The 288,358-nt window shown below is 40.1% G+C and overlaps 1 protein-coding gene, 1 long non-coding RNA gene and 1 pseudogene across 3 annotated transcripts; 1 reads left to right on the plus strand and 2 right to left on the minus strand.

Annotated features, from left to right (window-relative positions):
- Window positions 1–66,401: 66,401 nt before the first annotated feature.
- On the minus strand, window positions 66,402–134,230 carry HMG20A (high mobility group 20A). 2 transcript variants are annotated; one of them, XM_060154697.1, is made up of 11 exons: window positions 134,093–134,221; window positions 93,253–93,379; window positions 91,421–91,513; window positions 85,488–85,635; window positions 83,204–83,416; window positions 80,013–80,145; window positions 79,010–79,041; window positions 73,226–73,301; window positions 72,318–72,533; window positions 70,939–71,081; window positions 66,402–67,445 (listed from the first exon to the last, which is right to left on the minus strand). In XM_060154697.1, the coding sequence occupies exons 3-10, from the start codon at window positions 91,507–91,509 to the stop codon at window positions 70,945–70,947; spliced, it is 1,044 nt and encodes a 347-aa protein (XP_060010680.1). In that variant the 5' UTR covers window positions 91,510–91,513; window positions 93,253–93,379; window positions 134,093–134,221; the 3' UTR covers window positions 66,402–67,445; window positions 70,939–70,944. The 2 variants fall into 2 exon arrangements, with proteins under 2 accessions (XP_060010680.1, XP_060010670.1); XM_060154687.1 differs by lacking the exon at window positions 93,253–93,379 and having other exon boundaries at window positions 134,093–134,230.
- On the minus strand, window positions 122,265–134,140 carry LOC132523469 (histone H1.0-like; annotated as a pseudogene).
- A 651-nt stretch (window positions 134,231–134,881) lies between the features above and the next one.
- LOC132523486 (uncharacterized) lies at window positions 134,882–191,122 on the plus strand. The gene is made up of 3 exons (XR_009541537.1): window positions 134,882–135,085; window positions 184,900–184,963; window positions 189,511–191,122. It is a non-coding gene; the product is annotated as an uncharacterized LOC132523486 (long non-coding RNA).
- The last annotated feature ends 97,236 nt before the right edge of the window (window positions 191,123–288,358 follow it).

Below are 288,358 nucleotides of genomic sequence, written 5' to 3' on the forward strand. Positions count from 1 at the left end.
CCTCCTCCCCCTTTCCACTGCCCCAGGGCCGCTTGCCCCTTCCAGCATCTCTCCTTCCCGCCCTGTTCATCTGGCTCTCTCCTCGGAGCCTTCTCCATCTCCCTTCTCTCTGCATCTGCCCAGCTCTGCCCCTGTCTCAGCCCGGGGCCAGGAACCTCCACCTCTGCCCAGCCCTTGATCTGAATGGGGGTTACCAGCATGCTCTGGCCTTGTGGTCCCCAAGGGCTCCCCAAGGGCTGAATCTGTCCCTGACCAAGACCCTCACTGGCTCCCTCACCCCATCATCTCACTGTTTCGTGCTCATGCGTGTGGTACGTGTGTGTACGTGTGTGTGCAGTATCTCCTGGCCTGCCACCAGGGAGACCCTCAAAGTCAGGGCCTGGATCCCCCTACCCCTCAGCCAGGCACCCACAGTGTAAGGCTTCGTGTTTTCTTGCTGTGCAAAGCAGTCCAGGGCCAGGTGCCAGTGAATGAATAACTGGTGACGAACCTTACAAAGCCTTAGAACCTGAAGGAGCAGGTGGAGGAAAGGGGATGGAACCCCTGAAAGCTCAGGATGGGACTCCAGGGATGCGGCAGAATAACAAGAGGGCCGCGGCCACCCTGCTCAAGGACACACAAACATACCACATACATAGATATAGACACACATACAAGCTCACACAGATACACAGAAATACACGAGGCATACACACATGCACATATTTGCACATCACACATTTAACAGCAGCATGCGCTCTGCACACACACACACACACACACACACACACACACACACGCAGAGCCCAGGCTGCCCTCCAGGCACAAGCTACAGAGTTTGCATCTCCTTGCCTTGCCTACAAACTCCTCTCCATTCATGATCCTTGAGGCAGAGAGAGCCCCCCCGCTTCACTCTAACTCCTCCAGTTTGCTCCCCAGCTGGTCCTGCCGCAGCAGCCTCTCCCCTCCTAATTCCACCCTCTGCTCCAGGCTGCCCCGTCCTCCAATGCTGACTCCTTTTTTCTAAGCCTGAGACCCAGTGGACAGGGGCAGAGTCTGGGGGACGGTGGGGCAGGGAGATGAGCAGGGCTGTTCTCTCCATTTTACAGATCAGGTCAATGAGGATCCAACAGGGCAAACGGATCTTTTGTCTATACTCATCCCAGATCAGCCTTCTTTCAACTGAAGGGAAAGCCTAGGATCCCCAAATCTAGCAGCATGAAGGCCAGACCCTCTCCAGGGTTCAGATGCAGCCCCATCTGACCTGGGCCTTGGTGACTGGAGAGGATCAGAAAAGGTGGAGAGGGAGAGGGAGGCTCCTCCAGGAGGAGGTAACAGCTTGAGCAAAGGCTAGCAGGTGGGAAAGTACAGGGTACCAATGACACCCGCAATCCTCCAACTCGTGCACATGAGAAGCAGAGGGAGGAGATTTGGAAAGGCTGGCTGGAGCTTAAGCCTGGGGTCCTGGGGCCAAGCTGAGGAGAGGGAGCCCCTCCTGGCCTTCCTGACATCCATGACCTTCAGGGGAGAATCCAGGTGAGAACCTGCCCCCTCAAGGCCTCAGAGAGTCAAGACCACAGGAGCCCGTTTAGAGCAGGGAGGGTGGGGGTCGGGCTGCTCCTGACGGCTGTGTCCCAGGTGCTGTCTGGGGCCCAGAGGTTGCCCTGCAGGTACGGCCCAAGCAGACCCACCTGAGATGGGCGGCAGGTCCCAGTCACCACACGCTTTTGCTCAAGGACATCTTTGAGCTGGGTGTGATTTTATTATTTGGGACTTGGTCATTGGCCATCCACAGTTCACCTTTTCCATGTCACTAATGTGACTTAGGAGGGTCCCAGGAATGAGTACCAGGGAAGAGGGTGGATCCTGCTCTCTGGCTTGTCCACAGGCTTGTTGTGGACCCAGGGTGGGGTCCAGGAGGGGAGTGTCAGCCCTATTGGACCCTCATTGGCTGAGATGTTTTGTGCCCCTGGGGGTCTAAGGCCAGATGACTCTAGGGAAGAGGTCGGTCAGAGGACGCTTTTGGGGACTCCAGTTCTTACATGTTTTATGTATTGTTTCTGTACTGTTATCATTGATGCTTTATTTGACATTCCCAGTAAACATCTGACAATGTCCAGGTCAGGGGATTTGGCAGGTGAAATGCTCCGAGCACAGTGTCTTACCCTACAATGACCTGAAATGTTGGCACATTTATGTTGCTACTCAATACGTGTGTGCGTGTGTGTGTGTGTGTGTGTGTGTGTGTGAGAATGAGGCGAGGCGTGGCCAGCCCCCTGCCTCCTACTCTGTCACCACAGACTAGACTCCAGGAGAGAAGGAAGGCCTGGAGGGGAGCGGCCTGGGAAAAGGTCAGGGAACATGGCAGGTGATAGGAGCAAGGCGAGGGGCTAGGCCCCAGCCAGCAGGGTCTCAGAGACAGCAAGCAGGTTGAGCAGAATCCTGGAGGGAGTGTGGATGTGTCGTCTGGGAGCCAGAGACTGGGCCAGGCCTCACGTGACCTCATGCCCTCTCACGGCCTTTGGGCCCCTTTTCCGAGGGGCAGGGGCAGGCAGTGGTACGGCCCCAGAAACCTAACCCTAGAGGCCCCCAATTGCTGGCGGCCCAGGCATGACAGTACCAGCTGGCTCCCCCATGTGGCAGGAGCTCCTGGGCTCTGAGAATGGGCCTCTGTCAGGCAGGCACATAGTGGGGGGTCCCAGGCTGATCGGGCAGTAAATGACGCAGGGAGGCCATAAATCCCCTTTCAGGAAACCAGCCCCTGCCTGGCTCCGCGACAGCCACTTGATTTAACCACTGCTGTCACGACAGCTTTGCGGGCCTGCTTTCCTGGGCCCGTGGAACTTACGGCCCCAGAGAGACCTTATGCTTCAGGCACTGGCTGGATGCCCGGCCCCACCAGCCCTGGCGCAGCCCGGGGTCAGAGCAAGAAACCCTGCCCGTGAGCGTGTTCCAGGTGACAGCAGCCCCTCCATCCTCTCCCTGGGCACCCCCAGCCTCCCACTCCACTCTTAGACATGTCCCTTCTGCTAGCAGGCAAGACTGAGGGTCCCCAAGACAGGGGCACAGATGGATGGTTCTACCAGGTTCCCATCCCTGAATACAGGGAGGTCTTCCCTCACCTGCTCTGAGGATACTGAGTGGGCTCCTATGTGCCCCCCACACGCTTCTTCACTTTAATAGGGACCTCCTCTAGGAGGCAGCTCCTGTGCACACCAGGTCAGTGGGCAGGGCGTTCGTTGACTACACCGTAGGCCTGGGTCCCAAAGCTGCCTCCTTTGGCATCCAAATGACGTTCTGCCAGTTCTGGTAATCGGGCTGGATCCCTTGTGTTATCTCTGTGCTCTGCGGCTCTGGGCCTGCTTTGGAATGAGGAATGATGATGCCTCCTGACCTTGGGGGCCACCACAGGGAAAACAGGAATACTGATACCTTGCTCATCTCCCCCCAGAGTCCACATAGACTCCCTACGGGGTTCCCCGCCCACCCCACGGAGACACATGATGTCCTGTGGTGTCCCTAGTGCTGGTTTGAATCCCAAATTAATGAGATCCCTCACAGCCAGTACCAGCCACAGGGCTGGGCCATACAGACCTTCTACTTTGGAGCCAGGCAAGCCCGAGTTTAAATCCCAGCTCTGTCAGTTCCTTGCTGTGTGACCTTGGGCAAGGTGCTCGACCTCTCTGAGCCTGTTTTCTCACTTGTGAAGTGGTGATACATAGGACTGCTGGGAGGATTCTGTGAGGTAAGACACCTAAAAGTTTCCAGCCCAGGGTTGCCTTATGCTAGCTGCTCAGTGGACATCACTCCCTTTCTGAAGTCTGACGGAGCTGCCAGGTGGGCTGCCTCTCAGCGGAAGGAGACCCAGGCCAGGGGAAGTAGCCATGCCTCATCTCTACTTTCCACATGGAGCCAGTCTGGCAGGATGTGCTCTGCCACTTGCTTTCTAAGGGCAGCCCTCACAGAGGGCTTGGTGAAAGGAATAAGGTAGGGCTTGGGTGTGGCTGCCACCTGGTTCTCCTCTTAGACCTGGTCGGCTCGGCTCAGGACCTTCCTCGAGGAAGCCGAGCCCCTCCTGGACTCTTGCTGCCCATCCGCCCACCAAGTCCAGTAGCTGGGCCAGGCCAGGCCAGGCTGGCACAGACCACTGGGCTGGCCTGAAGCGGCTTTCCGATACTGCCAAGTCCACTCCATCCGGCTTCCTCCAGCCGGGTCCCCAGCCCCAGCAATCCCCAGTTGACCCAAGACCAAGAACTTGAGTTAGCAGGGCCATCGGAGACCTTCCAGCTCCGTGCCTGGTGCACGGATGGGAGGTGGAGGCCCGCAGCAATCCTCCTCAGGTCTGACACCGGTGCTGGCTGGTCACCCCTGCTGCCCAGGCCTCCTGTCTGCCCCGCCAGAGGGTGAGCCCCACGTAGGTAGGGAGCTGGACTCTCTTTCAGCCAACTTCTCCATCTGTCAGGTAGACCCTTTTCCCCATGTGCCCAGCCCTGTGAGGCCTGCTGAAGGAGCCAAAGGAAGGAGTGGGCAGAGTCCTGCCTTGGACTCCAGTGAGACAGGCTGCCTCACCCCTTGGGCAGCCTGAGGAGCACGACCAGGCAGGGGCCACAGTCGGGCTGGAGGAGCCAGAGGATGAGCCCCCAGAGACCGCTTCCTGGAAGAGGAAGAAAAACAAATAGGATCAGAGAAGCAGAGTCCACAGCTGGAGAGAGGCCAGGTGCTCTTCATGTGGCGCCTCCCACCTTTAGGAAGCAAAATGTCCTGGCTCCATTTCACAGATGGAGCCACTGAGATTCGGAGGGGTGAGTGGCTTACTTAAGGTCACACAGCTGGGGGCAACAGGCTCTGGTAAGAGCAACACCAGGGCCGGGGGGAGGAGCAGAAATGAGGCAGTGGGGTTTAGACTTGCCCTCCCCCTTTCACAGAGCAGGGGCCTAGAAGTCTTGGGAAAGACTTTGGGGTGATAATAGGGCCCCTTGCACGCGCCTGGCCTCCACACCCCCCCAGCTCTAGGAGGCCGAGAAGGAGGGGCCACCCCAGCCCCTCTAATAGATTCCACTTTGATCATGTTTTTGTGACCTTTGTAAAAGGCAATTTAAATTCTAATTGTCCTGTGAGTACCAGAGGAATCAATTAGAGACAAGAGCAGCTAACTGCGCGCCCGGTGTGGGGTGGGGGGGGGTGTGAGTCCCGGCTAGGAGGGACAAGGAGGTACAGGCGCCCCACACCCCCAGTGTCTGCCTGGTGGCCTCCAGCCTCTCCTCCCAGTCTGAGGTGGAAGTTGGCAGGGTCCACAGTGCGGGAGGAGGCTTCTCGGGGCCACGGTGGAGAGCTGAGTGGGAGGCCCCCAACCCCACAGGCCGCTGCCCTGCTAGGCCTCTAGGCCTACCCACAGCCCAGCCTGCAGGTCTCCTTACCCAGGAAGCTGTCACCACCATTGTAGCAGCACCTCCCTTCCACCCCCTCTGCTCACCCCTAAGGAGCTGGGGTTGCACTTCCAGCCAGGCCAGCCATGTGCTCTGTCCTGAGCCCTACCCTGCCTGGGTCTATGGGGTTGGGATCTGGGAATGTGACCCCTGACCCCAAACCAGCACACCTGTGCGTGTACACACCTGGGCATACACCCACCACAGAGCTCTCTGGAAAGTATGGTGTTCAGAGCTGGGTGTTGGGTTTGGGGGTGGTCCTCCTGCTGCTCTCCTATGCTGGAGCTCTGCTCAGTTCAAATCCAGAATGTTCATTGAACAGAGTTCCTCAGCCTGGCCTTTACGGCCCTCGCTTATGCCCACGCCTCTCTCGGGCTGCTCATCCAGGCAGCACCCTTGGTCTCTGGGTCCCTGGAACTCAGTCACGCCTCTGCTCACACCTTTCCCTAGCACAGAAAACCCTCAGGCTTCTCCAGTCCCACCCTTTCAGAGCCTCAGAGTTATCTATAGATGGCGAGGATAATTGTTATATTGTTACATAACATCCTCCTGTGAGGCTGAAATGAGACAGTGTCTATAAAGTCCCAAAGCAGGTCCTGGTACACAGTAGGTGCTCAATAAACGGTATTTGTTATGAACATCCACCAACCCCCCCAATGAGCTCATCTGGTCCTCTTTCCCCCAACATAGCCCACATACATGTGTTAGGATGGTCTCTGCACAGACAGTGGAGCCCCCTGAGAGCAGGATTGCGTTATTTTACTCCCTGAGTCACCAGTGCCCAGCAGAGAGTAAACATCAATTAATTGCCATTGAACTGTACTGGTCCCTCAGGGCCTGGATACAGACCTCCCTCGAGTGTTGTGATCTCGTCAGTGTCAGCCAAGTGTGCACCAACAGGCAAAATGAGCACAACACCCAACCAAATACAGCACTTACCATAGGCCAGGCACCAACCACTCAACAGAAATTAATTCATGTTAATCCTTAGAAGCCTTACCCTATGGGGTAAGTGCTATTATCACCTCCATTTTACAGATGAGGCAACTGAGGCCCAGAGAGGTGAGGTAACTTGCCCGTAACCACACGGCTGGGATGGGCAGCCCCTGGATTTGCATTCCAGGCAGTCCGGCTGTAGAGCCGAGAACTCAGCCACCACATTGGACCAAGGGAACATAATGTTCCATCTATGAGAAGTGGACCAAGTTGAGCTGAGTGGGTCACAGGACACAGTGAGACAGGAAATGGCAGCACAGTGAGGACAACAGAAAGCTCCTTTCAAAGGCCGCTTCTGCCCACAGGACCCAGCAACTGGAGAGTTTCACAGGCCTCTGAGGCTCCTGATAGCACAGTGTTACTGCAAGAATGCTGCCACTGGCTCCTTGAAGGTGACTTTGGGTCTTTCAGCTTCTTCAGCTGTGCCACCAAAACTTCCAGTATTCACACATAAGCCATGGACACAGCAAAGCTGAGATCTCCTGGGCCTGCACAATGGACCTAGTTTATCTTGCCTTCGTGACCAGAGGACTGACATCTTTGGTGTACTGAGCTCCCTCTCCTTCACCCGCAGCCCAGGGGACAGAAAGCGGAGCTGGAACAAGAAGAGGCCAGTCAAACCTGTTCCCGCAGACCAACCAGGGGCAGGGCTCAGTGTGTGACTGGGGTGGAGGCTTTGCGTGAGGAGCGTCAGGGCTCCGTTTGTGAGGAGGATCGAGGCTCAGTGTCTAACCAGGGTCAGGGCTCCATGTGTAGGAGGGTCGGGGCACCATGTTTGAGGAGGGTGGGGCTCTATTTGTTACCAGGGATGGGGCTCCAGGTTGGGAGCTCAGTACGTGTTCAGGGTTGGGATCAGTGTGACCCGATTTGGGGCTTAGTGGGTGACTAGGACTGGCTCCGTGTGTAAGGAGGGTCGAGGCTTGGTTTGTGACCAGGGCCCAGGTTCCAGGGTTGGGGCTGAATAGGTGAGGAGGATGGGGCTCAGGGTGTGACAAAGGTGGTGGCTGTACATGTGATCAGGGTCGGGGCACAGTCTGTCTCCAGGCTCGGGGCTCCGTGTGTGAGCCGGGTTAGGACTCAGTATGTGACTGGGGTCAGATTCAGCCAGGAGTCTCTCATTCTCAAATCCACCTTCCTTTCCTTGTTTGATGAGGCTGGGCGTGTGACAGGGCTCCTGGATTTCTCTGGGCAGATCAGGTATGAATGCTGGGCTCCTAGCGTCCCCATGGCTTGAATGCAGTGCTGCCTTTATCCCACAAGCCCCCGGGCTGTCTTGCCTGCAGTAACACAGCGTAACCCACCAGGTTAAGGCTCCTGATCTCCTGCCCCGGCTCCTCCTACTGTTTCCCACCTTCAGTCAGTCTGGAAGCCTTTGCTGCACATGGCCCTAGGAGAGGAAAGGCAGGAGGGAGCTGCAAGTGGGGGTAGAGGACCACGTGGCTCCTTAGGGATCTGGAGAAGAAATATTTATTTAGCCAGGGAGCCGTCAAGGTCTAGAGCTAGGAATCCATGACAGTTTCTGGTCCCAGACGTGCCCCCACCTCACCAAGCAATGCTGGGCTCTTCCCTGTCATGTCTGAACCCCCAAATCCCCACTGTGACCAGAAGAGGCTAAACTAGCTGCCCCCAGTGAGCTTCCTGCCACATCTTCCTGAGAGGTGAGAGGCAAGGGATGATTAGTGCTGCTCTGGGTGGGCAGGGAGCTGGGAGCCAGAGCAGGGCAGGAGTTGGTGGACATCAAGCATCACCGTGCCGTGTTCTAGCCCTTCTGTCTGTGAGGACATGGCTGTGAAATGTAAGTAAAACCCAAGGCTAATTTCCTCAGTCAGAAGGAGGAGGCACTGCAGCATTTTCAAACCCTAATTAAACCCGCTTGGGCGGTGTAACACAAAAATCAGTTCCAAGATCAATATTGCTATTCATTTAGAAGTGTAACGAGGTTAGAGAGGTGAGCAAAGGAAATAATTAACTCATTTGCAGCCTTTTTAAACAGAAACAGTCATTTTACTCTCCAGGGTAATAAGCTATGCTCTGTCCATCAATCATGACTGAGGTCATTATTTTAAGTATTTGATTAATCAAGAGGGAGGGAGTTAAAGCACCCCACCCAGCCCCTCTTACAGTTCCCCCCGCCCCAGTCAGGGATGACCCCTGGGTAGGGATGAGGAACCCTTCTCAGAGGGGCCGGCAGGGCAGGGCCCACCACACATGGGGTCGCCAGGTGAGGCAGGTTGGGCAGGTGAGGTAGCAGTTCCTTCTTGTCAGCCTGACACAAGAGGACAAGCCCCACCCTGGGCATGGAAGTGCTGGGAGCCAGGAGGCCCAGGTTCTGGTCTAGACACTGCCCCTGACTTGCTGCGTGACCCCCAACAAGTCCCTTCCACCTTCTGGGCCTTAGCATTTGTCTCCCTCTGTCTCAGGTTGAATTGGACACCAATTGTATTAGCCAGAAACTCACTGGTTCTAAGTGCCCAGGGGCCTCTGGCCACTGGAGGGCAGCAGAGCCCCAGGGACCCCTGAGCCCAAGGACTGGACCGTCCAGAAGGGGGAGGCGGCCGAGCTGGAGCTGTTCCCTTTGGCAACCTGGGTTCTGGCTGATGCTGACGGAGAAGTCTGGTGTGGTAGCTGCATCCCAGGCCTCGCGGCAGCCTGAAGAGACAGGTCTCAGCGATGTTTCTCCCCATTTAGCAGATGAGGAACTGAGGTCCCAGAAAAGGTCAGGACTGACCCAGGGCCACACAGCGAATGCTTGGGCCTCACACCCAGGGCCTGACACTCAGAGTGGGTGCAGTGGAGGGAGAGGAGGGCAAAGATGACCCAGATTTCCCCTTTCTTGTTCTAACAGCCCAGACTTACTTACTCACCCTCACCAGCCAAAAGGATCCTCAAAGACCACTGGCCTGTCCCTCTCACATTACAGCTGAAGGAAACTGAGGCCCAGAGAGAGGTAGGAGCACTCAGGAGAAAGACGTGTAAGAAGATGGTGACCACTCAGTGGGGTAAAGAGCTGTAAGATGGGCAAGCACGGGGCTGGGGAGCCTAGCAGAGTACAGTCTGGGCTATCAGGGCAGGCTTCCTGGAGGAGGTGACCTCTGAGCAGAAGTGGAGTGAAAAGGCAGAGAAGAGCATCTCCAGGCAGGGAGAGAAGAGTAAGAACAGGCCGAGTAGGTGGCAAATTTGTCGTGGCTGGGGCACAGTTTAAATGGGCCGCAGCAGGGCACTGGGGAGGTGATGAGGGGACCAGGCCTAGGGTTGGCCATGAGTGTGAGCTGAGGAGTCTGGGAGGGAGGCTGGGCATTTAGGGGCTGTGAGGGTGGGGTGGCTGGGTGCACACTGCCCAGCTCCCTTGGGCCCCTGTGTGTGTTCACTCTGAAACACCTGTGCTGAGTACTAGGTGGATGAGAACCCTACATTAGTACTGTCCTCCCTCCCTAGGGCCTAGATGAGAAAGATGGAGCCTCTGGGAGGGCAGTGCGGGGGACTGGGCATGTTGCTAAAGGGTTCTGGGAATTCAGGGGTTGGGGGAAAGGAGATGAGGATAAAAAGGACAGTGAGAGGAGACATGGGCCGAGTCCTCACTGACTTCCTTCTCAAGCCTGCCCAAGTCAGGGCTGCAGGACCCTCACTGCTCTGCACCATACCAGCACCAGAAACATCATCTTGGGATAGGTCTCTTCTTGCATGCCTCCAACTCTGGGAAGCTCACCACCTCAAACAGCTCTGAGGGGGAGAAATTCCCTTTGGCTCCTAAGTCTACTCTCTTCTCTATAATTGTTAGCCCTGTGCCTGGGGTACCCTGAGAGCCCTGCTTGAGAGTCTTCCCAGGACATTCCCTGGGTCCTAGAGTTGCAGTACCGAGTCCCTCAGGTCGGCAGAGAGTACCGACTGTGATCTTCAGTCAGTTAGCAACCCAGAAAGACTAGGGAGCTTGGCTTCGTCACCCAGCTGGCCAGGGGGGTTGAGGGGAGTCTCCCAGCCCTTGGCACTGTCTCCACAGGTTGGGGGAGGGAGGAAGCATGGGAATGAGGAAGCAGAAGGGGGAGGAGGAAAAGAGGGGAGGGAGGAGGAAGGAGGACCAGGTTGGGGCCAGGAGCTCTGTTGCTAGGGGCAACAGCAAGGCATTCTGAGAAGGAACCAGATGCCTAGGAGGGTGGCAGGAGGAGAGGAGCTGGGGTCCAGGCGGCACATCCAGGACTCTCAGGGCTTGGGGGTAAGGGTTGCCCAGGCAGCAAGGACCCCAGGAGGCCTGGGTGTGTGTGGAGGCCCTGGTAGAAGTTCCTTAGAGGCTGCTTTGACCCCAATGCACCTAGAGGCAGGCTTTCGGAGTGGAAGCAGGGGTGGGGAGAGCTGGGCCTGACACATTTGTAAGCTCCCCACAGTTGCTTTCACTCTTGGGGCTACAATTTGTCTGAGACTCCAGAGTTCAAGCAGTTGCCGAGGCTGGGGCTGGAGCAGGGCTGGGGAGGAATATTTAATTCAGCGCTGGCAGCCTTGCCCAGGCCCTCTGGGACCTGCCGGGGCACCAGCCTGCCCTCTCCTCCTCCCTCCTTCTATCCAGGGGAGGAACAGTTGCAGAAAAAGTACAAGCTGAAGGCCACAGGCCTCTGAGGCTTTGGGATATTCTCAGACACTCTGGGCCTCATTTTGTGTTTATAAAATAGGGCAAATAACCTTGCCCTTAAATGTGTTTATCAACAGTTTAGTCTATACACATGTGAGCATCCCTTGTTAAGATAATAAGAAACAAATGGGTAAAAATTGATAAAAGGAAGGGAAGTCACATTTACGTTGCATTTGCTCTATGTCAGGGAGGAATTTATACTCCCATTTTCCAGATCAGTAAACTGAGGCTTCAGAGAGAGCTGGTTAGTGAGAGCACTGGGAGCTAAACACAAAACTGTAGAACTCCAAAGCCCTCCCGACCTCTTGCTGTTGCTCCCACCAGGACCTCTCTGATGCCACCCTTGGGGTAACCTCCCAGGCCAGAACTGTCTCTGACATTCCTGTCTGGTCTCCAGACTCCAGCTTCCATAGCATCAGCCTCTGCTCAGCCTACCCAGCCTCCTCTCCTTAACCTGCCTGCAGGGTAAAGCTCACCCCTCCCCCAGCATTTGAGGCCCCAGCCCTCCATCCAGTCCAATCATCTCCCTGTGTCCCTGCCGCACACCCACCGCCTGGCCTGTTTGCTTCTTGTCTGTTCCTGTTACTACTATTATTGCATAACAAACCACCCCAAGAGGCAGTGGTATAAAACACTGACCATTTTATTATGCTCATGGATTCAGACATTCAGACAGGGTACAGAAGGGACAGCTTGTGTCTGGCTCCATGATGTCTGGGGCCTTAGTGTCTGGGGGTGACAAAGTCTGGGGTCTAGAATCATCCCGAGGTCCATCCACTCACACGTCTGGCAATAGATGCTGACTGGGCTGGGAGCTAGGCTGGGGCTGTTGACCAGGACACCCACATAGGGCCCATTCACGTGGCCTGGGCTTCCTCATAGCATGGTGGCCTCAGTCCTAGTGAGCCTTCTGACACGATAGCTCAGAGCTCTAAGAGTGAATATCCCAGCAGACACGGTGGAAGCTGCCTTGCATTTTATAACCCAACCTCAGAAGTCCCAGAGTGTCACTTCTGCTGTACTCTATTGGTCAAAGCAGTCACAAGCTTGCCCAGGTTTAAGAGGAGGGACACAGACCCATGACTCCAGGAGCAGGTGGCAAGGTCACACTTTAGAAGAGCCTGTGGGGTGGGGGAGATTGTTGTGGCCATCTGCAGAAAATACGAGCTGCCCCACTGCCTTTCTGTCACTGCTGTCATGAGTTGCCTTCCTCTCTAAGCCCAGTCTCCTTGGCACCCAGCTACTGCCCTGTCTCCTCCAGAAACCCTGCCTAGACGGGCAGCTGCAGCTCCCACACACCAGGGGATGGAGCCACAACCACACGTGCACCTCCAAAGGGACAGCTGGTCTCCCTCACTCTTCTCTGGCACTCCGGCGTCTTCTCCTCTCTTGGCCACTAACTCACCTGTGTTTCCCAAGGCTCCAACATTGTCTTCTGGGACCTCCTGGGACCTCAGCCCCTTGCAGGACCTGCATCCATGTCTATTTGCTGACGACCACCCCCTCAGTATTTCCAGCTCTAACTTTCTCCAGCGGACCAGGTGCCCTCACCTACCTGCCAGGTGTGAGGTCTCCACTTGCCCTTACACTTAGCACAGCCCAAACTGAACTCCTCTCCCAGATTCTCCCTCTTCCCGACAAAGGGCAGCCCAGCTCCCCTGCCATTCAAGCCAGAGCCCGTCTCCCTGGGGCCCACAGCCAATCCAACTCCAGGTCCTCTCAACTTAGCTCCCAGGCCAGCGCCTCCTCTCTACCTGGGCTCTCACCTGGATGCTGGCATCTGCTCTTTCCCCACGGGTTTCTGGCCTCCAGGCTTGCTCCCCTCCAGTCCATTCCCCAAGCAAGCTCTTCTAACATGAAAAGCTGACCTTGCTACTCCCCACTGAAAATGCATCCAAGGCTTCCCAAACATTCAGGACAAAATCCCAGCTCCTTACCAGCACATGCAGGCTTCAGCTGCCGTTTAGGTCCTTCCCTCCCCTCCAGCTTCAACCATCACCATTCTCCCTCCTCCTCACACCCCTGGACCTGCTGCATTTTGCTTCCAGGCCTTTATACAAGCTGCTCCCTGGAACTGGAATACCTCTCCATGGCCCTAGCCTGGGGAAGATCTGTTCCTCCTCACAGTGCTGTCCAATAGAACTTTCTGTGATGATGGAAATATCCTATCTCTGCCCTGTCCAATATGGTAGCCACTTGAAATGTGGTCAGTGCTACAGAGGAACCATTTTTAAATTTTATTTACCTTAAACTAATTAAATAGCCACATGTGGCCAGTGGCTACCATATTAAACAGTGCAGCTTAAAGATGTCATCTCTTTCAGGAAGCCCTCCCTGACCTCCCAAGCCTGTACTAGAGGCCCATCCGCTATGCTCCCATAGTGCTCTGTTCTCTAAGGTGTTTGTCTCTTTATCTATCTCTCTGCCTGGCTTGTGAGTTCCTTGAGGGGCTGCATCTTATTCGTCATGGTATCCCTAACTCCTGGCTCTTACTGCGTACTCAATAACTGCAGAGTAAATGAATTTTCTTGATCCAGAGCTGGGCACAGACTAGAACTTACAAATCCAAAATGACTCTGCTGTAGATCTGAGTAAATGAGAGAGTGTATGTGTGTGTATAAGCGTGTGCAGTATGAGTTTACATGTAGGCACGTGTGTAGACCTACCTGACCTTGGCAGGACCTGGGCAGTCTCCCATCCAGCTGGGGACAGTTATCTCACACACAGATGCTGGTGCCCTGGGCTGGACAGGAAGTACGCCTCTGAATTGGCCTTTGTGAAAATCAAACCCTGTTTTCATTCTTGTTTCTAAGATGCTTCATCTGCATTGCAGATGAATCTTCGGGGAGTTTAAAAAGAAAAGCTTCCAGTTTTCTGTGTGGGACCACCTGCACTCTCATCTCCTTATTCTATAAACAAGCCCTTGCAGGCACAAGGGGAATTTGCCATTTAAATGATCCTTCACCTCCTGAGTCCAAGATTCATTTCTTGGTTTATGGGGCTCTTGTTAAAATTTTGATATTGGATTTTCTTCAGATGGAGCCTCAGGCTTCCGTTTTTTCCACACACCACTCCCTTCCCATCCACTCCACCCTCCCCTAGAACGTGGCCATGCTTCCCCCTCTGGCCAGGATGGGTTCTTCCATCCCACCATGGCAGAGTCAGGTTTTGGGCTAAAGAGAGGAAATAGGCATGATTCCTGCTCTCCAGGAGTTTGCTGGCAAGAGAGGAAGCTAGTTGTCTTTCTCTTCTGTCCTCAATTCCCTACAATCTCCTTAGAAAAGCAGAACTTTAGAATTCTAGTCCTGGACAAGTTCTCAGAGGCCTGATCTAATGCCCCATTGCACCGACAGAGAGACTGAGGTCTGGGGAATGGACTGCACTTGGCCACAGCAGAACAGAGGAAGGGGGACCTCGAGTCCTCAGGCATCCTCAGTCTGGGATTCTGGATTCCACATTCCCCCTACCCCTCTCCTCCATCTGGGCTGCCACAGTGGGGCTCCATGCCTTTCTCTCCTTGGTCCAGGCTGGTGATTAACTGCCCCAGCTATGGTCATGCTCTCCAAGGAGGACACATTTAAAACGTAGAGGGAGACTTCACCCTTTGCAAAGCAGTAAACAATTCTCCAAAAGAGAGTGCGGTAATCACCAAGCCAGGGAGCAGGTGCCTCCATTACTGTTACTGTGTTATGAGTCTCTTAAAATGGCATTGAAAGGGCATGTCAAGATCTTGCAGCCTGCAATGGGACCCTCACAGAGGAGTGAGAGACAGCCACTGCACCAAAGTACATGACTCAGCCAGAGCTTTCTGGAAAACTGAAGGGCTAGGGGCAGGTTGGGGAGGGGGCACCAGTCACTCTTTCCGTGACCAGGATGAGTCCCTCCCACTCTCTATGCCCTCTATATCCCCCTTTGCCTTGGGGTGGGGAGAGGGACAGGCTGCTAGTGCCCTACGTATGATATGAAGGGTGCCCAGGGTCCTCTTTCCCCCGTAACGGCCCACACACCTGTGAAGCAAGCCCTAGTCCAAGAAGGCTCCAGATGCCACAAGGAGACCCTCTTGATCCAGACAGTCCTTCCAGCTTTGTCCCTAAATTAGCCCTCTTTGCTTGGCCCTACATTCCTTAAACACTGAGGAGGCAAAATCAGAATGCTAGCTGAAGCTCAAGAAAATGTCAGAAGGGGCCAGTGGCCTCCTTTGTTTTAATAATGAGAGCACTGGGCAAAGTACTTTCCAGTCCCTGTCAGACATCAGGAATATTCTCCCAGCACCCAGATACACGGTCACATGCACACACACACACACACACACACACACAGTGTGCCCCCCAAAAAAAGGGGGCTTCCCTGGTGGCGCAGTGGTTGAGAGTCTGCCTGCCGATGCAAGGGACACAGGTTCGTGCCCCGGTCCGGGAAGATCCCACATGCCGCGGAGTGGCTGATCCCGTGAGCCATGGCCGCTGAGCCTGCGTGTCTGGAGCCTGTGCTCCGCAACGGGAGAGGCCACAACAGTGAGAGGCCCGCGTACCGCAAAAAAAAAAAAAAAAGGGGGATCCATGAAAAGCCAACTGGTTAGCACTTAAAGGCTCTGGAAGTCATACCAGAAAGACTCTGTTTAACTTGGTGTTTCTCAAGCTTACTTGGCCAGACTCTTTTCCAGGGTAACAACTTTGAGTCAGAAATTACATTTGCCTGCCGGTAACAGAGGCCCGAGCATAATGGCTTAAACAAATTATCCATAGTTGTGAAACAGGAGGGAAGGGGGCAGGGCACAACCTTTGAAAGAGTGATAGAGCCAGAGGACATGGCATAAACTGATTAGAACCAAATGGGTCCAAGATGGCGGACAAGTCAACTTCCACTAGACCAGGACTTCCCTGGTGGCACAGTGGTTAAGAATCTGCCTGCCAATGCAGGGGACACTGGTTCAAGCCCTGCTCTGGGAAGATCCCACATGCCACGGAGCAACTAAGCCTGTGCACCACAACTACTGAGTCCGTGTGCCACAACTACTGAAGCCCGCACCCTAGAGCCCATGCTCCGCAACAAGAGAAGCCACCACGATGAGAAGCCCGCGCACCGCAACAAAGAGTAGCCCCCGCTCGCTACAACTAGAGAAAGCCTGCGCGCAGCAACAAAGACCCAACGCAGCCAGAAATAAAATAAATAAATACATTTATAAGAAAACAAAACAAAAAACTTCCACTAGACCTTGAGCCTCAGTATACGCTCACTGTAACACATCAGCAGGCTAAATGACACACCCATAAGCACCATGACAGTTCCAAGACTGACCATAAGGATCAAAAAGTGGGTGGTGGCCCAATTCCTAGACATCCCCGCCCCTTCCTGAAATAGCTGGAATACTCCTCCCACTCATTAGCCTATGAAATTACCCACCCCTATAAAAACTGACAACCCCATACCCTGGTGCCTTTCTCACCTTCTGAGATGGCTCACACTCTGTCTGTGGAGTGTGTTTCTCTCTAAATAAATCCACTTCTTACCTATCACTTTGTCCTCACTGAATTCTTTCTGCAATGAGACGTCAAGAACCTGAGCTTCATTAAGTCCTGAAACCAGGTGTGAGATCTCAGTTGGAAGACTGTGGGTTTTGGCTGGGTTTGAGTCCTGGAACGTGGGTTCAAGTCCCAATCTGAGGTGCACGGTTTCAGCTGTGTCATTTACTCTTCCACATCTGGAGGCTGGCAGCCCAGGGCTGGTGTGTTGGCTCCACCATGTCATCAGTGTCCCAGGCTCCTTCTCTTTTTCAGCTCTGTCCTCAGCACTGCTGTCTGTCTTCAGTGTCACCTCATGGTCTAATATGGCTGCTGGGCTCCATTGTGTCTGCATTCCAGGCAGGAAGCAAGGAGGAGACAAGGGAGGAATCTGCATACTTTTAATCCATCTCCCTATTACAGAACTTTCCCAGGAGTCCCACTTAACAGTTCTCATTCCTCATATCTCATTGGCCACTTCTGGCTGCAAGGGAAGCTGGGACATGTAGTCTTTTAGGTGGACACATTGTCCCCAAGAATAGAATAAGCATTCTGTTATCAGAGAAAAAAGGGGAAATGAGTACTGGGTAGACAAGTGCAGTCTTGTCACTGCTTCTTTGTGTTTCTGTATTCTAGAAACCAGCTGGAGTCAGGAAGAGCTAGGCCCAATCCTTACTTCCTGCCTGTGTTTACCAGCTGTGGGACCTCGGATAAGCTTCTTAACATCTCTCAACCTGTATTCTTATCTTCAAAATAGGGATTATTATAAGGACCAAAAGATATGAAGTATGTGCAGGCATTTTCATAGACTATGAAATGCTATAGAAATGAAAGATATTGTTTTAATTGTTTTCCTAAATAGCCTTTGGAAGAAGGTAAAGCAATTCTTATCTCTCCATTTGACTGAAAAAGAAATTAAAGCCCAGAAATATGAATTGACTTCTTTAAAGAGGAAGTCTGAGCCTTGTCTTTGTTAATAGACTGAACCTTGATCCCAGAGCCCTGAACTTGCTTATCCACCAAGCCTTGATCCTGACATGAGTTTAGGTTCTGATCTTAGCTTTAGACAACCCTTAATGCTGGTTATAAACTGAACCTGGATCCCCACCTGAGTCTAAGCCCTGATCTTGATCTCTGAACCCTAATAAACAGAGAGGCCCTCTTGAACCATCTGGCAGTTTCCAAAGATGTCCACTGGGCTCCGGAGGAGTGAATAAGGATAATGAGGATTCCCAGGCCTAGAGAACCACCATCCCGGAAAACCGGGGTTTCTCCTATGTCTCCCAGGTTGTGGTTTATCCAGACCTTCCAAACCAGGGGATAGAACAAACCAAGCCTGTGGGCCCCGGTGGGGAGAGCCGAGCTGGTGTCCAGAGAAACAGGAGAAGCACATGGCCTGCTTCCCCCTAGTAATTTTCCCAGCCCAGACAGCTGTAATGGGGAAGGTATTGAAATTTAAATCAGAGCCTGGTAACCCCTCTGCCCGCCTGCGCCAGCTGCTGCAGCTGCCGCCACCGCTGCCGGTAATCTCGGGCTGGCTATCTCCTCCTGGGGAGAACGACAAACCGACTCAGGGAAAGTGATAAATTTTCAATTTTATTTTAAAATATACCAGATGGGAGATTTTATTGGAGCCATAAATATGTCAAGAGCAATGTTGGTGTGTGATGGGCGATGCCCCCTCCTTGGGGCCTCTCTCCCTGTTTAGAAATTCCATCAGATTCTTAATAAGAGGCTCCAGTTCGACTGCAGCAAAATAGTCTCTATATTAAAGCAATTGAATTTCCATTTGCCAGACATCTTGTGCTTTAAGCTTCCAGGTTCCAGGGGTGTGGGGTGGCTAAGCCGATTCTAAATGAACCTAAACTAATAACTGCACAGCACGCTGGGCGCTGTGAAAGAGTGGGAGGGGAGGGGAGGGCAGGAGAGGGGAGGGGAAGGCAGGAGACACCACCAATCACAGACCTGGGGCAGGGAACGGAGGGACCACCTTGACTTCTCCAGATTCAGAGCCAGCCTGGCCTGAATATCCCCCAAATGACTGAAGGGCCAGCTCCCTCTCTTCACAAAGGGGAAACTGAGGTCCAGAGAGAGGAGTGATGTGGCTGAACGCTGGCCCCTCTTCTCCTATCATTGTTTTCTTTGCTGTCCTGGTTGATTTGACATTATACCAGCCTTTCTGGGGGGACAGGGGTGGTAAGGCTGCCTGGGGTTTGTTGAGGGTAGGGCTGGGACGAAGTCTGGCCCTTCTCCCCCAAAACCCTCTGAGCACAGGACCTCACCTCTGGAAGGCTGTGTTGCCACCTGGGTATTTTCCTCATTTGCTCTTGCCTATGCCATCCCCCTCCGCCCTGGCAGCCCGTCTCTCCTCTATCAAGTCATTCTTTGCTCTCGCAGAGACTTAACCTTTCACTCAGCCTCAAGCATCTGGAATGGGAGAATGGCTCAGATCACAGACTCAAGGACATTAGAGGTCAGAGGATACAAAGGTGGGGAAAATGAGGCCTGGAGAGGGCACAAGGAATATAATTCTTCTAGAACAATCCAGAAGTGATGCCTACTGCAACCTATCATCTACTCATCCTGCCCCAGCCAACTTGAGCCGGGTCTAGGTGACACCTGCCCAGGTTGACTCAGGCCCAGACAATGCCCAGGTAGTGAGAGATGGAGCCTTAGCAAGATATCACCTTTGTTGAGGGCAAGCCACCTAACCTCGCTGAGCTTCTAGTCTCAAAAATGAGTACACATTTCTGGATCCCAAAAGCAAACAAGAATAATGGATATACTGCTACTTATACCTCAAAGTACTTAAAAGCTTAAATGAGATAATCCATGAAAATTTGTTTGGCATAACGCTGGCCCCTAGTAAGTGCTCCCAAAATGTTAGCTATTGTTATGCCTTGGTTGTTGTTGTTATTATTATGGCCCTGGATGCTTCCAGTGGGTTCTATGCTCCCCATGGATCTGTGTCCTCCCAAGTTGTCTGACATAGGATTCTGTAGATAGGAGCTGCTCAAAGTCAAGTTAAATTGCTGAGGATGTTCCATCCATTGGGACAAGACATGAACTCTGGAGGCAGTCAGAGCAGATTCAAATCCTGGTTTTCATTTCCTTGATCTGTGTGCTCTGTGGCTACTTTGAGCCTCAATGTCTTTATCTGTGAAATGGGTAAGTGGTCCTTTTCCCGCCTTCCTTTCAAGGACCAGACCTAGAGAATACTCTCTCAGACTGCACTCTTTCTGCTTCTCCCTGCCTTTCTTGTCACCCCAACCACACCAACCTGGGTCTTTCTCAGTGGCCCCCATGCCTGAGCCCCAAGAGGGTCCTGAGAGAGGCAGGGCTGGGGACGGCTCTCACCATCTGCTCCATCTCCCCCATCCTAACCTGATCGTGCACATCCAGGATGCTATGTGCTGCCCTCCAAGGCCCAGCCGCTGAAAATGGACCCCTGGCCAATACCATGGCAGTGACCATCCTCATTTTAGATGGGATGCTGGTGCTAGAGATCTGACAAGGCAGCTGGATGGCATGGACAGATGGGATCAAGCCCAGCCCTACCACAGGGGCAGTGCCCCCGGATGATGCCTAACTCATTTACAGGGTCCTAGGGGTCAGTGGTTCCTAACTCTGAATGTGGATATGTGCTTCTCTTTGAGAAAAAGGTCATAGCTTTCATCAGAGTGTTTCTAGAACCCAGACTCTTCAGAACCAGGGGCTTAGTTCTCCACCCAGGGTCTGCGTCTTACCCTCCTACACACACCCTCACCTGATGGGAAGAAGATGTAGGAAGAGGATGCACGTACACCTGAAAGTTCGTGTATCCCGACCCTTGGCAGGCTTTGGACAGGACGGCGAGGGCTGCTTGGCACCCAGGGAACTGTGAGGTGAAACCTACAACAGGTGCTCAGGGAAGGGCCGAGTCTGAGTCTGCACAGCCTTGGACAAGCTCCTGTTCCTCTCTGAGGTCAGCGGCCACCCACTGACCTCCAAAGTCCCTGCCAGCTCTGCTGTCCTCTACTCTGGTGGGCCCCCTCCTTCACTAGGACTGTCTGATGGCCCGACACTGAGTGGTGAAGGCCATTCCATCCCATTGACCTGGCAACACCTGAATAGAGCAAACTTTTGCAGAGTGCTCACCAAGTCCCAGGCTCAGTGCCACCTGCTCACGGGGCCTCAATCTTCATCATCCTCCGTTTTAGAGGTGGAGAAAGTGAGCCTCAGAGAGGTCAGGTGATCTGTCCAGCATTGATGCCACACAGCCAGTATGTGGGGACTGCATGGGGGCAGAGAGCAGCCAGGCGGTCCTATGGGTGTGTCAGCTGCCACGCCCTTCCCACCCATCTCTTCGAAGGTGCAGTCCAGTGAGGGGCCAGGGCAGTTAGTAAGTTGAGGCTCCCTGAGTCGAGGCATCTGCTCAAGGTCACACAGCAGACAGGGCAGAGGTGAGGCTCCGACCTAAGTGTTCCAAGACTTCATTCCCTGGTCCCTAAACAAACAAGACATATGGTTACTCTGCTTTGGGATGTGCTGAAATCCACCCATTCACCCATTCATTTGTTCCACAGGTATTTATTAAGCACCTACACCGTGTTTAGCTACTGTTCGAAGTGCTGGGGAGGGATTGGATGTTGATCAAGACAAACAAAAGTCCCTGCCTTGGGCTTCACTGGTGGTGCAGTGGTTGAGAGTCTGCCTGCCGATGCAGGGGACGCGGGTTCGTGCCCCGGTCCGGGAAGATCCCACGTGCCGCGGAGGGGCTGGGCCCGTGAGCCATGGCCGCTGAGCCTGCGCGTCCGGAGCCTGTGCTCTGCAACGGTGAGAGGCCCACGTACTGCAAAAAAAAAAAAAAAAAGTCCCTGCCTTCCTGGAGCTTATATTTTAATGGAGGAGAAAGAGGAAACAATATAAAGTCAATTACAAAGTGTCAGAAGGGGATAAATCTGTGAAATGCAACAGAGCAAGGGTCAGGAGGATGGAGAGGGCCGGGAGGGGGCAGTTTGAAGTCAAGTGGTCAAGGCAGGCCTCGGTGAGAAGGTGAAAATCAAGAGCAGACTTGAAGCAGCTGAAGAAGTGAGCCAACCATGAGGACCGCAGGGGAGGGGCACGGCAGCGGAGGGGTCACCAGGGCAAAGGCCCCGAGGTGGCAGTGGGCCTGGTGTGCTTGAGGACAGCAGGGCGGCCAGTGTGGCTGGAGCAGAGTGAGCGGGGGAAGAGCGGGAGGTGATGAGGTGGGGAAGGTGATGGAGAGAGAGGGACAGATCATTTGGCCTTGGCCTTAATATTGTCATTGGAAGGTGGGCCTTCATGGGTTAACCTGAAGATCCCACAAATGATGGAGTTGTGGGCTCATCACAGCCACATGTGGCAGCCAGCTGGGACCAGAATGGGAGTGGGGTCATCTAGCAGAGTTGGGTGTGGGGCATGATCTCTCATCTCCCCTGTGGACCCCTCTCATCCCTTCCCTTCCCCCAGCTCTGCTTGTGACGTGTCCCCAGGGAGGCCGGGTCAGGCTGGGGTGGCACAGGAAGGTCAGTGCCTCCCGCGGAGGCTTCCTCAGCCTGGGAGGGTCTGACTGCTAGTCTTTGAGGGCTTGGCTGTTACCAGGCCCTGCAGGAGCACTAAAAACCATGAGCAGGCAGACAAAAGGCTCTGGAGGCCCATGAAGCCCACCGTGCAGCTAGGTTTGTTTGGAATTTAATGAAGGGCCCAAAGCCCAGCTCACCTCTCTGTGCACACTCCCCATACCACCCCCCAGGCCTTCTGATTATCTGATCTACCTAACCCAGCAGCTCCAGATCCCTCGCCTGAGGAAACGCAGGCCCAGGGAGGGAAGGGCTTGTCTGTGGCCACACAGCAACTCAAGGCGAAAGCCCTGGGGTTCTGAGGCCCAACTCAGGCTACCCTAGTAATCCAGACAGGGTAGTCACAGCCCAGAGGAGGTTGCTACCTGCAGCCCAGGCAATACACCACGTGCAGAGTGGGAAGGTGGACATCAAAACCCCCTGCAGGTGAGGTTGAAGCCAATGAGTTCTGGGGTTGAGTGTCTCCTCAGCTGCTTTCTAGCTGTGTGACCCTGGAGAAGTGTCTTAATGTTCCTGAGCCCCAGGTCTTTTATTTGCAATACGATCATGATTATACTTCTCTCAAGATTGCTGTGAAGCTGTCAGGGAAAAGTATAGCCTTGTCCCCTCCCTGGAGCAGCCCAGGCAGCATCAGATGCTGCAGCGAGTTCTGGAGCCAAAATTCCTGGGTTCCCATCCCAGCCTGGCCACTTTACCAGCTGTGTGGCCTTGAGTAAGTTACTTAACCTCTCTGTGCCTCATGTTCCCAGCTGCAAAATGGGATTAATAATAGCCTTACTTCACCAGGTTGCTGTAACGATAAATGAATTCATCTACTTAAAGCACGTAGGCTAATGCCTGGCATAGGGTACATGTTAATCCCGGTCACAGCACAACTCCAGAGGGCGCCTTTCACATACATATAATGTACAGTGCACCACGTCCCCACCCTGACTATTTTGTCCTCTTCCCACTGCCCTCCCTCAAGTGAGAGTGGGTGAATGGGAAGGTGCCAGGCGGCCCTGCAGCCCGGGTCCCCAGGGCAGACCTTTGCAGAGGCTCATCCCGGAACTGAGGCTGCCCTCCGACCATTGATTACAGAGCCGCGGAGGCAGCGAACCAGATGGGCGCTTTTAACGGCTTTTTAATGTGACGGAGCTCACTGAGCTTGGAGAGCAGAGGCACGTCAGGGGAGGCAGGGGAAGCTTTCAAGGTCAGCCAGCATCAGCCTGACCTTGAAGCCTCGTATCCTCCTGGGGAACAGCCCAGCCAGTTCCAGGAGCTGCAAGCCCAGGGGCTGCTGTGACTGGGACCCTGGGAGTTTCTCATTTGTCAAGGAGACCCTGGGGGGCCTGAGCTGAGGAAAAGTATTAAAAGCAAACAAACAACAAAACAGCAATAAAGAGGCATGAAACGGATTAAAGAGGTAGGTGGCTGGGGGACAAGGGGCAAAGCCGTACTAGGGATGGAGCCTCGGAGCCCTCCTCCTCCAAGGCTCTGGTGTTGGCTTCCTCTTCCTCTGTCACACGCCAGGAAAATCCCCCAAGCAGGAGAGCCTGGGAAGATAAACGACTTCCCTTTCATCTCATCTCCTTGTCACAGTCTCCTCAGCCGGACAGCTCTGCTTCCTTTGTCCTGCAGATTAATAGAAATCAGGGTCGGCTCCCTGAAAGATGGCTCAATTATCAGCTACCCCTACAGAGAGCACCTCGCTAGCCGCTGGTGCTGGCCTCTGGCCCTTGCAAAGTGGGGCCGCCCACCAGGCCACGCTGCTCCCTACCCACATTCCCTAGAGAGAGCTTAGCACCTTCACCACGCTTCCGGGGCCCCGCTGCAGGCCTGTCTAGGCAAGACAGCACCTTGGCCTTTCCCAGCTGCTGCTTTGAGCAGGTCCTTGGCTGATGGCCTCAACTCCCATGGGTGCTCCGAGCACTTTACAGCTCGGTGGTACTTCTCCTCCCGTTGTGAGCCTCTGTAAGGTGGCGATTGTCACAGGTCCGCTTTACACACAAGGAAACTGAGGCGCAGGGGGCTGGGACCATTTGCCTGGAGTTGCTCAGCCAGGGGGCAGGGGAGAGGGGAGCTGGAATTCAAATGCAAGGGTTGGTTCCCAGGCCTGAGCACAGCCCTCTCAGCAGTGGGTCAGGTTCTCAGGAACCCCAGGGAGAACAAGAGCAGGGGTGGCCCCCTCCCAACTTCCCTTCTGCCCAGAATCTGGGATGTGGCCAGGGCACAGTGGGGAAGGAGGGCCAGACCCCTTCCAGAGAGAAGTCATGGGAAACTCAAGGCTTCAGGCATCCCGCAGGCGTCCACTCCACTCCAGCGAAGCCCCAAGTGTTGAGGGGATTTCAGGCCCCATGGACAGCTCTCTGACCTGGGAACCAGGCAGCCCTGTTCCAGCCCCAGCTCTGTCATGGGCTAGGATGGGCCTTGGACAGGTTCCTGCCCATCTCTGCCCCCAGTTCCCCCATCTGCGAAATAGAAGGTGAGGAGTATGGACTAGCAGATCCCTCTGGCTCACACGTGGAGGGTCTGGCCATCCACTCACTCTAAACTGGCCCAGGCAGAGGCAGCGGGTGGAGGTGCTGAGGCCACAGCCCACGGCGTGGGAATTCAGGGACTAGGGTCTCGGCAGCGGCTGCAAGCCATCAGCAGAACCCAAACTTTCCCACACATGCAGCCCAGCCCCCAGAGCAGGGCCCACAGTTCCCACTGCAGTCCTTCCAAGTGGAAACCACAATGTATGCAGAAGCCAGGCAGAAAATAAACAGAAAGCAATGTCCCCAGGACCTTGAGGCCCTGGGCCCAGCCTGAGGCAGCCCAATGGAAGGCAGCTATGACCAGAGCAGATTCCTGCTGAGCCTGTCTGGACTAGCCTGGGGCCCTGAGGGAGGAGCCAGCTGCCTCCCTGCCCCCCTGCTCAGACCAAGAAAATGCTCTGCTTCCCACTAAGAGCCAGGGGCAGAGAGAACAGGCCGGGTACCAGGAGATGGAGTCAGCCTGTTGCTGACCCACTGGATGGGGTAAGCCCCATCCCTCCCTGGGCCTCACTGTTCCCATCTGAACACTGGGTGCAGCACTTCAGCTGCTTTCTAAAGTCCTTGCCAAGTGCTCAGAACTTGATCCTAGAACATGGCACAGGGTGGTCAGCCAAGACGGGAGAAGAGAGAGGGCTGCCTGAGGGACTCTAGATCAGGAGGGCTCTGTGCGGGCATTTAATCTAGGCCCCGTCCTCCACATACTGTTTTAGAGAAGAGGAGACCGAGGTGTTCCCAGGCCAGCCACACAGAGATGGAGTTGGGCTCCGAGTTCTGGCTTCGAGGTTCTGAGCCCAAGGCCTTGAGGAAACTCAGGCAGGCCCTGGCAAGTGCAGGTCAGGCTGGATGGTGGGGAGAGCAGTGGGGAGTGGACAGGTTTGTCCCCATCCTCTCCTCCGCCGCCCCCCAGCTTTTCTCCCAGGGCCTGGCCTGGCCTCTGGCTTGGGGCTTCTGTCAAGTGGAGAAGGAAGTGAAGGGGGGCAGGGAGCCAGCTGACATCCAGGACTTGTTCCCTGGGGATGAGGGGGTGGTGAGCAGAGGGTGTGCGGGCAGCTTTCTTCCCAAGCAGAGGCAGAGCCCCCAGTCCTGTCCCCACCTCTGCCACCCCCATGCCACCTGACACTGCCTTGGTCATCCCCGGGCCTCCAAGAGACATACCACCGCAGCCTTCAGAGTGTCACAGTCCCAACAAAATTCCCTCAGGTGGACAGTTTTCTCATTCCTGGGCCATCCTGTCATGGAGGAGACTCATTCCCACTTGACCACAGGGAACACCAGACTCCCAGAGCTGGTGAGTGAAGCCCAAGGTTCAGACTCTGGCTTTCTAACTCCGAGTTCAGGTCTGAACCTACACAAAAGGTATCTGCTTCAGCACCCAGCCCAGGCCCAGCAGACACAGAGAAGGAGTTCTTGCAGACCCCACCATCACTCCTACCTGGGCTCGGATCTTTCCGGGGCATGCCTTTCTGCCCATCTCCACACCCCACCCCCAAAGGACTCCTTCTTGAGAACTTCAGAGGACACAGATGCATGGTGCACAGACCCACCTCCCTAGGAAGGCTGTCGGCAGCAGCTCCTAGTTCCAACTGCAGCTCCTGCTGCCCTGGAGTCAGGGCCTACAGCAGCGCTCATGGCCACACGGACACAGGGAAGCATGGCCACACAGCCACAGAACTTAGAGCCGAGAGCCCTTCTCCCTGCTGAGCAGGCTAAAGCCTTAATCCCTTTACACAAAGCCCACTGAATCCTTCCTGGGGGGAAGGCGGTGGGGGCACAAATTGGTTTATTCCACTGATCCAGAAAGAGGCTTGCTCCCATGAGGACCAGCAGGTCCATCCCTGCACGCATCTGCAGGCTCCCTCTCTCCAGCACACACACCCTTCGTGTCCCTTTGCCCACCTTGCCCCCAACACCCAGGCCTCTGGGGAGCCTTGCAGATTCAGGAATACGGAGACTCCACATGGGTACCTCTCCCTCCTTCCAGGACATCTGGGGATGGACAGGTCTGGGATTCCAAGTTCATAAATGGACTTGATGACTTAGCCTAGGGATGGTTTTCTGATAGGAACTGCTAAGGAGGACACAATCCAAGAGTAAAGTATACACTGCCCGGAAAATGGTAACGTGGGGAACTTTTCTCTGCATCCCCTTCACCCACTTTCCATAGCCCTATCCGGAGGCCTTCCTGGCCAGAAGAAAAATGTTAGTAAACTCTCTTCCAATAGAATTTCAGACCAGCCAGAGCTAGAGTAGCCTCAAAAGAGGAGACAGCTAATGGTGGAAATTTAAGCATTCTCAAAAGAGATAATTTGGGTCAGGAATCTTTTCTGGTATTCTTAAAAGCCCAAGGTTGTGTTTCTACCCATGTACGTGCGTGAAGTCAAGACAGAGTTGGTATCTCCAGAGGCAGATGGGTAGTGCTGTGAAAACATAGGTCCACACAGAGACTTGTACAAGAATATCCACAGCAGTCTTATTCATAATAACCCAAAACTAGAAACAACCCCAATGTCCATCAACACTGGATACACTGTGGTACATCGATACAGTGAAATACTACTCAGCTGTCAAAAGGGATGAGCTGCTGATACATGTAACCACATGGATAGATGAATCTCAAAATCATTATGCTGAGTGAGAGCAGCCGGGCACAAATGAGGACATGCTGCATGATTCCATGTGAAAAGCCAGAAATCAGATAGAAATCCTGGTGATAGAAATCAGAAGAGTGGTTGCCTCAGGGTGGAGGGGAGGGGATGACGGGAAGGAGGCATGAGAGGACTTTCTGGAGTGATGTGACAGAAGCCTTCTGTATCTTGATTTGGGTGGTGGGTGTGTGTATGTGAACAATTGTCAAAGCCTACAGAATGGTACACTTAAGGCTGTATATAAATTTTACCTCATAAATAAATATGTAAATAATACAAGCATGCCAAATACCATTTGTTTAGTCAGTTAGTTAAATCTTTATTTTGAAATAATTGTGAACTTACAGAAAATTTGCAAAACCAGGCCAAAGAACTCCCATTATCCTTCACCCAAAGTCTTCAATAATTAACATTTACCACATTTACCCTACCATTCTTTCTCTCTGTACATATATATGCATATTATTACAATTACAATATATATACATGCAATTATATACATATATGGGGTTTTTTTCTGAGCCATTTGAAGTGTTGGATTTTTTAAAAATTTTCTTTATTAATTTTTGGCTTTGTTGGGTCTTCCGTGCTGAGCGCGGGCTTTCTCTAGTTGTGGCGAGCGGGGACTACTCTTCATTGAGGTGCTCAGGCTTCTCATTGTGGTGACTTCTCTTGTTGCGGAGCATGGGCTCTAGGCGCACAGGCTTCAGTAGCTGTGGCATGCGGACTCCAGACTGCAGGCTCAGTAGTTGTGGTGCACGGGCTTAGTTGCTCCGCGGCATGTGGGATCTCCCTGGACCAGGGCTCGAACCAGTGTCCCCTGCATTTGCAGGCAGATTCTTAACCACTGTGCCACCAGGAAAGCCCTCTGAGCCATTTGAGAGTAGTCTGCGTAATCGTTTTGTGATTCATCATGTAGCTGCATGTATCAGCAATTCATTCCTTTTTATGACTGAGTACTATTTCATTGTATCAATGTAACACAGTTTACCCATTGCTGATGGGCATTTGGGTTGTTCCTAGTTTTGTGTTATTATGAGTAAGCCTGCTATGAATATTACCCCCCAATATTTCAGTGCGTATTTCCCGAGAACAGGATATTTTCTTGGCTCTGTTATCAAAATTGGGATATTAACATTAATAAAATATTATCTAATCTATAGACCTTCTTACTCAAATTTTACTAATTGTCCCAATAATATCCTTTATTAAAAAAAAATTTTTTTTCTGGTCCAGGATTGGATCCAAGATCACAATTTGGATCCAAGACACATTTAGTTGTCGTGTCTTTTAGTCTCATTTGATTTGAAATAATTCCTCAGCCTTTCTTTGTCTTTCATGAGCTTGACATTTCTGAAAAGTACAGGCTGGTTATTTTAATGAATATTCTTCACTTTGGGTTTGTCTGGTGTTTCCTCATGATTAGATTCAGGTTAGTGATTTTTGGCAGGATTATCACAGAAGTGACATTATGTTCTTCTTGGCAAATCATATCCGGAGGTACCTGATGTCTATTTGTCCAATTTCTAGTGATACTAACTTGGGTCACTGGTTAAGGTAGGGTCTACTGCTATAAAGTTACTGCTTTTCCACTTGCATTTAACAAGTATTTTGGGGGGAGTCACCTGAAGACTATATGAATACCGTTTATCAAAATTTTCACCCACTAATTTTAGCATCCATTGATAATTCTTGCCTGAATCAATTATTACTATGATGGTGGCCAAATGGGATTTTTTCTAACCCCATAATTTCCTCTTTATTTGTTCGTTCAAATTCTAATATAAGGAAGAGCTTTTTCTTTCCCCCATGTATTTATTTATATTCATTATCTTATATTTGTATGAACTCATGGATTCTTATTTTATTCAGTGGGTCATAATTCATTCCTATCACTATTTATTTTGATGCTTAAATTGTCCCAGATTTGGCTGGTGGAAGCCCCTTCAAACTGGCCCCTGTGTCCTTTTGACATTTCCCCATTATTCTCTGAGCATTTCCTCACTTTCAGACACATCATGTACTTGCCTAGGAATCAGCCATTCGCCAAGGAGCACTTGTTTATTTTAGCAGAGAATGGTCTGTCAGGTAGAATATCCATAACCATATCTATTTTAATATCTATTTATAAACTCGTGAGCTCATATTGTTACCTCCAATTCCTGTCCAATACCTAGAGGTATATTCTTGTCTCCCCTGTTGCCATATTTGTAACTCACTTCTCCAACAGCGAGAAACCTAGATCCATGACTTTCATCATATCTACTCATTTGTTCAAGCCTAGAACACAAAGGAAGTCGTTTCAGAATTGCTAACCCATACCACTGTGAAAAACAAACCTGCTAACTTGAGTCTGATGTTTTTGCAGCCCTCTCCTTCGACTGGGTGCATATAGTCAAAATATTGTGTTCAAAACTTCCTTAGGGTACTCCTTTTTTTTCAATTTTACTTATTTTTTGGCTGCTTTGGGTCTTCATTGCTGTGCATGGACTTTCTCTAGTTGTGGTGAGCGGGGTTACTTTTCATTGCGATGTGCGGGCTTCTCATTGTGGTGGCTTCTCTTGTTGCAGAGCACGGGCTCTAGGCGCATGGGCTTCAGTAGTTGTGGCACGCGGGCTCAGTAGTTGTGGTGCACGGGCTTAGTTGCTCCGTGGCATGTGGCATCTTCCCAGACCAGGGCTCAAACCCGTGCCCCTGCATTGGCAGGCAGGTTCTTAACCACTGTGCCACTAGAGATGTCCTATTAGAGTACTCTTTTTTCTCTTTCAGTATATTATTCATTTGAAATACAGTTAGGTTTGTTTGTGTTTGTATTTCATTTTAGGGATTTCCCCCCATCTTTTATTATTGTTATTATTTTATTATTTGAGTATGTAAAGCTTTAACATGGTTCCAAAAGTCAATTCTATTCAAAGAAGTTATACTGAGAACAATACTCATATCCCTTCCACCCCATTCCCACCCAACCTCTGTGGGTAACTGATCTCATTAGTTTACCTTTCCTGTGTTTCTTTTTTCAAAATTAAGCATATAAATTTTCTTATTTCCCTCTCTTTCTTCCACAAAAAGTTACATACTATAGGTATATTTTTGCACTTTGATTTTTTTCACTTAACAACACATTCTGGAATCCCTCTATATCAGTTTATGGAGATTGTCCACATTATTTAAAAGGTTGCATGTTTATTGAAGAATAACATACACACAGAAAATGGTGTTAGAAGTTAGGGACTTCCAGGGGGCTGGTTACAGTGGGTGGGGGGTTCACGTGATTAGTTGCCTGGTTTGAATGCTGTATAAATAGGTTCATAGAATATTCACTCTTTGGTGTCTGCTTCTTTTGCTCAGCATTATGTTTGGGACGTTTATCCACCTGGTTGTGTGCAGTTGTAGTTTGTTTATTCATATTGCTATTTAGTATTCCATTGTATAAATATATTACAATAGTTTAATCCATTATATTGTTTATGGGCAGTTGGGGATTTCCATTTTTTTTTGTTTGTTTGTTTTTGCTTTATGGCTAGTGCTACTATGAACATTCTGGTACCTAGAATGTGTTTGGTCCATAGGGATAGAGTTGCTGGGTTATCAGGTATGCATACATTCAGCTTTAGCAGATGCTGTTAAACACTTTCGTGAAGTGTAACTATACAAGTTTACATTCCTACCAGTCATGTGTAACTGTTCCAATTGCTCATTTCAATTCTGCTCCCAATTCTAACCTGTGGGTTTTCTTCCCTACACCAAGAAATTCTGTGACACCAGCAGTGTGTCCCACAGTCCAACTCAGTTCTGACACTATCTACCTGGAGATAGTATCAAATCCCCACAGGGCCTCAGTCCTACAAGACTGCTCTCTGCCACCCACTTCAGGTGCCAGTCACAAGTTCAGTGCTTCTGACCTACCGGCTATAGACTGGAGAAGGTTCCAATGCCCCTTCCTTGGGTTCGATTAATTTTCTAGAGCAGCTCATAGAATTCAAAAAACATTTACTTACTAGAGTACTGGTTTATTATAAAAAGATATAATAACTCAGGAACAGCCAGATGGAAGCGATGGGAAGGGTAAGGTACGGGGGAGGGCATAGAACTTGCATGTTCTTTGAGTGTCACTCACACCATACCTCCACATGTTCACCACTCAGAAGCTCTCCAAACCCAGTCCTTTTGGATTTTTTTTATGGAGATTTCATGACGTAAGTACGATTGATTAAATCATTAGCCATTGGCGATTGAACCTAATCTGTAGCCTCTCTCTTCTCCCTGGAGGTTGGGGATGAGAGGGGCTGATGGGAGTGGGGAGTTGGAACTGAAAGTTCCAACCCTCTAATTACACGTGGCTGGTTCCTCTGGTGACCAGCCCCCATCCTTAGGTGATCTAGGGGCTTTCCAAAAGCCACTTCAATAACGTAACAAAAGACATCTTTATTCCTCTCATCTCTTAGGAAATCCCAATGATTGGAGAACTCTGTGCCAGGAACAGGACAAAGATGAAATATACATTTCTTATTATAAATCACAATATCACACTCACCAACACCAGACCAAGAGCACTTTTTCCCTTTATCACCACCAAACTGGCCCCCTGTGAGAAGCAGCCTGGTGTAATGAAGGGGCTCTGGCCCTGGAATCAGAAAACCTGTTTTGGCCAACCTTGGTTGGCTGAGTTGTGTGATCTTGACCTATCTAAGCCTCAGTTTTCTCATCTGTACAATGGGAATAATGGCCCTTGGCCTGCTTTTGCAGTAGACACATACTGACATCAGAAATGGCAGAGTCCCCAGGCCTCTTTTGTCCAAGTCTGGCTCCCGGCTTCATGGGCACCGGCTATACATAAGACAGGGATACACTCACCCACATGCCAATCTTATCTCTGCTTCTGTCCTGGATCTTTTTCTTCCTTCAATGGTATCTTATGGTTTCCTCCACCAGAAAGATTTCCCTGATCACCTCCATCTTCCTTCCCTATGAGGCAGTGCCTAGACCAGAAAGAGCAACGGATGGACCCAGGAGAGCACCCATTTGCTTTCTCTATTGCCTGTGATCTGAGGTTGGTTTCCAGACAAAGAGCTGGAAACCTGGGGACTGCCTACAGCATCTCTGGGGCACTTTGCAAACTGCTGCGCTAGTGCTCTTTTGTGCAGTGCTAGAGGAGTTCATCAGAGCATTTTAACAGATGAGAGATAGACAAACTCTCTTTGTGTACTTAGAATGGCCAAAGAGACATGCAAGCAGCTTCCATGTGCCTGTGTGTCAGTGAAGAAAGAAGAGCACCCCCAAGCAGGACTCCCAAATCCCCTGAGAGCCCACGGGAGGAGTGCATTCCTACACTTCCATCCCTTAACACACCTGTATTGTTCAGATCTGGGCAAGGCTTAGATTTGGAAGCCCAGCCCCTCATTCTCTCAAAGGAGACGTTGAGCGTGGCACTGCACAGGCCCTGGGTTGTGCTCCGAAGTGTGTCCTCTTGACGGCTCCTGATGCCCAGAACCTTGGGGGGAAGCTGAAACACAGACACAAACAACTATAACACAAACAACTATAAAGTATGTTCCAGGAGAGGCCCAGATGGCCTCTATCTAGAAGGCTGATGGGTAATGGGGATATGCTGACAGTGAGGGAAGATGTTCCAGGCCAGGTTTACAGCCTTAGCACAGACACAGAGCTGGGGACCTGGGCATGTTCATGGGATGAATGATGAGGGCAGATAGGGGTTAGATCACCAAGGACCTTGAAACCCTGGCTGATGTGGGATTTTATCCCATGGGTAATGGCCAGGGAGCCACTGGTCCTTTTGAGAGGGGTTAGTATGGGGTGATATAATCAGAGATTATCACAGATGCTCACCTATGGAAGGCCCTGGGCCCACAGAGTCTCCCCAACCTGCTTCCACCATTTGAACTCCCTTCCTTAGGGACCCTAAGACTTTTCCAGGTCCAAGAGGCCCTGCCAAAGTGAAAACTCTGGATGCCAGTTCAAACCTTGATGTGATTAGCTGCTCAGCCTATGATCCTTAGACAGCTCTGATTCCAGAGGCCAAGTCCAGACTATGTGTTTGTGAGGGTGGGTGTAGGGATGGGGGTGAAGGAAGTATTTGTTAAACATTCACCAGTGCCAGACTGTATGCTAAATGTTCTATGTTCAATATCTCACTTACCATTTGTAACAACTCTATTAGAAGGGGATTAGTCCCATTTTACAGATAAAGAAACTGAGGTCTGGGCAGGCTAAATTATCCACATAGTGAATCTGTCCACAAAGCCTGACCCTGTTATGATGCCCCAGGCAGGTGTGTGTGACGTGTCTCCAGGAGTCTGGTGAGAAGGGAAGTCTGGGCCTAGTGCCCACTTGGTCCTTGAGGTGCAGTCCTGAGGACCTCCAAATGCTCTTCCCCATAGAGCTGCCCTGGTGATCTCCCCAACTGGGTGTGCCTGCCTGAAGGTGCGGGGTCGTGGTCTTTTTAAAGTACAAAAGAAGATGTTAACAGGAAGAGGGAAATTGTGTTCAAATTAGACACAGCTTTCTTGATGCCTCTGGAGTCCTCCCACTAAGGGAGCACATTCTGCAGTATTTTGTGCTTTTAAAAAATGCTGCCATATAACTCCTCCAACTGCCAGTTTGTGAAACAATATTCTCATGACTATCTCCAAGTAGCAGGCTCTGGGTGTCATTTCATGCAAAGGGCTGGATTCACCGGCAATTTCTTCAACAAGCACTCACTAAATGTCTGCTGTGGGCCTAGCACTTTGCTGGGCACTGGGAACACCAAAGTATGTGAAACTAGGTCTGGATGTGCCGGGGTCTCAGGGAAAGACAGACACTCCACAGGGTTAGAACCTTAGCAATAGAGGCTCGGGGTGCGTAGTGATTGGCTTTGCAGTGACAGGGTTGGCAAGGTGATAGGAAGGATACAGGCCCCTTGTGGGGAATTCTGACAGCTAAGTGGCCTGGGCCAGGCCCTCAAGAAACATGAGGTTTTCTAGAACTGAGGTAAAGGATGACGGTGGGGAAGAGAATTCCGGAGCAAAGACTGGCTTGAGTGAAGGAAAGGAGAAGGGACTAAGAGAGGCCGGAAGATGAGGTGGCCCTTCTGGCGGGGCTGCGGGGAGACAGCCTTGGCCCCGCTAGTCCCACACCAGTGACGCACCCAGTGCCCCGCCTTAGTTCCCTTTACTCTGATCCTCACGCGCAACCCTTGCTAGACCCTTGTGGTTTCCCACACAACCAAACTCTTTCTCACCTCTGAGCCTTTGCTCACGCTGTCCCCTTCTCCTGGGATGCCCCCACCCCATCCCTCTTCTTCCCCTGGCAGACACTGTCTGATGTTCAGCCTGGCCCTCACCTCCTTGTAAAGCCTCAGATAGAGATCCATGCCCTCCTTGTGGCTCTGACAGCACCCATCCCTCCCCATCCCTCCTCGGTCACAGTGTTGTTTGTTTTCTTGTCTGTCTCCCTCACTGGATGGTGAGTGACTTTGGGGAAGGAGCTGGGTGTTGGACCCACGATGAGTCATGAATTGGGGGATGGTGCGTGAACGAGCTGGAAAAAGTTCACAGCATCGACGATGCCGTTGTGTCCATACTCTAGCTTCTGTTTGTTCTGCAACCACGTAAAAGTCATCTATTTTTCATCAAAAGAGAAAATGAAATCAGAGCACCATCAGTTTCTCTAATCTGTTTTCCTAAGCAGCATTCACACTCTGCCCCAGTGTCTAAGGGTTCCTAAGTGACCATGACCCTTTAGGTTTTTCCACCGCTTCTCTGAAGCCTCCCTGGATGGCCCAACCACAGATCTCCAAGCCACAGCCGGTCACCTCACTGGAATCCAAGGGCCCTGGAGCTTCCTCTCTTCCCCACACGTTTAAATGGGACCTGGCATTCCCGGGAGCTCCACCCCAGCTCTCTCTCCTCTTGCTCTCCACTTTCGGTTTCTCTGTTTCTTCCACAACCCTGACACCACAGCCTAGCTACATGTTCCTTCTGAAACCTCCACCTCATTTTCTGAAATGGTGGCCCCAGGTTCATGAAGATATGTTCTGTTTCACCTGCAGTATCTTTAAAAGTGTTTAAATTGGTTGCTTAACATTTGAAAATCAGCAGATTTCTATGAGTCAGTTCACTTTATGATAATTTTTCAAGCTGTACACTTAGAGTTCATGTACTTTCCTGTATGTATACTTCAATTAAAAATATTGTTTTAGGGCTTCTCTGGTGACACAGTGGTTGAGAGTCCGCCTGCCGATGCAGGGGACACGGGTTCGTGCCCCAGTCCGGGAAGATGCCACATGCCACGGAGCGGCTGGGCCCGTGAGCCGTGGCTGCTGAGCCTGCGCGTCCGGAGCCTGTGCTCTGCAACGGGAGAGGCCACAACAGTGAGAGGCCCGCGTACCGCAAAAAAAAAAAAAAAAAAAAAAAAAAAAAAATATATATATATATATATATATATAGTTTAAATCTGCAGATTTCAAAATCCTGATTCCCACCTTTTCTTAAACACTTGGAAGGGCTGCACTGCCGGACCTTTATTCTACATGAGCTGTGGCTAACAGCTGCTACCTTCACAAAAGATATGACCTCCCCATTTTGCTGCAGTCTCCACCACTCTCTATCCTACTCATGGCCGCTTTCCTCATCTGTGTACCTGCCCCTAGAATAGGCATTCAAGCCAGTTCTCTTTGTGTTCTCCAAACTTTTATTTCCCACTGCCTCCTGGATGTTCCATGGGTACCTCAAACTCAACACATCACGACTGAGCCCACATCCTCTTCCCCTGTGCCCCAAACCTCTTCCCCTCCAGTATTCCCAGTCCTAAACGATGAATCACAACCCACCCAGTCACCGAAGGCAAAGGCCTGGGCATCTCTGGGACTCCTGTCTCTCCCTCATCCTACTAACGATTCACCAACAACACTGACGGTTTTGCAAACCTGCCCCCTGCCTGAGCCAAGCCACTGTCATCCCTGGCTGGGACCACAGGAGCCTTGTGACCGGTCTTCCTGTCTCCACTCCTGCCCCTCAAATCTGCTGAGCCCTCTGCAGCCAAAAAGGTCTTTAAAATGCAACATGATCGTGTCACTTCCTGCTTAGACCTTTTTGATGTCTTCCTCTTTTTCTTGGGGAAAAACCCAAACTCCTTATAAGGAAAAAAATCCATACTCTACAAGGGCCTAGAACCAAGGCACGTCTCCCTTCCAGCCTCTTCCCACGCCCTCCCCTATTTTCTCTCCATACCATACATTCTCACCATATTTCAGCTCATTACCCTCCATATTTTTTCATATTTTTAAAACAGGAGACGTGATCTTTATACAGTAAACTGTACACATCTTCTGTTACAGCCTGATTGATTTTCTTCTCCAATTTTTTCATTGTGATAAAATATTTTACATAAAATGTACTATATTAACCATTTTAAGCATACAGTTCAGTGGTATTAAATACATTCATAATGCTGTATCACCATCACTACCATCCACCTCCATAACTCTTTCATCATGTATAACTGAAACTCTGTACCCGTTAAACAATAACTCCCCATTTCCCTGTCCTCCCAGCCCCTGGCAACCACCATCTACTTTCCATCTCTATGAATTTGACTCCTCTAGGTACCTCATATAAGTGGAATCATAAAGTACTTGTTCTTTTGTGACTGGCTTTTTTCACTTAGCATAATGTCCTCAAATTTCATCCATGTTGTAGCATATTGCAGAATTTCTTTCCTTTTTAAGGTTGAATAAAATTCTGCCATATGTGTAAACATGGTTTGCTTATTCATTCATCAGTCACTGGTCACTCGGGCTGCTTCTATGGTTTCAGCTTGACTGATTTTTACATATGTAAATAGCCATGTAACCACTGCTCAAACTGAGACATAGAACATTTCAGTACCCCAGAAGTCTCCTTCATGTTCCTTTCAGGCAACACCTACCACCCCCGTTATTAAACCAACTTCACTACAGGTTAGCTTTGCCTGTTCTTGACCTTCATATAGATGAAATCATATAGTATGTGTCCTTTTGTGTCTGGATTGTTTGCGCAACATTATGCCTGTGAAATTCATCCATGTTGTGGTGTGTATTAGTAGTTCATTCTCATTTCTGTGTAGCATTCCACTGTATAAAAATATACCACTATTTATGCCTTCCACTATTAATGGGCATTTGGGTAGTGTTATGGGCTGAATTTTGTCCTGCCAAAATTCATGGATTGAAGCCCTAAGCACCAATGGTATTTGGAAATTGGACTTTAAGGAGGTCATTACAGTTAAATGAGATCACAAGGGTGGGGCCCTAATCCAATAGAACTGGTGCCCTTATAAGAAGAGAGAGAGACATGGAAGTGGTAGTGTACAAAGGAAAGGCCATGTGAGGACACAGCAAGAAGGCAGCTGTCTGCAAGCTAAGGAGAGATGTCTCATCATAAACCAACCCCAGTGGTACCTTGATCTTGGACTTCCAACCTCCAGAACTGTGAGAAAATAAATTTCTGTTGTTAAAGCCACCCAGTCCATAGTATTCTGTTATGGCACCCTGATTAGACTAATACAAGTAGTTTCTAATTAGGGTCTATTACAAGAAAGCTACTTAAATATTGTTCTACATGACTATTGGTAGACATAAGCACTTACTTCTGTTGAGTATATCTCCAGGAGTGGGTCACAGAGTAGACGCATTGATAAAAAGAAAGAGAGGAAGAAAGAAAGAAAGAAAAGAGGAGGGAGGGAGGGTGGAGGGAAGGAAGGAAGATGACAGCAAGAAAGAAAAAGGAAGGAAGGAAGGAAGGAAGGAAGGAAGGAAGGAAGGGAACTTATTTGTCTCACAAAACCACATTACAACCAGTGAAGTCAGGACACTATATTACTACCATCTAATCTATAGACCCAATTCCAATTTCACCAATTATCCCAATACTGTCCTTTATATCAAAAGGGTCCAGTCCACAATCACATGTTGCTTTTTGTTGTCAAGCATCTTTCGTCTCCTTCAGTCTGAGACAGTCCCTCAATCTTTACTTTCATGACTTTGACACTTGTGAAGATTACAGTCTCGTTACTTTGTAGAATGTCTCTCAATTTGAGTTTACCTGGTATTATTCATCTTTGTCAGGAATATCACTGACGTGATGCCGTGTTCTTCCCACTGTATCCTAACAGTTTGTACCTGGTCAATTTGTCCCATTACTGGGGATATTAACTTTTAACACTTGGTTAAGATGGAGTCTGCCAGACTTCTCCACTGTTAAATTAATTAATAAGAACAACAAGTAAATATTTTGTGGGAAGAGAGTTTGAGATTATGTAAATATCCTGTTCCTCATGATAATTTCACCCAATAGTTTTAGCATCCACTGATGAGTCTTGCCCGAATCAAATATTTCTACAATGGTTGCAAGATGTGGTTTTTCTAATTCCATTATTCCTTCTACATTTATTAGTTGGCATTCTACTCTACGGAGGAGGTTTCTCTTCTCCCCATTTTTTTATTGATTTATTTCTTTATGTGAATACAGACTGATGAATGCTTTCATTATTTATTTTGATGCTCAAATTGTCCCAGATCTGGGAATTGGGAGCCTTTCAAGTTGATTTTTGTGTCCTTTAAAAAAATTTTTTTAAATTGTGGTAAAATATGCATAAAATAAAATGTATCATTTACATATTTTAGTGTACAGTTCATTTGTATTAAGGACATTTGCATTGTTGTGCCACTATTACCACTATTCATCTCCAGAACTCTTTTTTTTTTTTTCAGGGAGACCCAAGCCCACGTGAGGAGTTTTTTTTTATACTTTATTTATTTTTCATTTTATTTATTCATTTATTTATTTATTTTTGGCTGCATTGGGTCTTCGTTGCTGCGCATGGGCTTTCTCTAGTTGCAGCTAGCGGGGGCTACTCTTTATTGCGGTGCTTGGGCTTCCCTTTGTGGTGGCTTCTCTTGTTGCCAAGCACAGGCTCTAGGTGCGTGGGTGTCAGTAGTTGTGGCACGTGGGCTCAGTAGTTGTGGCTCGTAGGCTCTAGAGTGCAGGCTCAGTATTTGTGGTACATGGGCTTAGTTGCTCTGAGGCATGTGGGATCTTCCTGGACCAGGGCTCGAACCTGTGTCCCCTGCATTGACAGGCGGATTCTTTTTTTTTTTTTTAGAATCTTCCCTTTGTTCTTGGGTTTTGGAAATTTCCCAATGACACGTTTAAGTGAGGGCATTTTTTGGTTCCTCAGCTCTGGGATATTCACTTGATTATTTGCTTGATGATTTTATTGATTTAATTAATTAATTAATTAGTTAGTTAGTTAGTTTTTTGTGGATTCTTAACCACTGTGCCACCAGGGAAGTCCCTCCAGAACTCTTTTCATCTTACAAAATTGAAACTCTGCACTCATTATACTCCCAGCCCCTGGCAACCACCGTTCTCCTCTCTTTTTCTATGACTGTGACGACTCTAGGCACCTCTTATAAGTGAAATGATATAGTATTTGTCCTTTTGTGACTGGCTTATTTTACTTAGCATAATGTATTCCAGGTTCATTCATGTTGTAGCATATGTCAGAATTTCCTTCCTTTTTAAGGCCTAATAATATCCCACCATATGTGTGACCACATTTTGTTTATCCATTCATTCATCAGTGGAACATTTGAGTTGCTTTCACCTTTTGGCTATTGTGAATAATGTTGCTATGAACGTGAGTGTACAAATATTTCTTTGAGTCTCCTGCTTTCAATGCTTTTGAGTATATACCCAGAAGTGAGATTTCTGGATCATATGGTAATTCTATTTTCAATTTTTTGAGGAACCACCATACTGTGTTTCATAGCAGCTACACCAATAGTCAAAAAGTGTTTTCAGTTTCTTTACATCCTTGCCAATACTTGCTATTTTTGGTTTTTTGATAGTAGCCATCTTAATCCTGGTGAGGTGGTATCTCATTGCGGTTTCGATTTGCATTTCTCTAATGATTAGTGACATCGAGCATCTTTTCATGTACCTGTTGGCCTTTTGTATATCTTCTTTGGTGTAATGTCTATTCAGGTTCTTTGCCTATATTTTAATTGGGTTGTTTGTTTTTTTATTGTTGAGTGTAGGAATTCTTTATATATTCTGGATATTATCTTGTTTCCTTTTGACATGTCCCCATCATCCTTTGGGTACTTTCCAACTGAAACCATAAGATGTTTCAGATGTTCTGCTACTTCCCCTGCTTCACCCCTGGAAGCAGCCATTTCTCCAAGGAACCCTGGTTTCTTTTAGTGGAGAATGGCATTTAGAAGCAGATCTGGGTTCCAGGTTTGCACACTGCTCCTGTGGGAGAGGGGGTGGTTGCTGTTCCTGGGCTCTGTCAGTGGTCAGAGCTAGAGAATATGTGTGTGTACTTATATTTATTTCTATATCCATATATTGAAAACCATAAGTCATATCAATAACTCTATTTCCAATCCACCACCGCAGGATTCATTCTAGCTTCTCCCCTTTGCATATTTGTAACTTCCTTCTCCAACAGCAAGAAATCTGGCTCCCACCACCCTCAATATATTTACTTATTGCTCAGTCCCTCTGTATGTAGCCAATCTCCTGACCGCAATGGCTGCCACTTCACTTGTCCATCTCCTTGCTTCACCCCAACCCCGCCCTGCTGCCTTCAACAAGTATTAGGAAAGGGGTAGGGGTCCTAATGGCTTTTTGAGTGAATTATTCAATTATTCAGGAAGAAAGGAAGGAAGGAAAGAAGGAAGAGAGGAAGGAAGGAAGAGAGGAAGGGAGGAAGGAAGGAAGGAAGGAAGGAAGGAAGGAAGGAAGGAAGGAAGGACTGTGTTGGGCTTTGAAGAGTGGGTGGACAGCTTCTGTGCATTTCTGCCCTATGTAATTAGCTGAAAGCCCAGGGACTGGCCTTTAATGGCCACCAGGGCTGTGACTTCACCTCTGCTTCAGTGTTCCTGGGAGGATCCAGGCTGGCCTCTGGTGCAGGGATGCCTCCCAGACCATAACCACCCAGTCTGCTCTGGCTCTGCACTTGTAAGCCTGGATGAATGCCGGCAGCTGCTGGAGGTGGCGATGCTGCCCTGGGCCCACTCAGCACCTGAACCCCACCCAGAGCCCCCGGCCCTGGCAGGGTCAGGCACGTTGCGGGGGCCTTGGGCCTCCACAGCCAGCCAGAGAAACCTGGGCAGGCTGATCCCAGGAGGTCAGGCTGGAAATTGGAAGAGATTCATAACTGATACAGAAGCTCTTAGCTGAGCGCCACCTTCTCACTACCTTCCCCCCAACCCATGCATTTAAGCTACACGTTATAAGTCCAAATTGTTTAAAGGTTTCCCAGCCATTCCAGCCACCAGAATATGAAAGGTTTTGCCTGCCATTGTATTCCAGCCTTTCCACTAACACTGGGACCTGGGGTGGGGTGGGCATGTCTGTCCAAAAGAAGTCCTGCTCGAGCCCACCACTAGGTTTCAGCCATCCTTGGCAGCCAGGCCAACCCATGCCCAGCCTGCCTCTCCGCCCAGGGAGGCCATAGGCATGAGAGCTCACTGAGACCTGCCATGTGCAGGGCCTTTGGGGGCAATGGGAAGAGCTCCCATCCTAAGGGAGCTCACAGTCCATTGGATGTCACAGATCCCCACCCAAGCAGGAAGCAGAAGCCCTGCCCTGTACACCCAGAGACGCCCTGCCAGGGACTAGGGCTGAGGGAGCAAGCACCCTGAGGGTGCTGGAAGCGGTGAGGGTGATGGAAAATCTGGCAGAGAATCCCCAGAAAGGCAGGTCAGGCTTTCCAACAGATGACTGGGGTACATTTAAGTGGGCCTGAACCTTATAGAATTTGGGGGGCTCTGAAAGATAAATAATGCAAAATTATGAACAGAATTGATACAGGATCTTGGAAGATGTCCTGAACCTTGAGCTTCATTAGCTGACTTGGAAAGCTCCTCCTGGCTATCAGCCTGTCCTCACCTGGAGATTCCTGGCTGTTCACGGCTCCCCAGGCCTCATGTCCTCAGGAAGACTTTCAGAGCTGGCTAAGGACCCTCCTCTCTATTCCAGAGCACGTAGCTCTGTTCATTTTTCTCTCTCCCCTTCTAGAGTTCTTAAGGGTAGGTACTATGTCTTCCTTACACTGTCTCTAGTAGAAAGCAAGTGCTTAATAAGCATTAATAGAACAAATAGAAGAAAGGAAGGAAGTAACAAGATTTTGTTAAGGGGAGAGATACTTTAAACTTTAATTACGTGCCAGGCAACTTCCATGTGTTATTCTGTTCTAATACTCCCAACAACCCATTCTCCCATTTTACAGATAGGGAAACTGAGATTTAGGGAGGGGAACTATTTGTCTGACTTGCCCAGATAGTAAGTGAGGGGGCCTAGACTTGAACCTGTTCTGCCAGCTTCCAAAGCTCATGTCCTTTCCCCCTGTGGGTGATACAGGGGAGTGGGATATCAGGCAGGGAGGGGAAGCTGGAGAAACCATGTCTTACCAGAAAGGGGAGCATGGGAACCAGGTGGGAAGTGGGGGATGGGAGCAGGTATGGGACACACACTCAAGAAAGAAACAAGGTGGTAAGAAGCCAATTGGAATCCAGTCAGGGAGCACCCCCCTCCCCTCTCTTCGAAAAGTATGACCCCCTGAGGCTCTGTAGTGACTGAGGTCAATTCAGTTCAGAAAAGTGGAACCAACATTTCCTGAGTGGCTGCCACGTATGTGGGCCTGGGTGCTGGGCAAGCAGACTGATTCCTACCCAGAGAGCTTGAGTAACTGCTGTCACACTCAGCAGAGTGTGTCAGTAGCCACAGGAGGACCAGGCAGGGTGCCATGTGTGTTCAGAGTAGGCGTGATCCTGTCTGGTCATGGAGTGGCTTCCTGTTGGAGGGCAGAGAGGAAGGAGATCTATGGAACTTGGAAGTGAGTGTACAGTTTACAGTTTACAAAGCGAAGTGAGTGTAAACTTTACAGTTTACAAAGCACGTCAGTGTGTGTAGTTGTCCCCAGGAGTAGGTAGGGAAGTAGAAACAACTGTATCCCCTGCATGGCAGACAGAAGGTACACAGTTCATCTTTGCTAAGTTAACAAAAGGGCCGTAGAGTCCAGGAAGAATCTCCCTGAAGGACCTGTAAGGCGGGCCTGGGCAGGGTCAGATGAAGACCTCTATTTAGGGGACCTAAGCCTGGAAAAGTATAAAATGTCTCTGCTTTCAAATTACAAATTAAAATAAAGCTAGTCCTAAATCACAAAATAAGAGAAAGGAAGTCCTACAATGGTCTGAGCTTTTCCACTATGACTCTACGATGATTTTTTCAAATGGATCATTTGTGCAAGACTTCTCATTTGGGGTGTGCCCTGCTTTGCTGGTGCCAAGGCACATACGAGGCGTGGCCCATCCAGCCCTATCTTGGCGGCTCCACCTCTTACTGACTCTAGTGTGAACTCCTGGAGATAGGACCTTGGAAATGCAGACTCACGCCCAGCTGAGGGGTCCAGCAGGCCTGGATTTGACTGTGACATCATTACTCAGCGGCCCTGTACATTCGGATCAGCCTCTGAGTCTCTGTGAGCTGCAGCTTCCTTCTCTGTACAGTGGACGCTAGGAGCTACATTGCGGGATTGGGCATGAGGGAAGATGAAATGAGGAGTGTAAGGGCCTAGCTCGGGATCTTGTGCACAGTGGCTGCTCAGGGAGCACCGGGCAGGTCCTTAGCTTTCAGCAGCTCCCGCCAGAAGCAGGCCTTGGCTGTGACGGAGCAGAATCTGGAAGCCAACTGAGTTAGAGGGGGTGGGGCGGCAGCGCCTGGCCTGGGAGCCCGGGTCTCTCCCACACCTGACCTAGCCAGACGGCTCAGCCTTAATTCTTGGCCTGAGAGGGGCCTTCAGTCCTTGGACCTGCCCCTCTGTCCTCTGGGCCACACGGAGGGGATTAGTCAGGAAGTGTGCACAATGGGCTTATTGTTATTGGAGTAATAGCTTTGGAAATGGAGAATTCCAGGGGTAGGGCGGGAGTGCTGAATGTTACTCAAGATTCTAGGGAAACTTTTTTCTGAGGGAAGCAGACTCAGAGGCGTGCTTTGGGTGGCCCATCCAAAGGCAAGCTCTCCTCAACCTGCCCCTCCCCTACTCTCCTGACTTACACCCCCTACACCCGGCATGACCCCCTCGACTTCCCTCCACATTTCCCCTGCCTTTGACCACCCCTGGGTCTTCACACCCTCTCTCCGTTGGAGGACTGCCCCAGGCTGTCAGAACCACTCTGCCTGTAACCACCAGAACAGGAAGTGCCTGGAAATTTATGTCCCCCAAGGACTGGCGGTGCCGAGGTATCAATACCCCAGCTCTCTTTGCCCCGATTGGGACAGCTCTGAGGTGCCCCCAGAAGCTCCGCGTGGGATTCGGCCAAAGTCACCCTCTGTGCAGCTTCCCTTGAATCTATACTCTTGCTTGGCTTCTTTCTCTTTGTTTCCCTGTCCCACTTCCCCATTCCTCTGCTGTGCTTTTCTCCTTGAGAGCTTCCTGATAAATCACTGTTGCACACATTCTGCTGCGTTCAGTCGGCCTCGGGGGAACACAGGACCAGGCACAGCCGAGGGCGGAGTCTGGGAGAGGGAGCTGTGTGTGATGTGTGTGCCCGGTTGGCCTCTGTCCTTACAGAGGGGCAGGGGGAGGAAGGGGCCTCACTCACCTCTCTCCTCTGTAGCCCTGGAGTGGATGGGGGTGCTGACTGAGCTTTCTGATCGCATAGAGTGGGCCTGGACCCCACGCCCATGGGGGCCAAGGGTTGGGATTTTAGGTCACCTCCTTCTTCAGCAGAGCACTTCTGCGAGAGTCTGGGAGCCACCCATGTGGCACGGAGCAGGGCACACCCATTGCACAGGTGTGAGGCCAGCCATAGCGAGGCAGGTGGGGCAGGGCAAACTCCGTCTTTCAGTGGCCCGTCTCAAATCCTTGGCGCCCTTCCCAGAACTCCCACTCTGGGGGGAAGAGAAGAATAAATTGTGTTCTAGGTGCCCAGCAACAAAGGCAAAGTGACTGAATGGCAGTAATGAATAGCTCGAGCAGGGAGTCAAGAGGGCAGGCGCACGCCTGGAGCCTGAAGGAGCACGGAGACAATAAACAAGATTGCTACGGAGAACGCTTCCCCCCTCCTCCCACACAAAACACCTGCAGGCCTAAGGGAGGGGAGCCCACCAGCCAGCGAGGGTGGAAGCAGGACCGTGGAGTGGTTAGGGGCTGCCCCTTAAAGCCACCATGAACCAAAGCGAGACCCTTGCTGTACTTGAACCTTCTCCAGCACTCCCCAGAGAAGATTGGCCAGGATGGGGTCGGGGGTGGGTAGGTAGGGTTACGAGATAAAATACAAGACACCCAGTTAAATTTGAATCTCAGAGAAACAATGAATAATTTTTAGTATAAGCTTGTCCTCAACATTGCATAGGATGTACTTATACTAAAGAATTATTCGTTGTTTCTCTGAAATTTAAATTTAACTGAGTGTCCTGTATTCATTAAGCAATATTTTTTTTTCTCCTAAATCTAGCAACCCTAGCGGGGAACAAAATGGTTGAAGAAACAGGATGTTTATCCCGGCAGCCAGCTGACACCGGGGGACAGGTGCCTTGGCTTTCAATTTCAAAAGGGTTGTCCTGTGAGAGAGTTAGAATCAGAGGATGAAAACAATTATATTTTGAAATAGCAGCTATATGGTCTGTTCTAGAAGAGAGTAAGTAGCAGAAAAAAGATACAGTGTTGGTTTCAGATCTGGCCCTGCCACCAACTTCCATGCAACCCTGAGTATATTCTGCCTCTGAGCCTCGGTCTCCCCATCTGTATTCTCTGTGGACATGCCCTCTGACCTCACAGGCCCTGTGGACCATACCAGCCTGGTTTCTTTCCTTATTCCCATCACATTTCTCCAGCATGACTGCCCTGAGTTTCTGGAACATGGCCTGGTAAGGACGTAGAGACCAGTGTGTCTCCCTGGTTCTCCTGCCTGAGGACGTGGGAGCAAAGAGGGTGAAGCAGAGCACTGAGACCAGGCCCATGGGACTCATCATGCTGCCCAGACATGGCCCTGCAAGGGTCTTCCTCCATTTAGCCCAGCATCTGGCCACTGGGCAGCCCTGCTCCCCCTCCTGGAGGAGAGATGCTTCTGTGTGGCCACTGGCTTCAGGATCCAGCCCCAGTGGAGGCTGAGGCCCTTCACCTTGGCCCTTGGAAGCCTCTGCCAACTTAGCCTTGTTGAAGAGGGCAAAACCTCAGAGGAGATTCCCAATTCAGGCCTTGTTGGCCAGAACCTGTGGCCATCTGGAGCTTAGGCCCAGAGCTAGAAGGGCACTTGCAGGCCATTCACACCTACCCCTCCCCACTACGCACACGGGGGAGCCAAGGCCCTGCAAGTGGAAGGCATTTGCCCAAGCCCAGTCCAGGACTCCATGGACAATCAGGGCTCACAGCCCCTGCTCTGTGCTCAGCAGCCTGCCACACGTGACGCCAAGTCTCAGAGTCAACTCATATATTCTGTGCTAGGCACCCCGAGGAACATGTAAACCCCCAATAGCCCGGCAGAGATGTCCCAGCCCCCGTTGCTTCATTGTTCCCATGTACACATGAGGCAAAGGAGGCTCACAGGACTGCAGATACTTGCCTGAAGCTGGTGAACGGCAGGGCTAGCATTTAACCCCAGGTCCCCACCAGCAAAGGGCTGCTCCCTCTGTCCTCTCCTCTGTTTGTCTGTTCATCGAGCTCTCTGCTGCTGGTTTTCCCCAAGGCCTCCTAGGCTTCTCCTGCTGAAGCCCTCCTTTCCTCATTGCCCCCTAACGCCCCTCCAGCGCTGCACCTCACCACACCCCACCTTCCACCCCAGGACTCTTGGCATTTGCACAGCTCTCTAGAGTTTACAAAACCTGTCCCAGTATGTTATGTCATGTTGGGTCCCCAGCTGAGACTCCAGACCCAGCAGGGAGCACCTGCGCCTCTTGGGCAATTACCCTTGAGAGGCCAGAAGGAGCACCCATGTGCAAAGCGTTCCTTGTAAAATGTCAGGCTGTTCCAAGTAAACAGAAACAGGCCCCGAGCCAGCTCAGCGGTCGAGGGGAGGATCCCAGGAATTAAGGCCTCCCAGGCTGCGGCTCATCACCTCTCTTTCCTCGTAAGCATCGGCACTTCTCAGCACCTGCGTGGAGAACAGAACACCCTGCTCATCAGCTGCCCCGGGAGCTGCAGACCGGGGGTCTGGCTGCTGCTCCATCCTCCCGGCCCCAGATCCCCTCTAGGCCAGGCACGTGGTCCCTTGGCTCCTGCAGACATCTACCTGTGCCAGCTCCAAAAGGGGCCCAGCTGAGGACTCCTGACCAGTGGGGCAGGACTTAGTTTCTCTTTAGTTAAGTCTTTCCCTGTCAAGCTTTCTCTAGATCTCCAGAGACCTGTGTGCCCAGAGCAGAGGTGCTTTTTGCAAAGTCCTGGCTCAGCATAGAGTACACTGGACTTTGAGTCAAAAGACCTAAATTGAAGTCCTGGCTCTGCCGCTTTTGAGCTACATGTTTGGCAGGGCTGCCATGCGCAGCTGCGCAGGTTGTGTACTATGGCTATTCAAAGTGAGGTCCAGAGGCCAGGCAGCTGCCTTATCGCCTGGGAACTTGTTAGAAATACAGAATCTTGGGCCACACTTCAGAGTGAATGAATCAAAATCTGTTTTAAGAAGATCCCCAGGTGATCCAAACATTAAAGTCTGAGAATCACTGATGTATAACGATCCCGGGGAGCACCACACACAGAGGCCATGATGTGAGTGACACCCCTGGAGTTCTGCAACATGCTGGCCGTGCTCAGGCAAATCCTCTTTGGGTCTCATTTCCTGGTCTGCCAAATGTAGATAATAACACCTTTCCCTCAGAGCTGCTGTGAAGCTGGAATGAGGAAGGAACCTGAGAGGGCTGGTGCCCAAGGTGGGGGGCTCAGGTAGTCACTCACCCCTGTCTCTCCTGGGAAGTGAGCTTGGGAATTCTCACCACACTGAGGGCTTTTAGGGAAAATAAGATCCTTAGTCTGAGGAGCTAGAAAGGATTTTAGGGAATCCTCTGCTCAAGCAGATACCCAGTTTTCACTCAGCAATTTTACAGATGATTAAACCGAGGAAAGAGAGGTGAAATAGCAAACCTGATGGTCAGTGGCTGAGCAGAGATTGGACCCTGGGGCCTTTTTCACCTTGCTGCCGCTTAAGTCCAGGCAGTCTCCCAAAACTGTTCTTGTAACTTATCCATCTATGCCTGTCCTCAGCACCTCATGGAGATAAACTGGAGGGAACTGGATGAAATTTACATCTTTTAAAGATACAATACCTAAGCAAGGGACTTCCGTAGTGGCTCAGTGGTTAAGAATCCACCTGCCAGATGTAGAGAATGGACGTGAGGACATGGGGAGAGGGAAGAAAAAGCTGGGATGAGGTGAGAGAGTGGCACGGACATATTACACTACCAAATGTAAAATAGATAGCTAGTGGGAAGCAGCCGCATAGCACAGGGAGATCAGCTCGGTGCTTTGTGACCACCTAGAGGGGTGGGATAGGGAGGGTGGGAGGGAGACGCAAGAGGGAGGGGATATGGGGATATATGTATACGTATAGCTGATTCACTTTGTTATACAGCAGAAACTAACACAACGATGTAAAGCAATTATACTCCAATAAAGATATTTAGAAAAAAAAGAAAGAATCCACCTGCCAATGCAGGGGACACGGGTTCAATCCCTGGTCTGGGAAGATCCCACACGCCGTGGAGCAACTAAGCCCACGAGCCACAACTACTGAAGCCCACGCGCCTAGAGCATGTGCTCCGCAACAAGAGAAGCCACCACAGTGAGAAGCCCGTGCACTGCAACGAAGAGTAGCCCTCTCTTGCCGCAACTAGAGAAAGCCTGTGCACAGCAACAAAGACCCAATGCAGCCAAAAATAAATTAAAAAAAAAAAAGAATACTTAAGCAAGTAAATGGATAGTTCCTTCTCAGACTTAAATAGGGGAATGTCAGGATAGATGAGACCACTCGGACAGGAGTGTTTCTACACCTATGTTCTAAGCACTTGTAATGTTTCCAGGCATTGGCTGGGCCCTGCGATACGTGATGAACAAGATACCATCCAGTCCTCACCTTGCTCCCAATCTGGGAAGGACACACGACATAAGCACCAGGAAAGCTAACAGTCAGTACAAGGCCCTGGGTGCTAAGTATACCAAAGTTATGTGTTACTAGAGGGGTTTTGAGAAGGATGAGACATTGTTGGGTGGAGCAGACATGGAAGATTCTAGAAGATGCTGGACTGGAAAGGCCTGAAGGCACGTAGGATTTAGATGGAGAGGAACAGAGAGCAACGAGTGCAAAAGTATACATTTGCAAGGTGCATTTAAGGGACAGGGGATGGCTTGATTCATCTGGAGCTCAGGTTAGTCTGTTCAAGCTGCTGCAACAAAGTACCAGAAACTGGGTGGCTTACAAACAACAGAAGTTTATTTCTCAGAGTTCTAGAGGCTGGAAGTCCAAGATCAAGGCAAGGGGGGATTTGGTGGCTGGCGAGGGCCCACTTCCTGTTCATAGATGGTGTCTTTTTGCTCTGTCCTCACACAGTGGAAGGGGCAAGGGAGCTTTCTGGCTCTCCGGGGTCCCTTTTATAAGGGCACTAATACCATCCTTGAGGGCTCCTCCCTCATGCCTCATCACCTCCCAAAGGCCCCACCTTCAAATACTATCACATGGGGGTTAGGATTTCAACACACGAATTTGGTGTGGGAGGACACACACAGGCACTCAGACCATAGCAAGAGGTCAGGAAACTTTTTCTGCAGAAGACCATTTCTGATCTAGGGGCAGGGTAAAAGTTGGGGCTGGAACATCTGGGGGGTGGTCACATGATACTGACCATTGAATACCAGGTTAAAGAATCTGGTGTTTTTCCAAACCTGCGTCAGATGTAGGAAACCATGATATTCAGACATCCCTAAATTGGACCCCTCTTCCAAGACACATTCTTCCTAGACAAGTGACTCCCAAGATCCCAGGAAGGGGATCCATGATTTTGCCTTTCACTGAAAGGGGCAAGACCAAGTGAGGGAGGAAAGGTTTGGGGGATAAACCTGAGAGTCTGACATCTAAGTGGTTCAATTAAATCACTGAGGTTATTGAATATTGACTCTGGAGCTCAGAGCTGAAGATGGAGACAGTATTTTAAATTCTGGGAAGAGGGACTTCCCTCGTGGTCCAGTGGGTAAGGCTCTGTGCTCCCAACGCAGGGGGCCCAGGTTCGATCCCTGGTCGCGGAACTAGATCCCACATGCATGCCGCAACTAAGAGTCCACATGCTGCAACGAAGATCCCGCCTGCTGCAACTAAGACCCCCGGTGCCACCTAAATAAATAAATAAATATTTAAATTCTGGGAAGAGACAAGCTCATTCAGGAAAAGAATGTAGGGAGAGAAGAGAATGCAGCCTGGGACAGAGCCCTGAGGTGTTCCGATTCTGGGAGTCAGCTGAGGACCAGGAGAGCCTGGAGAGGCAAGAGGCAAATAGCAGACTGTGATGCCCAGAAGCCAGGAGGAAAGAGTGACTTAAGAAGGGAGTGGCAGCTGTGCCCAGCGCTGCTGAGAGCTCGAGAGGATGAGGACGAGCAAGTGTTTGGGGACCTGGTGATGTGGGGGTCTCTGGTGACTTCACAAGAGCAGATTAGTGAGGAGGTGGGCGTGGGAATCAGAGAGAACGGAGGTGACGCAAACCATTCTTTGGGGACATTCTCCCCTTTGCAAAGCAGATGAAATTAAGCGTTAGTCATAGGGAAGGATGAGGGATCGAACTAAATTCCACACTCTTCTGTGAGTGCCCACTCTGTCCCAGGCACAGTGCCAGGCACCAAGGATACAAAGGTGGGAAGAGACGGGCCCAGATACCCACACTCCAATATGACCAGCATCCAAATAAGGTGTACACAGCGAATGGTGTTGGCAAGAGGAATGTTGGAGCCACGGATTCTATGTTTGGGGATCAGAAAAAGCATCCCAGAGTAAGCGCTATCTGGCCTGATACTTGCAGATGAGGAAGATAGAGGAAGAAAACACTTGCTGAACAATGGGAAAGAGGATTTCAAAAGGACAGAGTTAAGAAAGAGCAGGGAGAGTTTGGGGGACCAGCAAGTGATCTGATGTGATCTGATAGGTGGTGGTGATGATGGGGCACAGGGAATGACAGGAAACACCTTTAGAGACATAATTGGCCACGACAGAATAGGCCTCTGCACCTTGCTAAAGAGATTGAAGTTTGTAAAAAGGTGGAATGGGAGGAAAAACACATTGGTCCACCTGCTATGTGCCAGGCACGGAGCTGCTACCCTATGTGCTTTTGAGGTATAAGACAGACAAAATTTTGAGGTATAAGACAGCCCAAATCCTGGTCTGCAAGCTGTGACAGCTATGTGGCCTTGGGTCCTTTAACCCAGCAAGTCTCAGTTTCACCTGTAACATGGAAGGGATAATGCTTATCATATAGAATTATCACAAGGCTTAAACGGGGTCATAAAAGTAAAAGCCACCACCAGAACGATAATTTTTTTTTGTTGTTTTCTTTTGTTTTGCGGTACATGGGCCTCTCACTGTTGTGGCCTCTCCCGTTGCAGAGCACAGGCTCCGGACGCGCAGGCTCAGCGGCCATGGCTCACGGGCCCAGCCTCTCCGTGGCATGTGGGATCGTCCCGGACCGGGTCACGAACCCGTATCCCCTGCATCGGCAGGCGGACTCTCAACCACTGAGCCACCAGGGAAGCCCCCAGAACGATAATTTACAATAGAGTGATATTTGCAAGATTAGACTTGTGTTTTAGAAAGGTGGCTCTTGTAGCGGTGTGCAGGACAGAAGGCGGGGGCGCCGGGGAGGGGACAAATGGGAGGCTGGAGGTACTAAGGCCAGTAAGGAGCTACTTTAGAACTAGTTAATCAAGAGGAAAAACAAGACAGTGAGCTATTGTGGGAGCTCAGAAGAGAGCCGAATGCTGAGTAACTTACAGAAGCTTGGCCTGGGGATGGTGAGAGGGACCACTGCATAGGGGGTTCCATGGCTGAATGAGGGGGGTTTCTGTGAATGAGGGGATGTAGGGGGACAGTGGGGGGAGCAGGGCAAAGAGTGAAGGGGAGGGAAGGAGAATGACAGGTTCTCTAGCTTGAGTGGGCAGTGGAGTTCTTAACTGAGCTGGCAGATGCAGGAGAAAATGTGGATTTGGGGAGACTATTTAATTTTGGACAAATTGAGTTTGAAGATTCTGCAGGATGCCAGATGGAGAAGGCCTGAGGGGGCTGGAAATAGAGATCAGGAACTCCAGCGAGGAGGGGCCTGGAGATTCAGATCTGAGCTGTTGACATGCAGGAGGGAAAGCCTGGCTCCTGGAGAGAGAGGGCCAAGGTCCAGATGGCGTCTGAGCAGCGGGGACTCTGGAAGGTCCCTAAGAATCCAGTTTTTAGATCAGGAGGGAATAATCCAAGACGTAATTCATACAGAACTTTAGTTTATTAGAAACTGCATGCACTCCATTTATTTTGATCTAGACCCAGAGATTCAGAGCTAGAAGGGAGCACCTAGTCTTTCTTTATTCACCACTTTTTAGGGCCAGGCACTGTGAATAAATAAAAGGAGAAAAGAAAAAGCTGCTTCCTGAGTGTAGAGTGCCCACTAATAGACATAGAAGGAATAATGGAATTAGAAAATCACAGCAGTACAGTGAAGATACAGTCCTATCAATGGGCTTCGCAGTGAACCCAAATCCCCCAGGTTTTAGTGGAGAGATAGTCTGGAGCCGTTGCAAGGTGATACAGAAGTGGCCTGGTTGGGAATAATAGAAAGGGGGTCTTTGCAGAGCCCCACCGAATGTTTCTCCACTATGGAATTGTTGTTTGTAAACAGCCTTTCAAGGTACATAGGGCTGATTAAAATCCCCATTTTACAGATGAGAAAACTGAGTCTCCAAGAGATAAAGAGACCAATGCTAACGGGCGGCTGCCGTGGGTGTGAACCCAGCTCTGTCCAGGCCTTGTTTGGCCACCTGAGCTGAAGGAAGGCTAGAGTCAGGGCCAGAGGTGCCTGTGGACTGAGGCTCACGGGGTGGGGATGGGGAGAGAGGCACACCACTTCAAGTTCAAGTTGCTGGTTTTGCAGAGTGTAAAATTATTGCACAAGTCCCAGAGAATAAACAGAGTTAACACCCCATTAAATACAATGGACTTTCAATGTGAGCTTGAGACGAGCCCAGATTGAAACTAGTTGAGCAGGAGCTGGCCCGTGAGTAAAATGTATCACGGGCGCTGCCTTAACGTTTCCAAAAAAGAAAAATCCAGAGCGGGGAGAAGAAAGCGCCGGCAGCAGCTCTGCAGGCTCAGGGCTGAGGATCCAGTAATGAAGTCTTTCTGGAAGGTAAGAAAGGGCTGTGTGCTGTGTGCTATTTTTAAACATGCTGGGGCAGCACATGTATTCCTGCCCCGTGTACTTTCTCCAGCAGAGGAGGGGCCCGGGGGAATGCAGCCAGGAATTTAGATGCTATTTATTGTATTTCCTTTTATCAGTCAAATGATTTTCCTATTTCCCACATAGATAAAGATCTTCCGCTTACAGCTCCAGCTGGTTGACCTTGTCATGACTGCTGTGCAGTCTGGAAATTGGTCCCAGAGAGAGAAGGGCATTGTTGTTAGGGGTTTGTTTGGCAGGTTGGGTTTTTCTTCTCCCAACAGGGAGGAGATCCGTTTACAAAAAAAAAAAAAAAAATCAGAACCCTTCCAAAAAACAATAACTGATTGTTTTGTGCCTTTTTGCAAAACTGCAAGACCATCCAAGCCGTTCTGTTCACCAGCCTCCCTCTGACCCCCACCTGAATATCTCCACCCCATCTTTCACCATCACACACACACACACACACACACACACACACACACACACACACTCACTCACTCACTCATTCACTCACTCACTCACTCACTCACTCCTGCAGCAGCAAGCCTGACCCTGGGCCCGGCCCCAGGCCGCTGCTGAGCCGCTGTCTTGGCAGGCGGTGGAGCAGAGGTGGTGGCAGCTCCGTCTCAGCTTGTAAGCTGAGCCAGCCCCTCGGAGGTGCCAGCCTTAGAGGCCCCTTGGAGATGCCGGCATGCCTGAGTGGGAGCAGTTACAACTTCCCCTCGGCTGGAAGCCTTGGAGCCAGCAAGGCCTCTAGGAGCCGCATTCCCAGGCGAGGGAGTGGCCGAAGGGCTGCTATGCCGTGGACGGTCTCCTCTTGGGCGAGCCGCCCTCTTTGTCGGGCGGTGCCTGGGCCTGCTGGCCAGCTTCACCGGCAGGAGCCAGCCCACTGTTCCTTACCTTCTCGGGAATGGGACCAGCAGATGCTGCTGGGGGCTGGGGTTTTATTATAAATCCTCTTCATCTCTGGCTCGTTCTCAACCACCAAACATAAAGAGAGCCAGCTAGACGGAGGGAATTCAGCCCCTCACAGACTCTACCTCTGAATAGCGAGGAGCTGCACGCCCCCTCCACACTGGCCTGGGTCTGTGGTGGATTTTAACAGCCGCCAGCTTTCCTGGAGCCCCAGGTCCTGCCCCACCATTGTGGTGCTTCCGGGCCGGGACAGCAGAGGGCACTGGCTCTCCTGACAGCACTTCTGTCACCGCGGCTCTCCCACACATCTGGAAATAGGCTCTACGACTGTCTTACGAAATACTGGATGAGGATCTGTCTGTGAGATGTGCTGGCACCCGAGTGAGCACGCACACACATCAAGAACTCCACTTTCTCATTAGTGCTATTTCCCCTCAAGAGCACTTGTGGAACGTGGGGCATTTGCCTTGCCGGGCAGCCAGCACATCTGAGTTTGGGGCTTGGTCAGGCCTGGGTGGAATGTTTGGAGGGACCACCTCTGGTCTGAAGGCTTTGCCCTTGCCTCCCACGTGCAGGGTGAAAAAGAAAACAGAAGAGTGGGACCTCCCAGATCTTTCCCCCAGGGGAAGAAAGCGAAAAATGTTTGGCCTTACCCTTCCATGCCTCCTGAAGAGAGAAGTGCTCACATTTCCAGGTCCTTAAGAGCTAATTCTAAGAAAGCATCTTCCTAAATTACAAGCCATTAGAAATGCTAATGCGATATGCAACATGAAGTTGGGAAGGGAGAAACTGGATGGAGGAGGGCAGGGCTGGAGCCAGGGAAGAGGCCTGGTTTCTATTCCAGAGACTGCTCCCTAGACTTCTGAAAGCTGCATGCATTTAAATGTCCACATTTTCCCGCAGAAGCCAGCAGTCTGTACTTCTCTCAGCCAAACAACACATCAGTCTAATATGGTGTGGGAGAAATATGTTACATCCTTTTATGAACAGAATGTTAACACCATCTAGAATCAATATTTATATCCAAGAATACAATGACCTGGCTTGTTTTGCGCTGCCATAGTTTTAAGAAAGGGACATTCGGAAGCAGCTGAGAATCCCCTTCCTCCTGCCCAGAAAGGCCGACCCAGACCCACCAAGGCAAACCAGTTGAGGCTCAGACATCTAAAGGGTTTCAGCTTCAGAGGCCCTGTTCATTCCCTTCCTGTCCCTGCAGCCCTCTGTCTCTTGGGATTGCAAGAGGAAGCCAGAAAGCAGCAAGTGGGGCAGGGATTTGCAGTGAGGTCCAGGACGTGAGGCAGCATCCTGTCTGCAGGACAGTCAGTGACGGCCGCACTGGAGGGAGGAGGGTCAGGCTTATGTCCTGGCACTTCCTACTGCATAGCAAAGTAGGAGCGGATACAACTTAACATAAATCCTTAGATGAGAGACTTCTGGGGGCTGGAAAACAAGGATCAGGGTGCGATGACACTTTTTCTTTCATGCTGATAGTATTTTTTGCCAGGCAATTACCGTCATCTGAGACAGCCATCGTGACAGAGTTGGAAGCAGCGTCTCCCCTCCTCAGAATGCTATATTATTCTTCCAGGGGCTTTTGGGAAACTCCATCAAACTCCTTAGGCTGGTTTGTTCCTTAATGCTGGTTTTATTTTACTGCCTTTAGAAGCTTCTGGGCCTGCAACCTGGAGTCAGTGACTTGCTCCTTGCAGATAAAATCCTTACCTAATTATAAAAACAGAACCAACCAAACAAAAACCTTTCCCCCTTTCCCAGAAGATTTAAGTTGGCCTGCACCAGAGCATCTAAAATTGTGAGAGTCCTCTTCATCTCGTGGACTGAATTGGGCCCTCATTTTGCAGAGCAAGCAGACCTATTTCATTTTCGGGTTAGATGCTGAAGGTTACCACTTTCAACAATAGTACTTGCCTCTCTCATTAAATGCCTGGAGCTCATTATGGTATAAACTGCAGAAAAGTCTTTACTGCGTTAATAGGCATGATCTTTAGAAAAGATCCTTTGGCTTATGTATAAGATCAAGACATGATTAATCTTGGCCTCATTTAGCTGTGGGTCAGGTTTTCAAGCTACAGTGAAACCCCTTCTTTGCATGATCACAATTTATAATTTTCTATAATCTGTAGCCTTTTACCCCATGTTGTTAGCATAGTTAGTTGCTGCAGTTCACTTGTTCTGTCCTGTTATTTTCATCCAGTTCTAAGAAACGAGTAAATGTCCCAATCATATTCGCTATAAAATTAGCCACGGTAAACAGATATTATTTCATGGTAAGCCTGTAGGATGTTTAGCATCTTTACAGATGCAAAGCTCTCCCTGCAGAAATCCCACACAAGAAACCTATGTAAGTTAAATGCTCTGAACACCTTTAGAGATACTGCCTGATTTAAGTCAACAGATAAGTTGCAGCTGGGTCCAGATGCTGTTTCTGGTGTCAAGGGCAGGACAAAAGAATAGTCAAAGTTGGTAATAGGGCCCAGGATCCAAACAGTGGATCCAAAACAGTGAAATTTTTAGCCAGGCTGGTAGAGGTTGGAGGGATCGGTTTGCCAGCAGAGCAGAGCCAGGATCTGAGAGAAAAAAGTTAACACAAAAAGCCTCCTTGGGGGTCTTTAGTAAATGTCACCCCAAGTCCAGACCTATCTTTTAAGCTTTAGAGTTGTCAATATAGATGCTTACTTAACACCTACCCTCCTGCATCTCAAACGAACATGCCCACAAGGATCTCTGGCTTCTAGCCTCTCTCACCTGCCCTGGTCTGCTCCTCCCCCAGCTGCCCATCTCAATAAATGGTGCCACATGTACCCCAATAAACAGTGCTCCAATGGATCTGTTTGAAGCCTGAGGTTCATCTGCAGCTGCTCTCTCTCCCTCCCTCCTTCCCACCTCTAGCCCATAGCTCTTCCTGTTCTTTGTTCCACACTCTTCTCCCCTTCATTCTTCTCTGCTACAGCCTCAGTCCGAGCTCCCATCATCTCTCACCAGAGACCACAGCCTCAGCTGACCTCCCTACTTCAGTGAGTGCTCTCCACAACCCACTATTCAGAGAGCAGCCAGGAGAATTTTTGAAAACCACAAATTGGATTATATCACTTCCCTCTTTGAAACCTTCAATGGTTTCCCCCTGCACTTCATATCCAAAAGCCTTTGGATGGTCCACAAGACCTCATATGGTCTAGCTCCTCTCTGCCTTTGGCCACTCTTCCCCTTGCTTTTTCTGCCCCACTCCCTTGATTTTCATTCAGTTCCTCTAAAGCACCAAAAAACCAAGAACAAACAAAAAAAACCCCTGCCGTCTGGATCTTTGTTGTGGCATGTAGGATCTTAGTTGCGGCATGCGGGCTCTTTTAGTTGCAGCATGTGGGATCTAGTTCCCTGACCAGGGATCGAACCCAGGCCCCTCCCTGCATTGGGAGTATGGAGTCATAACAGCTGGACCACCAGGGAAGTTTCTGTCTGTTTAGTTTTGTTTCATCATGTTTCTTCCACTAGACAGTAAGCTCCATGAAAGCAAGAACCATGTCTGTGTTGCTGTATTCCTCGAGTCTGCCACAGAGTGTAATCAGTATCAGCTGAACAAATGAATGAAAACTATACTGCAATACGGACAGCTGCTAAAAGGATTTATGCTTCCTTCCTGGGGAATCTGCCTGGTCAGACCACATGTTACCCCCAGATTCCTCCTTGAGAAGGATTCCTCATTGTGGGTTGGGAGAAACCAAGCCAAATTACCAAATGTTTGTCCAATCTGCTCCTTTACCACTCCCAATACAGGCTCTTCTTACTTCTTGACCTGAGTTTTTTGACAGTCTCCTAACCAGTCTATCTCCATACTGTCTTGAATTTAGGAATCTGGCAAGGACTAAGAACTGCAGGCATAGATGGGGAAACTGAAAATTTGCACTTCCTTTGATTATAAATGTTGGCAACCAGTCCCAGGAGTACTGACAGGACCAGTGACTTCGGCACCCACAGAATCACAGATTTTTTTTTTTTTTTTTTTTTTTGCGGTACGCGAGCCTCTCACCGCTGTGGACCCTCCCGCCACGGAGCGCAGGCCCAGCGGCCATGGCCCATGGGCCCAGCCGCCCCGCGGCACGTGGGATCCTCCCGGACCGGGGCACGAACCCGCGTCCCCTGCACCGGCAGGCGGACTTCCAACCACTGCACCACCAGGGAAGCCCCTTGAATCACAGATATTTTTACAACACATTACTGCTGTTGCAGATGTTGAAATATCATTTATGATCATTACAGCTTTAAAATTATGGTAGTTATTAGAGCTGCTGCTAGATTACATTATTTAATCCTTCAGTAAGAAACACAGATATTCCCATATAACTTTTTTCATATTAATATATTTAGTAGTAATGCTAATATTTTGATAGTTATTTTTCAGTATAGTTGATTTCCTTGGTAATGCTATGCATTTCATTTTCTGCACTTGAAACATTATTCTGAGAAGGGTTTACAGGCTTCACCAGATTGCCTAAAGTGTTCGTGGCAGAAAAAAGTTTAAGAACCTCTGGTCTAGTTTTTCTTCATCTCACATCACTGCCTTGCAAAACAGCCTTAATGCCTTCCCCCTGGCTGCAAAGTAAAAGCTAAATCCCTTCGTATGGAATTCAAGGCCCATTTGTAATCCATTTTCAAAAAACCTTACTATCTTCATTTTTTATCAGTACCCTGGATACAACCTGTGTTCCAGTCGCACCAAATTACTGGAGTACACCAAAAATGCACTCATAGCTCCAGGTCTATTTTTAGCTTCTCTTCAAGAACTACTCTTTTTTTAAGGCCTACCTCAAAATGTTACCCTGGTAAAGCCCTCTTTTGACTTCACCCGAGCACAACCACTGAATCCTTCCTTTGCATTTTTAGGAACACTTTGCTTATAGCTATTTGATAATTTATCAGATCCTGTGTTTCTTTTGTGTTATATTGGGAACTTCTTGAGGAGACAGACGTCCTCAACTTTATACCTTAGACCCATAGTAAGTACTTGCTTGAAAATATTTGAATGAATGAATATATGTAAAATACTCATTCTCCTGAGGGATGAGTAAAATCCATAACGACCACATTAGTTTGTCCTGCAAAACAAGAACTTCTTTTGATACATATAAGCCCACTTGAAAAATCCACCAGCCCCAAGAAAAATAGAAGGTTATCATCTTACAGTCACTGCCTGGACCCAGCTGCCTTTAGTTAATTTCTATCCTTGAAGATAGGAGAAGCATCCCTAGCAGGAACCCATTTGCTGATTCCATAAACCTTTTGGCTGTATCACTAATGTCTTCTCATATTTCCCTTCTTTGACTGATGCCAAATATATTTTCATCCAGTCTCCTTCAAGCAGACGCTTTCTATTACTTGCCCAGGATTTTCTAACCATCAGGTTATGGTATGATTTTTATATCCTAGAACATTCAGCTGCTTTATGCCAATCTTAAACAAATGCAGATGGAAGGTTTAAAAAATTCTTTTCCTAAGGAGCTTGAAAAATTAATAAGGAGCCCATTCCTTAATTTCATAGTTCAGTGAACAGCTTGAGTAACCGGATCTACGCGTGTGTGCGCAGGCACTGAGGATGAAAGGAATGTTAGCAGCCCTGACCTGAAGTTAGAATCTCACGGAACCACAGACTTTTAAGAGCTGAAAGGAACCTTTTAACGAATAGCTGAGAGATGGGTCTTGCCCAGGGGTTGATCTGCTGGTTGAATCTCAAATTTAGCAAGTCCACATACAGAATTCTTGCTCTTTTCCTCCACGATGTTTCATCCTTAACTCTATGCGTTCTCAGGCCATGGCACCTCTGTCCACTACCCAGTTGCTCAAGCCCAGAAGTCTAGGGGTCAGGTCATTCTTGATACTTTTACCTTCATTCTCCACATCCAATCCCTCAGCAACTTATGTTCATTATACTTCCAAAATATGTTCTGAATTCATTAGCAGTTCTTTCTTTTTTGCCCCCACTGCCTCCACTCTAGACTAAGCCACTGTCACCTGGACCAAACTCCTTTATTTATTTTTTAATTAATTGATTTTATTTTTGGCCGCGTTGGGTCTTCATTGCTGTGCGCAGGCTTTCTCTAGTTGCCGTGAGTGGGGGCTACTCTTCATTGCGGTGTGGTGGCTTCTCTTGCTGCAGAGCATGGGCTCCAGGTGCGCAGGCTTCAGTAGTTGCGGTGGGTGGGCTCAGTAGTTGTGGCTCGCAGGCTCTAGAGTGCAGCCTCTGTAGTTGTGGCGCACAGGCTTAGTTGCTCCGCAGCATGTGGGATCTTCCCGGACCAGGGTTTGAACCCGTGTTCCCTGCATTGGCAGGTGGATTCTTAACCACTGTGCCACCAGGGAAGCCCCATGGGCCAACCTTCTAATTAGCCTTTCTTTTTTTTTTTTTTTTGCGGTACGCGGGCCTCTCACTGCTGTGGTCTCTCCCGCCGCGGAGCACAGGCTCCAGACGCGCAGGCCCAGCAGCCATGGCCCACGGGCCCAGCCGCTCCGCGGCACGCGGGATCCTCCCTGACTGGGGCACGAACCCGCGTCCCCCCCATCGGTAGGCGGACTCCCAACCACTGTGCCACCAGGGAAGCCCTAATTAGCCTTTCTGATTCCTCTCTTGCCTCCTCACAATTCCCTTCACAGCAGCCAGGGTGATCCTTTAAAAATATAAATCAGATCTTGCCACTTACGTAGAACTCTCTTCACGCTATGCTTAGGATACAATTTAAACTCTTTACCATGCTTTACAAGGTGTGTTATTTGTGTTATAGAATCTCATTATTGCCTTCCTTTCATCTTCAAAGCACTCTACCTCTCATTTACTCTGTTCCAGCCTCACTAGTTTTTTTTTCCTTGAACCCAAAGAGTTCATTCCTGCCTCAGGACTTTGGCTTTTTTTCTATTGCCAGTCGTCACAGGGCTGGCTCCTTCACATCAATCTGCTTTCTCTAAACATTACTTTTTCAGAGAGGCTTTTCCTCTACCCTAGTTATTGTCATTTCATCTCCTCTAGGCAACTAGCTGACATGAGTCTGTTAGGTTACTTGTCTATAGTCTCTTTTCCCCTAGCAGGATATAAACTCCATGGGGACAGGGACCTAGGTTAGCTCCTAACACAAGAAAGGTATTCAACAAATACCACTGAATGATTAGGTCAAATTCTGGTTCTCAGAACCCCCATACTGTGCTGCTGCTTGAACTCTTGTCAGTCTCCTTAAATATCTGTAAGACAGGACCGCCACAGTGGAATTTGGAGTCAGAACGATTTGGGTATAAATCTCTTCTTTGCCTTTTCCCAGTTGTATAACCTGCAAGGTGCTTATCAGCTTTGAGTCTTAATTTACGTACAGGATAATGGGTGTAATAGTCCTACTCTACAACGTTGTAGTACAAATTAAATGATATATATAATTTATATAAAAAGCAGAGCAAAGTGCTTGGCCTATAGTATGTATCTAATTGTTCTTTCCCCTTGAGTCTTCCATTAATTACAGTAGCTAATATTTACTTAGGTGTCTATTCTGTGACAGGTACTAAATACCTTACATGGATTAACTAATCCACATAAAAATTCTACACAATAGACACTATAAATATCCCTGTGTTACAGGCTGAGCCACAGAGTGGTTTAAGCAATTTATCTAAGGTCACACAAGTAGAAAACCACAGAGCCCAAACTTGAACCCAGCAGTTCAATCCAATTTAAGAGGGAGTGAAACAGTCATTGATTATCTTTATTGTGACCCTACAGTAAGAAGTACGTTTCACATTGTAACCCATCACGTGTCTGTTCTGAAGTGGAAACAAGTTTTCACAAAATAATATTTACCCTTACTATATGGAATGCATTCTGATCGTTTCTCTTCAATTTAATTAAAAAATGTTATTGACCAACTTATTGATTTAATGTCCCCTTAATGAGTCAAAACCATACTTTGAAAAAGTATTGTCTAAATTACAATAATCCAACTACTCTTACCTTCCAGTTACCTCAACTTCTACTACAAAAACTCCGATAGTTATCAGTCTAGACTTTTAAATTTCATTTACATTTCCGATAAAGTCCTTATTAGTTAAGATGCTGATCTCCTAAGACTCAGATGTGCTCCCCATGCAAACTCTCCGGCAATTATGGAAAAACCAGCTCTTGTCAGATGAGATTCAAGCAATTCTTTCAAAATTATTTACCACTATTAAAATTCAATACAAGCTGTCCTGTCTTAGAACAATTGATGCAGATGTCTGTCTTTCCCACTAGACTGTCACGCCAAGGGCAGAAACATGTTTTATAAATACTCTTGTGGTCCCAAATAGTGAACTGACATGCAATGGGGAACACAGCAGCTGATTATAAAGAACTGCTTCTCAAGTGTCAGGTGGTGTTTGAGACTCAGACAAAAGACTACTTCTATACCCACTGTCTTATATATTATCTAAACATCTAAGGCATCTTCTTTACCAACGCAGTGTTGTAGGTGGTTTACAGAAGGCCTTCTATTTGGACAATTTGCATTGACCCTGCTCTTAATTTCCCAAAGCCATCCCTATCTCATGGCTCCTTCTCCTTCCTGCATTTTTCTAGGCTAACAGAGTTTACATTTATGCTTCTGGCAGAAGTTTCTCCCTATAGACCACATTCCCATGAAAACTAAACTGAAATGGCTTCTGGGTGAGAGGAAGTACATTAACATTTTTCAGTTGACCTTTGTAACTCTTGATCCTCATCTTTTTTGTGAGTTGGTGTATGAGCTAGTGTTTATTTCTATAGATATTATAAAATATATTTCTGAGCACAGGCTATGTATCAAAAGGCAAATAAATAAAACAAAGAAAAGGCCCTTGGAACCCTCAGTTGCAAGGCAGGAAATTTAGAGGGCAGGAAGTAGCTATGAGCTTTTCCGCCAAGCAATACTTCAATTTCCCCACCCTCAGGGAAAGATTACCCTGTTGTTTTAACCCGCAGATGCTGAGCAGTTAGAGAAAGGGAACAAACAACTGGGGGAGATATTGCCACCTGTTTATGTTGACTTTTACCAAACAAGACTGGCCACCAGTGTTGAGGGTAAGGGAGGAGCTAAGGTGGGAACAGGAAATGCTAACTCAAGTTGTCAGCTTTCTGACTGTTTAAGGGGGAAAAAGGTGCCAAGGAAGTACGTGGTCATTCTCGATAGCCAAGAGGCAAAGGCAGGATGACGCATCTTGTTTACTAATATAGCAGGGCTGGCCTTAGTGTATGCATGGAGTCACACATGTGAGTCATGAAATTAACTGAGCTGCCTACTCTGTATTTATTTTCTCCTTCCTTACTGACTAAAACCTGTATATTATTGGGGGCAGTAATGTCCAAGGAAAGATGAGATTCCTCTGCCTTCCATATAGCTAGCTGTTGTCATGTGATTGTGTTCTGGAAGTTGAGTGTCGCTTCCAGGAAGGCTCTTTAAAGGGTGCTGACTCAGCTGAGTTTGCCCGTTTTGTCCTTGCCGGTTTTTTCTTTTCTTTATGCTGCCAGGAATTTCAAATGACGGCTGATGGTCAAGTGGCTATTTTGGACCTTGAGGTGACCCTGAGAAAGGAACCATATTGTGGTGCAGACAGGAGCCTCTATATTGGTCTTGGACTGCCTACCTTTGGAATACTTTTCAGTGAGAGAGATAAGTTTCTTATTCAAGCTTTTGCTGATTTGAGTTTCTGTTAAATGTAGTCAAGCCTGATCCTAACTGAGTTACCTCAACAATTCTTCGCATTCATGTAACAGAGTCTTCATATCCTCCAAGGCATGGTCGATTCTGTTACCTGATTCTATCTTTCTAACAAGTGTAAGAGAGCTGAGGCATGTCAGATGAGAAAACTGAAGCTGGAACAAAGCAAGTCTCACCCAATGCCACACAACTAGCTACTTGGAGAGCTGCAGGGTTTGGCAGCCAGGTGAGCTCACCCCTAGGATTTTAAAAGCAGGGTGGAAGTAGGTGACAAATTTCCTTTAAAAATGATTCTGATTGGTGAAGTAGTGGTTATTTTTAAAAGCAAGCATTTAAGGACAATTTATCTCTTCAGTCAAAAGGAAGTCAAAAGTCTCCTATCAAGGGGACTGAAGTCACTGACTTTAAGAACATCAGACTTTCAAGTTGCCTCCAGAATACTACTGCTACATTAAAATGAATTATAACTCATTGTATTCTTACAACATACATTAAGAGAGCCGAATTCTCAAACAGGCTAGGACACATTTTGAATAAGCAATTAGTAAAATGAATGTGTTACTGCTTTAAAAGCATAACAGACTTGATGATTAATGTAGAGTTGACAAAGTCTTTACGATGAAAAGGCAATGCAGGTAAAAATTGAATCGGGTGGATTCAACACAGAAAAGTTTTAATGAGGCAAATGTCAAGCAAGCATATCGACTTCTTAAAAAACAAAGAAAATCTAAAAGTTTAATTACAAAAACACTTGTACAGAAAACTTGGCATTTCAACAGTTTCAAACACATGTACACACATTTTTTTCTAAAATTTTATTTTGTCAGAAATAAAACACTTTGTCTCATTTTCCTCAGCTGCTCCTTGTGTTTCAATAAAAAGAAAGAAATCTGTAACACTGAATAGGCAACAACTTATTTCTTGAGAAGAACATGTAAGTGCAATAACATCTACAAGTTTACTGGGAAATGTGAATTAGGTATCATGTTAGCCTGTGACCTCATTTAGTACCTCCTGGCTGGGCACAGAGGAGAGAGGAGGTGACGCAGACCTGCTTGTTTTGTGGCAGCTGAATCCCAGCCACCAGTGAGTCAGGTGTGTCGCTGCTAGGAGGGCCAGCCAGCATGTCAAAAGCAGGCTGTTATTTTGTGAAAATGATTTCAGACTGTAGGCTTTCTCGAGATCTCGTGCTTTCCTGAATATGCAGATGTCTCAAGTCAATGTCAGGTATCCTAGCTAGACTCAGGAGGACGACGATCTTTGGACCAGCTTACAGCCTTTCCTGGTCTACGGCACTGCTAAGAACGCTGTGCAAAACTGACACAAAGGAGAAACAGAGAGTAGGAGGAAGAAAGGAGAGAAAGTATTTGGCAGAAGGCAGACACAAACTTCCAGAACCGGCTTGGATGTCCTGCCACAGACAGTGCATTCCAGCTTGGACTTAGCAGGCAGGGAGTCTGAAAGAAGTCACAGGAATGGCAGGTGAGAGCAGGAAAACAGGAAAATAGAGAAGAGCAGGTGAGCTGGCTAGGTTTACAGAGATAGATAATGATGGGCTCTTATTCTAAAAGCCTGCCAAGTGGTGATACATGGGCTTCGGTACATGGAAATTTGATGTGTGTTCGTATCAGAATTTTCAAAAAGGTTTTTTTTGTTGTTTTTTTTCCTTTGGGTTAAGAAAGAAATCAGGGGAGGAGATGCTGAGAAGACAGGATGAGGCAGCAACATGACGGGGGTTTCTGGCTTGCACCCTGGCCTGTGAGCATATTGTGAGGGGGCCACACTTCCACCCGCCTTCGGTGGGGTGGTGCCTAGACAATGGGCTCAGCATGCCCTGCTTTGGCTCCAAAGATCTCAGCTGCAACCATCAGCCTCGTGCTCCAGAGCATCCAAACACAACACAACAAAACCAAACCCTGAGGTGAGAAACAGAAACCCTTCTTCCCTTTTGGTGTTTAAAAAAAAAAAATCACTTACTAATTAAGCAGGGAGAAGGAAGGGAAGCCTGTCCTTTTGATACAGACTCTGCAGTTATGATTACAGAAGGAAGACAAAGCCTCCATCAGCTGGAGGCTATTCTGAATGGCATTTCCACCCATCCATATCCATGAATCGGTACACCTCAAGCAGACAGGGATTCTCTCTGTTTTCACTTATGATAAACTTTAGGATTTTTTTCAATACCAAATGAGAAACGACTTTTCTCGTTCTGTCCTGTTTACCAATGACCTTTTCCTCAGCAAAAATATTCCACAAGTCACTGCCAACAGATGGGAACAGAAGAGCCTTGCTGGGGCTGGGACGCAGGGTATGTGCACGAGCAATGCTCAGAAAACAGCAGGCAGTACCAAGGAGGAAGGAAAGAGCATTCTCCTTCAGGGCAGCAACCACAAAGCCTCCACGAGGGCTGGCACCCTGAGCGCTGTGTGGGATACGAAACACAGCCTCACTCCACAGGACACTGTCAACAAGAAGCTCCTTTCTTTGGAGTCACAGCAGGACAATGATGGGAGAAGACTGGGCCTGTCCAATGAGAGAAACTCTCCTTCAGAACCCTGCTGAGCAAGCCAAGAGGTCAGAAAATGGAGATGTCTAGCTTGGTGGGGGTGAAGGAAATAAAAAAAAAAAAAAAAATAATAAAAAAATAACCCCCAAAAGCATTAAGAAAAAGTGACAGCTAGGTAGGAAAACCACTGATAAAACCACAGAGCCACTGATAAAAGAGTCCAATCTGAATGAAGCAGAACAATAAGAAGGCTTCCTTTCTGCTGCAGAAGATGCCAGTCTCAGGGGCGCCTGGTCAGCAGAATATATGCAGACCCACTTCAACAGAAATAGAAATGATAGGAAACTGAAGACTCGGGAGAGTGGCTGTACACGGTCAAAGCTTCACGAAGACGATTCCATAGGAAGTTCACATACATGTTCCTTTTGTTGCTCCCTCATATGGCTTCCTGGGGTGAAGGCATTTAACTCAACTGACAGTTCCTTCACAAGCAGAGTAATCTGTACCTCCCTCTCTGCCTCCACTCAATTCAAATTTCCATGGATGGCTTCTCATTCCAAACAAGTAAAACCACTTACAGAACATCTTGGAGCTCTAAGACCTGCAGAATTGGGAGAAAAAAAAAAAGGATACCAAAACGTAAGCACAGATCAGAAAGGGTTAGGGCTATGGGTTAAAATAATGCCTTGCTCTATTTTCAAAAGGGTTAAGGTACGTGGAACCTAGAAGAATGGTATAGATGTTCTTATTTACAAAGCAGAAATAGAGACACAGACGTAGAGAACAAACATATGGATACCAAGGGGGAGGGGGGTGTGGGAGGAACTGGGAGATTGGGATCGACATATATACACTCTTGATACTATGTATAAAATAGATGACTAATGAGAACCGACTGTAGAGCACAGGGAGCTCTACTCAGTGCTCTGTGGTGACCTAAATGGGAAGGAAATCCAAAAAAGAGGGGATATGTGTATACTATGGCTGATTCACTTTGCTGTACAGCAGAAACTAACACAACATTGTAAAGCAACTGTACTCCAGTTAAAATTAATAAAAAAATAAAATTAAATTAAATGGAAAAAAGAAAAACTTCATGGAGTTGTGGCAAGGAGTCAATGAGCCAGCACACGTAAAGTACTTAGGATGTGCCGGCATGTGTAAATGCTCACAGTGTCGTTTATTATTATTATTATGCAGAATAAACACCCAGTGCTACGTGGCCAAAAAAAAAAAAAAAAAAAAGGGTTACGGTGAGTAGCAGGGTGTATGTAAACTAAAGAGCTCACAAAGCTGCAAGCAACCAACCTCACTGAGGCATTTTAGACAACATTTCAATGAAAAATGTGGCCCTGCTCCAGCTCAGCCACAATGGGGAGGTTGGAAAATTGCCAGCCGAACACAGAAAAGCAAGTATCAGGGACAAATCTGATGATGAAAAATTAGTACTTTACTTTAGTCCTGGTCAATCAAAACCAATTTTCTTCAAGTATAAATCTAAGGCCCTCTGCATGGATAGGGATGTACTGTGTGCATAAGATGAATACATTTTTACATTGATAAAAAGGCAATCACATATATATATATTTTTCCAATCCTCAAACAGGCAAATATTTATCACTTGGTTCAACTGAAATCAAGCAACATATGGCTTTTGATAGTTTATATACAGTAGTCATCTGTCAATATGAAATCACCCCCATGACTTCCTCCCAGCTCCACTTTTTCTAAGTACAAGTCAGCCACAAAGAAAGATGACAGCTGGGGTAATTCTTCCATTGTATAACTATAAAAATAATTATAAAATGGCTGACCAAAATTTTATAACATTATAATTGCTGGATTGTAATTTTTTTCCTAATTACCTCCCATTTATCTTAATGCTCTCATTCTAAGATTTTTTTTAGTGCTTTCCCCTTACACCCATCCCTACCTCCTTGTATCAACGTTTTAGAAACCCCGCTGAGTTTAGATACATGTGTTCTAGTTCTGGATTCTGCACCCACATACTCAGGTATTTTCAGGCAAGAGATTTTGCCTCTTTGGGACTCAGTTTCTTCGTATGTAAAATAATGGGATTTCTAAACACCCCTTCCAGCTCTAATATGCTCCTCTAAAGCTGTAGACCATTAGCTTCCTTTCACTCACTGGGTCCTGACAATGGAAGAAGCCTTTGCCAAGCTCATGTCAGAGTAATTAATTGCACCATGAATGCTGGGGACATCAGGCCTAGCTGTCTGTACATATTTGTATAATGAGGGCAAGCTAGTGTTAATCACAGTCTTTATAATTGTTTCATTTGACAGTTTCAGAGGGTACGGAGAACTATCCATTCTTAGTTATGTTTATATGGCTAGATTGTAAGAATCTGCGGTAATAAAACGGTTCACATTTTCAGGTACTGTTTCTTTCAAGGGCAAAATATTTGTAGGTTAAAATCAAGAATAATCATCACATTCTAGGTTTTCAAAGACACCTTGGAAAGCAGATACTACAGTTTATATCCTTAAGATAGATAAAGCTTTAGGAAAGTCTTAGTGGCCAAATGCTCAAAATGGAAAACCATTTTTGGCTCAGAACTTGCAATAACTGCCCTATACCTATGTGAGGAGATACCACGTTATCAATTACTGTGTTCTTTCACAATCCTCCACACTGTTTCTCCCAGCTCTCTCTTTTCAAGCCTACAAGAGTGTTAATTGAAAACACTGTGTGAAAATGAGAAAGATGACGAGCTCCTAAAAATCCCAAGCCTAGATTTACAAGCTGTTCCCTTCACATACAGCAGCAGTAATGCCATTTCTTTATTCTGCAGGGAGTCCAGCCATCTCTTAGAAGTATGGTCTGTTCCATCTGGCTACTCACTAGAAGGACAGTAATCCTTTCCCCATTAGAGCACGGCTGAGGCTAAAGTATAATAAATTGCCTTGTACAGTTACTATTTGAGGGCTTGGACAAGAAGGATAAAGACTACTGCTTTCATCTATGCTGCCAGATGTGGCCTCATTGGATAAAGAATCATGGGTTTTATTTATTCTTGCACATGTTGCTCAAGGTCCAGACCATGTTAGAATGTTAGTATGTATATGAGTGTGCTCATGTACCTGCAAGACAAATAAATGAGGATCCAAGCCCATGACCAGCCATTCTAAGGAGCATATCCTGCTATCCACTCTTGTTTTAGCATTCATATATGGCCACTCATTGTATGGTCCAACTCCAAGATTTCCACACAGTTTATATGTCTGCAGGTATGAAACAATTGAACTGACAGCCCAAAGGGCTGTCAATTTTGTGGAATGACATACTAAAGGGTACCCTACCTCTACAGGAATTTGAGTGATGATACCTGATGACTGACCATTAGTACCACAAAGTTTATATAAGCAGATCCCTTTGGGAAATGTACTTTTTTCTCTTCTAAAAGGGTGCAACACATACTACTAGTCACTTGTTGAATATGTTTTTAAAAAGCTTATTTTCTCTTTTCTCTCTTTCTACTTATTGAGAGTTCATTTATTTTTTAATATATTTAATCAAGGCATTAACTGTTTCACTGTTTCACTGTTTCACATTAACATTTAACATACTACAGTTACTCTGATATTGAGTGATAAATGAAAAGCTTCTTACTTATAGAGTCTTGTACACATACAATGTCTCACTGACTATTGTAAATTATCATTAACTTTACAGGGGAAAGGAAGCTTAGCAATTAAGTGATATTTATTTTGTTCCATGTGTTGTTTGGAGGGTTGTTTTCTCTAAATTTCTCACTCACCCTTCAAAGCTCTTTGGGAAACTAATACCTGAGAATACAGCTCATAAGTGACAAAGCTAGAACTGAGGTCCAACCACAAAAATCACGCTCTTTCCATTAAGCCATGTGGAGGCATGCATGAAGAAAAACTATCTTGATTCAGTTTTCCAACACTATTTACTACATTTAGCAACCATGCAACAGGAATCTTAATCAAGTCTCCAACTCACTTATTCAATGTAATTCCAGGGTTTTACTAGTATTGATAAAGTCTAATGCCATCTTATTTTTGATGACACGCTGGCACGTACGAATCATGTCAGTGAGCACTCACCATTCCCTAACGATCAAGCCTGTTCACAACTTCTCGAACTGTAGCTATGAAGTTTTCACTGTCTTGGGGATTAGCTAAAATAATACTGTGCAGTCTGTTCATATAGGAGTCGATAGTGTCCACTGTAGGTGTCTCTCCACTTCCTGAAGTGAGATAAGAAGAGAAAGTAAGAAAATCCTCCCATTCAGTTCAACCATAACACAGATCAGTGATTCCACAGCAAAAGAAACTTGACTCTAATGTGGTCTGCTCCATAGAGAAGATTTTATTTTCAGAGGAGAGACTTTTAGACCTCAAAGAAATGAAATTAATCCACATTCTCTAAATAAACAGATAGGCTATATAATTGCTGTGCAGTATATAGGTGTAGTTGCATAGCACGAAAGGTTAAAGACTCTCCCAGCTCTGCTGTAACTATTTTCAAAATGAAAGAGTATATAAGAAATACTATGGGTTTCCCTGGTGGCACAGTGGTTGAGAGTCCGCCTGCTGATGTGGGGGACACGGGTTTGTGCCCCGGTCCGGGAGGATCCCACGTGCCGTGGAGCGGCTGGGCCCGTGGGCCATGGCCGCTGGGCCTGTGCGTCCGGAGCCTGTGCTCCGTGGCGGAAGAGGCCGCAGCGGTGAGAGGCCCGCGTACCCACCCAAAAAAAAGAAAAAAAGAAATACTAGTATTTATTTTCCTTTTCCTTCCCATTAAGACAATATTACAAAGCAAGAAAATATACATCAGAAAAATGCTCTGGGGGGGATGGGTGAGTTGGGGGAGGGGATCAAGAAATAAAAACTTCTAGTTATAAATTAAGTCATGGGGATGTAATGTACAGCATGGTGACTGTAGTCAATAATATTGTACTACATGTTTGACAGTTGCCAAGAAAGTATATCTTAAAAGTTCTCATCACCAGAAAAAATCTTTTTGGTAACTGTATGGTGATGCATGGTACTAGATTGTGGTGATCATTTCACAGTGTATACAGATAGTGAATCATTACGTTGTACACCTGAAACTAACACAATGTTATATGTCAATTACACCACAATTTAAAAAACAAAAAAAGAAAAGTGCTCCACTCAGGACTTTAATATTACTCAGTTTCCACTGTTCAGAATATCAAATTAAGCTTAATAGAAAGTAGACTGTATGAAAATACAACTGAAGAAAAATTTAACTGAGCAGAGAGCCTGAAATTCTGGATGATTTTAACCAATACTGAGATTCTATAACATGGCCCACAAAAACCACTGAGGAAAAGACCCCTGAGTTTACTGATTTTCCTCTGGAGGTGAGACTTCAGCCTCACCACACCAGTACCAACATGAACAGCACCTCCCCCCACCCTTGCCACTTTACAGGGCTCAGCTAGGGATGACATTACCAGGCAAGGGCATGCTGGCGAAGCTGCTTGTCAACACCTGCCGCAGGGTCTCCAGGTGCTGCTGTAAGACGGTGTTGCGGCTCCGCTCCTGGATCACGTCCACCTCCAGCTTCTCCACCGCTGTGCGCATGCTCTCCACGTGCTTTTGCAGGGCTGCGTTCCTTTCCTCAAACTCCATGTTGGATTTTCGAAGCTGACGGAGCTCTGCCTCCCGAGCTGAGGACAAAACCCCGACAAAACACAGGTAATACCAGCCTCTCTGAGGAGTCCCGATGACTCTTACAGGAAGTCCTGCTTAGCTGTCTCTAATTAGCTACCCCTCCTCATGTCCCTATTCTCATTATGGCCTTCCAGATAGCAATTTCAGCAGTAAAACGCCTGGCTCCCCAGAGTTATTTTAATTCTTAAAGCTGGTCATATTCTATACTTAAGATTGTAAGGAACAGCTGTAATTCCCAGTATTTGTTTGTTTGTTTGATTTTTTAAAGCTGTGCAATGATAAGCCTGAGGGGTTCCACAGGGGGATCCTGGGAGACTGGGCAAGCACAGCTGTGGGTCCACATCTTTACTGCAGTGGGGTCAGCTTTACTCATATTTATTTTATATTTTGGACATCCATGTAAGCTTTCATTTGTACAAAGGGTTCTAGGCTAAGAGCCTGAAAGCAATTGAATTAGTGATGTATATTTATCTCCTCTGATCCAGAGACTAAAGCAGCTTTGACAACACTGGCTCAGCTGTCCTCCACGGGTCTCTGAGTAGCTGCTTTTAATACAGAGTGAAATGGAAGCAGTTTTCTTCTTCCAGACCAGTCCCAGGGTCTGGAATATCACTACCGTTGCTTTTCAGCAATGAATTCCTCCCGACAACGTTTTGTGAGTAACACAAAACGATCCTTTGGTAATCACCTTTGCTGTGGTTCAGGAATTCCTCTGTAAATATAGGGATGTCAAAAACAGACCGTTCCTTTACCTCTGCTTCTTTCTGTGAATCAAGAGTAACAAAATAGTTAATTCTTAAACAGAAGCTAAATTAAACAGTAGTGCCTAAAGGCACAATGGTCATGTTTTCCTTAAAGAAATAGTAGGATGAGCAGGAATCAGTCTAGGTGGGGCTGTGAGGAAAATGTATTCACCTTTTCTTTGGAACCAAACTTTCATAGAGCTCAAGCAGGTCAAATATTCAGGTCTCTCAGGTGACAACTGCTGTGCAATGAGAAACCTTAAAACAAACCTACATAAACTTCCCTAATGGAGATTTTGGAAACCATTTCTTAGCTCTGTGCTTTGAATAGTCAACAGTATACAGTGGAGAAAGTGGTTGAGGTAGGAATATAGAAAGAGAATTTCTAGGTTTTTTTTCTGTTGCTTCTGTTGGTTATATACATAAAGTGCTTTTTATACATTAAGTGCTTTATATACATAAAGCACTTTATATACATGTATATACATTTATATACATTTATGTATATACACTTTATATACATAAAGTGTTCTCTGAGATAGGATTATGCAATCTAAATTTGCAGAGTGGACAATAAGAATTTTAAGCAGACATCTGCCAGCCATGAGTAATAATAATGGTATTCCACTGGGATTTCTACTTTTACTTCTACTTATTTACAAGGGCAGCCTATAGTTGGGGATCTTTTAGACTTTCTTCAGACACAGGAAAAACAAACAAACAAAACCAAAAATCCAGAAATAACTGGGCTCTAAGTATGAAAATCCCAAGGACTATGTGAGATAGAAAAGAATAATCAACCTAAAATGAATTCACCAATAAGCCATTAAAAATAAAAGTCTCACAAAACCACTGCAAAATATATTCCACAATGATCCTTGTGAATAAAGTCAATATTTCAAAATGCTTTGTCTGCAGTTTCTACAATGAATTTGAAGTTGAAAGCATTAAGAACATAAATTATAAGTGTCTTGGCAGTATTTAAAATCTTGCATAATATAAGATGGTAAAGAGAACAGTGGGAAATGAGTACTGAAGAAATTGATAGTGAAATCTGAAGATTCCAAAACCTTTATAACATAAAGAACAGTTAAAAAAATCTAGAAATCATTCCTATAGAAACACATTTAATGCCAGAGATAGAATGTATCTTTCCTACTTTTGCCACCACTAGTCTTTTATCTTTGAACACAAATATGATTTGGGGCCCAGTAGAAAGGTTAAACACTTAACAGCCTATGAGGGAATTCTGACAGCCAAGATCCTGTTTTCATACTGGTGTCTGCCTCCTTAGGGGTCAGGGCTGTGCTGTGTAAGCTGCCTGCCAATGGCATCTGATCAAGAGAGACGTCTAAGATGGAAGTCTGAAAAACAATGTATTTACCTGAAGATACTTTCACAGCACTTAATTTTTACCCTATCTTTTACCTCTTAAAGAAAGAAAGTGAAGTTTTTCAGAACAATTTAAAAACAAACAACAAGATTACCACTGAAAGCCCCAGTTTCAACATGCAAAGCTCTACCTCTAGCCAGCTCTTGGTGGATTTCAAAGAGAACTAATGTATGGACAAGAAAGGCTGGTTCCAGAAGGTATCTTAGGCATACTTCTCAGTGACTTTCTCTCTACTCTGCTGGCTTACCATATTCTTTAACTCTGTTACTATATAAGACATAACAGATATAAGCATAAGTCCATAAATGACTTAGGATAAGGCCTTATGATTTTATCATCCCATCTTGTTCAGTCTCTTAGTTAACTGCACAGGCTTATATGAGATCAGTTTACCTAGCCATAGGTCTGAATATCTGCCAGTCAGATGGGTAGGTGGGGATGCTTGGCTTCCATTACCATGGTACCGAGAGCCCTCTCCAAGGCCTAGATTCTGCTCAGATGGGTAATTCTGCTCTCTTCCCTGCCAAAGCAGTCCAAACCAAACCAGGCTAACTACATAAGGGCAGAGGACAGCACCACATAGGTGCATTAACACACTGCCTTTTGGTATAGATTCTTAGAGTGCAAAGAAAGAAACACCAAAGCAATTAAATGAAACTGTTCAGTCTCTGAGAGGCAACAGAGAATTCTACTTAACTGAAGAGTGGTCATAAAACCCATCAGCACTCTTCCATTACTGAGTACATTACTTGGCATTGGAGAGGATCCTCTTGGGGGCTCAGATATACTTAAGCTGCTCCAAGGGTCACTCAAGGGATTAAAATCATAAGGATTTCATTACCTCTTCATTGAAAGGGTCTAATTTGTTCAGGCTGAGTGTCATTTTGTCATTTCCCATAAATTAAAGGAGAAACAAAATTATTGTTTCTATCTTAGTCCTCACATGAGATTTAGACACTTTCTTGAGAGTAACACTGGCTGACTCCTGGGTCTAGCAGGCTGGCTCTTGATTTGAGAGGAGCAAGAATACTCTTCACTTTGGTTTTCATTCTATATATTGAGTGGAGGGTAAGAGAACAGAGGCCTTTTGAACTGAAACTATTTTGCTGTGATCTAGGCTCAGGGCCAGAAATTCATAGAGAGTGATATGCTTCTCTCAAGTGCCCTTTACCTTAAGGAATGCTCTTAATATTGTGTACCAGGCTTAAGTGCCCCACTGCTATGCAGAATGGCTTGAATGGCTTTCAGGTCAGCATTTCTTTGGCTCTAATATGCTCTCCAGTAACTGCCTTGGCAACAATGTCTTAGGAATCTAAGTTCCATTAGGGAATACAATAGGTTTCTTTACTACATACACACAAATCAAATTGTTTCTGTCTCAAGTGGCAACAAATTTTGCTGACATCACAGGCAACCTGGCCCATTTTAACTTGCAACGCTGTTTATTCCATATAACGTGGCAGGTGCTGCCAGGACTGCTAAATAAGATGGGGCTACAGAGGCCTGGCTTTCAGTCACAACTCTGCCTCTAATTAATTCAATAAGTGACTCTGGGAAGTTCTTTCCTGTCTCAGGCAAGTCATTTTCCTCACCGGCAAAATGAGGGGGTCAGTCGAGAGGATTTCTGAGGTCTTAGTAGTTCTGAAGTGAGCCCGAAGGCTATTTTATGGCATTTGCCATTTTATTCCTAATAGGATAAGTAAAGGGAAGTAAGCATGTTTTTAGAAACTGTGATGTTTTAGGCACTTTGCAAGGTACTTGCTCTTTTATTAACTTCCTCATAACACTGCTCAAGCCATTTTACATATATATATATATATATATATATATATATATATATATATGAATATAAATATATCTGAAGTGCCCCACAAAACCTGGGTCATCTTTAAGGTCTGATTCAGTTCCTCCTTTCCATGGGTGCTTCTGTGGCTCCTTTTGTTTTCCACTTCTAGTGTTTTCTTATTTTTCTTAACTCTTATTATACTCTAAGAGGTTATGTGTAAATATGTTTAACAATTGTCAAAGAGGTTTTTTTTTAATTGCAACTCTTTTGAAATTACCTAGTTTAGTAAGATATTATTCAATAAAAACTGATAAAGTGGGGGGCACTAATTGGGTCAACAACCTTACTAAGAGAGCTTTATCCTGATGTGGGCATACAACGGATTTATAGACCCTACTGTACACACATTTGAGAAATTACTGCTGGCTCTCCACCTACTCCCTCCTTTTCTGTGTTTCACATGAGTCTAATCTTGAAACAGGGGAATCACACAGAGACTTATTCCTTTTCATATATCATAGAAATTCATATCATACTAAATAATGTATTTAAAAAAACCTTCATTTCTCAAATCAGTAGCAGCAGCTTCTATGACTAAGTCTACTAAATCTTTTCTGATGGCAACTGTTAACTTTATGAGAAGCAAAAATGCCACATATGGTTTGGGCAGTAAAATCCATAGTGATGAAAGGAGTCAGTCATTGACTAGAAAATGTGAGCTCTAATATTTTAGATTACTGTTCATACTCTCTTTTGTAACCATTAAGGGCAGAGAAGCTATAAAGGATGCTTAATAGGGAAAAAAGGAAGTTTGGTAATTTAATGATATTGGTGGGTTGGGCACACAAAGGAAGGAGAAATAAGTAATTATATAAGTATTTGGCAATATGGAAAGCTTGCAACACTATTCAATTATGATTTAAAATATATAGTGTACATACAGTTTCTCAAGCAAAAAAAAAAATAAGATTTCATCCTAATTGAAACACAGAGATGTCATATATAACTACATTTATATAGGATTTATATGAATAATAAAATGCTAATATTTACTATGCTTCTCACTTTCTAATTCATGGATGGTAATAAATCTATTTGACTTGTGAATCTAAAAGTATTCTCTATGTTTTGAAGGTCACCAATATCAAATTAGGTATGAGAACTACAACTCCAAGATAAATACATTATTATTTTGAAGAAATGATTTCCTTGATTTAGTAAAAAACCCAATACATGCAAAAGAGTATATCAGAAAATTCTTTTTGTGTAAATATCCACTGTTATTTCAACAAATGGGTTTTGTATAGAAACAAATAAGTATTTATGGAAGAACTCTTCCATGCAAGGGCATCATGCTAGATGGGATGGGTACAATATGGAACTAGACCATGCATGCCTTCAAAGAGATTATAATCCAAGCGTGTTAATAACAGAAGCACTTGAGTAACTTTGGCACCTTAGCCAGATCAGCTAAGTGCGTAAGAGTAATATAGAGAGCTGTGAGGTTTAAAAGAAGTTGGAGGAAACAGGAAAAGCTTGAAGGAGGAAATAGAACTTGAAATAGGGTTTGATGGATGACTGGAATTTAGAGGCAAAATTGGATGATGGGAGAGGGTAACAGAAAAAATGAGTGAGGGAAAGAAAGTATTCTCGTGAAAGGAAGAATATGAGCACAGGCATGAGGCAGAAAAGGATGGGGCACCTGGAGGACAGTGAGTATTAAAGGTTTTTAAGTACATAAGATATATATGGGAAATATGGGAATTAAGGTATTTGCAAAGGGAAATAGGGGCTTAATTACAGAAAACTCTGATTGCTGAGTTTGAATGTGATTTGGTAAGCAATGAGGAGTCATTGAGCATTTTCATGCATGAAATTACCACAAATTTTATTTTCTTAGAACCATATATTAATCATAGGCTACATATATATTTAAAGCTCTCTATGCAGCAGAGCCAACACACACAGTCCTCAGTCCTATACAGGAACACAGGTCTAAATCCTATTGCTGAGACTGAACCAATGGAGGGGAAAAGGCCAGTAAACAAATATGCACCAGTGAGGAAAGTAGGCATAGTAATCAAGATAATGTCACTTGTGGTCTGTAGATGCTGTAAGTTGAATAGTTCACTTTAACTAAATGCTGGATTCCCTAAATAACAACTTTTTGAGAGTCAGAATATAGTATCTGATGATGATAAACTATGGTCAAGGTATAGCTTTTAGTTGGTCCTCATTTCTATACCTCACTCCAAATTCCAGCCATCTTCAGCATTTAAAGCCAATAAAATTCTTGGACCATAAGAAAGGACTAGAGTTAGGGGCTTTAATTCAAGGGCAGACTCATGACATAAGTGTCTGCCATATGCTAAGAGTCCTTGAGCTAAAGGCAACTAACCCAATCCTAATTACAGGATAGGAAATACTCTGCCATTCATTAAAAAACAGTCCAATAGCATTTCAAATAGCATCATTATTATATACATATATCACACACACACACACACACACACACACGCACGCACGCTATGTAGAGAGAAAGTTAATTACCTCATGATCATGAGTAGCCTGTCGGGCTGCATCTAAAAATATGATAGAATAAGAACATTAAGCTGAAAAACAAAACAAAATAACAAAACCTAAGGAAATGACTATGCTAAGCTACAAAAACTGCTGGTATATGTGGGCTCTCAAAACATATCATATTTTCTCTGATAGCTTTATTAATCAGTCAACAAAAGTTAAAGGGAACCCCATCTTACAGGTTACACAGTTAGACACAAGAGAAACAGCAGACACAGTTCTTACCTTTGAGGAGAACAGGGTGGGAGAGTGGACAGGAAATACATGCCAAAGGATGTTTGCAGAACATTACAGTTTAGCAGGCAAGATGCCCAAATGTGGAGAAGACGCAATAGCTCAGGAATGACAAGCTATTATGAGTGGGGCTTCTTTCTTTGGCAGTGTTTCCTGAAGAAGGGGAACTTTTAGCAATATTTTAAGAGTGTGATGAACAATTTTAACGGAAAACAAAAGATCCATGAAGACTGGGATCTTCTGTATCTTGTTTACCTTTGCATCCTTAATGCCTAGATGAGATCCTGATATGTAATAGGAGGTGTTCAATACATTTTTTGAATACACGCATACATGAATGAGTGAATTAAAAGGATGATTGATCACTGGAAGCTGGGAGAAATGATCACATGAAAGGCTTAGAGGTGTTACAGCAAGGTGGTTATGTAGTGTAGCAGACAGATTTGTTTAGAGGTAGAGAAATGACTAAATTGGAAATAGAAGAAAAAGCACAGACAACTAAAAGGGTCTTGGAGCACAAGCCAAATTGTTGATACTGGATATGGAAACCCAACTGAAATTTCTAAATGAGAGCAATGTGATTTTAATAAAATTCCAAGATGATGCTTGTAAGTGAATGTAGTATAATAGAGAAATGATAGAAATATATCTTTTATATTCTCACTCTAATACTTGGCTTTGTGACACTCCATCATGCAAAACAAACTACAAATACATTTGGTTCTGGTTCTGATACCTTGCCTATGAGATTTGCCTTTCTGACGGTCCTGGGTTTTCCTACTGAAAACCTTGTAGGCCTCAGTCTTCTGATACTGCTCCAGCTCCTTCATGTAACGCTCCTTATCTCTGTCTGCTTCATCAAGGTAGCGCTGGGGAAGAAATATGGAATTATTTTCAAGAAATAGGTCTTACTGACGTAAAATACCAATGAACTCTTTGAAGAAAGCAAAGGATAATTAGCACATGGAAAGAAAAGTACAAGTGGGATAAGCTTTGAGAATTAAAAAAAAAAAGTCATGTGAATAGAATAAAATATCTCTTAGTTATAAAAGAAATAGGTGATTCTAACTTTTTAGACTACTGCCTTTCTTAACTTATTGAAGACAACTTCTATTGAGGTCATTCTCATAAAAAATTCACAAGAAGATTATAGTTCTTCTACTAATCCTATAAATAGAACTACACATGGCCCTAGAGTCCTCAAGAAGACTGAACACCACATAGGCACACTTAATCTTCCCAGGGGAAAGGATGGAATATTACTTTGTTTCTTTATCCCCAACCCACTCTGAGGAGATGATCTCATACATCAATTGGCCTTTAAGAGCCAGAAGAGTGGAGATACAAGGAACATAAAAAAGAATGACCTCACCCTATGGACCTAAAATGGACTACTATGAGACAGCCTGTATCTACATGCTTTGTGCTATTAATTATTTAAACAAAGTTCATTGATCTACTAGGATAATTTTGTTTAATGCCTTGTACTTTTCATTCATCGTTAGGTTTAAGAAATAAAGTATAAAAATACTCTTCTAAATGAACACAAACGAGTTAGAAATTATGTTAAAAGCCTTGTCCTACACAAGAGCCAGATGTAGGGGTCAAATGGCCAAATCTGGGACAATTTAAGTATCAAAATACTCAAGTATAGTAATAATTTATAAACCATTGGGAAAAAAAGAAATTCATATGCCTAAGCCAATTGTAAATAAATAACAAACAGATACATAAATGGAGGGAGGAAGAGGGCTCTTGCTTAGATTAGAATGCTGAAGGGCAACTGGCAAATGTGGAGGGAGTGCTAGAGTTGGAAAATCATCATTTTGCAACCATCATGGTAAATATTAGATCAGGCAAAAGTTATTAATGAATGCTAAATCTAGGGGGAAATTTTGATATGGAACAGACTATTTGAATGTTCTTAAAATGTCTCTGCACAGACTACTTATTAATTACAAGGGAGAGTAAAAAACTTCAGTGAGTGAGCAAAATTAACATTACGAATAAAAGGAACGAGGAATGAGGAATAAAAGACATTGTGTGCCTGCATATGCGATACCCTGAGAAGGACCAACGTCCACCTATGCAGTATTCTGACCAAGAATGCATAACCTCAATCTAATCATGAGGAAACATCAGACAAATATAAAATGAGGAATGTTCTGTTGAAAGTAAACAAAAAGAAGGGGGAGGAAGAGGGAGAGACGGTATTCCTAAAAAATATCAATGTCATAAAAGACAAAGAAAGGCTGTGGAAATATCCCGGATTAAAGGAATCTAGAAATTTGACTACTAAACTCAGAGCCTGACCCCTGGACTGGAATCTGAACTGGAGGGGGAAAATGTTACAGAGGAATGATGTTAGAGGTCAACTGACAAAACTGGAATATAGATGGCAAGTTAGATAAAAGTATTGTGTTAATACAAAATTATGAGGTTGTTAACTAAACTGTGGTTAAGTGAGAGAACATGTCTATTCTTAGGAAATTCACACTGAAATATTTAAGGGTAAAGGGCTATGATGTATGTAACATATCAAATAATTCAGAAAAAAATTGTATGTGTGTGTGTGTGTGTGTGTGTGTGTGTGTGTTTGTGTGTGTGTGTGTGAGAGAGAGAGAGAGAGAGAGAGAGAGAGAGAGAGAGAGAAGAGAAACCACATGCCCAAACTTGCCCAGGAGAGTATGAGCGCATGTGCGAAAAGAGAAAATGTGTTAATGACAGGTCAATCTGGGTAAGGGTATTTGGGTGTTCTTTGTATTATTCTATGTTTGTAACTTTTTGTACATTTTTTACTTTTTGTACATTTGAAACATTATTTTCAAATAAAAATTTAAGAACAAAAACAAACATGAAAACCCTTGCCCTGCCTAACTAGTTAGTTATCACTGTTTGTTATCCCTGGAAATGACTTTTGTGTTTTTCCTTATATACTTCTGTATTGTCTGAAAAAATTTTAAACGATGAGCGTGTATTAATTTTGAAATAAAAAAATTAAAGAGAAAAGAGTAACTACTATGTACAGCTCATAATCCATTTATACATTAGAGCTAAAACAATGGATGATATACTCTGTTTTCTATTAGCTTGCTACCACAAACACAGAGCTTCAAGTTGCAACTCAATCTGATCTCTTTGAAATTTTTTGAATTCAGTTAATTCCCAAGAGTATTTTTCAATTTGGTTTTAGTTTGTTTGGAATTCTTTTTAAGGAGTGTAAGACATAAGAGAAATATAGACATATATCAGATACTGAAAATGCTGGGAACTTTCAACCCCTCCGACAATCCCTACAATCCCAACAATTTTGTGGCATTTCAACCAGTTCGTGGCTAACTTGTCTTTAATTCCTCTCAAATCTAACAAATGGATTTGTTTCAGTTCGGCAATAAGGTTAGTTTCTGTCTTGGAGGAAAGAGAATTCAAATAGTTCTTGCTTTATTTTTCATAGTAGGTTAAATTTGCCAGAACTCCAGTTTAAAAAGTTTATTAAAGCAGTAACATCTTTTTCTTAAACAAAATTCTTATGTGAATATCAGAATTTTATCAAAAGACCTTTTCTCATTTAACTCATGACTTTTCACTTAACTCGGCAGAATAAACCATGCTGATAGATTTCTTAATATTGAACTACTTTTTACAAAAATCTTATATGAACTCTCAGCATATAAAGCAAATAAAAGTGGAGCTGCTTTGGTTTGGGGGGGATCCTAGAGTCCCTCCTGCTCACGTCCCTGCAGCAGACCCTGAAAGAGTATAAAAACCACTGTGGAGAAAAGAGCTATGAAGGACCCTGCTATTCTGGTCTCCTAGGCCCATGACAAACTTGGAGAATCAACAGTCCATTCTCTTTGCTTTTCTGACAAAAGTTATTTTTGAGATATAATCAAAACCAAGCAAAGGATCAGGAATAGGAACAATTACCTGTTTTTCCTCTGGAGGAAGTTTACTCCATTCATTGCCTAACATCCTTGTAATTTCTGGAAATGGGACTTCTGGTCTTTTTGCTCGAAGCTGTTCTCGACGCTCGTTCATGAACCGAACATATCCTGTAAGGGGGGATTTAGGTGCATTGCTGTCTCGAAGAGGTTTCTTCCTCTTTCTTCCTTTGGACCAACCTCCTCGTTTACTTCTTTGCTACAAAACAAGAAAAAATAAAAAACCCAAAACCAAATTACAACAACAAAAATTTCCCCAAATAACACAATAATCAACATCAACAAACAAAACAGGATTAATAATTGCATTTTGCTACCATTAAGGCCCTGGATATTCAAAGCTCTCCAAACCTGTTATAGGGTACAAATGGCTGCAATGCAGTTTTCAAGAAGGGACCCCAGATGGTTCACCTGCAGACCTTTTTATGTACCATGCTACACAATGTTACACTAAGGGGCTATTTTAGTACTAATCCCAACAGATAAGAATGAGGGGTACCATGATCACATAAGCTCTGGCCTTCATATTCACTTAACAAATCCTGACTCCTGACAGGGGAATATTCTAAATGAGAAATGCAGCACATATACAGCACTGTGCCAGGGAAGCAGACATTGCTACAGTAGATCAGAACAAGATGCTGTCACAAGCACTGGGCAAAAGAAGAGGAGACAAGTTGTAGTACCAGGATTAAAATCATTCATGAAGGGTGTTTCTCATTGATATCATTCAAAGACCAGTTTAGTTCCCACAGCAGATAGCACTATAGATTTTAAAATTAATATCTAAGACTTAGAAAAATTTCAGCAACTATAATATATCCAAAATGAATACTAGTTCTTTGGCTTGCTTGTTTATTTCTTAAGATGTTTATTTTATAAAGGCAGAGGTCTTTATATGTTATTAGCTAAATCAAAAGACAATATCGCCCCCAAAAAAGTTTAAAGGACTGAAGTACCACTATTGTTTTACCACAGCCTTTTTCTTTGTCCTTTTAAACAGGATGCAAGGTACTTTTACTTCATAATTTTACAAATACACATAGCCTATCAGTTAATAAAGGTTTATGGATATAAGCATTTTTATTTCAGAGAAGAGAAAGATAAGCCAAATGGGACAAAAATATCTAAATATTAATTACCATACTGCACTCCTCCAAGTATATATAAAATGGTACAATAATTCAGCATTGGGCAAATGGTGTATTTGGTATCAGTTTTTTTGTTTTTCTTTTTGGTTTTGTTTTGTAAACCTAGTAACATTTAACATTAAAGCTACTAAGGATTTAAGATGTTTAAGAAGCCTTAAGCATTCGTCATAATCTTTAAGAATGCCAACATAAAAAGAATAAGCTCTTTCAAAATAAGAACAAAGACAAAAGTCAATGGTGGTACCCTTTTATAGCTAAAAACAAAAAAAGAGTACCTTAAAACATAGACAATGTCATCAGTCATTTGTGAGGAACACTGAAAGTCCAACAAGGGAATGATGGCCCAGGTCCATACAGAACCTTTGTGTGAATTAGAAAAAGATGCCCCCTATGGGACAATGAATGACTTGGTAAGTCGTGTGAACCCTTTGGGCACATATGACTCCATGCTGCAGGGTTTGGTGAGCAGAGTGTGGTCTTGAGTAAGGGCATGTGGACTCCTTGTTAATTACTTTAAAAAAAAAATTTATTTATTTTATTTATTTATTTTTGGCTGTGTTGGGTCTTCACTGCTGCATGTGGGCTTTCTCTAGTTGTGGCGAGTGGGGGCTACTCTTTGTTGTGGTGCGCAGGCTTCTCTTGTTGCAGAGCACGGGCTCTAGGTGCGCGGGCTCAGTGGTTGTGGCTCGCAGGCTCTAGAGCACAGACTCAGTAGTTAGATAGCCCGTGGCTCACGGGCTTAGTTGCAGCATGAGGGATCTTCTCAGAGCAGGGCTCGAACCCATGTCCCCTGCATTGGCAGGTGGATTCTTAACCACTGCACCACCAGGGAAGCCCTAATTACTTATTTAATTAAATCATGCAACTCATTCAGTAAGCATTTGTTGAGCGTCTAATCTGATGCAGGTATAAATTTTCTAGGAAGGGGAAAAAGAAGAGTCTACTTGTCTCTGTATCATTAAAACCATTAATATGGTTCTATGTGAAACAAGAAATATAAAACAGAATATTCTGCAGAATGTAAGGAGGCCAGAGGATGAACACCTCGGTCAACTCCCTTGCTGGCTGCTTCTTCAGAAGCCTCAGAGACCAGTAACAGGAGGAGCTGCTTCAGCTTACCTCATCTTCGTGCCTCTGTTCATTGCCTTCTCCTGTATTTGAAGACTCATTCTGAAGCAACTGACCTTGGGAGAGATCCTCAACAAATTCTGGATTATTTGTGGATGATGAGGCTCCACTACTATATGGAACCTCTGGGTGGGTTATCCTGAAGAATGATAGGCAGAGTGGAAAAGTTCAGTGTCAACAGCATCAAAAACTCCTACTTACCAAGGTTCAAGACAAATTTCACTGCCAGCAAAATCACATGCCAGCCCTTGAATTAATTCCCCCACCTCATTCTGTATAAATGTAAACAATGTCTCCATAGCAATTACAGAGCATTTTAAAAAAGGTTTCAGTGCTTGATTGGATCAGGTCAGTTCCATGAAGAAATCTCCTACTAAAAACAACTATAATCTTTCCCCCACAAATTACCTCTCTCCTCAACATAGACTTTACATTTTAGTTCTGAGCATGCAACTTTTATATGCTAGTTTCATGTATCTCCTTTTCATGTAATAAAAGGAAAATACTATTAATGGAAAAGAACAGGAATGGGAGTTGAAGAGGAAGTTTGCCCCCCATCACAAAAGAGAGCGTTCTTTAAGGGCATAAGAAATATCTCTTATGGTACATTCCATAGGCTACTCCTTGGATTATAGTGTTTATTGAGAATGAGATCATCTAAGAACAATATTATCAAGTTCAGTAAGTTCAGGTATAAATTTTAATAAATCAGAGATATATATTTTCTGTTCCTATCATTCTGTTCCAGATGAGTCAGCAAACCAGATCTCATCCTTCTGAAAAGTGGACACGAGAAGGTACAGATGACGATTGGATCTTAGACTAAGTTATACCCTATCGCATTTAGATAAAGGAATGGAAATAAAAGTAACACCATGCGCTAGGGAGTTTGGGGTTTGGGGCAGGTAGTGGGGAAGGTGGAGGAAGATGTACAAGAGAGTAATATTCAGTCATTATTCTGGAAGAATGTATACTCCATAGGGTTACAGAAAATACTTACAATGCAATGTAAGTACTGAAACAGAGGTCTGTAAAATGTGCCATAAAGGTACAGTAGAGGGGATGAGGAATTTTATATGTATGGAGAGAATGTTAAGAAAGATTTTACAGAGGAGGTCTTAAAAGTTGAAGAGGCATTCATCAGGTAAACAACATTATTACAGGTAGAAAGAACGGTATTAATAGGAGAAAGGGAAACCCTTCAGGAGGCTACTGCAATAGACTAAGGGGGAGACAAGGGCAAACAGGAGAATAGGGGAGAGAAAGCTAAGAGATAATTAAGAGGTAGAATGATAGATCGAATATAAATAGTGAGGGAAAAAGAAGAGTCAAAGGTAATTCTGAGGTTTCTAGATTGGGTGATAATGTACTATTAATCAATGTAACAACTGGAATGTGTGTGTGTGCGTGTGTGTGTGTGTGTGTGTGTGTGTGTGTGTGTGTGTGTGTGTGTGTGTGTGTGTGTGTGTGTGTGTGTGTGTAAGAAAGACAGATGAGAAAATGCTAAGTTTGAAACACTCATGGCATAATTAGGTGGACCTGTCCCACCGACAACTGGAAACATGCCCTGAGAGAACAGAAGTGAAGAAAAGGCAGGAGATATTTTGGGAGGCATCAGCTCATGGAAATAATGGGAAGTGCTAGATATTCTCCAGAAAGACAGTGAGAAGAAAAGTCAGGATAGAACTCTGTTGGAACAATATTTTAGAAGCAAGTGTTAGACGAGCTGGGAAAGACTAAGGAGGGCGTTAAGAAATCTAGGAGAGAATACTGTTACAGAGGCCAAGGCAGGAAGACTTTTGAGAAGGGGTTATTACACAGGCAAAAAGTTGCAGATGTCACATAAGATAGGCTAAAAAGTATCTGCTAAATCTGAAGATCTGAAGGACTTCAGCTGTACTCCCTGTACTTCAAGGGAGTACACTTTTAGTGGAGTTATGGGAATAAAAACCAGATTACAGTGGACTGAGAAAAGAATGAAAGCAGATTCAGACTGTCCTTGAAAGGACAGAAATTTTATTTTTCTGAACACTTCTATAAAAAATAGAGTATTATAACTAGGAGGTTCCTACATTTTTGAGGTCCTGTGAAAAAGGGTAGATAGGAGAAGTTATTAACTCAATGCTAATTATGTTCTCTGAAGAGTTGCCATTAGAGATCCAGTTTGATCTTGGCAGCTTTGTTTTTCAAATATTTCAATCATTTTGGATGTCTTACAATGTCTTTTCTTTCACTGTCATTCTTCATTTCAACTGTGCCATCAATTTTTAAGTTACTAACTCTTGCACATTCTTATTTCAGTAAAATATGAAAACTAGGTTTAGGAAAGAGTACCAATCCTGTGAATCCCTTGACTGAAATGGATAGGAATCAGAGGGAGTGGTCAAAAGCAGCAAATGCCTTAGAGATGACAAGTTGAATAAAGACTGAAAAAAAAAAAAAAAAGGCTCCTTTGTTCCAATGAATGAATTGTCCATGCTCTTAGCTAAAGCCAACAACCCCTCCATTTGCGCCCTGGATCCCACAGCCTCTAGCCTACTCAAAAACAAGTTTCAGCAATTCTGCCCTCTCTGGCATCACCAATTCTTTCCTCTCTACTAGATTAGCCTAATCAGCAAACAAATGTGGCATTATTACTCTTATCTGGAAACAAAACAAAAAATACACTTTCTTGATTCCACTTCATTTTTCTCCTTTCCTTTATGGACCTGACCTGAGGGTGGTATGTTCCAAGATCCCCAGTATACTGAACCCTGTTTTCTGTTCTGTCTTCCACCCACAAATTTAATGCCTTTTCTATCTTAACTAAGCACTTATCATGCACTGTGTCCATAACTTTTGCAGTTTGAGATGTGACAGCAAAACTAGCACGAATTTCTTTTTCCTTCTTCACAATTTCGCAGATAGAAGATTCATTCTCACCATAGATCTCAGCAACCTCAGCATATTACTATTTTTTTTTTCTTTCCTTATTAAGTCAAGAACTTTCACCTTTTCACTTAAAGGAAGCACATTAGGGCTTCTCTTTGGCGTATCTGAATTGCCAGCATCACTATTCTTGCGCTTTGGGGCCATTATTAAGTAAAATAAGAGTTACCTGAACACAAGCACTAAGATACTATGACAGTCCATCTGATAACAGGCAGCTACCAAGTGACTAACAGGTGGGATATGCTGGACAGAGCAATGATTCACGTCCCAGGCAGGACACGGTGGGATGGTGTGAGATTTTATCATACTATTCAGAGTGGCGGGCACTTTAAAACTTATAAACTGTTTATTTCTGAAATTTTCCATTTAATATTTTCCAACCATGGCTGACCGTGGCAGGTAACAGAAGCCACGGAAAGTGAAACCATGGATAAGGGGGTACTTACTGACTTCAATTGTTTATAGTGGAAAGAATTGTTTATAGTTATTGACTTCAATTGATCTCCCTTCATTCTTTCTTAAACCCAACCCAAAGGAGGTAAGTGTTCACAACTCTTGTCAAGGCCACCTGTGACCTCCATGCTAAATCCAATGTCATTTCTCAGACCTCATCTTACCGGATCTTCCAGAAGTATTTGACACAGTTCATCTCTTCCCCTCCCTTGAAATATATTTTTTACCTGGTTTTCAGGACCCTGCACTCCTCTGTTTTTTCTGATACCTTTTCAGGTACCCCCTTGAGTCTTCTTTGCTGACTCTTCCTCTCCTCCCTGACTTGTAAATGCTGGAGTATCCCTGAGTTCCAGTGTCAGGTCTCTTCTCTTTTCTACCTACACAGTGCTCATTCGTTTGATGATCTCAACCAGTCTCACAGCCTTAAATATCAGCTCTAATATGTTGATTGACTCCCAAGTTTCTCTTTTTAGTGTAGACAGCCCCTAACTTTAGAGCCCTGTATCAAGCTGCCTATTTGACATCTCTGCTTGGATAGCTAATAAGAATCTCTATTTTAAAATCTCTAAAACCGAGCTCCTAAAATTCCCTCCTCCACTTGCTCAGTTTTCCCCATCTAATTTAATGGCAATTCCATCCCTTCAGTTGCTTAAGCCAAAAATTTGGAGCTGTCTTTAACTGCTTTTTTCTCCCTTCTCACATCTCATCTGGTCTTTCAGGCAAATCCTGTTTGGCTTACCTTCAAGATATATCTAGAATTCTATACTTCTCAACACCCCCCATTCCTATTATCTTTGAAACCCACTCCAGTGAGGTTTTTGTCCCTACTACTCTGCCAAAAATACTCCTGTCAAAGTCACTAGTGAAGTTCTTTGAGTCATCATCTCTCACTTGAATTATTTTAGAACCGTAACTGGTCTTCTTGCTTCAGTCCCTGCTCCCTTCACTCTATTCTCTATATAACAGCCACAGGGATACTATTTTAAAATGTCAGATCATATCATTCCGCTCAAAATCTCCCCATGCTTTCCCACCTCACTCAGAGTAACAGTTAAAGTGCTTACTCTGACCCATAAGATCCTACACGATCTAGTCCCTTGCTACTCAAAGTACCGGCCTTACACCAGCAGCACAGGCATCATTTGGGAACTTATTAGAATGTAGAATCTCTGGCCCTAACTCAGACTTTCTGACTCAGCGTTTGCATTTTAATAAGATGTCTAGGCAATTCATAAGTGCATTGAATTTTGAGAAACACTGATGGAGCCTATTACCCTTCCCCCTGGTATACTCTGCTCCAGTCACACTGGCCTCCTGGCTATTTCTAAAAGGCAGAAACACTCCTACCTCAAGGCTTTCCCACTCACTGCTCCCTCTGCCTAGAATAATCTTCCCCCATAACTGTAGGCTAGATAATTTACTTCCTTCAGGTTTTTATTCAAGTCACTTGTAAAGCCTTTCTGGGCCATCTTATCTAAGATGGCACCCCAAGCCCCTCCTGTCCCTCTTCCTTACTTTATTTTTTAATCCATAGTTCTTATCAATGTAGTATGCATTTTACTTATTTATCCTGTCTGTTGTCTGACTTCTGCAGTAGAATTTAAGCTCTATAGGGGTTGGGATTTTTGTCCATCTTGGTTATTGCTTAATGCCTAGTGCCTAGAATGGTGCCTGGCACATAGCAGACACTCAGAACATTTTTATTGTACAAGTTGGACTCAGCAAGTAGGCAGCTTTTAGAAAAGTTTTAGAGAATAGTTTCATCTGAATAAAGTCAGAAGGCAGATATTAATGAGTTAAGAAAGAATGCCAGGGAAGGAAACAATTATAAAGTGTAGTCTGTTTTTAAAGAGCTCTAAGGAATATTAAAATAATTCATCTTAGGGATTAGCTAGCACTTCAATCTATTAGTGAATACATTTCTTCTTTGGCAAGTAATGTCTAATAGAAAAGATAAAAATTCAAGTGGAACAGAGATTTTCAGTGGAAGAGGGACTACTGCTATTAGCCCTTTTCTACATTTCTTTATATATCTGTCCAAAAATACCAAAGAAAGGAGTTGGAGTTGGGGGGAGGGGTAGGTTGGGAGGAACAGAAGTCAGCTAGAGCTCCTAGGCATCTTGAATAAAGAACCATAATTAAAAATCTAATCTTAAAACAACAACAAAAAACCTTGATGTTTGGGGAAAAAATTATTTTAATATCTGTGGCAATTTAGACAGAAAATGAATTTGATTTTCGAAGCTAGCCCTGTGGCAAGTATTTCCTTAATGGTGACTATGTAATTCTCTTAACTGGGAGTCACTGATGTTTCCTAGATCCCACAGTACTGCTGTTCCAGTTCACAGGAACCAGAGCATTGCAAATGACAGCTGAATACAGATATTAAAGCAGTTTACAATGGCTCTCATTCTCTTTGCAAAGCATAACCAACGCACCTTCTAGTTTTGATATAAAACTGCCTCTTTAGCACCTCATATGTTGTCAGAAGCTGTTCTGAAGCCTAGGCAGAGGCCCAGTGTCCCAAAGCAGCTGCTTACCCAGTTGTAGCCAGATCATTACTCTCCTTGGAGCCATCTTCATCAGCAAAAAGGGGAGGCAGGGTGGAACCAGTCATCAAGGTTTCCATCTCTCTAAAAGGAAGACAGAATAAAAAAAAAATTTAATGGCTTAATTATTTCCAGTTCAAGTTGCATTAATTTAAGAGTCAGCCTTCCTTAACTTTATCACACCAGCAGCAGAATAGAAACTGACCTAAATATTTATTTTCTTGACTTGGACACATCAATTTGAACTTTATGGTTAATGGGCTTTTAACCCTGGTCTTATCAACTGACCAGACTAAAAACAGATTTTAACAACCAGGACACAGTTTGGAAAATTCCTTTTTGTTCATTCAGAATATCTTCAAAAGTATGCTTCATTTCCGGTAAAAACTGTTAAGCAGAGTAACTCAGAAGCACTGCAACCCTGAGCAAGCTATTCAGCCTCTTTGAGATACAATTTCACCATCTTAGACACAGACAAAATTGCTGACTTAACCCACAGGGTTATTGTGAAGGATTAAACTGAAAGTGCTTCATAAACAGAGAAAGGCTAAGATCGTAAGTGCTCTGAGTATTATTATATAAAGAAAGGTATTGTTATTACAGCATTACGAGTTCTTAATCCCAGATGAATCATCCTTAGATTAAATGGTGACAATCTGAGTCCTCCAAAAGGAAATAATGCAAAGGAAGTAGAGGATGGAAGGCATACTGATGTGGTTCAAAATGAAAGAAACCACACTTCCAGGTCAGAAATATGCTCCACATCACCATGATGACCAACAGTGGAAATAGCATGCACCTGGGCACAGGAAATAACTAAGCCTAATTGAAGAAAGCAAATAAATCAGAAGAACCTGAGGTTATCAGAATGAAAGGCTAAAAGGACAAAGTGACAAAGAGAGTAATTTCATTTAGCATTATCGCTACAAAGAAAGATTTCTCCCTTTCAAGGCTTACTACCAGGGGCTTCACCCCATATAGCTAAAAGCAGAAGCCTTCCATTCACCATGAAAATGATATTCAAACAAAACATTCAATAGTGACCCTAAACATCAGCCACTTAAGTGGAACTGCAAACCACTCAAGAAAAAAAGTGCCTCAATCACCTGGGAGAATTGAGGAACAGATTATGAAATTTCACTCAGGAGCTCCCTCAGCAGTTATTTCAGGTGCTGCTGCTAAGAGACCTAGTGAAATAGCAATTAAAAGAAAAGCACAGCAGCCCAAGCAGAGCTAGGATTCATCCCACTAAGATGGAAATACGAAGAAAATGCAGATGACAGTGATGCCATATTCTAAAATGTTCAATATAATATTTACTTACAAAATGATAACAGTGATTATTTATTTCTTATTCTTACTTATTTTCTTGTTTTCACTTCTTTGTTACTTAGCAGACCAAATTCCATAAATAGCTTACTCTGAAAAAAATGCATCTTTGTATATTCACCACCCATTATAGTGGGAGAGCATGGAAGGCAGAGGGGAACTTCCCACTCAACCACAGAGTACGGAGTTTATTCCACATGCAGGGATACTTGCTAACTTTTCAACTCCTTCAAGAAAGGGGGGCTTACAAGGGGCTCTAACAAATACTGCAAAATTCCATACTAGATGTTTTCTAGGATAATCTTGACACAAGTGCACTTATGTTTTACTTCACATTATGCACAGACCAGATTAGAGCCCAGGCTTTAAGGGCTGCTAACATCACCTTACACCAATATTCATTTTATCATAAGAAAATTAATCAATTAGATGCCATATAATCTAGTTATAAACCACAAGCAAACATTCAAATAGTCAGGTATATATCCACAAACCTTAAAAGGACTCATTTAATTGGCTTCTTTCTAAAAGTCTCCTTAGAAGTAAAGGACTTTTCGAGAGCCTCAAGATTCAGCATTGGAAGCTCTTGGCATCATCCCACCTCAAAAGAAGATATATTACCTGGTGGGGGACAAATGAAGTATCTTTTCATTTACTATACCAACATGATCCTCTTAGAGTGTTTCCCAGATATCTTTAGTCATTTTTGAAATATGGGGAGGCAGCTGGACAACACAACCTTAACAACATATAAATAGATCATATAAACAAAGGAAGTTCAGAGAACACATTTCTTGTTGTTGTTGTTTTTTCCTCTTAAGTGTGTTTTACTCAATCCATATGGCTTCAGATATATTTTCTCTAGTGTTACTGAGTAGTCAGGTCCCTAAGAAATGAGTAATAAAGTGGGTGGAAGGTTAAGGGGCCAAAATCAACAAAAGAAGGAAATGAGGAAAAAGTCCAGTGAAACTCAAAGGCCTCTAAACTAGTTGGGAAAATAAAATGATTCGCAAGAATTCGCTGGGATCCTGCAAGAATCTGCTTTCATATGGTTCATAAGGGGGTGATTCAAACTGAATCACAGCTACCAAGCCACTGATTGCCAAAAGCCCTTCAGTGTAGCATCTGTGCCTGATAATGTCCCAGTACAGAGGTCACACTAAACTCTGAAATTCTATGCAAAGCACTTAAGAAATGTAATGAATGCTGCTCTGGAAGGGGAAAGAAGAGATATATGTACAAAGGCAAGGCAATATACAAGTTTGGTTTTCCACTGCAGTTTACAGAAACAGGTATATCATGCAGATGTTTTCTTGCAGAAGGGATTCACCCAGTGAAGGCTTCCACCTGGAGGTAAGTGGTATTACCTTGGGGCTTATACTTTGAGCCAAGGTCTGGACTGTAACTTTGGAAACTCAAAAATCCCCTCTAACACTAATCGCTCACTGAAAACATTGATGTATAAAACAGAGTGACAATTTAAGATATTTTAATAACAATTATAAAAATTGTAATAAAAATTATATTAAGCCACTAATCATAATCAGAACATTTTTTTGGGCCAGAATAAAGGCACTCAGGTGTAGCTTAAGAAATCTTCCTCAACTAAGATTGTTCTAGTAACCTTTCCCAACAAAAGGGATGATCTCACCAATGAGACTATATTATTCCAAATGTGTTGGACAGTGCTTAAAGTATAATTCATACTTCTGTTTTCTGGGGTTGGCTCTTTTCAGGTACCCTTTCCCCACTTTACATATGTTAATCCCACTTCATTAAGCCCTCTCATGGAGATGCACCATATTCCTTCCCTACCACACCATCCCCAACAGTACACACCTCAGAGTTGAGAGGTAGGATTCTGCCCTCATTTTTCCATACTACAACCTTTATGCAAAATTTCCAGTTCCTTTAAAAGTCATGTTAATTCGCTATACCAATCTCTGATCATTACCTCCTATCATTTTGGTTCTACTACAACTGACCTTTAACCACACAAACCTCTATTTGTCGACTCTTGATTTTCCCTTCTCTGTCTAGCTTAGATTCTGTGGCTGCATTTCAAATATTTTTTTGCCAACACTCTCAATTCCTTTGCCATGTTGTTCTTCTATACCCTGGATGTAGATCAACTCTGAGTTTTAGCTCAACATGGTGTTGGAGAAAAATCACAAAATAAAGGGTGCTACTATAAATTTATGGTATCAACTATAGCTGGGCCCACAATGCTCTCAGCAGTCATTTTACATGTTCTTAGGTTATCAACTGCCACATTAGCTCTGTCAAAATTTTCCAATCAAATCAAACCTAACTCACTCAAACCCTCCTGAATATTCAGGCTCATCTCTTCAAACTTCTCATTCCTGACTCACACCAAAACCATCCTAAGTAGTTTTATTTTAAAAATATATAATTTATATACCATAAAATTTATTCCTAATTTAAATACAGTTCAGTGGCTTTCATATATTTACAGGGTGACTTTCACATATTCCTGCCAACACCATAATTGATTTTACAACATTTTCATTATCCCTAAAAGAAACTCGGTACCCATTAGCAGTCACTGCCCATTCCCCCCTCCCCCTAGGCCCAGGTAATCACTAATCTGCCTTCTGTCTTTATAGATATACATATTCTTAACATTTCATATAAATTTAATCATATTCTCTGACCTTTTGTGTCTGGCTTCATTCACTTAGCATAAAGTTTTCAAGGTTCATCACATTTTAGCATGTATCAGTATTTCATATCTTTTCATGGATAAATAATACCACATTTTGTTTATTCATTCAAAGACTCATAGACTTGGGTTGTTTGTATTTTTTGTCTATAGTGAATAATGCTGCTTAAGAACATTTGTGTACAGTTTTTGTGTGGACATGTTTTCAATTTTCTTAGGCCTATACCTAGAAATGGAATTGCTGGGTCATATGATAATTCCATGTTTAACATTTTAAGGAACTGCCAAACTGTTTTCAAAGCACCTGCACCATTTTACATTCCCACTAGCAAAGTATGAGATTTCCAAATTCCCCATACCCTTACCACACTTTTTAGGAGTGCTAAAGAAATATCAATTCTATCCTCCTCCAGCTTTCCACATGGGGCTAAGGGAAATACAGAACTCCAGCCCACTTCAGCCATCCTGTCCCACTGAAAGGGGGAAAAAACTAAGAAGCACCGGTAAAGTTTATAGTCCAGGGGGCACAGGCTCACCAAAAGACTGTGACCTAATCATAGTACTACAGAATGCTTCTCCTCCCCTCACATCTTACCACTACATCACTAAAGGCCTATATACCACAGTTCCTTTCACCCAGGACATCATTTCTACCTTTCAACAAAAATTTACAAGGCATACTAAAAGCCAAAAAACGATTTGAAGAGACTGAACAAGGATTAGAACCAGAGTAAGATACATCATGGTTTTTATTTCTTAACTTAAAAAAAATTGAAATACAGTTGGCTTACAATATTATATTAGTTTCAAGTGTATAATATAGTGATTAATATTTTTCCAGATTATACTCCATAAAAAGTTATTATAAAATATTGGCTATACTCCCTGTGGTATAATAGTACATCCTTGTAATTTATTTATTTTAGACCTAGTAGTTTGTACCTCTTAATTCCCTTCACCTATTTTAGTCTTTCCCACCCATTCTTCCCTCTGGTAACCACTAGTTTGCTACCTGTATCTGTAAGTCTGTTTCTGTTTTGTTATACTCATTTGTTTGTTTCATTTAAAAAATTCTACATATAAGTGAAAACATACAGTATTTGTCTTTCTCTGTCTCACTTATTTCACTAAGTGAGGTCCATCCATGTTGTTGCAAGTGGCAAAATTCCATTTTTTTTAAAGACTGAGTAATATTCCATTATATATATATATCATATCTTCTTTATCCATTCATTTGTTGATGGACACTTAGGATGCTTGGCTATTATAAATAACGCTGCTATGAATGTTGGGGTGCATATATCTTTTCAAATTAGTGTTTTTGTTTTCTTCAAATAAATACCCAGGAGTGGAACTCCTGGATTTTATGGTAGTTCTGCTTTTAATTTTTGAGAAAACTCCATACTGTTTTCCATAGTGACTATTCCAATTTACATTCCTACCAACAAAGTGCTAGGGTTCTCTTTTCTCCACATCCTTGTCAACATTTATTATTTCTTGTCTTTTTGACGATAGCCATTCTGACAGGTGTGAGGTGATATCTCACTGTGGTTTTGATTTGCATTACCCTGATGATTAGTGATATTGAGCATCTTTTCATGTGTCTGTTGGCCATCTGTATGTCTTCTTTGGAAAAATGCTTATTTAGGTTCTCTGCTCATTTCTAAATTGGGCTGTTTTTTTTTTTTTGATATTGAGTTGTATGAGTTCTTTATATATTTTGGATATTAACCCCTTAACAAACATATCATTTGCAGATACCTTCTCCCATTCAGTAGGCTGCCTTTTCATTTTGTGGATGGTATTCTTTCCCACACAAAAGTTTTTAAGTTTGATTAGGTCCCATCTGTTTATTTTTGGTTTTGTCTCCCTTGCCTGAGGAGAAAGATCCAAAAAAAAAAATCACTAAGACCAATGTCAAAGAGCCCACTGTCTAGGTTTCCTTCTAGGAGTTTTATAGTTTCACGTCTTACATTTAGGTGTTTAATCCATTTGAGTTTATTATTGCATATGGTGTGAAAAAATGTTCTAATTTCTTTCTTTTACATATAGCTGTCCAGTTTCCCCAAACCACTTATTGAAGAGCCTGTCTTTTCCTCATTGTATATTCTTGTCTCCTTTGTCACAGATTAATTTACCATATTTGTGTGGGTTTATTTCTGGGCTCTCTATTCTGTTCCATTGATCTATGTGTCTGCGTTTGTGCCAGTACCATACTGTTTTGATTACTGTAGCTTTGTAGTATAGTCTGAAGTCAGGCAGCATGATACCTCCAGCTTTGTTCTTTTTTCTCACGACTGCTTTGGCTGTTCAGGGTCTTCTGTGGTTCCATATAAGTTTTAGGATTATTTGTTCTAGTTCTGTTACAAATGTCATGGGTATTTTGATAGGAATTGTATTAAATCTGTAGACTGCTTTGGGCAGTATGGTCATTTTAATAATTTTAATCCTTCCAATCCATGAACATGGAATATCTTTCCATTTATTTGTATCATCTTCAGTTTCCTTCATGAATGTCTTACAGTTTTTGGAATACAGGTCTTTCACCTCCTTGGTTAAATTTATTCCTAGGTATTTTATTCTTTTTGATGCAATTGTAAATGGTATTGTTTTCTTGATTTCTCTTTCTAAAGTTCATTATTAATGTAAAGAAATGCAACAGATTTCTGTATATTAATATCATACCCTGCACTTGACTGAATTAATTTATTAGTTCTAATATTTTTTTTGGTGGGGTTGTTAGGGTTTTCTATATATAGAATCATGTCATCTGCAAATAGTGACAGTTTTACTTCTTCCTTTCCAATTTGGATGCCCTTTCTTTTTCTTGTCTGATTTCTGTGGCTAGGACTTCCAATATAAATTAAATAGAAATGGTGAGAGTGTGCATCCTTGTCTTGTTCCTGATCTTAGAGGAAAAGCTTTCAACATTTCAACACTGAGTATGACACTAGCTGTGGGTTTGTCATAAGTGGCCTTTATTATGATAAGGTATGTTCCCTCTATACCCACTTGTTGAGAGTTTTTAATCATGAATTTTGTCAAATGCCTTTACTGCATTTTTAAGCTGATCACGATTATCTCCCATTTTGTTAATATGGTGTAACATATTGATTGATTTGTGAATAGTGAACCATCCCTGCATCCCTGGAATAAATCTCACTTGATCATGATGTATAATCCTTTTTACATATTGTTGATTCAGTCTGCTAGTATTTTGTTGAGGATTTTTCCATCTATGTTCATCAGGCATACTGGCCTGTATTTTTCTTTTTTTGTAGTGTCTCTGTCTGGTTTGGGTATCAGGGTAATGCTGGCCTTGTAGAATGAGTTAGGGAGTGTTCCCTCCCCTTCAATTTTTTGGAATAGTTTGGATAGACATTAACTCTTGTTTAAATGTTTTGTAGACTTCCTCTGTGAAGCCATCTGGTCCTGGACTTTTAATTGTTGGGAGTTTTTAATTACTGATTCAATTTCAATACTAGTGATCGGTCTGTTCAGATTTTCTACTTCTTCCTGATTCAGTCTTGGAAGAGTGTATGTTTGTATGAATTTATCCATTTCTTTGAGGTTGTCCAATTTGTCACTGTATAGCTGTTCATAGTATTCTCCTAGGGTTGTTTGTATTTCTGTACTATCAGTTGTAACTTCTCCTCTTTCATTTCTAATTTTGTTTATTTGGGCCCACTTTCTTTTCTGCTTAATGAGTCTGGCTAAAGGTTTATCAGTTTTGTCTATCTTTTAAAAAGCCAGATCTTAGTTTCATTGATCTTTTCTATTGTTTTTTGTTTTCGTTTTGGTATTTTGGTATTTTCACTATGATCTTTTTTGTTTCCTTCCTTCTGCTGACTTTGGGCTTTGTTCTTCTTTTTCTAATTCCTTTAGGTGGAAAGTTAGGTTGTTTGTTTGAGATTTTTCTTGTTTCTTGAGGTAGGCCTTGAATTGCTATAAACTTAACGCTTAGAAATGCTTTTGTTGCATCCCATAGATTTTAGAAAGTTGTATTTCTATTTTCATTTGTCTCAAGGTATTTTCTAATTTCCTCTTTGATTTCTTCATTGACCCATTGGATTTTTTGGTAGCATGTGGCTTAGTCTTCTCCTGTGCAGAGGGTCAGCACCGCTAACACCCATGTTGTTCAACTGTATATAAAATTTAATTGCTTTTCTATATACTAGCAATGAACAAGTGAAATTTGAAATTAAAAACACATTACCATTTATATTAGCATCCCCCCCCCCAACAAATGAAATACTTAGGTATAAATCTAACAATATTTTACAAGATCTCTATGAGGAAAACTACAAAACTCAGATGAAAGATATCAAAGAAGGACAAAATAAATGAAAAAAATATTCTGCGTTCACGGGTAGGAAGACTCAATATTGTCAAGATGTCAGTTCTTCACAGTTTGAGCTTTACATTCAACTCAATCCCAAAAAAATCCCAGCAAGTAATTTTGTGGATATCAATAAACTGATTCTAAAGTTTATATGGAGAGGCAAAAGACTCAGAATAGCCAAGTAAATATTGAAGGATAACAACAAAGTTGAAGGACTGACACTACCCAACTTCAAGACTTCCTATTAAGCTATAATAATCAAGACAGTGTGTACTTGGGAAAGAAAAGACAAATAAATTATTGAAACAGAATAGAGATCCTAGCTAGAAATAAACCTATATAAATACAGTCAACTGATCTTTGACAAAGGAGCAAAGGCAAAACAATGAAATAAAGATAGTCTTTCAACAAATGGTGCTGGAACAACTGGATATCCATATGCAAAACAAATAAACAAAAACAACTTGAAACAGACCTGACACCCTTCACAAATATTAACTCAAAACGCATCATAAACCTAAATTTAAAATTTAAATTTTAAAACTATAAAATTCTTAGAAGACAATATAGGAGAAAAATCTAGATGACTTTGGGTATGATTATGAATTTTTAGATATAACACCAAAGGCACAATCTGTGAAAGAACTGATAAGCTGGATTTCATTAAAATGAAAAACTTTTGCTCTGTGAAAGACAATGTCAAGAGAATGAGAAGATAAGCTGTAGATGTGAAAAAAGTATTTGCAGAAGATACATCTGATAAAGAAATTTATCCAAAATATACACAGAACTCCTAAAACTCATCAATAAGGAAATGAACGACCCAATTAAAATATGGGCCAAAGACCTGAACAGACTCCTCAACAATGCATATGTACAGATGACAAATAGCATATGAAAAGATGTTTAATATCATGTCAGTTGGGAATTGAAAATTAAAACAATGAGATACCACTACACATCTATTAGAACTGTTAAAATACAAAACACTGTCAACACCAAATACTGGCTAGGATATGGAGCAACAGATCTTATTCATTACTGGTAGAAATGAATGCAAAATGGTACAGCCACTAAAGAAGACCATTTGGTAGTTTCTTACAAAACTACTCATACTCTTACCAGCAACTGGGTTCTTTGGTATTTATCCAAAGGAATTAAAAAGTTATGTCCCTACAAAAACCTGCACATGGATGTTTATAGCAGCTTTATTTATAATGTCAAAATTTGGACACAACTGAGACATCCTTCAGTAGGTGGGTGGATAAACAAACTGTGGTACACCCAGATAATGGAATACTATTCAGTGCTAAAAAGAAGTTACCAAGCCAAGAAAGAACATGGAGAAAACTTAAATGCATAATACAAACAGAAAAAAGCCAATCTGAAAAGGCTACGTAGTGTATGATTCCAATATCACTACATTCCAGATAAGGTAAAACTATGGAGACAGGAAAAAGATGAATGATTGGGAGGGGTTGGGGGGACACAGGAATGAAAAGGCAGAACACAGAGGATTTTTAGGGCTGTGAAACTATTCTGCATGACACTAGAATAATAGATATATGTCATATATTTGTCAAATCCCATAGAAGGTACAACATCAAGAGTGAACCCTAATGTAAACTATGGAATTGGGTGATTATGTGTCAATGTAGGCTTATTAACTATAACATATGTACCACTCTGGTAGGGGATGTTAAGAGTGGGGAAGGGGGCTTCCCTGGTGGCGCAGTGGTTGAGAGTCTGCCTGCTGATGCAGGGGACACAGGTTCGTGCCCCGGTCCGGGAAGATCCCACATGCCGCGGAGCAGCTGGGCCCGTAAACCATGGCCGCTGAGCCTGCGCGTCTGGAGCCTGTGCTCCGCAACGGGAGAGGCCACAACAATGAGAGGCCAGCGTACTGCAAAAAAAAAAAAAAAAAAAAAAAAGAGTGGGGGAGGTTGTACACATATGGGGACATGGAGTATATGGGAACTCTGTACTTTCTGCTTAATTTTCCTGTGAACCTAAAACTGCTCTAAAATATAAAGTTTATTAATTTAAAAATTAATTTAATATATTATAGTTATACAAGTTATTGTAAGATAGCCCTGAAGTTGAGGAATAAATACAACTGATTTTTATATGCATGCAATTTAACAGGAGCAAGTGAAAGAAGGCGGCTTACTACAGAACGATCTACCAGCTGTGAACATTTAGCTAAGAGCATTAAGCAGGCTGTGGGCATTAATCAATATGTTTTACAGAGGAAATAAGAACACTGGCTAATCCCCAGGCAGTTAACTGGGGTTCATTAAGAACTCTCTAACTGTAGGTTTTGATACGGGAGATGAGGGGGCAAAAGATAAGGCTAGGTAATTTGGTGGTAATTAAGTACTTACTTTTTGGGGGATGGGTAGGATCGGGGAGATAATTAGAGTTTAAGGCTTAGGGTTGTTTCAGTACCTAAGAAGGGCATAGAGGTGTGTGTTTGGCTGGGTGTTGGATGGAGTGAGCAGAAAATGTGGCTCTCTATTCCTAGAATCTAGAGCCCAGGCTCCTGTAACCATGACTACTGTTAATTTTTAAAAATGTAGTAGGCTAGTCTAAGAACTAAATAATAGAGAAACTGATTCATTCATTCAACAAGTATTTATTGGGTATCTAACACTGTAGGCACTTTATATGTACTGGGGATATAGCAGCAATCAAAACAGGGAAAAGTCCCCACCCTTACTGAGCTCAGTATAATGGGATACAGACAAAATAAGTAAAATGAATAATGTTACATAGTGATAAGTACAAAGAAAAAAAGAGAGCAAGGAAAGAGCCCAGGAAGAGTTCAAGGGAAGAGGGTTCTGGAATTTTAAATAGAGGCCAGGAAAGGCTTTACTGAGGTAACCTTTGGGGAAAGACCTAAAGGAAATGAAGAGCTGTGCACCTGTGTGAGGACAGAGTGGTCCAGGTAGTGGGAACACATGCAAGGTGTACACTTGGTATGATTGAAGGAGGCAGCAAATCTGGCTGGATTGAAATAGGGGCAAAAATAGTAGATGATGCTGACTGCTATAGCGGACCAGACCATATATGGCTTTGTAAATCATAGTAAAGACTGGCCTTTACCCTGAGATGCAAAGCCACTAGAACATTCTGAGTAGATAAGGCATGGAATCAACCATTTTTATAAGATCACCATGGCTGCAGTTTTGAGAACAGAATGAAGGGTGAAGAGGGTCAAGGGTAGAAGTAAGGAGATCACTTAGGAATCTATTGCAGTAATCCATCTGAAAGTTGATGGTGGATTGGATCAACAGTGGTAGTAGTGGAGGTGATGAGAAGTAGTCAGATTCTTGATATATTTTTAAGGTAAAGCCAATTTCTCAGTTCAAAATAACTGGAAAAAAAATTAGGAATAGACTCTAACTGTGGCCTGCATATATATATATATATATATATATATATATATATATATATATATATATATATTTGCGGTACGCGGGCCTCTCACTGTTGTGGCCTCTCCCGTTGCGGAGCACAGGCTCCGGACGCGCAGGCTCAGCGGCCATGGCTCACAGGCCCAGCTGCTCCGCGGCATGTCAGATCTTCCCGGACTGGGGCACGAACCCGTGTTCCCTGCATCGGCAGGCGGACTCTCAACCACTGTGCCACCAGGGAAGCCCGGCCTACATATATTTTAACTGCAGTTTTATAACCTGTTTAGTGATAAAGCTATACTGACAATATATTACTTCCAATATTTTGTAGTTAAATATAGTGTTTTTTGGGGGGCCATAAAGGAAATAATCCAGGCTCTTTTGAAGGCAAATGCTCGCAGAATTTATATTTGAACAACAAACATTTGTTGAGTACCTTTACGTGTAACTAAGATCGTGCCTGGTGTCAAGTGGTGTGTGCTGTTATTCTCCTTGGTCTAGAGACAGTTTTCAGACGAGAATGATAAGCGGGAAGAAGATGCCAGGGTTAGAAACAAACATAAATCTTCTATCGTTGTTTATGATTTTTTGAAGTGAGAGTTTTGCAAACTTTTGAGTTAGGTATTTTCTAAAAAATATAGAAGTACTAGATCATCAAAAGAAACTGGGCACAGTTTAGATTTCTTTTGAGATAGTTTGATCCCTGTACATGCATTTTTTTCTTCTCAGTGGAATCTTGATGGAGAATTGTTACCATCAGGACACAAAATATGTTGTGAAAAAGAAAATAACCCTGAACATCTAGACATAGTGTTTTGTATCAGGTTAAAGCACTGTGATAACACAGAGAAAATAAGAAACATTTTCCTCTGCCAAAGCAAATCTGTCACTTTACAAGCAGGGTGTTGCCTTTTGAGGTCACAGTCCACATATTTGGCTTTTTCATGGTGACTGTTGGTCCCAAGTTGCCCTTCCTATACAACCTATTCAAGCACTGCTTTTATTATTAGTAAACAGATAACTGCCCAAGTAAGAAACTTCTGGACTAGTGCCGGAAATAAGAGTTAAAGTAATCCAATAAAATTTGGGAGTACTTCCTTAGTGTAGAGTACTTTCCCAAACAATTTCCTGGGACACTAGGGTACTATGAAACAGTAAAAGGTAGGTAGGTGTGTATGAGGTAGGGGAGGAGAAGTGAGAGATGGGAACTTCCTACTCCATTTAGGAAGCCACATGATATATATTTTTTCACTCACTTCTTAGTGATTCTCATGGAGGTTATATCAGAAAAGAGGAATTTTATATTTACCAAGAGGGAAATGAATTTTGATAAAGCAATGCTTTTCACAGTTTACTACATGTCACTGTATTAGGCATCAAAGACACAGAGGTAATTAAGATTAAGAAGAAATTCTTGTCCTTTAGAGTTCATAATCTATTGGGGCACAGAAGGGCAAACAGTAAAAAAAAATTGCAAAGGCTGTAGTAGCTGATGTGTGTAAAGCTACTTACTTACTTATTTATCTATTTAAATATATGAGAAAACAGGGAAGAAATACAGATGAATTATATAAATGGGGTGACCAGCTAAGATAACTGCTAATGACCGTAGTGAATTCACAGAGCATTCGAGATCTGAAGGAAACAGAAACTACTAACTGAGTAAATCCTGAGAAGGAACACTTAGCTCAGGGTACTTACATGCTTAGAATCCAGACTCATATTCAGAAGGCAGATGGTATTCATTTCTAGTTCTTAAACAAAATTATTTAAGCCTGGAGTCTGAGAAAGCTATATATGAGAAAGCAGAAGCAACAAAGGTCTCTAGTATCTTGACCCAAACAAAAACTTAATAGTTAACAGTTCTAGGGCAAGGGTCCTTACTGGTTCAAGGAACATTGCTCCTCTATTTTCTTATGTTTTACACTGCTTTCTTCAGCTCAAACTTACAGCTGTGAAACAACGCTGCAAAGAAGAGATGGAAAGGATGTTCTTTTCTGCTACAGTCAATAATTCCCAAACCTTTTACCCTTCCAAATCTGATGAATACTAAAAGTAAAAGATGATGTTTAAGGAAAGTCAGAGATCACTTATAAAAACTATAGTGTAATAAAAGGAAATAGATCCCAAAGGTTCTTCATTTTAATCAACTTTATTTTAATCAATCAATTTAATTTAATACAAAGTAAATTCTCTTCCTAGGGAGAATTCCTAAAAGAAAAAACAGAGAGCTCTGGATAGTAAGGAAGTTTTCTTTAGTCAAAAGTTGAAGACAAAAACAACAACAAAACAACAAAAAAAACGTTAGCTGCAGTGAGTCAGAGGCAGTTAATGGAATAATAAAGTGAAATTCACAGTTTTCCTCACAAAACAAATAGGCACAATTGCAGTTTAACAGAACAGTTTAAACTGAAAGAGAATATTTAAAACTCAGATTTTGCTATATTTTGCTTTTGAAATTCACACTTTTCCCTACAAAACAAATAGGCACAGTTGCAGTTTAACAGAGCACTTTAAGGAAAGAGACAAAACTTAAAACTCAGAATTATTTTGCTATATTTTGCTTTTGAATCCTAAAGCTGATAATGCTCAGGACTTCAGAAAGTAAATCAAATAGCCATAGAATTCAAACTGGACACATTTAAAGCTCTAGAAGACCAGTTTCCCAGGAACATTTTTCCTTTAAATACCCTACCCAGTATGAAAAGGCTTCGCCCTTCCTACACAGACGGCAATTCCAATCAAGCGCTTAGATGTTATCTTCCTGGTTTACAAGCTACTGATTTTGTTTCCGTTGTTTCTAGGTGAAACAAAACCAAGTTTAAAACCAAGTTTAAAAACAGACAAATGGATAAAGAAGATGTGGTACATATATACAATGGAATATGACTCAGCCATAAAAAGGAATGAAATTGGGTCATTTGTAGAGACATGGATGGATCTAGAGACTGTCATACAGAGTGAAGTAAGTCAGAAAGAGAAAAACAAATATCGTTTATTAATGCATATATGTAGAACCTAGGAAAATGGTACAGATGAACCGGTTTGCAGGGCAGAAATAGAGACACAGATGTAGAGAACTAATGTATGGACACCAAGGGGGTAAAGTGGTGGTGGGGTGGTGGTGGTGGTGGAATGAATTGGGAGATTGGGATTGACATCTATACACTAATATGTATAAAATGGATAACGAATAAGAACCTGCTGTATAAAAAAATAAATAAAATAAAATTCAAAAAAAAAAAGAGCAATAGTAAAAAAACAACCACATATTAGCAGTAACTAACTGAGGAGTAACCAGACTAAATCACCTCAGGATTCTTGGTGTTTGAGTGTATTTACTAAAATATAACAAAATTTGTATTTCCAGAGTTGCCTATTGCTGTTGAAAGGCTCACCTAGTCCAGTAAGGCAGGACTATGTCCCACGGAATAAGAATTTGCAGAATGATTTGTTTTGCTCTTCTTTCTACCTTAAACGCATTCACTTGCGTGCGGTAGAAAGTACTGTGGAGAACAGAAATTCACTACAGGACCAAGTAGAGGCATTATGTGATTTCTGCTTTCAATATCCTGATATGTAAAATGGTGCTAATAATACCTTCTCTACTTAACTCAAAAAGATATTGTGAGGAGCAAATAAATATTTCTTTATATTATCTGCAAACAATAAAATAATGTAAAAGCTATTTTTGCTAATTATGATACAAAGTTTACAATGAAATATTTATGAGAAAGTATATTACACATATTGTGATACACCATATTAACAAATTGAAGAATAAAAACCATATGATCATCTCAATAGATGCAGAAAAAGCTTTTGACAAAATTCAACAACGATTTATGATAAAAACTCTCCAGGGCTTCCCTGGTGGCGCAGTGGTTGAGAGTCCGCCTGCCGATGCAGGGGACACGGGTTCGTGCCCAGGTCCGGGAGGATCCCACATGCCGTGGAGTGGTTAGGCCCGTAAGCCATGGCCGCTGAGCCTGCGCGTGCGTCCGGAGCCTGTGCTCCGCAACGGGAGAGGCCACAACGGTGAGAGGCCCGCGTACCGAAAAAAACAAAACAAAACAAAACAAAAAAACTCTCCAGAAAGTGGGCATAGAGGGAACCTACCTCAACATAATAGGGGCCATATATGACAAACCCACAGCAAACGTCATTCTCAATGGTGAAAAACTGAAAGCATTTCTTCTAAGATCAGGAAGAAGACAAGGATGTCCACTCTCACTATTATTCAACATAGCTTTGGAAGTCCTAGCCACGGCAATCAGAGAAGAAAAAGAAATAAAAGGACTACAAATTGGAAAAGAAGAAGTAAAACTGTCACTGTTTGCAGATGACATGATACTATACATAGAGAATCCTAAAGATGCCACCAGAAAACTACTAGAGCTAATCAATGAATTTGGTAAAGTTGCAGGATACAAAATCCATGCACAGAAATCTCTTGCATTCCTATACACTAATGATGAAAAATCTGAAAGAGAAATTAAGGAAACACTGGCATTTACCACTGTAACAAAAAGAATAAAATACCTAGGAATAAATTTACCTAGGGAGACAAAAGACCTGTATGCAGAAAACTATAAGACACTGATGAAAGAAATTAAAGATGAAACAAACAGATGGAGAGATATACCATGTTCTTGGGCTGGAAGAATCAACATTGTGAAAATGACTATACTATCCAAAGCAATCTACAGAATCAATGCAATCCCTATCAAATTACCAATGGCATTTTTTACAGAACTAGAACAAAAAATCTTAAAATTCGTATGGAGACACAGAAGACCCTGAATAGTCAAAGCACTCTTGAGGGAAAAAAGCAGAGCTGGAGGAATCAGACTCCCTGACTTCAGACTATACTACAAAGCTAAAGTCATGAAGACAATATGGTACTGGCACAAAAACAGAAATATAGATGAATGGAACAGGATAGAAAGCCCAGAGATAAACCCACACACCTATGGTCAACTAATCTATGACAAAGGAGGCAAGGATATACAATGGAGAAAAGACAGTCTCTCCAATAAGTGGTGCTGGGAAAACTGGACAGCTACATGTAAAAGAATGAAATTAGAACACTCCCTAACACCATAGACAAAAATAAACTCAAAATGGATTAAAGACCTAAATATAAGACCGGACACTATAAAACTCTTAGAGGAAAACATAGGAAGAACACTCTTGGACATAAATCACAGCAAGATCTTTTTTGATCCACCTCCTAGAGTAATGGAAATAAAAACAAAAATAAACAAATGGGACCTAATGAAACTTCAAAGCCTTTGCAAAGCAAACTACAAACAAAATGAAAAGACAACCCTCAGAATGGGAGAAAATATTTGCAAACGAATCAACAGACAAAGGATTAATCTCCAAAATATATAAACAGTTCATGCAGCTCAATATTAAAAAAAAAACAACCCAATCCAAAAATGGGCAGAAGACCTAAATAGACATTTCTCCAAAGAAGACATACAGATGGCCAAGAAGCACATGAAAAACTGCTCAACATCACTAATTATTAGAGAAATGCACATGAAAGCTACAACGAGGTATCACCTCACACCAGTTAGAATGGGCATCATCAGAAAATCTACAAACAACGAATGCTGGAGAGGGTGTGGAGAAAAGGGAACCCTCTTGCACTGTTGGTGGGAATGTAAACTGATACAGCCACTATGGAGAACAGTATGGAGGTTCCTTAAAAAACCAAAAGTAGAATTACCATATGACCCAGCAATCCCATTACTGGGCGTATACCCTAAGAAAACCATAATTCAAAAAGATACATGCACCCCAATGTTCATTGCAGCACTATTTACCACAGCCAGGACATGGAAGCAACCTAAATGCCCATCAACAGATGAATAGATAAAGAAGATGTGGTACATATATACAATGGAATATGACTCAGCCATAAAAAGGAATGAAATCGGGTCATTTGTAGAGATGTGGATAGATCTAGAGACTGTCATACAGAGTGAAGTAAGTCAGAAAGAGAAAATCAAAGATCGTATATTAATGCATATATGTGGAACCTAGGGAAATGGTACAGATGAACCAGTTTGCAGGGCAGAAATTGCGACACAGATGCAGAGAACAAACGTATGGACATCAAAGGGGGAAAGTGGTGGGGGTGGTGGTGGTGGTGTGATGAATTGGGAGATTGGGATTGACATATATACACTAATATGTATAAGATGGATAACTAATAAGAACCTGCTCTATAAAAAAATAAAATTAAATAAAAAAAAAGACACATGCACCCCAATGTTCATTGTAGCACTATTTACAATAGCCAGGTCATGGAAGCAACCTAAATGCCCATCAACAGACAAATGGATAAAGAAGATGTGGTACATATATACAATGGAATATGACTCAGCCATAAAAAGGAACGAAATCGGGTCATTTGTAGAGACATGGATGGATCTAGAGACTGTAATACAGAGTGAAGTCAGAAAGAGAAAAACAAATATATTAATGCATATATGTGGAACCAAGGAAAATGGTACACGTGAACCGGTTTGCAGGGCAGAAATAGAGACACAGATGTAGAGAAGAAATGTATGGACACCAAAGGGGGAAAGTGGTGGTGGTGGGGTGGTGTGATGAATTGGGATTGACATATATATACTAATATGTATAAAATGAATAATTAATAAGAACCTGCTATATAAAAAAAAGTATATTACACATATTATAGTTATATCAAAAGAACGGATACATAAGATTGGAAGGAAACACACCCAAATGCTCAAAGTAGTAATGTTTTAGGATGATGAAATTATGAGTAATTACTTTCCAATCTTTGTTTTTACTCCCTAACATTCAGTAATATGGTTGTGTTACTTTAAAGAAAGAGGAAAGTACCATAAAAAATCACAGACCTTTTAAACTTCAATTTTAATTTCACATGCAATACTTTCTTTTTATGAATACACTTTCTTTTTAAAACTTTTTACTACACATAGAACTAAAATTCCCTTTGACCAGACTCTTCCCATTTTCCTCTCCAGAAAATATACTACCTTATTGCTGAAAGGAGCCTTAGAGATAATTTCTAGTGATAAATTCATTGTCTTGCTCTCTCAAATCAGAATGAGCCCTTCAGGACAGAGAAGAGTAAACATGTCTAGCAGGAAGAGTATGACAGCACAGCTTATAAACTTTGTGTTTTATATTAAAAAATTCATTTAAATTCTGCATTCAATTTTATAAAACAGTGTTTATTCTAAAGCAAAAATAAATGTTTGAAACTATAGGAGAGCAGGAAAAGGATAATGTACTCTCAAGACAACAATATATTTCCCTATGAATGCATTACCATGTGGCACAGGTTAGGTTCATCTTCCCGACAGATACCTGACAACTTTCGATACTGAGAGAAAAAGAAGTGCCGTGACTTCCTTCCTACTTCTCTACCATACAGCAACAGAATGAGTAATTGTTATTATTGGCTAGAACTATAGGTTAACTCAATTTATATCCTGTTAACCTTCCAGATAAAATGACATGACAATACACTGCAAATATCATACAAAAATCCCATTTAATTATGGGAAAACAGACCATGACCATGAAATTAATATGTTTTGGCATTTCCTTAAAAGGTTTAATTCTGAAAACTATAACATATCTGAGGTTGATAAATGTACATTCTCATGGCACTGGTAGGAAAAGTAACAAGCTGTTTATGAGTAAATAGTCATTTTACTTCTTGCTAATATATCTTGAGATATACCTCAAATATAGTATACTTGATCCATCTTTAATTCCACTGTCATCCCTTTTCCTTCAGAAATTTGACTCCAAATCTGGCTTACATGAAAAAGCTCATCATTACAATGTTTTCCCACAGAGGCATTTTCTCTGGAGGTATTTATTCTTATTACAAAGTCTCTCCAAATATCTAATTTGGCTCTTTGTGTTTAGTAACATTAGAATATTTAAAAGACAAAATTAGTAACTTAAAATCAAGATGTACCAATGCGAGCTATGAGGAAGAAGAACAATTGCAGTTTTCTACAACAAACTCACTCAAATTTGGGGGGAGGAAGAACCTAAGCATTTCAAATTTTTGATAAAGGATTATGTGCCATGTAAACTACAGGGAGGTAACCCGAGGCAGTAGGAAGTTACTTCTGAACTGAAGTCAGGAAGTCTGAGTCTGAGTTCAGGCATGACACCAACTAGCTATGTCTTCTGGGATCACGAAACCATTCTGGCTTAAGTTTCTTCATCTGTTAATGAAGGACAAGATCAGTTCTAAATTTGTTTAGATGTAAGACCATGACAGAACACCATGAAACAGTACTGTTAATTAAATGATATGAACTAGAAACAACTTTACAAACTAGCAGAAAATAGAAATATATTAAAAGTTCACTATAAACTCATAACCATGAACTGTACATACACAGACACAGAGTTTTCTAAGCACAGGATGCATTTCTGAATTCTTCTGTTAATATTTATTTGCTATCTGGGAGGGAGTCATGGTTAATATTGCAGGCTCTGAAATCAGACTGCCTGAATTCAAATCCCACCTTTTATTTTTTAGTTGTGGAATGTGAGCAAGTTAGTTAATATCTCTGAAGCTAAGTTTTCTCATCTGTAAATGAGGATAGTAATAGTAGATACTATGGGAGTTATTTGAATAATCAATCAATCCATGTAAAGCAGGTAGTATGGTGTCCATCACAAGTAAGAGCCTAGTAACGATGATAGAAGTAATATTAGCACACATATATTGAGTGTTTACTAAGTATCAGGCAGTATTCTAAGGGTTTACATGTATTACCCCATTTAATCCTCACAACTACCACATGAGATAGATACTATCATTAGCCTCTATTTTATAGTGAACAAACCGATCCATAGAGAGACATTAAGTAACTTGCCCAAGTTAACTGTGACAGTCATTATTATGGCTATTCACAAATATTTTAGCTCTCCTTTCAGGAAGTGTAAGATTACACTTCCTCACAACCTCTGAAATTAGGCAAGGTTGATGGAACTCACAGGGTCAACTCATAGTGGCACACGATACTTCTAGGCAGAAAGTTTAAGAGTCCAAAAGCAATTTTCCATGTTTCCCTTCCCCTATTACAGTGCTCATGAAAGTATATATTATAATGGAGTTTACATCAACATGTTTGCCTAAGTGAACAAAAACAGCATAGCCCTCCCTGTTAACCCACTTTGTACAAGCAGCATGAGTGAGAAAAAAAGCCACTGAGATTTTGCAGTGGTTTTGTTAACATAGCAATAACCAAGTATCCTGACAGTAAATTTCAGATTTAGTATCATAATTATCTACTTATTCACAGCTAATGCCAAAAGCTTAAGAATTAAAATATGGGAGAAAATAGTACAGTTCTATACATTTATTTCTTTTTTTGGTGTATGAACAAATGAAAGTTTACCATTATCTAATTTAGTATTGTAATTCAAGAATGATTGCTCTGGGGGACTTCTCTGGCCGTCCAGTGGTTAAGACTCCCTGTTTCCGCTGCAGGGGGCACGGGTTTGATCCCTGGTCAGGGAACTAAGATCCCCACATGCCCCATGGTGTGGCCAAAAAATTAAAAAAAAAAAAAAAAAAAAGAATTATTGGTCTAAATGTCTTCATGACCTTGGGCTAGACAAAGACTTCTTGAAGAGGAAACAAAAAGCACTAACCACAAAAGAGAAAAATGATAAATTGCACTTAACTAAAATTAAGAACGTCTGTTCATCACAGACCATGTTAAAAGAGTGAAAAAGTAAGGCATAGACTGGGAAATTATATTTGCAATACATATAATTCTCTAAAGACTCATATTCAGAATATGTACAGAATTCCTAAAAATCAGCAAGATAAAGATAAATGAGCCAATTTAAAATAAGGCTAAAAATAAAATAAGCACTTCCTAAGAGAGACTATCCAAATGATCAATAACCATCAAAAAAGAAATACTACAACATATTCAATAGCTAAAATAAAAAAGACTGACAATACACAGTGTTGGCAGGGATGAGCAGGAACTGAAATTCTCATTATGTTGCTAGTGGGAATCTAATGTGCACAGTCACTTTGGAAAATTGCTTGGCAGTAACTGCTAAAATAAACCTAAACCTACCCTATGAAACAGCAATCCATTCCTAGTAACATATCCTAGAGATATGAGTGCAGGTGTCTACCAAAAGACATGTAAAGATTGTTCATAGCACGGTTATTTACAGTCTCAAAGTGGAACCAATCCACATGTCCATCAACAGTGGCATGGCTATATTATGAGACATTCCTACAATGACATTAGTGGAATATTACAGAGATTGAACTACTGCTACATGTAGCATGGATGAACCTCATAGACACAACGATGAGCAAAAGCTGCCAGACCCACAACAGTAAATATTCTGTGAATCTATTTATGTGATGTTTAAGTATAGGTAAAACTATTTTTTGGTGGCAGAAATCAGAATAGTGATTATCTATGATAGGGGGAGAGAGGGTACTCACTAGAGCCTCCTGAAGTGCTGGAAATATTCTCAGGTGCATATATACATAAACATTCATTGACTTGTACATTTAAGATTTGTACACTTTACTGTATATACTGCAGTTTTAAAAAGTTAAAAGAAAAGAGAAACGTTGGTCATTGGTTTAGGTAAGAATTCAAGGATTGGAAGATCTCACAAATGTCACTGGGTCCAACTACACATCCAATGCTCAGCTCCCGACCTGAATATCTCACTTGGGGATGTCTACTCCCACTTCCAAATAGCTCTGACCACTAGAAGGTTTTTCTTTTCTCCTTTTTTTGGCTGAGCCCTGCAGCATGCGGGATCTTCGTTCCCTGACCAGGGATCAAACCCGTGCCCCCTGCAGTGGAAGCACGGAGTCTTAACCACTGGACTGCCAGGGAAGTCCCTAGAAGGTTCTTCTTTATAATGAACTCCAAGCTTATCCCAAGGAGTTTCTATATGAGATGTTCATTCTACTCTTTCAGGAATATAGAGAATAAGTGTGCTCCCTTTTCTAAGTCATATACACTCAGTTATCCCAAGGCTTATCTGATAACTGCTGAGATCTCTTTCCGCTCTAAAAATTCTAGAATTCTATATTTTTATTAGTCCATATTTCTTTCATTTACTCTTCCTCTACACCTCTGTTGAACTTTACTCTTTCAACCAAAGTATTCTAATGCTATGCATCAATCTGAGTAGATAACCAGCTTGTAGATTTTTACTCAAAATAATTTTAAATGTATGTCAATATTAACAGTATGTATCAATAGCTGGCCACATCTGTGTGCTCACGAGAGCAGAAACGGGTATCTCTCAATGCTTAACACATTAGAATATCAGAGTTCCTCATGAAACATACTAACTCACTTGGATTTGGAGAGTGTTTACCACCAAATGTTTAGACTGGGAAGATGAGAAGTGTATTTCTTAGACAAAAAAATAAGTCAATGGTGATTATTTTGACCTGTACACTGGGAATAAAGATAAATATATGGAAAGCACTGTTATGCCTAAAGCAATGAATCATATTGGACTTCATGAACAAACATAAAAGCACTTCCCTAACCTCAAAGAGCCAACTGGACAATTAATTCATAGAATTGTGTATGTTAAGGCATTAAAAAGCCTCTACAGAGTAAAAGTTTAGGAGACGAATGGAAAACCAGAATGAGATTTTTCTCACCCTCAAGATAATATATGTTCTAGTAATATTCATAGAATTCAGTCCTTCTATTTAAAAAGTTAAACACTAACACTTTGCCTATATGATCACTTCACATCTATGGTTGCCCATTTACTATTACAACCTCATATTCTTACTGTGTTGTCCTTTATTGCACAGAAGAGAACAATAATCAAGACAGACTCAAAATTATCTACAGATAGATTATCTGCAACATGAACTTTGTAAAAACAAAATGTAATTATTTCATGATTCTGGGGAAGTTTTGAGGAAGAATATGAAGTAATAATGAGGGACTTCCCTGGTGGCACAGTGGTTAAGAATCCTCCTGCCAATGCAGGGGACATGGGTTCGAGCCCTGATCCAGGAAGATCCCACATGCAGTGGAGCAACTAAGCCCACGAGCCACAACTACTGAGCCCATGTGCCACAACTACTGAAGGCCGCAAGCCTAGAGCTGGAGCTCCGCAACAAGAGAAGCCACCACAATGAGAAGCCCACGCACCGCAACTACGAGTGGCCCCCACTCGCCGCAACTAGAGAACGCCTATGTGCAACAGCGAAGACCGAACGCAGCCAAAAGTAAATAAATAAATAAATTTATATTAAAAAAAGTAATAATGAGAAGGAAAACTTACTAATAGTAAAGCTTTATTGTAATCTGCGAAAGAAATTCTTGCATGGCTGTGCTTTCCAAGAGAAAAGGTACCACTGATGGTTTTATGGAGCTGGCATAGAAACAAAGATGGATTAAATGCCTGAAGACAGTGAAGGTCATCTATCAGACTGAGCCAGGGAAATCTTATACACAACTAAAGATTCTCATCAGCAATAATGAACTGAAGGCTTATGTTACATACTTCTAAATGATGCACTGATTATCAAAGTAGAAAACTAAATGAAGGATACCCAACTGAGTTTAGCATTTGACATCAGACTATCAAAATTTTCTCAACTCCTCTGGAGCTACCAGCCTTCTCTTTTTATTCATCTAACACGTGGCACTTAAATTCTGTCATCAGGAATTATATCAGTTTGTGCTATAAATTTTTAATGTAAGTATCTGTCTTCTCCATGGAAGACACCATGCTCTGGATATCCTTCTAGCTTCTTCAAGTATTTTGGTTCTCTTACCATTATTTTAACCTCTTTTGCAACAATGACTATTCTTTTTTCCTTCAGATATAAATATACTCTGTTCCTAAGAAAGAAAGAAATCAAAATTCATAATAAAACCCTCCATTAATTCCTATCCTCCGTTCTAAGCAACTGCCCATACATTTACCTTTTCTTTATAATCAAACTACCTGGAAGATTATTCTAGTCACTGCTGCTACCCAATCTGAAACACACAGTTATCTGGTTTCTTTCCCTAACTCACTCTACTGACTATTTTCAGATACCAGTCATCTCTAAGTTGCTCATTTCAATGAACACTTCTCAATCTTCAATCTCTTTGGTCGCTAACTGGTATTTGATGCTCTAAATGACTCTTCCTCTTCAAACTCTTCTTCCATTGTTTCCTATTTACTACCCTCTTGTTTTTTCCCCTCTCTTTAGCCATTTCTTCAGACTTTGGCCCTTTTCTCTCTACATGTTTTCCTAGTGATCTCTCTCAGTCCCAATGTTTCAACAACCACTTATACTGATGACATCTAAAACCAACTCTCAAATTCCAGGCCTGTATCTCAAATGGCAAAGATTATCCTCCTTGGTGTGCCATAGGCAACTCACACTTTACACGTATAAAACTGAATCCGTAATCTTTTCCTCGAAACCTGTTCCATCTCCCATGTTCTCTATGTCAGTTGAGGGTACGCTACTCGTCACTGAGGCTAAAAACCTGGGCGTCCTTTTCAGCATTTCCCCTGCCCTTCTCACCACGTGCAATCCCTTACCAAAACCCAGTTGATCCTGTCTCCTCTTCCATGTTCCCGTGATTACCGTCTCAGTTAAAGCCTTTATTTTTCTTGGCCTGCATACTCTAACAGTGTCCATCCTGCCTGTCCTTCCTGCCTCCAATCTGTTTCCATACAGCTGCCAGTGATCTTTCTAAAATACAAATCTACTTATGCATATCATTCCTTGTTTAAAATCATTCAAGAGACTCCCCACTGTCTTCCGGTGATTTTTACTTTTTTCTTTTTAAAATTCTGTTTGAAAGCAAAAAACGTTATGCCTGTTTTGAATGCTTAAAGTTTGAATGTCTTACAGTAAGGATACATAATTTTATCATTAGAATAAACAATAAAACTTGGCCCCATAATAGTGAATGGCCACATTTAAACCAGTTTTGGGATCAGAAAAAGGAATTTTGGTATGTTTAAGTGAACTAGAACACAAAAAGTATAGTTATTGAAAACAATATATTAAAAAAACTAAGTCTTCTGTACGTTGAATTCACATCTTTGATACCCTCTATTTGTTCACATGAAACATCTTACAAATTTATCCCTTAGGGAATAAAATTCAGCTGACTTGCCAATAAGACTATTATATATAGATGACAAATACTCAGTAAAAAAATGCAGTCCTGACCTTCTCTTTTCTTTAAGTAAATAAAAGAACAGTAAACTCCAGGCACACCTCGTTTTATTGTGATTTGTGGATACTGTGTGTTTTTTTTTTTTTACAAATTGGTACATTGCAGCAACCTTGTGTCAAGCAAGTCTATCAGTGCCATTTTTCCAATAGCATTTGCTCACTTCGTGTCTCTGTGTGACATTTTGGCAATTCTTGCAATATTTTAAGCTTTTTCATTATTATTATATTTGTTATGGTGATCTGTGATCTTTGATGTTGCAAAAAGATTATAACTTGCTGAAGGCTCAGATGATGGTTGGCATTTTTCAGCAGTATTTTAAAATTAAGTATTGTATTATTTTTTAGACATAATGCTATTGCAGACTTAATACACTACAGTATAGAATAAACATTAACTTTTATATGCACTGGGAAACCAAAAGATTCGTATGCCTTGCTTTGTTGCAGTTATCACATTATTGCGGTGGTCTGGAACCAAACCTGCAATATCTCTGAGGTATGCCTGTGTATCAAATAGCTTATGCCCAGGAAATAAACAGTTTTTAAGAAAAGAGATGAAATAAATGAGTATCATAAGATTTAATGCTCAATATACATAACTACTTATGATGGAGCTTACTATTAATTTTTGAACTAGGAAGATAATTTTTGACAGTATCATATTCAAATACATGCTTTAGGTCTTGAAATTAACAGGTTAACAGATAGAGTAATTTCTAGTCTCTCCCATAACCCTTTTAATTACAGTATCTATGTTCTTTCCTGCAATATATTTCTGTTGTAATCAACTCTAAAATCCCTTGAGAGCAAATGCCATTCAGTATTATGATACATGCATTACCAAGTAAGGTAAGAGAAACTGTTAAACCAACTGAGATCCCACGATGCCAGTTAAATTTCAATTCTTTTTTCTAGGCTCTCCAAACATGTCAGCACTATTGTAGTAAAGTGGGTCATAAGTTTCGGGTGATGTGATTTGCTTGAAAGACAGAGCAGAGTGTAGAACAGACTATTACAGGTCACAGCAAAGTAGATTCAGAACTGCAGCTACAATTTATTTATTATGCATATTTATTAAGTACTGAAACAATAAACATGTAGCCCAGCAAAGAGTTGAATACACCAGGTTAAACATGCCTTCCCTACCCTCTAAGAGGGCATAGTTTGAAAAAAAGAACAATTTAATTATCAATTTAATACCCAGGAGGAAAAAAGCTCTCAATCATTATAATGTATTAACTGCTTTCTGAAACAGTTCATAAATGATATACTACTGAACTTAAATCCACTTATTCTATTTGAAAAACAGTGTTCTGAATTTAAAATCTTTGAACTCAAGCTTCCTATTGGATGATGATCAATTTTTAGCTAACAGGATAGTGTCCTTGATATATAAAAATGATTGCTGTTTCACCATTGGTGAGGCATTTTCTATTTTTTAATAACAAGGATGCAATTATATCAACTCATCCTTAGTCTTCTACCTAGCCCCCTTGGAGCAGCAATATTTATCTAAAGGGCAGCACTCTAAGGTAGGATGCAAGTAGAGATCAATTCCAAATCCTATGCACCAGGATTATTTTATTACATGATGGAATTAAGCTACAAAGTAAAATTGAGTTGTAATTTCTAGTGTGATAAGGTTTTACTTATCTAAGTAAACATTAAACACTCTGCAGAATGGAATACAACTCTACGGATGGTGACGTAGGCAGAGAAGGTAAAGACCGTAAACAGTTTAACTACCCTACTCTTTACCAGTGTTAGTGCTGTTAGACAAGACTGCTAAACAAGTAGAAGATAAATAACTAGTAAAGGCTGGCAGCTAGAAATATATAGTTAACCCAAGTCTTTCTTGGTACAATAAATAAATCCATACACTATCCTCGGTATCACCTATTGCTAGAGAAAGATTTTAATTAAACGTGAGGGAGAAGAAATAGGCCAATTAGAATTCTGCAGGTAGTTTGTTTTGCTAGGAAATAAACGGCTAGAGCTGACACTGTCTTTCTGGCAAAATAAAGCTGCTCTTTCCCCTTTCTAGAAATAAACATAAAAACCACTCCATTACATTTATTTAATATAGTCTCTAAATTGGCAATTCGCTTGAGAAGACTTTGCACATAATGGCAGAGTTCCCAGTACTTAAGTCTCCTCACCCCTTCTATAACCATAATGCACCATATTTGTACATTGCTATAGTACTATAGGAAGAATTTCAATATTCCTCATATTCTTTCACTAGCTCTAGAGTCAGTGATTTACATTTCAAAAACTCAAGAAAGAACCCGCAGTAGCAACCAGAGGATTATGAAATTCAGAAACTTAGTCATACCTGACGGCAGACATTTACAAATTCTTATGATTTATAAACTCCCAATTTCATTGACCTGAGAATAGCTATGAATGTCTGGTAAATCCACAGATATCAATAAGTAGATGAAGCTTTAAAAATTATTTCACTAAGAATTAACAATTTTGTTAAAGGCAGAATTAATAATAGCAATAATAATGATATGATGATGTGAGAAACCAGTCATTGAGAATTCTCACCCTTTTTTTTTCATTTCCCTTTCCCATCATGGCCCTGAACCTGATAATATGCATAAGAAACATTCAGCATGCTTTTTTCAGTTTATGGGAGAATTCTAAGTATGGTACCTAGACTTTAGAAATAAATAAGAATACCTCATTTACTATACATTAAGAAATATAAGTCCCTAAAACATTTTCTTTTCTAAAAAAATTGAAGTATAGTTGATTTAGTATTGAGTTAGTTTCAGGTATATAAAACATTTTCTTTTGAAATGAGATTTACATCTAAAATTGGTAGTAAACATTTTTTTCATGAGTTTCAAGAAATCCTAGTGGCCTGAAAGCTGTCTCAAATTGTTGAACTTATAATTTTATACCAAACATACAATTAAGCATCTCATTTTACTGAAATTAGCTTAAAAACAATTAAAAATTTAATTAAAAATTAGGTCTAAGATGAAGAAAGAAAACACAAGCTCTCTAAGAAAATGTAGAATACTTTGTAATATCAAGTCATAATAGCTCTGTATATCTTATAAAACATATGAAGACATTAGTATTGTGAAATGTGGTCATTTTTGCCTTGTGATTAAAAGGCAAGTCAGGTACTTTGGTAACATTATGGCATATTTATATGACTAAAACAGCTAACAACCTTTACACAAACAATACTGTCAATCTCAGTAGTAAGCAAATGTAATTAGACCACAATTTCCTTTGTAGGGCTCTAATGTTTTTAAAAAAAAAAAAGTAGTTCTAGAAAAGAAGATAAGTTGTTTAGCCGGGACTGCCACTGAGAACACTCTGCCTCTAGTTTCCAAGAGCTCCAATCTAAGAAATGCGGGCAGGTATATTCCTTTGCGGGGGCTTAAATAAAATCTGCCCACAACTGCCAGTTTAGCTTAGCACATAAAATATACATCACTGAGAAGACAGCTAATCATCAGAAACTGTCTCCAGGCATTACAATGATTACATGGTGCCTTTCTCAGAGAGTTATTTTGAAGAAATAAAGGATTAAACCAGAAGAAACAATCCCTCCACGCTCCCAGGGTACAGGGCACACCTATGAAACGGTTCCTGACCTATATAGTTTACCTAAGGTGACATGCTATCTTTTCTCATTCATCATATATTTACCAAACACGTAATATGTACCAGGCACTTAGTTAAGACACCAGGACTACAACAGTGAACAGTCTCTGCTTTCAGGAAAATTATGGTTTGAGGTGAAAGATTAAGCAAACATACCAATAAATACAATTTTAAGTTGTGAAAACTGCCATGAAGGAAAAGAACAGAACACTAAAGAAAAACAGTAGGAGATGTCACTTAAACAGAGGACCTCTCTGAAGAAGTAAAGTGAGAGTTGAATGTTAAGTACATTCCATGCTGAAGAACTAGGACTTGAGTAAGAACTTGGTGCTTTGGAAAAAGTGAAAGAAGGCTAGAGTGGGCTGGAGTAAAGTGGTCAGGAGACAGCAGCAGGGACTATACCCTGCGGAGACATGGAGTTATCTTAAACATCTGAGTTTTCACCAAAGCGTAAGAGCAAACCTTTCAAGAATTCTTAAGAGCGGCATGATATGATATTTATGCTTTTTAAAGGATCATTCTTACTTCTATGTAAAGAATGGATTGATGGGTAGTAAGAACGAATCCAGGAAGCTACCGTTGGGAAGCTACTGCAACAGTCCACCACAGCGTGATGGTGGCTTAGAATAGGGTATAGCAATGAAGATATAGTATATAGGGTGGATTCAATATATTTAAGAGGTAGAATCAATAAAATTTTGTAGTGGTCTGAATGGTGTATGTGTGTGTATGTGTAGTAGTGAGAGGTCTCAAGAATAATCCCAAGACTTTTTTTTCCCTTGTTTTTTCAATTTTATTTTAAAGTTTGAAAATTACAAAGACAGCAGATTCTTCCAGGCACAAATAACTTGTTTACAAATAAAAAGGGGGGGGAGGGAGATGCGCAATTGCGCATTTTTCTATTTTATTAAAAAGAAAAGGGAGAGACGACTGTACAGGTTTTTTCTCCCAGCTCCTGGGTGTGAAACATAAGTACTAGCCCTAGATGTGTATATATACATATACATACACATACACACAGACCTAGCTCTGTAAAACTACTTAGCAATTCAAAGTCGACTGCAGTATGTCTTACTGTCCACTCCCCGCCCTCCCCTTCTCCCCCACCTACAACTACTTAGATTCAGAAGTAGAGGTTGGGAGGTTTTTAAGTGGTCGGTGGCAGGGCTGGAGCGCCACCAGACTGCTAAGCAAAGCCCACCTCTTGTACAGGAGGAACAAAAAATCAGGGGTAAAGGAAAAAGGTCCTCCTAGGATACAATCCAATTGTGTGGAAAAACCCAAGTTTCAACAGGGCACACTGAGGCACTTGGCTGACTGACTCTCCACCCTTCCCCCAAAGTTTCTACTCATGTTTAACAGGAGACTTTTGGAAGCCAGAGACCACCCCCCTCCACCAGTGGCTAGTTTCCAGCTGCTTGAGAGAAGCCACAGTTTCTCGGACCGGCTGTCACTTCAACCTCCTCCATGTCCCTAGGACAATAGGGAGGCCACTGGGGCAGACTAACAGAAGTGAGAAGGAAACTGGATTTGGACGCCCCACTGCTCACCACTGGGAGGTGGAAGTCAGCCTAGAGAGCGCTTTTTTCCACCTCCCTCCTTTGCCGTCCAGCTGCTGCCGCCCCTCTCCTCAGGGTCAAGGTTCTGAAACTCTCACAAGCAGTGCTCAGCTTAAAGAAAACTCGATGGCCTCATAGGTAATCCTACAAACAGTCCAATTCCTGGGCTCCCTGTCATCTAGCCACAAGAAGCTGCCTTGCCCATTCTCCCCCTCCCCCCGACCCCAACTTTTACCTTCAGAGTGAACCAACCATGTAACTAAACAAAACACACAAACCCACACAAATTCCCAAACCCATAAGCAGATTAGTAACAAATTAACAAAACAAAATATAAGTACATTCTCATCATTACAGAGACCAGATTTGTTGTTGCTGTCCTTGCATAATTGGTTAAGGAAAAATGAATTATTCCCTAATTTCTGAGGAATACAAATTCTGTCTGTTTATAAAGTCAGAAGGGAAAGGGGCAAAGGGTTGCAGATGAGGATCAAGAGAGAAGAAAGGAGAAAAGTATTTACAGAAAATAGGAGACAGGCAGGAGTGTCCACAAGGAAAGCCTCATTGTCACTTCTTGCCGGCCCTCTTGGCACTGGACTTGGCTTTGGGCTTCACTGGTTTGGCCTTCTTAGGCTTGGATGCCTTGACTGGCTTGGCTTTGACAGTCTTGGGTTTTTTGGTTTTCTTGGGCATGGCAGCCGGCTTCTTCTTGGCCTTCTTGACTGGGGTAGCTTTGGGCTTCTTGCTTGGGGCTTTGGAGGCAGCCTTCATGGGCTTGGCGGCCTTCATTGGCGTGGTCACCTTCTTGACTTCCTTCTTTGTCTTCTTGAAGGCCACTGACCTCTTGGGCTCGTTGCTCTTGGGCAGCCGGAAAGACCCTGAGGCACCCATCTTTTGGTCTGCTCGAGGACCCCAGTGGTGACCAAGTGCTTGATGGACAATTTGATCTGGGAGTTGGCATTCTCACCCACCTTGTAGTGGCTCTTGTACTTCTGGATGGACTGGCATGAAGAGCCAGCACAGTTCTCTGCCTGGATGGCAGCCACGATCATGTCTGAATACTTGGGGTGGTCTGTGGACTTCTTGGAGGCCTTGGCCCACTTGGGCTTGGTCGCAGGGGTGGATGTGGAGTTCTCGGTCATGGTGGCCTGCCTGGTCCTGCTGCTGAAGAAGGCACCTTCCAAAGGGCCAGCCCTCATAGGAAGCCGAGGAAAGCCTGATTCGGGATCTGCTCTGGTGCCTCTGGCTCCCAGGCCAGTCTGAGGCAGGCTCTTGGTGACCTTGCTCAGGTCGCGGGGCGGGGGGGACTCGCTGGGCCGGGTCTGCATGGCCCAGCCCCGCCGGTCTGTTGCTTGGTCTTGGTGCCCGGGTCTGCCTCAGCCTCCTCTGCCTCTCTTTTCCCAGTTCCGTGTCTCAATCCCAAGACTTCTAATTGAGGTATTAGTAGATATTTATGAAGATTAGATTTATAGAAATAAGACTGGAGATGTAGAATTAGGGAAAAGATCAAGAGTTTAATATTGAATATGTTCTTTTCTTGATCAGTATTGCTAGAGGTCTACATATTTTACTGATCTTTTCAGAGAGTGAACTCTTTCTTGGCTCTAGATATTTCCTATTGTGCACTTGTTTTCTATTTAATTAATTTCTACTTTTTATAATTCCCTTTCTTCTACTTACTTTGGGTTTAATTTGCAGTTCTTTTCCTAATTTCTTGAGAATGATATTTAAATCACTAGTTTTGGACTTTTTTCTCTTCCAGTATAGGCATTTAAGGTTATAAATTTCCCATCAAGTATAGCTTTAGCTGATTCACATATATTTTGATATACTGTATTTTCATTACTATTCTGTTGCAAATGTGTCTTAATTGTGATTTCTTTTTTGACCAAATGGGTCATTCAAAACGTATTTTGGGGGGAGTTTGCTAGCTACTATTTTATAATCCATTTCTTACTTAATTGAACTGTAGTCAGATAACATATTCTAGATGAAATTTGTTGAGACTTGCTTTATGGTCTATCATAAGATCTACTTTGTTAAATGTCCCATGTGAACTTGAAAAAATATTTTTTTGAAGTCATATTACTGGAATTAGATATATACAAATTTATAGTTCTCACATTTTCCCTGGTAGAATGACCCTTTTACAATTATGAAATATTCTTCCTTATTTCTAGTTATTCTTGTATTCAAGTCTATTGTGTATAGAGGGTATAGTCCTCTAGGGAATGCTAATTGAGAGTCAGGGGTGTTTATAGGTCCTTTCTTCCTTGGAGGGACCTGAATTTTAATGTTTGCTTGTCAACATCATGAGATGGACAGAAATTCACTCTGCTTTATAGGGATTTTCTGCTTAGCTTGCTTAGCTTCTGCTCTGCTTAGCCTCTGACTCTGCAGCAAAATCATTTCTTGGTGCTTCCCTTCCCTACTAGGGTCTTGGCCCCTCAGTCCAGGCCACCTGGGGACACCTAAACTCCAATTTTTATGTACTAAGCCCCATGAGACTACTGGCTCTCTACCTCTAGCAGAAATCCTCTGCTAAATTTCATAGATTCTTGTTCTGCACCATGTATTCAGCAAATTCTTCAAGGGGAAAAGAGAAGCTTAGAACATCAGCATGCTTTTTTGAAGTTCCCTTGGCTGCATAATTTTGGTTTAAGTCCTGGCTGCCTCAGTAGGTCTCTGATGCTTTCCCTGTTTTTTTTTTTTTTTTTTTTTTTTTTTTTCCGGTACGCGGGCCTCTCACTGTTGTGGCCTCTCCCATTGCGGAGCCTGTGCTCTGGACGCGCAGGCTCAGCGGCCATGGCTCACGGGCCTAGCTCCGCGGCATGTGGGGCACGAACCCATGTCCTCTGCATCGGCAGGCAGACTCTCAACCACTGCGCCACCAGGGAAGCCCTCTCTTTTCTTTTTTTAAATCCACCCTTTCATGTTGTTCTCGGCAAAAGGATTAGTCTGCAACAACCTAGTCCCTCAGAGCCAGGAATGGAAGTCATAGCTTAGATTCTCAATCAAAACTCTACTGCTTATTAGCTGTGTGACTTTGGCAAGTTATTTGACCAAACTATTTAAACATTCTGAGTTTCAATTTTCTCTTATGTAAATGAAAATAACACCATCTCATAAGTGTTGTGAAGATTAAATGTCTGTAAAATGTCTAGTAACAAAAACACTTTAATGAGGGCTTACTACATACCAGACACTTTAAATGGATTTAATAACTTAATGTAGATATAGTTACTATCTCCCATTTCCTTTTCAAGATCACATACTAGTAAGTGATGGAGCTAGGACTTGACTTAAGAGCATTTTTCTTACTAACTACTCAATATTGCCTCTATAATATTGCTTTAGTATTGTGCCTGACACTGGTGTGTGCTCAATAAATGTCAATTATTATGATACAGAAAATACAAATGCTTCAGAAATATACTAATCAGATCAGTTTTTCTACTTTTTTCATTGATTTATTTTTCTCCTTTTTCATTTTGGCATAAAGATACTTACAACATCTTTCAATATATTTTAAAAGCTATTGTGAAAAATGAATGTCTAATAGCCTACTGAATGAATAGGTAATAATTTGCTTAACCATTATTCTATTGTTGGATATCTAGAAGGTTTCCATTTTTTAAAACATAATAGATATCAGTGCTATTAACATTTTGTCCCTTTCACTATTTTCCTTACTTGAAGCATTTTCTCAGAATAAAATCGTATCAGTGGAATACTGGCTCAAGATATGAGCATTTTATTATTGCTGACACAACAGCTATGTTGTTTTCTCAAAGAGTTGTAGTGATTGTGGAATCACTGGCAATAAAAATGAAAGGTTTGTGTCAAGAGAACATTAATTAAAGCTATGAAGTATAGGAATGAAGGAAGTGTGGAGATGGAAAGAGAAGGGAGATATAAATTTTGAGGCTATGAAAGAAAAAAGTGGAGTATCTGGATACTATTGATATTTCTTGTGAAGCAAGGGGTATTAGTTTCACTTAAAGGAGTAGGGATGGAAGAAAAGGGCTGGGCTTTGTTGAAAATTCCAAATGCTTAAATACAAATACACATATGTACACATCAAAATCTTTCAAGAGTAATGTTTCTATGATAGTTTTCAAACGATCTGTGTCTTCCACCCCACCTCAATGCAATCTGGGATACAGATAAATACTATTTAGGTGTAATTTACAGATGGACTATCTGATACATTAGGGTTCAACCTGATCTTCAGTATCACTTCTTATTCTAACCTATCACCAAACATTTAGTAATCTGGTGTGTGGATCTTTATTATTGTTGTTTTAAAACACACAGAGAAATGATCTCTTTTAAGAATAACATATTAAATTATAAAAAATTATAATATAAATTACAAAACCACCACATAGATTGTTGTTTTCACTTAGCTCAATTTAGCAAAATGTACTCGGAAGCAGGAGGCCTATGTTCTAGGGCCCACTGTGTGACTTTATTTGGTGTGTAATTTTGAGCCTTAATTGTCTTATCTGTATATTGGGGTATTTTATCTGACTAAAAGCCAGCATTAGAACATGGCACCTCTTGTTTTATATTCCTGATCTAAAATTTGTCTAGTGAGCATACTATAATGAATAAAAATGAAAGAATCTCTCTTCCTTCACTATTATGTACTGTGCTTTAAATATCTCATTAACCTTGTTATCATGTTAGACTTGTTATTTTAAAAGTTACTGAAAAAAAAAAGTTACTGAATACTTTGTGGGCCTCTCTGAGGGCCATTTCATCTGTTCCTTCTACCATCAGATGACTGTCAATGTATATATTTAAAGGCAGTTGCTTTCCTACTACTACCTTCCTCCCACTTTGCTCCTATCATAGATTTTGGAGTAGTACGTACCTGTTCATCAGGGAGAAACAGAAAGGGCCTTGAAAATTTGTGCTTAAAGAGAGTCCTTCCTCTCTTTGTCTATGTGCCATAGCCTCCCCAATAAAAAAATAAAATAAAAAAACTTTCTCTGCTAACTGCTTCACTATGTTCATATGTAAGTAAGTGCCTGATCGTCCCAAGTTCCATTTCAGATTTCTCTTCCAGTTTCCATTAGCCTCCATTAAATTTTAGTAGTGATACTGAGAGATCATGGAGTTTGCGACTGATAATCGGCTGCATTCAAATCCTGTCTCTGTCACTTACTGGTTAAGTGACTTTGGGCAAATGACCTAACCTCTCTAAGCCTCTATCTTCTCATATGCAAAGTGAAGTTAGTTAATACCTACAACACCAAATTATGAGAATTAAGTTAGTTGAATGGGAATTGGAATTATGGCTAAATGTAGTTTAAATGTGAATATCATTTAGAAAATAAGGAGAACACCACTGAATAAAAGTAGTTTTTGAGCTGATTCAAATTAGAGGCTGGTTTGATTCCTAGGGTTCTTAAAAATCCATACCCTTTAAGGAAGCTATTCCAGATGAGGTAGCAAATATAAAGGCTTTGAATACATTCATGCTCCAACAGATGCCAATTCCATGGTACAGAAACACTTAACCATATTACAAGCAATAACCAAAGAGAAGAATAATTTTATGCCTATCCAATTAGCCAAAAATTTTTGCTGGTGAAATTGTGGTTAAAACAACACAGCTGTATGTTGCTGGTGGCATCGGAAGTTAGCACAACCTTTTAGAGAAATAATATAGCTACTGTATCAAGAACTATAAAATGCCCACTCTTAGAACGAATAATCCCACTCATAAGACTTTATTTTAAGAAAATAATTCAATAAGGAAAGTAACTATGATTTTATTTAATAGTGCCTGGCACATAAAAGGTACTCAAGTACTTCTTCAAATGAATACCTTCACGCGTACTGACTTCTCCAAATCACTGCCCTTGGTTCCTTCCCATTATGATCTAACTATTTTCATTATATGGGGATAGTTTAAGAATCAAACTATAATATTTTTGTCTAGTCTCTGTTCTCCCATCTTCTCCAGTAACTTCACTGGTGATTGCTATCAGACTCCCTTATGATACTTTCACCATCTGAACTTAGTTGACCTTCACACTGAAACTAAGTTGACCACATACCACATCCTTGACCCAATCAAAAAGAAATCTGAAGCTTCCTTCAAGTTCCTAAAATGTCGTTCTTCTCTGTCAACACCCTTCTACTCTAATCATTCACCTCACTGCCTGCTTCATAAGACACAAATAGCAGAAACCTTCACATCCATCCTCAACTGAACCTCAACATACCTTTAGTCCTGTACCTAGACACTTACATTTCCCTCTAGGATCTGAGAAAGAATTATCATCTCCTGCTTTCCTTCTAGCTCCATCCAAAATCCAAATTCTTCAAGTTTATGTATCTCCCCCTCTCTTTTTTAACGGTATAATTCACATACCATAAAATTCACCCCGTCAGTGTACAATTCAGTGGTTTTTAGTATATTGGTATACAAGGTATTTTAGTATCAAGGTTGTGGACTCATTATCACTATCTAATTCCAGGACATTTTCATCATCCCCTCAAAGAAATCCCATACACATTAGCAGTCACTCCCTATCCTTGCCCTCCACTCCCTGGCACACTAATATACTTTCTGTCTCTATGGATTTTCCTATTCTAGACATTGCATATAAATGGAATCATACAGTATGTGGCCTTTTGTGTCTGGCTTCTTTCACTTTAGTGTAATATTTTCAAGATTCATCCATTTTATAGCATGTATCAATTCTGTATTCCTTTTTATTGATGAATATTTTCCACCGTATGACTATACTACATTTTGTTTATTCATTCATGCACAATTTGGTCTGTTTCCATTTTTTGGCTCTTATGAATAATGCTGCTAGGAACATTTGGGGAAAGTTTTTGTGTGAACACATTTCTAATTCTTTTGGGTATGTAACTAGGAGTGGAACTGCAAGTTAAGTATCTCTTGATACCTAACTCTATTCTGTTTCTGAGTTCAGACAGCCTGGGATATCTCTCAAAATGCAAACAACTCTACACTGACTCCCTACCCCACCTTCACTCAAACACCTTCAGTCTTCAGAATCTGTACATATTAATTACCACTTAGTTGTTTCCAATTAAATTGAGGGCAGGGATCAGTTCTCATAGATCTCATCATATAGTAGGTGTTTAATGTATGCTCAATATATTGATACCCTATGCTCACAAATGGGAGAATTACTTACCCTTTCATTCAGCAGATCTTTGAGTGTCTACTGTACATAGGTCACTGTGTTTACTACTGGCTATAGTGGACAAACGTTATTCATCAGTTTCATCTACCCCAACTGCCAATTCAACTCCACAAATATTTACTGAATACTTATGATGTGAATGGTATTGTGCTAGGTTTGACAGCAGACACACATAGGAATATGTTATAGTCTGCAGACTTTTATGACAGTTCATAAACTCTACATGACAGTACAGTAACAACAGAAACATACAACAACAGCAGTAGCACTATATATTAAATGCTATAAGAAAAGTACAAAATGCTCTGGAGTGTCAACAGACACACATATGGTTGGGAGAATGGACAGAGAAGAGGACAGACATCAGACAATACTTCTTGAAGCTGAAGGTGGTACTTGAGAAAGGGCCACAAAGAAGGTGGCATTCTGATAGATAAGGATTCCCAGGAAAAGAGAAAGTGTTCCACACAGAGAATAGCATGAACAAAGATAGAAAAGGCTGGATACTGTATAGAATTTTTTTTTCAGAGACCAATCTAGTTAGGAATGTGTAGATGGGTAATGACAGAAGAGACTTGAATATTAGGTTTAGTATTTAAATAGGTTTAGAAGAATGATTCAAAAAGTCTTCCGTTAACAATTCAAATTACTTTAGTGATTCCTTAACCTTTTCTTGAAACTTTTCTATTATGCTTATTATCTAAAGTAATCATGGAAATTAGTGATTTCTCCTTCCACAAGGAACAAAAAATGAACTCTTGACAGCTAAGTGAGCATGCTTAGCTCACTGAGACTGGGGAAGGATGAATTTGAATAATTCTAGCACTGCATCCCGATACTTCCGGGAATATGTAAGGCTTAAAACAGACATGTAGGCAAATCCCCATAGCTAGAATAACAGAAGCAAACTGGGGGAAAAATAATAGCATTCATTAAGCTGCTAACACCAGGCATTGTACCAGGTGATTTACATATAATATACCTGATCCACCAAATAACCTCATTTAAGTTTATGGCAAGTGAGGCTCAGAGAGGTCAAGTAAATTGTTAGAGGTTACCAAGCTAATAAGAAGCTCAGCTAGTAAAATGTAGACATCACTTTTGAACCCAGGCCTGTCTGATCCCATATTTTCCCCATTGTTCACTTTTATTTGTGAACAAAGGAGGCTAGAATGGTAGGGTCATGATGCATGCATCAAAGAAAAGGGTTGAATATTTAACAGATGGGCTTTAATGGTCTGGAGAAAAATTAGACTGAAATATTCAAAACTGGGTTTAGAATGGCTTAGAGATCAAGACCAAGAGAGATCAAGCTTAGGGCTGTTTCTTGATCAGTTTGAACAATGATCACACTATAGAGCTTATTTAGGAATATCCAGGGAGCAAAATTCCAGCTTTGATTTGGAAACTAGAGAGTAAACTCCAAGAGAACACGGATATTTGTCTGTATTCACTGATGTATCCCAAGTCCCTAAAACAGAGACTAGTATACAGTAAGCACTCAATAAACTTTTCTTGAAATAATGAAAAGTCACATAAGGGGTATTCTTGTTTGAATACTCTTGAAGGCCCTGAAATAAAGACAGCAGAACAGTAGGTTTAAAAACCATTCATGTTGTTAGCATATTCTCTTTAACACTCAACCCCATGGCAAAAACAAGCAACTCCAAAACAACAAACATACAAAAAAGCAATAGTTGTAAAACAACAGCATGATTTTTTAAAAGAAGGTAGACAAAAGAATGAAAAGACCCTTTTGCATTATAGATAGCATCTAGTACTTCGTGGGTAATCAAATTTCAGTGAGATGGAATCCAGAATTTTGACCTACTGTTTTAATATTTCAAACTGCTGTGAGTTGTGAGCCGTATATCCAATGACTGCTTTTTGGAAATGAAAATGGTTATCTAATCTAAATATTCTGAAAAAAAACGGACAATCTCTTTATTATTGACGACAAGGAATGAAATGAAAACCTCAAATTCATTTACTTAAAGAAGTAACAGAGTACACTTACAAAAGTCTTTACTTTTCTAATTTTGATAGTATGTTTCTATTAGAACATGCAAAGAAAACTGCAACAAAGAACATTAAGGGGAAAAAAAAAAGCCTTTGGAAGACAGCAAGCCTCTCTACAGAAACACTTTTAAAGAGAATAAAAGCAGGTTCCATGAACTTCCCTCTATTTTTCACAAGCTTTTCTAATATTTCTTCTTTGATGGAACTAATGAATAACTGCCTGTTATCACAAAACATCTTTTTTCAAATATGTGCTTTAAAAATTGCTTTCTTCTGAACAGACAGTTCTTCAAGCTGCTCAAGTCTCTCAGCTGCAACAAGTTTTCTTATTTCTATTATACTGCATTTCTTCCCTGGAATAGTATAAAGACCAATTTTAAAAACTCCTTTGCTTTACAAAGATAATTTCCTACAGGCAATACTGCTGTATCTCAATCAATATTTTAACTATCTTTTCTCTATCTATTTCATTTAGTTCCACAATCTTTACTCACTCCAGTAATTCTTAATACTGTAGTTTAATAGTTTAATTTGTCAGGGTGATCATATCATATATTCTTCTATATTACACTAATATAGAAGATAATGAACACTTTCTTTCTAATCAATTAATAGTTGCTTGAGGCAGTATACATGTCCCTAACCTTCTATTAATAACACACACATAATTGTGTCTTGCCTTTTCAACTTCTGCAGAAATTCTATAGTCCTTCAAAAGATAACTCACTGATTTTAGGGTCTTAGCTTTTTGTTTTTTTTTTTTTTTTTAATGTCTATAGAAAGTTAAAACATATATTTTTTCCTTACTGTAACATTTAAGTTACAGTTGTTTAAACATTTTAGTTTAAATCACATTTTCTAATAAACTCTAAACAAACTAGCTTTCGAAAAGAACCAGAATTAAAACAGTTGCAAATTCTGAGAGTAGATTAGGTGACAACCCCAAAGGAAAAAATACACAGGGCTTATTCTTTTAAAAATTCTTGAAAGACACTACAATTCACTTGATATTCTAAAATTACTAAAGTTGTTGAGATTTCGTAAACTCCAAATAGATTGATTCCTTCAGTACCCTGCCCACCCCAACTTACCAAGTACTGTGGTACTTGAAAACAGAAACCAAAAAATCGAACTGTTGACTGTTCATTACCACTTTACGTATAGTTTCTTATAAAATATTGAGAATATAGGAAAAACAGAAAATTCTGGTATTCATCTTTAGTCCTTTGTGAGCCAAATTTTCCACCTCCTTAAAATCTGAGCTGAATCTCATGATCCCTGCACCATGCCTTAAAACTACAAAGTGCAGACACCATTTTTTAATCGGTGCTGAATTTAATTAAATCACAAAGGGGGAAAATGTACTACACTGCAACTTTCAGTTGTTACATGTAAGTTACCAATAAGAATTTTTAAAGCTGAGGAAGTTGTTTTCAGGCCCAGGGCAGAACCTGTAGCCTAAAATCAACAGGTCTAAGGATTTAAGATCCCGATCACATCAGTTAAGATAACACCAAGTAATTGAGTACTTCAGTATGATATTTTCACTCCGATAAGGTGAAAATGCTTCAAAATTTATGTAAAATATTGAGTCCTTAAGGAGGTCCGTAATAAACGACCTCCTTAAGAATAGCTACAGAGTTCCTGTGGCATGTCAAGGCAGAGAACACCCCTAAACCTCACTAAGTCAAGGTTGGACTTGAGTAAGGGAGAAGGGGTGGGCAATTCCTGAGTCACACAAGAAAGCATGTCGTATTGTAGAGACGAGTAAAGGGTTTTAACAAGGGGTTTCGAATTCTTTGAATAACGCATTAAGAAAATTCTGCTGGGGAGAAAATTTTCCTCTTACACTTGGAACCAAAAGTCACATAAATTCTGACTGGAGGCTGGTGATTAGCACAACTTCGTGGAATAACCTAACTTTTCACGTAAGGCACAATCCCAAAGCTTTAAGATACCGTCTATCCATACGGCACCAAGCATCACCTTTTCAAGCCCTCGCCGGCACAGGAAGTGGGTTGGACACCCCAACCCATCACCCTACCCCCACAGGAAGTGAGCTATGTTCCCCCCTCCCCCAGAATGGCCTTCCTCCCCTCCCCCAACCGGAAGTGAGGCGCCCCATTCAGTCGGCCTCAAACCGAGACAAACCAATAACAGCAAAAGAGGGATGATCTTCAAGGGGTGAAGGGCACATCCACTGTGGCCACCCCCAAGCTCGCCTTGCTTACTGACCTGCTGACGACAGGGGTAGGCAGGGGCCTGGGGCCTAAAGAAAGTCCCTGGCACAGGGGACAATTCCCTGAGCCCCTCTCAATCGCCTTCACTCTTCTCACTGCGTCGCCTCACAGCTTGACAAAAATTCCTCCGCAGTACTTTATTTTGATGTCTTTTCTTTCCCTTTACCTAATCGCTTAACCACCTTCCCATAGGTAACTTCTCTAATGCAGCACTTAAGGCTGTTCTGGTGAGGAGAAAAATGAAATATTATTCCCCATACCTTCAGAAAAATGGAGGGATTATTTTGTTCAAAGGAGGCGAAGGACTACGTGATTACGCAAGGTGAGACTTATTTTCGCGGAGGTTTCTGGGAGATGTAGTTTTTTACATTGCTAAGGCCTGCAGAAAGTATTGGGACTTAAATTGGTTATTACTATGTGCTGGAATCCTTGAAGACACATATCCTGTATTCGACTGTAGGCAGACCTAAGGGGCTTAGGCACCAAATGGACCAATACTTCGTTCCCTTTTTTCCCCTGGTACGTAATTGAACTGAAATTTCCCTTTACGCCGGCCCAAGGTCCTGGTCGTCCCGCCCTCTTCCTTTGGCCACGCCTCCCTCAGCCAATCAGACGCTCTCTAGTTCTCTTCCTCTGGAGGTAGGAACGCGAGAGGAGGGGCCTCATGGTGACTCCTCCCTCGGGGCTGAGGCGAGACTGGGAGAGGGCCGTGGCCTCGTGCGCGCGCGCGCGCGCGTGTTCGCTCAAGGAGCGCGGCAGCGAGTGCGCGCGCGGAGGGGCGGCGCGCCGGGCTGGGAGGAGGCGGGCAGGCTGGTGGGCCGGGCGGTCTACGGGCGGCCGGGAGCGCGCGGTGGACTCGGCGGCGGCTAGTAGTTAGTTAGTTGTTGTTAGTCAGTGTCAGTTGCTCGGCGGTGGCGGCCGCGGTCACCAGGAAGAGTACTGGACGGCCGGCGAAGGTAGTCACCGCGGCGGCGTGTGAGCCCCTCAGGTAACTGGGGCAAGGTTGCCCACGTCGCCTCCTTTCCCTTCTCCTCTCGCGCCGGCTTGTGGGACCTGGGTCGCCACGGGGTGAGGGAGCTGACCTGGGGGAATCCGGGCGGGGCGGCGTGGGGTCTGGGTGGCGCCGCCGCGGGGGCTTTGGCGGCCGGTGCGTCCGGCCCGGCGCGGGCTCTCCGGCCACGGCCACCCCCGCGCCCTGCCGCCCCCGGAGCCCGCTGGCGCCGCGCGCCCCCAAGCGCCCCCGCTCCCGCCCCTTCTCTCGGTGGCTGTGGCGGCGGCGGCCCCGGCAGCTCGGCGCCCCCCAGAGGAGGGAAAGTTGGGACCTGGCGGCGAGGGACGCCCCCGGGCGCGGCTGGAAGGCTGCTGGGGAAAGTGAATCTTGGAGGAGCCGGACGCGGTGAGGCTGGGGCAGGAAGGACTCCTTTCGCTCCTGCTAAGTCTGCACGGACATCCACCTCCAAACCTGGGAGGATCCGGCGCAGCCTGGCCAGCAGCGCCAGGGTGAAACCCGGTGACTCTTTGCCTGCTCACTTGGCTCTACGGTTTGTGAGCCCCCTAACGTGCGGGTTTCCTCGGTTTTGGGGGGATTTTGAGTGGTTCGTTGGGTCAGTTTTGTTTCTCCTTCGCCCTTTGACTCGTCCTTTCTTGCAACTTTTCTCACCTCCCGCGTTGAGGACTTGCCGTCTGAGCCCCTTCTCTACCCCCTCCCTGTTGCCTGCACCATACGTCTGAGAGCTTGATTTCATTTTTTCGTCCTTTGCATTAAAGACTGCTGAGAGCAACAGGAAAGAGGAGCCCTCCCACCTTTAAATGTTAACTTTTTTGCAATACGTTGTGTTTTTTAAGATCCCCGTTTAGGAATTTGAGAGCTGTGGAATGGAGTTATTGCAAGGTTGGGGTTGAGGGGATAGTGACGAGTTAAAGGAAAACTGATTTCATCTTTATTGGCCTTGTTATAGAAAACCTAATACATTTTCTTTTGCCTCTGTTAAATGTGGTAAGATTATACGTTGAATTAAATACTTGGAGATTTACATGAAAGGTTATATTTAGGTCATTGTATTATGTATGTCCACAGCTTTTCACCTGAATTGGGATTGCCTTGAGGATTCTGTTTTGGGGCCTACCTCTTGATTTTTGTTCAGCCACAACGCCTTTTTTTCTTTTCTTTTTTTTCCCCTGATAAACGAAATGATGTGGTAATGTGTATAGTCGGAGAACCCATATTGCTCTCTGCAGTGTAGAAGTGAAAACCGTGAATTATCCACAGGGGTAAAACTTTCCATGAGCAATCTTGAATACTTGCTTCATGATGGCTTCTCTATAATCTCAGAACATTTCTAGATAGCTCAGTCCACTGACTACCCTAATTACTTTCTGAAGTGCCTGGCACTTCTCTTCGGTGAGTCGTTTAGTAAACTGTAATGGCAAGTATGGTACATTTTCTTGACTTCAGAGATGGGAGTTGTAGCCTCGACCCAGAGATTAACAGTTAACAATGGAAGCAGAATTCATACCATTGCTAGTGAGTTTTGGCTATGACCAACTCACAAACTATGTGAAAAAAACAAACATCTTTCCAAAACTGTCAGAGGGGAAGAGGGGAAATATTTTATCATGTCTTTATTTTTGGAGACTCTAACATGACTATATTATGTGGGGAAAAAAATGTCATTATTTTCTTTAAGCCTTTTTGATGTGTGGTCCTCTTCTTCATCCTTTCCCCGCCCCCGCGCATTTATGGTTTGACATTTATGTTTGGCTGGGTTCCAGGATGGGAAGAAAAGTATTTTGGTGAAAGGAAAAGATAAGATTGCTTTGAACTATTATGATACTGTGACTATTCATTTTACCCAGAGATAGTACAGAAAAACTTCTTCCATAATTTTTGTACCCCATTAACATTCTGTCAGAAGTCATTTTTAAGAGTCTATCCTGAGGCCCATAAAGAAATAATGCCACTTCATAACCGTTCCTGACAATCACATTAAAAAATGTGTTCCTGGAATGTGTTGTATGTGTTCTCATATAAACATTTATCTTTGTACATTTATGATAATGTAAATATTTAAGTCTGAGAGCTTAAAAATTTTATTTGCTTATTTGCATACATGTTTTTCAACATCTAGCAGTGCCAACCATATTTGCCAAATAAGCATCATCCATAAATTCATGCTTTGGCACATAATAACTCTTCTAAATTGTTCCGTGGTGAAGCACCATGAGATTAGTGTTTGCTTCATAAGAGAGATTTGTTGTTGTTTTTAACTGTAATGATGCTCTGTTTAAGTGGAACAGGTGCTGGGCTCTAGCTGTTTGTGTTGAAACCTGCCAAATCATACTCTTTTGTTGGATGGGTTATTTGAGTAATTTAGGAACCAAACTGTGGCCCCTGGCATGCCAAGTTGAGTTCAAGGCTCCATTTCACTGCTGCAAATTCCTGTTTTCACTGTTAAGAGGTAGTTGTGTGTGATGAGCCTTATTTTCTTATTGCTCTTCTCTTTACTTTAATTCCTACTCCCTACCTTCGTTCTGATCCTTTCATTACTGAAGCTCTTGGGAAAGTCTAGACTCCTTCTTTGCTGGTTTGTTTTCCTTGGAGAAATTCTAGTAACTTTCAGGCCAGGAATAGATAGTTCACATTTGTTCAGCAAATATTTTGAGTGCCTTTTAAGTGGTAAACATGGTGGTAAGCCCTGAGTATATGTACAATGATATGCCTTTTTGCAAGGAGCATATAGTTTAGGAGGAGAAGATAGCTGATAACCAATAATTATAATGTGGAGTGATATATAACAGGTGTAAGCAGATTCCTTTGGATGGAAGCACAGAGCAGGAGGGGTAGTTGACTAAGACTTGGGGTCTTGGGAGGGGCATGTCCCAAAATGCATCTTAGTGGGTTACCTGAGCTAATCTTCAAAAATAGATAGCAGTTAACTAGGTTCAGAAAAAGGGAAAGGACATTCTAGACCAGTGCTGTTCTGTAAAAATATAATAATACAAGTCACAAATGTAATTCACATATGTATTTTAAAACTTTCTATTAACCATGTTAAAAAAGGAAAAGGTGAAATTAATTTTAGTAATATATTTATTTAAGCTGATATATCTAAAATTTTATTTCAATCTGTAATCACTATAAAAAGCATTATTGAGATGTTTGACATTCTCTTTTTCATACGAAGTCTTCAGAATCTGGTATGTATTTTATACTAATACCACATCTCAGTTGTGTCTAGCCATGTTCAAGTACTCAGTAGGCACAAGTGGACAGCAGAGTTTTAGAACAGGAGCTGATGAAGTGATAAGAAGCCAAATCACTGAATGCCTTATGAACCAAACTAAGGAGCTTTAACTTTGTCCTGAAGGCTGTGAGGATTTAGTGGGGGGAAAAATTATGCTGTGATAGAATCATATTTGTGTTCTAGGCAGTGAGGTGAATGCTGGATTAGAGAAGGGCAAAACTGGAAGCAAGACCAGTTAGGAAGCCATATTCCTGATGAGAAATGATGAGAGATGTAGAAGAGGGGTGGATGTATAAGAGGTTTAGGAAGTATTATCAACAGGACAGGGTAAATAATCAGATTACAGAGTTGAGCAAGATTGAAGATTTAGCATGATTCCCATATTTCTGTTGTGAGCTACTGAATGGGGCAGACAACTAAGAGAAGCCAAACATCTGTGCCAGACAGACCAAAGCTGAAAAAAGAACTATGCGAGAATTGTCACAGAAGCTGAGGGAGAAGAATATTTCAAGGACTAGGAGTGGACAGTACTGTATCCTGCCATGAAAAGGCCAAGTAAGATAACTGAAAAAAGTCCCTGAAACTTGGTGATTAAGTCATTTGTAACTTCAGCTAGAGCAGGTAGCTACATTGTAGTGCTTTGGGGGTAAGGGGGTTGAAGAGTCAATGACGGCTAGGAAGGTAGCTAATTGAGAGGGATACAGTGTTTTCAACAAAGGACTGAACAAATAGTATAGGTGAAGGGAGATGCAGGGGATTTAGAGAAGTTTACTCCTTCTACCCCTTTTTTAAATTAAGAGGGTCTTGGGCATGTTTATGTGGGATTGGAAAGCACCAGTGGAGGGGAGAAATTGAAGCAGTGTTGGGGAGGTGGAGAGATGGGGGACAGAGGTGATTGATGGAGCCAAGGATTTGGAGACAGTAGGAGGGGATGGGATCCAAGGCATAGGTAGAGAAGTTGGCCTTGCGTAGGAGATGATTTTCCTTTTTTTTTTTTTTTTTTTTTTGGCGGTACACCGGCCTCTCACTGTTGTGGCCTCTCCCATTGCGGAGCACAGGCTCCGGACGCGCAGGCTCAGCGGCCATGGCTCACGGGCCCAGCAGCTCCGCGGCATGTGGGATCTTCCCAGACCGGGGCACGAACCCGTGTCCCCTGCATCGGCAGGCGGACTCCCAACCACTGCGCCACCAGGGAAGCCCACCTTGATACTTATTTTTAAAGAGTACTGGTCAAGTATCTTGTAGGATGTTCCTCAATTTGGGTTTTCTGAGATCTTCTCATGATTAGTTACTGAGGTTTGAGGAAGAGTATCACAGAGTGAAGTGCCCTTCTTATCATGCCATAGAGGAGATCCATATTATCAACATGACGTCACTGGGTGATCACTTTGTTAAGGTGGTTTCTGCCAGATTTCTCCATTATTTTTCACCTTCCATACTCTGACCATTAGAAGCAAGTCATTAAATTCAGCCCACACTCAAGGGGAGGGGAATTAAACTCCACTTCCTGGAGGCAGATGTATCAAAGAATTTCTGGACATATATTACAACCACCACAGTAATTGGTAAATATTTTGGGAGAGATACTTTGAGCCTTTGCCAGTATCCTGTTTCTGCTCACTGATTTTATTTATTTTAAAAAATTTATTTATTTATTTATTTTTGGCTGCATTGAGTCTTCATTGCTGAGCGCAGGCTTTCTCTAGTTGTGGTGAGCGGGGGCTACTCTTCATTGCGGCGCGTGGGCTTCTCATTGAGGTGGCTTCTTTTGTTGCAGAGCACGGGCTCTAGGCGTGCAGGCTTCAGTAATTGTGGCTCGCAGGCTCTATAGCACAGACCCAGTAGTTGTGGCACATGGGCTTAGTTGCTCCGCGTCATGTGGGATCTTCCTGGACCAGGGATCGAACCAGTGTCCCCTGCATTGGCAGGCAGACTTTTAACCACTGAGCCACCAGGGAAGCCCCTCTGCTCACTAATTTTAGCATTCATCAGTAATCTTGCCTGCATGTACTGTTTATTTTCCCTCATTCTTACTACATTTATTAATTGGAATTCTTTTGTAAGGAAAGTTTGTTCCTTATCTATCTAATCATTTATATCAGTTCTAATTTATGGATACTTACTTTATTCTTAGGGTTATAATTCACTTGGTATCATTATTTATTTTGTTGCCTGAATTATTCCAGCTTTGCCCATTGGGAGCTCTTTTAGGTTGACTTCTGTGTCTTTTTGATGTGCTCCTATCCTTTGTATGTGTACATGTTACACTTCTTTATTTTCTGGCACTACTAGATGTTTCAGGCTCATCTTGTATTTTTCCTGCCTCTGCCCTAGACTCATTTCTTCAAGAAATTCTGATTCCTTTTATTGGAGAATGGTATTTTGAGGTCAAGATCTGGATGTTAGGTGTGCTTGTTGCTACTGCTGCTAGATGCTGTCAGTGGACAGAACTAGGAAATATATGTATGCATACTAATCTGTGTATCCACACATCTATATTTTTTTCGGTGTGTAAAATATATCTCTGACTCTAACTGGGTATGTTTTGATCCAACAAGGTTTGCTGATGGATTGGATGTGGAATGTGAAAAGAGAAGAGTCAAGGATGACTTCAAGGCTTTTGGCTTAAGCAACTGGAAGGATGGAGTTGCCATTTTCAGAGATGGGAAGACTGTGAGCAGAGCAGGTTTCTGGGTAGAGTTCAAGAGTTCTGTTCCAGACTGGCTACGTTTTTGAGATGTCTAAGAGACGTGTACTCGAGATGTCAAGTCAGCAGTTGAACAAATGAATCTGTAGTTCAGAGGAGAATGGTCCAGGTTGAATACATTTAGAAGTTGTCAGTATAGATAAGATCACCTGAGGAGTGAACATAGCTAGAAAAGAGGTTCAAGGACTGACCCCAGGGCATCCTAGTCAGAGAGATGAGGAGAAGCAGTTCTGCAAAATGATAAGGATTGGGGTGTGGCTATAGGGTGGATTTCATATCTATTATTAATAAGCACTTTTTTAATACCTGTTATTGGCAAGGCACTGAGCCATTTTGGGAGTTAACATTGTGCCGTAAATTTACAATCTAGGATGAGACAAATTACAGACTGAAAAAGAAAGTAGCAGTGAAAGGCAAATACCAGATAATGGTTCAAATAACATTACTAGAGAAGCTTCTTAGAGGACATAGGCATAAGAAATAATGAACTCAAGCCTGTGCCAGCTACATATAAACACTAATGTAAATATGTATCAAAGAACTTGTCAAGGTTTCATTAAGCTCTTAGGTGGGTAATTGTGCCTTTAGTTATTGCTATCAATTAAACCACTCAGTGAACTGGTTAGGAGGGTTTCTGCTACACTTGACTTTTTTTTTTTTTTTTTTGTGGTACGTGGGCCTCTCACTGTTGTGGACTCTCCCGTTGCGGAGCACAGGCTCCGGACAAGCAGGCTCAGCGGCCATGGCTCACGGGCCCAGCCGCTCTATGGCATGTGGGATCTTCCCGGACCGGGGTACGAACCTGTGTCCCCTGCATCGGCAGGTGGACTCTATCAACCACTGCGCCACCAGGGAAGCCCTACACTTGACTTTTTAACTTTTATCTCTCTGCCATCTTTTCACAGTCAGTTGGATTCATCTTAAGACTGCTTAAAATAAAATGTTTCAGTGTAAAATCAAGCAGAATTGACCTTCATCTTCTGCGAACATGCAACATTTTTGACTGCTTCTTTCATGGATAGTTTTAGACATTCACATTTGTCACTGGGTTACTAAAGTCACACCCCGATGCAATTATGGAACTTTACAAGTAATTTAAATGTCTAACCTAGTAAACCAAGGTTTTAGTAAAATATTTTAATTTCAACTCCTTTGCACTAAAAATAGATAGGCTTTCATTGCCAGCTGATAAAAGGTGGTATAGCATGAGAAAGGCAGATTGTACCTATTGAGTAATTATTTATCAGTCACTCTCTAGGAACTTAAGAAAAATAAGGGGTTTATCTACTTTATAGCATAGGAGGCAAAAAATCACGGGATTCCATTCTCAATTCTGCCACTGAATGGTTGGCAAAGCTATTAACCATTTGTATGTACAGTGTGTTGTATTTATTAATTGGGAGAAACTTTAGCATATTAATATGCTGAGTGAAAAGAGACTCTGCCTTGAGTGCAAAGACTGTCTTATTAGCGCAGTTCCTAGCATGTAATGGATACTCAAATGGTTGTTGAATGAAGGAATTATGTAAAATACTTTACCCTTGTAAAGTAAGACCTGAAGAGTTATTTAGCTTGCTCAAGAAACCTTAAGATACTGAGAACTTCAGTTGTGTAAGTAAGAATTAGGGCAAAATAACATAAATCTGTATGCTAACATACTCATTTTAGGCTAAGCCAAACAAACAATACTACTCTTCAAAAACATGATCCTTATGTATCAAGTAGCTCATAATCCTATCCTCCATGAGTAGAAAAGAATTCTGGTTCAGGAGTCAAGCAGCCTGAATTTGAATCCTGGCTCAACTGCTTACTAGCCATGGGCCCTTAAGTTAGTTTCTTAACTGTGCTTCAGTTTCCTTATTTGTAAAATGGGGATAATACTTACACCTACTTTATGGGGTTGTGAGGTGAAAGAAGAATAATAGCAAGCATGTAAGTGTTTGATACACAATGTGTTTAATTTTAACTGTTATTTTAAAAGTGTTGAGAGAGTAATATTTTAGTTTTTCATTTTCTAGAAAATTATGTCTGCTGAATGATAATTAAAGGGAAAACAAAAACTCTATGTGAACAAGGAAAGAAGACTGATGGGAAATTATACTCATAGTAATGTGTTTGAACTATGAATAATAGGTTTTTTACTTTTTGCTGTCTCTATTTTTTTCACTTTTAATTTGTTTAGCAGATTTTATTAACTGTTTAACTATAAGACACTGGGCTTTCATGAGCATATTGCTTTTTAGAGAGTCAGCATTGCATTGTGGTTAAGAGCGTGGATTGTGAACCCAGACGGCCTGGGATTGAATCTCATCTCTGACGCTTAATAGCGGTACGGTCTTGGGAAAATTACTTTATTTCTCTATCCTTAGTGTTCTCATCTGTAAAATTGGGATATTGATAGTACCTACCTCGGAGGGTTAATGAACTAATAATTGAAAAGTGTTTAAAATAATGCCTGGGGCATAGTAAGTATCATGTGCTGTTGAATAAAATAATGGTAGAAATATTACATTTAAAAATTAATGAAAGATTTTAGCTTTCCAGTATATTTATAAGTTCACCCACATTACGTAGACTATTTTGTTTCTTATCTTTTAGAGAAAAGTTTTCCTCATAATCCCCTATCTCTCCCTCCCTAATCTTCTTTGGTTCCCTTGATGATGGAGGAGCAGGAAAACTCTTTCCTCCTAAATCCTTTATATGACAGGAGCACTTTGCATTGTTTAAACTTAGGATTCTCCCCCACCCATAATTTTCATAAGAGATTGATTTACTTTTGTTATTACACGGGAAGATGCCATGGTATACTTCTTAAATATTTTGAAATAATGAGTTGAATATTTCAAATGCTGAGAAACTGCCTTCTTCCCAGGTGTGAAACAGTTTTTATAGATTTTATTTGGGTATGAAGTAGGAGTAATTGTGGGAGTTTGTGTGAAAGAAGATTTAAGGCATTGGAGAAGCAATAAAAAGTATTTTCCTAATGTCAGTTCTCTCCTTGACTTGAGAAATTGTTTTTGCAGCAATATCCTTAGACTGTTTTTCAGCATTTGCCTTTGGGGACTGGCTGCATTCACAGTGTTAAACCTCAGAACTAAATATTTCAGGTAGATTGCCAGTTCTTAATTCAACTATGGTCCTGAAGTTAAAAGAGGTTGTTGGTTTCCAGATTCAATGAAGAAGTTAATATAAGGAGAGAAGAGAATCCTGTAGTTTGATAATCTTTTTCTTCTATATAGAATAAGACAAAGTATACATTGTTTCTTATATACTCCTTTCCTTACAAATGCAGCTTGTGGAATGATAGCATCAGTGAATATGTAAGTTGCACTATAAGCAGCATAGAAATAATATATAAATATAGTAGTTCCTAATTTAGAGAGTTGAACTTTAATTATTGACTTAGATTTTATTTCACATATATATGTTTATTAAACATGTGCAAATAAAATTTGAATCCTATTATAAATGCAACTTGTAGTTCTGTTGTCAGTTTTGCATTCCAAAAGTCTGTTAAAAGATCTTGTCATCTAGAAAAGGATGTGTTTTGTATTCTTTTGTAAAAGGCAACTACAGGGTTTTATGTTGCAGGAATGTTGACCCTCTCTTCTCTTATCTCCTATGGGACTGCATGGTCTGGGTTTTCATGGACTAGCTGTCTGACTAGGAAACCGAATCCTACTGTACAGATTTCCTTCTAATTCTCTCTGTCTTTTTTGGCTTCAGATCTGAAGTAGAGTTTGATATTACCTATTATACTATACATCTTTAAATTTTATGATAGAAAAAAATTAGCTTTTTAAAAATTATATAAGTTTCAGGTGTACAGCATTATAATTTGACATCTGTATATACTACAAAGTGGTCACCACCACAAGTCTAGTTCCCATCCGTCACGATACTGTTGACTTCCTTCGCCCACTTTGCCCACCCCTTAATCCTCTTCCCCTCTGGTAACCACTAATCTGTTCTCTGTATTTTTGAGTTTGTTTTTGTTTTATTTTGTTTGTTCATTTGTTTTGTTTTTTTTAGATTCCACATATGAGTGAAATCATATAGTATTTTTATTTTTCCATCTGACTTATTTCACTTGGTATAATACCTTTATGGTCTATCCATGTTGTCACAAATGGCAGGATTCTATTCTTTTTTATGGTGAGTTAATAGTCCATTGTGTTTGTGTGTGTGTGTGTGTGTGTATACACACACATATACATTCATCAGTGGACAGTTGTTTCCATATGTTGGCTATTGTAAATATTACTGCAGTAAACATAGCTGTGTATATATATCTTTTCAATTAGTGTTTTTGTGTTCATCAGATAAATACCCAGAAGTGGAATAACTGGATGATATGGTAGTTCTATTATTATTATTATTATTTTTTGAGACATCTCCATAATGTTTTCCATGGTGGCCGCACCAATTTACAGTCCCACCAACATTATACAAGGGTTCCCTTTTCTCCACATCTTGTCCAACATTTGTTATTTCTTGTCTTTTCTTTTTTTTAATTTTTTTTATTTCTTGTCTTTTCAATGATAACCATTCTAACAAATGTGAAATAATATCTCATTGTGGGTTTGATTGGCATTTTCCTCATAATTAGTTATGTTGAACATCTTTTCATGTGCCTGTTGGCCATCTGTATGTCTTCTTTGGAAAAATGTACTCAGATCTTCTGCCCATTTTTTAATCAGGCTTTTTTTGTTTTGTTTTTTTATTCTTGAGTTGTGTGAGTTCTTTATATATTTTGGATATTAACCCCTTTTTGGATATGTGATTTGCAAATACCTTTTCCCATTCAGTAAGCTGCCTTTTTGTTTTGATGATGGTTTCCTAAAAGCAGAAGCTTTTTTAGTTTGATATCCTGTTGGTTTATTTTTGCTTTTGTTTCCCTTGCCTTTGAAGTCAGAACACACAAAACATTGCTAAAACTGATATCAGTGAAATTACTGCTTTTGTTTTCTTCTAGGAATTTTATAGTTTCATGTCTTACATTCAAGTCTTTAATCCATTTTGAGTTAATTTTTGTTTCTAGTGTAAGACAGTGGTCTAGTTTCATTCTCTTGCACATGGCTGTTCAGTTTTCCCAATACTATTTACTGAAGAGACTATCCTACCTCCACTGTATGTTCTTTGCTCCCTTGTCAGAAATTAATTTACATATATGTGTGGGTTTATTTCTGGGCTCTCAATTCTGTTCTGTTGATCTGTGTGTCTGTTTTTGTGCTGGTACCATACCATTTTGATTATTAAAGCTTTGTAGTATAGTTTGAAATCAAGGAGCATGATGTTTCCAGCTTTGTTCTTTTTCAGTGTTGTTTTGGCTATTTGGGATCTTTTGTGGTTCCGAACAAATTTTAGATTTGTTTGTTTTTGTTCACTGAAATGTGCCGTTGGAATTTTGATAGGGATTGTATTGAATCTGTAGATTGCTTTGGGTAATATGGACATTGTAACAATATCTGTTCTTTCTATCCATGAACACAGAATATCTTTCCATTTTTTTGTGTGTCTTCTTCAGTTTTTTTTGCTGTGTCTTACAGTGTTCATTGTACAGGTCTTTCATCTCCTTGGTTAAAGTTACTTCTAGGTATTTTATTCTTTTTGATGCACTTATAAATGGGATTGTTTCCTTAATTTCTCTTTCTGATAGTTCATTATTAGTGTATAGAAATATCACGGATTTCTGTATGTTGATCTTGTATCCTGTAGCTTTACTGAATTCATTTATTAGTTCTAACAGTTTTTTAGTGGAGTCTTTAGGTTTTTTTAACATCTTTATTGGAGTATAATTGCTTTACAATGGTGTGTTAGTTTCTGCTTCATAACAAAGTGAATCAGTAATACATAGACATATATCCCCATATCTCCTCCCTCTTGAGTTTCCCTCCCTCCCACTGTCCCTATCCCACCCCTCTAGGTGGCCACAAGGCACTGAGTTTATCTCCCTGTGCTATGCGGCTGCCTCCCACCAGCTATCTGTTTTACATTTAGTAGTGTATATATGTCCATGCCACTCTCTCACTTTGTCCCAGCTTACCCTTCCCCCTCCGCGTATCCTCAAGTCCATTCTCTAGTAGATCTGTGTCTTTATTCCCATCTCGCCCCTAGGTTCTTAATGACCATTTGTTTTTTGTTTTTTAGATTCCATATATATGTGTTAGCATACGGTATTTGTCTTTCTCTTTCTGACTTACTTCAATCTGTATGACAGACTCTGGGTCCATCCACCTCACTACAAATGACTCAATTTCGTTTCTTTTATGGCTGAGTAATATTCCATTGTATATATATGCCACATCTTCTTTATCCATTCCTCTGTTGATGGACACTTAGGTTGCTTCCATGTCCTGGCTATTGTAAATAGAGCTGCAGTGAACATTTTGGTACATGACTCTTTTTGAATTATGGTTTTCTCAGGGTATATGCCCAGTAGTGGGATTGCTGGGTCATATGGTAGTTCTATTTAAAGTTTTTTAAGGAACCTCCATACTTTTCTCCATAATGGCTGTATCAATTTACATTCACACCAACAGTGCAAGAGTGTTCCCTTTTCTCCACACTCTCTCCAGCATTTATTGTTTGTAGATATTTTGATGATGGCCATTCTGACTGGTGTGAGATGATATCTCATTGTAGTTTTGATTTGCATTTCTCTAATGATTAATGATGGTGAGCATTCTTTCATGTATTTGTTGGCAATCTGTATATCTTCTTTGGAGAAATGTCGATTTAGGTCATCTGCCCATTTTTGGGTTGGGTTGTTTGTTTTTTTGATATTGAGCTGCATGAGCTGCTTGTAACTTTTGGAGATGAATCCTTTGTCAGTTGCTTCATTTGCAAATATTTTCTCCCATTCTGAGGGTTGTCTTTTTGTCTTGTTTATGGTTTCCTTTGCTGTGTGAAGGCTTTTAAGTTTCACCAGGTCCCATTTGTTTATTTTTGTTTTTATTTCCATTTCTCTAGGAGGTGGGTAAAAAAGGATCATGCTGTGATTTATGTCATAGAGTGTTCTGCCTATGTTTTCCTCTAAGAGTTTGATAGTGTCTGGCCTTACATTTAGGTTTTTAATCCATTTGGAGTTTATTTTTGTCTATGGTGATAGGGAGTGTTCTAATTTCATTCTTTTACATGTAGCTGTCCAGTTTTCCCAGCACCACTTATTGAAGAGGCTGTCTTTTCTCCACTGTATATTCTTGCCTCCTTTATCAAAGATAAGGTGACCATATGTGCGTGGGTTTATCTCTGGGCTTTCTATCCTGTTCCATTGATCTATATTTCTGTTTTTGTGCCAGTACCATACTATCTTGATTAATGTAGCTTTGTAGTATAGTCTGAAGTCAGGGAGCCTGATTCCTCCAGCTCTGTTTTTCTTTCTCAAGATCGATTTGGCTATTCGGGGTCTTTTGTGTTTCCATACAAACTGTGAAATTTTTTGTTCTAGTTCTGTGAAAAATGCCAGTGGTACTTTGATAGGGATTGCATTGAATCTGTAGATTGTTTTAGATAGTATAGTCATTTTCACAGTGTTGATTCTTCCAATCCAAGAACATGGTATATCTCTCCATCTGTTTGTATCATCTTTAATTTCTTCCATCAGTGTCTTATAATTTTCTGCATACAGGTCTTTTGTCTTCTTAGGTAGGTTTATTCCTAGATATTTTATTCTTTTTGTTGCAGTGGTAAATGGGAGTGTTTTCTTAATTTCACTTTCAGGTTTTTCATTATTAGTGTATAGGAATGCAAGAGATTTCTGTGCATTAATTTTGTATCCTGCTACTTTACCAAATTCATTGATTAGCTCTAGTAGTTCTCTGGTAGCATCTTTAGGATTCTCTATGTATAGTATCGCGTCATCTGCAAACAGTAACAGCTTTACTTCTTCTTTTCCTATTTGGATTCCTTTTATTTCTTTTTCTTCTCTGATGGCTGTGGCTAAAACTTACAGAACTATGTTGAATAATAGTGGTGAGAGTGGGCAACCTTGTCTTGTTCTTGATCTTAGTGGAAATGGTTTCAGTTTTTCACCATTGCGAACGATGTTGGCTGAGGGTTTGTCATATATGGCCTTTATTATGTTGAGGTAAGTTCCCTGTATGCCTACTTCCTGGAGGATTTTTATCATAAATGGGTGTTGAATTTTGTCGAAAGCTTTCTCTGCATCTATTGAGATGATCATATGGTTTTTCTCCTTCAATTTGTTAATATGATGTATCACATTGATTGATTTTCGTTGAAGAATCCTTGCATTCCTAGGATAAACACTTGACCATGGTGTATGATCCTTTTAATGTGCTGTTGGATTCTGTTTGCTAGTATTTTGTTGAGGATTTTTGCATCTATGTTCATTAGTGATGTTCGCCTTTAGTTTTCTTTCTTTGTGACATCTTTGTCTGGTTTTGATATCAGGGTGATGGTGGCCTCGTAGAATGAGTTTGGGAGTGTTCCTCCCTCTGCTATATTTTGGAAGAGTTTGAGAAGGATAGGTGTTAGCTCTTCTCTAAATGTTTGATAGAATTCACCTGTGAAGCCATCTGGTCCTGGGCTTTTATTTGTTGAAAGATTTTTAATCACGGTTTCAATTTCAGTACCTGTGATTGGTCTGTTCATATTTTCTATTTCTTCCTGGTTCAGTCTTGGAAGGTTGTGCATTTCTAAGAATTTGTCCATTTCTTCCAGATTGTCCATTTTATTGGCATATAGTTGCTTGTAGTAATCTCTAATGATTGTATTTCTGCAGTGTCAGTTGTTACTTCTCCTTTTTCATTTCTCATTCTATTGATTTGGGTCTTCTCCCTTTTTTTCTTGATGAGTCTGGCTAATGGTTTATCAATTTTGTTTATCTTCTCAAAGAACCAGATTTTAGTTTTATTGATCTTTGCTATTGTTTCCTTCATTTCTTTTTCATTTATTCTGATCTGGTCTTTATGATTTCTTTCCTTCTGCTAACTTTGGTTTTTTTTTGTTTTTTCTTTCTCTAATTGATTTAGGTGTAAGGTTAGGTTGTTTATTTGAGATGTTTCTTGTTTGTTAAGGTAGGACTGTATTGCTATAAACTTCCCTCTTAGAACTGCTTTTGCTGCATCCCATAGGTTTTGGGTCATCGTGTTTTCATTGTCATTTGTTTCTAGGTATTTTTTGATTTCCTCGTTGATTTCTTCATTGATCTCTTGGGTAGTAAGTAGTGTATTGTTTAACCTCCATGTGTTTGTATTTTTTACAGGTTTTTCCTGTAATTGATATCTAGTCTCATAGCGTGTGGTCAGAAAAGATACTTGATGCGATTTCAATTTTCTTAAGTTTACCAAAGCTTGATTTGTGACCCAAGATATGATCTATCCTGGAGAATGTTCCATGAGCACTTGAGAAGAAAGTGTATTCTGTTGTTTTTGGGTGGAATGTCCTATAAATATCAATTAAGTCCATCCTGTTTAATGTATCATTTTAGGCTTGTGTTTCCTTATTTATTTTCATTTTGGATGATCTGTCCATTGGTGAAAGTGGGGTGTTAAAGTCCCCTACCATGATTGTGTTACTGTCAATTTCCCCTCTTATGGCTTTTAGTATTTGTCTTAATGTATTGAGGTACTCCTATGTTGGGTGCATAAGTATTTACAATTGTTGTATCTTCTTCTTGGATTGATCCCTTGATCATTATGTAATATACTTCTTTGTCTCTTGCAATAGTTTTTGTTTTAAAGTCTATTTTGTCTAATATGAGGATTGCTACTCCAGCTTTCTTTTGATTTCCATTTGCATGGAATATCTTTTTCCATCCCCTCACTTTCATTCTGTATGTGTCCCTAGGTCTGAAGTGGGTCTCTTGTAGGCAGTGTATATACGGGTCTTGTTTTTGTATCCATTCAGCCAGTCTATGTCTTTTGTTTGGAGCATTTAATCCATTTGCATTTAAGTTAATTATCGATATGTATGTTCTTATTACCATTTTCTTAATTGTTTTGGGTTTGTTATTGTAGGTCTTTTCCTTCTTTTGTGTTTCCTGCCTAAAGAAGTTCCTTTAGCATTTGTTGTAAAGCTGGTTTGGTGGTGCTGAATTCTCTTAGCTTTTGCTTGTGTGTAAAGGTTTTAATTTCTCTGTCAAATCTGAATGAGATCCGTGCTAGGTAGAGTAATCTTGGTTGTAGGTTTTTCCCCTTCAGCAATTTAAATATGTCCTGCCACTCCCTTCTGGCTTGCAGAGTTTCTGCTGAAAGATCAGCTGTTAACCTTATGGGGATTTCCTTGTGTGTTATTTGTTGTTTTTCCCTTGTTGCTTTTAATATTTGTTCTTTGTATTTACTTTTTATAGTTTGATTAATATGTGTCTTGGTATGTTTCTCCTTGGATTTATCCTGTATGGGACTCTCTGTGCTTCCTGGACTTGATTAACTATTTCCTTTCCCATGTTAGGGAAGTTTTCAACTATAATGTCTTCAAATATTTTCTCAGTCCCTTTCTTTTTCTCTTCTTCTGGGACCCCTATAATTCGAATGTTGGTGCGTTTAATGTTGTCCCAGAGGTCTCTGAGATTCTCCTCAATTCTTTTCATTCTTTTTTCTTTATAGTGCTCTGCACTCGTTATTTCCACTATTTTATCTTCCAGGTCGCTTATTCGTTCTTCTGCCTCAGTTATTTTGCTATTGATCCCTTCTAGAGAATTTTTAATTTCATTGATTGTGTTGTTCATGACTGTTTGTTTGCTCTTTAGTTTTTCTAGTTCTTTGTTAAACGTTTCTTGTATTTTCTCCATTTTGTTTCCAAGATTTTGGATCATCTTTACTATCATTATTCTGAATTCTTTTTCAGGTAGACTGTCTATTTCCTCTTCATTTGTTAGGTGTGGTGGGTTTTTACCTTTATCTGCTGTGTGTTTCTCTGTCTTCTCATTTTGCTTAACTTACTCCTTTTCGGGAAGTAAGGGATCTCCTTTTCGCAGGCTGCACGTTCGTAATTCCCATTTTTGGTGTCTGCCCCCAGTGGCTAAGGTTGGTTTGGTGAGTTGTGTAGGCTTCCTGGTGGCGGGGACTAGTGCCTGTGTTCTGGTGGATGAGGCTGGATCTTGTCTTTCTGGTGGGGAGGTCCACGTCTGGTGGTGTGTTTTGGGGTGTCTGTGGCCTTATTGTGATTTTAGGCAGCCTCTCTGCTAATGGCTGGTGTTGTGTTCCTGTCTTGCTAGTTGTTTGGTATAGGGTGTTCAGCACTGTAGCTTGCTGATTGTTGAGTGGAGCTTGGTCTTGGCCTTGAGATAGAGATCCCTGGGAGATTTTTGCCATTTGATATTATGTGGAGCTGCGAGGTCTCTTGTGGACCAGTGTCCTGTACTTGGCTGTCCCACCTCTGAGGCACAGCCCTGACGCCTGGCTGGAGCACCAAGAACCTGTCATCCACACAGCTCAGAATAAAAGAGAGAAAAAGGAAGAAAGAAAGAAAGAAGAAGGTAAAATAAAATAATGTTATTAAAATAAAAGATAATTATTAAAATAATTTTTTTAAGTAACAAAAAAAAAGAAAGAAAAGAGCAGCCAAACCAAAAAACAAATCCACCAATGATAACAAGCGCAAAAATTATACTAAAAATTAAAACAAAACAAAAACACAGACCGACAGAACCCTAGAACAAATGGTAAAAGCAAAGCTATACAGACAAAATCACACACAGAAGTATACACATACACAGTCAGAAAAAGAGAAAAAGGGAAAAAAAATATATCAATGCTCTCAAACTCCACCTCCTCAATTTGGGATGATTCGTTGTCTATTCAGGTATTCTACAGATGCAGCGTACATCGAGTTGATTGTGGAGATTTAATCTGCTGCTCCTGAGGCTGCTGGGAGAAATTTCCCTTTCTCTTCTTTGTTCTCACAGCTCCTGGGGTTCAGTTTTGGATCTGGCCAAGCCTCTGCGTGTAGGTCGCCTGAGGGCGTCTGTTCTTTGCTCAGAAAGGACAGGGTTAAAGTAGCAGCTGATTCGGGGGCTCTGGCTCACTCAGGCTGGGGGGAGGATGGGGTACGGAGTGCGGGGCGAGGCTGCGGCGGCAGAGGCCAGCATGACATTGCAGCAGCCTGAGGCATGCCGTGTGTCTTCCCGGGGAAGTTGTCTCTGGATCATGGGACCTTGGCAGTGGCGGGCTGCACAGGCTCCCTGGAGGGGAGGTGTGTATAGTGACCTGTGCTTGCACACAGGCTTCTTGGTGGCTGCAGCAGCAGTCTTCGTGTCCCATGCCGTCTCTGGAGTCCGTGCTGGTAGCTGCGGCTCACGCCCATCTCTGGAGCTTCTTTAAGTGGAGCTCTTAATCCCCTCTACTTGCACACCAGGAAACAAAGTGGCAAGAAAAAGTCTCTTGCCTCTTTGGCAGCTCCAGACTTTTTCCCGGACTCCCTCCCGGCTAGCTGTGGCGCGCTAGCCCCCTTCAGGCTGTGTTCACGCAGCCATCCCCGATCCTCTCCCTGGGGTCTGACCTCCAAAGCCTGAGCCTCAGCTCCCAGCCCCTGCCCACCCCGGCGTGTGAGCAGGCAAGCCTCTCTGGCTGGTCAGTGCTGGTCAGCACCGATCCTCTGTGTGGGAATCTCTGCTTTGCCTTCCGCACCCATGTTGCTGCCCTCTCCTCCATGGCTCGGAAGCTTCCCCGCTCTGCCGCCTGCAGTCTCCGCCCACGAAAGGGTTTCCTAGTGTGTGGGAACCTTTCCTCCTTCACAGCTCCCTCCCAGAGGTGCAGGTCCCGTCCCTATCCTTTTGTCTCTGTTTTTTCTTTTTTCTTTTGCCCTACCCAGGTATGTGGGGAGTTTCTTGCCTTTTTGGAGGTCTGAGGTCTTCTGCCAGCGTTCAGTAGGTGTTGTGTAGGAATTGTTCCACATGTAGATGTATTTCTGATGTATTTGTGGGGAGGAAGGTGATCTCCATTTCTTACCCTTCCTCCATCTTGAAGCTCCTCCTCTCGTATCAGTTTTAGACGTTCTGTCGGTGAAGAATGTGGGTCATCTTGACTGGTCTCTGCTGCAAGTTGTAGGACAGAACCAGGGTGCCAGCCGTCCTGGGTTGTCGCTGGGAGGCTCTGGAAAGAATCTGCTTGCAAGTTCACTCACGTTGTTGGTGGAATAAAGTTCTGTGGAGTGGAAGGGCTGAGGTCGGGTTTCCTGTCTGGCTGTCAACTGCGTACCATCCTTAGCTCCTAGAGACCCCACTCAGGGCCCCCAGTCTGACAGCCACCAACAGTTCATCACACCTTTGTCAGACTCGCATCTCTCTCTTTAGGGCTTTTTGTATATAGTATCATGTCATCTGCAAATAGTAGATTTTACTCCTTTTTTTCCACTTTGGATGAATTTTATTTCATTTTCTTTCCTAATTGCTGTGGCTAGCACTTCCAGTACTGTGTTGAATAAAAGTGGTAAGAGTAGGCATCCTTGTCTTGTTCTTAATCTTAGAGGAAAGCTTTCGGCTTTTCAGCATTGAGTAGGATGTTAGCTGTGGGTTTATCATATATGGCTTTTGTTTTGTGGAAGTTCATTTTCTATATCCACTTTGTTGAGAGTTTTTAATCCTGAATAGGTCTATTGAGATGATCATATGATCTTTATTCTTCATTTTGTTAGTATGATGTATCACATTGATTGATTTTTGTGGATATCCACCCATCCTTGCATCCCTGGAATAAATCCTACTTGATCATGGTGTATGATCCTTTTAACGTATTGTTGGATTTGGTTTGCTAGTATTTTGTTGAGTATTTTTGCATCTATGTTCATCAAGGGTATTGGCCTTCAATTTCCTGTTCTTCCTTCCTTCCTTCCTTCCTTCCTCCCTCCCTCCCTCCCTCCGTCCTTCCTTCCTTCCTTCCTTCTTGTTGTCTTGTTGTCTTTGTATGGTTTTGGTATCAGGGTGATGCTGGCTTCGTAAGATATGTTTGGAAGGTTTTCCTCCCATTCAGTTTTTTTGGGTAGAGTTTGAGAAGGGTAAGTCTTTGAATGTTTTGTAGAATTCACCAGTGAAGCTGCCTGGTCCTGGGCTTTTGTTTGTTGAGAGATTTTTGATTACTGTTTCATTCTTCCTACTAGTAATTGATCTATTAAGATTTTATAGTTCTTTATGATTCAATCTTGCAAGATTATATGTTTCTAGGAATTTATCCATTTCTTCTAGTTGTCCAGTTTGTGGGCATATAATTGTTCATAGTAGTCTCTTACGATCCTTTGTAGTTCTGTGGTATCAGTTGTAACTTCTCTTTTATCTCTGATTTAATTTATTTGAGTTCTCTCTTTTTCTTGGTTAATCTAGCTAAAGGTTTGTTGATTTTGTTTATCTTTTCAAAGAACCAGTTCTTAGTTTCACTGATATTTTAAAATTGTTTTTTAATCTCTATTTTATTTATTTCCAGTCTGATCTTTATTATTTCCTTCCTTCTACTGATTTTGAGCTTCATTTGTTCTTTTTCTAGTTCCTTTAGGTGTATAGTTAGATTGGTTTTTTATTTTGTTGTAGTTGTTCATTTGTTTCTTCAATTAGGTCTGTGTTGCTATGAACTTTTCTCTTAGAACTGCTTTTGCTGCATCCCATAGATTTTGGTATGTCGAATTTGTTTTCATTTGTCTCTAGGTATTTTTTGATTTCTTCTTTGATGGCTTTGATGACCCATTGGTTGTTCAGTAGTGAGTTGTCTAATCTCCATGTTTTTGTGTGTTTTCTCATTTTCTTTTTCTTGTGATTGATTTCCAGTTTCATAGCACTGTGGTCAGAGAATATGTTTGACATGATTTCAGTCTTCTTGAATTTATTGAGACTTGCTTTGTGACCTGACGTGAGCTATCCTGGAGAGTGTTCCATGTCCATTTGAGAATGTGTATTCTGCTTTTGGATGCAGTGTTCTGTATATTTCCATTAAGTACCTCTGCTTTAATGTATCATTTAAGTTCAGTATTTTCTTACTGATTTTCTATCTGGATGATCTGTACATTGATGTAAGGGGGGTGTTAAATTCCCTGCTATTATTGTATTGCCTTCAGTTTCTCTCTAAGTTCATTAATATTTGCTTTATATGTATCCTGGTGCTTCTATGTTGGGTGCATATATATTTATAAATGTTGTATCTTCTTGCTGAATTGACCCCATCATCATTATGTAATGCCTTTCTTTGTTTTTTATTAAAATCTTTGTCTTAAAGTGTATTTTGTCTGAAAGTTAGCTACTCCAGGTTTCTTTTCATGCCTGTTAGCCAAGGAATATCTTTTTCCAACCCTTCAGTTTCAGTCTATGTGTGTCCTTTCTTCTGAAGTGAGTCTCTTGTAGGCAGCAAGCATATAGATGGGCCTTGTTTTTTCATCCATTCAGCCACTCTCTTTTGATTGGCAAATTTAGTCTATTTACATTTAAAGTAATTATTGATAGGTATGTACTTATTGCCATTTTGTTAAATGTTTTCTGGTTGTTTTTGTAGTTCTTCTCTGTTCCTTTCTTCTGTTCTTTTTCTCTTCCTTTGTGTTTTGGTGGTTTTCTTTAGTGTTATGTTATTCCTTCCTCATATTCTTTTGTGTAGGTACTATAAGTTTTTTCCTTGTGGTTGCTGTGAGATTCATATATGACATCCTATGTAAATAGTAGCCTGTTTTAAGTTGGTAGTAACTTAAGGCTTTGGAATGGATTCAAATTTATCTTTTTACTCCCTCCCGCCAACGTTTTATACTTTTGATGACACATTTTATATCTTTTTATTTTATACATCCCTTAATAAATATTGTAATTTTAGTTACTTTTACTAGTCTTTTAATTTTCATGCTTGCTTAATAAGTGATTGATCTACTACCTTTATTATATATTTGCTTTTTCTAGTGAGATTTTTACTTTCATATTTTTTTTATTATTGATTAGTGCCATTTCCTTTCAGCTTAAAGAAGTCCCTTCAATATTTCTTCTAGCGCTGTTTTAGTGGTGATAATTCATTTAGCTTTTGCTTATCTTGATCTGTCCTTCAATTCTGAATGATAACCTTACTGGGTAGAGAATTTTGGTTGGAATTCTTTCCATTTCAGAACTTTGAATATGTCATGCTACTTCCTTCTGGCCTGTAAAGTTTCTGCTGAAAAATCTGCTGAAAGCCTTATTTCATTTCCCTTGTATATAACATGTTGTTTTTTTCTTGCTGCTTTTAGGAGTCTCTCTTTATTCTTAACTTTTACCATTTCAATTATGATGTGTCTTCGTGTCTGTCTCATTGTCTTTATCTTATTTGGAGTTCTCTGGGCTTGCTGGACCTGAATATCTGTTTCTTTCCTTAGATTAGGGAAGTTTTCAGTGACTCTTTCTTCAGATAATTTTTTTGGCCCTTTCTTTTTCTCTTCTCCTTCTAGGACCCCTATAATGTGAATGTTATTCTGCTTGGTATTGTCCCAAAGGTCCCTTAAGGTATCTTTACTTTTTTTCTTTCTTTTTTCATTTTGCTTCTCTGTCTGGTGAGTTCCATTGTTTTGTCTTCCAGCTCACTTCTTCACTGTAATTCATCCAGTCAGTTGCTGAATCCCTCTGGTGTATTTTTCAGTTCAGGTATAACTTCTGTTTGATACTTGCTTATATTTTTAATTTTTTTGTTAAGTTCTCACTGTGTTCATCCATTCTTCTCTTCAGTTCAGTGAGTATATTTATGCCCATTACTTTGAACTCTTTTTCAGGTAGATTGCTTAACAATGTTTTGTTTTAGTTCTTTTTCTGAGGTTTGTCTTGTTTTTTCAATTGGAACATATTCCTTTGTCTTCTCATTTTGCCTGACTGATTCTCTGTTTATTTCTATGTATTGAGTATATCAGCTATCTCTCCCAGTTTTAAAGGAGTGGCCTTATTTAGGAGATGTCCTTTGGGGCTCAGAAGTGCAGTGTCACCTGGCCACCAGAGCTAGGTGCTCAACCCATATGTGGGCTGTGTACACCCTACTGTTGTTGCCAGGGGCCGCTGGTGGGCAGGCCTGGCTTCTGGACTTGCTGTGTGGCCCTGAAGCAGCTACTGTGGGGTGCTGGCATGGTTATTGCTTGGCTGGCTGTGAGGTCTGGCCAAGACACAGGGGTGGCTAGGGCTCTCATTGGGGCATGCCCACTGGTGCTATCAGGTTAGGTGGAGAATTCTAAAATAGCACCTGCCAGTGCTGATATTAGCAGGGTAGACTGAAATTGCATAAATGGCTCCTGCCAGTGACTCAGTCCCTGGGAAGTATCCTAACTGGTTCCTGCCTCTCCGGCAGTTGCTTCAAGATTAATAAGTATGTCCCTTTCACTTATGGTCCATGGGCTTTCCAGTCTGTTGTTTTTGCACTGGTTTTCAGGTACAGTGAATTTATGCATGAGCCCTTTAAGAGTATGTTTTCTGTTCCCTGAAGCACTGTAGTTTTCCTGGACATATTCTCTGTTGATTTTCAAAGCCAGGTCTTTTGAGAGCTCATATTTCCTGTGCAGGACCTAGGGGTTGGTGTGGAGCTCAAATCCCTTGTCCCTGAGGGAAAAGATTTGTTTTTTGTGATCCCTCCCAATTGTGAATCACTGTGGCTGGGGTATGGGTTTTTCCTTGGTGAGACTGAGTCTCTACCTCTATTCCCCATCTCAATGATGTCCTTTTACCCTTTGTTGTAGAGTTTCTGTTTATCCAGTTTTCAGGTCCCTTTCTGAGGGAATTATTCCATATGTAGTTGTAGATTTGTTGTGTTCATCAGAGGTGGTGAGTTTAGGATCTTCCTACACCACCACCTTCAACCCTTTCAAAGTTAACTTTTATTGTAGAAAAAATTTGTAAAATAAGTAAATAAGAGGAAATCTGTTATTCTACCATCTAGGGATAACCAGTACTAATAATTTGTTGCCTCCCCACACTTTTTTTTAGCATGTATTGCTTTTCAAAATACCTAGTTGACATCGTACTGTATATTGTAGAGATACGGTTAATGTATCAGCATAGTCAGTGCAGTAAGCAGGTGAGAGGATGCAGGGCTAAGACAGGCAGAGGAGACAGTACATTCATGCTCACCAGGAGGTGCTTTTCATTTAGAGGAATTGGTATGTTTCTTTTTTTTTTATATGGCTAAATCTGAATAACTTACATGCATGTTTGAAGCAGCTCCACTTTTTAATAATCTCTTATCTTACTTTTTTTCAGATAACATATTATGGACATTTTCCCGTATCAAAAAATCCTACTTTTTTCCCACTCCATGTTTACCATCTGATAGACTGAGAACTGGCAGTGATATAGGATATATTAGTTGAATAGGCCCTTGATAGTCTAAAAGAATATGTCTCACATCTCTTGGGCATATCTTAAAATTGTGCTGTCCAATAGAAATGATGTATGCTACATATGTAATTTCAAGTTTTATAGTAGCCGCATTTTAAAAAGTACAAAGAAAATAGGTGAAATTAATTTTAATGATATATTTTATTTAGTCCAGTATAACTGAAATATTATCATTGCAACATATATTCAATATAAAAAATTATTGAGCTGTTTTATAGTCTTCTTTTTCTTATTAAGCCTTCAAACTCCAGTTTATATTTTCCACTTAACAGCACATATCAATACAGACTAGCCACATTTCAAGTGCTCCGTAGTTACATGTGGCTAGTATTAGCACAGTTCTAGAGCAGGGGTCCCCACCCCCTAGGCCACGGACCAGTACTGGTCCATGGCCTGTTAGGAGCGAGGCTGCACAGCAGGAGGTGAGTGGTGGGCGAGTGAGTGAAGCTTCATCTGCCACTCCCCATCGCTCTCATTACCACCGGAACCATCCCCTCTTCCTCCCCCCAACTCATCCATGGAAAAATTGTCTTCCGTGAAACCTGTCCCTGGTGCCAAAAAGGTTGGGGACTGCTGTCCTGGAGTATATTATTTTCCCCATAAGATGTGATAAGATAGCACTTTGCAGGTACTCTAGAGAGGGGTGTAAAGAGAAGAAAATAGCAAATCCAGGGTGCACCATGGTTGCTGAGTACTCATTTTGGTGTCTCATGAAATTTTAAAACTTTGCCTCAATAAAAATACATCTTCCTGTACTTACAGATCTTCATGTTACATAATAATGTTAAATTTGTAGTTGCCGAAAGGTTTACTGGGTCTAATACTTGAAGTAATTCTCAGATAGTCAGTAAGATCAAATCCATATACTAAGGATTTTGGATAACGAAGAGTTTGCAAGAGTTTAAGACCTGAGGAGAAATAAATTTTTATTAATCCTGTACAGAAAACCTTTATGAAGTGAGTAACAAAGACATATACACATGTACATGTTACATATGCATATATAAATTATATATCTCTATATATACATACATGCACCCATTTATCATAATCCTTATCATTACTCTCAAGAAACAGTAGCAATTAAAATCATTCTCTTCTTTTTAAAATGAATTTGTAACATGATAAGAAAGATGTAGCATGACCAGGAACATTCCTAAGGTTAGTGATATAAACTGAATGTATAATATAAAGTAGAAGAATATTGAAAAAGCTTTGCTTTAATTTAGTTTGTGATCATGTGACAAAAAAAATTCCTTAACATCTCTAAGCTTTATTTTGTTCTGTAAGATGGAGATAATCCTGCCCTTTTTTCTTTTATTCTGTTCTGTTCTATCTATATCTATCTATCTATCTATCTATCTATCTATCTATCTATTTATGGCTGTGTTGGGTCTTCATTGCTGTGTGCAGGCTTTCTCTAGTTGTGGTGTGAGCAGAGGCTACTACTCTTCATTGCGGTGTGCCAGCTTCTCACTGCGGTGGCTTCTCTTGTTGCGGTGCACGATCTCTAGGCGTGTGGACTTCAGTAATTGTGGCATGCAGGCTTCAGTAGTTGTGGCTCACTGGCTCTAGAGCGCAGGCTCAGTAGTTGTGGCGCACAGGCTTAGTTGCTCCACGGCATGTGGGATCTTCCCGGACCAGGGCTTGAACCTGTGTCCCCTGCATGGCAGGCGGATTCTTAACCACTGAGCCACCAGGGAAGTGCCCCAATCCTGCCCTTTTTTCTTAATATGATTTTGATTATCAAATTGGATGAATGAAGGCTAAAGGGACGTACCTTATTCATCTTTTTGTCACCAGGATTTAGTATAGGGTCTGACATGCTGATACCCTATAAATATTGAATTCAAAGGCTGGATATATATAAAAGAACTTTCTAAACTGAGAGTCCTACAAGTGGAAGCTATTATTTTTACTGTACTTCCTTTGTACTATTTCTTCTTATTTAAGTTATTTACTGGAATATGAAAAGTATAATAATTAATATTTACCTATACAATCAATGAATAGGATTGCCCATTGTGGTTGTATTTTTCCATACTATTAATATTTTATTTATCAAATTTTGTTTTAAACATATATATTTCTAAAATACGTTATAATTTTATTTTAAAAGATGTTTAGCACTTAAATATCTTTACATCTGTTAAGAGTATACAGTTAGAAATTTTGTTGTTATTGTGAGATAGACATGACTGTTTTTACTGTGCCCAATCTTTTATCAGCTTAAAAATAAGACTAATTGAGACACAAATGCAAGCTCATTGAATGCCAAAATTGTGGAGGCAAAGGAGCAATATTTAAATTACTTGACTATGGTCTAGTAACTAGAAAATGCCTCCAATAAGAATGGCTTTCTTGGGACTTCCCTGGTGGCACAGTGGTTAAGAATCCACCTGCCAGCGCAGGAGACACAGGTTTGAGCCCTGGTCTGGGAAGATCCCACATGCTGTGGAGCAACTAAGCCCGTGGGCCACAACTACTGAGCCTGCGCTCTAGAGCGCACGAGCCACAACTACTGAGCCCATGCATGGCAACTACTGAAGCCCGGATGCGCTAGGGCCTGCGTGCTGCAACTACTGAGTCTGCGTGCTGCAACTACTGAAGCCCGCGTGCCTAGAGCCCGTGCTCCGCAACAAGAGAAGCCACTGCAATGAGAAGCCCACACACTGCAATGAAGAGTAGCCCCTGCTCGCTGCAACTAGAGAAAGCCCGTGTGCAGCAATGAAGAGCCAATGCAGCCAACAAAATAAAAAAATAATTAAAAAAATATGGCTTTCTTATTTCTATAATGATGGGAGAAACTCCATCTTTTTCCTCTACAAGGGATGAAGCACTTCATAAATGCTTAGTGTGGAACTAAAACAAAATTATAATGAAAGAGCAAGTAATGTTCACCCAGAACAGCATTTCAAAGTGATCTTCAGGAAAACATTAGCTTTTTCTAGCATCAGTTATGAGTTTCTGTAACTGCACGCTTACTGAGCCATCTGTAGCAATTGAAACTTTGGATATTTCCCATTTTCAGTGTACATTTCCCCATTTTTAGGGATATTTCCCATTTTTAGGGATATTTCTCATTTTCAGGGTATATTTCTTTTACCTATTATGAATGAAGGAAGCAACCTCCATGTGAGATAGCATGTGCACTGTGACATATGCCTTGTTGTTTCCTGGGAGTAAGTGAGGAACTTTAGGGAGCAGCTAAATGTTGACAGTGTACTAGGACACCATTATCTAAATGATACTCTCTGGGAGTAGTTGGAATAGTTTTCAGTTTTCATTATATTCCCCCACTTCTACCTTTACCCCAAAACTTTGAGTATCTTTGGGTATTTGGTAACAGAAAGATAACAAATCATGCTTGACTTTGTTTTCCTTTTTCTCCACATGACAGTAAATATTAAAATTTTTGATGAGAAGAAATACAGTGCATATTACTAAAACATATATGCAGTGACAGTGTAGATCAGTTGGCCAAATGAAAAATGAGTGATCTATTGATGAAATGAAATGATTTGCCTTAGTTCAAGCAGGGAAAAGGGAACTAGCTCCTTTTCTTCCCTTGTTGATCTTTCCTCCTGATGGCTAGATATGCATTTTTTAGGCAATTCTGTTATGAAAAATTCTCTGCTTATTTCTATTCCATTCTGAATTTTACTGTTTGGTACTGTGCTCAGGCATTAGGGCAAGAGGTTTGAAATCTTGTCCTTTTTCTTTAATTTTGTTTCTTATGTATCTTGCATCTGCTCATTCTTTGCTTAGAAAATGCTAATAATAATTGGTTAAAACAAGAAGTTAACTTCATAACTGCTGATTGTAATCTAGTTCTGAATAATTTTTTTATTAGGCCCTTAAAAATTTGAATCCAAATCAGCAAAAGCTCCCAAGAACAGTAAACTGGCACATTTAATGTATACCAAATTGTAGCTCATGCATTTGACAATATGCTCTGCATTAAGTTTTGGTTCTTTGATGTTAATGTCTGACTGATGAGTTCAAATGAGTAATAATCTGTGAAAAATAAAAAAAAATAATATTCTTAGCTGATTTGGGAATGTAGTTGAGCCATGAGCTACAACTTTTGTGTTGAGTTTTTAAAGAAGCAGAAGAAAAGGAACATGATTTTAGTCACGAGTACTTTTCATACCCTTAACAGTTATATTATGACTAGAGCAGATTGACTGTCAGTTGTTGATTGATTTTTCAATTGCTGGTTCTTAGATATCATTTCTGGGAAGATATTGAGAGAATAAGAAGACAATATATTCTTAAGGTTGAGTGCTATAGTTGAACCACTGCTTGAATTGCCAGCAAATTGAACTGTTCAGAGGAAAAGAAATGGTATGTATATATAGCAAAACTTTTCTCTAGGGAAGAAAAAAGAGGTGCTCATCTTTATAAGATGATTATTTTGGAGATAGTAGTTTTCAGTTTAGGATATTGTGAACTGTTAATCTGTAAAGCACATTTATAATAAATGAGTTACAGGGTATATCTGAAAGCAGTTTTTATAGTATCTAACCTAGTTCCAGTAGCTTAGAGTATGTATTTTGAAAGTAGTATAGGATTTCTTTCTCTGACCTACTCCTTTTAGAGTTTAATTTTTCCAAGTTCCTGCCATTTATTGTATAATGTGTTTTGTTGGGTCTAAATGCTATGTCACGTTTCTCCAAAGAAGACATACAGTTGACCAAGAAGCACATGAAAAGATGCTCAGAATTGCTAATTACTAGAGAAATGCAAATCAAAACTACAATGAGACATCATCTCACACCAGTCAGAATGGCTACGATTAAAAAGTCTACAGGGACTTCCCTGGCAGTCCAGTGGTTAAGTTTCTGTGCTTCCACTGCAGGGGGTGTGGGTTTGATCCCTGGTTGGGGAACTAAGATCCTGCATGCTGCACAGTGTGGCCAAAAAAAAAAAGTCTGTAAACAATAAATGCTAGAGAAGGTGAGGAGAAAAGGGAACCCTCCTATGCTGTTGGTGGGAATGTAAATTGGTACAGCCACTATGGAGAACAGTATAGTGGTTCCTTAAAAAACTGAAAATAGAGCTTCCATATGATCCAGCAATCCCACTCCTGGGCATATATCTGTAGAAAACCATACTTGGAAAAGATACACGCACCCCAATGTTCATTGCAGCACTATTTACAATAGCCAAGACATGGAAGCAACCTAAATGTCCATCAACAGATGAATGGATAAAGAAGATGTAATGGAATATTACTCAGCCATAAAAAAGAATGAAATAATGCCATTTGCAGCAACATGGATGGACCTAGAGATTATCATACTAAGTGAAGTATGTCAGGCAGAGAAAGACAAATATGATATCACTTATATGTGAAATCTAAAAAGTGATACAAATGAACTTATTTACAAAACAGAAACAGACTCACAGACTTAGAAAACAAACTTATAGTTACCAAAGAGGAAAGGTGGGGGGAGGGATAAATTAGGAGGTTAGGATTAACATACATGCACTATTATATAATCAACAAGGACCTAGTGTATAGCACAGTAAACTCTACTCAATATGCTGTAATAACCTATATGGGAAAAGAATAGATATATGTATAACTAAATCACTTTGCTGTACACCTGAAACTAATACAACATTGTAAATCAACTATATTCCAACAGAAAATAAAAATTATATTAAAAAATGCTATGTCATTTATTCTGACTATTCAAACAAGATTGTTTCTTTCTGTAGGAATGTTAAGGACCAAAAACTAATTTTGGATGCTTATCTGGCTTTAGAGACAGTTAAAAAATTTTTTTAAATTAAACAAGTAATAGATGAATAATATCTCAGAAGAAATCAAATGATACTGCAATATATAGAAAAAGGAGCCAAATTCCTCCTGCATATCTCTCCCTTTCTTTATTTGTGTCCCAGGGGTAATCACTGCAGTCAGCTTGATATCTTTCCAGATCTTTTATTCTGTGTGCGTGTGTATGTGTGTGTGCAGTTTTACTTTGTCTCTATATTTTTAACATGTTGCATATATTGTTCTGCATTTTATCCTCTATGCCAATATAGAATATCTTTTCATGTCACTACATATAGTTCTGAGTCATTCTTTAACTGCTACGTAGTATTCCTTAGCATAGTTATTGTTTAAGTTTATTACATCTTTTGAAAAATTAAAAACGATGCTCTTGAAATAGACCCATTGTGCGCAAGCTTAGAGCTTTTAATCTGGAAATGGTGAAAACCATTTGGTGTCTTTAATTTTGTTCTCTAAGTAGGCAGAACACATTAAGTTTTTTATCAGAACTGTGGGAGGAAGCAAAAATTGGTTAATCCATAGTTGGATTACTTCAACTTCTTTTTAAAATGCCTGGAGTGTGTCATACTGTCCTAGGTATCTAGGTATATGATTTAATGCAGTTGAAACTGAGTTGCACTTGCATCACTGGGTTTCCACTTGGAGTTGGGGAGAACAAAAATCATGACGGTTTTTCTGCAGTGAGACAGAATGGATAAAAGCAGCTTATATTTAAGCTATATAGATCTTCTTTGATGAATGTGACCAGAAAGAAAGCCCATCCATGAAGGTAGGAGCCCTGTATTTTCCTGTTCAATGTTAGATCCCCTGCACCCTCCCATTGTGCCTAGTGTGACAAAGACAGGAAGATGTATGAATGAGTGAATGAGTGCATAAATGCCATATATATGAAACATGTCAGTCTTTGAGCCATGAGCTGAAAATAACCCAGCAGTTAAGGCTGCAGAGATTGGCCTTGAATTGTATTGGTATTAACACATCTATCATGCTGAGCACCTAAGCTGTTTGATAAATTATCAGAAATTTGAGTTATTTTGCTCTCCTGCTATGCTTTACTTTCTTTTATAAGTACTGTTTCTCTTTTTTTCAGGTGGATTAGCATATCTAAGTTATTACCTAAGTTACATTTACTTAGGTAAACTTTGGCCAAACCATTCAAAATGAACAATCACGATGAGAAGTTTTTGGTGTGTCTCCCACCAGTGGTTCCTATTTTAATTATTTCCCAATTGAGGATGATTGCTGTTTTTAGTTCAGCTTAGAAAGAAGCACTTTTTGAGTGCCTGCCTTGTAACAGGGCTGATGGTAGATGCTGGGGTTCAAAAAAATGAATGAAGTACCTTCTTGGCCTTCCTGCATCTCAGTGCCCAGAGGGGAATACAAAGTGCAATTGTAGGGGTATATGCTGAACCAGAATTTTGTGGTTTGGTGTCAGTTTGGCCATTCTGAGATTGAGACAGTCTGTAGGCCTGGAGTTTAAAGTATCTCTAACACTTCATCATGTTTTACATTCTGGCATTATTACTTAAGGAGAACCTACAGGTGAATAACCAGTTTTTAGTATGTATGTGGTGTTCTCGCCTCCCTCTTTCAATTTCTTGTGTATGAACTGCTCTGTCAGAGAAAAGACTATAAGCCATGTCTGGCCTCAGCTTCCACCTGCTATTGGAAAAAGAACTTGTCTCCCATTATCATTTCTTTGATGTTGTTTGTTATCCTTTTTCCTTTTATTAGTTTGAACACTGATATTAACATTGTCAAGATAGGGCAGAATTTAGGATCCTCTGCTAGTGATTTCTTTTCCCTATTTTGGGAGGAGGTTCTAAAAAGAGAAAAACAATCCAAGCTTCTATGTCTTTGTCTTTTCCCTTTCTCCCTTCAGGTACTTGCAGGTGGGCACTGTTAATCTCAGCCTGAGGTAGAAACAGTGCCATCCAACTATATTGCTTTTCATTTCAAGTTGGCAGCAGCTTTGGCAGCAGTGCAGTAGTTTGGCCTGGTGTTCCAAGTTGTAGTTGAAAATATTCCAGCATTCATGCCATTCAGAGCAATAGAGCCCCGTTTCCTCACATCTTTTTTCCACCCTGAATTCAGGATGGTGCCAGCACCCTTTCCTCTTATATTTGGAGTTGACCTTTATAGGGACTCCAAATATAGGGTCCATATAGACCCATTTTTCTGTGACACTAGAATAGAAGCTCCATGAGTGTAGGACCTCTATATTCCAGCACTTAACATAGTGCCTGGACAGTATGTGAACAACCCTACCCAGAAGACTGAATGAATCTTTAATGCATAGATCTTTCCAGAGCAAGGGGTTGTGTTCCTATTCTTTATGTGAAGCTTTGTTGATTCCTTATAGTCCAGCAATAGCATGATGGGGCTGGACTGTCTCATAACCAGTATCATTTGCTGGGCTACTAAGAAAATTCCTGTTGCTCGGTTTGCCCAGGGATAAGAGGAGAGGTTCTAAATGAAGTTTTCTTCTGGCCCTTGGGTTTGGGATCTGAGGTCCTTTTAAACTAAAATCCTTGTGCAAGATTTTAGAGACCAGCCTTTTGGGTGTATCCACAGAGGCAGAAGTTCTTATTTTTTCAGTTGTGGCATGGTGCAGAGAGTTTCTGGAATTTCCCAGGGTACCTGTCCACTAGGTTATGTCCCAGTAAAGCTGAGATGCAGTTTATTTTTGTGTTTAAGAGCTGAGGATCTGCAACCAGACCTCCTTGTTGGAATCTTGGCACTGTCATTTTTCTTATGTGTGATCTTCAGCAAGTTACTTATTTTGCATCTCAGTTACCTCATCTGTAAAATGGGAATAAAATAGTACCTAATATATAATGTCATTTGAGGATTAATATAGGCAAAGGGCTTAGAACATGCCTGGTATATAGTACCACTGTTCAATAAATATTAATATTTACTTATTTGATGCAGAGAAAATTCATACCTATTTTAACTTATTTTCACTCTAATGTGCTTTCCTGAAAAGGGTGAGAAGGCAAAGAGGTGCAGGTGATGTTCTGAGAATCTCACACAGGAGGTGTGTGGAGGCGTGTGGAGGCTCATGGAGGTGTTTTGAGCATATGATGGCACATAGCATCAGCTTCTAATGCCCTCATCCATCAGCATGTGTAAGGTGGAAAACAGTAGAGAACCTTTGATCTGGGGGGCTCTAATTATCCCCATAGCAGGCCATGCTCAATTTGACAGTGTCATGATTTTTAATATTTGAAAGTTCCAGAATTGCTACTGTGGGATGTAACCCTTTTTCTACCTCTCTCCTGCTTTTGCTTATACAGTTGAGTGAATACGATGCTCTGCTTCCCACACAGATACCCAAATAGCTCTGACTGCTGAAATATTAGGTATCTTACTGTCAGCACATAACTTGTGTTATTAAATTTTTACTGTTACCTGGGTTTGAATCCCAGCTCTGCTAAGCTTCAGGGTCTTTTTGTTTCTTTTGTTTGTTAAACAGGATAAAAGTATCCACGTCATAGCATTGTTGTGAGAGTTAATGATGAATACAAAACACTTAGCATAGTGTGCATACTGGCATGTAGTAAGTCTCAAATATTAGTTGCAGAGTTAATATATCTGTCAACATCATCACTGTGGTCATTGTTTTTCCATGTTTTAAATCAGCAGTGAAAGGCAAACTCACACTAATCCTCATTTCTGCTTGGGATTGGGAAACTAAATGAAATGTAGCTACTCTCTGACATGTACTGTAACCTTTCTTTTGCAGTCAAGATTTTACTACCTTCAAGGGTGTACATATAGGAATTGTGGAACACAGTAAACCCTGAGAGTCGGCTTTCCTGGTCCTGTATTCCAGCTTCTTTCTACCCAAATGTTGTAGCCCAGATTTCCTTTACACACTCCCTTTGATGGCTTCTCCATTAAAATTGCAGCAATGTAATTTGTATTTTGTCCTTGAAGTGAGGCCAGAATTAGGAAGTACATACAGTGCTTTTGGTAGGAAAGTTCTGTAATGGCCTATGAGATAATTACTTTGATATAACACACAAATTTTTTATGTATAACCACCAGTTTATTAAATACTTTTTACCACTTATCATCCTAGATTTGTTACATTTCTTTTCCTTTAATTTGAAAAACATCCCTGCATGATGGGTGGTATCATCTCCCATTTACAAATGAGAAAATGGAGGCTCAGAAAGGTTAAACAATTTGTCTAAGATTGCACAGCTGTTTAGAGAGACAGAGTTGATTCACTCCACAGATTTTTTTTTTTTGTCCAAAATTAGAAAGTTGAATCCCAAAAGTTAGGGTCAAAATTTTTCCTAGAGAAACTTATAAATGGTATGACTAAATAAAGAGAATAGGTAAAAGAAAGTAAATAGGTGGAAAGAAAGTGTGAAGAAGGTTAAGTTGATATTGTGGATCAACTATAAAAGGAAGCTGAAAATATCATTGAAGCGCTTCTGGAATTGAAACAATTTTTACAAGGCAGTTGTCCTGTATGATAGAGGATTTTTTTTTTTGATAGTTGTCACATTTTAACTTGGAGATTCAGAATTAAAAGTTAAAAATATATCTAGAGCAGAGGGTGAAAATAATATTATCAGTGGAAAGGAAAATGTAGAAATAGAAATGTTATGTATATTTAATAGAAAAGTGATCTAGCTAAGGTGTATCGAGATAAAGATATATGGGCTAAGTGGGGGTTTAATGTAGATATGGTTCAGAGAAGGCTAATTACAAACATTCTTTGATTCAGGGAGAGAAGATTCAGATAAGCATTCTGGAGTTTGTTGCCATAGTGTTAAATTACATCTTTCTAGAAATGAGATTCCATTGTGAGGCCTTCTGTTTTTTATTTGGAATTTGTTTTAAGCAGGGGGCAAGGAGGTAAACGCTGAGTAACTACTTGCAACTCTGAGGAGGTATTTGTAATACACTAAGGGTTCAGAAGTGCATTTCATTACCTGTATATTAAGCACATCATATCTGTCACTCTGAGGCTTTAGCTTTTACCTAAGAGGCTCCCCTTCCTTATTTAACATTTTCATGTGTTTAAACCCCAGCAAGACGTTCAAATTATGCATGTTCAGCTTACCTATATCCAGCTGCACATACTTAAGATGTACGAAATATACCCACTTGCTAACATTCACTTACAGGGGATAAATGGCCTGACCTCCCTTCCCCATCAACAAGCTCTTTTCTGGCTTCTGAGTTTGTCAGGGAGGTTCTCATCTATATGGCTGCCCAGACACAAAAATACTGAGGTCACTTTTTTTTTTTTTAAACATCTTTATTGGGGTATAATTGCTTTACAATGGTGTGTTAGTTTCTGCTTTATAACAAAGTGAATCAGTCATACATAAACATATGTTCCCATATGTCTTCCCTCTTGCGTCTCCCTCCCTCCCACCCTCCCTATCCCACCCCTCCAGGCTGTCACAAAGCACCGAGCCAATATCCCTGTGCCATGCGGCTGCTTCCCACTAGCTATCTACCTTACTACGTTTGTTAGTGTGTATATGTCCATGACTCTCTCTCGCCCTGTCACAGCTCACCCTTCCCCCTCCCCATAACCTCAAGTCCGTTCTCTAGGAGGTCTGCGTCTTTATTCCTGCCTTACCCCTAGGTTCTTCATGACATTTTTTTTCTTAAATTCCATATATATGTGTTAGCATACGGTATTTGTCTTTTTCTTTCTGACTTACTTCACTCTGTATGACAGACTCTAGATCTATCCACCTCATTACAAATAGCTCAATTTCGTTTCTTTTTATGGCTGAGTAATATTCCATTGTATATATGTGCCACATCTTCTTTATCCATTCATCCGATGATGGGCACTTAGGTTGTTTCCATCTCCGGGCTATTGTAAATAGAGCTGCAATGAACATTTTGGTACATGACTCTTTTTGAATTTTGGTTTTCTCAGGGTATACGCCCAGTAGTGGGATTGCTGGGTCATATGGTAGTTCTATTTGTAGTTTTTTAAGGAACCTCCATACTGTTCTCCATAGTGGCTGAACCAATTCACATTCCCACCAGCAGTGCAAGAGTGTTCCCTTTTCTCCACACTGAGGTCACTTTTGATTCATCAATTCCTCATCTTGGTATCTTGCGAAGTCTCGTAGTTCTTCCTTTGGAATGTATTGTTTGTCCCTTTCTGTTCATCACTACTAGTTGAATTTTTTCCTTTTTTCTCTATAGAGGAAAAGATAGTTGTTTCTTGTTTTTCAAGAATTCCCATAAGGCTCTCCAAGTAATTTTTGCAAGACATCTTTCTGGATAGTGCCTTTCTTTTTTTGCTTTAGTTATTTCACCTTAGTTTTGCGGCTAGAGTATGTCACTGAAGAGTTAGCTCCCTATCGGAACTGTAAGTTTCAGTTCTGCTAAAGGAGGAGACGTCTCCATAGGCATTGGCGTTAGTCAGGGGTGGCATAAGAGGAGTTGAAAACATCAGCTGTTAACAGTAATAAAATCACTTTCCCTATGTGATTGTTTTGAATTTGAACAACAAATTCATCTGTTTTGCCTTAAACCAAAGGTGAGATATGTTTGAAGACAAATATGTGCAGCTTACTATGAGAGAATTTCTACCTTACAAAATTATTTTTGGAGCAAGCTAATTATGTTTACACCTGGGTTATCTGAGAGGATGGTAAAGTATATGATCATTTTATTTTAAAAGTGTTGATGTATTTTGTTTTCAAGAAGAATGAGTTTTATAATTTATTAATTTAAGGGGGCAGTGTTTTTGTAGAAAACACTGTATACCAGGAATCTTTGGGCCTTAATGGCAGTAATTGGGCCTTAATGGCAATTTTCTTGTTGGGAAAACTAAAAAGATAATTTTTGTTGGAGGCTTGGTATATGTTGAGAACACAGCAACAGTCAGAAGGACATTAGGAATGTGTACTAATATATGTCTGCAGTTTATTCAGAGTCAACAAGTTGACTGTCTTGTTCAGATAGATTGTTTAAAGATTGTTGGTAAAAGACTCCTTCCCCATCACTGATTTCCAGTGTATTTATGTTGTGCATCACTGATTTCCAGTGTATTTATGTTGTGCAACAAACTATACATGACTTTTCAGTTGAGGTATTACATTAATGAGGCACTGAGTTTGCAGTTCAGTAGGAATCTAGACAGAGTGGTATAGTGGAAAAGTTCTCTGACATGATGGATGACTAGCTGTAGGACATGAAGGAAGCCATACTTCTCTCTTGGCTTCGATTTCCACTCTGTAGTATAAGAATTAAACTGAGGACCTTTCCACCTCTGAGTCTCTGATTTTTGTGGTGCCACTCAAGTCACTTTTGAAGTGTTTTCTTGGAGAGGAGGTGTTTGTTCCATAGCCTTTTATGGTCTCTCAAAGCCAGCCTAAATGTTCTGGAGTTTTGGAAATTTTTTTTCTCTGTTTGAAGTTACATGACCTAAACAGATACTGAACTTTGACCATAGTATTAGCTTTGTGCTACCAACAGCATTTTAGCAAGAGCAGGATTATTCCCAAACTAGAAATCTATTATAATTCAAATGTTGACGTAGAAGGGCTTCAAACACTTTGTTTTACATAGAGCCATTCTTACGAATATCTGGGATGCTCATTCTAATAATAACTGCAGTATGTATAATGAGGTATAGTTAAGAGCATGGACACTGGAGCTGTACTTCCTGGCCCACATCTGGCTCTGCCCCACATCTGGCTCTGCCCCTTGCTCATTTTGTGACTTTGAGCAAGTTTTAGTGACAGTACCTACCTAATAGGTTTGCTGAGGAATTAATATATGCCTGGCCTATGGTTCTATATATACTTAGGTGCTACTGTGTATTAATTATTTTTACATTCCAGGGTTCAGGCGCTCCTACGATATCTCCTTTAATCATCATAATAATCCTATGAAAGTAGTACCATCATTATTCTCATAAAGAGACAGAGGCTCAGAGAGGTTAAATAACTTGCATCACATAGGAAATAGATGCTAGAGTCATGAAACTAGTAGATCTTTCTGACTCATTCCAAAACCCAGGCTCCTTCCTTATTTATATATACTGCTCTAAGCCCAGTCTTTTGGAAATTCTAAATGCTGTTAATTACTCGCTGGGCTTTGACTTAAGGAGGCAATTGGTGAGACCAAAGGCCCAGATAGCATCTGAATGCCTCTTTTATCACCAGGAAAAAATGATGTGTCTTTCAGGCCTCAGGATTTTCTGTGAATTGTTTTCGTACAATGTTTTTTTTTCTTTTTTTCCATTTCCTCTGCAGACTGAGGCAGTATCAGCACCCAGTCCCATATAGGCTTTGCTTGACAATGGTCTTGGGGAGTATCTGGGCTGGATTAGAAAAGACTCCTTTGCTAGGTCTATCCTTAACTGAGGAGAGTGAAAATTGTAACATACAAAAATAATTGCAGTGAAGGTAATAACCTGACCATCCATATAACTCTTTATTCATCAGATTTTTTTTTTTTTTTTTTTTTTTTGCGGTACGCGGGCTTCTCACTGTTGTGGCCTCTCCCATTGCGGAGCACAGGCTCCGGACGCGCGGGTTCAACGGCCATGGCTTACGGGCCCAGCTTCTCTGCGGCGTGTGGGATCTTCCCGGACCGGGGCACGAACCCGTGTCCCCTGCATCGGCAGGCGGACTCTCAACCACTGTGCCACCAGGGAAGCCCGTCACCGATATTTTTTGAATATCTAGGTATCTGACATTTTAATCTGGGGTTTAGATCTTGGATTTTTCATTTGAAAACTTAAAAACGGCTTTACAGTGAAACAGCCTCATTGAAAATTTAACACCGATTATTCTGTATTTACAAAACTTTAAACTGCATTTGTTTTAACTACCTATAGCCAGTTTTGTTTTTTGTCCCTTGAAAATCCTTTAACAGAAATAATGGCACACAAATAGGCTTCTGTCATTACTGAACCTCCTATCACAATACCATACTTAATGCTGAGTAATAGTAATTAGGATGGTGCTAGGTGTAGACATTCTGCATTTTGAGTCTGAGAAGATTTTAGCTTCATCTGAGTTGCTGAGTCTTTGTTCAGTATTTCAGAACAGTATCTTATACATGGGTTCCTAGTAATATAAATATTAAAGAGTGAATTGCATTTAAGAAATTCTGTAAGTACTCTGTCACTTTCATTTCATAGACAGGTGAACAGTGGAGTTAATGGTGAGATAATTTTATCCAGTTTATTTTGAAAAAGTTCTGGTATAGGTGATTTTTTTCTGTAAAGGGCTAGAGAGTAAATATTTTAGGTTTTGTAGGCCATATGATCTCTGTCACAACTCATGTTGTCTCTACTCAACTCTGCCTTTGTAGAGCACAAGTAACCATAGCAAAACATAACCATATGGGTGTGACTATGTTTCAATAAAACTTTATTTATGTAGACCTATTTTAATACTCTTGAATGGATCTGGTGGAGGGTCCAGTGAAGACACTTATTTGATGAAAACAGTTGTTTGAGCTTCTGGCAAAGTTGCCTGCCAACTTATAAAGGAGTCACAATAGTGTTTATTATAAAAACAAAAGCAGTGTTTTGAAATATCATGGCTACTAAGGACCAATCTCACAGGAATTCTCTTTCCAAAATGGCATAATTTTGCTCTTAGTGAATGCTTATAAAAGAGTCTTGCATAATGTATTATTAATTTGGAAGCTATTACTTGGTCAGCTACATGTGCAGGTTTTTAGTTTTATTTGTACATTTAAAAATGATAAGTGGAAAATTCAATACCATTCAAGAGAGGAGAACTACTCAATACTTAAGTAGATATTTGCCAAACACATTTTGAGTTGAGTTTCTATTTTTAACTGACATACTGACTTAAGTTTGCCAAAACCTGATTGCATTTGGAAGGAAAATGGCATTGTTGCTATTTCCTCTGCACGAGAACATCTGAAACAGGCAACTGGCAGCAGGGAAAAGTGAAGGAGAGGGCAAAAATATAATACTTTGCGAGCTTGTTTTGTGTGTGTGTGTGTGGGGGGGATGTCTGGTACTAAATTTCACATCGAGTTAGGTTGTATTTTCTTTCACTCTGATCTTTAGAGTACCTAGTTTATTTTCTACATTCTATATCCCCCTCAAGTAAATAAAGGAAATTCCATCTTATTACAATTAGAATGAGTTCAGTAACATATCTTTATTTTTGAGGTATGGTAATACATCATTTTGTTAGATTTTAACCTTCTGACTCAAGTTGACTAATATTCTTATTTGTGATCTGTATTTTAAAAAGTTTAATTCTAAGTATGTTCCCTTCAGTGAGTAGTAATTCTGTTTTAGAACAAGAGTAATGGACTTAAGGTGTGCCAAATGGCTTAGAAAACATTTTAAAATAGTAACTTTACAAGTACTACATTTTAGACCTTAATGTGTAGACAGAGTAGGTTAAATAGATTAACCAAAGTCATTCTGAAAAGCAAAGTAGCACCCATATGAGTATTTTATCTTAGATTACATTTTGTGCTTTTATTAGAACCATTGATTTGGTAAAAGCTCTCAACGTAGTATTATTATAGAAACTGTTTTGAATATGGGGTTGCAACAGACTTGGGGTTTGTCACCAATTTCAGGCTATAGCTGGGTGTAGTTTTGGATGGTGTTTTGTTTGAAGCTGCTATTTGTTTGTTTTACAGTAGTGGCATTGGGGTGCCATGGAGCCCTAGTCTGAATCCCTAGTAGGAAAGTTTTTTGTTTTTTTTTTTTAAACATCTTCATTGGAGTATAATTGCTTTACAGTGGTGTGTTAGTTTCTGCTTTATAACAAAGTGAATCAGTTATACATATACATATGTCCCCATATCTCTTCCCTCTTGCGTCTCCCTCCCTCCCACCCTCTCTATCCCGGTCACAAAGCACGGAGCTGATCTCCCTGTGCTATGCGGCTGCTTCCCGCTAGCTATCTATTTTACATTTGGTAGTGTATATATGTCCATGCAACTCTCTCACTTTGTCCCAGCTTACCATCCCCCCTCCCCATATCCTCAAGTCCATTCTCTCTACGTCTGCATCTTTATTCTCATCTTGCCCCTAGGTTCTTCATGACCATTTTTTTTTTTAGATTCCATATATATGTGTTAGCATATGGTATTTGTTTTTCTCTTTCTGACTTACTTCACTCTGTATGACAGACTCTGGGTCCATCCACCTCACTACAAATAACTCAATTTCATTCCTTTTTATGGCTGAGTAATATTCCATTGTATATATGTACCACATCTTCTTTATCCATTCCTCTGTTGATGGACACTTAGGTTGCTCCAGTGTCCTGGCTATTGTAAATAGAGCTGCAATGAACATTTTGGTACCCTAGTAGGAAAGTTTTGAACAGGGTCCTGAGGAGTGTGGTTGTCAGATTTTGATGTATCCTTTAACAATTATCCTACCTAAAAAGATCAAGGGAACATGGAATTGGATGTTGCAATTTTAACTCTGATGTTTTTTCTGAAGGCAGATATTTCCTATTGCAGTGTGGATACCATCCTCTATTTAAAATGATGACATAAACTGGTTTGATATTTCACCTTTTTGATCATTCAGAAGCTGTTGTATGAATACATTTTCCAAGTAGATACAGAGAACGTTTTTTTTTGTTTTGTTTTGTTTTTTGTTTTTTTTTCCGTACGCGGGCCTCTCACTGCTGTGGCCTCTCCTGTTGTGGAGCAAAGGCTCTGGACGCACAGGCTCAGCGGCCATGGCTCACGGGCCTAGCCGCTCCATGGCATGTGGGATCTTCCCGGACTGGGGCACGAACCTGTGTCCCCTGCATTGGCAGGTGGACTCTCAACCACTGCGCCACCAGGGAAGCCCCAGAGAACATTTTAAGTGAAGTTTTTTTTAGCAAGATTATGAATATTCATAAAAGTTCCTTTTTTGGTCAGATTGACCCATCAAGCCTTATAATGGAAAAACTTCCATTTGTATTTAATTTCAGTTGGATTCTCTTTTAAGAAGCTAATAACCACATTCTAAATGTGCTTAAACCTGTCGAGTTAATAGGAAATATACTGAGGATTCTTAGACAGCAAACCAAAATACAAAAAGAAGGGGAAGAAACCTCAGATGTACATCATGATGGAGTAGATTGAATACTGTTATGTAGAAAGAACACAGCACTGGGAACTAATGATTATTTTAGTACCTATAATGTACAAAACTAATTCACTAGTTTGGGAATTGAAATACCCTCTGAGAAGTTTGGTAGAGATGTGCATAAAGGAGGGAGCCTATTTCAGACTTGGTGTGGGTTAGGGGAGGAATGTGTTTCAGGGTCCAACAGGAGGCCTGTCAAGAAATTATTTCTAAGAGGAGCAGGAGCTCAATGTAGCCATGCCAGCAGGGGAAAAGAGTGTTCTATGAAGAAAAGTGAATGAGCTAAGGCATGGAGGTATGAGAAGACGTTGAACACTGGGCATCTGTATTCATTCAGTAGATATGGTGATAAATGAGGAAGTGGAAAGTGGTGTGGTGAAGGATGAGGTTGAAAAGGATTGTTGGGTTTTAAATACTAAGGACCTTATTTACCAGGCTATAGCTTCAGAACTTTGCCTTGACTGTGGCAGGGAGTCCCTGAAGGAAACTTAGATTCATATCCTCTTTGATTTATTAGCTGTGTTTATTTTTTATTTTTTGCGGTATGTGGGCCTCTCACTGTTGTGGCCTCTTTCGTTGCGGAGCACAGGCTCCGGATGCGCAGGCTCAACGGCCATGGCTTATGGGCCCAGCCGCTCTGCGGCATGTGGGATCTTCCCAGACCGGGGCACGAACCTGTGTACCCTGCATCAGCAGGTGGACTCTCAACCACTGTGCCACCAGGGAAGCCCTTAGCTGTGTTTATTACTGCTCTTGCCCCACTAATGTGTTAAAACAACAACAACAAAGGAGGATGGAGTCTAGTTTGAAAGCTCTGTGATTTTTTTTTTGTTATTATTACATTAAGATGTTTTAAAAAATTTTTATTATATCCAATGGCAGAGAAAATATGAGTTATCTTAAAGCTCTGAGATTAGGAGTTTAAAGCTCTTGGCTCTGATTCTGATTTCATTACTAATTTTGGCAGAGCATCTAGTCTCTTTTAGTCTCACATCCAGGTCAGATAAAATTAGGTTCTTGGACCCTTGTTTCTGCCCTGGTCCTGTTTATGAAGATGGGGGTGGGGATGGAGGTGGGTGCTCATGGAGAAGGCAGGCAAGCAAGCTAATTTCCATCAATAATGGTTAAATGAGTACTTCTGAAATTATTCTTTCTAGGGTATTTTGGCAGAAAATGCCAGGACAGTAGGACGTTGTAATTGAGAAGGATGATTTTCTGGTGGTTGAATTTCAGGCGCTCTGTAACGTGGGTAGAAAATGAAGACCTTAAGACCTCACAAGTGAACTCTTAAAGTTCCCTTTCTTCTGTCAGACAAATTAAGAAAATAATAATTTGCATCTACCTTATTCTCAGGATGAACTGAACTTGTAATAGAAAGGTGAAAGTTGTTGGTAATGTCAGGTTCAGCTCTTCTTTACTATTCCATCAGCCATTGTCTTATTCCGAATGGACCAGTTATCATCTCATGTTGAGTTGGTCTACTTGCTTCCATTATCTCCCAGCTGCAGTCCCAGATTGTTTTGTCATGTTATTAATCTTCTTTTTTAAAAAATTGTTGTTGGAGTATAGTTGATTTACAATGTTGTGTTAGTTTCAGGTATACAGCAAAGTTACATATCTACATATATCCACTCTTTCTTAAATTCTTTCCCCATATAGGCCATTACAGAGTATTGAGTAGAGTTCCTTGTGCTATACAGTAGGTCCTTATTAGTTATCTATTTTATATGTAGTAGTGTGTATATTGTCATTCCCAATCTCCCAATTTATCCCCCGCTTACCCTAATCTTCTTAAAACACGATTTTCATTATGTTATTCCCTTAATTTAAAAATCCATACTACCATTTTAAAATTTATTTATTGGTCTTTTTGAGTTCCTTAGAATCTCTGTAATATTCTCTGTGAATGGGGAGAGGAAAGCTTGGGATGTGCTGGGGAATTGAGTCTGACCTAATAAAACAAATCGTATTATTAATTTGTATTGTCTAAATAAAACTTTTTTTCCCTTGGCAAACATCCTTCAATCTAAAGTTACCTAAGGCATAAGTCCCTCATAGAAGGTCGTGTGATTGGAGGTAGATAATCTTAGGTTGGTGAACATGGTGTTCCAGGGTTTCCAGAAACACACCTATCCATTTGCTGTTTGTAATAGTAGGGGAATGCCTGTCTTTGAGGGACAAACAATTGTTACTTAATAATTGATTTTCTCTTATCTTTTTGATATTTGAACTATGTAAAGCACCTTGCATTCTATCTGGTATAGTATATAGTTACTCAGTAGTGGTAGCTGCTGTTACTATTACTTAACCTATTCATTGTATACAGTTGCTGTTTAAATTCATATGGTTGTGCTAATAGCCAAGATAATTTACATGGTTGTTTCAAATTAGGATTAGTGAGACTTTAAAAGCATTTATTAACATTAAAATCATTATAGTATTGTTTTCTTTTCTCTTGTTTCTAATTTAATAACTACCAAAAAGAAAATTCAGGCTGGTTTTCCTCGATTTGTTCTAAATACTACATGATGCTTTTTGAGATTTTGTTACCTTCTAGAATTTTCCATTAGCAGCTATGTATGTTGATCAGCCTTGTTTTACTAAAGATTGATAATTAATGGGACAATGTGAAATTAGATAATTAAGCTTCTCTTGTAGAAAATGTTGCTATTATTCCTCCTTGCATCATGATTTTTATAATACTTAAATTTTATAACTCTCTGAAACTCCCTATAGGATGACTGAAAGATGATTTTCCTACCAGAAAGTGGCCTAGAATGATCAGTATATCACCACTTATAAGTTCAAAATTCTTATTAAAGCTCCGTATTCATCCTTCTTTCAGCTATACATCTTCTACCTTATGGATTTTTTAAAGCTTCTGTCACTACCTTAGTAGTGTTCTGAGTAGCTTGACTTTAATGTGCTGTGTATTTTACTGATGACCTTCAAAAAATTATCATGCATTTTTAAAAAAAAAATAAATTTATTTATTTATTTTTGGCTGTATTGGGTCTTTGTTGCTGTGCGCGGGCTTTCTCTAGTTGTGTTAAGCGGGGGCTACTCTTCGTTGTGGTGCGCAGCCTCTCACTGTGGTGGTTTCTCTTGTTGCGGAGCACGGGCTCTAGGCACGTGGGCTTCAGTAGTTGTGGCAGGCGGACTCAATAGTTTTGGCTTGCAGGCTCCAGAGTGCAGGCTCAGTGGTTGTGGCGCACGGGCTTAGTTGATCCACGGCATGTGGGATCTTCCCGGACCAGGGCTCGAACCCGTGTCCCCTGCATTGGCAGGTGGATTCTTAACCACTGCGCCACCAGGGAAGTCCTGTCATGCATTATTGAACATTTAATTATTAAATTAGAAAGATGATAACTTAAAATCTGATTTTACATACTCAGTAAATTCCTGTGATTAGAAAATTCTCTCATGGTGTTCTATTTATAATTAATATACCAAGTAAAACTAATTAGAAGTATCTGAAACCCCTGGCAAAATCTGTAATTAGACATGTGATTCATAATTAACTGACTCTTCTTATTCTTGCCTTTTCCTCTCCATTTGAATTAATTACTTGTGTTCTTCCTTAGTGATACCTGTCTTCATGTTCAAGACACTGATTAGAGTTCAGTGATCACTGTGGTATTTTTATAGAGAGTATGGTTTTTATAAGAACTTTGTTTTTAAACTTTGCTTAATAATATTAAAAAAAAAACAAACCTTGAATCATATGCTCTATAAAGTATCACACTGAAGATTTTTGCCCACATTGTCAAATTAAGCATTTATTTTATCAGAGGCTGAAGACAAACATAGAACATAGGCAGACTTGACCACTTTTCCTGTGTTGTACTTAAGGACCTGGATTTTTCTTGCCAGTCTGATCACTGTCTGCATAATTTTGACAGCATATCCATTGGCCTTGGGTCATTGAGTAGAGCTGGTATTAATTCATTCATTATTTTGATAAAAAAACAGTTCATTAAAGGTCTACCATATGCTAGGCTTTGGGTACAAAGAGGCAGGAATGATTTTCAGGGTATTTGTCAGTCACTACAACACAGACACCAGCCAGTCAAGATGGCCATAGCACTGGATTCAGGGTCTTGAAGGACCCCTGTATTCTTTATACTGCATCAGGCTTTGCTGCTTTTGTTGTTGAGTTGACGTGGTGGTGGTGGTGATGGTGGGGTGGGAAGACTGGGCCATCAGCAGCAGGTACCTTAGAGCTGGTGAAGTTTGGGGCAGTGACTGTTTGCCAGACCATATTACGGAAGTATTTCAGCACAACTCTTAATGCTGTACTGGTATGTACCAGCTGAATATTAGCTCTGCCAAGAGGTGTTCAGTCCTCTGACTGTAGAGTCAGAGTTACTACCCAGTTTGAGAAGTACTTAATGAAAGTGTATAGACAGTACATAGGGGAAGGTTTGCATGAGCCTTTTGGGGGAAAACTAGTAAAGACTTCTATGGTGACTAGAAATTTGCCATAGTCAGATTTGAGGAGGAGGTTCTAACCAAGCTGAGGGGAAAATAGCATTTGCAAAGGCAAAGGAGTGTGAAAGAGCATGGTGGATTCAGACATGAACAAATAGGAGAGATGGAAGATGAAGATGCCTTTCTCTGACCTTTGATTTTTTAAGCTGAATAAATATATATTAAGACCACATTTGTATCTTTGAAATTGCTCCATTTTTGGTAAAGAACTGCAAGACTGTTTGATATTCAGTTTCTTTAACTGTATCTAATTATTTTAGGTGTAGGGAAAGAAGGGAGAATAGGAATTTGTTACAGTTCAGGGCTATACTAAAGATTGATAGAGCAAGAGTGCAATGAGAAAACTTCTCTGCTGATTCACTGAGAGGCTTCTAATGAGCAAACACAAATTCAAACAGATTGAGGATGGTAGTTTTTTTTTTTAATGACATAAAACTGTTGCCCATGAGGCTTTTTGGCTGACATCATGAAACTAATTTTGCTTAATAACTATGGAGGCCTACAAATTCAAACGTGTGGAAAAGGAAGTAAATTACTGGCCTGTCAGATTCCTGTTGCCTATCATCTTTTACCTGAATAGCAGCTTTTGTTTCCAGACTGTCAGGAGCAAGTATGTGGACCCCTTCAATGTTGTATTTGTATATGCTTGAATAATTTAATTTAGAGCCATCTAAATATAGCAAATCTGCAACAGTGAAAACGCTTTATCTTCTTACATTTGTGTAACTTAGGGAACATGTCTATGGATATCTCTTCTTATTTCTGAGAGCTCTTGAGATATGTCAAGGATTTGTAGGGGTGTAAGTTTTGCTTTTATTGTCAGAGTTGATGACTCATACCTTTGAAATATAATGAACTCATATGGACAGCAGAATAAACATTTTCTCTGTGACTGTTCAACTCAATGAATGATTTGAAAGCACCCACTATGTGCTAGGAATTGTGTGGAATACAAAGGTGAACTACTGGCATTTTTCTGGGTATCAAATTATGTGATTTTTTTCTCTCAAGCTATATTTAGTAAAAATGACTGTCTTGATGGTGTATGTGTGTAGCATAACAACAAAGGCTACAATAAAGGCTTGAGTTACTGGTAAACAGATTATTTGCTTCAAGGAGCGTTTTGAAAATAATGGTTTAAGTTCTTTTATGGCTTCATTTTTTACAAGATTTTCAATTAATGTTACTTATTTTCTTTCTACTTCCCATTACTCTGAATAATTAGAAATGAGGAGTATTTTCTGTGAAATATATATTAAATCCCAATATTAATTCAACAAGTGTTTAGATAGCATCTACTAGGCCCTAGGTATGGAGTGAGCTGAATAGCAAAGTTTGCTATCCATAGAATAAAATTACTCAGTAGAAAGGAAGCTAAAATAATAAAAATGTGAAAACTTTCAGCTCTTTTGGTATGCTTAATGTTATGAAAATAACAGAGTCAGTCTTAATGCACAGAATTTACATTTGGTTTTGCAGGTATGTTGTATTTTTGTTGTTGTTCACAGAGGCTATCGGAAAACTTAAGAAGGTGTAGACTGTCTACTTTTTGAATACTGGTTACCTTAACCAGCATATTACATCTGTGTTTTTCTTTTTACTTATTTCATATTGTGGGTAGCTCAGTTACTTTAGAAATTAAGGACATTCTGTGTGCTATCACTTGGCTAGAGCCAGATCTAGGGAAACAAAAAGATGGTGAGAATCCTTGCTGTAACAAATTGCCCTTTTGTACCTTTGTTCATTCCATTTCTACTTCCTGGAATGCCCCCTTTTCTTATCAAAGTCTTTCCCAAAACCTTACCTAAACATTTCCCTTGACATTTTACTCTTTGGAATTTCTATAACATTTTGTTTGTTGCACTTTTTGGGATATTTATTTTTTACTTTTTTTGTATGTACCTGAACTATGTTTTCTTTTGAATTACAAGCTTCTTGATGGTGTCATGAATGTTGAATTGGGCCATGAACTTTTAGTTTATTTCCAGTTCTTTACAGTCATAGATGTGCTATGATATAAATCTTTGGATTTTTTATTATTTAGAACAGAGTTCTGAGAGAGAAGTTACTAGGTCAAAGGGTTTGAACTTTTTAAAGCTCTTGTGTATTGCAAAATTGCTTTCCAGAAAGACTTTACCTATTTACACTACCACAATAGGGGTATGTGCAAAGATGCCCATTATATTGTATCATTATATTACTATAATTATGTTATTATATTACATTATAATTTGTAGCTATCAGTATAGCTGTAGATTATGGTATAGTAACAATCCCCAAAATCTCAGTGGTTTAATACAACAATGTTTACTTTTTGCTCGTGCTACATGTCTAACACATATCAGCAGGGGGTCTTCTCTCTCTCTTTGGAGTCATTTAGTGAACCATCCTGATCAGAGCTCCATCTGGTTACTTCTTTCCATAATCACTGCAGCAGTGGGTAGGTCTTCCAGTTGTGTACAGGTTCCTAAAGCTTATGCCTAATAATATATCATGTCTATGTACATTTTAGTGGCTAAAGCAAGTCATGTAGCCAGAACTAAGTTGAAACAGGGCAGTGAAGTGCAGTTCTACTGTGAGTCTAGGAAGGAGGAGGACTGGAACAGCACTAATAACTAACATCTTATTTAAAAAACAACTCAAATTTTATGGATGAAAGATGATATCTCAATTTGATTTCCTTTGCCAATGTAGGTGAAATTTTCATAACTTATTAGCCATTTGTTTTATTTAATCTTCCCTTTTCTTGTTTTATAAACACATGCTGTTGGTTTACTTTTATATTTCCATATTTTTGAATTCTGTCGTTTTTGTGAGGATAGGAGGTCATGGTGGTGGTATTATGGGGAGTGCAGACTTTTAGAAAATGCTTTCTGTTTTGAAAACTTGAGCAGGTGAACAAAAATTATTTTTCTTGAATTGATCCCCCTCACCCTTGTTAATATAATATATGTTTTGATAAGTTTTATATTTCAAGATTTGTCAAAATGTTTAAATAATTATAGACAATAGAAAGTCTAGCAGAATTAAGATCCTTGACATTTTACAAGCTTCTAAAGAACAACTTGAGCACAAAATTTTAGGGGGTAAACGATCAAGTTAGGGTTCTTCTCTTGAAAAAATGAAGTTCCCCACTCAGATTTAGTCATATTGACCATGTCTTTTTCCTTTTTTTCAATTCAGGTATCTGCCTAAACTGGAAGTTATGCTATAGAGATTTCTTTGTGGATTTGTCTGAAAACCTAAGGTGAGATATTTTATAAATGCATTTGCCTTTTAAGATATATTTTATAATGAGAAATAATTGTTTCTGAAAAATTTAAGGCATTAAAAATTTAATGTCTTTTCCTCTGAGGGTTTTAATAGGAGGCAAATACTATTTATTATAAAGCTACATATATAGCATGCTTACTTTTACTTTGTAAGACATTTGATTGAAACAAATGAAGCTGGTTCTAGCAATTAAAATAGTTTTGAGTGAATTTTTCCTTTGTTTTTTATACTCAAAGTTTGAAGTTCACACTGCTGTTCCCTGGCACGCACTTGAGAAAGATATTGGCATTATAATCTGATATTCTTGAAGGCAAACCTTCAAATTAGTTAAGTCATAGATTACAACAACTGGTAACTATTTTAATAGTTCAGTTATTAAGAGTTTTCTACCACTCTGTTCTCTTGGAGTTGATTATTTTCTCTAGTTCCCTCTGTTTGGGGGGGTGCTTATAAAATAAGGGTATATCCTTTAGTATGTTAGTGTTTGGTTTCTATAGATAGCATTCCACTCTAAAGATCGTATCATAGCTCTTTCCCTTTTCTTATATGTCTTGGCTCAAATCTTCTTCATCTTTTAATTTTTTAAATGTAACATTATAAGTCCATCATCTGGTCTTTCCACCTTGAGTCCAGCTGCTCTCTAAGCCATTCTTGTCACACTTACGAGGGTGCTTTTTCTAAAAGATAAATGTCATCATGTTAGTCCATGACTCAGAATCCTTCAGTACCTTTACAGTGTTCAAACGATATTTTAGACTCCTGCAGAGCAGTATAATCTGCTTTATATCCATTTTTCCATCTCACTAGTGCTCTAGGAATGTTAGGAACTAAAATTTTAAGAAAACAGCTTTACTGAGAAATAATTTACATACCATGAAATTCATCCATTTATTTAAATTTGATGTAATTTATTGTATTTACAGCATTATGCAACTATCACCACAGTCTAATTCTAGAATATTTTCATCACTTCAAAGAGACATCAGAACTCATTAGCAGTCACTATCCATTCCTCTCTCTACTCAGTCCCTGGCAGCTACTAATCTACTTTCTCTCTATAGAGCTGCCTATTCTGGACATTTCATATAAATGGAATTGTACAGTATGTGGTCTTTTGTGACTTATTTCTTCCATTTAGCATAAAGTTTTCAAGGTTCATCCATGGTTCATCATGAACCAGTACTTCATTCCTTTTTATGGCTAAATAATATTATATTTTATGTGTCAGGAGTTTAGCTGAGCTTGTGAGAGAGAAGTGGGTTGGGGGGCAGGGGTAAGCGCTGAGCTTCCAGGTATCAAGGTAGCTGATTAAAAACAACATTCCAAAATGAAAGTAACATTCTAGTCTTTATTCACTTACTGAGATAGTATAAGCAAGAGGCTAAACCTGAGAAAGTGCAGGCCCTCTCACTCAGGTGAATCAGTACGGGGGTGGGGGGGGTTGTCTCACTGCTGAGGGAGCCCCAAACAAAAGGTTCCTGCAGTTTTATGGACCCAGGGCTGGTTGGAGGGTGAGATGGAAGGACTTGGAGTGGAAAAGTACTGAGTCAGAGTAGAGAAAAAGTGTCTTTAATGTTTCCTTCCTAATGAGAAGATCTCAGAAGAGGCACCTGAAGAAAGGCCTCAGCTGCAGGCCACATATAAAGAAACTTCTGGAAGAAGGTACCTGGGCTAGGGATACAGCTGTGCTAAAGAGCATGGTCAGTCAGGGGTTCCTGGGTCCTTGACTGCAACTCTCTTCAGAGACTGCAGTGCACTGACTGTGCGCCAAGTCTGGTCAGGGGAGGGCAGATTTCCTATGTGAGGCCTGCCAGGGCCTTTGTAGTCATTTATGGTCAGGTTGGAAAAGTCACACGTCGATTTCTTGGTCAGGAGCTGGACTCTGCAATATGCATGTACCATATTTTGCTTATCTGTTCATCAGTTGGTGGACATTTAGGTTGTTTCTACATTTGGGTTATTATGAATATTTTGCTAAGAACATTTGTGTATAAGTTTTTGTGTGTACATGTTTTCATTTCTCTTGGGTACATACCTAAGAGTGGAATTGCTGGGTCATTTGGTAAATCCATGTTTAACATTTTGAGGAGCTGCCAAACAGTTTTCCAAAGAGACTATCTATCATTTTTCATTCCCACCAGTGATGTATGAGGATTTGTTTCTCCATATCGTCACCAACATTTGTTATTATCCTCTGCCTTTTTTTCTTTTTTTAAATTACAGCCATTCTAATGGGTGTAAAGTGGTCTCATTGTGCTTTTTTTTTTTGCCGTACGCGGGCCTCTCACTGTTGTGGCCTCTCCCGTTGCGGAGCACAGGCTCCGGATGCGCAGGCTCAGCGGCCATGGCTCATGGGCCCAGCCGCTCCGCCGCATGTGGGATCTTCCTGGACTGGGGCACAAACCCGTGTCCCCTGCATCGGCAGGTGGACTCTCAACCACTGCGCCACCAGGGAAGCCCTCATTGTGCTTTTGATTTGTATTTCCCTAAGTGGCTAATGATGTTGAATACCTTTTCATGCGCTTAATGGCCATTTGTATATCTTACTTTGAGAAATGTCTATTCAAATCCTTTGCCCATTTAAAAATTAGGTTATCCTTTTATTGTAAGAGTTCTTTATATATTCTGGATACAAGTCACTTACGAACTATATGATTTGCAAATATTTTCTCCCATTCTGTGAGTTGTCTTTTCACTTTCTCAATATTGTTCTTTAAAGCACAAAAGTTTTTAATTTTATCTATGTTTCTTTTGTTGCTTATGATTTTGGTGTTTTATCTAAGAAACCATTGCCTAATCCAACGTGATGGAGATTTATTCATATTTTCTTCTAAATGTAAGTTTTATTGTTTTAGCTCTCAAATTTAGGTCTGTGATTCATTTTGAGTTAATTTTTATGTATGGAGTGAAGTAGAGGCTCAGCTTCATTCTTTTGCATTCAGATATCTAGTTGTCCTAGGCCATTGGATTATCTTGGCACCCTTAAAGAATATCAGTTGACCATAAAGGTAAGGATTTATTTCTGGACTTTTAATTCGATTCCATTGATTTATACATCTTTCCTTGTGCTAGTATCACATTGTCTGATTACTGTAGTTTTGTAGGAAGTTTTGAAATCACGAAGTGTGAATTCTCCAAGTTTGTTCTTATTCAAGGTTGTTTTGACTCTTCTGGTGCTTGCATTTTCTTTCTTTTCTTTTTTAAAATATTTATTTATTTATTTTATGGCTGTGTCAGGTCTTAGTTGTGGCACGCGGGCTCTTCATTGCAGTGCACATGTGGGCTTCTCTCTAGTTGTGGTGCACAGTCTCCAGAGCGCGTGGGCTCTGTAGTTGTGGCGTGCAGGCTTAGTTGCCCCACGGCATGGGGGATCTTAGTTCCCGGACCAGGGATTGAATGGGAGTCCGTGCATTGCAAGATGGATTCTTAACCACTGGACCACCAGGGAAGTCCCCCCTTGCATTTTCATATGAATTTTAGGATCAGCTTGTCAAGTTCTACATAAAAAGATCCGTCTGGGATTTTGATAGAGACTGTGTTGATCTGTATTATGAATCTGTAAATCAGTTTGGAAACTTTACAATAGTAAGCCTTCCAATCCATGAACGTTGGAGGTCTCTTCATTTATTTAGGTGTTCTTTAATTTCTTTCAATGATGTTTTATAATTTTCAATGTATGTGTTGTGCTTTTTTTGTCAAATTTATTCTTAAGTCCTTTACTCTTTTTCATAGTATTGTGAATGGCATAGTTTCTTTACTTTTGTTTTTGGATTGTTCATTGCTGGAGTATAGAAATGTAATTGATTTTTAAATCGTGCACCCTTGCTGAACTCTTAGTTCAACTATTAGTTCTAGTAGTTATTACTTAGAATTTTTTTATATTTAATATCTTGTCATCTGCAAATAGTGATAGTTTTATTTCTTCCTTTCCAATCTGGATGCCTTTTATGTCTTTTTATTACCTAATTGCCCTGACTAAAACCTTCAGCACAGTGTTAATTAGAAGTGGTGAGAGCAGTCATCCTCATCTTGTTCCTGATCTTAGGGGGAAAGAATTCAGTCTTTTAGCATTAAGTATGATGTTACCTGTGGGTTTTTCCTAACTGCCCTTTATCAGGTTGAGGAAGTTCCCTTTTATTCCTAGTTTGTTCAGTGTTTTTGTCATGAAAAAGTTAACATTTATTGAGACCTTTCAATATATGCCAGACCCTATGCTAAGACCCTATTTAATTTAATTTTCATCGTAGTCCTTTGAAATAGAGATTGTTATTTTATGTCATTGAGCTGGTAAATAGTAGAATCAGATTTCAGAACTTGTATGCTGAACGATTATCAATTAAATTCCCTGTACATACCATGCTGATTTATATGTGTGACTTTATACATTCTAGTTGCTGCCTCTTAGAATGCATGCTCCCTCTCTTTCTGCATCATGCAGCTACTGCAGCACTTTGTACCTATAACTGTCATAGTACTGTTTCACTGTGTTGTGATCGTTTGCATATATTTCTCTCATTTTAGAATCTGTGCTCCTTGAAGTCAGGGACTTTGTCGTATACATCTTTGAATCTCCAATGCATATCGTAGAGATAGAAGAGAGATGTGTCACAGAAGCCAGGGGATTAGAGGGTTTCAAGAAGAGTGTCAGGAACTTCCCTGGTGGCTCAGTGGTTAAGAATCTGCCTGCCAATGCAGGGGACACAGGCTTGAGCCCTCCGGGAGGATCCCACATGCCGCAGAGCAACTAAGCCTGTGCGCCACAACTACTGAGCCTGCGTTCTAGAGCCTGCGAGCCACAGCTACTGAAGACCGTGCACCTAGAGCCCATGCTCTGCAACAAGAGAAGCCACCACAATGAGAAGGCTCGCACCACAACGAAGAGTAGCTCCCACTTGCCGCAACTAGAGAAAGCCCACGTGCAGCAACACAGCCAAAAATAAATAAATAAAAATTTATTTAAAAAAAAAAAGAGTGGCAGAAGTCAGCAGTGTCAGATACTGCAGAGAGATCAAGTAAAGTAAGGTTCACAAAATGACTATTGGTTTAGTCTTTTAGTGGTTTTAGCAAGAGTAACAAGAGTGGTTTTTGTTTTTGTTTTTGTTTTTTTAGTGGTGGGGACGGAAACAAGATTCTGGTAGGTTAAGCAGTGAATGGGAAATGAAGAAGAGACTGTCAGGGATTAAGGACTACTGTTGTGAGAGGTTTAACTGTGAAGGGGAAGAATGAGTTTAGGGTGCTACATAGAGGAGAACATAAAATATTTTTTAATATAGGAGAGACTTTTGAGCATGTGTATGTACAGAGCTGGTGGGAGAAGGGACCAGTTACGAGCAAGCTTGTGGAAGTGGAGAGAGGAATGACACAGAGAATAGGCTCCCCTGCAGAGGTGAAAGATTGCATCTGGAATACATATTTGCCTGAAGTGGCCTGTTTCTTCTGAGGGAAGGATATGTCCATGGATGTAGCCAGAGATAAATTTATGGGAATGAATTAGGAAATATAGGCAGTTCCCCTTTTCTCTGAAGTGGAAAACAAGGTCCTTGGCTTGGTGATGTTGTGGTTGGCGATGTTCTGGAGGGAGGCAACAGGGGTGAGATATAGAGTTTGAAGGGAGTGGTGAAGGTTTGGCATATCTGCTGTGAGCCATGGAAGAGGTTGCTTGCCAGAAACATCGAAGTCTGAGAGCCTCTTTCTCCCTTCCCTCCATGTAAATTGAAAAGGCAGGTATGTGGTCAGAAATACAGATGGTACCAAAGGATTTACAGTGAAAAGTAAATCTTCCTTTCACCTTAGATCCCCTGTCCTTATTTTCAGAAGAAAGTTCCATTAGCAGTTTATTAGCTTTCAAATTATTTTTGCAAATATAAATATAAATTTTAAAATATCTATATTGGAATTTATTTTAATCCATGAGAATGTACTGTTCTACTTCTTCCTTTTTCAACTTCCTTTCATAACTTGGAGATCTTTCTGTATATTTAGATCTACTTCATTCATGTTTACAGCTGCAGGATATTTTGTGTATGAATATAGTATAGATGATGTAACCAGCATTTAGATAAGTTCCAATCTTTACTCTCATAAAAGCCATGTTGAATGAATAAATTCTACCTTTAAAAATAAAAATTCATTATAGTACCTTAATTCTGTGCCTTAATTTTGGATTTGTTCTGTACACACACACCTTGAACAAACTGATCATATATACATACTAAAACTGAGTTGTCTTTAAAACATAAAGACATCTTCAATATTTGAAACTGATACCCTTAGTTATCACGCTCAATTTATTTCTGGGTTTGAGTGATAAAAAATTCTGTCTTCAGGTGTTTGCTATTTTTAACACTGATCCAAGAAAAATTCCTATACATGACTCTTATAGTTCATGTGCAAGAGATTCTCCTGGGTATGGAACTATGAATGGAATTGCTGGGTCATACAGTATCAGTAGTAAATATTAAACTTAAAAAGATAATCCAAAGTTTATTTCTAGAGTGATTGCCCCATTTTATCCTTCTACCATACCATCAGTGTATAAGAGATCCTGTTGTTTTACAGTCTTTCCAGTACTTGGTGTTTTCAGACTTTAAAAATTTGCTAGTTGAATGATCTAAAATAGTATCTAGTTGTGATCTTTAAAAAAACTTTAAAAGCGAGATATAATTTTCAACTTTACAATAAAATGCACAGATCTTAAATATACAGTTCAGTGAATTTTGACATGTGCATATATACCTGTATAATCCAATCTCCTATAAAAATTTAGAACATTTTTATTACCCCTTCAGTTTCCTCAGGCTCCTTCCTTGACATTCTTTTCCCTCACCAGAGTGAACCACTATTCTGATTTCTATCAATTTTTTTTAAAAAAAATCATCTTTTCTCACCATCACAAACTTCTCTTCTCCCATTCTCGCTCTCTTTCTTAATATGTCTTTTAAAAAATTTGTGGTCAAATATACGTAACAAAAAATTTATCATTTTAACCATATTTAAGTGTACAGTTCAGTGGTATTAAATGCTTTCACGTTGTGCAGCGATCACCACCATCTATCCCCATAACTCCTTTCATCTTGTGAAACAAACCCCCATTTTCCCCTCCCCCCAGTCCCAGGCAACCACAATAATGCTTTCTGTCTTTATGACTTTGACTACTCTAAGTACCTCATGTAAGTGGAATCATACAGTATTTGTCTTTTAGTGACTGGCTTATTTCACTTAGCATAATGTCCTCAAGGTTCATCTGTGTTGTAGTATATTTTCCCTTTCTTTGTAAAGCTGAATAATATTCCATTATATGTATATACCATATTTTGCTTATCTATTCATCTGTTGATGGATACTTGGGTTGCTTCTATGTTTTAGCTATTATGAAAAATGCTCCTGTGAACTTGGGTGTACCAATATCTCTTCATGATCCTGCTTTCAGTTCTTTTGGGTTTATACCCAGAAGTGGATTTGCTGGATCATTTGGTAATTCTATTTTCATTTTTGAGGAATCACCATATTGCTTTCCACAGCAGAAGTACCATTTAAAATTCCCCTGAACAGTGCACAAGAGTTCCAGTTTCTCCACATTTTGCCAAAACTTGTTTACTATTTTTTTCATAGTAGCCATACTAGAGGGTGTGAGATGTAGTTTTGATTTGCATTTCCCTAATGATTAGTGATGTTGAGCATCTTTTCCTGTGCTTATTGGCCATTCATATATCTTCTTGGGGAAATGTCTATTCAAATCCTTTGCCCATTTTTGAATAGGATTATTTTTGTTGTTGTTGTTGAGTTTTAGGAGTTCTCTATATATTTTTGATATTAATCCCTTATCATATATATGACTTGCAAATATTTTCTCCCATTCTGTGGCTTGCCTTTTTACTCCATGAATAGTGTCTTTGGATGCACAAAACAAAAATTTTCACGAAGTCCAATTTGTCTGTTTTGTCTTTTGTTATCTATGCCTTTGGTGTTAAATCCAAGAAATCATTGCCAAATCCAATGGTCTGAAACTTTTGCCATGTGTTTTCTTCTAAGAGAAAGGTCTTACATTTAGGTATTTGTTTTAGGTCTTACATTTAAGTATTTGATCCATTTTGAGTTAACTTTTGTATATGGTGCTGGTGAGGGTTCAACTTCATTCTTTTGCATGTGGATAACCAGTTTTCCCAGTACCATTTGTTGAAAAGACTTTCTTTTCCTCATTGAATTGCTTTGATGACTTTGTCAAAAATCAGTTGACAGGGACTTCCCTGGTGGCACAGTGGTTAAGAATCCGCCTGCCAATGCAGGGGACGTGGATTCGAGCCCTGGTCCGGGAAGATCCCACATGCCGCAGAGCAACTAAGCCTGTGCGCCACAACTACTGATCCTGCGCTCTAGAGCCCACGAGCCACAACTACTGAGCCAGTGTGCCACAACTACTGAAGCCCGTGTGCCTAGAGCCCATGCTCCGTAGCAAGATAAGCCACCACAGTGAGAAGCCCGCACACCTCAACAAAGAGTGACTCCTGCTCACCGCAATCAGAGAAAGCCTGCGTGCAGCAACAAAGATCCAATGCAGCCAAAAAAAAAAAAAAAAAGTCAGTTGACTGTGTATGTGTGTGTCTGGGTTCTGTCTTCTGTTCCATTGATGTATTTTTCTTCTTTTTGCTGATACCATACTATCTTGATTACAGTAGCTTTATAAGTTTGGAAGTCAGATAGTGTAAGTTCTCTAATTTTGTTTTTCTTAAAGATTTGTTTTGGCTCTTCTAGGCTCCTTGTATTTTCATTTAAATATTAAAATCCACTTTACCACTTAGGTTTTAGGATTAGCTTTTCATTTTCTGAAAAAACGTTTGTAGATTTTGCTTCACACTGTACTTACTCCACAGGTCAATTTGGAGTGAGTAGGCATCTTAACACTTTATAAACATGATATCTCACTCACTTATTTAGATCATCTTTAATTTCTCAAGAGCTATGTATTTTTTTTAGTTTTCAGTGTACAAGTCTTCTACTTTGATTTTTTAATGCTATTGTAATGGCATTTTAAGTGTTTCATTTCCAGTATATCATTTAATTTTGTATATTGGCCTTTGTAAGTTTTAGTAGCCTTTTTTTTCTTAAGATTTTCTAGGCTTTACTATGTAACTGATATGTTTGTAAGTAAAGACAGTTTTACTTCTTCCTATCATTTATTTTTTAAATTCTTTCTATCATCCTATCATTTTTCCCTTGCCTTATTTACTAACTAGAACCTCTAGTACAATTTTGAATGCAAGTGGTGAGAGCAGACATCCTTGGATTGTTCCTGATTTGGGGGAGAAAGTTTTCAGTCTTTCACCATGAAGATGTTATCCTTGGGTTGAGTAACCCTTTCTATTCCTCGTTTGCTGTAAGGATTTTGTTTTTCGTTTTTTTTTAAATCATAGTGGATGATGTTGAATTTTAATTGTGGTCATAAAGGATTTTTAAAAGGAGATATAATTGTGACTCTCATACAGATATAAAATTTTCACTTGTCAAGTATTTTATTTAACTCACTATTGAGGAAACTGGTAAGATGTTAAAATCAGTTCAAAGGGAAATTTGAAGAGCTACTCATTTATGTGTAGTAAAGGGATGCTGAAATAAAATTTTCAAATAAATGCAAAAATTCGTATATCTCCTGTGCAATTACCAATTGTAATCCACTGGACACAAGTAATTTGCTCTGTTGTACACAAGAATAATTCACATTATCATCAATTTTCTACATTTCATCAAATTGAAAAATTGCTCAAAGGCAATGAAAGATGGAGGTGATGTATGTGTGAACTTGAGAGAAGATTGACTGATTTTTATTTGTTTGTTTCTTTGTTTTTTGGTCCATTACAAAGCTTTCCATGGTTTTTCGTGACACAGGGTCTTGCTTTGAAAATCTGTGATCCCCAGTGATGAACAGTTTTTCATACATGTGTTGGTTATATGTTGCATTCTGCTGTGAAATGCCTCTTCATTGTCTCTTGCCCATTTTTCTGGCCATGTTCTGATTGTGTGTGTATGTGTGTGTTACTCCTTTATATGTTATTGATAATAGTGCATTACAAGTTGTGTGTATTGTGAACACTTTTTGCTAGTTTATAACTTGTATTTTTACTTTCTTGAAGGTATTTTTTGATGAACAGTGGTTCTTAGTATGGTCAAATTTTTCTTATTTAAGAAAATTTTCCTTACCCTGTGGTCAAAAGATAGTCATCTTTTCCACTAAGTTTTTTAAAGTTGTTTTCGATGTTTAAGTCTTTGATCCATCTGGTGTTGATTTTTCGTATGGTACAATGTTAGGATCAAATTTCACCTTTTTAAAAATAAATAGATGTTATGGACTGACTGTATATCATTCCCCCTACCCCAAATTTTTATGTTGAAGCTCTAACGTCCAATGTGTGGTATTTGGAGGTGGGGCCTTTGGGAGATAATTAGGGTTAGATGAGGTCATGAAGGTGGGGCCCTGGTTCAGTGAGGTTAGTGCTTTTATAAGAATAGATAACCAGAGAGCTTGCTGTTCCTTTCTGTCTTCTATGTGGACACAGCCAGAAGGTGGCCATCTGCAAGCCAGAAAGGGAGCTCTCACCAGAACCTGACCGTGCTGGCACCCTAATTGCAGACCTCCAGCCTCCAGAACTGTGAGGAAGTATTTCTGTTGTTTAAGCTATCTTGTCTATGGTATTTTGTAATGGTAGCTCGAAAAGACTAAAACATCTTGTTTTACACTTACTCTTTGGTACTTGATATTTTACTCTGTCAGACAGTGCTTCTGTGGGGAGGATCAGGTTTATGTCTCAGTGATATCAGGGTAGGAGTTAGAGAGCCCCAGGCCTCAGAGAGCTTGAGTCAGTCAGTCACTCCTAACCCCATACAATATAATCTCAGGTCACTTCTTTACTGTTTCTCTTGAGGAAGAGGTTTGTGTATGAGCAGAGGGTGATGTGAAGAAGCAGCCAAGGGAGGTTAGTGTGTATCCAGCTGTTTTTCTCAGCTCCTATTTTCCTGAGGACCAGAGACCAGAGGTTGTCCCATATATGGGACCACGTCGTGTGCACATAGTTGCTGGGACGCAAGAAAAGCAAAAACAGAACTTCAGTAGTTCTTTTTCTGTTTTGTTATCCCACGGCTTTGGTGGGCTGCCTCTTGCCTCAGGCCAAAGCCACCATTCCACACATACCAGTTCAAAATGGGTCCTTGTCACCGCAGGTGTTTCTCATAGGTCTCTCCATTTTTCCTGTGTAACTTCCCCAAGGGCTGATCTTCTGAAAGGGCATCAGCAGTTTTGCTAACTCATCATCTCTGTAGGAGTTGGAGCCAGTGTATAATTTTTCCTGGTCTTCTTAGACTTCCTTTGTATAATTACAGGTAACTTTAATCTGACCGAGCCAAGTGAGTAAGTTGAAGATTCCTCAGTCACCTGTAAGCCTTCTTGCCATGTCTGAAGCCCTCTATAGAGGCTGTGTAGAGGTGTAGGCTGGCTGTAACAAAGAGTCCTACAGAATCTTTTTGACCATCCAGTGGTATTTCACTGAATTTTCACCCAGCCAGTGTTGGCTTTTTGGAGCCAAAAAGCCAGCCTTTAGGTGGTGTGAGTTGCTCAATTCTAAGAGGGTCTCTGACTTAACGTGGCTGTCTTTCTGCTTAGTCATATTACTTTAAATTCTAACTCTGGATAGTCATTCTTACCCAAAATGGCCCATGAATTTTAAAGTATTTTATTGCATCTTTCATGTAATTTGTATTCTGCTTATAATGAGTATATTAATATTAAAATGTTTTAAGTTTCTACATCAAAGAGACTTGGTGCTCCAGGAGAAAGTACTATATTTATCCTGTTGTTTTTCTTACTCTCTGCTCTACCTCTCTGCCCCCCTCAAATAGTCAATCCACCACATCATGCTATCTTCCATTATAAATCCATGTGTTGTACTTATTTTCCTTCTTTCTGTGCGCTTACAGGGGAGAGGCCAGGACCTGTTTCTCATTTATTTTTGTATTCCTAGCTCTGGCATAGGTCCTGCCAGATTTGCCACAGAGTAGGTGCTCTATAATTGTTGAAGCAGTAAATACATAGCAAAGTACTTAGGATTCATAACAGGAGTTGCTTCCTAGGGGAAAAAGTATGTACTCATAATCATGTTGGGTCCTTATTTTGGCATAGTTAGAATAAATGGTATGTGGGGTGGTTTGTAGGGGAGGGCTGGATTGAAAAGTACTTACTTGTAAGCTATGTCAAAAGGTTATTTTTTTTTGGCGGTACGCGGGCCTCTCACTATTGTGGCCTCTCCCGTTGCGGAGCACAGACTCTGGACGTGCAGGCTCAGCGGCCATGACTCACGTGCCTAGCTGCTCCGCGGCATGTGGGATCTTCCCGGACTGGGGCATGAACCCGTGTGGCCTGCATCGGCAGGCGGACTCTCCACCACTGCGCCACCAGGGAAGCCCTGTCAAAAGGGTTTGATAGGGATCTCTGAAGGGTCTTAAGCAGGAGGTTAACATGTTCAATATTTTGTTTTAAGAAGGTGATTTTGAGAATAGTATGAAATATATATTGGAACAGAGAGACTGCTTGGAAGGTAGTCCAGACAGGATGTAACTGAAGAGGGGGTAGACTCCAGAGAGGTTTAGCAGGTAGAATCTATAGAACTTGATGACTGATATTATTAACTGTTGGTTGGGGGAGGATGGGGGCAGGGAGAAGGAGAGGAAGAAATCAGGGATGACTCCTACATTGTGCAATTAAATGGATGGTAGTGCTATTTATTCCCAATGCATGTTCATGTGTAGAAATAACTTGTGGAGTAGGGATGGATAGGGTTTTGAAATAATTTAGTTTGAGATTTCTCTGAGATATTCAAGTGGAGATGTGCAGATCTGTGTATAATTCTTGGAGAGAGGTGGGGGCTTGAGGGAGAGATTTTTGGGTTAATAGATTTTCAGGAGTGGTTGAAGAAGAAATTGCTCAGGATTTGAGTACAAAAGCCTTGAGCACATCTAGTTTTAGTGGACAAGTACAGAAAAAGGCACTGGGAAGGAGATCAAGGAGAAACCGGGTGTTAATAAAGTAACACCGTTGGCTTCCTCTCTTCCTGGAGACCAGATTTTCCTTTCAGCACCCTCTATTTGATCTTTGTCTTCAGACCTTTTCTTACTTTGAGCATTCTCTGCTGCGAGAGATTGTAGATGAAAATAGTTTTACTTTTGAACCCAGCAATTGCTGGTTCCTTTATATTTCCTTAAATTTTGCTTGAAAACAGAATACTTTCTTTAACTCATCTCTCTATCTGTACCTTCTACAATACTATACATATAAAAGAAATCAGTTGACACTTTGGACCTTCTGCTTGGGAATTACCTTAGCTAGAAGTAACAGTTCATTATCAACATTTTCTGCTTTTTAACTTAGCACAGGCAACAGTTTTACTAAATTTTCTGCCGCTTTTTAACAAGGGTCTTCTTTCCTCCAGCTTCTGAGAGCATTTTACTCACTCCTTTAAGGCTTCTCCAGTAACCTTCCCAAGGCTCATCAAGCTTTTGCTAATGAGATTCTTAGGGCCCTTCCACCTTGTGTCTACCACCCAATCCCAAAGCCAGTATCACATGTTTTTGTTATGTTAGTACTCTAGTTCCAGGTACTGAATTTTGTTCTGGTAATCGCTGGTTAATCGCTGTTTAACAAATCACCCCAAACCTAGTCCCAGAACCTGCATGACTTTTCCTTAACCAGCATTAGAAGTCACTCAGTGTCACTTCCACCACACTCTCTTGGTTACTAGCAAGTTAAGTGCCACTCTGGATTTAAGGAGAAGGGAATTAGGCTCTACCTCTTTATGGGGAAGTGGCAAATTGACATCATAGAAGAGCATGTGGAATGGGAGATATTTTTGCAGCATATTCGGAAAATACAGTTTGCCCCAGATGGATCAAATAAAATACATAGGATTACAAAGGAAAGCAATTATACTAAAATATCATTACCAAACAAATTGTGATAAAGTAATATGTGCTTAATTAACGTACTACACAACAAGATATAGTGGCAGGCCAATAGTAATTTAGTAAATTTGTAAGTACAGCATATATATTAGTAATTTTAGAGGTTTGGAGAAAATAAAGAAATAATTTATTTTGCCATCTAAGTTCATGGATCTTCTGAATTCTATCCACAGACCCTACTGCCCTAGGTTAAGAACTCTTGGATTAATATAATGGTGTTAGCAGAAGTCGTATTGCTGTGGACTGGAGAGGGAATTTGCATGAGGGCAGAGACGAAAGGGAGGACACCATAGGGTAAGTTCTATATAGTAGGATTTATTTGCCTTTTAAGCTAAAGGTTTTGTTGTTTTTTTAGGTAGAGACTTAAATGTGTTTATGTAATGAAGGAAAGATACTAGTGAAGAGAGAAAGTTGAATACATTGGTAAGATAAAGGGTATTTCAAAGGTTTCTGAGAAGGCAAGAGAGAGTGTGGTCTTGAGCTTAGGTGAAAGCATTAGTCCTGGATGGAAGGAGAGGCAAAAGGAAGGGAGTTATGGATGTTTGCAGGTGCTGTTCTTTTATCAGGTCACATGCATTGAGAAAAATATAGATAAATAAATTTCAACACAGGAGCGAGGGAGGCCAAGGCGGGCCTCAGAGAACGTTACAGCAGAGGTCCTGGAAAATAAAAGAATTTTGGGATTAGGGTAGGCAGGAAAAGGTAGTGAAATAAAGACAGAAAAAAGTAACTGATAATGTAAGTGATTGGATGCAGAAGACAAACTTTGCCTAGTTTACAGTTTTGGTTAGTGCCTTCTGTAGGCCAGTTCTCCTTACTATGGATATGGAGACAAAGAAAGGTGGAATGAGAATAAAATGCAGTTATATATTTCGATATCTGCTTATTTAGAGTTAACTTTTTCTAAGTGTATTGTTTAGCATATGTAATTAATACTTGTAATGCCTCTGAAAGCCGAGGAGCTTCTTTTTCATGGTTATTTGGGATTGATATTGAAAAGCAGTATGTGTGTTTGCTGCTTCCATGCTTACAGCTGGATGGAAATTGGCTTCAAAGGGTCTATGGTTTTCTTTGTCATTAGCCAACAGATGCTTGCCACAGTGTTTTGCTCACTGAGTCTTTATTTAATGTGAGGGTAATGCATCTCTGTACACTCATGAGAAGAGCTGTGCAATACAGTAGCTCATTTGTGTATAACAAATATCTGCCTTTAGCCACACATTGATCCTTCACTAAATGATTTTTCTTTTTTGTTTCACCATCCTGTTATCAACACCTGGTTGGCTTATCTGTCTTCAAATTGCTTTGACTTTCTAGTATGTTGATCCTGACTTTAGTATGTCTGTTTTATAGGGGAAATATTTTCTGTCAGAGAATTCTTCAGAAATTCTCAAAAAGTTAAAAAATTAAAAATTTCAGATCAGGACTATATATCATTAAAAAAGTTAGGTTTCTAGGCACAAATATTCATTTATACATGAGTATGGTATGAAATTGCTAATTTTCAATATTGCATATAATATATGCAATATTGTAATATTGTATATATTATATATACTTATGTATATGTAAACTTATATATTATAAAATATATTTTACCGCAATAAAATATTTCTTAAATGTTTATTTATAATATATACAATGTTACAAATATTATATATATACATACATATATATATTTAAAATTGTGGTAAAATGTCTAAGCTTTCTCCACAGCCCCTATCTTCCCTCAGCAACTGCCCTTTGGCTACCTTTCAGGCCTGGGGTTGCACATACCTGCATGAGGACCTTTCCTGGAAATGGGCTCTGCCATTTAGGCTAGGAGTTCTGGGATTCCAGGTCGGTGGAAAGTGGTCTCTTGGGGTGAGACCAAGTAAAGTGACACTTCCTCTTGGCCCTTTTCTCTGCTTATTACATGGAGAGAGGTGTGGCCACAGGAAGGCCAGATCCTGTTGCCTTGATCTAAGGGTAGTAGTGATTTTAATAGTCTTTTAATAAATCTACTAGATTTAGTTGCCTCCAAGTTTATTCCTTCCTTCTGTTGTATAGCCAGAAGGATTTCTCTAAACCAAAATCATTATCACATCCCTGCTTGAAACTTTTTAGTGCTTCACATTTTCGTTGAGATAAAGGCTAAACTCCTGACGTGGCTTTTTGAAGATCCTTTGTGCCCTGTTCTGGTCATTGCTTACTTTTGCTATTATTGAGCTCTGTTGTTGCCCTGCCAAATAAGTACTCTTTTCTACCTATACAACTTTGCACAGGCTGTAGGTCTGTCCTACTCCCCTCTCCTCATGAGCAATCTCTAGTATATTTACCAAACTCCTACTAATCGTTTAATGCTCAGTGATTAGTGCACATTTTTTATAGCACTTGTTGCATTATGTAATATTTGCCTTTCCGTAAGCCATGCCCTCTGCCTCCAAAGGCAAGGGCTAATTTGATTCAGCATGCTGTTTCTTGTACTGATAGTGCGTGGTACACAATAAGTGCTTAATAAATGTGTGTTGAATGAAGACTGTAATTAGTGGAACACTTTAAATGTGAATTTCTCTAGAGAACTATGTTTGCAGAAAACTCCTGCATAACCAAGGTGATTGAGGAATGGAGTATTTCAATTATTGATTATGCTACATAACAGTGAATTTCAAATGATCAATTTTAGATAATTTTAATACAGAACAAAATGGATTAATACAGAATTTATCTGTATTAATTCATAAGATGCTTCAGCATGATCATTCTGAATTGTGTGGCTTTTTTAGAGCTATGGCTGAGGAAGCTGTGAGGATCAAGTGTTACCTGTAGTGTTGCTTTTTCACAAGCTGGGCCTTGTTTTATCAATTGAATCTCTAACACATTTACTGAGTGTTTTGTCTACCTAAAAAGTATACTATAAAATTAACACTAGGTAAAAGGGATTCAAAATTGCATTATTATCAAATATAGTTTTAAAAATGCTCAGAAGACAGGCAAGCAACGTACCTAAAGGTGTATGCACAATCTCAATTCACCAGAAAGCTTAGTACATTCAGGCTGTGCCTTTTGGATGACAATCCTTGATGAGTCCAAGTGAAGTCTTATGAACTGAGCTAAGCAGTTACTTTGATGGTAATCTCTGGCCATAACTATTTCAAGTGCTTGATCCCCACCCCAGTTATATATTTATTCTTCTCTTACATAGGAAGGTAGTGTGAGTGATTGCTGCTCATTTGTGTGTTAATGTAATGGTTCTTTTCTCTCACTCACCCCAAAATAATGTTGCCAGTTATTAGTTGCAAAACTCAGAAATTACTTTTATGCATTTGGCCCTCCATTTTCACATCTTTGAACGTGGTTTTGAGCAGAGACCTGTTTGGAACTCAGGGAACACGCTCTTATTTGCGCAAACGGTCTGAAAACCTTCATGGTAGCTGAGCTCTGACCTCCTACATTGCTGTGCCATGTTCTCTTGTTAAACCTAGAAATCTTCCTTCAAAGCTTGATCCCTTTTAAAGCAAGAATTTGGAATATCAAGCAGATGTATATGTATTTTTAATGACATTCAGAAAAATGTACTGTAAATGTAACTATTATTTAGATGCTGTATTTTTCAATTGGCTCATCTCTACTTGAGTCCTTTTAATCAGTTTCCCAGCCTGTCCCTTCAGCTGCATAATAATGCAGTATTTGTAGCATAATTATTTTATGAAAGTGAATCATCTTAAGTACAAGAACTGATTGACCTACGGGTTAACTACAGAATCTTACATGAAAGAAAGGGCAATTTAAAGGATTAAGTAATTTTTAAGAATGTGAATATTGGGGTCATCAGTGATAGAAACAACGTACTGCTTGATATGATAAAATATTCAGCAACTCACTAACCCAGCTGTCCTGTTTAAATAATCTATGAACAAACAGAATAAAAATAATTCTTGCTGCCGTGCACTAAACCAGTATCTACTGAGGTTTTAGTTTGGGAAATATGTCAAAAAACTTGTCTTTGATTTGAGCATTTTTATGTTAAGAAGCTGATTGATTCTATTAAATACAGAATGGAAACATCTATGTCTTTGTAGTATGACTTTAACATAATTATTAATTGAGTACAAGAATGTGATTGCTTGCTAAGGCATAGTTTTTTGTATTAGTCAAGTTATGAGTAAGAAAGGCTTTCAGTCTCTGTCTTAAGAGAAGCAGTATTCAGTGTCCCAGGTTTTACTCATGGTTCCATCACTAACTGGCTAGCTAACTTTGGTGCCTTGGGTTTTCTCATGAGTCAAATTAACTACCTCATAGTGAAGATCAACTGGATCTTGTATGTGAAAGTCCTCTATAAAATGTATGCCACATTTAGTAGTTAAGCAAGATTTTAGCCCCTTTTCTGCCTGCTTTTTAACTTTGGGCTGGTCACTTAACCTCTCTGAGCTTTTATTTCTTCATAGGTAAAACAGAGGAGTTTGGCCTGTAGTATATTCAACGGGAGGAGTACTATTTACATTGTATTTATTGCTTATAACCTATAATTTATTATTTTTTCTCTCTCTTTTTTTAACATGTGTTTGCCCCTATTCCTTTAATGGATATTGTGATTACCGTGTAAGACTGGATTCCATTAATCTTCACCTATTACGTTTCATTTAATCTTCCTCTCAATCTTGTGAAAGGAGTTGGTATTATCCTCATTTTACTGATGAGGAAAACTGAGGTTCAATTTAGTGTTAGAGGTAGGATTCTAGATGCCAGTGTTCTTTTTTTTAAAATAGCATGTGGCCTGAAGACACATTGCCACATACCTCATCTAAAGCAAGCTTTTGATCTCCATTATTTTTCTATTCTTTTGTCCCAAAATGAATAGAGCCTTACCAAAATGCTTTCGTAGAGAAATGTGTCTATTCAATAGCAGTAAGCATGGTTCGGGAATTTTTACATTATAGACCATTACAAAAAATCTTGTTGGCATTATGCAGCAGTGCTGTATATCCGTGAATCTTTCAGTGCTGGAAAATATAGTTTGTCCTTCAAATAAGATGAGTTCTATTTTAATAGATGTGTTTTATTTTTAAAATATAGCATCGTTTAATGTTATAGATGCTTTTAAACTCAAAGACTTATTTTGTGCTTACCAGTACTTACTAATTTTTTTTTTTTTAAATCCTAATTTGTGATTCTAGGAAAAGCATTACCCATGGCAAACTTTTCAAAAATTTCTGTTCTAGGCAGGTATTATTTTATGGTATCCATTGTTTATATTTAAATTTTAAAAAGAGATCTATCTCTGGACTATCTGGAATAAGTAGATCTGGCAGGGATTAGGACAAGCATGTCCAGAAACATTCATTTCCGTCTAGAGTTCATTTATGATTTCTGTGTTTTAACATGCCAGCCTTAGATATTGATCTTACTTAGAACATTATTGCTCTTAGAGTGACTGAAACACTGGTTCTGCTAAGACTGTGATGCTGATCCTTTCTGATTCAGAAACCTCTGCCCTTGGGACATTCCTTAACTCATGTTTCTCTTTTTTTCTATTGACAGTTTCCTGGTGGTCATTACTAGTCCAAAAGCGAGTTCCCATGAATAGCTCATTGGTCACAGTTTTATTTTTATCTTCCCAACTGATGACTTCGAAATGGCTGTGGCATTTTGAAGGAGACCTTATCTGCTGTCATTCTTAACCCTATTCATGAAACTCCAGCCACATAGACCTTCTTTTCTGTTCTGTAAAGTCATTCTAGCTTCAGGGACTTCTACTACTTGTAGCTCTGTGGGAATCGTTTTCCCCCAGACTGTTGCTTGGCTGTATCCTTCTTGTCATTTTTAAGTCTCAGCTTTAAATGTTCCTTCTTCAAAGAGGTTTTCCTTGACAACTCACTATAAATTAGTGCTTCTCCAACACTATCAAATGGCCATATTTTATTTTCTTCTTAACACCTAATGACTAACTGATAGTTATTTATTTCTTGTTTATCTCCTCTGTTGGGGACATAGACATTCTGTTTTGTTTAATGCTGTATCCCCAGCACTTAGAACAATGTCTGCCATAGTAGGCATTCCAGTTAATATTTGTTGAATGACGAAAAGAATGCTTTTTCTATTGGCTACTTATAAAATTCTTTTTTTTAAAGCTTTTTCTTTTCTTTATTTCTTTATTTTCTGGTAATCAGGAAGGTACAATGAGTGTTTTTGCAATAAATGTTTATGTACTTTTGACGTTTTTCTCTTCCTTTGCTGTTCTGTTCCCTAGTTAAATTCTTTCAGAGGAAAGGGGAAAGCCTTCTAATTTTCAAACTCCTGAGATATGACTATTTCGATTTATCTACTGCTTGCCAGGTGGATGTCTGAGCTGGTGCAGCCTAGTCACAAAAGCAATTAACAGGTAGGAAAATTGGCTCCTAACAGCTGCTTCAGTCCTGCTTGAGTTGGTCTCTCCCCCAAGGGACTGTCACTGTCAACCTAGCAAAATGAAATTGCCTTCCCATAAACATTTTTTTCGAGGATTATAGAACAGAAACAAATTCTTGGTTTATAAAATGAGTTAAAATGTGTCAAAAGAATAAAACAGAATAATGATCTGCTGCTGCAATTTGAATTATGAGGCACGGCAGCAACGTTTATTTTTAGAAGAGTTGACATTGAAACTGTAGAACTTTTAGTTCTATTGAAATGACTTTATTTTGCCAAAAGGGTAGCTTTAATAACTTATTTATTGGTGTTGGTGAGGAAAATGACAGTTCTATAAAATATAATTTTTGACCCTCAACGCTTTGGTTTGTGACATAGTTTTTGAGTCCTTGCTCCTTCACTTAACTCTATGGAAAGGGGCAGGTTTTGGAAAGAATGCAACTTGATTTACATTCCATTTTATTCCCCTACTGTTAATTCATTCAGTATGGATTCCATTTGATCATGATAGATCATAACCATTGTTATGTGCTATAACCAATGTATGCATTTAAAAATGGATTTAAATGGGTTTTATATTAACAGTATGCCAGTTCTGGGTTTTATATTGACATATGCCTCAATGTTAGCAAACATGGCATTGGTTTCTCTTGATTCTTTTTTTTTTTAAAATAAATTTTTTTATTTATTTTTGGCTGTGATGGGTCTTCATTGCTGTGCGCGGGCTTTCTCTGGTTGCTGTGAGCGGGGGCTACTCTTCATTGCGGTGTACGGGCTTCTCATTGTGGTGGCTTCTGTTGTTGTGGAGCACGGGCTCTGGGCATGTGGGCTTCATTAGTTGTGGCACACGGGCTCAGTAGTTGTGGCACGCCAGCTCTAGAGCACAGGCTCAGTAGTTGTGGTGCACGGGCTTAGTTGCTCTGTGGCATGTGGGATCTTCCCGGACCAGGGCTCGAACCCATGTCCACTGCATTGGCAGGTGGATTCTTTTTTTTTTTTTTTTTTGCGGTACGCGGGCCTCTCACCGCTGTGGCCTCTCCCGCTGCGGAGCACAGGCTCCGGACGCGCAGGCCCAGCGGCCCTGGCTCACGGACCCAGCCACTCCACGGCATGCAGGATCCTCCCGGACCGGGACACGAACCCGCGTCCCCTGCATTGGCAGGCGGACTCTCAACCACTGCGCCACCAGGGAAGCCCGGCAGGTGGATTCTTAACCACTGTGCCACCAGGGAAGCCCTCTTTTGATTCTTTTTGATAACTTTTATTTGATGTGATTTCCAATCTGAGCTAGTTGTGAAATGTGCTCCCCTTGAAAGTTGCCTTCTAGTCAGTACTCCCTTCCTTTCATCCCTTTTGTATCACTGGCCTCTTAGGAAGCTAAAAGAATTTGTGTCATTAAACTGTGCTTTAATATTTTGTCAAAAAATTAAGAGAAGATTCTTGCACAGTGAGGATATTAACTTAGTTTTTGGATGAATGAGATGTGCTTTTGTTATGCTAATATGGCAATTCATGGTGTTCCTCTAGGTAACTTCAGGATGGGGCCTGGTCACCAGAAACACCAACCACATGATTAGAGGGTTGGGACTTTGGGCCAGTCTGACTTCTGGGGAGGTAGAGAAGGTTTGGAGATTGAGTTTAATCATGTGGCCAGTGATTTAGTCAATTATGCCTATGTAATGAAACCCTAATAAAAACTCTGGACACCAAAGCTCAGTGGCGTTTTTTGATTGGTTAAGATATTGATGTGTTGGGAGGATGATGCACCCTCACTCATGGGGAGAGGGCATGGAAGCCCTTCATTCAGGACCATCTCAGACCTTGCAATATGTGTATCCTTTATAATAAAACTATAATCATAAGTATAATGCTTTTCTGAGTTATGGGAGTTGTCCTAGCAAGTTATCAAACTGAAGTGATCATAGAAATCTCTGAATTTGTGGCCAGTTAATTAGAAATGCAGGTGGCCTGGAGATCCCTGAAGTGTGGCTGGCATCTAAAGTAAGTGCAGTCTTGTTTGGGATAATGCCCTTTGGTTTGTGGGTTCTAGACTAACTCTGAGTGGTTAGTGCTAAAACTGAATTGCAGTACACTCATTTAAGGTTGAAGCAGAATAGTGGTACATTTGTTATCATTAATGAACCAATATTGATATATTATATGAACTAAAGCCCAAAGTTTGCATTAGGGTTCACTCTTTATGTTGTACACCTTCATGGGTTTTGACAAATTCATAATGTCCTGGGTCTACCATTATAGTTTCGTACAGAATAGTTTTACTGCCCAGTAAATCCTCTGTGTTCTACCTGTTCATCCCTCCCTCTCTTGCCCCCAGACTGCTGATACAGACACTCATCGTTTTACTGTTTCTATAGTTTTGCGTTTTTCAGACTGTCATATAGTTAAAATCATATAATATAGTCTTTTCACACTGGCTTCTTTCACATAGCAATATACCTTTAGGTATATAAGCAATATACCTTTAGGAACCTTAAGGTTCCTCCATGTCTTTTTGTGACTTGATAACTCGTTTATTTTCATTGCTGAATAATACTTCATTGTGTGCATTTACCATAGTTTATCCATTTACCAGTTGAAGGATATCTTGATTTCTTCCAGGTTTTTGCAATTATGAATAAAGCTGCTATAAACATTCATGTGCAGATTTTTTTGTGGGCATTGGTTCTCAAATCAGACTGCAATTGCTAGATCATATAATAAGACTCAGTTTAGCTTTGTAAGAAATTGCCAAACTGTTTTCCAAAGTGATTGTACCATTTTGCATACTTACCAGCAATGAATGAGAGTTCCTGTTGCTCCACATCCTTGTCAGCATTTGGTGTTGTCAGTGTTTTGAATTTTAGCCATTCTAATAGGTGTATGGTGTAGTATCTCATTGTTTTAATTTGCAATTCCCTAATGGCTTATGATGTTGAGCATCTTTACATGTGTTTATTTTTTCACATGTATATCTTTTTTGGTTAGGTGTCTGTAGGTCTTTTGTTTACTTTTTATTTATTTATTTATTTTTTTGTTGTGCCACGTAGCATGCAGGATCTTAGTTCCCTGACCAGAGATTAAACCCTTGCCCCCTCCATTGGGAGCACAGAGTCTTAACCACTGGACCACCAGGGAAGTCCCATCTCCTTTTTTTTTTTTTTTTTTTTTGGCTTTGTTGGGTTCTCGTTACTGCCTGCAGGCTTTCTCTAGTTGTGGCAAGCAGGGGCTGCTCTTCATTGCGGTGTGCAGGCTTCTCATTGAGGTATCTTCTCTTGTTGCGGAGTGCAGGTTCTAGGCATGCGGGCTTCAGTAGTTGCAGCACATGGGCTTCAGTAGTTGTGGTGCGCAGGCTCAGTAGTTGTGGCTCGCAGGCTCAGTAGTTGCAGCTCACGGGCTCTAGAGTACAGGCTCAGTAGTTGTGGCACATGGGCTCAGTTGCTCCGTGGCATGTGGGATCTTCCAGGGCTCGAACCCATGTCCTCTGCATTGGCAGGCGGATTCTTATCCATTGCACCACCAGGGAAGTCCCCCATCTACTTTTTTTTTAAATGCTCATCTATTTATTTTTTATTTTTTTAAACATCTTTATTGGAGTATAATTGCTTTACAATGGTGTGTTAGTTTCTGCTTTATAACAAAGTGAATCAGTTATACATATACATATGTTCCCATATCTCTTCCCTCTTGCGTCTCCCTCCCTCCCACCCTCCCTATCCCACCCCTCTAGGTGGTCACAAAGCATGGAGCTGATCTCCCTGTGCTATGAGGCTGCTTTCCACTAGCTATCTATTTTACGTTTGGTAGTGTATATGTGTCCATGCCACTCTATCACTTTGTCACAGCTTACCGTTCCCCCTCCCCATATCTTCAAGTCCATTGTCTAGTAGGTCTGTGTCTTTATTCCTATCTTACCCCTAGGTTCTTCATGACATTTTTTTTTTCTTAGATTCCATATATATGTGTTAGCATACGGTATTTGTCTTTCTTTTTCTGACTTACTTCACTCTTTATTTATTTATTTTTGGCTGTGTTGCGTCTTCATTTCTGTGCGAGGTCTTTCTCTAGTTGCGGCAAGCGGGGGCCACTCTTCATCGCAGTGCGTGGGCCTCTCACTATCGCGGCCTCTCGTGTTGCAGAGCAGGGGCTCCAGATGCGCAGGCTCAGTAGTTGTGGCTCACGGGCCTAGTTGCTCCGTGGCATGTGGGATCTTCCCAGACCAGGGCTCGAACCTGTGTTCCCTGCATTGGCAGGCAGATTCCCAACCACTGTGCCACCAGGGAAGCCCCCCCCCAATCTACTTTTAATCATGTTTTTGTTTTCTTATTGTTGAGTTTGAGTTCTTTGTATATTTTGGGTAACACTCCTTTATCAGATTTACTTTTGCTAATATTTCTCCCAGTGCGTGACTTGTCTTTTCATTAACTATGTCTTTCACAGAACAGAAGTTTTTAATTTTAATGAAGTCCAACTTACAGGTTTCTTTATTACTTGGATCATGCTTTTGGTGTAGTATCTAAAAAGTCATCATTAGGGACTTCGCTTGTGGTCCAGTGCTTAGGACTTCGCCTTCCAGTGCAGGGGATGCAAGTTTAATGCCTGGTCAGGGAGGTAAGATCCCACAAGATCCCACATGCCTCACGGCCAAAAAACCAAAACATAAAGCAGAAGCAATATTGTAACAAATTGCATAAAGACTTTAAAAATGGTCCACATCAAAAAATCTTTAAAAAAAAAAAAGTCATCATCAAACCCAAGGTCACTTAGATTTTTTTCCTGTTATTTTCCAGAATTTTAGTTTTGTGTTTTACATTTAGCTTTGTGATCTATTTTGAGTTAATTTTGTGTGTTTTGTTTTCATTTTTTAAAAATTATAAGATATTTGAAGCATGCAGATCCATATTAAGACTAACATATTAACCAATATATAAAGTGCCTACCAAAAATATATTACCAGTTTATCTTATAAATACACAGATTATAAAATCAAGGTAGTTGAGACCCCTGTGCATCCCTCCCAGTCTCATCCCTCTCCCTGTCTCAGAAGTAATCAGTTTTATGAATTTGCTGTTTTTCAAACCTATGCATGTTTTTATAGTTTACTAAATATTTGTGTATCATATTATATGGTGCTTTTATAAGTTTCAAAATTTCACATTAACAACATTATGGAGATTTCCCTGGTGGTGCAGTGAATAAGACTCCACGCTTCCAACGCAGTGGGCCTGGGTTCGATCCCTGTTGAGGGAACTAGATCCCACATGCGTGCTGCAACTAGGAGTTTGCATGCCACAACTAAGGAGCCCTGGAGCCACAACTAAGGAGCCCGCCTGCCACAAGTAAGACCTGGTGCAACCAAATAAGTAAATAAATATTTTTTAAAAACCCAACATTGTGTATGTTACACCTATTTCAGCAACTTATTTCAAACTCTGCATTGTTTTTGCGATTTAGGGGATTTTTTTTCTTTTTTTTTTACCGTAGGAAAGAATGTTTCTTTAATTAGTGAGCAATTTAATGTTAAATAATTAATTTATTAGCAGTTGTATTTTATCTTGGTTTCCTATATTAGTATAGACAGACTAGTTCTGACCTGTGGATTAAATTTTTCAACCCTCAAACATTGTATTTAAACTTTATTATAGGATGTGGTTTTTAGAGGTGTACTGAAGTGATTCTAAACAGCTATTTTTTGTTTTACGAATTTTTTTTTTTTTTTTTTTTGGTGTGTGTGTGGGAGGTTTTTAGAATGCAAACACAAGTGACATTAGATCAGTGATATGGTGTTCCACAGCTACCCTGTTAAGGATACTCAACAGAAGCCAGAAAGACTTAATTATTTAAAGCGTGCTTCTAGTTGGAGAGCCTACCTTTTATAGATTTCTTTCTGGGGGCTCTTTTTAAGCTGTGGGTTTTCTTTACTATAATCATCAGTTTCTGAAAGAGAGCACCATTTCTAGGATAAATCAGAAGATCCCTACAATTCAAGGTGGAGGTAAAGCTGTAGCTTCCTCTCTCAGCTTTAGGAAGGTTACTTGATTTTGCTTGGTGTAGTAGGTAGGGTTGAAGCTAACTATTTATGCTGATGTATGCAGCAAGTTTCATCCAGTCAAAGCAGAAGCTGTCAGGTCTTTGTAGAATTTTCTGTGACCTAAATTAAATCTGCATCACACAGGATTGCAGTCTTTAGAGAAGGCTACTCCCTTTGTCTGTTGTATTAATTGTGCATTTGTTGATTTGATTATTGTTGCTCATTTTACATCCTTTGGTGTATAGTTTGGGTTCAGTAGCAAAAAAAGCTTGAAATTTCTACTGTTTTGTACACTTGAAAAATAATGACCTCCCTCTTCCCCCAGATCATTTATTATAGATTTCAGAAAGCTGTGTAATGGCACATCCAATTCAGATTATTTTGCTAACGACATCCTGAAGAACCTATTATATTGTAAAGCATCGCTGGCAGATTCAGTTGTAATTTAATGAGAATAGACCAATATGCCAAGGGAAGTGATTTTTTAAGTTCTTGCTCTTCCTGCTCAGCTGTGTTGTGTGAAATGCTAAAATAGTTTCTTCCTCTTTGTCCATTTCAAGGATGAAATGTGTTCCAGATTTTTTCTCCCCACCCTTTCTGTTTAAGACTGTGTTTGTATCAGTGCTATACTAATAAAGGGGTACTGAACAGTGACTTTCTTCCTACTTAATTTTCTGAAGTTCATTTTCTACATGATGCCATGGTTTTAGATGTTATTTCATTCACAGGAATTGGTCCGTGGTATAAACATTTTGTAACATGATTTCTATGACAAGTGTGTAAATTAAAAATTGAGTTTGTGTAGATTCTCTGTGCCAGGTTATAGTGTATCCCCTGTTTGGGATTTTATCTTCAGGGTCTTTACATGGCAGGTGTTGTACTCAGATTAATCTCAGGATGTTATAGACCTATTAATTGCAGACAAATCATCAAATTCTCCGTTTGGTCAGTTTGGTCATATGGTTGCTTTAGATTATGGATTATAATCTTAATGATCATACTTTCTTGATTTAAAAAAATCAATATTTACTGAATTTTTCTCTCAAATATGTAAAATATTCCTGGCTCCTTTAAAAATAAATTATATTAATTTTGTCTTAGCATACTTAGAACAGTTTTTTGTTTAAGTAGAGCTCTTACGAATATATTGTCCCAGGTGAGTTTATTTGGATTTCCTTTTCTCCCCTACCTATTTCCCAAACTTTAGGAGAAGAGTCATGCTTCTCACTTTTGGCATCCCAAGGGCTAGACCCATGTCTTGATTGGTTATTTTGTTGTTATTTTTATCCCACTCATTTCCCTGTTTCTACTCATTTTTCTTCGTCCCATAAGCACCCACTCTAATCTAGTTAGTATATATCTTTATTTTATTTATTTATTTATTTATTTTTTTGCGGTATGCAGGCCTCTCACTGTTGTGGCCTCTCCCATTGTGGAGCACAGGCTCCGGACGTGCAGGCTCCGGACACACAGGCTCAGCGGCCATGGCTCACGGGCCCAGCCACTCTGTGGCATGTGGGATCCTCCTGGACCGGGACACGAACCCGTGTCCCCTGCATCAGCAGGTGGACTCGCAACCACTGCGCCACCAGGGAAGCCCTATTTTATTTTTTAAAATATTTATTTGGTTGCTCTGGGTCTTAATTGCGGCTTGCCAGCTCCTTAGTTGTGGCATGCATGTGGGATCTAGTTCCCTGACCAGGGATCGAACCCAGGCCCCCTGCATTGGGAGTGTAGAGGCTTATCCACTGCGCCACCAGGGAAATCCCTAATATACATCTTTAGATCTTTCTATATCTTTGGAAAATACATAGCGTTTTCTGTGTATAGTTTGTAATTTTCATAAATGGCATTGACTGTACATCTTACTTTATTCTTTTTAAAAAAATTCAGCCCTGCATTTAAATGATTTATCCTGTGGCTGTATGTAATTCTGGTTCCTTACTTCTGACTGTTGTATTCTATGTTCATACTCTTATCCATGCATGCTTCGTATCCATCTTACTTATACTCCCCTACTGATGTTTATGTTCCGTAAACAATGCTACAGTAATAATCTTTGTTTTATTTTATGGAGATATATACTGAAGGGTGGGATTGGTGGGTTTTTGGGTTTCCATTATTAAGTTTGCTAAGTATTACCAGATTGCTCTGTAGAAAGACTAGACAGTTTATACTCCTTTGAGCTGTGCATGAGGGCTCACAGACCATTTTCCATGTAAGCAATGTGGCCACCTAACTGGCCTGAGGAGTTGCTTTTATGGGCATGATTTGTAAGCTCCCAAATTATTTGTCTATGAATAAGATAAAACCAAAACAGGTTGCTATCAGTCCTCCACTGAGAAGGGACTCATGAGTGGAAAAGCTGCCATTGTTCCTAGTAAACTTCTCTATAAAGGGAGATTTTTGATGAGAGACTGTGAAGGTGAGCCCTCATTACCAAATACCTTGGCCTACCAGCCATGTGGAGTTTAGCTCAGCAAGCTGTGCATGATTAGATTATTTGTGTCAAGCATGGTTTTTGTCATACAGATGTGGATGAAGCAGACCCTCTGCTCCTGAAGCTCTTTGGTTGTAGGGCAAGTGGATGCAGTACTGTGTGGTTATCTCTTTTTTCAGGAGACTTCTTTGCTTCATCTGTGAGAAGTTATATCTGATCATGCAGTCTTTCATGGCAGCCCTCCTTGTTCACTGTTAATTCTTTCTACTTTACTTTCTGGGATCTCACCAGTTATCATCGTACCTGACCTGGTAAAAGACCCCTTAGGAAGGGGTGTTATTTGTCTGGCATTTGTATCCTGAAGTGTGATGATTGGGGTGTGAGGGATGGCATGTTGGTAAGTCCCTTTGAATTGGTGAAATGGAAATCAGAAAATATTATCTAGAAGCATGGATTAATTAAAAGTATATTATTGTATAGTGGCAAGAATACAGATAATAGTGTTGGTCAAAATAGCAGACAAAACACACCTTCCAATCTTTACACATCTAAGTTCCCATTGAAAAAACCAATAGATGAATAGATGGATGGGGAAATACCTGCATATGTGTTGGAAACTAAAGCTTGATGCCACTCACATGCCAAAAAGCCCAGAATAATTTTTGTTAAGCAACATTGTTGATGAATGAAAGAAGTAATTGATGGAGTACACCTGAGGAGAACCTTCCTGAGAGAGAACTCCTCATTTGGGAGGGGCCAAGTCTATAAGAATGGTCCTACAAGGCACAACACTTAAATTTCTCTCTGATCTCTTGGACCGGAAGTATTGATACTTTGTAAACAGTGTTCATAGATCCAGAGTTTGTCTCTAGTACCTCCCTAAAAGGAGCCTGTCCATATAAGTGGTCTAGTCACTAAGTTCCCAGCTACCAACACCACCGTTTCCAACCTCCATTCTGGTTGCTGGATCTCCCACCTATCAATCTAGTGAGGTTTTTGTTCTCAGAAACATTGTCATTAAAAGGTGTGAAAGCTGAATATCAGTTGTGAGAAGGGAGCAATCTGAAAGGATTCTGAGGGATGAAAACTATAGTGACCAAGTTAAAATCTGCTATGGATGCAGTAGATAACAAATTAGACACTACAGAAAGACAAACTTGTGAAATGTTTTCCAAACTACAAAGGCAAAAGATGGGGCAATGAAAATGATCGGAAAATAAGATAAAGGAAGGATAGGTAGGGAGAAGAAAATGTACAAATTGTAGGGCTTTCAGAGAGAAAGAGATGCAGCAGATACATTGTTCAGAGAAATAATAGAAGAAAACATTGCTGACCCAAAATTAATACAAACAAATATGAAACTGTATCCTACTGGACTTTTCAGATTTGGAGGCATTTCTACTAGTGACAGTATAAAAGGAACTGAACTGATGGAGGTACAGAGAGCCAATTCCTAAATTCTCCTCCCATGAAAGAGCAGACTACCTGGGTTGTAAATGGAAATGATGCTAAGTATATCCTACTAAATATGCTCCACTTCTGAGGACAAGAGCAAGCAGGAGCAACAGGTAGAAAGCTGGCAAGATGGGAGGCTTTCATCCTGGAATAAAGGGTAGTCAGGACCAGAAAGACTACACGTTGGGGTTTGATCATTAGAAAAGAGAAGAAAGAATTATCATTATTCGCAGGTGATACAATGATCTACCTAAAAATCTAAAGAAAATTACCTGAAAACCTATCTGAACTAATATTAAGTTACATGGTTGTTTACCAACTAAGCATACCAAAATTAGTGATTTTTCAATATTCTAGCAATACCTATTTAGAAACTGTAATGGAAAAAAGAAATCCCATAAGTATTTAGAGAGAAAAAACCCCAAAAAGTATAGGAATTATTTTAAGGAAACTTAATTTTACATCAGAATATAAAGAGACTTGAATAAGTAGAAAGATTAAACATGTTTCTGATTAGGAAGACTCAGTATTATACAGATTCTTTCCAAATCCATGATTTAATGCAATCCTAGTCAAAATCGTAACCAACTGTTTTTGATCCAGAGGTGGAGTGCATAGGGAAATTTAACAGATTTTTCTGAAATGGACCTAGAAGGATAAATTTAAGAGAACACTTTTTTTTTTTTTTTTTGCGGTATGCAGGCCTGTCACTGTTGTGGCCTCTCCCATTGCGGAGCACAGGCTCCGGACGCGCAGGCTCAGCGGCCATGGCTCACGGGCCTAGCCGCTCCGCGGCATGTGGGATCTTCCCGGACCGGGGCACGAACCCATGTCCCCTGCATCGGCAGGCGGACTCTCAACCACTGTGCCACCAGGGAAGCCTGATTTTTTTCTTTCTTATAGAAAAAGAAATATCTTAAATTTTAGATTATGAAGAAATTTAATACATGAGCTACTGTTTCTGTAGTCTAAAAATCTTTCTATACCTTCTGTATCTTTGTATACCTATTAAGCAACTTGATGGTAGATGTTTTGCTACGTCCGACTTTTTTGTTTTTGTTTTTTAAATGTGATCCTAAATCTTTTTTTTTTTTTTAATTTTTATTGGGGTATGGTTGCTTTTGACTTGTTCTGTTTGTTTGGTTGCCTAATTGGCATGTAGATTTTTCAGTTAAGTTTTCCAGTGATCTAAAACTGGTGTTTTTGTTGTCCCCTGAATGTTTAAGTGAGAATAATTCCTTTGCTTCAAAAACAACTATCTTGCCTATTTTGTTTATGCTTTCTGAATTTCTTAATTATCAATACTTTTCTATGAATTTTGTGTGGTATTGTGGAAAGGAAATAGTCTGCCATCACTCAGACCCTGTTGTTGAATCCCAGCTCTGCCACTGAATAGCTGTATAAATAGCTGTCAGAGCCTCAGTTTCCTCATCAATAAAACCATATTATAGATTTGTTGTGATATGCCTCTAGCATTATGCCTAGTGTGTGGTAGTAGGCAGCCAGTAAATATTACTTGTTCTGTTTTCTTTATTTATGTTTTTAATTTGGCTCCTATATTGACTAGAACCTTTGGTGATTTTGTTACAATGTAAGAAAGTTTTTGTACAGAACAGTGTACAAAAAAATGTCAGTTGGGCTTCCCTGGTGGCGCAGTGGTTGAGAATCTGCCTGCTAATACAGGGGACACGGGTTCGAGCCCTGGTCTGGGAGGATCCCACATGCTACGGAGCAACTAAGCCTGTGAGCTCAACTACTGAGCCTGCATGTCTGGAGCCTGTGCTCCGCAACAAGAGAGGCCGAGATAGTGAGAGGCCCACGCACCGCGATGAAGAGTGGCCCCTGCTTGCCCCAACTAGTGAAAGCCCTCGCACAGAAATGAAGACCCAACACAGCAAAAATAAAATAAATTAATTAATAAACTCCTACCCCCAACATCTTAAAAAAAAAAAAAAGAATGTTAGTTAATGGACTTCCCTGGTGGCGCAGTGGTTAAGAATCCATCTGCCAATGCAGGGGACATGGGTTCAAGCCCTGGTCTGGGAAGATCCCACATGCTGCAAAGCAACTAAGCCTGTGCGCCGCAACTACTGAGCCTGTGCTCTAGAGCCCATGAGCTACAACTACTGAGCCCGCGTGCCACAACTACTGAAGCCTGCGCACCTAGAGCCCGTGCTCCGCAACAAGAGAAGCCACCGCAATAAGCCCGCACACCGCAGCGAAGAGTAGCCCCCGCGTGCAGCAACAAAGACCCAACGCAGCCAAAAATAAATAAATAAATAAGTTAATTTAAAAAAATGAATGTTAGTTACTAAATTTGGTCTACGTGATGTTAGGTCTTTACCTCAAGTCTTGCTTTTTTCATTCTTTTTAAAGATGTTTAACATGCAGTTTCATAGTATATTCAAAACATGTACCTGTGCCACATACCCTGCAAGTTCTCTGTGCTAGAAGCTTTGTAAACATTGTCTCTAATCCCCACAACTGTATAGGATAGATACACTTTTTTTCATTGAACAGAAAACTTAGGATCATATCTGGAAAGCTTTAAAAAATGTGTGTATAATAATGGGCCTATAGTTATGGATTAAAATCCATATGGTATACTGTAAATTGATCTTCTGCCATGTTATTGGAGAGTGAAGCTTCCATTATTAGACTAGAGTCATTTCCACTGGACTTCAGAGTAGTGGTTGTTAAGAAGCTGTGAGGGAGTTGAGCCTTTGCTGTTACTTGTGGTATTAAATCATCCGTGAAGTCATGGTGAACTGTTAGAGGGCTCCCCCCTTTTCCCATAATATGTTATCAATTAATTCTTTTTTTTTTAGATTTTATTGAAGGATAGTTGATTTACAGTGTTATGTTTAATTTCTGCTGTACAGCAAAGTGACTCGGTTATACATATATATATTCTTTTTCATATTTTTTTCCATAATGGTTTATTACAGGGTACTGAATATAGTTCCCTGTGATATACAGTAGGACCTTGTTGCTTATCCTATATGTAATAGTTTGCATCTGCTAATCCCAAACTCCTAATCCTTCCCTCCCCCACCCACCTCCTCCTTGGCAACCACAAATCTATCCTCTGTATTTTTGTTTTTTTTGGCTGCATTGGGTCTTTGTTGCTACGTGCGGGCTCGCTCTAGTTGCGGAGAGCCGGGGCTACTCTTTGTTGCAGTGTGCAGGCTTCTCATTGTGGTGGCCTGGCTCGCTGCGGAGCACGGGCTCTAGGTAAGCAGGCTTCAGAAGTTGTAGCATGTGGGCTCAGTAGTTGTGGCTCACGGGCCCCGAAGTGCAGGCTCAGTAGTTGTGGCGCATAGGCCTAGTTGCTCGGTGGCATGTGAGATCCTCCCGGACCAGGGCTCAAACCTGTGTCCCCTGCATTGGCAGGCTCAGCAGCCATGGATCGCGGGCCTAGCCGCTCCGCGGCATGTGGGATCTTCCCGGACCGGTGCATGAACCCATGTCCCCTGCATTGGCAGGCGGACTCTCAACCACTGCGCCACCAGGGAAGCCCCTGTTCTCTGTATTTTGAGCCTGTTTTTGTTTCATAGATATGTTCATTTGTCATATTTTAGATACCACATGTAAGTGATCATATGGTATTTGTCTTTCTCTTTCTGACTTACTTCAATTAATATGATAATCTCTAGTTGTATCCATGTTGCTGCAAATGGCATTATTCCATTCTTTTTATGGCTGAGTAATATTCCATTGTGTATGTATACCACATCTTCTTTGTCCATTTATCTGTTGATGGACACTTAGGTTGTTTCCATGTCTTCACTATTGTAAATAGTGCTGCTGTGAACGTAGGGGTGCATGTATCTTTTCAAATTAGAGTTTTCTCTGGATATATGCCCAGGAGTGGAATTGCTGGATCATATGGCAACTCTGTTTTAGTTTTTTTTTTTTGCGGTATGCGGGCCTCTCACTTTTGTGGCCTCTCCTGTTGCAGAGCACAGGCTCCGGACGTGCAGGCTCAGCGGCCATGGCTCACAGGCCCAGCTGCTCTGCGGCATGTGGGATCTTCCCGGACCGGGGCACGAACCTGTGTCCCCTGCATCGGCAGGTGGACTTTCAACCACTGCGCCACCAGGGAAGCCCTGTTTCAGTTTTTTGAGGAATCTCCATACCTTTTCCATAGTGGCTGTACCAATTTACATTCCCACCAACAGTGTAAGAGGGTTCCCTTTTCTCCACACCCTCTCTAGCATTTATTATTTGTAGACTTTTTAATAATTGCCATTCTGACAAGTGTGAGGTGGTACCTCATTGTTGTTTTGATTTGCATTTCTCTAATAATTAGTGATGATGAGCATCTTTCCATGTGCCTAGTGGCCATCTGTATGTCTTCTTTGGAGAAATGCCTACTTAGGTCTTCTGCCCATTTTTCAATTGTGTTGTTTGCTTTTTTGTTATTGAATTGTAGGAGCTGTTTGTGTATTTTGGAAATTAGCTCTCGTCAGTCACATCATTTGCAAATATTTTCTCCTACTCCATAGGCTGTCTTTTCATTTTGCTTATGGTTTCCTTTGCTGTGCAAAAGCTGGTAAGTTTGATAGGTCCCATTTGTTTATTTTTGCTTTCATTTCTATTGCCTTGGGAGACTGACCTAAGAAAACATTGATACCATTTATGTCAGAGAATGTTTTGCCTATTTTCTCATCTAGGAGTTTTATGGTGTCTTGTTTTATATTTATAAGTCTTTAAACCATTTTGAGTCTATTTTTGTTTAAGGTGTGAGGGTGTGTCCTAGCTTCATTGATTTACATGCGCCTGTTCAACTTTCCTAACACCACTTGCTGAAGAGACTGTCTTTTCCCCATTGTGTATTCTTACCTCTTTTGTCGAAGATTAATTGTCCATAGTGTGTCAGTTAATCCTTAAATCTTCATACTGTATCTTCCTTAATTTTAATTATTTTATCTTTGGCTTTTGTAATAACGTTGTTTTCCCCTTAAAACAGATTCTTTTTAATGATTCTGATTATATCAAAAGGAAAATCTAGTGTATTTTTTTAAAGTTGGTATAGTGTTTTAGTTTTTCAGGAGTCACATAAAAGAATTCAATAATAATCTATACTTAATTTTATTCTGTTAAATATTTAATTATGGTTTTAGTGTATTTTGTTGTTGCTGACATAATGTTCCACTAATGTTTAAAATTGCTCAGTTGTTACACATATTTATATATGTTATAAAAGGGAACTTGTTTCATAATTATCTGCCTCTTATTTACAAAGACTCTGAGTGTAACAGAAACACAGACAGATGTTTTGAGTACATTAGAGCCAAGTTTGAGTTTTTATCTTATTGGCATAGGAATTTACAATGATTCATTGGGTCGTTTCTTTATTTAACTGACTGGTTTCAGTTTAAATATACCCTTTTCCCAACAATGATTTACTTAATTTAGAACAGTAATCTGATGAGTGCAGGGACTAGTTTAACTTAGCATCCAAATATTTGATTCTATAGTTATTAAAAAAATCAATATAAGCTATTCACCATTGTGTTGGTAATCATTTGGGAATACTTTTTAGTATGAAAAGCTTTGGTTCTTATTTCTAAAATCCTGGTTACTTATTTTTGGTCTTTTCAAAATATAATTTGTCCAATGGTATTATTAATTTCTGTGGAAAACAGTGGGCCCTATCAGAAGTATTTGGATTTTCATTGCATATTCTGAAGGCTTACTTTAAATGATAGTTGAATATCATTATTGTGATAAATATTCTTGGATGTAGCTTGTTGTTAAATATGTTTACTCGAAGCAAATAGTCGTGGAATCCATTGGGATTATTTTGCCTTACTAAACTTAATTTCTGAGGATTTTCAAAATGTAGTATACATGGAATAGTTTTTCTTCCGTCTGCCTATAGCAAGAACTCATTTGTCACAGATAATTTTTTTAATACATCCCAAATGACAAGCTGCTTTCTAAACAGAATAATATCAAGAATACAGACCCTGATTGATTCTATGTTTTGGGGTAAATGAAATATCAGTTTCAGAACCATCTTACTATCTTAGGGAGTCGTCTTTCTACCATTGCTAGGCTATTGGATTGGGAGCCAAGAGTGATTTTTTTCCTCCTAGATTACCAGTCAGGAAGTTTCTATGATGAGGGAAATATTCCCTACCTTCAGAGAATGCTGTCATCAGATGGAAAGTACAAATTGAAATAAGGAGTGTGGGAGTCTCAGAACAAAACTTTCTAGCCCTATGTTTCATTTATGCCAGGAGAAAATGTGGATTAATTTTCATTCTAATGAAGTGGGTATGACTTTGTTTTGAAATGGTTCTGGCATTTATGTTTTTATTGGATATAAAGGACTTTGTGTCCTTTCTTTTATTTCTCTTTAATTTAAAAATTCTGTGTTTACTCATCTGTTTGAAAGATTGTCAAGACCCAGAGTAAGACCCAGAGTATTGTGGTTTTTTATCACAAGAGAATAGTTGAAAGTGTTTGTTATTGATGTTTTAGAGAGTCCCTTTTTCAAAGTTAATAGGCCAGTAATGATGGAGTTCATTATATCATTCTCTAAAATCCAAAGATGAATCTGGGTGGGAGTGGGCCAGGGAAGCAGGAGAAGGATGTTAAGTGCTTAAGATAGATGGCTGAAATGGCTTAGCAAACGGGGAGATTTTATGTCCTGTAGTCTGTGGAGAATATTTTGAGATCCTATTTCTCTTAAAATTTAGAACATTTAATAGGGAAATTCAAACTATATAGTATTAGGTTTCTAAACTGTAGAAGTTAGATGCAGTCTATGGTTATAGTTTATTTTTGAAAAATTAGTTTGCTCCAGTTCTCTGTCCTATTTATATTATCTTATATTTGTAACTATTTTTTAACCTTAATCCATTCTTCGTAATGACTTTGACTTCAAGTAACTTAACAAAATTTATGTTGATTACATTCATATCAAAGAATCTTAGTCACTGAAAGGGAGAGCTGTAAAAAAAAAGCAGTGAGTAGGATGCAGGTAGATTTTCAGATTCCAGTTAGAAAAATCATCTTTCAACTTATAAGCTGAGAAAATTTCATCTGTATATTGCTGAAGAGAACTAGATCCAAAGACTTCACAAACATCTTTTTAAAACCACTTCCAAAATAGGAAGGTAGGACTTCCTCGTGAGAACTTTAATTTGCCCAGAAAATGTAGAGTTTACAAGGAGTTGAACTGCTTCTGGCTCTTCTGTGGCCCTATCACTGCTCATTTATCCTCTCAATATAAAAGTGCTTGGCTGCTCAGCTCCACCTATTTGCTGTGGTCATGCTAAGGCAAGGGTTTTCAGAATGTATTCTAGCTGGGGTTTTTTTCCCCTCTTTTTTTTTAAACATACTGTCTTCAGATTTTACTCTACATGGGACTTAGGAACTGAATTCAATTTGATGCATCACTGCTCTGCACCAAATTGCCTTATAAACACTAGTGGGACAGATATTTCAGGATTTTTCTACATGGATTATGGGTGCAATATTAGAAATTATTTTTAGCCAGTATGGAAAATACACTGTGGATCAATTTAATAATGCATTTACTCAGCAGACATTTATTGAGCTCATATTCCATAAACAGGTACTAGGAGTACAGAGATAAATAAGATGTGATTGCTGCCCTTGAGGAGCTCATTGTCTGCCTCGAAAGTCTTAAACTTTGACACAAAGAAATAAGAGACTCAACTAGCTAGTCTCCTGGATGTGAAAAATAATGAACTGCAGAGGCAAAGCACGAGTTGTTGGATGTTGCTGTTCTGTTTTATTTTGTCTAGAAAAACCTGGAAAATAGAATTCTAGTAAACAGCGGACTTGTTCCTCTCTAGAGGGTTTTGCAGTGATTATTAAATGTTTTCATAAACATTTCTCCAAGGCCTACTGTGTGCAAGTATCATGCTCAACACTAGGGATATAAAGTGTATGAGATAAAGTGTTTTATTCTAAACGAGGACAGTGGGAGGGAGAGGTATATATACAAATAATTATAATACGGTAGGGGTAGACAGATTATTACCAAATTTTGTACCAAGTGATTTCTCTTGGTTGCAGTGACACTAGGGAATAAGGAGAGACTAGGGTCAGGAGGTCAAAAGTCACTGCTGACTGAGGGAGATAGCCATTCTTGCCTAGGAGAATCTTTCAAAAGCTCTTCTTTACTTTTACATCATGTATCAGCAATTTCAATGATGCTTACCAAGAGAAAAATCAAAATATTTCATAAAACATGAGAATATTTTTGTTACAAAGAAGGATTTTGTCTATCATAATAAAACCTCATATATTGGCCTTGCTTTGTAGTTGACCCTTTAAAGATATTTTCTTTTGGGAGCAACTTCTTATTTTGCAAGTAAAAAAAGTGAATAAAGAAGGAATAAAGGACCATCTATAGTGATACTGCCAAAAATGAAATCAGTTTGCTCTGCTCTAAGTAGGTACATCTGTAAATTTGGTGTTAGCAGGCCCAGAACATTGGGACAAATAGCCTTGTGGAGTAGAACTGCTATTTGATGCAGTTCTCGATGATGGACCAAATTAGAAAATGGAGGTCTATGGGAGTTACACATCTGATATTTTTATTTCATTTCTCAGCTAGCTAAAGTGGTGGTATTAACCTTTCTTATTCCTTAAAACATCTTAAGAAACCATGAAACACTTCAAAGAACCCTTAATCTCTATGCTTTAGATCTGTTTATTAGCTGAAGTGTACTTTTCCATTAGTATCATGAGCTGCTCCTAGAATTCTATGTATCCAACAAAAGTTTTCTTACCTGGCAGTTACAGCCAGTTTTGATTCCCTTTACTTTCTTTTATTTAGGAACTTTCAAAATTAGTTATTAACTCTTTGTTTACTTCAGAGATAATAGTTTTAATTACTGAGTATAAACTTATTTTTCCTATTTGAGATTTTTTTTTAATAATCCTTTTGAAATTAAAGTGTTTTTAGAACACTCAAAAGATTCAAAGTCCTGAGTTTTATAGATGGTGGTACTAGGGTATGCTTTTTTGTTTGCTTGTTTTTAACTATGTTTGGGGCAAATTATTGCTCACTTTCCATGTGCTAGAATTTCACCTGTTACAGACCAAGAATAATTTCTCACCTTTTCTGTAAGAATAGTTTAAAAGGTAAGTCTAATTTATTTTGAGTGATAAAGTACTAATAGGTCATTAGATCAGAGTGGCTATTAAATTTCAAAGCATTATCATAGTGATTATGATTACTCTTGCAGCTGGAGACAGTCTTCTCTAGAACCTGTTAGGTTATTAGTCTTCTTGCTTCTAGTGAAAGGTTTGGCAAAGCTTTATTTTGAATTAAAGTTTATCATTTTGCCATTATTGGAGATTTTATAGAATATTGACTGCATTGTTAAGGAGGTATCAACTCTGACTGACTGTCAGTAACTGCCTAGAGTATCGGTTAACGATTAGGAGGCTTTTAGGGGACATTTGGAAAGAAGTGGTACAATCTCTTAATGTCTGGTATGATCGCAAGTTGGGGAAGGAGGGAGTGGGATTTGTGTTACCTATGCCATATCTTAGCCAAATCCATAAAGGTGCCTTAGAGTAGGTATTTAGCCCCACTTAAAAACTAATATGAGTCATTCTTACCATATCTCTTGTCAGAAAATCATCCTCTCTTTGTTGAAATACCTCCAGCGAGGAACTCACTGCCTGCCCGAGATCCCATTCTGTTGCCGGACAGCTCTGCAGTATCATATTTCTTCCAATCCAGTTATTGCTTTATGTATTGAATGTTCATGAAAACATTATATACAGGGTTTCTGGCAAGGGTAAATTATGAGAGGTGTTTTTTTTGGTATCATTTATCAACTTTTTTATTTGCCCATTTAAAAAAATTTTTAATTTCAAATTGGTAAATATTCACAGTAAGTTGTCAAAATAGTACAGAGAGTTCTTGTGTGTTCTTTACCTAGTTTTCCCCAATGGTAACTTCTTACAAAACTATAGTACTGTAGCAAAACCAGGAAATTGATATCCGTACAATTCATAAACCTTATTTAGATTTCACCTGTCTTACATGTATTTCTGTGTGTGGGGGGCGTGGGGGGTTCTATACAATTTTGTCATGTGTAGATTTGTCTAACTACCACTATAGTCAAGATATAGAACTGTTCCATACACACAAAGAGCTCCCTCATACTACCCCTTTATAGTCACACCCAGTCCTCTCCCCCTATCCCGGGCAAACACTTACCTGCTGCCTCTCTCTGAAATTTTGTCATTTCAAGAATTTTATATAAATGGAACCATATAGTATATAGCCTTTGAGATTGGCTTTTTTCACCCAGCATAATTCCCTTGAGGTATATCCAAGTTGTCACAGTATCAATAGTTATCCCAATTTTGTTTAATCATTATTGATGTCTTCTTTAAGGCCACAATAAATATTTGTCTATATGAATGACATTTGAAATATTATAAAAGTGATTTAAACTTGTAGAGCTGTTAAATTCAAATTGAGTTGTTACACAGTATGCATGAAATTTCAGCTTTCACCATTTATTGCCGAACTGTCAAGGCTAATAAAGGAGTGCAAGACTGAGTGTCAGGAGACACCATTCTTCTGACTGTTTCTAACCAGTCCTGGCATCACATGCTCAAATGTAACCCCTTTGTCTGTGGCCAAGGGCTCCCTACCTGAGTGAGTGATTATGTGAATGAAGTGAGATATAAAACTCAAAATATAAATTTTTCCATTCCATGGCAAACAAAAGTAAGTATGTAAGGTACAAATGTTAACTGTGGTTCTGTTTGGTATAACGAGATTGACAATAAGAGGTGGTATGTGTTTTTAAAAAAATAACTTGTCTTTATTTTCCAACATCTCCATAATGAATGCATTTTATCTTTGTTTTTCTATTTATAAAAATAATGCATACTTATTAAAAATTGAAACATAACAATTATATACATTAGAAAGTGAGAGCATACTTAAATTTCTCACCCAAAGTTAACTACTATGAACTATTGTTTGTTTATTTGTTTTGGTATACATAGAGTAAGCTTTAGTTATTATTGTTAAAACAAAAATAAGAATTTCCTATGCACGTTGTTTTGCATCTTTCTTTTTTACTAAGGTATCTTGAACATTTTTCCATATCTGTACACATGACTTTAATAGCTATATAGTTACTTCACTGTGCACATGTACTGTTCTTTCATTTATTTAGTTACTCTTCATCGAATGCCTGCTGTGCTCAAGGCACCATGCTGGGGAAACTGTGATTAATAATACATGAAGCTTACATTTTAGAGGGAAGACAGACATTAATAATGATTAATTTCTTATTTGATTATTTGATTACAAATGTAATATGCACTAGGGAAAAGCAGTATAAAGAGCCATGCATGTGCCTGTCAGAGGGACTCAACCAGGTCTGGGAAACAAGGAGGATCTCCCAGAGAATATAACTTTTGAGCTAAAACCTAAGGATAACTATGTGTGAATTAGGGTATGGGTGATGAAGGAGTAATACATAGATGAGTAGATATTAATGTATTTATCATTTAACTAAAATGAAAAGCCATAAACCTATTGGATGTTTGAATACACATGCTCATAGAGGAAAACAAAATTGGTAAAATATATCTCAAAGTGTTAATACTGTGGTGGTATTACAGGTACCTTTTTTTTTTTTAACAGACTTTTTAAGAGCAGCATTAGCTTTATTGAAAAATTGAGAAGATGGTATAGAGAGTTCCCATATACCCTCCCCTGCCAAAACGCGCACACACACACACACTTTCCCCTATTAACATCTTACAGTAGTGTGGACATTTGTTACAATTAATAAACCAATATTGATACATTACTATTAACCACCCAGTGTTTATTCAGGTTGCTTTAGTTTTTACTTAATATACTTCTTCTGTTCCAGGAGCCCATCCAAGGTGCCACATTATGTTTAGTTTTCATGTCTCTTTAAATTCCTTTTGGTTGTGACAGTTTCTCAGACTTTATTTTTGATGTTCTTGACAGTTCTGAGGCGTACTAGTATTTTGTAGAATGTCCCTCTATTGGGATTTGTCTGTTTTTTTCATGATCATACTGCAATGTGGGTTTTTGGGAGGAGATCATAGAGGTAAAGTGCCATTCTCATCATATCATATCATATAAAGTGCCATTCTCATCATATCATATGATCATATCATATCAACATGATTCATCACCGTTGATGTTATCCTTGATCAACTGGCTGAAGTAGTGTTTGTCAGGTTTCTCCATGGTAAAGTTTTTTTGCCCCTCTCCTTTCCATATACTGCTTTTTACAAGGAAGTCTCTATGCACAGCCTACACTTAAAGAGAGTTATGCTTCACTTCCTTGAGGGAAGAGTATCTACATAAATTACTTGTATTTCTTCTGCACAGAAGATTTATCTTTTCTCCTCCATTTATTTACATATTCAATCATGAGGATGGACTCATGGAGATGTATTTTATGCTTTGGGTTTTAATCCAATACTACTTTATTTTATTGTTCAAATTGTTCAAGGTTTGGGCCATTAAATTGGCTTTCAATTGCCTCTTGTGCGCCCCTTGGACATACCCCCATTAACAAGGTTTTGTTTGTTTATTTTCTAAGCACTTCCTTATTTTATGACACTACAACATGTTCCAGGCTTATCTTGTGTATTTCCTGCTACAGACCAAGAATCAGCCATTTTTCCAAGGAGCCTTGCTTCCTTTTATTGGGGACTTGTATTAGAAACCAAGAGTTGGGTGCTATTGCATTTTTCTCTTACTATTTTTTTTCCTAACTCTGGTTCTCTCTCTCCCTGTCTTTTCCCCTTAAAACCTCTGGTAAAAGAAATATGAATTCTACCATGGCAAATTTAGGTTGCCTCATTAAATATGTTTCCAACTACCTTCTCTCTCCCTCCCTCCCTTCTCCTTTAGACATCTTTCAGGGTTGGCCGTGTGACATAGTGCTGGACAGGGAGATGTAAGTATAAATATCCTGGGAAGGGCTTTCTTTGTAAAATTGAAATTCAAAACCTGAAGGGAGATATCTTTGGGCCCTTCAGCCTTCTTCCCATCAGGAAAATGGAACTGATACCTGGGTGTTGAGCATGAATATGAAAGCAAATGCTAGGGAATGCACAATAGGGCAACAGAAGGAACCTTGCTCTGTGATGTCATTGCTGATTTAGGGTTGAACCACCCCTGGTCTGCCCAGCTCCAGATTGCTTGTTGCCTGAAATAAAATAAACTCCTGTGTGTTTAAACTGTTGTTACTTGGTTTGCCTGTAATTGCTACAACTTAAGCACACAGTCTTAGCTGATTCACATATCAACTTGGCTGACAAAATTATTATTCATTTAAGACATATTTGTTGAGGACCTACCACGTGTAAGCCTCCATAATATGGGGCGAAAATAGAGGAACTCTGTTGATATTATCCCTGTTCCCACTGAATCCAAGTTTAATAATGGTATGTAGAATAGGATAATTATATGAGCAACTGTGATTAAAACCAGAATATAGTAATATTTGTTATTTACTTGGTCACAGTTACTCATTGTCACTTCAATTTCTCTTACTCTGTTCTTTGTATATGCAAATATTTTCACAGTTTACCTAGTTCCAGGACAGAAACATAAGAATAGTCCTAGTCTCTTCCTTTTCTTTCACTCTCCATATCCATTTGGTTACCACAGCCCGTTTTCTTTCCTTTTAAATATTTTTTGTCCCATCTTTTAAAATTCCTTTGCTCCTCTACTAGTATCGAACCTCATAAATTTCTCTCATACAGATCATTATGACCCTTCATACCTAGTTTCCCTGCCCCCAGTTCATTTTGTAATAGAGGTGGACGTGGCCCGGTGGGGCTCCTCCAGTTGGACGAGCGGAGGCCACCGTGGGGGCGCCACCAGAAGTAGAGGGAGGCCAGGAGGCACTGGCATTTGCCCTCTCGAGGTCAGGGAGGAGAGGAAATGGCCCTGGAGGTGATAATGCAGCTGCCTGCATGTCTGGCCTGCCACTTCCTACCAAGCTATCCCCAAGGCCAGGCTGCATGCCTACTTGGACAGACGGGCCAGTTGGGGCTGCCCTGCTAGGATCCAGGATTTGACACATACCACTCCCCATGGCCCCTTCACTCCAGTATAGGGGACGTTTGGTGCCCCGGCCTGGGGCCCAAGATACCAGCCTCTGCCTGCCCACCCACATGCCAGGCATATGCTACTAGATGGTGCAAACCTCTCGCTTGGCTGCAGTCCAGGTCCCTGCTGTGCCCTCCCAGGATGTAACGGGGCAGAGCAGGTGCCCAGCCCTTAGTACATGAGCATTAGTGTGAGATCCTTAGTGGGGCGGCTAGAGGTCCTGCTCTAATATTCAGGCTCTGGGTGGCCCTGCCAGCAGAAAGTGCAGTGAGAGGCGGATCTTGGCCTTCTCCTCGGGGCCGGCGGGTGAGCTGGGTGACCCGGGGACAGGCTGATGGCTGTGTCCTGCAGAGCTCCAGAGCCCTCGCCACGGCTGGCCACTGGCCAGGCCCAGGCCTTGAAGCAGCAGCGAACCTCTCCCCAATCCCGACCTTTGCAACCTAACGGCAGCAGCAGTCTGCATGGGTCTCAGTCCATGGAGGTCTCAGCAACTGAAGTATATGAACACTGCCATTAAGGTAACAGCTTCAACCAGCTTCAGTCTCTCCGTTCAAGTTTCAAAAATTGGTACAGCTTAGGACTTCCCTGGTGGTGAAGTGGTTAAGAATCCACCTGCCAATGCAGGGGACACGGGTTTGAGCCCTGGTCTGGGAAGATTCCACATGCCTCAGAGCAACTAAGCCCATGCGCCACAACTACTGAGCCTGCACTCTAGAGCCTGCGAGCCACAGCTACTGAGCCCGTGTGCCACAACTACTGAAGCCCGCATGCCTAGAGCCCGTGCTCCACGACAGAGAAGCCACTGCAATGAGAAGCCTGTGCATCGCAACAAAGAGTAGCCCCCGCTAGCTGCAACTAGAGAAAGCCCGCACACAGCAACGAACACCCAATGCAGCCAAAAAATAAATAAATAAATTAATTAAAAAAAAATTGGTACAGCTCAGATCAGTTGTCTACTTCTAGGAGGTGGCCAGAGATCAGGTTTAAGTTGCAAGGACATTGCACATCATTACTTCAGGTCCGCCTCTGTGGTTGGGGCTATTCTCAAAGAAGGGCAATTGTTGTGAGTTGGGAATTAACCTGATTGGTATTCACTACCTTGCCCTTTCTTGTCAGAACAGAGAATAACATTTGTTTTGGTGGAGGTTAACAGGAACATTGTGACCTGACCTCAAGAACAAAGAATCTGACACCAAGAAGTTTGCAACAACTAACCATACACCTCCCTCACCTTTCCTATAAAAGGGCTTTGCTGAAAGCTTTCGGGGAGTTTGGGTTTTTTTTAAAGGCATGAGCCATTCGTCTCTTTGCATGGCTCTGCAATAAACCTTTCTCTGCTCAAAAACTCTGATGTTTTGGTATTGTTTGGCCTCACTGTGCGTTGGACACACGGACTTGTGCTCGGTAGCGATTTCTCTCCACACCACTGGCAAAGGAGTCTTTCCAAAAGGCATATAAAATCTTGTTTCTGTCTTCAGTAAAATCATGTTTAGCTTTGTATAGTCTCTAGTATAAAATTCAAATTTTTTTCTCTTGAAAGCCCTTTGGATCTGACTTTTCCTGGCTGTCCAATTCATCTTATGGCAGTGTCCCCACACACACACCACCCCACAGGACATACCACCCCCCAGCTTCATCCCAAACATGTAACGAGTTCTGTCTTTAGTTTTCTTTGTCCTTATTTATCTCAGAACATTCCTTCAGCCAGGAATCCTTATTACCCTCCATGCCTTTAGTTTTTTAAGACTCAGAGCTGGTGTTTCAGAAGACCTTCCCTAATTCTCTCCCATCCTTCTCAAAGACCCCTGTACTCAACCTCTGTTATCCCATAACTGGCTGTTATATTTGAAATACCTCTTGAATTCATCTACTTTCCATCTCCATTACCACCACTTTGTTTGTTCTAGACCACCATCATCATAACCTATTTAGATGGTCCCTCTGCTCAGCTTTGGTAATTTGTAAAAGTACGTTCTTTACCCAGTATCCAGTGATCTTTTTAAACTCCAGATCTGATCATTATGGCCCTGTGTTTAAAAGTCCTTCCCTGATTTCCTAATGATCTTAGGCTACAAACTAAATCCTAACGTCGCCTGTAATGTACTGTACAAATTGGTTCCTGCAAACCTACTTCTCTAGCCTCACTTGTTTTCATTCTTTAGACATACTATGCTCCCTCTCATCTTAGGGCCTTTGCACATGTCATTCTCTTATCTGAAACAGTTATCACTTAGATCTCATCCTTCCAATCTCAATACTTCTTCAGGATATCTCCACCCAACTCTAGGTCAGAGTCCTTTGTTATGTGTTTCATTTACTCTGCCTTTTGCATCAACTTGTAGAATTGAGCAAGGTGGAGAGCATATAGCTGCATTTAATTTTCAACAATGATTATAGCTCCTTTCTTTAAAAGTAGCTTTTCTGCATCTACCCTTCTAGAAACCTTCGTTCCTTCTGTACAAACTACTCATTTCACTCATCCCATTAGATTCGTGTCCTGTCTAGACTTCATGATCAATTCCTTAAATATGGCTCTTGTCAGAACTCTAGATTCTTTTGCTTAAAACCTTTTTTACAGACCAACCCATTTTTCTCTCCAATTTTTTAGTTTTGGTTTACTTTGTTTTTCATGTTTTGGTAAGAAACTCATAGAGAAAGTTAGCAATTGTTTGCTTTGTTCAGAAAAGTTCTGAGTAATATAAGCTCTGCTTAAATGGGTACTATGAACAAGGTAGGAACATTAAAAGGAATGATTCAGGGCCAGAATTCTATTTCTCACTGACCTTCAGGCCCAAACTTTACTTTGTGTGATTTCGTGAACTGCTGTCAGACATTCAGATTTGATCATAATTTAAACACATATAGCAAAATCATAGACTCAAGAGTTGAAAGAGGTTTTAGGGATCATTGCATTTTATTTTATTTTAAAAAAATATTTATTTATTTATTTGGTTGCTCTGGGTCTAAGTTGCGGCAGGCCAGCTCCTTAGTTGCGGGATGTGGGCTCCTTAGTTGTGGCATGTGTGTGAGATCTAGTTCCCTGACCAGGGATCAAACCCAGGCTCCCTGCATTGGGAGTGCGGAGTCGTATTCACTGTGCCACCAGGGAAGTCCCTATCATTTAGTTTTAGACCAACCACCTCTCTATACAATGTCATTTGGTTTCTGAGTGTTCTCTATCACCCATATATAAGAGATTGTCTTTTTTTCAATGAACTGAAACTTGCCTCAGTTTTCATCTACCAGCTTTAATTCTTAGCAATGTTTGTGTTATGACAACTCATGTATTTGAAGACACCCATCATGTCTTCCATAAGTTGTTTTTCTCCAGGAAGAATAGCCCCAGTTCCTCATATATCATGGCTTAACGTTCTTTTATCATCTTATTTGAATTTATAAAATTTTTATTTTTGAATGTTTTAGATTATTTACTACTCTATCTCCTTTCCATTGGTGTAAATAATAAAGGTGATTGCAAATAAAACAAGTTGATAGGTATTTATGGCAAATGCAAAATATACAAAGGCAAATTAGTTGAGAGAACCTATGATATACAATTGGGTGTTTAGCTTACAGATCAGAAAAAGCTCTCTACCCAAACTTTTTTTGGTGGGTTAAATAGGGGGTAGAGGCAGAGAACATTTGAGTGATGGAAACTGGTATAGGTGATGATTTATCTGATGTATGATCACTTCTCTCACTTTATTACACCATTACATTTTCATAGCACCATCATTTTCACTCTGTGATCAGTTGCTTAATTTCATAAATACAGTATATCCAACATTTTGCCATGCAGGACATATAGACTGTTTTTTTTCTAGAACTGTAAAGGTGGGGTTTTTGTTTGTTTGTTTGTTTCCGTTGCTGAAAAACTCACTTTCTATCATGAATTATAAGATGTGGCAGCCTTAACATGTCATTCCTCCTGTCTGTGCAAAAGTACAGATTTATCAGCTGCTGCCTGAATTAGGAGAGTTGAAAGTACTGGTGGCAGCTGAACATCCTGTGAACTGTTCAGCCCTGAGGATAATTCGTCAGGGATTTCTAAGGTTTCTCTTTTAACTTTTCCTTTATTTTACTCTGGGATAAAAACCCCACAGATGAGAGAAGACACATTCATCTTTGGTAGTGACACAAACTTGTGCCTTTCTGATTTTTTGCCACTCAAGTGCTAAGTTATTTATATCAAACGAAAATATAAAATGAATTTATTGTTTATGTATGACTGATTCACTTTGTTATAAAGCAGAAACTAACACACCATTGTAAAGCAATTATACCCCAATAAAGATGTAAAAAAAAAATGAATTTATAACTAATTATTTTATTTCCAACAAAAATTGGGAAAGGAACATTCTCCTTCTTTTATGTGATGTTTGTGGTTTTACTTGTATCCCTAAATTCAAACATTTCAAATGTAATTGATACCTTTCTAAAGTGTAGCTTTTTCTGGATGATTTTTTTCGTTTTGATTTTGGTTTTTAAACAGTAGAACTTTTGCATCATATCATCTTGTTGACCAGGCTTTGAGCAGAAGTTTCAGTATTAATAACATCTCCTCCAGTAATTTAGCTTTTTTTTTCCTTCTCCCTCATTCTAATATTTGTTGAAAAGTGTATGATCAGAAAAGGTCCTTGTGTACCGTAAACAAGCATTTAATTAAGGGGTAATGCCTATGGTACCAGGGTATGTGAAGTGAAACAGAGATGCTTAATCAGCCACAAAAGCTATTTACTGCTTCATAAACCTCAGTGCTCAGTGTCATAAATATTATTACTTTTCTAGGACTTCAGAAAAGCAGCGAAATACCAAAACTGATTTTTTTCTTTACCGTTAAAGTAGGGAAGGTTTTCCTCTTAATAGAACTTTGTAATGAAGCTAATATTTGAGAAAAGCATACATACTTGAAAGTTTTAAGAAGGGACTTAAATACAAATGAGGGGTATGTTGAAAATGAAGCAGGAAGAAAAAGGTTTAATCTCTATTTAAAGTCTGAAATTATACTGAGGAACAAGTCACATAATATTGCCATGTATTTGTTGAACACCTGCTGTGGGACCTAGGCTAATAGATGGTTTCCTTATGTTATCTTTAATGCTTATAGCAATTCTGTAAACTAAGTTGGTTCCAGTTTTAGAATGAAGACACAGAGGCTCATAGCCATTGTTACACAGGTGTGTCTCATTATACCTGTACTCTCCATTACTTCAAACTGTTTTTCAGATGAAAGCTTATGTTAAAATAGTCATTTTTTCATATTAATTCTGCTGAATACCCAATAGTATACCTGAAAAGTTGATTTGTGCTGTGTTAATTCATAAATTTTTAACCTTTTATTTGTTCCATGTTCAACATTATTAAGCAGCTAGTATTTTCCTAACACTTGATAAGTATTATGAGGGCTGTACCAAGTAAGAAGACCCAGTTTTCCCCCCCTTAGAGTTTAGAAACGGATAAATATTTCAGCCTTATACACACACAATTTCAAAGTGGAATCAAAGAGAGCAAGGTTCTTTTTTTCAGTATTTTGTGACTGTTAGCTAGACCCCTCCAAATTATCCCCCTTCTGCTGAGATGGGAAAGTACACACAAAAGCTAAAATAGGCAGCGCAATGGACATCTGTATGATCAGCTCACAAGGATGAGTGAGGAAGGAGCTCATAGTCTGGTTAAAATGCTTTGATAGAGGGGAAATCGTGTGCAATGAGAACCTAGAGAGGTGGTTAGCATAAGACCTCCTCAAGCGGGAGAGGTTTTACAGAAAAATTGTCATTTGAACCAAGACAAAGGAAACCTGGTTAGTACAGAATCTAAGGGAAGGGTTTTGTTAGGATTCTCACGTTTTATTAACCCAAATGTTTATATCTATCAATTGCTTATATTACTCTTTCTTTGTGATCTACTATGATTCTGTAGATCTTTTATTCCAGTGATGTTTTCAAAAGGGCCGTACATTCTTTGTGAAAATGTCAGCAGTAGAAGTTAAAAGCTTTGGATTGTTGATGTTTAAGAAAATTTGCCAGTCATCGTTTCCAGTTCCCTCATATTGCACGCAAAGAAGCCAAGGCCCAAATAAGCTGTGAGGTGCTTAATGTCAGATACTGTAAGCATCAGACCTGGGACTTGGCTTGGCTTATAGTCATGGTTTCTGTCCTGAAGCTCTTGTTGAAAAATGCATGAAGGTTAGTAGTGGTTTAATACTTTAAAATAGTTTATATTTCTTTTTATTGTTTTTCTTCATTGGCTTGCAGAGAGAAGTAATTGAAGAAATATGAAGTAATGGAAATATTTAAGGTGGAATGTGGACAATAATTTATTTAGGTAAAGCATGTGGAACCTTTACTTCAGAAAGTTCGTATTTCTAAAGTGGAGTCATTTAATTTCTGAAGATGTTTATGTACATGCCATCTTTACAGTGTATAATATAGTGTGAAGATGGTGACTTGACTAAAAAGCCTTATCATGTGAGGTAATAGTGGCAATAGAACTTGTAAGCTCAGATTTATTCATACATTCTTCCTTTAACTGGCCTTTTAACTGAAGTAAAATTGATGGGAAAAGCATGAAGTTATAGAGAGTTTGGAACTGGGTTGTCTTTGGTTGACTGATTATCATAATGTATTTCACCCTTGAAACTGAGCCCTGGATGACAGAGGAAGGCAGCTGAGGCACAAGAAAATGCCAGAGAGACAAAATAACAGTCAGCTAGTCTATAAAAGAATGATTAAGCAGTTCGAAATGTAAATGCCAAATTTTATCACAGAGCCATTTCCTGGGATTTTAAATGATCATAGCTGTTCTTTTTGTGAATCTGTAAATGCACTTCAATTCTGAATGGCATAAGAAAGTATTCGGGGATGCCGGCGCCGACACCAGGCCGTGCGGGGGCTCCGGAGCACAGCATGGAGGGCCTGGCCTAGCTGGGGCCCGTGGCCCTATGTCTTCTGGCTGCGATGCCGGTCCTGCACATGCTGTGGGGCCGCAGCCGCCGGGCGGTGGGCGCCCGAGGGACCAGGAGGCAAGCCGTGTCCCCCAGGCGGGTGTGGGCATCGTGTCCAAAGCCAGCGTCCCCGAGGCCGTGCTCGGGCCATGATCACTCGGTGAAGCTGCGCCGGGACAGCGCGACCAACTTCTTCTTGCACTCTGAGGACCTGTGCGCGCTGCAGGACTTGGTGCCTCTGCCCGCCGTGCGCGCTTCCCTGCGGGAGGGCCTGCTGGACTTAACGCCGACCGCCTCTGCGGGGTAGACTGGGCGCCGCTCCCGAGCACCCGCTGCCCCTGATCTGTATCCAGAGCTTCTTCCAGCCACGGCTTGTCGAGACAGGTTGTGACAGAAATAAAGTTTACAGAAGTCGTGTTCCTGCGATAAGAAATAAAGATGTGACCTTCCAGTTGTGTAAAGCTCATAAATGCTGTATAAGTGTGTCGGGTGCACTAAGGAACGTGGAGCTAAGTGGGCTAGTTCTGAGAGAGAGAGACGTAACTATGTTAACAAAGTTCCATCACAATTTCCTGTGACTGTGACTGTGACAGTAGAGAGTCCTTCCTCCTCAGAAATCGAAGAGGTCGATGATTCCTCAGAAAGTGTTCAGGAAGAGCCAGAGAAAATCAGTTTGAAACAAGAAGCATTGCCGGTACAAAGTTCACTTTAAAGTTATAGAGAAGATGATTTTTCAAACGGAAGCCTGATTGCAACGCGGCACAGCTTGTGTGAGGGTTCTGTTTTCTCCTCCCATCTGCATTGTATCTCCTTGAATGGTTCCTTAAGCTTAGACCAAGGTGAATGGTGGACATTTGAACTCTAAGAAACAAAAATCAAAATGTGAAAAAAAAAAAAAAAGAAAGTATTCGGGGTCTACCGTCAGCTTTCTTCTAGTGCCTTACCCAGGAGATAGAATGTGTTCAGATAGAGCCAAATAATTTCTGAAAAACAATGCAAATGATGTAAGAGCAAAAAGATAAAAGGTGTCCTCAGAATTTCCATAGTAAAGTCCAAGGGAGGGTTTAGACTTTGGAAGTATTTAAGAGGTCTTATTGACTCCATCACTTATGTCTTTAAACTCTTCCTGACTAGTTATTCCTTCTCCTTCAATTTTCTTAAAAATACTCAAAATAAATTCAAGACCAAAAAGCGAAAATGGCTGAGCAAAAATGCACATGTTAACTGCAGTTAAAATTAGAACAAAGCAGGTGGTGTCATATGTCTTTGCTCATCTATTATACTAGCATATATCTTTGCTAGTGAAAATAACCTGCAGTGTATACAAAAAATTTTAAATCCCTTTCATGTTCTAAAATTCTTACAAAGACCTTCATCTATTACACAGTTCTAAGTCCTTCCATTTTCCATTTTATTCTGCCCTATCAGTCATATTAATTTCCAGAAAACACTACATTAATTATCAATTTCTTTGTCTTTTAGTGGGCCCTCATTATATATGTAATTGAGCCTGAATTCTGCTTCTAACTGCCCTTCCTACCGCTCTTTAAGAATCTTCCCCTCTGGCCAGTTTTGTTTATTTAATATCCTTCAACTCTGCTGTGTGCACTCTAAATTGTTCCATGCTCCAAATAAAATTTTGTCAAGTGACTTAATTTCTCTGGAATTTAGTTTCTTCACCCTTATAAAAAGGATAATGGATTTAATGACCCTTATACTTGTTTATTGATTTCTAGTTTGCATACAATTTTTCCATATATTGTTATTTCATCTTTACAGTAACCCTTTCAAGTAATGAGCACAGAAAATACCATTTACAATAGAGCCCCCTGAAATGAAATACTTAGGTGTAACTCTAAGAAAATATAAACAGATATATAAGTGGAAAACTATAAAACATTGTTTTAAGAAAAACAAATCAAAGAAGATCTAAATAAATGGAGAAATATTCTGTGTTCATGTGTTGTGTGTTCATTGAGCCTTCTGTGTTGGAAGGCTCAATATTATTAAAATGTCAAATTTTTCCAGTTCAATCTATAGATACAACGTGACCCCAGTCAAAACCCTACCAAGCTATTTTGTAGATATCAACATTCTGATTCTAAAGTTTTAATGGAAAACAAAAGACCTAGGGTAGCTAACACAGTACTGAAAATGAACAAAGTTGGAGTACTCACACCACCTGATTTCAAGACTTAATGTTAGGCTACAGTAATCAAGACAATGGTATGAGCAAAAGAATAGACCCACAGATTAATAGAACAGAAAGGGAGTACAAACTAAATCGGCACAATATCGTCAACCGATTTTTGACAAAAGAGCAAAGGTAGTTCAGTGGAGAAAGGATAGTCTTTTCAATAAATGGTGCTGGAACAATTGGATATCCCTGTGAAAAAGAAGTGAACTCAGACACAGACCTTACAATTTACACAATAATTAACTCAGAATGGATCATAGACTTAAATGTAAAATGCAAAACTGAAACAGTTATTAAAGAAAACATAGGAGAAAATCTATATGACCTTGGGTTTGGCAATGAGTTTTAAAATACATTAGTAACACAATCCATGCAAGAAAAAAATGGATAAGGGGCTTAGTTAAAATAGAAAACTGTTCAATGCAAGACATTAGTAAGACAATGAAAAGCCACAGATGGGGAGAAAATATTTGCAAAAACACATCTGATAAAGAACTTGTATCCAAAATACATAAAGAAGTCTTAAAACTCAACAGTAAGAAAATAATCAACCCAATTTAAAAATGAGCAAAAGTTTTGAAGAGACACCTCATCAAAGAAGATATTCAGATGGCAAATAAGTATATAAAAAGATGTTCAGCACCATGTTATTACTGAATTGCAAGTTGAAACGATAGTGAGATACCATTACATACCTGTTAGAATGGCTAAAATCCAAAACACTGACAAGACCAGATTATGGCAAGGATGTGGAGCAATTAGAACTTTCATGCATTGCTAGTGGGAATGCAAAATGGTACAGCCACTTTGGAAAACAGTTTGACAGTTCTTAACAAAACTAAATGTGGCTTACCATCCAAATCAGCAAGCATGCTCCCAGGTACTTACCCAACTAATTTGAAAACTTATATCCACCAAACCTGCACACAGACATTTATAGCAGCTTTATTCATAATCTCCCCAAACTGGAAGCAGCCAAGATATCCTTCAGTAGGTGAATCGATAAACACCATACAATGGAATATTATTCAGTGATAAAAAGAATAAAGCTATTAGACCATGAAAAGACATGAATGAATCTTAAATATTGCCCAGTTATAGGAGCCAGTCTGAAAATGCCACATACTATGTGAGTCCAGTTATATGACATTCTGGAAAAAAGCAAAAAAATAGAGTCAGTGAAAAGATCCGTAGTTGCCAGGAGCCTGGGGGAGCAGGGAGTTAGGGGAAGGTGAAGCCCAGGGGCTTTTTTAGGGTACTAAAACTATTTGTATTATACTGTAATGGTGAATATAAGACATTAAGCATTTGCCAAAATCTATAGAACTTTATGACAGAAAGAGTGGACCTTAACACAGGGGTCCCCAACCCCCGGGCCATGGGCCGGTACCGGTCCGTGGCCTGTTAGGAACCAGGCTGCACCAGCAGAAGGTGAGCCGTGGGCGAGCAAGCGACGCTTCATCTGTATTTACAGCCTCTCCCCATCGCTCGCATTACTGCCTCAGCTCTGCCTCCTGTCAGATCAGCTGCCGCATTAGGTTCTCATAGGAGCACAAACGCTGCTGTGAACTGCGCATGCGAGGGATCTAGGTTGTGCGCTCCTTATGAGAATCTAATGCTTTGATGATCTGAGGTGGAGCTGAGGCAGTGATGCTAGCGCTGGGGAGTGGCTGCAAATACAGATTATCATTAGCAGAGAGGTTTGACTGCACAGAGACCATAATAAATCAGTTGCAGACCCATATCAAAACTCTGTCAGTGAGTGGCAAGTGACAATTAAGCTGCATCTGGTGTCAGGCTTTATAGTGGCAGGTGAGTTGATGCAACTGTACAGCTGCGTCTGGTGGCAGGCTTTAAGTCAGAATCTGACACTTATTTTGGTCCGTGCATGGCCCACCCATTATTTTATTTACCACTTCTGTCCGTGCCTCTTTCCCGCACTGCGCACTTGTCTCAGTCACAGTTTTGGTAAGCCCACAAGCTAACCCTAGCCAAAATGAGTAAAAAGCAAACGTTGCTGGAGAGCTTCTTTGAAAAGGGGGAAAGACCCAATGATGAGACAGCAGAAGACTCTAAGACTACCAACAAAAAGAAAGCTGCATTTAAAAGAAAATACCAAGAGTTCTTAAATTATGGGTTCATTGCAACAGGTGATTCACATTCTCCAAGACTGCTTTGTATAATATGTGGCGACCGACTATCCAACAAAGCCATGAAACCTTCAAAACTGCTCACTTATCTCAGCTTTCAAAAGAGTTTGAGCATTAATTCCCAACCACAAAAGACCCCCGAACTGGGAAGGAATGGATCCGCAACCCATCTGTGAATAAGCCGGGTGAATCGACTTTGTCCGTGCTAGAGGAGGATCATCAACTGCTTGAGATTGCAAATGACAGTGGCCTTAAAAGTATGTTTGAGACAACTTCAAATCTCCATACGTTCTGGATTAAAGTCAAGGTGGAGTATCCTGAGATTGCCACAAAAGCACTGAAAAGCCTGCTTCCATTTCCGACATCCTATCTTTGTGAAGCAGGGTTTTCTGCAGTGACAGCAACCAAAACGAGATTATAGAGTAGACTGGACATAAGCAACACCCTTTGGGTATCACTGTCCCCCGTGACCCCCAGATGGGACCATCTAGTTGCAGGAAAATAAGCTCAGGGCTCCCACTGATTTTGTATTATGTTGAGTTGTATAATTATTTCATTATATATTCAATGTAATAATAATAGAAATAAAGTGCACAATAAATGTAATGCGCTTGAATCATCCCGAAACCATCCCCCACCCCACCCCACCCCCAGTCCATGGAAAAATTGTCTTCCACAAAACTGGTTCTTGGTGCCAAAAAGGTTGGAGACTTCTACCTTAACATATAGAAATCTTTTAAACCTCATTTAAAACCTCAGGGATTCCAGGATGAAATATAAAATATGACAAAAGACTCTAAATATATTACAAATAAATGAAACAATCTTACTGAAGGGGGTGGCAGAATAAGGTGCTGACCTAAGTAATTTTGGAAATGAGTGGAATCTATAAGACTAAAAGGCAAAAGGAACTGTATACAAAAGGACTGTACTCTAGTTGATAAAGTTGTATCCCATAGGGGGCAGGGTATGGGTTAAGAATTCTGAAACTAATATACATGTATTGGTGGAAGTCAGGTTTCTCACTGTTTTAGTGTACAAGTAAGCAAGGAGAAGAGACTAGAATCATCCATGTGGTAATGGAGTAGAGCTGGAGACAGTATGAATTCATGTTAGCTTAATACAGATACAGGTGGTTACATATAGAAATGTTTATATAGGCATACCTTGTTTATTGCATTTCACAGATATTGCTTTTTCTACAAATTGAAGGTTTGTGGCAACCCTGCATAAAACAAGTCTGTGGGTACCATTTTCCCAACAGCATTTGCTCATTTCATGTCCCTCTGGTACATTTTGGTAATTCTCAATATATTTCAAATCCTCCACCAGCAAAAAGATTATGACTCACTGAAGGTCCAGATGATGGTTAGCATTTCTTAGCAATAAAATATTTTTAAAATTAAGGTATGTACATCGTTTTTTTAGATATAATGCTTTGTGCATTTAATAGACTACAGTGTAGTGTAAACATAACTTTTATGTGCACTTGAAAACAAAAATTTGTGACTGTTGTGATATTTGCTTTATTGCAGTGGTCTGGAACTGAACCTACAATATCTCTGAGTATGCCTGTAATATATGTCTATGTATACATATATACGTAGACATAGATCTACATCTAATTGCTCTGTCAGCTGAGAGGGCCTAGAAGCAATGAAACCCCAGTAGCAGTGACCACACCTAGTGTGCAAAGTTTGGTTTCTAATACCATTCTCCAATAGGAGGAATCAGGGCTTCTTGGAGAAGTGGCTGATTCTTGCAGTTGGGCAGGAAATATACAAGATGAGTCTGGAGCATCTTGCAGTGCCAAAAAATAAAATAAAACATGATAACAGGAGTATGCCAAAGGGACAAAAGAGCCAACTGAAAGATCTCCCAATGACCAAAGCTATAACAGTTTGAGCAACAAAATACATAAAGTAATATTAGGTTAAAACCCTAAGTATAAAGTAAATATCGATGAGTCCATACTGACATAAACAAATGATTGATGTTGACTTTGGAGGAAAAAAAGCAAATCTCCCATATAGAAGAATTGCAAATAATTTGTTTAGCTACCCCACCCTCAACGAAGTGAGATATAACTCCCCAACTCCTTAAGTTGATCTGCTCATAGTGACTTTTCTCCAAAGAAAACAGTATGGAAACGGTAACGATATAGTGCCGAAACCTGACAAACTCTAATGCCAGGTGATCGAGGTCAACATCAACAATGATAAGTCTTGTTGATAGTATGTGCCCCTGGTATGATATCATACACGTGACACTTTATCTGTATGGTACTCAAATGCATTATCCCAGTCTAACCATGAGAAGGCGAATCACAGTTCTACAGAATATCTGACAAGTGATCCTCAAAACTGTAGACTTCATTGTAGTAGGTTGAATGGTGATGCCCCTCAAAAGATGTGTCCATGTCCTAACCTCCAGAACCTATGAATGTGACTTTATTTGGAAAAAGAGTCTTTGCAGATGTATTTAAGGTAAGGACTTTAAAATGAGATCATCCCAGATTATCTGGGTGGATTGTAAATCAAATGGTGTGTCCTTATAAGACACAGAAAAAAAGACACGCATAGACACAGAGAAGACAGAGGCAGAGATTGGAGTGAGTCAGCCACAAACCAAGGGATGCTTTTAAGCTACCAGAAGGTAGAAGAGGCATGGAATGATTTTTCCTGAAGGCCTTCAGAGAGTGTGACCCTGATAGCTTGATTTCAGGCTTATGGCCTCAAAAACTGTAAGAGAATAAATTTCTCTTTTTCTAAGACGTCAAGTTTATGGTAATTTGTTACAGCAGTCACAGGAAACTAATACAGTCATTAAAGACAAGTTATTATCATTGAAGTTTGAGAAACTGTCACAACCAAGAGTAGCCTAAGGAGATGTAACTACTAAATGTAATACGTTATCTTGGATGGGATCCTGAAACAGAAAATGGATGTTGGAGGAAAACTGAGGATATCTGAATAAAGTATGGACTTTAGTTAATAATATTTATATGGGTTCATTAATTTTGACAAGTGTATCATACTAATATAGGATGTTAATAAGGGAAACTTGGTGGAGGACACATGGGAACTCTCTACTGTCTTCACAATTTGTCTACACATCTAAAGCTGTTCTAAAATAAAAGATGTATTAAGAAAAGGAAGAGGTACCTTTCCAGGGAATAAAATGAACCCAGAATATTCTACTCCCAGAGCAAGTGTTTCCTTACTGTTGTAATTATGAGCTGGGGGAAGTTTGCCTATTAACAGGACTCCTCTATTTCTTAAACAGAGCATGTAGTCAGCCTTGCCATTCAAGGCAGATGAGGTCACTGGGGAGACAGACCTATCCAGCTACAGAGGGAATCAGTGCAAGTCACCCATTCTAAACAAAGTAGCCCTTTGGCTTTCTTATTGCTGTCCTTCTTTCCTTCCTGAATAATTCAGTCTAGAAGTCATCAGACAGGGCCTGAGAAGGTAGGTGTTTGTGGTAGGGCTGCTTGGAGAAATAGCTGATTCTAGGGCTAGGGTAGAGAAAGAACATGACAAGATATGCTGGACACATCATCCTGTACCAGAAAGTAGGGAATTGCTCACAGAATGAGGGGTTGTATCTGAAGGAAATGGAAGTCACCTTGAAGCAGCACCTGCTGGCCAATTTTTGAACATATTGAGCCTCAAAATAATACTCATTATCAAATTATAGCCTGTTGAATAAAATAGAAATTTGTTGTCATGGAGTAAATTAATGGAGAGAAGAAAATGAATTACGGAATTAGAAAAATCACAATTTGAGAACTGGTATAGTATAATCAGTTTGTTCAGTACTTCTACCAAAAATGCATAACCTAAGTCTAACCTTGAGGAAACATCAGAGAATTCCTAAAGGAGAGACTGTCTACAAGATACCTGGCCTATAACTTTCTAATTTTTAAAGTTTATGAAAGTCAAGGAAAAAGTTAAGAACTATTCCATATTTAGACAATACAGAAACATGAAAATTAAATGCAACTCATGATACTAGATCTGATCCCTTTGCTACAAAAGACATTAATGCAATCTAAATGTCCATCGACAGAGGAATGGATAAAGAAGATGTGGTACATATATACAACGGAATATTACTCAGCCATAAGAAGGAACGAAATTGGGTCATATGTAGAGATATGGATGGACCTAGAGACTGTCATACAGAGTGAAGCAAGTTGGAAAGAGAAAAAAAAGATCTTACGTTAACGCATATATGTGGAATCTGAAAAAAATGGTATAGACGATCTTATTTACAAAGCAGAAATAGAAACAGAGAGAACAAACATATGGATACCAAGGGGGAAGAGGGGGGGATGAATTGGGAGATTGGGATTGACATATATACACTGTTGATACTATGTATAAAATAGATAACTAATGAGAACCTACTGTATAGCACAGGGAACTCTACTCAGTGCTCTGTGGTGACCTAAATGAGAAGGAAATCCAAAAAAGAGGGGATACATGTATACGTATAGCTGATTCACTTTGCTGTACAGTATAAACTAACAAAATATTGTAAAGCAACTATACTCCAAAATTTAAAAAAAAAGACATTAATGGGATGATTGGTGAAACTTCAGTAGGGAAGATAGATTACAAGGTGGTAACATATCATTAATTTGTTGATTTTGATGATTGTATCATGGATATTTGGGAGAATATCTTTACTGGAGGAATTATAAACCTAAGTTTTCAGGGATGATGGGACATAACGTCAGCAACTCTCAAATGGTTCAGAAAAAAATGTTCTTCATACTGTTTTTGAAATTTTCTGAAATTTAAAAAAAATTGTCTTTAAAAACTTTTGATAAAAGACAATGTGGGTTAAGAGGATTAGAGGAGGAATTTATTCAGAATAGCTCTGATCAATTAAAGATTTCCAGACCTTGAGGAAAATTGCAGACATTAAAGGAAATACTAAGATGACCAGGTATCAATTCTAGAAGTAAGAGCTCATGGAGAGAATTTTTTGTAAGGAAAAAAATTTATAAATTGCCTTGGAAACTTTATATTGAATGCATTTTGGTAGTTAAAGCTTTTCATTGGTCTTCCTCATTACCAAAGGTGGGAGTGGAAGTTTAGCTTCCTGCTGGGTCCCGCTGGCACAGGAGTTAGGGAAGGAGGGGAATCGACGTGCCACCTAGCACCACTTTGTGCTGTCTTGTTCTGCCTAGGTGCTGTCCAGAAGGATGGAAGTTTAACTTCCAGTGGGCCCTGCTAAAACCAGGGAAACACAGAGGAGGGACAGTGTTTTGGAGGTAAGGAAAAAACATTGACTGAGGAGAAGCTACCAGTGATGAGGAAAAGAATGAAAATTTGAGGTAGAATTGATAGAATAATTTGGACTATACCATTCTGCTATCCTAAACCATGATCCTTGATATCTGAGGCATGTGGTTTCCTATTACACAGTTTGAATTAAGAGTTTTAAGAAAGAATAATTTTTAAAGGACCATTTAATCCATTATATTCCACCCAGCAATCAGCCTAGGTAAGAAATATGATACGGGACAATTACTGGGTCTCCTTAAAGTTGGAATTAAAGATAACAAACAAAAGAAACCATAGGACTTTTTCCATTAATAATAAAAACGATCAGAGGGCAAATTTCTCTGACTTGACCTGAAATACTGTGATTTTTATTCCCCCCAAATTGCTGAAAATGTTTATTCTCTCTTATGTTGCTAGTTCAATATGTAATCAACATGTAAACCAACAATACATCTTTGTTCCATATTTGTCTAGTTTAAAATGCTAGAATATCTGACAGCAGTACAGTTGTTAGACTATTTTAAAATGGCTGAGTTTTCCTAAAAACTTTAAATTGAAAACCTAAAATGTAATAAAAATAGCTACCTCCTTGGAAACCATGTGTTTAACAGTACCTTAAAATTTTAAAAATATAGTGCTTATGTTCTTTGGATGATTGAAGTCCCTGGAATATAGTAGGTTCAATGAATGTTGCTGTGAAATGAATGTTGAATAATCTAAAAAGATTGGAAAAGATTGGCATTAATTTCTCATTGAGAAAGAAGAAATGTCTTACCCATATTATTCAGTTCTTGTTTTCTACTCAGTAAAGAATTTAGGATGTGATATAAATGGAAGGTATTCATGTTAACCTTTAATGGAAATCACGTAGAGGGAAAAAACCTAATCATTAAACAGCAAGATCAGTTTCATTTTCTTTGCCACAATTTTTAAAAATGTAGCATACAGCATAGCTGCAGTGATACTGCCCATTTTCAAAGAGACTTTTAAAATCTATTACCATTTAAAAACCTCTGGGATGTCCCTGGTGGCTCAGTGGTTAAGAATCCACCTGCCAGTGCAGGGGACACGGGTTCGAGCCCTCCGGGAGGATCCCACATACCACGGAGCAACTAAGCCCGTGTGCCACAACTACTGAGCCTGCGCTCTAGAGCCTGCAAGGCACAACTACTGAGCCTGCGTGCCACAACTACTGAAGCCGGCGCACCTAGAGCCCGTGCTCCGCAACAAGAGAAGCCGCCTCAATGAGAAGCCCACGCACCGCAATGAAGAGTAGCCCCTGCTCGCCTCAACTAGAGAAAAGCCACGCACAGCAACAAAGACCCAACACAGCCAAAAAAAAAAAAAAGAAGAAGAAATAAATAAATTAAAAAAATATTTAAAAACCTATGTTACTAAATCTGCTGTGCTGCCAGTGGCTGGTGGCAAACTAGAGTGATTGACGTGGTATATTGCCTAGTTTACTTTCTTAGGTCATAGGAGAAATCCTTTCCAGCTCATAGTTTTTTTTATATTGTTATATCCCTGTGGCTGCCAGAAAAATAGAACATTCTGCCTGTTTATAGCAGAATTCCTTCTTTGCAAGCAGTTTTCTTTTTCCTCAAGCTATCCTCATCCTCCCCAGCCCTATCCCAAGCCAATATTATGAGAAGATTGGTATATTTGAGCTTGTAAATCTGAAATCTCTCTGCAGTCGGCTCATTCAGGTGCACAAATATCTTGGTTATAGGAAATGACAGTCATGTCATGTAATAATTTCCTGTAGGAGCTGAAATATAGCAAAATAGGACAGTGTGAAATGTAAGGAAGAATATGGCAGAGAAGTTTTTCTGTTTTACAGGGGAAAGACTCCTTTATCTTAGGACAATCATCGAAGTACCCAAAGGAAAAGAGGCAGCAAGTGCTCTTAAGCTAAATTTTCTTCGAGGATTCTTTGTGATTTTCAGCTAGATTACCTGCTTTAAATATCCTGCAGTTGTCCTGGTTTGTAATTAGGATATTGGTAAGCAAAATTTTTGTGCAAAACTCCAGAGGGAACCTATAATCTGTCATAAATTTTGTTTTTATTTAAAGGCGTAGATGAAAAAGAGGGTAACTTTAAAAAATTAATAGCAGCTAAATAGGGTTTTTAAAAATATCTGAACTAAAGAGCCATTTTTTCCTTTAATAATCTAAATTCAGTCCATTTATTTTCCTTACAGATATTAATTATCTGGAACTTAGCATAGACAGAAAAGTAAGGGCCAGGAGTAACTGAAATTTTTAGTATACCTGTTTTATTAATGCTACTGGTTATTTGTTTATCCATTACAATTTACAAAGCATATATTCTTAGAACCCACTGACTTATGTAGTTTGTAAAGCAGTATCACTGGGACTTTTGAGGTAAAAACGTAGTACATTTCTTCTTTTTTCATCCTGTCCTCGGATTTCATGTGCCTACAGATTTTAAAGAGTTGTTGAGACATCTTATTGCACTAAGAGAATCCCGCGAGAAATATTTTCACCTGCTTGACCGGGACTATTGACAGAGTGATTGAATTTCTCCAAGGAGGATGAGCTCGTATGTTAGCTGAAGTGACACATGCTTTAGGGACACAGCAGTCACAGGTGTTAGAAACACATTCCTTTCTGGTCTTGTAAACAGAAGTGTATAAGAACATACATTTTTTATTTGCAGCTTAGAGTGAGTTTGAAATTAGAATTTTTACTTCACTTACCATTTGAAGCAGTGAAAATGTTGATTTTAAGTAGCTTCTGTGAAATATGTGCTTTTTCCTGTGAATGGCAGAAGTATACTTCCCCATAACATCCATCAAGTCAGCTGCTCCAAGGAGCATTCACATTCTGTGTATACCCTGAGAATTTTAACAGATGCAAGTCATACTAAACTCTTCCAAATTCAATTTGATATTCTAACTGGGAATGACAGTGGAACACAGTCTGGACCTTTCAGATCTGCAGTTTTTACAGCTGATTTCTTCTGATTAAGGCCAATTTTGTCTATTTTAGACTAGGCTGGAATTTTGATCTTGATGTCAGAATATGACAGTGATTATCTCCTGGGGCATTCTCTCTGCTGCAGTACCTGGTGCTTTGGGCCAAAGTTCAGAGTGTGTGTATGTGTGTGTATGTTTGTGTGTGTCCATTCCTACTTCTCTTCCTCTCTCTTTCCCTCCCTGCGTTCCTTTCTTCCTTCCTTCTTCCCTCCCTCCCTCCCTTCCTCTTCCTTCCTTCCTTCCTTCCTTCTTTCCTTCCTTCCTCTCTTCCTTCCTTTCTTATACTGTTTTCTCCTTCCTGATGACATTTATATTTTCCTTGTTCCCCAGTGGCCCATTTACTCCTCCCTCTCCCCCATCCTCACCCTCCTTTTAATTTTTTCCATTTTTTAAAATGAGCTAAAATACATTTAGCATAAAATGTACCATCTTAACCATTTTAGATATAAAGTTAGTATTAAATACATTCATAATGTTGATGAACCATCACCACCACCCATCTCTATAACTCTTTTCATCTTGTAAAACTGAAATACCCAGTAAACAACTCCCCATTCACCTTCCCCCACCCAGCCCCTGGCAACCATCATTCTGCTTTCCAACTCTATGATTTTGACTACTTTAAGTACCTTATATAACTGGAATCATACAGTATTTGTCTTTTTGTGACTGGATTATTTCACTTAGCATAATGTCTTCAAGGTTCATCCATGTTGTAGCATGTTGCAGAATACACTTCCTTTTTAAGACTGAATGATATTCCATTGTATGTATATACCTCATTTTGTTTATGCATATACCTGTCAATGGACACTTAGGTTGCTTTCTCATTTTTTTCTTTTGTGAGTAGTGTTGCTATGAATGTGGGTATACAAATATCTCTTCAAGACCTTGCTTTCAATTTTTTTGGGTATGTACCCAGAAGTGGAATTGCTGGATAATACTCTATTTTAATTTTTCTGGAACCACTGTACTGTTTTCCACAGCAGCTTGTATCATTTTAAGTTCCCACCAATAGTGCACAAGGGTTCCATTTTCTCCACATCCTCACCAGCCCTTGTTACTTTCTATTTTTTTTTTATAGTAGCCATCCTAATGGATGTGAGGTGGTATCTTACTGTAGTTTTGATTGATTTTCATTTTCTGAATAAACAGTGATGTTAAACTTCTTTAAATTTCTTTTCGTGTGTATACTGGCCATTTATATGGCATCTTTGGAGAAATGTCATTTCGAGTCCTTAGCCCATTTTTGAGCTGGGTTGTTTGGTTTTTTGTTGTTGAGTTTTAGGAGTTCTCTATATATTCTGGATATTAATCCTTTATCAGATATATGATGTGCAAATATGAAGATACGTTCTCCCACTCTGAGAGCTGTGTTTTTACTCTGTGGATAGTGTCTTTTGATGCACAAAATTTAAAAATTTTCATGAAGTCCAATTTGTTTATTTTTTCTTCGGTTGCCTGTGCTTTTGGTGTTATGTCAAGAAATCACTGCAAAATCCAATGTTATGAAGCTTTTGCCTTATCTTTTCTTCTATGAGTTTTACAGTTTTAGGTTTTACATTTAGGTCTTTGGTCCATTTTGAGTTCATTTTTGTATATGGTGTTAGGTAAGGGTCCAACATCATTCTTTGGCATGTGGATATCCAGTTTTCCCAGCACCATTTGTTGAAAAGATTGTCCTTTCCCCATTGAATCGTCTTGGCACCCTTGTCAAAAATCATTTGACCATATATACAAAGGTTTATATCTGGGCTCTTTATTGTGTTCCATTGCTCTTTTTGTCTTGTTTTAATGCTAGTACCATACTAGCACTGTAATAAATTTTAAAACCAGGAAGTATAAGTCCTCTAGCTTTGTTCTTCTTTTTCAAGATTGTTTTGGCTCGTCAGAGTCCCTTGAGATCTCATATGAATTTTAGGATGACTTTTTCTATTTCTGCAAAAAATGTCATTGAGATATTGATAGGGATTGCATTGAATCTATAGATTGCTTTTTGGGTTTTTTTGTTTGTTTGTTTGTAATAAATTTATTTATTTATTTATTTATGGCTGCATTGGGTCTTCGTTGCTGCGCGTGGGCTTTTCTCTAGCTGTGGCGAGTGGGGGCTACTCTTTGTTGTGATGCGTGGGTTTGTTTTTGCAGTGGCTTCTCTTGTTACGGAGCACGGGCTCTAGGCGCATGGGCTTTGGTAGTTGTGGCACATGGGCTCAGTAGTTGTGGCTCGCGGGCTCTAGAGTGCAGGCTCGGTAGTTTTGGCGCACGGGCTTAGTTGCTCCAAGGCATGTGGAATCTCTCTGGACCAGAGCTTGAACCTGTGTCCCCTGCATTGGCAGGCGGATTCTTAACCACTGCACCACCAGGGAAGTCCCAGATTGCTTTTTGGATGTCCATTCTAACACAACTAACTTTTCCAATCCATTAAGATAGACTGTGTTTCCATTGATTTAGTTATTCCTTAATTTTGTTCAATAATGTTTTTTGTAGTTTTCAGTGTACAAATGTTTCATCTCTTTGGTTAATTCCTAAGTATTTTATTCCTTTTGATGTTATCATAAATGAAATTGTTTTTGTATTTTTCTTTTCAGATTGTTCATTGTCAGTTTATAGAAATGCAACTGATTTTTGTGTTGCCGTTTATTTCTTTTTCTTGCCTAAATTACTCTAGCTAGAACTTCCAGTACTGTGTTGAATAGAAGTGGCAAAAGCTGGTATCCTTCACTTATTCGTGATCTTAGAGGAAAAACTTTCAGTCTTTCACCATTGAGTATGATGTTCCCTGTGAGTTATTTTATATATGACTTTTGTTATGTTGAGGTTAATATTTCCTTCCATTTTTAGTTTGTTAAGTGTTTTTATCATGAAAGGGTGTTGAATTCTGTCAAAAAATGCTTTTTCTGCATCAGTTGAGATGATCATATGGTTTTTTCCCTTCATTCTATTAATGTGGTGTATTACATCGATCAATTGTCATATGTTGAACCATCCTTGCGTTTTAGGAATAAATTCCACTTGGTCATGATGTATCATCTGATTAATATGAACTTGGTTTGCTGTTTTGTGGACGATTTTTGCTCAGTGTTCTTAAGAGATATTGGTGTGTGGTTTTCTCTTTTGTAGTGTCTTTGGCTTTGGTATCAGGGTACTGCTGGCCTCATAGAATGAGTTTGGAAGTATTCCCTCCTCTTCAATTTTTGGGAAGAGTTTGAAAAGGACTAGTATTAGATCTTCGTTAAATGTTTGGTAGATTTCAGCAGTGAAGCCATCAGGTACAGGGCTTTTCTTTTGGGAGAATTTTTAAATTACTGATTCAATCTCCATACTAGTTATAGGTCTACTCATATTTTCTATTTCTTTGTGATTCAGTCTTGGTAGGTTTTGTATTTCTAGGAATTTGTCCATTTCAGGTAGGTTATCCAATTTGTTTGCATACAACTGTTCATAGTACTCTTTTATAATCCCTTTTATTTCTGTGGAGTTGGTACTAATGTCCCCACTTCCAATTCTGATTGTAGTAATTTGAGTCTTCTCTCTTTTTTTCTTTGTTCATCTAGCTAAATGTTTGTCAGTTTTGTTGATCTTTTTAAAGAAGCAACTTTTGGGTTCATTGATTTTTCTCTGTTCTTTTTCTCTACTTCATTTATCTCTGCTCTAATCTTTATTATTTCCTTCTTTCTGCTAGATTTGGGTTAAGTTTGTTCTTCTTTTCCTAGTTCCTTAAGTTGTAAATTTGAGATCTTTTCTGTTTTTTAATGTAAGCATTTATAGCTATAAAATTTCCCTGCATTCCATAAGTTTGGGTATGTTTTGCTTTCATTTTCATTCATCCCTAAGGATTTTCTAATTTCCCATGTGATTTCTTCTTTGATCCGTTGGTTGTTGAAAAGTGTGTTGTTTAATTTCCACAAATTTGTGGATTTTCCAGTTTCACTTTTGTTGTTGGTTTCTAAGTTCATCTTGTTGTGGTCAGAAAAGATATTTTGTATATTTATCTTCCTAAGTCTGTTGAGACTTAATTTGTGGCCTAAAATATGGTCTGTCCTGGAAAATGTCCCATGTACACTTGAGAAGAATGTGTATGTGTATTCTGTTGTTGGGTAGAGCGTTCTGTATTTGTCTGTTAGATCTAGTTGGTTTATTATGTTAAATCCTCTGTTTCCTTACTTCCGTCTGGTCGTTCTGTCCATTATTGTGAGTGGGATATTGAAGTTTCCCATTATTATTGTAGAATTGTCTATTTCACCTTTCAATTTTGTCGATCTTTGCTTCATATATTTTGATGGTCTGTCAGTAGGTGGGTTAACATTCATAATTGTTATATCTTCTTGCTGTATTGAACCTTTTATTAATATATGATATCCTCTTTTTTAATGAGAGAAAATGAGTATTTTAAAGAACAATGAATCTTTAAGTTAATATACTTCCTCCTTCATTTGCAAAGTTAAATATTTTAAATAGTTCCTCATTGTAAACATATCACTTATAACTTTTATTTTTACAAACATTGACAAATAATTTATTGCTTATATCAGGTACTTCTAAATTCTTATTGGAGAAGCATTCCCTGTTGAAGTTTTAGCTGATAAAGCTATGTATGCACATAAAACAGAAAGAGAAACCTTGTGTTTCTCCCTGTTTAAAAACAAGAATCAAAGTAGTTGAAACTGGGTAGTTAACAGCTGTAAAACATAAACTCATTCTTACCATTCTAACATTTACGTCACTTACTGAAATAGATGTTCCTCCTGTGGGCATAATTGTACAGTAAGAAGTCTGATCCACTCTTAGAATTTTTCAGTTCTGTTTATGACCTAATGATGCTTTATGCAGTGCTCTGCTGGAATTTACTGACCTGTTTTTTTGTTTTGATGCAGTTTTTTGTAGTAAGATGAGTCAGTTTCCAGTATTAAATAATTCCATGGTAACCTACACAGAGAATAGTTTCTGCTTAAATGAATCAGGAAATGGTAAGCCTTTAGTAATAAGGTTAAGTAAGGTATTTGAATGTTTGAGAAGTGAGAGTTAATTAAACAGACTTGACAGAAGACTGTTTTTCTTCACAGCAGCTGTTGTCTCCAAATCCAATAAAAGTGAAGATGCATCAGTTCTTACTATAATATTCTGTGGAGACTTTATTGATTTAGAACTGTCATTTTTCTCTTCTTTAGTATTGGCCTCTGTTTTTTGTTATACATATGCAATGCTTATTTTAATATAACATTCTTACATATGAGGAAATATACAGCTTAATAAAAGCCTGGAAACCAGGCCACTGAGGTTATCATTTATCAGAAATAGTTCTGACCACCAGTGTTGCCTGTATGTATGAACTATAAGGTCACCTTGAGGCGTATTCTTTATCAGCTCAGTCAGGGTTATTAAAGCCAGAGGAAAATTAGTATTCAATGTTTCTACTGTTTTAAGTCTCACTTGACTTAACTTAGAAGTGCTTTAGGACCTTGGCATACTTTAGTGCTGTTCATATTTACTGGTAGCAATTATTAATTGATGAATTGGGATTTGATGTCATCTGTTCTGTGTTAACCAGTTTATTTTGTTTTTCATATCCTGCTTTGCAAATTGTATGTATTATATAATTGCATTGAGACACCAATTTTATTTTATAAAGCATTCTTTTTTTAATAGGTGTAAATGTAAGGTACAGTTATTAGTTTACTTCCCTATAGTCATGAAAGAACCGGGGCAAGTCCAGAATCTCATCTACCCATGGACTAATGCCCAGCATCCATACCAGATATTGATAGTGTTTTAAGTTTCAATTGATATTATTGGTGTGCCAGATGGTGTATAACTCTATGCATAGTACGTAAGAACTGTAAGATTCCTCTCAAGACTTAACAGAACCATTATTTTTATAATGCATGTGTTTATAGTGTTTTATATATTTTAGTGTGCATTCATATTATTTATATTTACTTTATCCTGAGAACAACTCTAGGAAATAAACATTATTTTTTAGGTAAACTGAGATTCATCAAGATTGGGTGTTTTGCTTGGACAAAAATTCAGGTCTCTTGACTTCTTATTAATCCTCTGGTACTCTACAGAGAGAGCAATAATTGTAAAATACTTCATGATTGTAGATGTCAAACTACTGTAATACTAATAATCTCTTATTTGTATAGCACTGGTAATTTTTAGAGCACCTTTTATTATATTATTTAACAAAAAAGAAAATTAGGAAAGCAGAGTTTGTGTTATGATACTTGCCACTGTTTCCTTTATTAGACTCATACATTCATTAATTACAAAGAACCTCTATGTGCTAGGTACTGGATTGGTTGCTAAAGTAAAATTGTCTCTGCCCTCAAGGGGATCAGGCCATTAAGGCACTGTTGGACAGCCATAGACAATGTGATATAAGCTGAGTTTCCTGAGGGCACCGAAAAAAGCTTTTGTTTTTTCTATTGAAGAGGTAAAGGTGTGACTGACACTGTCCTTTTTCTTGCCTTGAATGCAGAGGTAATGCCTGCATCTATAGCAAACAGCTTTGAAGCAACAAATCAACACAATTAATGGAGCAAAAAGATAGAAAGAGCCTTGGTCTTTGATGACCTTCTTGAGCCTCGATACCAACCCTTGACTACCTATCTCTGGACTTCTTATGTGGGAGGAAAAAATTAGTACCCTATTTGTTTAAGTCACACATTAAGTCAGGTTTTCGATTACTTGTAGACAAATTCTCTCCCTCCCTCTCTCCCTCCCTCCCTCTCTCCCTCCTTCCCTTCCTCCCTCCCTCCCTCCCTCCCACCTTCCCTTCTTCCCTCCCCCTTCCTCCCCCCACCCCCACCCTAAATTTTGTAGCTTTCCTTTAATGGACATTTAACATATACACTATGGTACACAGTGGTATAATGAATCCCCATCACCACCTAACTATAATAGTAATTGGCCAACCTTGTGCATTCTCGTACTTTCTCTGTTAATAATTAGAACTTAACTTAAGGAATTCTGTAATAGAAGTATGTGAAAATACTGTGGAAGAACAGGCAAGACTGACTAACTTGGCCTGAGGTGGAGATAGAGGCTTATCAGGAAAGACTTCACAGAGGAGGTACCATCAGCAGAAGCCTTAAGGGCAAGTAGAAAATGGAAGAAAGAAGATTGCTAGTGAAATTTATAACATGCATAAAGGGCCTTTAAAAAGTATGATATATTCAAATAATGGGAAATAAATTATCATGGCTAGAATATACAGTTTATCAGAGAAGTGTGTCAGTAGGTGAGTCTAAAAAGATGGTTTGGTGTCAAGTCATGAAAGAACGTGTATACCATACCAAGAAGTCTCAAGCTCATCTTATAGGTACAAGAGAATGTAATTAGGTTTGGAAAAATAACGCTGACAATAATATCACCTGTGATTCTGGGGTAGAAGATAGAGAGGGAAGACAGTAAACTGTGCCAATGGTCCAAATGATAGAAAGGCATTTAGTGATAACTGTAGTGGGGTTGGGCAGGGGGAGATAACTTTAAGAGATATTTCAGAGGAAGAATCAACATGATTTACTCCCTGGCTAGGGTGGAGAAGGGAGTCAGAGTCACAATGAGTAGATGAGATGGTGCTATTATTGGAGAAGTAATATAGCAGAAGACAGGTTTAAGGTAGGTGCAGAAGATGAGCTTGGTCTTTTAAGTTTGAAGTACTGGTAGGACATTCAGGTAGATGTATCTGGTGTGCCAAAAGGAAATATAGGACTGGACCTTAGGGGAGTCTCAAACCAGAGAGTCCCATAACTTGTCTTTCCTGCCAGATGTCATATATCACATCGTTCATATGTGTGTGTACATATACACACACATATGTAAATATATATACACATTTGATCCTCATTATTCATGGATTCCATATTTGCAAATTCACTTACTTGCTAAGATTTAAACTCCCAAATCAGTAATTGTCGTGCTTTCACAATCATTTGCAGACATAGGCAGAGTGGCAAAAAAATTGAGATGCCTGATGTGTACATTCTCAGCTGAGGTTGAGCAAGGTGACATCTTGCCTTCTTATTTCAACTGATGTACTATAAAGAAGCATCTTTTTTGCCATCTCCTTAGTGCCATGTTTTTCACATTTTTATGCTTTTTTGGGGGGTGATTTCACTGTTTAACATGGCCTCCAGATATTGTGCTGAAGTACTGTGTAGTGTGCTTAAGCACAAGAAGTTGTGATGTGCCTAATGGCGAAAGTAAGTGTGTTAGATAAGCTTTTGTTCAGTTATGAGCTGTGCTGTTGGCTGTGAGTTCGATTTTAATGAATCAACAGTATATATTAAATAAGGTATCTCTTAACAGAAGTACACATTAAAAAAAAACTTACATATTGATAGGTTGATAAAATGTTGTAAGCAGAGGCTTGCAGGAACCTAACCCTGTGTTTCCCATTTCCTAGAAGCAATGGAAGCACAGTATTCACCAATTCAGTGTTCACAGAAACTTTATAGAACCTAACTACCACACATAGCAAGAATCGACTGTGTGTGTATAAAATCTACTCTTTTATGAATAATCCTTACACTTGCACAGTACAGACATTAGTCCCAATGTATGCTTGAGATTATGGTCCCAAGAAATATGTATCTCTCTTTTCTTGTTGAAAAAAATAAATCCATATCAGACAAAAACAGTTTGCTCTTGCAGATGGATGATTCCATATTCCCTAAGCCAATGGTCTTTTCACAAAACAGAATATTAAAGAAATATAGGTGACATTGACTGACAACATCTTAAATGATCATTTACAGCACACTTGAGCATAACATGTTCATCACCATCATATTGGTAGGCTGCCAGTTTCTTTTATAGCTTGATGTTTTTCTCTTTAGCAGACTTGCAACATTTTCAGTGTCTATTCTCTTAGAAAAATTTATTTTACAGTGATGTTCATGTGTGAGGGGATTTCATGATCCAAGACTAGTGTTTGTGCATTCATATCTGTCAATTTGCTTAAATACAACAGCTCAAAAGGATTTTTTTAACCTATTATTCATGAATGTTAGTTCATATCCGTAGGGTTGTTTTAAAATGGCAGGTATGATGTGAGAGTGAGAATCATCCATCTCTTCTGTCATAACATCAGTGTTAATGTTGAAAATTAACATTCAGCTTTGTATCTCTCTTTTTACTGTCTGCAAACCTGAAAGCAGGGAATTGGCATTTACAGTCAAGGACAAGAAGATATACAACTCCATGCAAATGATTTTTAAGCTCCAAAGTGCTTCTGTGCTTATTTACATATATCTGTTTTCTAATCACCTTTCCTCTTGATATAGAAGATGTGCCTAGGGTTGTTATTATCTTATACAGCTATATTGTCAAGTATATAAAATAACAATGATACAATGATACAGACATCCACTTAGAGATGCTTCAGTTTGGGGTGGCTGATTTAATTGTTTTATTTATTCCTCTAACGTGATCCTCTTCTGACTATTGTGTGGTTTTCTAGTTAATATATTAGGGTGAGTCTTCTCTGTTTTTACTGCAAGCAGTAGATTTTGTGTCATGAAGTATATAGTTCAGGGATAACAGCATTTTTTTCCTCTTCTTATTCATGGTAGATAACCTTAATCTTCACTCTTCATATGGGAATACCTCATACATCTGTTCTTCTGTACTGTGACTAGTGTATTTAAGTTTCAGGATTGATATTCTTTAATTCTGCATTCAGAAAGCAAAATATTTACAGTTGAATTCCTCTGTGAATTGGCATTAAGCTTACTATATTTTCATTTTCCCCTGCTGATTTGGAGCAACCTAATATTCTAATATTAAAGATTATTTAATGAGATTGACTAGCCCTTGAACTAACTGAAAGAGAGAGTCTGTGTTACCTTATTCCAATTTCAGTAAACTATTGTGCCATATAGAGATATGTTATAATTTCAGGATTTTATGTAAAGTTCTTCAGTACATGCTAATTAAATGAGAGTATCTCCTCAAACTTATAAAAATGCAAGAGATTAACTAAAAGATGAAAACATCTTTCTGAACTAATATCTCTTTAATTGAAGTAGAGGGTAGTGTCTGTAAATGGCAACTACATCATACAGTTTCAGAGAAAACTGTTTAAAAATCTTTGGTGATTTATTGGTTGTGTCTCTAAATTTTTTTATATGGATGGCTACATTCGTGTGTTTATATCTGCTGTTTACTATCCCTCCAGTCTTGTCTTACACGTCTCCTCTAAATGTGTCCATTTCCATCTCTGTTTTACTCACTCAAATACTTTAATTTCCTTTCTTCAACAATCTGAACTATTACTCCTCGTATCCCTAGATCAAGACTTTTTTCCAAAGAAACACTGAAATCCATCTAGTTGCCCTTCTCACTGGCTTGATATGTATAAATTATTTGCTGTTTGTTGTTAGTTTTCTTAGTTTCAGTTCCGTTTAACAAATATCTCCTGAGTGCTTGTTGTGATAATGCGTGAGCTTGGTGGGGTAGGGAAGTATACTCTGGAAGCTTCCCAGAGAAGATGATCTTGGACCTGAATCTTGAAGAACAAGTAAGAATTTCCTATTCATGGAAGAAGTGTAAGTTTATATCAACAAAGAGAACAGCGTGAAGCTTGACAAATAGTTCAGTATGGCCGTAGTGTGATGAAGTGGGAGATAGGAAATGAAGCTGAAGAGATAGGCATGAGCCAGGTCATTGAGGACTTTATATGTCATACTTGGGCATTTATTTTTTGGGTGAACTTGGACTTTATTCTGTGGATAATAGATAGCTATTGAAGGGTTTGACATACGGTGTGGCAAGATTTTCATTTTAGAGTGATCATTTTGGCAGGAGTATGGTAAATGATTTTGAGGTAGGGTAAGAGTAGAGGTGGGTAGACCAGTTAGATTACTGATTTAGTCATATTGAGAGATAATGCCCTGGATTTGGATACTGTTAATAGGGATGAATTGAGGACATAGACATGGAAAGTGTTTAGAGTAGAAATGAATCAGACATTTAAAGTGATTGGTGAAATGTGAGATTACCGTTGGACTTTGATTTGAGTGTCTAAGTGGCTGTTAATAACTATAGCAGGGAATTTAAAGAAGGAATAGATGTTAGGAAGAGTTTTTAATGTATTTTACTATGGTACTTTCAGGTGGAAACATACAGAAGACAACAAGATATAGGAGTCTGATGCTCAGGTGAAAGGTCAGGATTAGAGGTATTCATGTGAGGGTCCTCTCAGTCCTGGTGGGAGTACAGAGAATATGGGTAGAGTATGAAGTGGGCAGAAAGCTGAGCCCTGAGGGGAAATGAAAGAGGAACCCAAGAAGGAAACTGAGAAGGAAAAAAACTCTGTGTCTTTGCCTAGTTTCCCTTGAAAGGAGGACAACTTTATCCTTTTTGTATCCTCGGTAACACCTTGAATGATATAGTATAGATACTCAGTAAATGTTTGCTAGTTATTTTGTTTAGCTGGAAAGCATCTCATTTACTTTGAGATTTTATTTAATATTTTACCCAATTCCATGACTTGACAAGAAATATTTTCAAATTCATATCATTTCATGAGCACCTACTGTGTACCTAGGCACTGTGTTAAATACTTTATGCATATTATCAGATTTTATCCTTAAAATAATCCTACAACGGTAGGTTTTATTATTTCCATTTTGTTTTGAAGAACCTGAGGATAAGAAAGATTAAATGACTTGATCAACTTTTTCACATGTCCAAATTTCATTTTCTTAACCATCAGTGATGATCTATTATGTGTTTAGACCAAATGACCATTTGAAAGTCAATTCTGGTTCCATTGTGATAATTACTCTGACCCAAAGGCACTGACTTATACTAAATTATGCACTGTCAGTCTTATGTGGATTAGCATGGTAGCTGGACACCTCTCTGTTCCTGAGTGCAGTAAGGCTTTACCTAATTCTTTTTAACTTTCTGGGGGACTATTTTTTTCATTTTTCTATTAGCAGTTTGCATTAGATGACTGCTAAATTGCTTAAGGTTCTAAAATCCTATAAATCCATTATTTTGAAAAACTCAAAAACAGAGTTTGCTTAGCATCTGCTAACAGGTTTTAGAGATCTATAGGATAATGACTGTGTTTCATGACTCAGCTAAAATTATATGCAAAATTTGATGCACGTATGTGCGTTTTTCTGGGCATCAATTCATAGTTTTCATCAGATTCTCATAGTTGTGTATACCTCACCACTCACCCTTCACTCAAAAGATTAAGTATAGCTCTAGAAGTATTTTGCATACTGTAATAAACTACAGTGCTTTGTGCAATCCTTTTCTGAGTAGTTTAAGTCATCTTTACCAAAGCATTGTTATTCATTGAAAGTAATTTTGAGGTAAGGATACTTTTTGTCTATTTAGACCTGTAGTATTTTCTAAAGTAAAACACCTCTTGGTTATTTTATCTCTTAAAAACAAGTCCATTAAATAGAATGAGTATTGGCTTATGGTAAGTACTGTCTTATAGTAAATTTTATTTTCTTTTATTTTTAACATCTTTATTGGAGTATAATTGCTTTACAATGGTGTGTTAGTTTCTGCTTTATAACAAAGTGAATCAGCTATATATATACATATATCCCCATATCTCTTCCGTCTTGCGTCTCCCTCCCACCCTCCCTATCCCACCCCTGTAGGTGGTCACAAAGCACGGAGCTGATCTCCCTGTGCTATGTGGCTGCTTCCCACTAGCTATCTATTTTACATTTGGTAGTGTATATATGTCCATGCCACTCTCTCACTTCGTTATGGTAAATTTTAAAATGCTCAGTTTTAAAGTGTGAGTCAAATGACCTTCACTAATAAACATTCCCCACTTTGCTCTTCCTGTAGGAAAAGAATATTTGAGGTCCATTCCTCAGGAAAGAAAAGGAAGCAATGACATAATGCCTAGAGTTGGTGCCAGTTAAACTGGGTTTGTACTTTTTCTTTTCTTAATGTAACACATTTATTCTAATCTTGAATCTCTTTTTTTTTTTCCAATCTCCTGCCTTATTCCAACAGCAGAACTTATAATTTTGAACTTTGCCTTAGTATGGAAGAGACAAAGATGAATAAGATAGGCCCCTTTCTAGGTATTTGTGATGTCTGTTAATATGAACAACAGAATCATAAAAAGCTAGATAAAAGTCACATTTTCAGATAAGAAGCTTGAGAGGTCTGGTAAATTGCTCAAGGTAAAAAAGCTATTAGATAGTCAGTCAAGGATTCAAACTCAGATTTGTTGACTCCAAACCCCATTTACCTTCCATTTTGTCACACTGCTCCTCATTTTATTTAGGTTTAGTTGTACAATTGCTTACAACTGAAGTTGAGGACCAGGGCCCCATATATTTAATTTAATAAATATTTATGATAAAGTGAAAGGAGAGGAAACAGTCTCTATTCTCCTAAAGCTTAGAAGATTAGAGAAGGAAACTAATATTTGTAGAGCACTTAGTATGTGCCAGACACTGTCATAGGGTCTTAACATGAGCTAGATCACTTAATTCACAACAGCCAGGTGACATACTTGGTATTATCCCTGTTTTAAAGAAACAGGAAGAGACTGAAGCTCAGAGAAATAAATTGCCCAAAATCACATAGCTAGTAAGTAACAAAAGCAGAATTAAAACTCTGTACTGTGAAAGGTTAGGTAGGATTTACATCATACCTATTGACTTAAAATTGAATATCACACAAACCAACTGAATAGCTGGACAGTTTGATCTAAGCTCCTTTTGCTATTAGTGACATTTGTAAACATTTTTAATTGGACTATTAATAGTTAAGTCATCTTCACCAGAGTAATATTCACATTTTCTTAATAAACTTTTCATTGTAATCTGTTTGTAAAGATAATTGTTTAAGCTGTGATGAAGAGAGAGTTTAAATTCACAGAACAGTGAACAACATCACATGATAGAAAGGATGTTGAGGTAGGAGTCAGGTCTGAGTCCTTCCTACTCCCAACTTTCCTACTGACTTATGTGATCTGCCAGTCTCTTAGCCTGCTTTTGGACTCATTTTGTGAGATGAGAAGGTTGAGTTAATTGTTCCCTAAGTCTCTTAGAACTATGAAATTATCCCAAGAGTAAGTAGATTTTTTAATGTGATTCATACGTAAATATCAAAGACTTTTTAGAGATGAGAAGTCTTTAGAGATCACCTAACTGAATCCTCCTATATGATAGATGAAGAAACTGAGACCCTTACATTTGTATGATACTTTAAACATCCAAAGCTCTTTCACATACATTAATCTCATACAAGCTTCACCACAATCTTGTGGATTAAATATCATCATCATTGTACAGATGAGCAATTGAATTGGTCTAGGGTCACATAGCTGAGCCTAAACTAAATGACTGACTGTCAACCTAAAGTTTGTCATGTTTCCTTGCTTTAGTGGGATTAATTACATCTTTGTGATGAAGTCCTGTTGTGGGAGAAAGTGAGAATTCAATGATTTATGAAACAAATCCAAGCAGGAAAAAGAAACATTCCCTAGTATAAAAGTAGTAATGACTACAGCAGTATAAATAGCAGAAACAAAGAGGGAAGGAGGGGGGCAAAAACTAGGGTCTACAAGTTGATTTAATATTTGTTTTCATTTATTCCTGGATTAGGAGTAGGTATAATTGACTTTTAGTATTTTTGTGTTTATCAGTAGTGTACTATTTGAATTGTTTTATCCTCAACAAAGTATTGATAATTCATAGAGAAACCATACTTCGTAATAAAGTACTTGTAAATTTTAGATGAGCTAAGGAGAACTTAAGACAGTTAATTCAAAAGGATATAAGACAAACGAACAAATTCGTGTAGGAAGCTAAATTTTACACGAAATTATTTAATTATTTCATTGCCTTTAGTGATGTGAACTGAATTTTCTTTCCTATTTCCACTCTGTAGCTGTGGAAACATTAACTGTCCCCATGCCGGTGATCCTGCTGTGCAGAACAACAAATTGCTTTACCTTGGTAGCTTTCTGTAAATAATATGTATTTTTTTAATTGGAAAGAAAATTATCTTAAAACTAGAATATGGATGTTAGCAGTTATTCTTTTACAGTCTTGACCCCCAATTTTCTTTCCTTTAATTCTTTTTTTTTTTTCTTTTTTAAACCCCACATTTGTTTATTTATTTATTTATTTTTCTGGCTGTGTTGGGTCTTCGTTTCTGTGCGAGGGCTGTCTCTAGTTGTGGCAAGCGGGGGCCACTCTTCATCGCGGTGCGCGGGCCTCTCACTATCGCGGCCTCTCTTGTTGCGGAGCACAGGCTCCAGACGCGCAGGCTCAGTAGTTGTGGCTCACGGGCACAGTTGCTCCGTGGCACGTGGGATCTTCCCAGACCAGGGCTCGAACCCGTGTCCCCTGAATTAGCAGGCAGATTCTCAACCACTGCGCCACCAGGGAAGCCCTTCCTTCCTTTAAAAGGAGGTGATTTTCTAGATTACATGATGTGATGGTGCTTTCTCTGTGGAAATGAAAATTCGGTCATTAATAAAATTTCTATTTTTATTCTATATTAAAGTTTTTTATAAACTATAAACTATATTCTATAGAACTAATAAATGGAAGGAGGATCTTCCATATGTTTCTAATCAAATAAAACAATAAAGGATGGAATAGGTACACAACAAAATTGAAAGTAACAGTGTAAGATTTCTTAAGTGTAAGATTTCTTAACTTCTTAACAGTGTAAGATTTCTTAACTTCTCTTAAGTTAGAGAAGAAGAATGTTTTTCCTAAAGTCTTTCTTCCTTAAGAGAATTTTAAAGATTCTTTTGCCCTGTTGGCTGACGTTTCTTCCACATGCCCTTCCCTACAGAGCCCCGCCTCGCAACCAGCTCCCATTCTAATGTCATCAGATCCATGGTATCCAGGGAAATGGCATTTGAGGAAAACTTGAATAGACTGGTCTTTAGTTCTCAGTTTTGAATCTGGCCTCAAAACATGTGCAAGGGTTTTTTCAAACACTGCTTTTAGAGCTCTTTAAAGGAAAAAATGAAAAGGCCACTTCACAGTAGTTGATATTTAGGTTTTGTTTTGAGATAACTCAAGAGCTAGTCTCCTGGAAACTTTAAACACCTGACATAAACAGTTTTTTTTACTGAATTGTACCTATTATAATATGACTGTCTTGCTTACCCAGACTACAGTGAGTTTTAAGGACTACAGTTAGCTTTTCATTGTCCAGCTGTGATTTAGTGGTCATAATAAAGTTATGATATTGAGCTGAGGACTTTGATTTTTTTTTTTTTTTCTGTGATTTTTGAGTTCCCCTTGTTTGGCTTTAGGGTTAAAGAGCCAGGCTTCCAGGATGGTGCCTCATTCATTTTAAAAGATTCCCTCAGTATACCAGTAGTTCAGAAGACATGGGTTCAATACATTAAGCCTTTTAATTTTTTATAAAACTACTTCTATAAAGAAATTGTTGAAACACTTTTTTTTTTAGCCTTGTTTACAAATTTGGTAGCACTAAATAAAATGTTCTGCCAGGAGATTGATTCAGTATTAATATATCAATAGATTTGCTTTTTTGTATGGGGTTTAGTTTCTGTACCAGGGTACTTTCTAAGAATGAGATAAGTTCTTAATAGATGTATGGAAATTTGAGGAACTCTCAGATCCTTTTCAATGTCATCTTCAGTAAATCTAAGGATGGCAGTGAGGGAAACACAGAGATGTTGGTTTGTGTGCGTGGGTGTATGTATGTGTGTTTGCATGTGTGGTCTCAACACTGAGGAAGTGCGATAAACTTAGATTTGCAGCTTCCTTCTTAAAGGTTAACATGACAGTGGAGTTATAAGGAAATACTGATTAGTTTTCCTTTTCCAAATGTATTGCTATTTAACAGTTATATGTAGCTCAGGACTTATTTTATATCTTAGTATGTATTTTAAAGAATTAAATGAATGGATTCATATTTTTTAAAAAAGAAATGTGGGGCTTCTCTGGTGGCGCAGTGGTTGAGAGTCCGCCTGCCGATACAGGGGACATGGGTTCGTGCCCCGGTCCGGGAGGATCCCACATGCTGCGGAGTGGCTGGGCCCGTGAGCCATGGTCACTGAGCCTGCGCGTCCGGAGCCTGTGCTCCACAACAGTGAGAGGCCCGTGTACCGCAGAAAAAAAAAAAAAAAGAAAAGAAATGTAGGTGATAAAGGAGAGTAACAGAATCAGTTGGCCTACATTTGTATTATCAGTTCATCTGTAATTGCCTGGTTATTTGGATTTATCAGAGAAAAATAGTATCAAGCAAGTATAGTTAATGGAATATTTGTTGGCATATATATATGCCACTTTTATTTTTCTTATTTCTCAAAGTGAGAAGATTGGATAATTTTTATAAGTATTCAGAAATTATTCTGTTGGATGTAATTGAGAGTGTTGTTGAAATAGATACTCACTTTTTCTCTAGTCTTATTTCTTTTATGAAACCCCATCTCCAAAAAAAAAAAAATTTAAACCAAAGGCCATTTGGAATTGCAACCAGGGTTTTCTATGAACACTGAATTTGAAATTAAAATTGTATGAATTCCCTTGCTGGCTTTGCTCATTCTTATATAGGAACAGAACATTTCAATATAAGACTTGGTAGTCTGAGATGTTGCTAGTTTCCTGGTCTTCTACAGGAGATATGAAGGATTGTAAGAGATTTGGAGAACTGCAGATTTTCCATACAGGTTTAAAAAAAAAAGTACTTTATTCTATTGAGTGAAACCATTTAAAGTGGCTTACTGTCTCTTTTCCAGTAATGCCAATACCACATGTCTTATAAAATTGAAAATAGCAGATGTCATTTTTCTAGCATGAATACTGGTTCACAGACTTTTTAAAAGCAAAATATAGAGAAGGTCTGATGTGATAAAGAGAATAGAAATCTTGTATAGCCCATATAGTCTGAGTCATCTACTCAAAGCTAGTAACTAAGGTCAGACATTAAGAGCCCATAAAAAGATCACAGAAAACCAATAGCAGAGAATATTGAAAGCCAGACCACACTGTCTGAAGCAAGATTATAGAATCCGCTTGAGTGCATAGAAATATTTTGTGTTCCTTATTAATTATGAGATAATACAAATTTAACAGAAGCACGGAATAGGAAGCTTTACAGATCATTTAATTATTTCCTTTCATTTTACAAAAAGAAACCAAGGGTTAGGGGGTAAATTACTTACTCAGCACCAACTAGGTAGTGACAGTAGTAGGAGTAGAATACAGCTCACCCTTGAATAACAGAGGGGTTGATCCAGGTGTCATTTATAGTCAGCCCTCTGTATCTCCATTTCGTCCACATCCACGGATTCAACCAACCATGGACCATGTAGGACTGAAAAATATTGAGTATTGAATTTAGTATTAAAAAATATCTGCATGTAAGTGGACCCATGCCGTTCAAACTAACGTTCAAGGTTCAACTCTTATCTATCAAATAATTGAAGATGGGCCTTAAAAGCTGTGATGGGAAATGATGGTTTTTATTATTGTTGTTTTAAATTTCTACATACAGTAAAATTTACTTTTTTATTAGTTCTGTGAGCTTTAACACATGTACAGATCCATGTAAACTACTGCTACAAACAGGATACAGGTAGATCCATCATCCCAGGAAACTTCAAACTGTCCCTTTTTGTTCAAAACCTCTACCTACATTTAAGCCCTAGCAACTACTGATCACCTTAGTTTTGCCTATTCCAGAATGTTGTATAAATGGAACTGTTCACTGTGAGCTCTTTTGTGTGTGGCTTCTTTCTCTCAGCTTAATATTTTTGAGATTCATCCATGTTGTGCGTATAGTGGTTTATTCTTTTTTAAATTTATGAGTAGTATTCCATTGTACAACTACATAACCATTTGTTTAGCCATTCACCTGTTAATGAACATTTGAGTTGTTTCCAGGTTTTAGCTATTATGAATAAAGCTGTTGTGATCGTTTTTTTAAAGAGAAAAAGAAAAAATTTTATTCATACATATTATAGGGACCCCAATAGTGAGCTCCTAAAGTATTCACAAAGGTGATTCACTTCATACTTTGAAATAATTATAGATTCACAGGAAGTTGCAAAGATAGTATCGTACAGAGATGTCCCCTGTACCATTCACCCAGTTTCTCCTATTAGTTGCATCTTATATAACTATAGAATAATAATACCAAAATCAAGAAATTGATATTGATATAAAGTGAATAATAGTTCTTTGGCATTTTATCACATGTGTACATTCATGTAACCAAGACTGCAATCTCACCAGAAAGATTTCCCTCCTTCTGTCCCTTTATAGTCACACACACACACACACACACACACACACACACACACACACACACACACACACACACACATACACACCCTTCACTCCTGGAAACCACTAATCTGTCATCCATCTCTATAATTTTGTCATTTCAAGAATGTCATAAAAATGGAATGATATAGTATATATATAAACTTTGAGATTGGCTATTTTCATTTAGCATAATGCCCTTGAGATCCACCCAAATTGTGGTGTGTTCATTCCTTTTTATTGCTGATTTAGTATATTTCATGGTATAGATGTACCACAATTTGTTTAACAATTCACCTATTTTAGGACATTTTAGTTGTTTCCAGTTTGGGTCTGTTGCTAATGAAGGTATTATTGATATGTTAAGAAATAATAAGTCTGCCATTTAATTTTTTGTTTTCTGTTTGTTTCCTCTTTTTCATTTCTCTTTTCCTTTTCCTGCTTTCCTGTGGGTTACTTAAATACTTTTTAGAATCCATATTGATTTACTATAGTGTTTTAAAATGTATTTCTTTGTATAACTTTTTCATCATTGCTCTAGATATTACATTGTATATTTATAGCAGATCACAGTCTCCTGTACCACAGTACCACTGGCACTGCTACATTTTACTACTTCAAGCAAAGTGTAGAACCCTTACCTTCCTTTAGTTCCTTTATCCTCCCTCATTTAATTAATATTTTTATGTGTAGATGTATTATTTATAGGTGTATATTATATGCATGCATACATGTATTTTATATGTACTTGTTTTAAATATTTCCTTTACATACATTGTGAACCATATCAGACAGTGTTATAATTTTTGCTTAAACAGTCAGGCATAATTTGGAAGACAAGAGGAGAAGAACTCTTACTGTATGTATCCATATTTTTACTCTTTTTGGCCTTCTTCCTGATGTTCCAAGATTCCATCTTTTTTCACTCCCTTTCTATTTAGAGAACTTCCTTTATCCATTCTTTTAGGGCAAGTCTACTAGCAAAAAATTCTCTTAGCTTTCCTTTATCTAAGAATATGTTGATTTTCTCTTCATTCCTTAAGGATATTTTTCTAGAGGAAAAATTCTGGCTTGACAGTTCTTTTTCTTTCAGCACCTGAAAGAGACTGTGCCAGTTCCTTCTGACCTCTATAGCTTTTTATGAGAAATCCACTGATAGTCAAATTGGTTTTCCCCTGTAGGTAAAGGATCATTTTTCTCTTGCTGCTTTTAAGATTTTTTCATTGTCTTTAGTTTTCAGAAATTTGACTATATGTGGTGTGGATTTCTATGGATTTATGCTGTTTGAGATTTGTTCAGCTTCTTGAATCTATAGGTTTATGTCTTTTGCCAAATTTGGGAAACTTTTTTCAACCATATTTTTTCCAATATTTTTTCAGCCCTACCCTTTTTCTCCTCTGCTTCCAAGACTCTGATGACATTAATGTTGGATCTTTTGTTATAATTTCACAGCTCCCTGAAGCTCTGTTCATTTGTATTCAGTCTATGTCTTTTGTTATTTAGATTGGGTAACTTCTGTTGTTTTATCTTTTAGTTCACTGATTCTTTCTTCTGTCCCCTCCATTCTCCTGTTTAGCCCATCCTTTGGCTTTTTAATTTCAGTTCTGTAATTTTATTCTTTGTATCTTCTATTTCTTTGCTAAGACCTTCTGTTTCTTAGACTTTCTATTTTTCATTTGTTTCCAGTGTGTTGTCTCCCTTAAAAATTCTCATTGAAACTTTTTATTGTGGCTGCTTTAAAATCCTTGTGAGATAATTCTTAAATCTTTGTCATCTTGGTATTGGCATCCATTGTTTGTCTTTTCTCATTTATGTTGAGGTTTTCCTGATTTGGGGTATGATGAGTGGTTTTCAGTTAAAACCTGAACATTTTGGGTATTATGTCATGAGACTTTATATTTTATATCAATTTAGCAGGCCTCTTGATACTTCCCTGCCAGGGTGAAAGGGTGCTGCCTCATTATTGCCACCTAGAAGTATAAGTTCAGAGTCCCACTTACCCTCCATTGACATCTGGGGAGGAGATGGCTGTACTTCTGGGCAGGGGTGGAAGTTCCAGCTCCCCACTCTAATGACACCAGCCCTGCTGGGTAAATACCTAGGAGTGGAATTGTTGGGTTATATGGTAAGTTTTGTTCAACTTTCAAAGAAGGTGTCAAACTTTTTTAAAGTGGTGGTAAAATTTTACATACCTACCAGCAATGTGTGAACATTTTAGATGTTCTAAATTAATGTTATCCTATAGAACTTTCTGCAATAATGAAAATGTTCTATATCAGCGCTGTCTAATACTGTAACCACTAGCCACATGTGGCTGTTGAGCAGGTGAAATATGGCTAGTACATCTGAGGAAGTGAATTTTTTATTTTATTCAGTTTATCAGTTTAAATTTAAATGGCTACATGTGGCTAGTGGCTGCTGTATTAGAAGGTGAATCAATGCAGCTCTACAGCCTCACCAGTATTTAGGCACCACAACTGTACGTCCTCACCAATATTTAGAATTGTCAGTCTTTCTAAATTTAGCCATTTAATGAGTGTGAAATGGTATCTTGTGGTTTTAATCATTTAATGTAATTATTGGCCACTTAATTTTTATAATGATTTTTTTGAAATGCAATTATTTTTGTTTGTTGACTTTTTTAAAAAATTATTTATTTATTTATTTAGACTGTGTTGGGTCTTAGTTGCGGCATGCAGGATCTTTAGTTGCAGCATGTGGGTTTCTTAGTTGTGGCATGTGGACTCTTAGTTGTGGCATGCATGCAGGATCTAGTTCCCTGACCAAGGATGGAACCCAGGCCCCCTGCATTGGGAGCGTGGAGTCTTACCCACTGGACCACCAGGAAAGTCCCTATAATGATGTTTTTAAGACAGCAGAAGTTTTTAATTTGATAAAGTATGGTTTATCAGGTGACTGTTTCTATATTTCTTTTTTTTTTTTATGGTTCATGCTTTTGAATCTTTGTCTATCCTAAAGTCATAAAAACTTTTCCCTGTTTTCTTCTTGAAGCTTTATAGTTTTACATTCTACTCTTAGGTTTATGATGTATTTTCATTTAGTATTTTTACATATACAAAATCCTGTCATATAAAAGCAAAATTCATTTTTATTCCATATGAATATCCAGTTGTTTCAGCAACACTTGTTGAAAATATTTTCTTTCTGCATTGAGTTACCATGGCACTTTTAAAAATTAATTGACCAAGTATTTTATAGTCTATTTTTGGATTCTCTATTCAGTTCCAGTTTTCTATATGTTATCATTAGGCTATTACCAAACTATATGGATTGCTGTAAGTTAATGTTAACTCCAGAAATCAGGTATTGTAAGTATTCCTACTTTGTTCTTCATTTTCAAAATTATTTTAATTATTCTGTTCATTTGGATATTCATATACATTTTAGAATCAGCTTGTACATTTCTACAAAAAAAAACTGGGATTTTGATTTAGATTGAATTGAATGTGTAGATGAATTTGCGAAGAATTGCCATATTAACAATTTTGAATCTTCCAATTCATGACTATGTTATATATTTTTATTTATTTCAGTTTTCTGTAATTTGTCTTAGCTTTGTTTTGTAGCTTTCATTTTATAGGTCTTACACATATTTTGTTAGGGATAAACTCAGGTATTTAATTTTGTTTAATGCTATTATAATGGCATTTAAAAATTTTTAAATTTCTAGTTGTTTGTTGTTATAGAAATACAATGGATATATGTATATTGAACACAAGTTCTACAGTCTTGCTGAAATCACTATATAGTTTGTATACGCCTCAGAATTTCCTATGCAAATAATTTTGTCTCCTGTAAATAAAGACATTTTAACTTCTTCCTTTCCCATCTTTATGCTTTTCATTTCTTTTTTGTGCCTCCATATAGCTATGATCTCCAGTATAATGTTGAACAGAACATTTATTATTTATTATTATGTCAGTATTTTACAGATGCCCTTTATCAAATGGTACTTCTTTTCCATTCTGAGTTTTCTGAAGTTTCTATTATGAATATGTGTTGAAATTTATTAAATATTTTTTCTCTATTGAGAGGATTATATTGTTTTTCTCCTCTATTCTGTTAATATAGTTAATAACATTGATTTTTTAAAATGTAAAATCAACCTTGTATTTCTTCTTATATATTGCTGAATTTGATTTTGCTATTTTGTTGAAGATTTTTGAAAGTAAGTTTATGAGAGATATTGGTGTGTAGTTTTCTCATAATGTCTTTTTCTGGTTTTGGAATCAATCTAATGCTGGCCCTATAAAATCAGTTGAGAAATGTGTCCTCCTCTACTTTCTGGGAGAATTTATGTAGGATTTGTATTACTTCTGTCTTTATATGTTAGATAGGATTTACAATGAAGCATTGGGGACTGGAGTTTACTTTGTGGGAATATTTTAAATTACAAATTCAATTTCTTTAATAGATACAGTGTTATTTGGGTTATGTATTATTTCCTGAGTCATTATGGTAATGTGTCTTTTAAGGAATTTGTTCATTTCATCATAGTTGTCAAATTTATTGAGATAAAAGCATTCGTAGGGACTTCCCTGGTGGCGCAGTGGTTAAGAATCCACCTGCCAATGCAGGGGACACGGGTTCGAGCCCTGGTCCGGGAAGATCCCACATGCCACGGAGCAGCTAAGCCCGTGCACCACAACTACTGAGCCTGAGCTCTAGAGCTCGTGAGCCACAACTACTGAGCCCATGAGCCACAACTACTGAAGTCCGTGTGCCTAGAGCCCGTGCTCCACAACAAGAGAAGCCACCGCAATGAGAAGCCCGTGCACTGCAACGAAGAATAGCCCCCACTCGCCGCAGCTAGAGAAAGCCTGTGCACAGCAACGAAGACCCAACACAGCCAAAAATAAATAAATAAATAACTTAATTTAAAAAAAATCATTCATAAATGGTCTCTTGTTCTTTTAATATTTGTAGACTCTTCAGTAATGTTTCCCCTTTTGTTCCTAATATTGCTGATTTCTGTCTTTTCTCATTCAGTCTAGTTAGAGGTCTGTCAATTACACTATATTTTTTTTTTCAAAGAACCTGTTTTTGGTTTCATTGATATTTCTCTGTTTTTCAGTTATCTATTTCATTGGTTTCTATTCTTTGTTAATTTGTAACTATCTACTTATTTGGTTTAATTTGTAGCCTCTTACCATGGTAGCTTAGATAATTGATTTTAGGTCTTTTCTGCCTAATATATGCATAGAAAACTGTAAATTTCCTCAAAGCATCTTGTTAGCTGCATCAAAAATTTTGATAGGTTAGGTTTCATTTTCATTCATTTCAAAGTATTTTCTAATTTCCCTTGTGATTTCTGGCACTTAGGTTATTTTAGAAGATGTTAAATTTCTAAATGTTTGGGAATTTTCCAAGTATCATTTTGATTTTGATTTCTGATTTAATCCCACTGTGCTAAGGGAATATAATATACTATGTGTAGTTTCAATTTTTTAAAATTTGTTAAGACTTATTCCTGGTTCAGTAGATGGGCTATCTTGGTGAGTGTTTCATGGGCAGTATAAAAGTTTATATTTTGCTGTTGTTGGTTGAAATGTTCTATAAACATCAATTCAGTTGATAGTGCTGTTCGAGTCTTCTTTATCTTTGCTGGACTTTCAGTGTACCTGTTCTTTTCAGGTACTGAGGGAGAAGTGTTGATGTCTCCAACTGTTTTGGGTGCTTGTTTGTTTCTCCCCTCAGTTCTGTCAGTTTTTGTTTAATGTATTTTGTAGTTCTGGTATTATGTACATATACATTTAGAATTATTCCATCTTCCAAATGAAGTGATCCCTTGATCATTATGAAATATCCCTCATCATCTCTGATGCTATTTTTCTCGTCTTCTATCTTCTCTGATATAAATGTGGCTATTTCTTAAGATTTTGGTTTGCATGGTATATCTTCTATCCTTTTATTTTTTAACTATTTCCTTATTTTAGTGTGAGATTCTCATAACATATATTTGGTTTTGCTTTTTTAATCTGTCTTTTAATTGGAGTATTTAGATAATTTACATTTAATGTATATATTAATGTGTTTAGGTTTATATCTACCGTCTTTGCTGTTCTTTTTCTTAACCATTCCTTTGAATTAATTTTACTTTGAATTCCATTTAATCTTCTCTATTGTTTTTTTCCTTTATTGGCTTATTCTTTTTTCTACCTTTTTATTTACTTATTTTAGTGGTTGCTCTAGGATTTATAATATGCCTATTATTGCATTCTACTATCAAATAATTTTATACCATCTCATATAATGTAGTACATTTATAACAGTATTCTTCCTTTGTCTCACAGTCATCTTTTTCTCTCTGAACTTCATTTTGGCTAGATTTTATTGCTGTGTCTTCAAGTACACTGATTTCTTTTTTTCTGCAGTGCTTATCTCATCCAGTGAAATTTTCACTTCAGATATTATATATATATATTATCTCTAGAAGTTCTATTTGGGTCTTTTTGAAAATTCTCCATTTCTCTCTTCCCTGTATTCCTGTTTTCATTTATATGGAGCATATTTATAACACCCTTTCAATGTCTTTGCCTGTTAATTCCACCATGTCTGTCATTTCTGGGTCTCTCTGTGTTGACAGATACTTTTCTGGTTATGGGCCACATTTTCCTACTCCTTTGTATGTCCAGTAATTTTTAATTGAATGTCAGGTATTTGTGAATTTTACATGTTGAGTTCTTGATTTTGTAGTATTTCTTTAAAGTGTATTGGACTTTTTCCTAATAGGCATTTTAAATTGCATATTAGTTTGATCCTTTCTAGGCTTTCTAGGCTTCCAAGCACCTTTCAGGAGGGTCTAGAGGAACTTTTATTTTAGGGCTACTTTTCCCCTGCTTCTGCACGTGGCCCTTCTGGGGTCATTACTGATAGCCTTGTATATTCAGTGAGCTTTTTCCCCTCTTGCTGGAGGGAACTTGTTGAAATATTGGCCCCATATCAGCTCTGTGAATCCTTTGTCTTAGAACTCCCTGGTAACGTTTTTCCTTAGAAGTTCTTCTTGGCTGGTCTCAAGAAATTTACCCTTCTCATGTACAGGTTTTTATTTAGCTAAATACTCAAGGGAACCCTCATTTAAACTGCTGGAACACTTTCACTGCTTCTCTGGAACTCTACCCCATAAATTCTAGCTACCTTGGCCTCCTTGTACTTTTTTCTCCATCTCCTCATGTCAACAAGATTGCCAGACTCTATTTGGGTTCTTCCTCCTGTACTGGAGTAGTAAATTGCTTCCTGGCTGAGAGCCTTGGGCGATGGTAGGGCTCGCCTTATTTGTTTCCCTTTTCTCAGGGATCACAGTCCTGCACTGCTAGTGTCTGAAAATAGTCCTCTCCTATATTTTATACGGTGTTCTAGTTATTTGCAGTGAGAGGATTACTCTGGACTTTTTACCCCCTCATGCCCTCAGAAGCAGAAGTTGAATCATTCTAGAATGAGTTTTAATACTAACACTTTTACAAAATTGTGAAGCTCTCAAGCAGTTATTATTTTTTACATAACTTTTAACCATTTATTCACTTTTTCCTCAGTATTGTTATAAAGATCTTGTATCGACTGTGGGAACTATTATTTATTTTTCAATTCAGGGAGCCCATTACAAACTTTAAATCAGAAGCTGACCCAAAGAAAATAATTTATCATACCTAAGAAATCTCACAAATCAGGAAAATGGATTTTTGAGTGTACAAAAATTCTCTCAATATTATGGAATAGTCATTTTAAATATAAAATTATTATTTAATATTTCATTAGAAACATGAAAGACTTGGAATGAAATACTTGGAGATAAGGAAAAAAATGAACCATTTGATCTAGTGTTAAAATATAAGTCCTATCATTTTAGAGCATAACCATGTGAATATATGTACTTTATATCAGGAACCGGCAAATGTTATCTGGAAAGGGCCAGATAGTGTATATTTTAGACTTTGTGGGCCATACAGCCCTTGTTGCACCCACTCAGCTAATCCTTCGTAGTACAAAAGCAGCCTTAGATGATTTTTTTTTTTTTTTTTTGTGGTACGTGGGCCTCTCACTGTTATGGCCTCTCCCGTTGTGGAGCACAGGCTCCGGACGCGCAGGCTCAGCGGCCATGGCTCACGGGCCTAGCCGCTCTGCGGCACGTGGGATCTTCCCGGACCAGGGCACGAACCCGTATCCCCTGCATCGGCAGGCGGACTCTCAACCACTGCGCCACAAGGGAAGCCCCTTAGATGATACATTTTTAAATGTGCTAGCTGTGTTCTGATAAAACTTTATCTATAAAAATGAAATTTGAGTTTCATATGATTTTTATGCCTCAAAATATTTTTCTTCTTTTGATCTTTTTTTCCTGCTATTTAAAAATGTAAAAACTACATTCTTACCTTGCAGGTCATACATAAACAGGTGGCTGGTCAGACTTGGCCCCTGGGTCACAGTTTGACAGTCCCTGCTCTATGTGAATAAAAAGCTCCCAAGTAAGCAGTAGGATTCCTGTCGGACTGTTGTGTTTTCATTCTAAGTAATGCTTTTACTTAGGGAACTAAATAAATAGTTCCCTACTATTAAATTAAATAGCAAAGTAAATAAGATCACACAGTACTGAGCCTATAGGGCTTTGATAGATTTTAAAATGTCAAAGGTTATATCAGAGGCTCCTCAGTTAATGGGGAATTGGGGCTAATGTCCAGTTTATCTTACTTTCAAACTGGCACCTTTTCTCTTTTTAATTATGCAAGGTTAAATTCCTTCCTTCCTATTTTGTTTCAATATGCCTATCTTATTAATGTTTAAAAATTGGCATATATGTATCCTAAATTTATTTATTTTGTGATGAAGTTGCCCTGGTACTCATAAACAAAATGCCCCCCCCCCCGCACCAGCATTGTATCATTTTTAACTTCATGCTGTCCCCACTTACAGGATCCAGGGATTTTTCTTCTTAGTTCACAATTTTGAGAATACAGCCTCTTCTCTTCATCATCTTTGCTTCTGTATTGTCTTCCACATAACCCTGTTAGCCAGTTAGAACACAAAACACATTTCAAAGCATATTCTCTTTTTCTACCTGTGGTAGCTTAGCATACTAGTCAGGCCCCTCTTAGAATACTCAGAATTTGTCTAATATGTAAAGCAGTGTCGATATATACAGTCTATGACTTTGTTTGGTGTTATGTTCACACAGTTAACTCGAGCCACACTTGAATGATTATGTAGTTTGTATTCTCTAATCATAAGTGTATTTTCCCTCCTTAAGGTATATAATTGAAGTTGTTCTTTGGCAATACGCAAAATCCAGTGCTGTGGAAGTTCTAGAAGAGAGGGCTTGAATTTAGATATATGCTGCTGTTGCCTCAGTGAGTGGGTAGTAACATAGCTGCATATAGTCATTCATTCAGGGGATACTTTTTCTGCCTACCTGTCTTCATGATGTTTTCCCAACACACTAGTACACCATCCAAGAAAAAAACAAACAGAAAACAAAAACACCAGGCAATTTATTTCTTTTTACATGCAGAGAGAGAATAACCTTTGTTTTCAAATATAAAATAAAAATAAGGATTGGTTCTGAAAGAAACTATGAAGTAATAGAAAATCATCATCCAAAGAGAATTTGCCTAGTTACTTTAAAAAAAGTTACGAATTTTTAAGAAATTTTTTACACAAATTTCATTATTTTGATAATTTAGAAACTTTTCCCCATGAGTATTATAAGCTTATTCCTATCTTAATGACGTGTATGCCCTATGTCTAGAAGATGCTTCCCCTAAACTTTTCCATTTCTGGCTCATTTCAACTTGAACATCATCTCTTCAGAGGGCCTTCCTTGATACACTGTCTAAAACAGCACCTCCACCTTCCCAGTCTCTAACACCCAGTTTTATTTTCTTCAAAGCACTTATCACCATCTGAAATTAGTTTATTTATTTATTTGTCTCTTTCTGTATTAAAACAGTAAGCTCTCTGAGGTGAGAGATCTTGCCTTCCCTATTATCTGTCTATCTGTACTACTCAGAACATTTCCTTTCATATAGTAGGCCTTAAGTATGTAATTTATATGTGGCTGGAAGGATGGATAATTGAAAGTATGTCTAATGCATGATCTGTAGGAATATTTGATAGGCTCACATGTATTGTGAGTCACCAAGAAAGAATACGGTGAGTAACTTTACCTAAATTTATTTCACTGTAGAACTACTTTTTCTTTAAGCATTTAGCTGTATTAGACTTCCACAGAAGACATTTTGGAAATGTGACAGATGTACTGATATATTTAATTGTTTTTTTCCTTTTATATTATAATAATTTCAAACTTATATACAAATTGTAAGAATAGTACAGATAATTTTTCCTAAATCACTTGAGTGTAAGTTGCTGACATTATACTGCATCACCTCTGAATTCTTTAGAGTACATTTCCTACAAAGACATTCTGCCACATAACCAGGATAAAATAATCACAATCAGGAATTCAATGTTGATAGGTTACTACCATCTAACCTACAACCCTGTTCAAGTCATGCCAGTTGTTCTGGAATTCATTGGTGAGCATCCCTAGGAAGGAGGGAGGCACAGAGTAGGCAGCCTCAAAATCTGCGTATGTCTTTCCTTTCATATCTTTGATCACTAAGTTCATATGTGTAGAGGAGACTCTGTAGAGCCTAGTGGAAAGTAATAGCTGACATGGGAAGTTGTTGAGGTGATATTTCAGATTTGGAGTTTGAGTTCTACCAAAGACATCAGAATAAAGCATTCAGAAAAAGACTATTTTGGGGACTGAGAGGAAAGGAATGCAGGGTGGATTATGGAAGGATAATCAATCACTGCATTAGGAAAGAGTAAGGAGAGGTATGTTCTCATTTCAGTTTTTCCACTAACCAACACTTACCCATGGGAAATCACTTCACTTCTCTATCAGTACTTTTCTAGATTATCTGTATTTGTATATCCATAAGTTCAATTTCTTTTCATATTCAAATTTCAAAATAAAATAAGCATTAATTGCATTTTTCTTCTTTAAAGACTTACAATGGAAAGAAGACTAATTTTGCCACTCTTTATGTGATACTGGGCATCATCATTTCATCTATATATTGGTGATACATATATATTTTTTCTTGGTAATATTTCTCCTACATGCTGCTCATCATTGCTATGTACCACATGAAGTGGTGGATTTAAGCACTGTAAGAACATTGGGTATTGTTTTCATCATGAATAACCCAGCTGTGTCAGAGTTAGATATTGTTTGATGTTGCACAAACAAAAACGTCCTTTTTAAAATGCTTTTTTGTTTCTTAAAATTTATTGAGAGGTTCAGTTCTACAGTATGTAAGTACAGTCATGAATCATTTAAAAGTGATCACATTGAAGACCGTAATTCAAAGAGTCATGTACCACAATGTTCATTGCAGCTCTATTTACAATAGCCAGGACATGGAAGCAACCTAAGTGTCCATCGACAGATGAATGGATAAAGAAGATGTGGCACATATATACAATGGAATATTACTCAGCCATAAAAAGAATCAAAATTGTTATTTGTAGTGAGGTGGATAGGCCTAGAGTCTGTGATACAGAGTGAAGTAAGTCAGAAAGAGAAAAACAAATACTGTATGCTAACACATATATATAGAATCTTAAAAAAAAAAAAAGTGGTTCTGAAGAATTTAGGAACAGGACAGGAATAAAGACGCAGACGTAGAGAATGGACTTGAGGACACGGGGAGGGACAAGGGTAAACTGGGACGAAGTGAGAGAGTGGCATGAACACATATACACTACCAAATGAAAATAGCTAGCTAGTGGGCAGCAGCTGCATAGCACAGGGAGATCAGCTCCATGCTTTGTGACCACCTAGAGGGGTGGGATAGGGAGGGTGGGAGGGAGGCGCAAGAGGGAGGATTTATGGGAACGTATGTATATGTATAGCTGATTCACTTTGTTATAAAGCAGAAACTAACAACAACAAAAATAATTCCAGGAGAGAGAATGAATTGAGGTGAGGGACAGATGAAGATGAATGGCAAAATGTTGATAACTGTTAAAGTTGGGTGATGGGTATGTGGGTTCATCATTCTCTTTACTTTTGTATATGTATTTGAAAATTCCCATATTAAAAAGTTAAAAAAAAAGTGATCACATTATCTTTTTCTTTCTTCTTAACTTTTCCAATTATTTTCCTTGTATTTGGTGTTATAGAGAAAACAAATTAGGGGTTGGGCCAGTTAAACATGCATGTAATTGGTGCTCAAGAGTCAGAAATAGGAAGTTATTAATTTAAACTTTTTTTATTGGAGTATAGTTGCTTTACTATGTTGTGTTAGTTTCTGCTGTACAGCAAAGTGAATCAGCTATAACTAAACATATATCCCCTCCTTTTTGGATTTCCTTTCCATTTAGATCACCACAGAGCATTAAGTAGAGTTCCCTGTGCTATATAGTAGGTTCTCATTAGTTATCTATTTTATACATAGTAGTGTATATATCTCAATCCCAGTCTCCCAACATCCCACCCCCCCTTCCTCCCTTGGTGCCCATATGTTTGTTCTCTACATCTATGTCTCTATTTCTGCTTTGCAAATAGGTTCATCTTTACCATTTTTCTAGATTCCACATATATGTGTTAATATTCGATATTTGCTTCTGACTTACTTCACTCTGTATGACAGTCTCTAGATCCATCCATGTCTCTGCAAATTGATGTTTTGTATACCAAATTATAAATATATTTTATACTTAAGGCTAAAGTAAAACTACAAAGTGGCTAGAGAAACTTTTGCAATTGGAGATGTCTACTTTCATATTTAACAGAGGCCATATCAAAGTTGGAAATTGTGACTGTTAGAATTGGATTTTTATAAAGGTGAAATAGAGTTTAATGTTTCTTATTTTTATATTTCTAACCAAAAAATGAAATATACAAGAACAATCAGATGAAGTCTTAGAAAGCCTCAAGTGCATCAGTGCTAGCTAGTTTGATTCCTATAAGTTACTTGGTTCTTAGGTATGGCATGGATAGTTCTTGAGTGTGTAAGATTCTATCCATGTCTCTTCCTAAGTAAGGAAGTTACTTCTTAAATGAATAAGTCTAATTTTAATGGTTGAGTGAGTGTGAAATTAAGAATATCCTAAAGGAAAGAAAATGTCCAATATATTTAAAACTAGTTTACTTCTCCAGTTTAGCTCTATTTTTTGTTGTTCTCTTGCAGTAAACATTGCTATCTTCAGAAAATAAGTTAAGGAATGAGAGGCAAGGAAGAAAGGACGTTCATCTTGGAAGGACCCAAAGCACTTTGAAATTTAAATGAATGTAATGATAGCTGCTAAAACCGCCTTTGTCACCAAAATGGATGAAGTACTTCAAATTTAAATGGTAACCAGATTTATCATATCATGTTACATTTCCACCAAGAACTTTAGATGACTTGAAAGGGTTTATTTTTAAGTTTAAATATTTACCTTACAAATACCAAAGTGTAGATAGAGCAGATAATTTTATAACTTATTTAGCATAGTCAGGATTTTATTTTGCCTCTTAATGCTTGACCCTGATATTAGCCAAAAGAATGTTGCTTTTTTCCCAGGTTATGAACTTCTTAACACAGAAACAGGTAAGCTTATTTGAGTAAGAATATGGCATAATACTAGTATACTTATAGGTCCGTCCTTTACCAGATATTTTTTCCTTTCATAGAAATAACCCAGGCAACGTAAATGGTGGTATCCTATCACACATGCAAATGGTTTTTAGTTTTGTTTTCATATTATTTTTTAGTTTCCTTATGTGACATCTGGTCTCTTGATCTTTTTCCTTTCATATCTGACATCTTATTTTAATTTAATCTTTATTTTATCCTCTGCCCCTGTTTCTTAGGAATTTAAGTTTATAAAAGATACAAGGTTTTAAGTCTTTATGTCATTAAAAAAAAAAGACACAAGGATCCAAAATAGAAAAGGAGAGAGAAATTTGAAAAGATTATAAAATTATTTCTTATTATGAAATTGCAGTGACTGTTATATTTTAAGTAGAGTGGAAAGCAATTATAGAAAGACTTAAAGATTCTTTGTCAGTCTTCTTAAATCTCCTTGATCTTAGGCCAAAATTGTTTCAGTACATGTTTTGTAAAGACTCAAATGTTTACAATTTTTTAATCACATCCTAGTGAAGAATTAGAACTTTTATTCATTGGAAGTCTATTAATTTGATTTTGAGGTATAATCATTTGTTTGCTTGAGTCAGTGTGTCTTGGTAGTGAGTGGGTGTAATTGAGTACAACTGGGTCCTTGCTGTGAAATCAGGGCATGTGAAAAATCAGTCAAATACAGTATCCATTACTAGTCCTAATGATTCTAAGGAATGCAGGACCTATTATTTCAAGAAAATGATTTAAATTGGCAAGTGTAACCCAGGATAAGTAGTATGTAAGGAATGAATGTTCTAATCACTCTTCCCTGTGTTAACATTAACCTGGATAGAAAATACCTTGATTTTTAAAAAAAAATTATCCAATTATTGGTTAAACTTCTACTTATGGCATAATTAGAACTTTCCATGTTCTTTTCACTACCAACCATGTACCAGCATGTGGCCTTTTAAAAATGTCCAGCAAATTCTTTCTAGTCCTGAACCATTAAAAAATTAAAGTTGGAGAAAGTAACTTTTGAAACACAGCGGAAATTTAAGTGCTGAATGTTCACTCATACAAGCAAGATAATATGCAGAAAGTCCCTGGGGAATTCCCTGGCAGTCCAGTGGTTAGAACTCTGCGCTTTCACTGCCCTGGGCCTGGGTTCGATCCCTGATCAGGGAACTAAGATCCCACAAGCCACGTGGTGTGGCCAAAAAAAAAAGAAAAGAAAAAAAGAAAGTCACCAAACGTCTCTGTCTTCTCCATTAATGATCTGAGTTTTCTTTACCCGTTTGATTATATTTGATTCTATAATCTCATATAACCACAGGTTCATTAATGAACCAAAAACAAACAACATTATCAAAATTTTTATCATGATACTTTTACCACTCCTTATCAAATTCTTAATTCTATTTAAATTCATCTCCCAGTGATTTTTGGTAACCATGGATAGGATCATTGAAATCCATAGGCAGTGGATTTTTTTAATCATTAATTTCCACTTTTTTTAACTACCAAATTTGTTTTTAGTCTCATAATATTAACAAGGAACAGATTAAATTAGAACTTGACCTCTCTACAAAATAAAACAAAAGAATTGCCTTGATTCTCCCATCAAGTCCAGTTCAGAGGTCATGTAATTCACCTACATGAGACCACCTGAATTACATATTATTTAATTTTTCTGGCCCCATCTAAGCTGGGTGCCTCCAAAATCCCAAATCTGCTGTGGCTTTTGATGAAGGAATGGAATCAGACTTCTGATTGTGCAACTGACAGAATTTCTAATTTGTACAATTAGAAATTCATATTTCTAACTGTGCAAACTATCATGGCCACTTTGAAGAGGCTGAAATTCAAAAGATGGGTTCTAGCTATGTTAAAGTTGAACCAAACACCCAGTTTTATCTAAGTTCAGTTCATTAGCTTAAAATTATGGTTCTTCGGAGTAAGGGAAGTGTATACTTGCAGACAGTAAGACCACTCTAAACAATGTATCTATCAGGAATCTTAAAATTCATAAAGCCTGATAGGCTCCATTTAGGACAACTGTCCTTATGGAGGGAAGCCTAAATGTAATTTGCCCAGACAAAAAGGAATTAAAAATAATAGTAATTAATGTGTATTGAGTGATTACCATATGCCAAGCATTCGAATTAGTGCTTAATATACATTATCTGAAGCTTCACCACTCTATTTGACATAGGTCCTATTATTAAATATATCCATCTTACATACGAGGAAACACATTCTCAAAGAAGTTATGTAAATTGCCCTACATCAAGTTGCTAGTTCAAGGTAGAGCCAGGTCTATCTGACTCCATGACCTGAGCTCTTAACTAGGAGTTTATTCTAGTTTACAAACATTCAATATTTCAAAACTTCAACTTGTGAAGTTTTTATTTACCTAGTGGCAGATAAGGAGAGGTCTTTTTTTTTTTTAAGCGAAAGGTCTTATTAGCAGCATTCTCATTTCAGCTTTGTAAAATTATGTTCCTTTTAGATACACAGTATTTTTCTTTTGCAACATCAGTTTTATTTTGTCAATAATTTATCATTGTTTTGATTATGTTCTTAAAGTGTTAGTTATTATTTAATGGAAAAGACAACTTAATCTACTAAGTAAAGGTTAAATTACTTGAAGATGATATCATTAGACCCGCATTTTATCTGAGATAACAGAAGACAGAGAAAGATAGGAGACATGGGTGAGGAAAAAATGCAAAACTGACCTCTTTACTCAGCTGTCCTCCCTTGAAGTATTATTTGCCTTTCTCTTTATCCCAAGAAAATTCTTCCTTGTTTTTCAGTCTCAGTAACTGATACTGTTACTAAAAACTAAAATAGTAATGAATCTGGAAACCAGTTTATCTTTTTTTTAATTTTTATTTTATATTGGAGCACAGTTGATTAACAATGTTGTGTTAGTTTCAGGTGTACAATAAAGTGATTCAGTTACGCATATACACGTATCTATTCTTTTTCAAATTCTTTTCCCATTTAGGTTATTACAGAATATTGATCAGTGTTTCCTGTGGTATGGCTATACAGTAGGTCCTTGTTGGTTATCTATTTTAAATATAGTAGTGGTGTAAATTTTCTGTTAAATTTATATACAGTCCTTTTCAAATAGGTACTTCTTGTCCAAATGGTAGAAAACTAAGTACATTAACCTATTATCAAAGTTTAAGATGGTAAAATTTATCATCAAGACTCAACATATTAAAGATATCAGTTCTCCCTAATTCGATATATAGGCTTAACTCAATTCCTAAAATCCTGGCAAGATTTTAAAATTTATATAGAAAGGCAAATTAGAACAGCTAAAACGATTTTGAAAAAGAAGAAAAAAATGGAAGGAACCACTCCACCTGATTGCAAAATTTATATAGCCACAACACTCAAGACTGGTATTGGCAGTAGGATAGGCACATAAATCAATAACAGAATAGATAACCCCACACAAGTATAGCCAGCTAATTTTTTTTTTTCTAACGAAAGTGTAAAGGCAATTCAATGGAGAATGGATTGTCTTTTCATCAAATAGTGCAGAACAATTGAATATTCATGGGGGTGGAAAAAAAGAACCTCAGCCTAAGTCTCACACCTTATACAAAAATTAACTCAAAGTGGATCATAGATTTAAATGCAAAACTATAAAACTTTTTAGAAGTTTTATATGGGAGAAAATCTTTAGGATCTGGGGCTTAGTGAAGAGTAGTTAGATAGTACAGCAAAGCACAATCTATAAAAGAAGGAAAAATGGGTAAGTTGGACTTGATCAAAATTTAGAACTTTTACTCTGTAGAAGACCCAGTTAAAAGGATGAGAAGACAAAACAGTCATATGTAGAATACTTAAAGTACTCTCAAAACTTAACAGTTAAAACAATCAATTAAAAAATGGGCAAAAGGCATGAAATATTTCACCAAAGAGGATATATTCTTAATAGCATTGGCAGATAAGCATATTAAAAAGATGTTCAACATCACTTGCTATTAGGGAAATGAAAATTAATGCCATGATGAGTTATCACTATACACTTGTTAGAATAGCTAAAATAAAAAATAGTAGCAATACCAAATGCTGGTGAGGATGCAGAGAAACTAGATCTTTCATGTATTGCTGGTAGAATATAAAATGGTACAGACACTGGAAAATAATTTGATAGTTTCTTTAAAAATTAAATGTACACTTACCGTATGATGCAGCAATCCCACTCTTGGGCATTAAACCCAGTAAAATGGAAACTTATATCCACACAAAAACATGTGCATTGTTTTTCATACCAGCTTTATTTGTACTAGCCACAGATTGTACCAACCAACATGTTCTACAATAGGTAAACGGTTAAACAAACTGTGGTATATCCATACCATGGAATATGATATCAGTAATAAAAAGGAATGATCTACTGATATACACCACAGCTTGGACGGATCTCAAGAACATTATGCTGAATGAAAAAAGCCAGTCTCAAAAAGTCACATAATGTATTATTCCATTTATATGACATTCTCAAAATGACAAAATTATGATGATGGAGAACAAGACAGTTGTTGCCAGGGGTTTGGGAAGGTTGAGGGGTAGGTGGATGGGTGTGACTTTAAAGAGATAGCACCAAGGGGTATCTTTGCAGTGAAGGGATAGTCTTATCTTGATTGTGGTGATAGCTAGAGTAATCTACATGTGTCATAAAGTGACAGTGAATACACATACATTGTACCCATGTCAATTTCCTGGTTTTGATATTGTATTGTATTTACACAAGATGTGACTATTGGGGCAAACTTGTTTAAGGGTAAATGAGGCTTCTCAGTACTATCTTTGCAACTTCTTGTGAATCTTCAATTTCAAAATAAAAAGTTTAAAAAAAAACCCTATTATAATTAATAAGTATGGTCCAGAATATTCAGTCCTGTAAAATGCAAGGTCATGTTACTTCTGAATTAATGAAATGACTAGGGTGAGCTACACTAGTACCTGGTTAGAAGTTCTGAGGGTGCAGCTTTGAGCTCCAAATTCCCCCCATCGCATCTGGTGGCAGTTGTCTGCTTTGGCTTAAATATTGTCAAGGGCATTTCTAGGTCTTGTGGCTGGTTGGCAGACTCCCAGGACACTCCCATTGATTCCAAGAATCTCCCAGTTAACAACTATTTCAGGAGCCAAATCTGGGGAGATTGATCCGAGAAAGAACTAGGGGTGCTGAGATCTACCCTCCTGCTTCCTTGGGTTCCTGGGAGGGATTACTGGCTATTTTCCACCAAGTTCTCTCTCCCCTCCATGTTATCACACTATCCCTCTTCCACCTTAGGAACTGTAGCCAGCCCCATTTGAGAACAAGGGTTGAATGAACTGTTGCAGCCAACTGCATATTATCCAAATATATATGATAAAATGTTTCACTTCTTTGTAACAGTTTTTCAGTTCAAGGTTTAGTGTATCTTAAGTTTCTGATATTTTGCTTAAGTAAGAAGAGTGTTTCATGTTCTTTGTAAAAAGCTGTGTAGTATGAGGAAAAGCAAAAGGAGAAGAAGAAAAGTTATGTCATCCTTGCTTTCTAAACTAAGAGCATAAAATTCGAAATGATCCTATGGATTCTTTTGGAAAGAATATTAAGTGATCGTCTGGGTTACACCCCTACCTTCTAGTGGCACGATCAACTGACCTGAATGATGGAGTGAACTTCATGCCATTTTACATACTGACTCATTCATTCATTCATCATTTACTTGGGGAAAACAATATTTGCAATAGTGTGGAAGGTTCAGGGGATACAAAGAAGGGTAGAGTGCAGGTCCCGTCATCAGTGGCTCACCATCTAACAGAACGGGCAACACATAAATGGAAAGATAGTGTGTCAAGTGCTTAATGGGAGTATGAGAACAGAGCTGTGACGGTGCTTTTTCCTCCTTAGGAAGGGTGAGGGAAGGCTTCCCAAAGCACGAAGGTATCCTATGTACTGAGTGTTACCGGATAAATAGGATTTTACTGCCAGGGAACAAGCTAGAGGAAAAGAGTATTCCTATTCTAGGCAAAAGGAATAACATGTACAGAGGTATACTTACCTCCTCTTGGGGAAAAAGAGTTACAAACTTTTAAAGTTGAAGAGGTTATCCAAGATATTTTACTTCAACATCCTTGCTTTACATAAAATTAAATGGAAGCTCTTGGAGGCAAATCTACTTGCCCAATATTACTTAGAAATTACAGTATCATTTTAAGTATTCTTTCAGACTTATGTAGTTCAAAATGTATTTTGGTCAGCTATAACTCTATTCCAAGAAAGAAGGTTCTTCCTCATGTTTTCTGTGTTTATAAATCTGCTTTACTTCCAGGCTAAAATGTAATTAGGTGTTATTTCTATTTCTCTTAAAAATTTTTTATTATGAAATTCCATGAATTCAGAATCATATAACAAACATCTGTTATCTTACCA

Source organism: Lagenorhynchus albirostris, chromosome 1 (assembly GCF_949774975.1).
Source record: "Lagenorhynchus albirostris chromosome 1, mLagAlb1.1, whole genome shotgun sequence".
In the NCBI taxonomy this organism is placed as follows: domain Eukaryota; kingdom Metazoa; phylum Chordata; class Mammalia; order Artiodactyla; family Delphinidae; genus Lagenorhynchus; species Lagenorhynchus albirostris.

What these genes read in the sequence shown, in the direction of transcription:
- HMG20A (XM_060154687.1), bottom strand. Translation starts at nt 91,509, where the DNA reads ATGGAAACCTTGATGACTGGTTCCACCCTGCCTCCCCTTTTTGCTGAT. An exon ending in ATTCCTGAACCACAGCAAAG is followed by an intron (nt 72,534 to 73,225) that starts GTGATTACCAAA and finishes TTTTGTCCTCAG; the next exon opens with CTCGGGAGGCAGAGCTCCGT. An exon ending in CGCCAGCATGCCCTTGCCTG is followed by an intron (nt 71,082 to 72,317) that starts GTAATGTCATCC and finishes ATCTCACTTCAG; the next exon opens with GAAGTGGAGAGACACCTACA.